General features: G+C 45.4%; 5 protein-coding genes, 1 non-coding gene and 1 pseudogene across 8 annotated transcripts; 4 read left to right on the forward strand and 3 right to left on the reverse strand.

Moving 5' to 3' along the window:
* Positions 1-15,830: 15,830 nt before the first annotated feature.
* On the reverse strand, positions 15,831-16,625 carry LOC102525234 (small ribosomal subunit protein eS1-like; annotated as a pseudogene).
* A 6,034-nt stretch (positions 16,626-22,659) lies between these two features.
* Positions 22,660-51,140, forward strand: NUFIP2 (nuclear FMR1 interacting protein 2). Its single transcript, XM_006214396.4, has 4 exons — positions 22,660-23,037; positions 27,803-29,524; positions 41,692-41,724; positions 43,831-51,140. Exons 1-4 carry the CDS (start codon positions 22,758-22,760, stop codon positions 43,881-43,883), a joined length of 2,088 nt encoding a protein of 695 aa, XP_006214458.2. The 5' UTR covers positions 22,660-22,757; the 3' UTR covers positions 43,884-51,140.
* A 1,843-nt stretch (positions 51,141-52,983) lies between these two features.
* CRYBA1 (crystallin beta A1) lies at positions 52,984-63,966 on the reverse strand. Of its 2 annotated transcripts, none has more exons than XM_031685268.2 (6): positions 63,914-63,966; positions 57,870-57,934; positions 56,743-56,861; positions 55,290-55,431; positions 53,703-53,845; positions 52,984-53,259 (listed from the first exon to the last, which is right to left on the reverse strand). In XM_031685268.2, the coding sequence occupies exons 2-6, from the start codon at positions 57,912-57,914 to the stop codon at positions 53,112-53,114; spliced, it is 597 nt and encodes a 198-aa protein (XP_031541128.1). In that variant the 5' UTR covers positions 57,915-57,934; positions 63,914-63,966; the 3' UTR covers positions 52,984-53,111. The 2 variants fall into 2 exon arrangements, with proteins under 2 accessions (XP_031541128.1, XP_072796151.1); XM_072940050.1 differs by lacking the exon at positions 63,914-63,966 and adding an exon at positions 59,330-59,375.
* Positions 63,967-82,296: 18,330 nt separating this feature from the next.
* LOC140686488 (small nucleolar RNA SNORA72) lies at positions 82,297-82,426 on the reverse strand. Its single transcript, XR_012060343.1, has one exon. It is a non-coding gene; the product is annotated as a small nucleolar RNA SNORA72 (small nucleolar RNA).
* Positions 82,427-88,881: 6,455 nt separating this feature from the next.
* On the forward strand, positions 88,882-156,769 carry LOC140686159 (unconventional myosin-XVIIIa-like). The gene is given in 25 exon segments (XM_072939140.1): positions 88,882-88,986; positions 98,710-99,786; positions 135,111-135,146; positions 137,130-137,217; positions 137,427-137,533; positions 137,650-137,826; positions 138,181-138,394; positions 138,650-138,792; positions 139,399-139,499; positions 140,332-140,395; positions 140,598-140,742; positions 141,079-141,099; positions 142,930-143,106; positions 143,326-143,416; positions 143,676-143,868; positions 144,675-144,761; positions 146,098-146,239; positions 146,391-146,550; positions 146,773-146,959; positions 147,278-147,521; positions 149,925-149,963; positions 149,966-150,033; positions 152,052-152,117; positions 155,575-155,739; positions 156,650-156,769. Coding segments are annotated over 23 exon segments (3,636 nt in total). The 5' UTR covers positions 88,882-88,986; positions 98,710-98,787; the 3' UTR covers positions 155,662-155,739; positions 156,650-156,769.
* Positions 152,488-165,356, forward strand: LOC140686160 (endoplasmic reticulum protein SC65-like). Of its 2 annotated transcripts, XM_072939141.1 has the most exons (11): positions 152,488-152,802; positions 158,622-158,892; positions 159,268-159,358; positions 159,971-160,284; positions 160,421-160,592; positions 161,328-161,456; positions 162,360-162,505; positions 163,143-163,226; positions 163,578-163,663; positions 164,715-164,859; positions 165,185-165,356. In XM_072939141.1, exons 2-11 carry the CDS (start codon positions 158,677-158,679, stop codon positions 165,200-165,202), a joined length of 1,401 nt encoding a protein of 466 aa, XP_072795242.1. In that variant the 5' UTR covers positions 152,488-152,802; positions 158,622-158,676; the 3' UTR covers positions 165,203-165,356. The 2 variants fall into 2 exon arrangements, with proteins under 2 accessions (XP_072795242.1, XP_072795243.1); XM_072939142.1 differs by lacking the exon at positions 152,488-152,802 and having other exon boundaries at positions 158,754-158,892; positions 160,093-160,284.
* Positions 165,357-192,410: 27,054 nt separating this feature from the next.
* LRRC37A (leucine rich repeat containing 37A) lies at positions 192,411-197,678 on the forward strand. The gene is given in 5 exon segments (XM_072939092.1): positions 192,411-192,560; positions 193,361-193,587; positions 193,589-194,553; positions 197,208-197,347; positions 197,456-197,678. Coding segments are annotated over 3 exon segments (804 nt in total). The 3' UTR covers positions 194,016-194,553; positions 197,208-197,347; positions 197,456-197,678.
* Positions 197,679-211,054: the final 13,376 nt, after the last annotated feature.

Here is a 211,054-nt window from a genome sequence, read left to right on the forward strand (position 1 = left end):
AAGCTATGCTGAAGTATTTATTTGTAAAATTCCAGTTGCCATAGCAATTGGATGCTGCTCTTTCCACTGTTCCTCCTTTTATCCTTCACATGGCCTTTATAGAAGTCGTTCCCTAGGCAAATGTAGTCCTTGCCGTTTATCTTAAAGAAGAGTTTGAAACATTTCTTTCTACCTGCTTTTCCTTTTCCCTTTTTTTGCAGTTGATTTGTAGCCACTCATCTGAGAACTAGATGGTGCTGACCATTTCAGGAGCAGGATCTTAGAACAAGAGGAGCATTAGCAAGTCAGATTCAAGTGGAAATGCCCAGCTGCTTCTTTCTGTAGCATCCAGCATATGCATGAGATAGTTACAGGGATTAATTAAGATGTAGAATGGCTTTAACAGCTTGCAGGTTACAGACAGTCAAAATTCTTTAAAACCCAAGGTCAGAATTACCGCGATTGGAAGGGAACAATAATGATCATGATTTTATACTGTTTTATCCCACCGGATCCTCACAACAACCGTATGAGCTAATCATAGCTAATATTTACTGAGTGCTTACTTTGTGCCAGAGATTCTTCAGACACTGTTAACTCATAAGCTCTCACTACAACCTTTGTTTCAGATAATTATCCTTATTTCAAAATTAAGAAAAGCACATAGATTTAACAATTATTGAGCCCATACAGCTGATCCTTGAACAATACGTTTTTGAACTGTGCAGGTCCACTTACACGTGGTTTTTTTATAATAGTAAATACTACAGTGCTACACCGTATGATTTGTGGTTGATTGAAGCCCCAGATGTGGAACCGTGGATAAGGAGGGCCAACTATAAATTACACGTGGATTATGCTTGAAGGGTCAGTGCTCCTATCCCTACATTGTTCAATGGTCAACTTACTATGTGGCAAGGCACTGTGCTAAGCCCTTGACATGCATTTTCCCAGGATATACCTCTGAAGTGGGTCTGTATTTTACTGAGGATAGAGAAGGTTAAATAGCTTGCTCAAGTCTACATATCAAAGAAGAGGAAGAAGTAGGATTCAAAGCTAGGCTTTCTTATTACAAGGCTCCTGAGTTTAAGCACTCCAAAAATAGAAATGGAAGTTCAGAGAGTTTAAGAGACTTGTCCAAGTTTACACAGCCAGCAAGTCACAGTCATATCTAAATCCAGGTTTGTCTGATTCCAGAATTGAAATGCTGACATTTTACAGTAAGAAAAAGAATTTATTTCTGTGATTTGAAGCTAATTCTCTTTTTTAAACTGAAGTATAGTTGATATACAATGTTGTGTTAGTTGCAAGTGTACAGCAAAGTGATTCAGCTATACATATATGTATATATATTGTTTTTCAGATTTTTTCCATTATAGGTTATTACAAGACATTGAATGTAGTTCCCTGTGCTACATAGTAGGTCCTTGTTTTTTTAAAATCTATTTTGTATATAGTAGTGTGTATATGTTAATCCCAAACTCCTAATTTATCCCTCCCCCAAACCCCTGTCCCTTTTGGTAAGCATAGTTTGTCTTCTATGTCTGTGAGTCTATTTCTGGTTTATAAATAAGTTCATTTGTATCATTTTTTTTTAGATTCCACATGTAAGAGATATCATATGATATTTGTCTTTCTCTCTCTGACTTATTTCACTTAAAATGATAATCCCTAGATCCATCCATGTTGCTGCAAATGGCATTATTTCATTCTTTTTTATGGCTGAGTGATATTCTATTGTTATATATATATATATATATATATAACTCACAACTTTTTTATCCATTCATCTGTTGATGGACATTTAAGTTGCTTCCAAACTTGGCTGCTGTAAATTGTGCTGCTATGAACATTGGGGTGTTTGTATCTTTTCAAATTATAGTTTTCTCTGGATATATGCCCAAGAATGGGATTTCTGGATCGTATGGTAACTTTATTTTTAGCTTCTTAAAAGAGGAGCCGCTATACTATTTTCTATAGTGGCTGCACCAATTTACATTCCCATCAGCAGTGTAGGAGGGTTCCTGATTTGGAGCTAATTCTGAAAGCAGAGGAATCTAACTGGGTTTTACTTAATTGTGTATTCTTTTAATATAGTTCCCTTAGAAGTTAGTTTGTAAATCATTAACCAGACTTTTTGGTATTTGGCTACTTAACTATAAACTTATAGTGCAACTGATTTCTATTCTTTTTTTAAAATATTTTATTTATTATTGTATTACTTAATTATTTTTTTGGTGGGGTTGGGGAGGTAATTAGATTTTATTTATTTATAACAGAGGTACTAGGGATTGAACCCAGGACCTTGTGCATGCTAAGCATGTGCTCTAACACTTGAGCTATACCCTCCCCCAAACGGTTTCTATTCTAAAGGTGTTTACTGTTTATTTAAGGGAAACAGACATTTAAAAAGAGCCAAAGGAAGGGAGGAGGGGAGAGAGGCAGACAGGAAGTGAAGAAGAAACTGAGGGTATAAAAATAATAGCATAGGAGATGAGAAAGGTGGAATATTTACTTTTAACTTTAACTTCTGGAGCTAGTAAGACGGACTTTTACTACTACGTTTTGTAGGTGAGACCAGGATAGATTTTGCTACTAACTGATGAATGTTTAAATTCAGTGCTTTTTAAACTTTGATGTGCAGATTAATCACCTGGGGGATCTTGCTAAAATGCAGATTCTGATCTGGTACGTTTAGGGTGGGGGTTGAGATTCTGTATTTCTGACAGGACCCCAGAAGATGCTGATGCAGGTGGTTGTGGATCACACTTTGAGTAGCAAATAGAAGGAAAAAATGTAATTCACATTAAACTCTAAGTATTGATATTTACCTTATTATTTAAAGATTGTAATGAGGGTCTGCTTCCTCCAAAGTATAATCTCCACTGATCTGTCCCAGCATCCAATATTTCTCACTCTGACAGTTCCCTTTTTGGTTAGAGTACTGTCTCTTAAAAGGTAAACAGATGGCTTGCCAGCCTTCCTGACTGTCTTGTTGCTTGCCTTCCTGCCCTCCTGACTCCCTCTCTTCCAGAATAATTAAATCGAAAAGCCATTATGCGGATGGAGGATATAGCTCAGTGGTAGAGCACATGCTTAGCATGCACAAGATTCTGGGTACAATCCCTAGTACCTCCATTAACAACAACAAAAGATCCAAAAACCGTTATGGGGGTGCCAAGCAAGGTGTCCATGGAGAAGGGGGATGAAGGGCAGTGTCAATTGGGTACAAGTTGTTGAAGTGTGAATGAGGTGAGAAGAATGTTTGTCTGGGAGGGGGCATCATGGATTTGGGCATTTAATCACTTTGGAGACTATAGGGGGAATTGACTCAATAAGTAAGTATTGAAGATATTTCTTATATATTAGAATTGGGCTTATCAATGTGAACTCATGGTTTAAAATAAAGAGACATAAAAACATAAGTGTAAACATACATACATATACATACAAGATGTATGTATAGATACACAATATTATACACTGTACACAATATATATGTATACAGAATATATATATGTGTGTGTATACACACACACACACACACACAAATCTGTTAGCTTGGTGGGCCTGGGAGCAGCAACAACCTAATAGCAACAAGTCCCAGGTGCCCATATCTTGGTTTCTAAACAGTACTCTCTTTTAAGAGGTAACAGGGAGAAATAGCTATTCCGAGGCTAGGATATGGAAAGTACAAAATAAGCTTGGAACATCTTATTGTGCCACAAAATAAGGCAGTATTCAAAGGATGATGAGGGTACATCAAAAGGACACAGAAGCCACCTCAAGGGGGCTAAATCTGGGACAATTAAGGCATAAAAATAAATAATGATAGTAACAGATTGTATAAAATTGGAATCCATGAGTCCATATTGGTATAAATAAATGAATGAATAAACAAATGGGAATACTAGAAAGATTTTCTTTATACTCAGAGTCTAACTAACAAATCCAGAAATAATACTGGAATTAGATAATTACCATTTGGCAACCTGTAGTAATAGTTAATTCAGCCAAGGAACATTGTGGATACTAAAATTAGTGGATGATAATTTGATGAGGAACAGGATATTTACATAATTTCAAAACACCTCCTTATGAAATACTTAATTACAAAATGAAAAGGAGTGACTTTGCAATGGAGAAACCTGGAAAATATTACATTAGTCAAGTGATCAAAGTTACCATCACCAGCAATGGGACAAATTGATAGGATGCAATGAGAAAAACACAGCACCACTTTGTTATAATTCTGCCAAAAATGCTTACCTGAATCTAATCATTAGGAAACATAAGACTAACCCAAATTGAGGGATATTCTACAAAATAATTGGTCTGCAGTCTTCAAAAGTGTAAGGTATTGAAAGTCAGGGAGTGAATTAGGAAGTACTATTCCAGGCTGAAGTTCACAACTAAATGCAAAATATATAGTCTTGGATTGAATCATATAATCACAAAGGATGTGATTGGGACAATGGCTGAAAACTGAGTAGATTCTGAGTATTAGGTGGTAGTCATGTATCAGTTTTGATGGTTGTATTACGGTTAAGTAGGAAAATACCCATGTTTGTAAAGAACTACACTCTGAAGAATTTGTGGATAATGATGCATCATGTTGGCAACTGTCACCCAAATGGATCAGAGTTGGGAGGATTTCTTTGTATTATCTTTGGCAAAAAAAGTAAACCTATAATGTTGAAGAAATGACTCATTAAAGAGCTCTAATATGTGTACAGAATATTAGTATCCATGCAGTATACTTTCTGACTCTAGCCTATTGGTATGATGACATCAAATAATCACTATTTAGCAATGTGATAGACCCTGTTTGTTGCCTACCCAACTGTTGTCCCTATTTTCCATTCTTTCTTGCTAACAGAACCCCAATTTTACTAAGGTATGACTATGACTATCTGGGTCTTTCCTACCTCCAGGAGGTCAATTTTTATTGGTCTAAGTCAATCATGGTTTCAGGCGTGGGCATGTAATGTAATTCTAGCTAGTGATACACGAAAGCAGGTCTGCTGGGTGAGGGGAGACCTTCAAGGAAAGACTTTTCACATGAATATCTTATTATTAACAGGGGAAAACCATTAAGCTTCTAAAAACATGGTGTCAAGCTTCATGTGTGAGCTAAATAAGTGTCTAGCTCACTGTCTTCTTTCATGAGCTCAAAATCCACCCAAATTTGTGGAAATAGGGTACATATTAGTTTATCTAGGCAGAGGGCTATTTCTCTTAGGGGAACTAGATCTATCTTAGAAAATCAGTGTGCTATAAGTTTTTCTTGGCTGTCTTTCTAAGTAGGCTGCTTTTGTTTGCAGGTAATAGAAAACTCCAGCTCCAATCATTTAAATAAGGAAAATGTATTATCTCACACCATAGGCAGGAGATAGGGTAATTACTAGGTTGGTTAATTTAGCAGCAAATAACATTATCAAAGATGTAGAGTTTAGGGGTTTTTTTTTTCCTTCTAACTTTCTGCTCTTTAGTGTGTTGACTTTTGTCCTCGGGCTTTCTCCTCATGGTTGCAAGATGGCTGCTGTGGTTCCAGGGTATCACATTTAGATATAACCACATCAGATGGTCTATTTTTAGTGCCATGGTTTTTTTTGGTGGTTGTTGTTGCATTTTTGTGCTTTCTGTTGGTAATTTCATTATTTAATATGGCCCCCAAGCATAATGCTGAAGTGCTGTCTCCTGTTCCTAGATGTAAAAAGGATGCCATGAAGATCTGGAAAAAATACATATGATAGATAAGCTTCCTTCAGGCATGAGTTATAAGCCTGTTGGTAAAGATGAACAATAGATAATGAATATGGTGTCTTTAAACAGAAACACACTTAAAACAAAGTTATATATTGGTCAGCTGATGAAAACTATTGTGTGTAAGTGTTCAGCATTTTGCCCAGCACATAAGGGTTAGGGCCAGTGCAGTGTTGGGGTGGGGGGAGACTTGGGATATATTATTGTCAGGTTGATTCTGACACTTGTCTAAGGACCACATGGTTCAAAGCAGGAGAATACTCAAGTGAAAGACGTGAAAATCTAGAAACTTTACGATGAAACTCTGAGGCTAAGCCACTGGTTTCCCCTTGAGAAAGCTGCAAATAGACCATCTTCTGGCAAATAAGAGTTTACTTTCACAAAAATAGATGACCTAGCTCATGATCATAATTAGCCTTCTGGAACTGAATGACAATTACAAATGAGTGAATATCATTCTCTCTTTTCACTTTCCTAAACCAGTGGGGAGCTTCTACTCCTTTTCCTCAGAATGTGTATTTTAATAATAAAACTGCCACATTTTGTTGATGATTACATCACACATATGCTTATGTGACATCATAAGAAGTGCAAGTATTTTATAGATGAAATATAATGAAATTTCACAAGAGGTTCAAGAAGGAAAATATAAAACAGCTCAGTGACAGACCTGAGTAAGACCTGTGCTGCAGCCACCTGTGCATCATCTCATTGCTCTGTACTCTCTTATCCGGGTTAGGAAAAGGGGAGCCTAGACATGCCTTTCTATAAGAGACCGCCCTGGTCTTGCAATTACTCTTAGGTGTCAGGCTTTTTTCTACCTTGTGGTATTTGCATATACCACTTCCCCTTCCTAGAATACTCTTCTCCATTCTTCCCCTAACTCTTAATCATCTTTTGGGTCCTGACTGAAATGTCACTTACTCAGAGAGGTCATGTCTGACCACTCCCTTCTCCTACCCTAAATCATCCTCTCCCCTAATTCTCTTTCATAACGTTCTGAACTTTCCTCCATAGCACTCATCACAATTTACAATTATATATCTATTCGTGTATGTACTTTGTCTTCTCCACTAGGCTCTCCGCCCTATGCAAGCAGCAACTCCATCTGTTTTGTTTTCCACTGTAAATCCAGTGCCTAGCACAGTGCTGCATACCTAATAGGCCCTTTAATAAATATCAACTGAAAGAATAAATGAATAAAGAGTTTATCACATCCTACCCTGGTAAAAGACAGCTGGGGTGGAAATGGGTGTTACCAACAATACTTTAATGATTGGTGTTTGGTGTCATCATCCCGTAGTCCTTCCAACGTCTATTCTCACCATCAAGTATCATTTGTCTAGAACATCCAATCTCCTAGTGCCAGACCAAGTCTCTCTAAATTTGGAGACTGTATTTTGGAACAGATACATGCACCAGGACTGATTCAATTTGTAGGATTTTAGGCTTAAAAGTTCTTACTGAAATAAAGTTTGATTTCATATTGTTTTGGAGTAACTCCAGGCATTCACCATTCAACGTGAATAATTCAATATTATTCTGAGTAACTCCAAGGCATTCACCATTCAGAGGAAAAGACATTTGTTTTGTTTTGCTAAAACTAAACCCAAGCTATATGAAAGACACTGCTGTATTTATAGATAATTTTGTGCATTTTAGGTATCTAAGAATGGATACTGCTTTTGGATGGTTATACTTTTCTATTTGTATGGATATCCTACAAACTTTTTACTATATATTTTAATTTTAATTAATCTTTTTTTGTAATTGTAAAAGCAAGCATATTCTTTTTTATTGAAGTATATAGCAGATTTACCACTTGTGTTAGTTACTGGCATAGAGTGTAGTAATTCAGTTATACATATGTATTTTTTCATATTCTTTTTCACTATAGGTTATTACAAGATATTGAATGTAGTTCCCTGTGTTATACAATACGACCTTGTTATTTACCTATTTTATATGTAGTAGTGTGTATCTCCTAATCCCAAACTCCTGATTTATCCCTCCCTGCCCCCTTTCCCCTTTGGTAACCATAAGTTTGTTTTCTATGTCTATGAGTCTCTTTCGATTCTGTAAATAGGTTTATTTGTATCATTTTTAAAAAGATTCCACATATAAGTGATATCATATGATATTTGTCTTTCTCTGTCTAACTTACTTCATTTAGTATGATAATCTCTAGTTCCATCCATGTTGCTGCAAATGCATTATTTCACTTTTTATGGCTGAGTAGTATCCCATTATATATATATATTCCACATATATATACTGGATATATATATATATATCCAGTCATCTGTTGATGGACATTTAGGTTGCTTCCATGTCTTAGCTGTTGTAAATAGTGCTTCTACGAACATTAGGGTGCTTATATCTTTTCCAATTAGGGTTTTTTTTCGCAGATATATGCCCAGGATTGGGATTGCTGGATCATATGGTAACCCTATTCTTAGTTTTTTACAGAATCTCTATACTGTTTTCCACAGTGGCTGCACCAACTTATATTCTCACCACCAGTGTAGGAGCGTTCCCTTTTCTCGACACCCTCTCCAGCATTTATAAAGCAAGCATATTCTTTGTAGAAATTTTGGAATATGCAGAAAAGCATGAGGGAGAAACAAAAATTACAAAGAAACCAAAAAAAAAATCACTCAAAATTCCACCAACTAGAGATAACCATTGTTAACACTTTGGTATAGTTTCTCTTGGCTCTATTTTTGTGTATGTGTGTATAGGCACACACATGTATATTGTATATATTATATATAACACACATATATGCATATTCATATAATATGTATATTTGCATGTATGTACAATATATGTAATATATATGTATATAGTATATACATACATTATATAATCTGTGTGTGTGTGTGTGTGTGTATAAAACATCATGTACTGGGTATGCCAGATATCTTGGGTTCCTTTTAATACATTTTGTCTCTTGTAATCCTCTCAATACTTCTGTGAGAAGATACTATCATTATTACTTTACAGATGAGTAAATATGAGTAAATGGAGGCTGAGAATATTAATTTGTTTGCCTAAAGTCATTAGTTAGCAAATGGTAGATCTGAGATACAAATCTAGATCCAATTCTAAAGTTTATCATCTCAACAATTATGCTGCATGATTGCTTGTACATTCCATGTCTTAAATCAAATTGGAATTGCCATAGAAATAATTTTGATTGTGCTTTTGACTTTTTATTATATTTTCTATATAATGTTTCATATCCTTTACTAACCTAATTTTAGTGGCTTTATGATATTCCATAGGATTATTGAAAAAACAGATGAATGAATGAAATATTGTTTGTCACACACTACTCTGGTAAAGAATGGATTGGGTAGACTCTCTGATGTTTCAGACTCTTTCTGTCATCATATTTTCTTAATTTTTTTCATATTCTTCAGAATTTTATTTTTTTCTTGTCTCTTACTGTATGAATCATGTATTCTTTTCATTTTAAATCCCGTGTAATGCTCTGGAAGTTATACATTCTGTTTTTATTCTAAAAATGTTACCTTTGTATTAAAGGAAAAAACTTTATTTCAATATCACAATGAAATAATATCTCTTGGTTTCTCCTGTGCAAGATAGTGTGTTTAGTACACTTTTATTTCCCCTCATTCTTTACCTCCCACTTCCCTCATCCCCCCAGCTTTTTGTTTATGCGATTTGGCCTTTTTGGCTTTGATTATTCCTCTTGGAAAAAGAAATTTCTTTTTCTACGTTATGTATTTTCTCTTATGAGAGTTATTTTAGACATTTAAATAAAGTTCTTTCATGCATAAATCTTTTTCTTTTCAACATGGAAATTGATTTATTAGGAACTTCTTAAGGTCACAAGGCTCTAAATATTTAATAATTTATTTTGGATGGGATTGTTATTACAACTACTGGTACAAAGCTATCAAAACAACACATACGTTGTAAATGTTGGTAAATTATTATTACATGGATAGAGCGAAACCTTTATGCATGTCTTTTTATGCCCTGACTTTCTTCTTCTTTATTCTTGACGTTTGAGCAATTTTTCTCTTAAAGCAGATAACCTGGGTGGTGTCATTTTTGAGCCTTTTTATATCTCAGTACTTATTTATGAGGCCTTCACAACTGTAATGACAACTTTGCTGAGCGTAGAATTCTTAAATTATAAACATTTACCCTCAGAATTCTATAGGATATGCTTTATTGACTTGTGCTTACAGAGCACAGAATTCTGAGGTCAGTTTGAGTTTAGTTCCCTTAGAGATAATCTGTTTTTTTTTTCCCCACCTGCCTGGATTCTTGAAGGCTTTTCTCTTTATCCTGGAAATATTAAAAATGTCACCTCGCTAGTCTAGATGTTGGTTTCTTTTCATGCATTTTGCCAGCAGGCTTAAGTCTTAGGACAATTATTTAATTATTGCTTCTATTCCTACTCTGTTTCACCCTTCTGAGATTCCTAATGTATTCAGTCAATTTATTTAACAAATATTTTTTGAGCAACTATGCTAGGCACTAATTTAGGTACGGGGGATACATCATTAGGGAGCATAAATGCTTACATTTTGTTGATTGGATCTTCTGACTCTGCTCTCTCTACCACCCACCTTTGCTCTGATTTTTCTAGGAGACCTGATTCTTTGAGCTGAAGTATCTTTTCATAGTCCTGTGGGTTTTTTCCATTTGCTCATCTTAACATAGAGAGGTCTATATGTGTCCAGCTTTGGTTAATATTTAAGTAGGAATTGCAGTGGGTTCTGTTAGCCATTGAAGCGAGCTTCAGTGTGTGCCCTGTCTAGGTCTCCATCTGCCTTCACCCAGCCTCAACCCTGAGTAAGGGGATGCTCATGGAATTCTGTTGGGGTGAGAATATATTTTATAGAAGTGGAATCTTGAACTGGCCCTTCCTTCTAATTGAGCTCTTCTACATTCTATCTAGAAGATACTCCTCAAAGTTTCTGGCATATGGAAGGTTTTTCCCTCTAGTTTTACTCCTTTGATCTTGTCTATATGAATTTAGAATGAGGCAATTTAGAAGCCTGTCCTTACAAAGCCATTTTTATTTAAAAACCACAAAGTAGTATTTTTTCTCTATGTTAAGAGGGTTAGAAAAAAATGCTCAAGACTCATAATTATATGTAGTTTTGAAATTTTTCAAAAAGGGTCTCAAACCCCTTGGGAAGCTACATGGTCTAGAGACAGCCGAGAGAATGGAGTCTGATTGTGATATGTGATTTTGTTTGCAGCTTTGAACAAGCTATTTGAACTTCAGTTTTTCTAATCTCAGATCTTCTTACGTCATAATATGACAGGGAAAGCACCAGAAAAAAAGTAAATGTGGAAGCTCTTTGAACTGTTCAAAGACAGAAACTAAGGAAATCTGAGGACTTTTTGTTATTGTTTGAATGCTATTATAGCTTTGAGCACTTTCAGCTAGCCTAAAGAGTGTCTGCTTGAGGGATAACAAATGAGGTCTGGTTGCTGGGAAGCCCAGGTATGCAAAGCAGTTCTGAAGTATAGCCAGGAAGGGACACTGCTTTGGACATTGTCTTGTGCTATAAGATCCAAGAGAGTGGTACATATGGACCCACTTTTCTGTGAGGTCAAATTACTATGCCAAGCTTATCTGAAATTAGTTGGCCTCTCCTCTTCATGGAAATGAAGGCCTCTGGGTGGGTGAATCATCCCTTAATAAAGAACTTTTGTACTTCTGGCCAGCATAGGCATACAGATGTTGTCTATCTCTGTGAGATGACTTGAAAATGTGCAAAAAGAAACATCTGTATGGTTATTTCAGAAGCTTAAAGAAAATATCTTGCTGCCCCAGGGCAAAGTCTTCAGGTTCTACCCCTTCCTACTATTAATCCTTCCTGTATTTTATGATTCAATTTCTTTATGAAATTCCTATAAGATTCAGTATGAAGTTTCCCTAATCGTGGGAAAAAATATTGCCTTTACTAAGATCCATGACAGCTGCAGCTGTTTCTGCACTATGGAGATAAATGGCTCTCTATGTCATTAGTCTCAGACAAGGGACTTTTAAAGTAATGGATAAGAAATGGAGGAGTAAGACTTTTTCCCTTCTGAGTAATATTGTACAAATGGATCATACTTATAAAACATAGGCCAAAACAAAAGAGGGTGCCTCAATTTAGCCAATAACTGATTAATCACCTGCTGTGTGTCAGACACTGCACTAGGGGCTAGATATGTGTTAGTGAACAAGTCACAATTCCTGCCCTCATGTAGTTTCAAATCTAGTGAAGAGTGATCGAATATATTAATTGGGATAAGGTGCTATGAAGGAAATGTGCAGGATACAATAAATGCAAATAAGAGTAGGAGAGGAGAGATCTACTTGCTATATAGGCAGGGAGGAAAAGAGTGTTTGAACTGACATATTAAGATTCAAAATGAGAAGGAACCTGCTATGGGAAGAGTTGTGAAGAAACTTGATAGCAGAAGAAACAGAATGTGCTAAGGTTCTTGACCTGTGCAAAGAACTGAAAGACACAGTGAATGGTTGTAACATGATGGCTGAGGAGAGGGTGACAGAAAATAAGTTTGGAGAGGAATGCCATGACAGTAGAGAGTCCAATAGCTTAGAACAGGATGTAGTGGAGATAGAAATATTTGCATATATTTGTAAGTAGAGCTGATAGGACTTGTGAATGAACTAATTGTGGGGGATGAGAGAAAGAGAGGAGTCAAAGACTCCTAGGTTTCTGGATTAAGCCACTGTTGAGTAGTAATGTCATTGCAGACAGAAAAGATCAGAGAGAAAGGGGTTTGGAGGAAAAACCAGGTTTGCTTTTGGGTACGAGAAATTTGAAATGCCTGGTATATCTAAGAAGATAGAACAAGTAGGCAGTTGTGAGTCTGGGGCTCAGAGGAAATGACTGGGGATATATATCAGGACGTATATCAGTGTTATTCCATAATACTGCAGGGATAATGTCTTAGACTTGGAGATGGGTGAGAGCGCCTAGGAAGACCGTATAAAGAAAGAAGACAGAAGAGATGAAGACAGAACCTGGAGAACTAGCCAGGTGCATGATTGTGCCACTAAAAGAGATACTGAAGGAAATTAAGAGGTGCATATGGTTTAGAGAGGAAATAGATGATTTATCTTTGGAACTTGATAAATTCGGTGTACTGAGTAGATTCTTGCTATTCCTAGTGTGATGCCTAGGCAAAATGTTTAGGTCCCCCTTCATAATGTTAATGCTATATTTATATTTCATTTTGTGATTCAGTCTTAGGATATCTCTGAATTTTCAGAATAAAACATTCCTAACCATTGCGTGAGATAACATTTGGAACAGGAGACAACTCTACTAAGAATCCAGGACACTGCAGCTGTTTATGAATTATGGAGATAAATGTTTCTCTGTGTCACCAGTCCTAAACAACGAGTGGCTATTTCTTTTTGGTAATGGACATGAGGTGAAGGAAGAAGAGTTCTTCCAATGTTGAGCCAATGTGCTTTACTAGTAGCACACAAGCTGAGAATGCAATGGTCATACACATATATTGAACATCCACCATGTCCCAGGTCCTGTGCTAGGTTCTGGGGATAACTCTGAGAACAAGACAAATAACACTTGGAGCTTACAAATGAGTAAAGGAGATGGGAAAAAATTAACCTACACATAAAATAACTGCAAAATGTGGCAAGTGCTGTGAAAGAAACAAATACAGGAAATAAGCTGGGAGAAGGTTAGTATGGCACATTGATAAATAGGGTTTTTAGGGAAATCTTCCTTGAGTGGGTGAAATTAATATGATTCTTGAAAGATAAGTAGTCAGTCATACCAAGATTAGGGGACATAGCTGGCTTTTGATGAAACACCAGATTGGCTTTTTTTTTTTGCAGAATTTGGCCATGAAAAATTAAGGCAGGCTAAATAGTTCATATTGGAATATTCAATAAGGGCACACTGAGGGTAGGGGAAAGTGTTGGGAGTGGTCTGCCCCATGGGGAATATTTTATCACTGACATTGTTTAAAATTGACTGCCAAGGGTGATAATAAAAAGTAGACTGACATTTAGTCAGTTTTACTATTATTTTAAGAACTTTACAGACAATGGCCCTGTCATGGGCTAAATGATGGCCCTAAAAAGGTATGTCTGCGTTCTAATCACTGGAACTTGTAAATATTACTTTATACAGTAAAAGAGTCAATATTACCTTGTGTGAAAAGATGTGATTATGGATTTTTAGGGTATCATATTATCGTTTTGTAAATTGAATGCAGACATTAGACTGAGAGATTGTTTCCCAGTTCTTAAAGTAAATATGTACGTATTTTAATAGAGCTATCACTGTAGAATTTGATGCTGTGTTGGGAGAAATTTCTTACATCCAAGTTTGCTTGCACTCAAGTAACTTAACACAAGTTACTGGCCTATGTAGACATTTTATATTGCCATTTCTATTATACTGGGAGGCCTCCTGGTACCTCAGGTGGGCCCTCTCAAGGCAGGACTACAGTCCTGGGCCTGGTCACAAGTTTAGGTTCAGATACCTACCAGCATTGGGAACACTGAATCACACTAGCCAAACTCATAAGGCAAATGACAAAATTCAAATGCTTAAAAATATTTACTAATTTAGGGGTGAGTGGAGGACATAGCTCAAGTGGTAGAGTGCATGCTTAGCATGCACAAGGTCCTGGGTTCAATTCCCAGTACCTTCATTGAATAAAGAAAGAAAGAAAGAAAGAAACCTAATTACACCCCCATTCAAAATAGAAAAAAAATACTAATTTAGTACATGATGAAGAACTGATGTGTATTGATTAGTTTACTCTCTTTCCTTACAGACAAGTCATACATGTGAGATTATATTCAGAATATAGCAAGGTGATGACATCAGAGCAAGCAGAATAAGTTTGATGAATGGTTTTATACCTTCGGTAGGCAGCCTCTGAGATGACCTTCAATGATCCCTTCAATGAAAATACAGTATTCAGGTCCTGCTACGATCCCCTCCCCTTGCTTGGAGGTCTGTATTCTACTCATAAGGAATAGAACATAGCAGAAGTGATGGGATGTCACTTTTGAGATTAGGTTACAAAAAGACTGTGGCTTCATCTTGAATACCTCCTCTTGTTATTGCTCTCTGAGGAAAGATAATTGATGTGTTATGGCCTGCCCTATGGAGAGGCCTCTGGCCAATCACCAGTAAGGAACTGAGGTCCTCAGTACAACACCTTATAAAAAACTGAATCCTACCAACAACCACATGAGTGAGCTTGGAAGCAATTGCTCCCAACAATCTCATGAGACCTTGAGCTAGAGGCACCTAGCTATACAGCCCCCGGATTCCTGACCTTCAGAAGCTGTGAGATAATAAGCATTGTTTTTAAGGCACTGAGTTTTGGGGTAAATTGTTATATAGCAATAAACAACACAATACCAATCACATAACTTTTGAAATGCTAAATTTAAAAACACTAAAAGACAATAGGGAGGGAAATAAAATTGAATAAAAACTACAACAGTAGTTTCCATAGTTACGCTATTTATTTTAATAGCTTCTTAGGCATTCTAACCACAGTAACTAGATTCCCTATTAGTGGTTAATTTCAGCCAGTTTATGTTGAGTCTTACTAATTTTATTCTCAGGGAGTGACATTTTACCCAACTTCTGGATGCATCTAACTATGGACTCCAACAAACTGGGTATATATACTTACAACTAAACATTTATGGATTCATTCATACATAAATTCATTTTGTCTACTGGAGACTCAAAAGGGAATTCAAAAGGGCCTCATAATTCCCTTGGTCTCTCTCTTTTTTTTTTTTGTTGATTAATGTTCACAGGATAGTCAGATGTTGAATTCACTTATTTTAAAAAAATACTTTTTTTTTTTTACAAAAGGAATAAATGTTCAAGGTACAAAATTTAGAAAAAACAGGCAGGCAAAGAAGAAGGTGAAAGTCAACTCTGAACCTGCTGCTCAGAGAGGACTGCTACTGAGACTGAATGCACTGTTGATTTTAGTTGACAGCAGTTGTCTATTCTATTTTTTAAAACATCACAAATAAGACTTTGTCACCATTAGAAGTCTGAATTTTAAACATATTCTTGGACTAGTGGCTCATATCCATTAGCTCATTCAACTTTAGCATGCAACTCATGCAACACCAGTACCTTTTCCAGCTACTAACTTCACCATGAAGTTCCGTGAGTTTACGTAATTCACATTTTGCTTCAGGATTTTTTACTTTTCTAACAAAGACATCATAGAGAGTATAAACAGATTAGCAAAGCCTTTTCTATGTCTTTCCCAATGCTATCTGGAATCAATTTACTGACCACTTCTTTCAAGTCACTTATCTGCACCTCTCAGGTCATGATTTCCATCACCTTCTTCTAGATTTGGTGAACCTGTTGGTGCTTGCTTAGCATACAAGGGCTTCCAAATATGACTATTGCATATTTTAGTAAAACCAACATGGAATAGATGAAGCAAATAACCGCTGGTAGTCTTGACATCAACGTGAGCCTCAAGCATAGCCTGCCATCTTTTGACCATTTTGGAGCACAGTCTGTCACAGGTAAGATCCATGCCACAGAAGTTGGTCAGGCAATTTTGGCCATGAATATCCCCAATAATTAGCTTGAATTTTCTAAGTGCGACTTCATCATTCTGCAGATCAGCAAGGCTTGCTTCAAACCCTTGAAGCCATAAGCTGTAATTTTGATTCCTTGAATGTTCCTGACTAGTGTTTTTCCAATATTTCATATATTGAACATAGCTGGTGCCTTCACATCATACCAATCTTTCATAGAAAATGGACTAACCACTTTCTTCTTGGCAATCTTTTTACCACTTTTCACAAGGTGCTTGTTCTTGCCCATTGCCATGGTGCTCTCAGAGAGCCAAAAGGGCTATTTGCTTATCCTTTTAAAATTTGGGAAAGCATTCTATTCTTGGTTAACTTGATTTCTCTAAAACTCAGTTTCCTTAATGAAATATCATACCTGAAAGTGTAACATCTATATCTAATATTTAATAATTTACTAGCACTAATATTTAATATTTAGTACCACTTACTAACTTTATAAACACTATATTCAACAACTTTATTTACATTATCTTGTTTAACTTTCCCTACACCTTGTGAGTTAGGCACTAGTATTACTTCCACCTTTCAAATAAGTAAACTAAGGCTTAGAAAAGTTAAATAATTTGCTCACAAAAAGTCACAAAGCTAAGCAGTTTCAGCATAGAGATTCCATCCGAGTTCTGTCTGAGTGCAAGATTTATACTCATACCACTCTGCTATAGTTTCTCCCTGAAACTTTTGCCCGTAATACTTTTCATAAAAGAAAAATGTCATTTAAAAAAACTTTGGTATTTAGAAAAGTCATCATATTCCAGTTATTAAAGGACTAACCTAATTTACCCATACCTCTGTTCAATTCCTTTGAAAGTTTTTTGAAGCTAGTGTCTCTAGGCAAAAATATTAAGATCTAAAGGAAATATACATGAATAAAATTCTTTCCCTACTGAAGTAAAACAGTGGATGTTACCAGTGATTTGCCTCATTCTGAGACTGGAACTATCATCAGAGAGCCAATTTCCACTTATACAAAACTACATAATACTGTTTCTGACCATAATTTCTGTAAAGTTATAGTCAATTGTTACAGTTGAAAACTAGATTTTTATTAGCTACATTTCTTGCTGTTATGTAGTTTAATTACAATGAAATAAAGGGGTAATCTGGAAAGAAAGAACAGTAATATTGAACATGGAATGTCAGAGTGGGAAGGAATTTTGTGGCTACTTTGCCCATTCTCCGTATTTTAGAGAGAAGAAAACTGAGGTCCAGAGAAATAAATATTTCTGTATCTCTTAGGTTGTCATAGTAGACAAAGTGTAAGAATAAAGATGTTTGAAAAGTGATTTTCATTTGATAATTAAGACAGTCTTGCAAATATATTTAACCAAATTCCAAAACTGTATCAATAAGGGTAATGGATTAAAAAAAAATAACAAAAAGTGTAAGACATGGTATATAAAAAGTGCCTGATAAATATTTGCAAATGAACAAATGAATAAAAAGATTTTATTGACATACATTTCAAAAATTTTATCCTAGAAGAAATAAAAGCAAGAATAAACAAATGGGACCTAATTAAACTTACAAGCTTCTGCACAGCAAAGGAAACCAGAAATAAAACAAGAAGAAAACCTACGGAATGGGAGAAAATTTTTGCAAGTGAAACCGACAAAGGCTTGATCTCCAAAATACATAAGCAGCTTATACAACTCAATAAGAAAAAAATAAACAACCCAATCCAAAAATGGGCAGCAGACCTAAACAAGCAACTCTCCAAGGAAGACATACAGATGATCAAAAAGCACATGAAAAAATGTTCAATATCACTAATTATCAGAGAAATGCAAATCAAAACTACAATGAGGTATCACCTCACACCAGTCAGAATGGCCGTCATTCAAAAATCCAAAAATGACAAATGCTGGAGAGGCTGTGGAGAAAGGGGAACCCTCCTACACTGCTGGTGGGAATGCAGTTTGGTGCAGCCACTATGGAAACCAGTGTGGAGATTCCTCAAAAGACTAGGAATAGACTTACCATATGACCCAGGAATCCCACTCCTGGGCTTGTACCCAGAAGGAAATCTACTTCAGGATGACACCTGCACCCCAATGTTCATAGCAGCACTATTTACAATAGCCAAAACATGGAAACAACCTAAATGTCCATCAACAGGTGACTGGATAAAGAAGATGTGGTATATTTATACAATGGAATACTACTCAGCCATAAAAACCGACAACATAATGCCATTTGCAGCAACATGGATGCTCCTGGAGAATGTCATTCTAAGTGAAGTAAGCCAGAAAGAGAAAGAAAAATACCATATGAGATCGCTCATATGTGGAATCTAAAAAACAAAAACAAACAAAAACAAAGCATAAATACAGGACAGAAATAGACTCATGGACAGAGAATACAGACTTGTGGTTACGGGGTGGGTAGAGGGTGGGAAGGGATAGACTGGGATTTCAAAATTGTAGAATAGATAAACAAGATTACACTGTATAGCACAGGGAAATATACACAAAATGTTATGATAAATCACAGAGAAAAAAATGTGACAATGAGTGTGTATATGTCCATGAATGACTGAAAAATTGTGCTGAACATGCTGAACACTGGAATTTGACACAACACTGTAAAATGATTATGAATCAATAAAAAAATGTAAAAAAAAAAAAGGATGAAATCAAACCAGAAATTAAAAAAAAAAAGATTTTATTGCTTTCATTTTCAAGTTCCCTCACATTCCTTGAATTCATATTTTATATGCAATCATAATATATTCATATAATTTACTATTTTGCTTTTTCACTTGATTTATAGTGTAACATTTTTCCATGTTGTTATAAAATATGACTGTAAGCTTTTAAAGTACTATTGAAGTTACAACACTTCTAAGTCAGATTCCCAAATGACTATTAAAAATGACTGTTAACAGGGGTGAATTCAGGTTTTGGGGGGCCCTCATTAAGGGAAAATACAAAAATGCTTCTTAAAATTTTACAAAATAATGAAAAAATATCTAGTTCTTTCAAGAGACCATTTTCAGGGCTCCTCCAGGAGCCCTTGGAGGGGCCTGTGCATTGAGGGGCCCTGAATCTTCATTAGCTTCATAGCACATCTGCCTCTGCTGATAACCAGATACCATCTTCAAGGTGGCTATGATATAGTTTGAATGTTTTTTTAGAGAGGTTTACTAAAATTTTGGAAATGTATATCACACTTTGATACTGTTTGAAATTCTTTCTCTCCAGTAGACCTGGAATCTACTTCAGGCCTCACTATTAACTTTGTGGCTTTTAAATTATAAGCAAGTCTCAATTTCTTCAGGCAAATCCCTTATCTGTAGAATGGGCTTAATATCTACCTCAAAGAATTGCAAATGGAAATAAAGACAAAATACTTGGTACAGTTCCTGACACATTGTAAATGCTAAATAAATATTAGGTATTATGATTACAGTGATAGCTAAAACATTAACCTACCTTATATGGGAATTTCCTGTCTCTCTATTATAACTTCCCACATTGACTGTAGGTAAAACACCGTGTAAAATGAGTTTCAAAGGATTGTGCAGATTCAATTTTTTATTATTTTAATTTAAAACAATAATTTGACTATGAAAAGTAATAGCTATATAACAGAACATTTGGAAAACAGAGAAGAGAAAATTTCTCCAGACTTACTCTGTGTTTCCTTTCTGTGTTTTCTGCCTGAATACAGATTTCATTTTATAAAAATATGCTTGAAATAAGTAGACCCGATTATTCTCTTTTCAAAGAGGTTTGGTATTATAGTATTAGTATTTTCAAATACATGGCAAATCTCAAAATATATTTTACCTAAAACTATTTTAGAAAAATTAGGTCAAAAAAAGGTACATATTCTACTGTTGTATTTCCATATGTATTTTTTAAAATTCATGTTTTTAAAGGTTATTATCTTGTACATAGAATTTAATATTCTGCACTTTTTTCTTACAGTATATCACAAGCCTTTCTCCATACTACTACATACTACTACAGCAACATTCGTAGTAATTAGAGCATCTGAGGTGGGAGGGTATGCCTAGCATGCATGAAGTCCTGGGTTCAATCCCCATTACCTCCATTAAAAATAAATAAATAAACCTATTACCTCCCCCCCCCAACAAACAAAAGAACCACAGTAACTAGAGCGTCTGAGAGTGAGGTTTAGTGTCCTAAATTTCCTATAACTGTGGGTGAAGAAACTAAGGCAGGCTAAAGTGTGAAAAGTCAGAAACTCAGAGCAAGTGCTTTTGCTTAGCCTTCAACTATAATGTAGAAAATGTAGAAAGAGAAGTTATGACTCAGGAATTCTTGATTTCCAACCAAATGTCCACATCAGTAATAGAATATAAAGCCCTATCAACATAATCTTAAACTCCATAAACACTTTTATTTAATAGATGGGAAAGTGGTGCAGTACTATTCAATGGCAAAGACTTATTTGCCACAATACGTTTTTATTGGGGTTTTAGCTCTCAAAATTGGGTAAATGTACTCCCCCTCCACCCAAAGGGGTCTTTCTTTAAAATTTAGTAAGGCAGTGCAAATCCTCACTATAAAAAACAAGTCAAAGTCTGGACACGGTTGTCTGCATTCAGTGACATTTACTGTCGGAAAAAGGCTTTTACCTTTAATTATGCTTTTGTGCTGATATTCATTAACTTCAAAGAACAAACTTTCCCGTTCATGCTTCTTTGTTCCTTTAACATTGTCCTGCTGTAGAATTCAAGCCACATTTTAAAAATTGTCAACCATCACGTGCACTGAGGAAGCAATCCAGAAGTCCATTGCCTAATGAATGGATAAACAAAACATGGCATATGCATACAATGGAATATTATTCAACCTTAAAAAGAAAGGAAATTCTGATACATACCACTACATGGATGAACCTCGAAGACATTATGCTAAGTGAAATAAGCCAGACACAAAAGGACAAATATTCTGATACCACTTGTATGAAGTATCACAGAGACAGAAAATAAAATGTTTACCAGGGCATGGGAGCAGGAGGGGGTGGGGAGCTATTGTTTAATGGGTACAGAGTTTCAGTTTCTGATGATGAAAAGTTCTGGAAATGGACAGTGGTGATGGTTGCACAACAATGTGAATATACTTACTGACACTGAACTGTTTATTTAAAAATGATTTAAAATGGTAAATTTTATGGTAAATTTTTCAAAAATGTCCCCAGTGTAACATATACTGAGAAAAATGTATACATACATATTCAGTTTAAGAAATAATTATAAAGCAAATATATGTGTAATCACCATCTAGGTTAGGAAATAAAATATGATCATAGTGCACCCCTGTGCCCCCTTCACAATCCTTTTCTTCCTTCCTTCCTAACCACTCTCCTGACATTTGCTATTAAAAAATCAGGCTGTGAGGTGATAATGCAGGATAAGTTAAATCAATATTACAAAATGCAATAGAGCATTTCTTTAACTTCGAATATTTTTCATACATGCAAAAAATTTTTTTAAATAACTTTTAAAGTGCTCTTTCCCCTTCTTTCTCTCTTCAAACCCTTCATATTCTAAAACCTATCTTGGTTCCATAGTTTACCTCACCTGCAGAGTTTAAAATAAAAAAAAAACTACTTGGATTTTAGATTTTCATTCCTCCCGCTCTCTCTTGCCTTCAACTACAAAGGAACAATGATTTAAACCCTTTGTGCCCTTTTAGAAAATTACACAGACACCCCATTGTGGAACCCTATAATCCCTTCGTGGAAAGGAAGAGATTAGCATATGAATACAAAGCAAAATGAATCCAGAATACAAAATGATCTACTGGATTGTGAAGCTCTTGTATTCTTAAAAATGTATTTATTTCTTCTTTTTATATTGCCCCCTTTAGTGGTCTCAGGGTTAAGGGAACTGAGCTTCCCCTCTGGTTACCCGGAAAAGGATTTAGGGAGAAAAAAAAAAAAAGGCAACAGATTCTAGGAGGTGCAAAACCAACAGATGGCTCCCAGAGCCAGTGGAATCGCCAGTGGAATCTGCCATCCTCGACAGGAGCTTGCTTGCGGTCGAGGAGTGTAGAAAGTGCTGTTCGCTGACTGCGCGGTGAAGGAGAGAAAGCGACAGAAGAGAGAGCCATAGTGCTGACGTTGAAGGACCGGCCCTGTGAGGTTGCTCAGGGTAAGTGGCGTTGGCCAGGAGGCAGTGGCGAAGGGGAAGGAAAGAGGATTTGGGCTAGGGGCGGGGCCTGAGGCGCAGCGTGGCTCCTGATTGCTGGGGTGCGGCTGCCAATCTCGCAGAATCGCTCGGTTAACCAGTGCGCTGGCGAGACGCGCTCAGATATACTGAGTGAGCCCTGAGAAGCAGTCTCAGATCCTGACGGTGCAGCAGCCCGCAGCCTCAGCTAGAGAGTCCCAGCCGCTTTCAATGGAGGAGAAGCCCGGCCAGCCACAGTCTCAGCACCATCACAGCCACCACCATCCGCACCATCACCCCCAGCAGCAGCAACAACAGCAGCCGCACCACCACCACCATTATTATTTCTACAACCACAGCCACAACCACCATCACCATCACCATCACCAGCAGCCTCACCAATACCTGCAGCATGGAGCCGAGGGGAGCCCCAAGGCCCAGCCAAAGCCGCTGAAACATGAGCAGAAACACGCCCTCCAGCAGCACCAGGAAACGCCGAAGAAGAAAACAGGTCCGGGAGGGAGGACGAGTGGGGGAAGGGGAACCGAGGTTGGGGGTAGGGGAGATGGGGGTGGGGCTGGATCGGTAAAGCGCGGTCGGGGTCCGGGTGTGTGTGTATGTGTGTGTCCGTGTCCTGCGGGTCTGGGGAAGCCCCCTTTCATTCTCCGAAAGCTCGGGCTGGGCCTCGGGGTTTGCAGCGCCCTCTTCCCCTCAGCATGGGAGAGGCCCAACCAGGCCGGTGTGACCTTCCCGGCCCCCACCCGGGCTGGAGGGAAACCCGGAGGGTCGGCCTTGGAAGTCCAGCCTTAGATCCCTTTCTCGTTTACCTTCCTGTGGCGCTGGAGAGACCCTAATTTGGGGGCCCTGGGTTGGGGTGAACCTAGCCCGCCCCAAAGTCCTTCGGGGTGTAACTCGGGAAGGCCTAGTGAATTTCGACTCGGGTGGCGTCGCGAGACCCTTTTGCAGGCGGCGAAGAGAGAGTATAGGGGGGCAGAGCTGAGGAAGCGTCCTCCCTCACCCGCCACCCCAAGCCCACCTGTGGCCTTGGGGTTCCCCGTCTGGGGGGCGGCGGGGACCCCTCGTCTCTCGGGTCATTTCCACCCCTAGACGCCCCTTTGGGGCACCGGACCTCGCAGCCTGTCCCCCTGGCTCCTCCCGAGGCCGGCGCCCCAGGCCCGCTCCCCCCAGAGCCGGCGCGGCTGGAATGTTCTCTTCTCCTCGCGGGGCCGCTTCCTGTCCGCCATGTTGGAAGCCGATTCCTGTCACCGACTCCGGCCCACTGAAGAGCGGAGGGGGAAGGGTGTCGAGGGGCGCACGCTGCGGCCGAGCCTGGTGGCTCGGGATCCCCACCCGCGTCATCTCGGCCCCCGCACTGCGGGGGCGCCGCCGCCCCCGGCCCGCGGCCGCCCCTCCCCCCGTCGCTGGCCGGGTTGTGTAACCCGGTGGCGGCCGCGCGGCCCCGGGCGGGTCCCTGGGGTGAGGGGCGGGGGCGGTTGGGGTGGGGGAGGGAAGCGGCCACGAGGGGAGCGGCCTGCGCCGGGCCCCGCGCGCCGGCGGCCGTGTTTCCCGCTCGCGAGTGCGGCGGGAGGCGCGGGCGGTCGGGGCGGGGAGCCGGCCTCCAAGAGGAGTGTAGGGAGAAGGAGGCCGCGGGCGGTGGCCGCGGCGCTTCTCTGGGCAGGAGGCCTGGCGGGGGGTGGCGGGGGGATACATTTTGGGTAGAGGCGGTGCCTGAAGGCCGGGTGGGGTACCCAGCGGGAACCAGGCTCCCCCGGTCACGAGTTTCTCTGCTACAGGAACCTCGTCTCCTGCCAGGTTCGCTCACGACTCCGCCTCTCAGGCTTTCACTTGGGCCCTTTCCTTCTAGCAGCTCATTTTTACACAAAAAGCTTGTTCTGTCTCCTTCCAACTCCTGCCCCCTACATTTACCTTCTGTGCTTGGGTAGTGTTTTTGAGGAGAGAGATAGAACAAATGTTTGGATGGGTGAGAGGGCAAGGGTTTTTTTTGTTTTTGTTTTTTGACCCCTCTTGCCCTTACGGGGTGAACCGAGGTGGCTCATCCATGATGTTGGTGCACTACCATCTTGCTTGGGACGAGGCTTTTTCCACCTTAAAAGGGAAGATGTTTTCCCGTTTTAAAACCAGTATGAATCTCCCGAACTCTTGTTTTTAACAAATGTTAAATTGAGGGCAAAAGTCGTTTTAGAAAATATTTGAGAAGAAATGAACTTTAAACTTTATAACCAGGCAGATTTTTTTTTTTTACAAAAATTAAGGGTTCTTTATAAACTGAAATGGTTAGAAAATCAGTATTAAACCAAGCATGCCAAGTTTGATATAAGCAGTTACTGAGAGCTGAAGAAAAACTGCTTTTCTATTGGATACTTAATGTAACTTGAAGACTGAAATTGAAATGTCAGATTTTCCATTTTGAGGGGTGGTAGGAACTGATAGTGTGCAATAGAAATGAACGTATAAATGTGTTTGTTGAGCGTTTAATCCTAAGGATTTGGAACAGTTTAGAAATTTAGAAACTATGCAACACTAGAATTTTTTTTAACATTAAATGTTTTTCAACTTAAAGGTGAGAAAAATCTGATTATGGTTACTTGGACGATAAGGCAGTATTACTTTTCAGATTGGAAAATCTACTTTTGTTCATCAGGTATTAATATCCTCCTACAGGATTCCTCTTTACTTACAGAAGCAGTCCCTGAACCGTACAAGGTGGCATCCTTCAAATTAGTTTGTCTTATCCTGGATGGGTATAAATAGGGAAAACTGGGTTTAGTGGTTTTGAGAGAACATAAACAATTTGAGGTGAGAAGCTTTTCATTTGTGGCCTGGTTACATTACTGTTGCTTCAACATGCATAAAGCTAATTTACCAAGAAAACTTGTGAGGGTTTTTGAATATATCTGTATTGTGCTGAGGTGGGCTTTTATGGCACATTACCCACAAGCCTATAAAGAGGAAGTTTTATTAATCCAGAAGAGGGCGCAAGAGAGGGCCAAATGTATTCAGTAACTTCAGATTCTAATCTAAAAGCTAGATTTATCAGGACTCAAGTTTTGCTCAGTCCATTTGAAGTAGGGTCAGATGCTTTTTTTAGCATGGCAGCCCTAACTCATAAAAGCAGTAGGAAGCCTTTGATTTTTCTCAGTAATTCTATAGTGTTTACATTTTTCTTAAATACCTAAGTTTTAAAAAGAAAATATCTCTGGCAGACTTTTTGCAAACCGACAAGATTGCCATGGGAAAAATTTTATATAGTTAAATGAAAAATGTTTCTTGTCATTAAAACTTGCGGGTGGAAGTATAGTGACTTCTGGGGAGTTTTAAAATAGTTTGGTGATTTCTGATATAAAGGCCACTAAACAGGAAAAATTATCTTATTTAACTTAAAAGTTTTGGCTTTAGTCCAACTTAGTTTGGACACTGGATTTTACCTGGTGTTTAAGACTGCTTATCTTTTAGATCTAAAAAGTTATAACTAACTGGCTCAAGGGTACAGACCTTTGTTTAAACTTGTTAAATGGTATATGTAGTTCTCTTTGGTCTAGAGTTGTACACCAGTAAATTTATGTCTGTTAAAAATGTTGAGAATCTCTGTTGAGCAAATTTCTGCTTTTCTAAAAGAAATAACACTTTAGAAAACAACCTAAGCAGTAGTCTTTGCTGTTTCATACTTAGAATTTTTCACCAAAAATTTGATTTGATTGGCTATCATAGCTTTTTCAGCCAGCCAAAAACTAAAATGTAACTCTACAGAAGTTAAGAACTTTCACAAAATATGTTCCCTAGTGGAACAAGTTCTGTGCCACTCGATCTCAAGAATGATTACGCCTTGAGTATGTTTTCTTGAGTTATTTCATGAAAATTAATGCAACAGAAGAAAATGCCTTTATTTGCTCATTTGTAGTATTCCCATTTTTTTATCTGATGTAGAGTAAGTGACTAAAATAATAGTAAACCCTGTTGTGAATATTCTCAAAATATGTTCTGTTCCACCTCAAGTTCTTTTAAAACAGTGGTTCTCAAACTTAAAAAATCTTAGTGTCCCTTATACTCTTAAAGTATACAAAGACCTTTTGATGTGGGTTATATCTATTGATATTTGCCATATTTGAAATCAAAACAAAGTTTCAAAACAATATACAAGTTCAAGTGCCTTTAGCCTTCACAGGCTGAAGGCCCAAGAGAATGAATGAAAATGACAAAGCCAAATTACTTAGTATTCCTGTTGGATCCTTCCCTACCCCCTGAAAAGCTGCCTTAAATGAGTATGTGTGTATATCCTCCCTTTTTATCATGTATTGGTTTCTAATGACTTGATCTCAAGATGCTTTTGGGACTATTTCATAGAAAGGTAGATAAATAGTATCACTATTTTTACTAGTAAGGAAATGGAAAAGTTGACCCCGTCAAATCACCTATAGTGATAAACTGTTCATGGTGATTGAAGTTCTTAATTTAAACTTGAATACTGTAACACTCTTTAAAATTAAATACCTTTCATTGTAATTTTTTAGTATTTTCTTACTGAATTATTTGGTTAGGCAGTATGACATAGTGATAGGAAATGATGTTCCAGACAGACTGAAATTCAACTTTCCAGGTCTTGTACTTTGTGACTTGGGCAAGCTACTTAATTTCCCTGAGAGTCTGTTTACCCAAATGTAAAATAAAGAAAATATATAAGAGTTAGTACGTAGGTGTTTTGGTTTCATACAATATCAGTATGCTCTAATGTCTGGGAAATGTCAATGGAATTTAAGACTACTTTTGAAAAACTTCACAAGTGTTAGATTTTTATTTGACAGAGTGCAAGAGAAACTACTTAGGGTGACCACCAGCCATTTATGGTTTCACAGATGTGGAATCTTTAATTTTCCTGTAGTACTAAGATTTACTCTATCAATATAACTTGATTTTTGCCCAGAGGGTAGCTCTGCTTTTAATTGTAAAGGAAATTTTGTAAGATGAGAATGATGGGGAGGTTGATCCTGTTAGATGAGAGGTATTATTAAGAGGTCATGTTCTTTCTGACCTTGGACTATGGTTTGATTCTCAGCTCATTTCTGTCTCTTGCTTAGTAAACTTCCTAATCTGTAAAATGGGGCTGACAAGTGTTATCTCATAGAGTTATGAAATAATAACATAAAAAGCTGAAGCTCACAGAATAGTGTCTAGCATACAGTAAATAAATAGTCCTTAAATGTTAGGTACTATAATTTACATATTGTAATTTTTTTAAACTTTTTTTTTCTCCTCTCTAGGCTATGGTGAACTAAATGGTAATGCTGGAGAAAGAGAAATATCTTTAAAGAGCCTGGGTTCTGATGAAGCTACCAACCCTATTTCCAGGGTCCTCAATGGCAACCAACAAGTGGTAGACACTAATCTGAAGCAGACTGTAAAGTCCAGCACCTTTGGGAAAGCAGGAATTAAAACCAGGAATTTCGTTCAGAAAAACAGTATGGACAAAAAGAATGGGAAGTCTTACGAAAATAAATCTGGAGAGAACCAATCTGTAGACAAGACTGATACTGTAGCAATTCCAAATGGTGTTGTAACAAGTAATTCTGGCTATATTACTAATGGTTATATGGGCAAAGGAGCAGATAATGATGGTAGTGGATCTGAGAGCGGATATACCACTCCTAAAAAAAGGAAAGCTAGGCGCAATAGTGCCAAGGGTTGTGAAAACCTTAATTTAGTGCAGGACAAAATAATGCAACAAGAGACCAATGTCCCAACCTTAAAACAGGGACTTGAAACTTTCAAGCCTGACTACAGTGAACAAAAGGGAAATCGAGTAGATGGTTCAAAGCCCATCTGGAAGTATGAAACTGGGCCTGGAGGAACAAGTCGAGGAAAACCTGCTGTGGGTGATACGTTGAGGAAAAGCTCTGATGTTAAACCTGGTGTAAGCAACAAGAAGTTTGATGACCGGCCCAAAGGAAAGCATACTTCTGTTGCCTCCAAAGAGGATTCGTGGACCCTATTTAAACCACCCCCAGTTTTTCCAGTGGACAATAGCAGTGCTAAAATAGTTCCTAAAATAAGTTATGCAAGCAAAGTTAAGGAAAACCTCAACAAAACTGTACAGAACTCTTCCGTGTCACCATCTTCGTCTTCATCCTCTTCTTCATCTACTGGGGAAACTCAGACCCAGTCTTCAAGTCGGTTATCCCAGGTCCCTATGTCAGCGCTGAAATCTGTTACTTCGGCCAACTTTTCTAATGGGCCAGTTTTAGCAGGGACTGATGCAAGTGTGTATTCTCCAGGGGGTCAGCCACTGCTAACTACTGCTGCTAGTACTTTAACACCCATCTCTTCTGGGACTGATTCAGTTCTCCAAGACATGAATCTGACTTCAGCAGCTGTTGAACAAATAAAGTCCAGCCTTTTTATCTACCCTTCAAATATGCAAACTGTGCTGTTGAGCACAGCACAAGTGGATCTACCCTCTCAAACAGATCAGCAAAACCTGGGGGATATTTTCCAGAATCAGTGGGGTTTATCATTTATCAATGAACCCAGTGCTGGCCCTGAGACTGTTATTGGGAAATCATCAGATCATAAAGTGATGGAGGTGACATTTCAAGGGGAATATCCTGCCACTTTGGTTTCACAGGGTGCTGAAATAATCCCCTCAGGAACTGAGCATCCTGTGTTTCCCAAGGCTTATGAGCTGGAAAAACGGACTAGTCCTCAAGTTCTGGGTAGCATTCTAAAATCTGGGACTACTAGTGAGAGTGGAGCCTTATCCTTGGAACCCAGTCATATAGGTGACCTGCAGAAAGCAGACACCAGTAGTCAAGGTGCTTTAGTGTTTCTCTCAAAGGACTATGAGATAGAAAATCAAAATCCTCTGGCGTCTCCTACGAACACTTTATTAGGCTCCGCCAAAGAACAGAGATACCAGAGAGGCCTAGAAAGGAATGATAGCTGGGGTTCTTTTGACCTGAGGGCTGCTATTGTATATCACACTAAAGGTAACTCATTTGTTTTCCTATATGAAGATTCTTACTGGTTATTTTAATATACATTTACTGGCTATTGTAGTAAGGGTGAATTTTGGAAGTTATTGTGATATTAAATTCCAGAGCTTAGTTGAGAATAACAATGGATAAGCAGCTGATATCAGACTTTAATTCTGGGTCTTTGGAAATGGTATGGTTTAAGTTTAGAAGGAATGTTCACTTTTCCAACTTAGAAGCATTTCTTTTTCTGTAGACAAGTATAATTGACCTCCTGCTTTTTGTTCGAAGAATATAGGGGGATGGGTGTTGCCTAAAAATGTTGTTGTATTTTCTCTTTAGAGTTTTTTTTTAAATTTTTTTCTTTGATCTTATGTTCTCTCTGTTTTATGTATCATATGCCTCTTTATCAGGGAGCTCACTTGATAGTTCTACTTTGCTTAAATTGGGTAAGAACAGTATTTTGGAGGAGCCTAAAAAGATGGAGTGTCAAACTAATTTGTTCTCTTAGAAGGAATAGTGGGTGCTGAAAGGTAACTAGGAAATAATTTAGATAAACTACAGTGGCAGGTACAATTAGCATTGTAGGGACTAGACTCTTGGGAGTCTGTCCTTTTCATATCCCAAAGCCCGTGTTAAAAAGGAGCGAGATATTTTTCAAGCTTCATGTTAATAACTTTCTTAGAATATGGTTTATTTGTGTCTTAAAGAAAAATTTGCTGTGTGGCATAACTAATTTAAATCCTTAATGTTTTTTGTTTGATGAATTATGTTTACAAATGATGTTACAAGCACCTCTGTTTTTGAGAACAGCAGTTTTCAGCTTTCCTTCTCTGTCTCCCCTAACAGAAATCAATACCCCATGCTTGCATGCACTCACCTAATGTACATGCATATTCTCATTTTTAACAGCAGCTCATTTAGGCAGTGATTTGCAACTGCAGGGAAGACATAGCATAGCATATCAGATAGTAGGGATGAGGTAATTACCGTATTCTCCCTGGAAGAATCGCAGCCTTATAGATGAATATCAAAGCTATTTATGTGACTTCTAAGCAAATTAACTAGTTTCCATAACCTGTATCTGCAGACAGTAAGACATTTAGTAAAATAAACAGATGTAATTGAAAATTTTTCTCCCTTTAAAAAAATGGGAGTAAATGGTAGAATTGCCTTATGGGAGTTTAAGAGTAGAAATCCTGGCAGATAAAATTACTTGGCTTCACTTTTCTCCAGTAATGCTCTTTGGAAGTAAATATGAGCTAATCAGGGAGCTGGATGTTTTTAGGAAAGTTAGGACAAAAAAGAAATATTTAGTGTCTTAAGACATGTGGTTAATCATAAGTTAAATTCTGTGGTTAATCATAAGTTAAATTCTGCAAGGGGAGTTGGGTGTTTTTGATATTTTCTGTGCCATCTGCCTTTCAGAGACCATTATACTTGGAAAATCTTTACGAACCATTTTGTGCTGGTGGTTGTGTGAGCCTGAGAGGATACCTGGTTGTTATATTCTTTGAAACCTTGAAAAATTCTGGGACAAGTTCTTTCATAAGGTGTTTCACTGGTGGTTTCTTTCTATTATGGAGCAATACAGGCCTTTTAAAATGGGAGTATTAACTCTGGTTATTTCTAGATATTCTGTATGCATTTACCCTAGAGATGGGCCAACTAAATATGAACTCAGTGGTATTTAAGGAAACTACATACCCTTACGTGGATGCAGTTATATTTAGTTTTGCTGTTACAAAGATTTGGTTTAGTAAAGTGTGTTGGTTTGATTTTGTAGTTGGACATTTATTGAGATTAAATTGATACCGATTGTTTTTTGTTTTTTTCTCACTAGAATAAACAGATACTCAGTTCAGTTAGGTCCCAAAGTGGCAGATTCTTTGAATTCCTGCCAAATATAGGTTGGTTCATTAGGTCACTAATTTTTCTTTTGAATTTGTTTTGAGTCACAATTTTTTGAAGATATGAAGATCTTTTTCTTTTTTTTTAAGTTACTTATTTATTTAATATTTTGTAGGGCAGCAGATTAGGGTTTTATTTACTTACTTTAATTGAGATACTGGGGGATTGAACCCAGGACCCTCATACATGCTAAACATGCACTCTACCACTGAGCTATACCCTCCCTGAAGATCTTTTTTTTAAATGAAGGCTTTTTTTTAAAAAAACATTTTTTATTGATTTATAGTCATTTTACAGTGTTGTGTCAAATTCCAGTGTTCAGCACAATTTTTCAGTCATACATGGACATATACATACTCACTGTCACATTTTTTTCTCTGTGAGCTACCATAACATTTTGTGTATATTTCCCTGTGCTATACAGTATAATCTCTTTTTTTTACATTTTTTATTGATTCATAATCATTTTACAGTGTTGTGTCAAATTCCAGTGTTCACAATTTTTCAGTCATTCATGGACATATACACACTCATTGTCACATTTTTTTCTCTGTGACTTATCATAACATTTTGTGTATATTTCCCTGTGCTATACAGTATAATCTTGTTTATCTGTTCTACAATTTTGAAATCCCAGTCTATCCCTTCCCACCCTCCGCCCCCCTGGCAACCACAAGTCTGTATTCTCTGTCTATGAGTCTATTTCTGTCCTGTATTTATGCTTTGTTTTTGTTTGTTTTTGTTTTTGTTTTTTAGATTCCACATATGAGCGATCTCATATGGTATTTTTCTTTCTCTTTTCTGGCTTACTTCACTTAGAATGACGTTCTCCAGGAGCATCCATGTTGCTGCAAATAGCATTATGTTGTTGGTTTTTATGGCTGAGTAGTATTCCATTGTATAAATAATACCACATCTTTATCCAGTCACCTGTTGATGGACATTTAGGCTGTTTCCATGTTTTGGCTATTGTAAATAGTGCTGCTGTGAATATTGGGGTGCATGTGTCATCCTGAAGTAGGGTTCCTTCTGGATACAAGCCCAGAAGTGGGATTCCTGGGTCATACGGTAAGTCTATTCCTAGTCTTTTGAGGAATCTCCACACTGTTTTCCATAGTGGCTGCACCAAACTGCATTCCCACCAGCAGTGTAGGAGGGTTCCTCTTTCTCCACAGCCTCTCCAGTATTTGTCATTTTTGGATTTTTGAATGACGGCCATTCTGACTGGTGTGAGGTGATACCTCATTGTAGTTTTGATTTGCATTTCTCTGATAATTAGTGATATTGAGTGTTTTTTCATGTGACTTTTGATCATTTGTATGTCTTCCTTGGAGAATTGCTTGTTTGGGTCTTCTGCCCATTTTTTTTTTTTTTTTAAGTTTTCTTTAACTCTAAAAGAGGTAGTAATCAATGGGGCTTATGTGAATATCCTTTAAGAAAGCACTTACTATTTTCTTGGTTCTCTAGCTATAGTCTTTACGTGTTCAGAAGTGATCTCTTAGTTGAATGCAGTTAGGCTTAGAATTGGAAGTTCTGTGCATACTTCCTAACTTCAGAAATAAGCCCTTCATCAACTTTATTTGGAAATAGTAGGTAGAACGGTGCATTATGTCAGTTCAGTAGGAATGGCACATTTTTAAAATTAAACATTAATTACTGCGGATTTTAAAAATCTGTTTAGTTGAGGATATGAAATGAAGATACAGTGAGGCATAAAAAAGGAATTAATGGCAATTCTTGGGATTTTTCTTAAACCTTTTGATATAAATATGCTACTGACTTTTCTTAAGAAATAAGTTAATCTTTTGTGGGTTTTGGAGGAATATTGTACCATTACATAACAGTACGTTTAAGGTAAGAGGTAGGTTCTCTTTTCCTATTTATCTTAAGTGACACTTGAGGCAAAACTTTAAAGTGATAATCTTTTTAAGTTGATTTTGAAAATGTTTAAGTATATATAAGTATAAATATATTTGTGTATATTTTGAAATGGAACCAAATAATGAACCCCAGTAAGCCTATCATCCATCTTAAAGATTTTAAAAATGTCATTCTTATTTCATTTATCCACCTTCACATACTTAGGAGTTTTTAAAAGCAAATTCCAGTTACAATATTTTACTGCTTGATACTTTGAGTACATTAGAGTGATGGTTTTTAATGCACATACCCAGGACATAGAATTGTTGCCACCTTCAAAGCAGTTACGCAGAATGCTTAGTTAATAGAACTCTGATTTGTTGTCAAAGGCTTAGAACACTAGATCCTAACTTTCTGAGGGGATATCTTTGATTTTGAAGTGGTCTAAATAAAGTCCCTTGATACCAAGTCTGTTGAAGTAAGGTTGATGTGAGTGGTTGTGTTAATTTAAACCAATTTATCTTGCCTGGCTAATATTGCACTGAAGCATATCATGCATTCAAAATGCTGACATTTTGGAATATTCATTAAAGAATTTGATAAGGTTAATTTTACCCAGCTCATAGAGATGTAAGGGAGATGAATAGTATACTATTTAATTTTTGATGGTTAGGGTGAGTCAAAATGAAAGCTATCCTAGTATAAAATATTACCAAGTCAACTTTAGGCTATTGCATGAATTTAAAAATTTTCTCTATTACCTTCACAGGTGGCAGGTTATTGGCATAAGTGGTTTGATCCACTAGATCTGGATTGGTCCCTGGATTTAAAAGTTTCTTTTTTAACTCACTGGGTGATTCTAATTGCTGACTATGATTGTGACTCTAGGTCCCAAACGCTCTAGAGAGCTTTCCTCAGCTTAATCCTTCTTTTCTTTTCTCTGTCTGTTTTCTGTACTCCTAAAGAGTTGTGCAGTTATTTGTGTTTTCCTTTCCTTTATGATGTACCTACCATAGGCAAAGTACTTTGTCTCGTTACGGAAGACATACTTTGATAGGGAGTGTCTTTTCCTTTAAAGAACTTAATCAAGTAGAGGAGAAAACAATACACATGTTTTAAAGGAAAGTTTTAAATGCCATAAGAAGGATACAAATAAGTAGATTTTAGTGGCGGGAGAATTTCTAATGGAGTAAAGATAAGAAGAGTAAATGCAAGATATGTTTTCCAGGAGGCAGCCGCATTTAAACTGGGTTTTGATGGATGGGCAAGATTTTTTACTTAACAGAAATGCAGACAACAGAAAGATAAAGAACAGAAACATTGGCGAATGAGTCAATGTAAATATTAGAGGGGATCCACTTTGGATGTGGTGAGGGGATATAAAAGAAGGAAGGTAAATTGCTGCCAGATCATAGAGATTTTTTATTTCCATCTGGAGGCGGGAGAGCCACTGAATATCAGGGAGATAGACTGGTGGAATGGAAGTAAACTGACAAGAGACAGGTTTTAATGCTGCTATTCCCAATTTCCATGTATTTGGGCAAATCATTTGTCATTTTTAAGCCTGGATTTCCTAATTTTATAAAACAAGTATATCAGCCTTTGTTTTGTCTTACCAGATTGTACTCAAGTGCTGTAAAAATGGAGTTGGTATTAAGCAGTTGATTTGTAGGTCAGTGTTTGGGTAGATTAATGTGCCACCAATTTGTAGGGTAGATGGGAAGCCATTTTTCTGATGAGTAAAAGCAAAAGATCAGCCAGACTGTTGGAATATTATAGGCAGAAAAATAACAAAGATTTTCCCTTTTGTATTTGCAGTCAAGCGAATGTATTATTTATCCAAAAATAAACTTTTTTTTTTTTTGTAAGTTTTTAGATTGGGTAAGGGCAAGAGGGAACTGATAAATACTTCTACATCTACAGGATATAAGAAACAGGATATTGAAGAGGCAAGTTATGGTTAATTGATCCATAAAATTGATGGGGGCTATACATAATAGTTTAGACATTTATTCACAGAAGGATCTGAATACTAAATTTTCTCCTGTACACACAATGCTTAATAAGCATTTTTCACTGTATTTTATTGCAATTGCTCCATGATTGTGCCATCACTACTGTCTTTCTAATAATCTTATTAACAGGTACCTGCAGGTGAAGAGAATATATAGCTCTGGTAGACTGCATGCTTAGGGTGCATGAGGTCCTGGGTTCAATCCCCAGTACCTCCATTAAACAAACAAACAAACCTAATCCCCTCCTTTAAAAAAAAAAAACAAACCAGATAGCTGCAGATTTGACTTTGGTTTCAGTCCAAGTCGATTTTCCTCTCTATAATATGGGGCATAGAGGAATGTTTGTAACAAGTAATTAATATTGTATAAGATCCTTTTTTCCCAGTGACTTTCCATTTTAACTGGAATCATCCCTACTGGGTGTTTGATTTCTCATTAATTCTGGTTTTATGAGTACAATAATAGTTAATTTGCTTTGATACTAATCTGGAGGGTAACATGTAAGGAATTTAATAGAAACTAAAATTTAACCCCCAGATTTTATTAGCTTAAGTCCTGAGGAACAGAAAAGTAACCGCCCATGCTATAAAGGCAGAAATTAACTATTACTGTCAGAGTAGTAGCAGTTTCATTCCAAGCAACTTGAATTTGATATTCTACCTTTTAAAGTGAACTGGCTTAGAATAAGTATAGCAGTAGAAATGAGCAAAAAAACCAAAAACCTGCAAACTCCAAGTTTCTATTTTGTGTATTTAGAAGTGGTCCAGAAAATTCTGTTGTGGTGTAGCTCCACTGGGAATATAGGATTAAAATTGATACACTGACAAGTTCATTAAGCATCTCCTGAAAGGTGGTGACTTATAACTGCCTTAGTCAAATTTACTTGAAAATACACTATATTGTTTTAGGGGTATAGTCAAAAAAGGGGGCAGGTGGGGAGAAATTTATGATAGGCTTCTTTGCAAAAGGATAGGCAGGTACAGTGACTGAGAAAGAGAAAATCAGAATAGCAAAACCAGTGTTGGGATAGCCAGAAATCATCAAAAGATGGGCAAATCTGAATTAGCTGAAAAGCAGAATTTAAATTTATGTCACTACTCCAGAATTTTACAGCATTTTGTCTAAAATGGCTAATCAATAAGGGATTGGGTGGTATGATTACTGGTAAATTGATCTGAGGGTTCTCAGTTGTGGGAGTCACCTTGTTTTGCCTTATGTTTGATTTATTTTCTTTTTGCAGGGAGCCATTATGTGCTTCTTAAAATGTTTAATGATTTTTTTAAATATTCTAGTAAACTGGAACAGTAGTATCTTTCAATTTTAAAGACAAAAAGTTAAGCTTCTAGTTTGCTCTAATCCTCTTAGCTTCAGTCTTTTTCTTTAAAGGATTTTAGAGTTAAATGCTGAATTTATTTGGTCAGAGTATATGAAATTGCTGTTTTTGTAGGTCAAAAAAGGTTGAGTATTAGCAGTTTCAAATGAGTATTTAATACGACTTTTTTATATATTACTTCCTCATTGATTTATGAGTAGCATTTCATTCAAATCAACATTTATTTTATTGTGCCAAGCATGTGTGAAGCAATGATGGTAAATAGAAAGGGAGAGCTCATGTTATTAATGAACTCAGTCTAAAGGGGAAACATACATGGAAAGAAATATTATTACTAGTGTGATTGCTCTATAGAAAAATGCATTTCAAACATAAAGAAACCCCTAAGGTAGGTGATGGGATCAGGGGAGGAAAGTAGTCAGAATTCAAAAAAGAAGTGGAAGTTAGCTTATTTATTGTACAAGAATAGGCAGAATATTTTAGGTGGAAGTGGAGTAGTGTTTGAAGATTGCCGGTCATTCCAATGTCAAGGAAGGTGAATGGTGCAAGTTAAAAAATCTTAAAGTTAGTCCTCTAATTTAATTTATTAAGGTACCAGCTACTGTTTCAAATGCTAGAAATTTTATACAAGACAAAAACAGATCCAATCTCCATGTCTGCAGTGAGAATCCATTGAAGTGTTTAGAGCAGTGTGGTCACTTTAAGATTTGTATTTTTAAAAGAAGAGAATTATAACCATGGTGTAGAAGATAGAAAGTGAGGCTGGAGTAATGGCAATAGAGGCCAGTTAAAAGACAGCTGCAGAAATATTCTTAAGATACCACTGCTTGAAACAGGGGCAGTGACATTGGGCTAGAGAAAAAGGGATAGATAACTAGAAAGTTATAAATGTCTTAACTTTAGGTAAGAATTGCAGTAGTTGCACATTCCTTCCCTAAATTTTCTAGTTTGCATTTCCTTAACTCTACCCACTCTCCTATTTTCTACATGTTTAATATAACCTTCCTGGTATCATTTTCTTTCTCTCAAATGTTGATGTTCCTTCAGTCCCATTTTCATGCTACTCAAACTCTCGGTAATATCTAATTCTGTTGCTGTGTATTAAGCTTAAGACTTGAGCTGCATTTACCCTAAGTTCAGACCATATATGTTCAGTTCAGCATCACCACTCAAATTCTGTTTATAGAACTGAATTTATTTTTTCCCCAAACCTGCTTGCTCTTTCTTGCCTTCCCTCTTAGTAAATTAACATATAGCCCTTATTGTTAAGTTATATATAGGTCCTCTCTCTAACATCTCCATTCTTTTCCATCTCTAATAACAACTGTTCTAATTTCTTCACTTTTGCAGTAACATTTACTGGGTTCTTTTCCTGTATTGTCATTTCATCCATTCTGTTCAGCTGCCTCGAGGAATCATTCCTAATATTTGGTATAGGAACCTCAGATTTCTTCAGTGGCTTCCCTTCCATCTGTATTATTAAATAAACTTCCTTTCATGAATGCTTTATGCTCTATCCCCCAAATAGCAGAATAGCTTTCTCTGAATCTTTCCTTGGTGACTTTTTTCATCTCTGTTTCCTAAATAGTGCTGTTCTTTATCTAAATCTTTTCCTCTTAGTGACTTACTAAATTACTGCTAAAGCATAGGTCAGTAAACTTATTTTATAAAGGATCAGATAGTAAATATTTTAGGCTTTGTGAGCTATAGGGTCTCTGTTGTAATTATGTGTTACTTGGTTCTGCCTTGCACACAAAAGCAGCCATAGGTAATATTTACAATGGGTGTGGTTCTATTCCAATAAAACTTTATTTACAAAAACAGGTGGTAAGTAGAACCCAGTTTGCTGACTCTGCTTTTAGCACACCTTGCTTTTTTTTTTTAATACTCTCAAGTTTTGTGCTGATGCTTCTACCTAGAAAAGCTACCTGTTTTACCAAGCTCACAGAGGTAGAGCATTTCTTTCTGTTTTTGCATCTATATCCCTAGCCCCTAAGTAGTGCTTTTTAATCCACTTCGAATTAAGAATTTGTAGGTAATTGGACATTCACTACAGGAAGCATTGTGATAGGGAGCTATGTAGAAAGTAGTCTGCTTTAGAAAATTGAATGTTAGATTTTCTTTATTCGATGAGTGGCATAACTATTTGAATTTTTAAATTTTAATATAGTAAAATTTCAAATTTGGATGGTGGTGGTCTGAATGACAGCATTTTAACAAAATAAATTGTCTACTTTGGTGTTTCTTGCATATAATCATGCAAACAATATTTGATTTATTTCCCTTTTGCATCTTAACTTTGAGTTTCATGGAAACAATTCTAATCAAGGAAATCAAGTTACTACTAGTTATAGAAGTAATTAATATTAAATAACAGGGAATTGCATTCATTTCTCAGTTCAGCTCTTCAGGTAATGCTGATTTCTCAGCTAAAAGCTAGGCTGGTGCATGGCTAGTTTTTTAGCTAGGTCATACATCCCTTTTCCTTCTTCAAAAGTCATAGTCACACGTTGTATCTGACTGTATTTCAACTAAAAAAAACAAAACAAAACAAAAAACAAATCATAGTCAAATTCACTACTCCAGAACCTATATTTGAGGGTAATAAAATTTTCTTGCCAGAAATAATTTAAAATCTATACTATTAGAGTAGATCATAAATCTGAATATTCTAGTTTATAAAGCTAAGGAAATGTCTTCAGTTCATTAAAGAAATGGAGTGTTTGCAAATAGTTACTTTTGTCTTTATTCTAAAATTTGTATGTTTACTTTGCTTTTAAAATAGTATGGCTGCTACTGTGACTCTTGAGCATAGTGTGTTCCCCCCAAAAAGGGAGTGGGGGCAGAGGCAGGTTGAGGTTTGTTGTGGGGAAGAGAAAGGGAAATGTTACAGCATATGTGTCTAAAAATTTGTTACTTTCTTTTCTCAACATACAACTAAATATAGATTTATCTTTGCAGTAAACAAACTTAGAATAGTGAGCATCAAGTAATCTGTGTATACCAAAATTCTTAGGAATTTATTTGTTGCAAAATGTGAGATTTCTGTGCTTTAACTAAAGAGAGGGAGGGGTTGATTGGATTAATTTTTTTGTAAGAGGGCAACCAATGAAAGACCTATCTTTGAACTTAAGCCATTCTGAGATCCAGAAATTTGTAGATAACAGCTCTAATGACTATGGCAGCTATTCCTAATTGTAACTGATGGGGTTTTAGAAATTTATTGAAGTGATTGATATAAGTGCCATGACTAGAATTCCTTTCCTGATACATCTTCCCCCCCCCCCCCCCAGGTTAGACTGGATGACAATTCTCTCTCCTTCTCCTAGGAGATAGGAATTTTTCTGCCAATCTTCGGATGGACATCTGCCCAGCAATTTAAAGGCCATAGTATACAGCTAAGCTTTTGGACCAAGTGGCAACCAGTGCATTATTCTCAGTCTTTGTTTCATCAGGGAATTGCTATGATACTTTGAATGGTATTTTATCTGGATAATTACTTTGATCATTTTCAGTAATTAACCTATTGCTCCAAACATCAAAATCTTCAGTTTTTTAGAAGTGAGTTTGATGGGGGTTGGGGGGCAGGGAGAATGTGATTCTACCGTTCTCAGCCCCCATCCATATACATAAAACAAAAGTAATAATTTTGGATCTATAGACTTACTTTCTTTCAGCCCTGGGGAGCCATCAGTTGTACCTTAACTGTAATCCATGTCCAGATATATCTGATTTTTTTTTTTAATTGAAGTATAGTCAGTTACAATGTCAGTTTTTGGTGTACAGCATATTTCAGTCATATATATACACACATATATTAGTTTTCATATTCTTTGTCATTATAGGTTACAAGATACTGAATATAGTTCCCTGTGCTGTACAGAAAAAATTTGTTTTTCAGATACATCTGATCTTAATGAGCTCCAGTTTTATTTTCTTCATCTATAATTGGTTGCTGATAAGTTACAGAATACAGTTACAGAGAGTCCAGTTATACAGAAAAAAATCACCTTTTTGTCTTTTCAAAATGGTACCATGGAAGAGCACTTGTTCTCAGTGCTAGTTATAGTTATTCCTGAACTAAGTAGTTTTTGTTTACATTAATCTCCTAGTAGAGTACGTACTTTTAAGGAACAATTCTTAGGTTCTTGTGGATTCCTCAAGACTTCAAATATCCTTTCTGTGAAGCTTTCTCTTATGCTTCCAGGTAGAGTTCTTGCCTTCTCTCTATATGTCACTATAGTTTGGTCATGTACATACTTTGCTTCTAAGATACTAAAGTAGGCACATTATAGATAATCATATTTGAATGGAATTGGAGCAAATAAGGATTGTATGTTACTAATAAATAGGTATGCATTGGCATTTTGACCTTACAGGTTAAAATAAGAGTAGATTTGGTTTGGAGGAGAGAACTATCTGCCGATAGCCTAAGAGTTAAGTAAAATTTTAATGAAACATTTTAAGCATCAGACTTCCTTAATCAAATTTGATGAATGCTTCATTCAGACGACTTGAGCACCTTGTTGAAGGGTTGTGGGTTGCCCCCCCCCCAAAATAAATAAAAACCAACCTTGGTGTTTTTTAATAACTATTATAAAAGATATATTTTATTGCATACTTCTGCATATATTTGCTGATTGCCTAGACAGAATTGTTCTTTTGGCAGTTTGATTTCAAATAATAATTGACTTTCTGTAATCAACACTTACAGCCATCTGAATGACACTCAAGAATTACAGGAAAATGAGTGTTTTGTAGAACTGCTACTTCAGTCCTACCTCCAGCCCAGCAAGAACCAGTCTAGGTTGTTGGTTGCTTTTTTTATTTGTTTTTGTTTTTGTTTGGGGGGGGGTTGTTTTTTTTTTAAGATTATACACCGTTAAAATTTATTGCAAGATTGACTATTATTCTCTATGCTCTATCACCTATATAGGTTCTTAGATTTAAAGTGAAAAGCGCATAGCTTTGAACTTTGCTCTTGGTTTATAAAAAAAAAACCCAAACCTTGTATTTAAAAAAAAATTGGTGTGTAAAAATAATCCTTTTTTTCTTCTTTGCAGAAATGGAATCTGTTTGGAATTTGCAGAAACAAGGTAAGAATGGTTAGGTTATCTGAAATGTTAGTATTAATCACTAATTACTGTACATTATTTTGAGGTCGGAATAATGTGAATAGTGGCCTACGAAGTAAATATCCTTTGTGTATTGACTTATTTAATAACTACAATCAAAGGGCACTAGCTGCCATACTAGGACTGCTCAAGATGGGATAATACTATAAGTGAAAAGAATGGATATGAAAGTACTCTTTACCTGCTACGTGAAGAACAAGAATATCTTTTTCCCTTGATTATGAAAGTAAGACAGACGATAAATATTTCTAATCTAGGAAACCAACATGAATAAGTGTTTCCACTTATGGCCAGTCTTTATCTGTATTTGTGTGATAGACAAGGGGTAGCCCAAGAACTGACATTCATAGTTCAGAAAAATATCAGCTGTTTTAGAAACCTTATTTGGACTGTATATTCTTTGAAAAGATGATTAGAAATTTAAAGAATAGCAGATTAGCTTCCTTACTCCCATAAATGAGATGTGAATAGCTGGAGGGCAGAGGGACTAGATAATTCACATCTGGATAATTTGAAATTTTCAAAAACTTGAAATTGGTTGCCCTGATTGTTGTGTACCTTCTTTACAAATACAGTAAAATACGGTAGTTGTGGATACCTGAAATAAAGTGATGAAGTTTTTCAGAACTTGAAGGACAGTAGAAATTCTGTTTTCTTGTTTTACAAATTAGGAAGGCGGGGGGTGGTGGGTTTAGGCTCAGTGGTAGAGCATGTGCTTAGCATGCCTGAGGTCCTGGGTTCAATCTCCAGTGCCTCCATTAGAGAAAATAATAAACCTAACTTACCTCCCCCCTAAAATTAAAAAAAAAAATTAAAAAACGAAACAAATTAGGAAACTGAGACACAGAGAGGTAATTATATAAGGTAGAAAGTATCGAGACTAGAAAGTAGGTTTTCTTGATTTTCCAACATTGCTTTTTCCACCTTCTCTCTTGTCCTTAGGCCAGGTCTTTTTTGTCAACAGAGCTGTGTGGCCTGAAGATAACTAGCAAGCTCTTAAGATTATTTTGAGTTGCTTTCTATGTACCTTCTTACTGAAACAAATTTTTAAAATATAGACTATCAAATATACCCTGCAAATGTAGACCTACCTCCAAAATGGCTATTAATTGTTGAGAATGAGCATCATCATCTCCATGGCAAGTTGCTAGTGGATGTCCCTTGGAGTCCCAAAAAGGATATTGTATTATTTATGGACTAAGATTGGTTGCTTAGGTGAGCTGGAGTTCTTGAATATTATTTTCAGGCCTTTATACTTTTCTGTTAGGTGACAAGTTATTGGCTCCCTATTTTTCATTAAAGCATGTGTACTTTAAAAAGTTCTTAGGACAGGTAGACATAGTAGTATGTAATAAGATCTTTGCTCTCCAGAAGAGGGGGAGCATACAGATAAACATTAAGAATTTAAAATAGCACTGAAGTCTTTGCCCAGACACATTGTAACTGTTTTATACTTGAACCTAGGATATCCATAGATTTTTGCTACTGCTGAGAATAAAGTCTAGTGGTGTATGGGAAATGAGAAGGAAGAAATAAGTCATAATTGGTAGTTTTGCAGACTTAATTTAATCTGAAGTTTTTGGTGCTATGTGCTACTTGAATAGTTCCTTACTAGAGAATCCACACTGGTTAAAATAAATTTTAACTTCATTTTGCTAAGAAGAACAGAAGAAAATAAATCAAAGTGTTTATTTTAGTATTGAATCATTGACAACTTAAGCTTTGTCTGCTTTTATCAATTGTGCTACTTTCATTTTATAATCAGGAGAAACAAATTATCCTTGTTAACTGAATTCAACCCTCTAATCTGTAGGTGTTGGGGCCCCTCACTGGCTAGAAGAAAGACCCTGATTCTGGGAATCCATTGGGATAGTGAACTATTTATTGGGTTGAGAAAAAGTGGATCACACTTGCGTTAATACAAAGAGGAAATGATCTTTAAATTGTGTTTTCATAAAAGGGGAAGTTTAAATGATGATGGTTCTTTGGGATTTGGTTTTTGAACATGGGCATTTGAAGATTCTAGAGCTTGTTTTTTATTTATGTATTTCTTTTTTAACCCTCCAGATCCCAAAAGGATAATCACTTACAATGAAGCCATGGATAGTCCAGATCAATGAAGGACCAGACTGCCTATTTGTAACCTTTCTGCAGCATTAGAGCCACCGTTCATGGGGGACACAAGGCTTTTATGCTCCTAGATCTTCAACGCAGCAGAGGAACCATAAGTAGAATCACAGGATAATATATACAAATATATATATATACATATATATATATAGTTATTTAAAAAAAGGCAACTGAAAGTAATTAGACTTCTTAAGGAATCAAATTTATTTCAAGAGACTACACATGGTTATTTAATCTTCGGTACTGAATAGTTTTTTTTTTTTCTTTTGTTAGTTTTTGTTTTTAAGTGTGAATGCAAGTGATTAATGAATATGGACTTATTAACAAGCGTGGTTCTAAAGTTCCTGCTGTCATCAACTTGGGCAACAAATGACCCACTGGAAAGGCAAATCCACTTAAAAGATCTCTATCTTGTTCTGTGACTAAAGTGATACACTAATCATGGGGAACCCAGAATGATTCAACATTTTCCCCCACTCTTCCCTTGATCTTTTGGTTATACTTTGAGCCCTGCGAGAATGCTGGATAAATGCCTTGAAGTTTGCAGGGGTGGGTTTTTTTTTTTTTTAATTGATTTGCATGTCTTGCCAGGAGTTAAGCAGCCTCTGTGGGGTGTTGGGGAAATATTTTTCTTTCCTTTTATTTTTTGTGGGGTGGGAAAAGGGGAGGGAATTGAAGTTCTACAATTCTGGAATAGTTGGTGGTACATAGTTCACTTGACTTTGGTTGCATATTGGACTTTAATAAGTAAAAAATCCATAAATGTCATTTGAAGAAAAGTTACAGAACAAACAGTTGGCTTTAGATACTTAATACATGGAAAAATATTCCTGTGCCCATATTTTAATGTAATTGTATAAGTGGGAGCAAAAATATATTCTGCTTTTCAACTGTAGGTGCTCCAGACTTGCTCTCTGTCACTAACACTAAATGTGCTGTTTTTCTTGTTTTTCATCAAACATCTGAAGAAAAACTTCCATACCTTTCTGTAAATTCTCTTTTAATTTCTCAGATATATCTAAAAGGGGAAGAAAAAAGTCCATGAAAACTATAAAACTTCATGTTTTTAGCCAGTAAGGAGATAATAAACCCTGCCTATAGAAAGTGTGTTTTCATGCAAACTATACTTCTGAGCTTATTAGCTTCTAATTATATTCTAATAAATATATTTTATTACTAGAGCAAATGGGTTTTTTAAGGACAATAATGTGAAATTCTGGAAATTTTCTTTTGGGCAGAGAAGAGCATTAGCCCTGTCTTATCACATTACCATCCTGTTGCACTGCAGCTTGTATATAGCATGCTAAAATAAATTTTTTTGTGTGTGCAGAAACTAAGGGTCCAATTTAAGATTGGGTGATGTTAGTGGCATAAAAACAAGTTCTCTGGCCTGACATAGATAGCATTGCACCACACACACACCGAAATTAGTATATCCATGTATGTTAAATACAGGTTAAAATAGCAGGGCATTTATATAGAGAGATGTAGTCTTCTAATAAAAGTAGACTGGATCCCCTTAGGTATTTGGGGAGAAAGTAACTACTTTTGCTCAACCCTTTTGCGTAAGAAATGTCCAGTTTTGAGCGACTGTAGTATGGATGAGTTTTCTTGTTTTGTTGATAATTTGAGGCTTTTTTTTTAATAAGTAGTTTGTGAAAGAAGTTGTTGGACTCGGCATAGAGTAGAGAAAATATCTTTATAGTCTGGATTTCTGCCCTGCTTAGATTTTAAAAGTATAAGCATGGATTGCCAATTCCACTTGATGTAAACAAAACTTTTATACATAATATATATATATATATAATAACTTATTGTATCAGTCCAGGTTCAGAAACTTGTGGTAGGCCAGTTCCAGATAGTTTCATTTCACCTGTAAACTGTATCACTTTTACTGATATTGTAATTTTCAAATGTATAATATGTTTACAGATGTGCCCTGCATTTAGTCTGCCTTGTTCTATTTTGATTTTTGTTGAGTCTCCTGCCTGCTTGCCAAAAGCTAGGATGCTTCAGGCCCATGTACAATTGAAAGCAGAGGCATCCTTGAGCTTTAAAGCATTGAACAAACTGGAAAAATGCATCATACCACATACTGAAGTGAAAGAAGTCTGTGTTTTTGTGTTTTTTTTAAATAAAAATTTTCAAAAGGTTAAAAAAAAAAGATACAAGGTTGATTAAAGGATAAAAAAGACTCCAGTTTGTTTTATAGGTTTTAAAGTTCTGCTGTGTGTTCAATTGCCTTGTGTAACCAACCACTTGTCGCCTTAGGGCCAGGTTCTTCCCCCCGCCCCCCTCCCCTTCCTTTTTGAAAACATCTATTTTGTTTTCCTGGAATTTGAAAGCTCTTCTGTCTCACAACTCACAAGAAATTTTCTGGGTTTGTGACATACAGAGGTTGAATGAATATATATTTTAAAAGGAAAAAAAAAAAAGCCCCCATCTGAATTTTTACTTTAGAAGCAACACTTACTTTAAAATATCTTTTGAAAGCTGAGGTTGCTTTCGAGCTTCCTTAACATACCGCTTAGGCCTCCCATGTTTAGAGAAGCCAAAAAGAATGTATCCCTTCTCTGTGTTTGTCCAAAGGTTTTTGAGAGTCTCACTTCTAAATGAAACAATGCAACATTTCACTTTGATTTCCCCACTGAAATTTCTCTGATTATATGGTTAGAGGTATAAAGTTAGGAATGTCTCTTAACCTTCTGGAAACCCTAGTGCCCCATCATATTAACTGTCAGTATTTTTTGGGCATTGGGTGAATGGGCTTATTTGCCTAGGTACAAGCAGGACTTGGGGACATATCTCCTTTGTGCTGTTTGGTAACACTTAACTCTACTTGTTGCAATCTTTCTTCCTAGGTCCTCACACAATTCCTTACAGAGCACTTATTAAAAAAAAAAAAAACTTAAAAAGAGTTGATCTGTTTTCTGATTATTTTGTGTAAGCTTCTAAACTTCAGCTGTGATTAATTTAGCACATTTAAATAACATTGATGTGTTATTGTTCGGTATAAAGAATTTTTCTTCAACTCAGAGTATTAGTACTGTAGCATAAACCAAATACAGTCTAGAGGGGATTTTTAACATCCCTCCATTATAAAGACTGAAAAGGTGTGTGTTTCTGTGTGTGTGTGTTGAGTGCTTGTGTATGAGAGAGAGAAGGAGATATTAAAAATTAGTAAATGAATGTGTGTAAGACATTGTATTAGTATTCAGAGAATGAACTTGTATTTATTTTGTGCCATTTGTTTTCATTACACAGAATAAAGTCAGGTGGTTTTAATCCTTAAAAGGGTAGTATTTGAAAAATGGCACTAAGAATGAAATCATGACCTATTTTTTTAATAGCTATGAAGATACTAATTATGGGTGAAGATTTCTTTCTAAATCTGTCTTGATCGTAGGCTTCTGTGTCACATACCACTCTTTTGCAGATGTCTTGAATAATTCCCCTTCCCCACAAAAGACAGGGTGTATTTACCTTTCTCTTTATTCACCCCACTTTGCTGAACTGAAGTTAATTCCATAGCCTTTCCTCTGACCTTAGTAATGAGCTTTCACATACAGTGTATTTACAGCATCTATAGTTAGCCCTTCCTCCTCCTCTGCTTTCTGAGAGGGGAAAGACAATAACTAGGAATTTGTTAATGCCAGTTTTTTTCTTGAAATAAATGGCTGGAGAGCTTCTCTCCATTTTAGAATTTACTGTTCTTAATCCTCTGCTTACCTAATCAATACAGAATCTGCGAAAACTTTATAAAGAAGTAAAAAGTGCTGCATTGTTTTTTCCAGTAACAGTTTCTAGGGAAAATACGATAAAGCTCAATTATGAGTGTTGTCCACAATATAAAATGTGTTTCTTCACACAACATTACATAGCAGCAGTAGTTTCATGCTTGGTGGTTAGTAGGCTTGTTGCTAATTCATTTGAAGGCATCTAATGATTTATTTTTTGCTGTAAACTTTTTAAAACACAAAAAAGCCATTTAGTGTGAAATTGTCGTATACCAAATGGCCACAGTCAAGGAAATCTGGAAGAGGACTTTACTTGATTTTAAATTCCACTAAACAAGGAGGGAGTCATCCTTTGAAGGCTTTCTTCCTCAGAGAAATAGATTAAAAGTCCAAATTCCTAGAATTATGGGTATCATTATACCATTGGGCCATATCTTCAAGTAACACATGATCCTTATATCCTGTGCTAATTATGAAACACACTATATTGGGACAAATGTATGTTCTCATCAGGTCTGTTGATGTTGCACCAGTTGATGTAGATTCTGATCAGGCAGTGTCTTAATACCGCTACCCATAATTTTACTGTTGTATTTTAAAGAAGGTAGAATTTGCTCATCTTTTTTTCCCCCAAAGTGTTGATATTTGTTTAAAGGGGAGGGACAGAGGACAAAACTAGAAGAATAATAGCTGCTCTTCAGTTTGCAGAGAGACACATAGGTTGTCGTTAGTTCTTAGTATCAACGTTACTTTCATTAATTAATTGACAGAGCACCAGGATTCTTTTATAGTGAGAAAGATGGGCTTCTGCTTTAAGTATCTTAAAATGTTGCTTTTTAAATATTCATCAGTCTGAGATGTGTGAGAACCAGGACCACCCTGGGTTGGTTTAATGAATGATGAATCATTGGCTTCATTCAAAAGCACTACTTTACTGAGGTTTAAATTAAAGTTCACACCCTTTTGGTACTCGAGAAGGGTCTCGCGAATAAGAGTTTTAAGTAGTCTGCACAATAAAAACACCCGGTGAACCATGAATGGTTTGTTGCTTTTGCATTACTAGGAGTGTCAAATAGCAATGATGAGCTGGAAACTTACAGAGCAGCCATCCTCACATATGGGATTGCTGATTCAGACTTCCCTATCCATAAAATTTTACGTCCAGAGTTCTAAAGCCATCTTATAATACTGCAGTATCCCTTTTCTAACAGCCTTATTAAAGTAGCTACAAACATTTATTTTCCAGTTTAGTTTCACTTTCGCTGCATATCAAGAGTTTTACTCTACAGACCAACAAACCAACTTGAGGTAAATTATATAGCTTTCCATATACCCTTTTTTCCTCAGGTGCTAAACAAAGGCTCCAAAAATGGATACTGCTTTAGTAATATCTGTTTTCTTAAATATTTCTTTTGCTAGCTGTAAAGATTTGATGTTAACAAAAATGGTTTTAATATGTAAATATGAGTGAATGCCTTTAGTTTGCCCTTGTTTGTTAGTTTGTTTCATCCTCTATAGAGGAGGGTCCTTTCATTATCTTGAATACATTTCATTAGGTATTGTTGCATTTTTAGAATGAAAAAACAATTATTTCTGTCTTGGATTAATCCTGCTGCTGCTATGAGAAACTGAAAATCAAGAATGTGATGCACTTTTTACATTACTATAAACCATACCTTTATAGGTTGCTTTGATACCTTTCCTGTAGCACAGCCACTAACAAAAGTGAATGAATTTAAAAATTCTCTTTTGGAGGTAATCAGTACAAGTAATTATTTATGGTATTGGCCTGTAAAGGACATTAACTTAAGAAAATACAAATTCTGTTAGTATTACACTTTTTGGCCTTAAAGTGTCTTCTACTACTGAAAATATTCTAAATCTTAATTTTGCTTCTGTTTTCCCTCTCTGCCTCAAAAGGAGGAGTTGGAAGGAATGGCTTGAAGGAAGTAGTATCGTTGGTTTGTTGCTGATCGATCTTTTAGAAAAAAAACAATTGTCTACTATATAATCTGAGGACTTAAATTTTTTTTTGTTTGTATACAGAGGAGAAATAATGTTGCCCCAAGCCAATCTAATTTAGTTGAATCAATCAAAACTCCAACTGTTCTGCTTCTCTAGTGTATTTTTGCTTAGTGAAGATAAACTTTAGTAGAATGCTACTTGACAAGAGGAAAAGTCATTTCTCAAGCACATAATCAAACTTGAAGGAGATTGAACCCAATATGATGGAGGAAAAAACACCAAATGGGGTGGAGGAATATGAGAAAGATGTGGTCCAAAGCTATCTGGTTATATTTTGATGTTGCCAATATTGCAAAGCCAAAATTTTAATTTGCTTATTTAATATATTTGTTGGCCAGAGATCTATTTTTATATCAATGTGCCTTGCATGTATATTAAAAAAAAAATTGGAAAGGCCATGCCTGAGATAGTTGATGGTTCTTACCACCTCACGAATTTTTATGCAGTATGGAATGCTCATTCTATCGCCCAACTGGTGCTCTCTGTTTAAAAGTTATAGATCTTGTCACTAACTGGAACTATTTTATAAACTGGGAAAGTGATTTAATTTACTTTGTTTTTGTTTTTGTTTTAATTCGTAAGTCTGTTAGTGGCTGTTCTGTAGTGGGAAATAGTAAAAACATTCTTCACTTCCTTTTTCTCTCCCCTTAGCACCTTCAAGTAATGTGATGACACCATTTCTTGTGTGCTTTGAAGAGTTTCAGCCTGCTGTTTCCTTTAGTGTTGTAAAGTGTTATAAAAAGCATTGTTTGCAAAATCTAGGGAGATAATGGAGTCCACTTTAATTTGGAATTCTATGTGAGCTATGATCCAAGTTATTGGCTTTTTCCAACTTTAAAAGTTTTTATTGTTAAATCACCTTGCTTAGAAAATTTTAATTATTTATGTCTGCAACAATTGTCTCAAAACAATGAACTGTGCAATTCTTGTCATTAAAAAAAAAAAAAAAGATCTGAACTCTCCCTACTGTGACTTGTTAGTTTCTCTGTATTTCCTGCCAGTGTAAATGTGAAAAGCTTTGCTTGCATTACGTTTTAGAAATGCATTTTGCACACTCGAATTTTGCCGAAGCTCCATGAAAAGGTTAGATCTAAGTAGATGAATAAAGCTATGCACATGTTTTGAAAGTTTAATTTGTGTGTCATTACCAAAAGTGACCTATCCTTGTTACTTTGCTGCTCTTAGCTTCACCATCTTTAGAAACATGACTCAAAGTTACAGTTCTGGGCTAGCTCATCAGTGGGACTAGAAGAGAGGAAAACTGGCACCTATTTAAATAACTTAGGTTTAAATGAGAGCTTGACTTGTATCTTCTAAAGGGCTTTTTTGAAATAGGGCAGTTTTATCAGCTTTACAAACTCTTGGATACTCTTAAGTGAACTTTTGGTTTATTTGGTCAGAAATGGGAAGTAATTGAAACTGAAATGAAGGAAGAAAAAAATTAAAAAAAATAAAAACAGTGCAGTTTCCAAAAAAAAAAAAAAATGAAGAACCTTTGCCACATGGAGTTCTGTGACAATTTATGTCTTAAACCTGGTTTAAAGGTAGGATATCCTTTTTACCTTTGCTTTAGCATAAATTTGATTTACTCAGTGAATGATTGACTTCATTAGAATCATTCATTTAAAGATCAAAGCACAGGTTGTTTTTAAAGATAATACCTATCTTAAAAACTGCCCAAGCTTATTAGAACAAATTTTAAAATTGGGCTAATTTGGTTAAATTGCTGCAGTCTGCATGTACTAAATAGCTTTACTTCACATGTATGTGTACTTAAAAGTTTGTGTAGATGTACTGGACAGATTTTGTCAAATCATCTTTTTAAAAGATTGTTTTGTATTCTCTTCCGAACCTTTCTAGACAAGGCTAGTAAGTTTATTAAGTAGAGATAATACTAACGGTATTTCCCATCTGCTCCTAGATAAAGAAGTATTTACATTTTAAAGCTTTTTCCTATGTATAGGATTACTTCTCTGTCATTAAATGTGCTCCTGATGTATGTTGTTGATTTGCAAACAGCAAAACCCTTCCTTCTGTATCTTCACTGAGTGACAGTTAAAAGCTAAGTCTACTGTCAAGACTTAAGAGGTGGCCCGTAATGCATGGCCTTAAAAGGCATGAATACAGGAGTGTAGCATCATCTTAGATGGCTATGGCTACTCCTCAGCACCTGTCAGTAGATCACATGTTCAGTCTTCGAACATACTAGAGGAGCAAAGTAATTTCTGTGTATTGTGTGCATCAGCACTTAGGAGCTGAGTTACCTCTTAATCTAGGGGAAAGGACAACTAGCGGGCTACAACCACGTTAGAGGATATTTTTCCTTTCCTCTCCCAATTAAAAAAAATGTATTTTCAGTGTTTGTTTTGCCCAGTCAAAAAGATAGGCTGATTTTCTAGATATAAGAACAGTGGCCAGAAATTTACCCTTTTGCTGAATGCTTACGTATTTGCCATAGCTGTTTCTGATGTCATGGATTCTGAGGAAGTGTCAGTTACGTGATGATCTTCCTTATTGATGTCTTACTTCATGTTCAGTGTTTTAAAAATATAAATTACAAACACTCTACATCCATACCCAGATTTACTTATTTTATCAGAAAAAAAAACTTGAGAAATTTGTAGATCAAATTAAGAGACAATAAGTGTACATTGTTGAATAAAAAATTTTAAAGTTTCTGAGGTGTTTGTCTTATCTTTTGTGTGCTTTAATTTAAAAAAAGTTACTGAAAACTAAGTTAAGATTATGACATGGATATTTTTTAAAGGGTCAGATGTACAAATAATTTAAGTCCTAAAGTAGCATGGTCTTATGTCATGGATTTTTTTTTTTTTTGTAATTATACAGGTTACTAAGGTGCTTGGAATTGGCACGTGTATTGAAAACTCAGCTGTGAGAGCGGCTATCCTGCTTTTTGGCATGACACTGAACTTTATGTTCTTTCAATTGAAATTAAGAACTAATAAGCAGTTAAGCAATATGGCAGTACATAAATGGGAAACATCCTGTTTGTTTAGCATTGCTTTGTCACAAGGTGAAAAAAAAGCAGTGCTAACATCAACATTACTAGAGTGGGGGATGAGAAAAGATGCAAAAACATTCACCAAAAGTGTGTTTGTCACTATGTAGACTGATACATTTGGATTATATGCTTTAGTGTTCTTTGAAATAGGGGATCATTGTCCTTGGCCTGGTAAGTGACTTGCAAGGACACAAGGGAATTCGGGGTTTATTTGAAGCTTGTCTAAAAATTCTCAGCCCTGTAAGTGTGATTTATATAAAGCAAGGTAGTTAATTCAGTCTACAAAGTTGGGTTTTTTTTTTTTGTAATGACATTTATTGTGGATTTCAGCAGCTAACATTTGAAAGCAATGTCTGAGCAGAACATAAAACTCATTCTAGATTGCTTAGCAGGGTCTCATGCTTGAAGAATTCTTACTTGGAGCTTTTAATCCACTATTGTTGGATACGACGAATCGATTGAATCTGAGAAGTCTGGGCATGAGAACCCCACTCTCTCCAGTGTTTATAGTCTCCTCCATGATGGTCACACTCCAAGATGTACTGATAGCCACGGTATCCAGGATACTGGTAGCAAACCCAGCTAGAAAACCCAAACATATTGGATTATTAAAACTAGTTAGGAACCTGGTCAAAACCCTAAAACCTGAGCCTCTCCTCAAGACAATGATATGGAGTACTTTTAGGCTTAGAAAACAATAGCCATCCTAGATGTGCTAGGCAGATGGCTACAACTAGCTGAAAATTAACCTTCATTATGAAAAAAGAGACAAGAATAGTTAACATAAATGCTGCTTCTGTAGAGGAATGTCTGGTAGGAAAAACTGACTTTAAGTGGTAGCTGATACCAAGAACCTTAGAATCAAAATTACTCATAACTAGAATGTGACGGTCATGCCAATATGACATCAATGTATGAAATCAAGTAAGACATGACCATTGATGTATTAATATTCACAAAGCTTACATTTTACAAGAGTTACTTTGGAATGAGTTCCAGCTGGAACTCATTGTTTTTGCACTTACGCTCCACATTGTATCTTCATGGAACCAACTTCGTTGTTGAACCAACCCATGGCTTGCAAGGAGGGGTAGTCATCAGTGAGTTCCCACTGGCGTCCAATAAAGTTTTCTTTCTCAAAGATGGTAATCTTAGACTCCTTATGATTCTGTAATACAGAAATTAAAAGAAGTTTAGTACCAGGGTTAAGGCATTCTTTGTAATTCTTTACCACATTTTTCAAATCAAAACTGATTTACAGAAGGAAGTACATCATTAGTTGTAAAAATATTTCAGGCAATACAGAAATTTTTAAAAATTACTCATAATCCTTTTTAATCCAATTTCATACCATATACAAAATATACAAATAACTGATAAAATGCCTTAGTACAACAAAAGACAGCTGAAAGGAAGTATGACAGCAGAAAAAATATTTGCATCACATAGCTAAACAAAGGATTAATATTAATATGGAAAAAGTTCCCACAAATTAATAGGAAAAGTAAGCCCATGCGTGTGTGTGCATGCACAGTGTTGGAAACAACATAAATGTCCAGTAGGGTATATGAAGACTACACAAGCATTAAGAAGGCAGAGACTAACCTTTATGATATTTCAAAAGTAGGCAAAATTAGCCCTAGTAATAGAAAGTAGAAAGGAGCAATTGATTGGAAAGTGACACCAGGGGACTTTATGGGGTGATGGGATTGTTCTGTATCTGATTAAGGTGTTGGTTACATGGAAATACATATTTTTCAAATACATTCCATCATGAGGATATAAACTCAGGATTTGTGTATCTTACTATGTGTAAATTATACCTTAGAGGCGGGGAAAGTGGAGTTAAAGTGAGATGATAACACATCCAGATAGGGAAATAAATACTTTTAGTTCAAGAGCTTTTGGGTTACCATCTCTACTACTTTAATTTTGGTGGGACTTTAAGGTGAGATCATTGACAACTGAAGTCATGAGAAAAATCACATGATATAGACTAATACTTGGAAAGGTTTTAGCTCAGCCTCACTCAATATAGGTATCATTTTTTGACACACCCTTGGGGGTGGGAGATCATCCTGTTTCTGCTTGAAATCCTCCAAAGACTAGAAGCATTCCATTCTGATGCATAATTAAATAATGCTTAGTGTTAGAAACAAGAGAGTTATGAATCAAAGATAAGAGACACTGAAAGATTTGCCTATGTCTTCAGTCATTCCAATTTACTAAAGGGTTACTTTGGCATTTCCATTCCTAGGTAAAATCCTGCACAGATTGAAATTTAACTGGTCAAGGATCTACTTTTCCTACACGGTAAGTGCTCTTACTAGTTATCTGATTGCACTTTTGAAGATCTGAGCTTTAGAAAGTCTGCTTCCTGCCACCCAAGTAAGAAGGCCCTTACGTAATGAAAATACTATCTAGCAGAAAATAATCAAATGGTAGACTTAGAAACATAGGGAGCAGTGTTTTTCTTTTCTCTTTTACACTTTATCCTTCTTCCTGCCACATTTCAGCATAACTGATGGGAAATAACATTAAGTGTCAGTCCACATGCACCCTCTCTAGCCCCACCCACCACAGGCACAGAAATGAAAATTTCAAGGACTCACAGCTGAACAGATGGGGCGGAAGGACATGAGTCGCTCGATGTGATAGGCATTACTCCCACTCCAGGCATCCCAGCGAGGGTACTCTCCTCTCTCCAGGACAAACTGTTGCCCACAGAAGCTGGTATGCTCATAACCAATCCAGCTGCCAGAGACAAGTAATGATGTTTGTTCATGGTGTTCAGAGCTTATGTGGCCTTAGGGAGAAGGCATCTTTTGTTTAAGATGTTAATAGTGGGGTAAAATATCAAGCCAATTCCAATAGAGCCATACAAAGTAATACATCTATTACAAGTAGTGGAGCATGAGCTGGCAGTTACACTATGTGGGTTTATAAATGTAATATTTGTTTTGGGGTTATCCACTGAAAAGGTCTACTTCACTGGCCTGACTAGTATGTTTTGGCAAAGTGAGGCTAAAGTTATATTTCCTTTTTCTCCAGGTAACCTTATTCTCTACTTGGGGCTCTAGGTTTGGGGTCTAGTGACTGACTATTGCTTTGGCTGCAGCCAAACGTACTGGCTTCTTCCAAAGGAGGCAAAGACATGACTAGATAGCTGATGGATAACTAGTCTCTTGTTTCCTTGTCACTTTGTGGGTCCTTCCTCCTGCACATCTAATACATACCTATACCTTATCTATTAAAACACCTCAGATCAATATTTCACAACCAAGTCTCAGTTACTGATGACCCTTAAAGTAAAATACTTTACAAAATACTTTACAAAGAGCTCAGTTTTGGAGGTGAACAATCTGTGGAAGCCTATCTACATGAACAACCAGTTCTGTCTAAGCCAAAGGAGAGTTCTTGCCTTTATGTTTTCAGGCTGATGATAATGACCTCAACTAACCCGCCAAGAGTAAGAAGACAAAACAAGAAAGGATCTTCCTCGCCAGGGAGATTAACCACCACCAAGACACTGCTGGAAGACTAACTAGGAACTAATGTAGGTCTGAGTCCTGGGACTGAGTTCCTTTTTACAGAGAAATTAGCTAGCAGCGTCTACTCTGGGACATGCAGGAGGTGAGTTAGCTGTAAAGAGGCTTCAGCTTGATAGTCTTCCTCTTTATGGATTTTCTGTGGGGAAGAAAAACTCAAGGGGCCTGGGGCTGTTCTGAGACAACCCCAGGTTGCAGCCTGTGGTCTCCAGAAACGCAGAAATGATTACCGCTGCTGTCCTGCCTCACGGTATATGTTTCTTTAATCACCCCCCAAACGGAGTACCAAGGCACTAAGAGTCTCATTCGTGTTTCTTTTAGCTTCGAGTTACTGAATTACACAAGTAGTGTTTTGTTTTGTTTTGTCTTTTGAGATTGCGTCATTATGGAGGCTTCTCTCCCAGCAATGATTAGAGTCTGGAGAAACATCTTTCTTCCTTGATTCCTACTTTTATAGTCACATGTCTGAAGCAACCAGAAATAAGGGACCTGAGGTTCTGCCGAGGTCCATACTCACGCGCCACATTCCACCTTGAGAGACCGAACATTATCAAAACTGCGCTCAGAGACATTCGGGCAGGAGCTGGTGAACTCCATCCTCTTGCCTTGGAAGTTCTCCTGGTCATAGATGGTTATCTGAAATGGGATTTAATGGGAAAACAGAGCTGGAATGTGGTACATCAGGAAAAACAGAGGCCCAGGACAACATCTTCACCTGTGTCTGACCCTATGTTTTCCATCATTAGCTGTAGCCCAGGATACCTGATGAGATCTCGTCCAGTGTAGACAGAGTAAGAAGGAGTTTGAAGTAATACCACTGGTTGGTGGTGTTCACATGCCCAATCTAGGAATGAGGTGTGGGGATTGGCTTATGATAGGAATGGTCTGCCAGAGACAATAGCTGGCCCAGTGGACATATCAAAGACTCGTGGACCCTTATTCCACCATGCTTCCTGCATAAGTGTGGCCCAGAGGCCAGGATTTTGGGAGACCCAGGGGCTCTCTGTGGATTATTTCTTAGCTTCTCCAGCCACACTTGCTATAGAAATCTAAAGTGTAAAGGGAAAGTTGTGATGAATCCCTTTCATACCTTGAACTAGAACTTGGCTCTTGAATCTGGCTAGGGGACAACTCCCCAAGCTGTGAATCAGACTCAGAGTTGACCCAATGAGGAGGGTAAGGGTGTTGGGGGAAACAGTGGCTAAGGATCAGCCACTTCAGGCCATGATTACAACCAACCTCAGGTCTGGGGTCAAGAGACAAAGGTTCAATCATTTATTTGGGATCTGGTGGCAAATCTCTCCTCATTTCTGGGTCCTCAGTTTCTCCATGTTATAATCCACTCGGGTTGCTTTATTTTAAGATAATTTTAGCAGTATGGTGGAGAGTTGACCTAGAAAACTCGGTATCATCTCCTACCCATCATGGGCTTCCAGGGTCATCCTTCTTCTGTCCAAATGGGGCATCTTGAGATTCTTTCTGAGACAGCATCTGGACTTTGCGTGGACCCTTCCCCTACAAGCTGGCGTTTTATTGGTCGGTCACTGCCCCATGGAAAAGCACAGCTCTGGGGCCTGCTCTGTGGTGGTATCATACCCCCTGCCCTGATGGATTCCTGTTTTTGTGTGATGGGGATGAGCTTACCTTCCATGGCCCCACAGACCCCGGCATGGGGTTAGTTTGAGCCATCTTGGTGGTTGGAAGGGATTCTGGAAGATAGAACACACACCAGTGTCATGGCCTCTGGGGTGGGGGTGGGGTTGTGAGGAACACAGGGGAAAATGAAAGATGCTTGAAGTCCAATAAACAGACTTTGGTTGGGATCCTGGCTCTGCCTCTCACTAGCTGAGCCTCAGTTGTTTTCTGTCAGTAAAGCTTCTAAGTGCAGAATTCTTGTAAGGATTAGAAGCAATCATTTCGGTAAAGAACTGCACAGGCAGCATGACCCCCCTGATAAATGTTGCTCTCATCCTCTTGCCTGCCTCCAGGCACCCGCTATAGGTGGCAGCATTGCCTCAGTCTCCCATGCCCCAACAGAAACTCCTTGGCAACCATCCATCCACACCCTTCATATTACTAGTATGTGATCTCACTCTCACCTGGCTCCCCGCAGCCCTCAAACCGACCGGCTGTGGGTGGCCATGCTACCTTTCCCTCCCTACTTCTCTGCCTCCTGGACCTACCTGGCCTTGGCTCTGCCTCCTAAGACTTTGCTCCTTTCCCTAGCCTGTGGTGACTCGCTTTCTCTCCTGATTTCCAGCGCTCATCACAGTACTGATCTGTGTTCCTATTGAATGTGTCCTGGGCGAACATGTCAATGGCAGGGCCTCGGTCTCCTGAGTGACTGATGTAGCACCGTGCTGAGCCCATGTTGGGTGGGGAGGGTTTGAGGAGGGGGATGGGTGGCATTGAAAAAGACTTATTGAAGGAAAGTGAAGAAGAGAAGAGGATAATAATAGCTAATGCTTAACAATGGCTCCCTCCATGCCAGGCTCTGTTCTAAATGCTTTACATGCATTAATAATACACTTGATCTTCAAAATGAGCCTATGAGGTAAGTGCTATCATTATCCCCATTTTACAGAGGAGGATACTGAGGCTCAGAGCAGTGAGGTAGACAGAAAAGATGAGGAAGAGTAGAGGAAGGAAGGACGGGGGAAGGCGGGAGGGAGGGAAGACAGAAGACAGGCAGGTGTGCGTCCGTTTTCTTAACTCAGAACAGCCCTTCATGGCCTTTCCCTCTGGCTAGTATTGGCCCAGTGACTGATGTGGGTAAACTCAGTGATATATCCTTCCATTCTGAACCTCGGAATAAGCATTTCTGAGCTCCTATCCCGTACCTTCTCCCTATGCCCCAGGAGCCTGTCATTTCTTGGGGTCCCATGCCCTCTCCCAGCCATGGCTGCTAGGGCAGTGGTTATTGTCATGTAAGTGACTTCTCTTGGAGTAGCAAGAGAAGGCAGCCTCCCCCTGGAGTCCCTCAGTCTTTTCCAAACATCCCAGGAGGCTCTGACCCCAAGGCAGGAAAACAGGGCCCCCTCCTGAGCCTGTTTCTGCAGGGGAAGGAAAAGAAGGACCAGGACACCTGCCAGGGCCTTACTCACCCAGCTCCTGCTGCACAGTCTGGGTCTCCATCTGGTGCCACTTCCTCTGCGGCCCTGCTCTTTATAGCCCCACGGCCCATGGCCTCTGGCCCTGTCAGCACTCTGCTTTCCCTCTGCTTTTGTTCTCCCTGATCCCAGAGCTTTGGTGGCTCAGCCTGCTGGGCAGGCATCCCTCAGGGCTTTGTTTAAACCTGGGATACAGAAATCCAGAGAGGCCCCGCTGCTGTGGGGAGGTTGGCGGTGCAGGCCTTGGCTGCTGTGGACTTGCTCTTAGAGCAGCTGGGAGGTGAGCACTTGTCCCCTGCCCTTCTCCAGATTCCTCACGCCACCCCAGGACCTTCCTAAGACCCTATGTCACAGCAAACACATCAAAACGCGCCTCACTTCTCATACAGGATATACATTTTGTTGTCGTTGTTGTTTCAATAGGTGAAAGATTATTGCAATTCTGAAATCTATTAAGAAAAAAAAAATAGTTCACTGTATTCTTGGGAATCTTTATTATACCATGTTTATATGTATAACTATATAAGAGTTGAATTTAATTATAGTCAACTAGTAGATGTGAATATCTCGGCAGCTATCTTTTAAAATATTTATTCACTTTGATTTTGCAGTTTTTTTTTTTGAGGGTTTTTTTTTAATTTTGATTTTTTTAAATTGAATTATAGTCCAGGTACAATGTTGTGTCAATTTCTGGTGTACAGCACAAGTCTTCAGTCATACGTGAATATACATACATTCATTTTCATATTCTCTTTTTACCGTGAGTTATTACAAGATATTGAAATTTGGAGCCAACAAATCTTTTGAGGTTTTTTTTTTAATATATTGCTTTAGGCCCTTAGCAAACTCACAAGCCAGGGTACTGTACCTGTAGTACCCTGACAGGTAAAATGATTTCTCCCTGGAATTTCAGGGCACTTGAGGGGGGAGTGTGGGGTAATTGTGGGCCTCCCCAGGAGCCCTGAAGGGGACGATACGTTGTTCAAGCATCATAGCTACTGTGAGGAGCAGGAGGGTGCCATGGGTTGGGAGGGCTCTGAGCCTGGCAGACATGAGTTCAGATCCCAACTCCCCTGGCTAGGTAACTGGGCAAGTCACTCAGCCTCTCTTGACCCCCACCCCAAAAGGAGATACTCTTTGCCTGACACATTGTAGGTTTATTATTATATTACCCTACTCTCTTTCTGGTGACGGATACTGCAGAAAATCTCATAGCTGCTTAGAGAGAGGAAGAAATTTTTCCCAGTAGACTTCTCCCAATCCCTCTGCCAATCTCTCCACCCTGTGGCTCAAAGTTTGTCGGAGCTCCCTTTTCTCAGAACAACGATCAGGGGGTGAGTTCTGGTATATACCCAAGTATTTGCAGATTTGGCAGAACATTCCAAATGGAAAGGTCTGAAGCGAAGCGCAGTGAGCCACCCCAGCGCGTTTCGGCTGTTTGACTAACTGGTGATACCTGGATCAGTATCTAGCAAGGGATAGAGTTGTCTTGGGGGTCACGGCACACTCTGGCCAGCTGGTGGCTATGCAAGGGCTTAAGGTATTAGCTGTCCAGGGCTGGGGGTTCTTCCTCACCTTTCCTTTTCTTCCTCCTCAGAATCAGGGTCTTAGGGGAACACTTATTTGTCCCTTCATTCATTCCCTGACCCCTGGACTGGCTTAGGTACCCCCACAAAGTACTCTCATGGCACCTGGTACTTTTCGATTATTGTACTGATTATGCTTAGAAATTACTTTAGAAACTAGAAATATTGGGCTCCCAGGAGGGAAACTGAGGCACTTGGGGCCCAGCTATCGGACAGTATTTTCACAGTATTTTTCGATTTTTTTTGGTTTTGAACAATATGGACATATTTTCCTATCAAAACAAAGTTATTTTTGAAAATAAAGAAGCTGCTTAATTATCTGCTTCTTCCACTAGACTCCATCCTCCATGCAGACAGGACCTCCGTCTTGTTCATCGTTATATCCTCAGCTCTGTAAATATGTTTGAGTGAATGCATGACATCCAATGACAGGGGTTTGTGATTCTGGGGGGCAGAGATGAAACGGACAGATAGTCCTCACTTACTCCAGCCACAACTGATCTGCTTGTGCTGTGTTTATGCTTCACACACTCTCAGCATCTTAATTTGGGAGCTTTACACCCTACTGTTAGCTCCATGAAGACCAACTGAGGCAATTTTTAATTTATGCAGAAAAATGGGGCTTTTATGTTTAATTGAAAAGCCCAAACATGTGCACAAAACTATTGTAAGAGAGAAAATAAGAGTTACTGTGCAAACAATTTACAAATATCCATCCAATTTTCCTGGAGTCATAAGCATCCCTAGCCTGTCCTCTGTCCACTTTCCTCAGTTAAGCCCCAGGAAGCTGGAGAAGGGTTACCAGATCTCCATGGCTACCATCGTGTTTTGCAAATGTCACCTCAATATGATTCTTGACCAAATTCTAAAGAATTCCCCCTCCCACATCGTTTGGAACTGTTGCTTCACCTGCCCCATGATGATTATGCCCTCAGAGCTCCAACTCCCTCCACCATCTCTTTCAAGGAAAGTTGGGGCAGAGCCACTCTGGAAGTGGGAATGAAGGGAGAAACCAGCTTGTATTTCCTTCTCCGAAGCTGGGTTTGGGTCTCTCCTGTTCATCCTTAAAAACAATAACTACAGCTTAGAAAGCATTTACTGTGAACCAGACACTGCCTCATTTATCCCTGCAAAAACCCCATGACGTAGATCATTATAATACCCATTTTACAGAGGTGTTAACTGAGATTCTAAAGGGCCAAGTTCTGGGCCAAGGAACCCAGCAGGGACTTGAATACATGTCTATCTGACTCCAAAGCCCATATTCTTTCCTCTGGGCAACCCGGCTTCTCTGGCATGAAGTTGGATGATAATACCTACCTGACGCACTGCTGTCAGATGAAGGGAGATGAAGGTGTTTAGGGAAGAGTTTGGGACCCAGTACCATCAATAAATGGTAATTATATTATTGGTTGTTCCAAATCAGATACCATCTGGTGCCAGATTCTCATAGAGATTAGTGGGAGCAAGCAGCAAAGATTTTAGAAAAATTTATCAGATAAAAAAAATTTTCTTTGAATTTGGAAAAGACCACATTCAGTTTTTTCCCCAATATTTTTCTTTATTCCATTATAGCAGCACATTCGGTCTGTCTCATTTTCTTCAGGGCATGGATCTACTGGGGACATGCATTGTGAACTCTGTTCTAGCCCACACCTCATTGTATGAGGAGGTGGGCCACTGGCTGTCCAGTGGGATGGGCCTTTAGATTTGGAGGTGATGACTGACATGGAGGAGAATGAGACAACCCCCAAACGTAACGTGGTCGATTTTAACCTGAGGCTTCTCATCACCAGGGCTACATGCCAAGCGTGGTAGACGCTCAGTAGAATTTTATGGATGGCTTGGAACCCTGGCCTTGCCTCTGAGCCCAGGGAGCCTCACAGGATGAGGCCCAGGGCGGGAGGGGTGAGGTCATGGGGCCAGGGCGGCCCCTGGACTCAGCACTTTTTGGCAAGAGCATAATGGGGCTGACCAGGCGGCTGAGCAGCACTTCTGTTGTTTGAGAATAAGCAGGCTGGGTACAAAGCAAAGGGCCCAGTCAGCGTTCAGCCAGCACCTACCTCCCCCATGAGGGGCTGCTTCTAGGGGACCTTTTTTGCCCTTGTTCTTGCTACGCCTTTAAACAAGTAGGAGAGTCAGGGCCTGGCAGGGCCTGAGAAGGCACAAGCCCTGGGAGAGAACTTGGAAGCATCTCAAGCCTCCAGCTCTTTCTGAGCACTTCCTGTGTCCATCGTCCCTCTGCTTGCAGGCGGAAACAGATGCCCGCATGCCTGCTGGGGATTCTGTTGTCCTAAGGGCCCAGCCTCCCTAGCTCACTTCCTCTGTGTGTAACTAGCTTGAAGGCTTTTCAGCTCTGTTCAGTCTTACTGAATTTCTCCATACTGCAGCTTGTCATTTCCTCTCATCTGGAACACTGTGAAACTGTTAGAAAAATAGTTAAGAAGATAGGACTTAAGCTATGGGGCGGCGCTCAGCCCACTCTCTCCACTACAGCCAAGTAGTTCAATTCCGTGTCTCATTTAGGGCGGCCAGATGTAGCAAATAAAAATACAGGTAAATTCAAATTCCAGATAAACAATATTTTGAAGTGTAAGTAAATCCTAAATATTTTTTATACTAAAAAAGTATTTGTTTATCTGCAATTCAAATTTAGCGGGGCGTCCTACATTTTATTTGCCAACACCAGTCTCCTTCCACCTTTTTCTGGGGCATCGTGTAATATCCTTCTGCCAATCTGCTGCTATTTTGTCCTTTAGAGAAGATACTTAAAAAGTCATCATCTTCAGGGTGGCTTCCCTGGCATACCCAGTCCCACCAGCCCCCTGACAACATCCTATGACAAAGTGGAGAATGGAAGAGAATCTATATGTTTTTAAGCGTTTTCCCAAATGTTACCTTATTTAATCATCCCTAGTAACCTTGAGGGATATGCTTCATTAACCCCAATTTACAGTAGAAAAATCAGACTCAGAGAGCTTGTGTCACTTACCTAAGGCCACAATGCTGGGAAGTGCCAGGGCCAGATTTCAACCTCAATTCTCTTTGGTTCCAAAACCTATATTCTTTACCATGTTGCTTATAGGAATCCCTCACCCTTCATTTGTGTGAATCAGCATGACTCATGGGGAGTAGCCATAAAAGCAAATTTATTTTCATCTTCTCTGCCCCCTTTTCTTTTTATTGAAGTGTAGTCAATTTATAGTGTTGTGTTAGTTTCTGGTGTATAGCATAATGATTGATTCAGTTATACATATATATTTCTTTTCATATCCTTTTCCATCATAGGCTATTACAAGGTATTGAATATAGTTCCCTGTGCTATACAGTAGGACCTTGCTGTTTATCTAGCTTATATATAGTAGTTAATATCTACACTTCTCTGATCTTTTCTGCTTTTTCAGTGAAGCTAATTTCTCTCCCTTCCCCTGGATGTAAACTTGGGTAGTTCCACAATTTTTGTGGCCACTTTTAGGTAATAAAAAGTTGGATAGTTACTTTAAATCATAAAAGATAATCTGGATTTAAAATCAGAATGTTCAAGGGGGACGGTATAGCTCAGTGGTAAGAATGCATGCTTAGCATGCATGAGGTGCTGGGTTCAATCCTCAGTACCGCCATTAAAAATAATAATAATAAAATAAAATTTAAAAATAAAATAAAAAATTTTAAAAACACACCAAAAGTTAGAATGTCTGCTGTAGTAACTAAAACTTTAATCTCTATTAGAAGGTAAGTCTCCCTGCTGCCCTGAGAGGACCTGGATTAGGCAGAAAGCTGGCACCCAGGGAAAGTACACTCTTTTTTTCTTTCTCTTGCTTACTCACTGGTTTCTGATCCTTCTAGGAATGGAGGGAATGGGAGAGGAAGGAGACAGAACAGAACATTTCTTACTTGACGGTCCTGTGGTAAGATGGCTTCACACCCTATGCCCAGCAACTCTCCAAAGCTGCCTGTCTTGTGGACACTTCCTGGTTCTTTGGAGTGTGCCCACCTGCAGTAACCTTGACCCAGGTCTCTGCATCTCCGCTCTGGCTATGGTAGCTTCTACAGCCCGTAGGCTCCTGGTGGTCTACCTCTAGATTTACTCTGTTGAGGACGCATCAGTCCTGCAGGAGATCTACTGGACTAAATCTGCTCCAGCCCCACTCCAGTTCCTCTGAGACATGACCCACCTCTGGTCCATGGAAACACTCACATGTCCTTTGCCCCAGTAAATTCTGGAGTGTAGGCTGATTCTTACTCAGCCTCCTCTGCTCTGCCTCATCCCTCGGCAACTGCCCAGCCCAACTTCTGACCTTTAGATGTCTGACTGCAGGGACACGTAACAAGCTTTCTAAGGGCCCTTGGTGCCTTCACCTGAGGTGAAGCTCTTTCACTCCTTCCTCTGAAGAAGGGTGAGGTTCACAGCTTGGCTTCTCAAAAAATTCTCTTTGCAGCCAGTCTTTAATCTCTCCAGCTCTTGGTGTCAGAAAGGAAGGTTAAGAGCCACCAGATCAGTTCTCAAACATCTCCTTTGAAATTTCTGCATAGTACTCCATCATGTAACTTACTTTGCTTTCTAGTATCTACCATGCTAATGTCTCAGCCAAAATGTCCATGTTCACATCCTGTAACATGCATGAGCTACTTCCCTGCTCACTTCACGCTGCTCACCCACCTATGCTCCCTTTGCTCCCAACAGGAGACCTTACATCCTGTTTCATCAGGCATGGATTTCCTCAGCTTCCTGCCCCTGGAACCTACAGTACCTGCAACACTATTAATTTCCACCCTCACCTCCTCACCTCCGGTCCCAGATGCTCACCACTTCCTGTTCTGGTTAAAATATTCCATCTTCTTAAGACTTCATGTAATCAATTAACCCTCTCTTGTCTAATATTCTTAAAAGGAACACCTGTATTTTACTACGAAAGTATATGTAACTTAAGAAGTCATATATTAATAAAATATGTATAATAAATATTTTTTGACAAATCCAGCACCCCTCCTTCTCATAGGTTACCATTTTCAACTCTTTTAGCTTTTCTTTTGTTATTTCATTGATTTTTAGACATGCTATACTGATTTCTTATCTTGATGGACAGGATTTTAGCTCTCTTCCCCTCCCCACCCTCTGATAGACTTATTACAAATTTTGCTTAAATCTATATTCAGTGAATTAGTTTCTATGACTGTAAATATGATTTACTACTGGACCAAGTAATTATGATGACATCTCCCTTCCTGAACCATGTTTTGCTTCTCCTAGAGTTAAACATTTCCTAGTTTTTTCACAGGCTCAGTTTTCCCATGTCTTCATAAAATATCTCTTAATACAATATTCTATCAGACTATCAGTCTTCTCCATCTTTTCCTCTTGGCGATGTCCATCTAGAAGTTTCTGTCCTGCTCCAGACTAAAGAAGTTCTGTCTATGCTGCTGCATAGGTGTTGTCCAGAGACCTCTCTTGGCTGACATCCCTGGAACACCCTTTGCAGTGCTCCAGGGTTGAATCCATGTCCTTCCTTTTCACAGTTTACCCTCTTGTGTTAGTAAAACACATTCTCTAACAGTGTCCTGAGAAATGGCACATGAACATAAATTTTTTAAGGTCAAAATATCTAAAAATACATTTTTGTATGGTCACATTTGATCGAAGGCTTGGCTAGGTATTGAGTACGAGCACCCTACAAATTGGGAAGGCATTTCCCCTTTGTCTTCTGTGTGCAATGTTGCTGTTGAGAACCGTAATACCATTTTGATTCCTGATCCTTTGTATGAGACCTTTTTTTTTTCCTAGAATTTTTTTTTTTTAATGCCCATTGATCTGAATTTCCTGAGGCTGTGCCTCGGTGAAAATCTTTTTTCCTTTATTTCTCTGGGCATTTAGTAGACTCTTTCAACCTTCAGGAAAGGTATGTCCTTTAGTTCTCTGAAATGTTCCTGTATCATTTCTTCGATCATTTTCGCACATCTGTTTAATATGTTCCTTTTTCCGTAACTTTTACTCGTTGGATGTTGGACCTCCTGAATACTCTGGTTTTCTCACATTTCTGTTCTATTTTATGTCTCTTTGTCTTTTTGTTCTGACATGTAAGAGATTTCCTTGATGTTAGCTTTTCATCCTATAGAGAGTCCTGTTGCTGCTATAGCAAATTACTACCACAAGCATAGTGACTTCAACAACACGAGTGTATGGTACTATAGCTCTGGAGGCAGGACTGCACTCCCTCTGGAGGCTCTACGAGACAGTCTATTTCTTTGCCTTTTCTGGCTTCTAGAGGCTGGCTGCCTGCAATTCTTGGCTTACGGCCCCTTTCTCCAACTTCAAAGCTAACAGTATAGCATCTTCAGATTTCTCTCTCTGTGACCGGTCCTCCTTCCTGCCTCCCTCAGAAGGACCCTTGTGATTGTATACCCAGATAATCCACCATCATCTCCCCATCTCAAGTTCCTTAATCATGTCTGCAAACCCCTTAGCCATGGCATAGAAGATTATTTTCACAAGTCCTGGAGACTAGGATGTAGATATCTTTGGAGGGCCGTCATTCTGTCTATCATAGACTTTTTTTTTTTTTTACAAAATTTGTTATTTTTACGGTCACATTTTTAATGTCTAAAGGCCCATTTTTGTTTTCTCTGATGATTTCATTTTTAAAACATCTTGTTCTTGTTTCATAGATACAATATTTTCGTTTCTCTCTCTGAGGATATTTTTGCCCCTTTGAAGTTTTCTTACTCTTTCTACATTATCTCTATTCTCTTCAGGTTCCATTACTTCTATTTCATTATGATGATGATGATGATGATGATGGTGGTGGTGGTGGTGTTGGAGGATTTTCCCAAGTGTGTTATGATCTGTGGGTGTCCTTTCTTACTGAAGAAAAAGCTGACTGGGAAAGACTGATGGGAAATTCTGGATGCCTGGGTGAAGACTGTCAACTGGTAGAAGTCATTATATGACAGCAGGTGGTCAACCAGCTTTTTTTGGTGGGAATTATCAAAAATCAGTAGCTGTAAGTGTTTTGCTTGGGTTGGTTCAGTTTCTCTTAAGAATGATTCTCTGCTCTCTCTCTGGACGGTGGTTTTCCGGAACCAGGTGGAAGCAGACAGGTGTTGTGTGGGCTTCAACCTGCTCCTCCTGGTCTCAGCTCTGCACCTCACATCTTCCTTTGTGCTCAGTGTCCTCTCCTCTGGACAAAGTCTATACAGAGCCTTTCCTCCTGCAAGGTTTTGACTATGCAGTGGGTGGGAGGATGGTGGAAGCTGAAAGCTAGCTACTCACACAGATCTGTACAAGGCCCTCCTGCTTTGAGCCCCCTTGAGTAATCCCAGAATCCGGTGAGTGTTTGGTGCCTCTAGTTCCAGGCCCTTTTCAAAGTTCCAGTGGGTGTTCCTCACTATGCTCTGTTGAATTTGACTGTCCTATTTGAGATATTTACCATTCCTTATTTACTCTTTTTGAAGTAAACTTTTAAAATTTCAGAATGACTTTAAATTTACAAAATTATTGTGAGGATAGTATAGAGAGTTCTAGTATACCCCACACCTAATTGTCCCCATTATTAACATCTTACATTTGTATGTACATTTGTCACAATTAATGAACCAATACTAGTACAATATTATTAACACAAGGTCTATACCTTATATAGATTTTCCCAGCTTTCCCGTACTGTCCTTTTTCTGTTCTGAGATGCTAGCAAGGATACCATATTACATTCGGTTGTCATGCCTCCTTTGGATCCCTTTGTTTGTGACAGTTCCTCAGATGTTCCTTAGTTTTGATGACCCTGAGAGTTTGAAGAAGTACAGTCAGGTATTTTTATAGAATGTCCCTCAATTATGATTTGTCTGATGCTTTTCTCATGATTCAACTGGGGTAATGGATTTTGGAGAGGGAGACCCACAGAGGCAGAGGGACATTCTCATCACATCACATCAAGGGTATGCACTATCCAGTGACTCATCACTGGTGATGTTAACCTTGATCGTCTGGCTTGAGGTAGTGTTTGTCAGGTTTCTCCATTGGTAAAGTTATTTCTTTTTTTTCTTCCTTTCCACACTGTACTCTATGGAAAAAAGCCTTTGTGCACAGGCCACACCTAGGGACTGGTAGGTTAAACTCCATCTCCTTAAAGGCTCCCATTCACTTTTTGTTTTAAAGATCTGATTGGAAGTTATACATGTTTGCTAGTTCCATCAGTGATGGCATTTGTGTTTCTGTTTTTTTGGTCTCTGTTTTACATTCCTGTAATTTTTACCTTTCTTCTACTGACTCTTTTCCCTCAGTCTATAAGCATGCTTACGCCCTCCTCATCTCAAAACAAAACCTTAACCTACCACCTTCCCCATCAAGACTCTGCATTCCCTTCTGGATGTCACCCACTCGCCCTCTGCCTTCGTAACCACAGGCCTTAAACAAATACTATTTCAAAGTTCTCACCTCCCTCTCACTTTTCAAAAACAGCGATCTTATTTCTGTTCTTGTCTTTCTTCCAAAACTGCTTTGGCAAGGCAGACCAGTGACCTCCTATTGCCACACCCCATGGACCCTGGTCTTTCTCTACATCATTTGACTCATTGAACATGCCCTTCTTTAAAATCACTCTCTTGCCTCGACCTCTGTCTGAGTCACTGCTGTCTGCTGTCCCACCTCTTCCTCTTAGCCTGCTTCTTTTTCTCCTCTTGCTCCTTCCGTGTTGTTTTCCTGAGTCTGTTCTTGGCCTCTTTTCTCCTCTCACTCTATACTCTCTTTAGATAATCTCAGCTACTTCCAAGACTTCTACAACCACTTTATGCTGATAACACTCAAAACTATATTTCAAATTCAGACATCTCTCTTTGTATTCGTTTCCCAGGGTTACTGTACAAATTACTACCAGCTTGGCTTGAAACCACAGAAATTTATTCTCTTACAGTTCTGTAGGCCACAAGTTTTGATCATGGTGGTCAGTAGAGTTGATTCCTTCTGGAAGCTTTGAGGCAGAAACTGGCCCATGCTTCTCTTGTAGCTTCTGGTAGTGGCTGGCAATTCTTAGCCTTCCTTGGCTTGTAGATGTGTCACATGCTCTGTCTTCACATGCTCTTCATCCCTACATATCCCTCTGTGTCTTCACATGCACCTTTTTTTTTTTAAATGGAGGTACTGGGTATTGAACCCAGGACCTTGTGCATGCTAAGCATGGGCTCTGCCACTGAGCTATACCCTCCCAGACCCTGTGCCCCGGAATCAATCTCGACTCCTCTTTCTCACCATCATATCCACCCTTTGGCTGAAGCTTGATAATTCTACCCCCTTAATAGTTCTACAATGTCTCCATTTCTCCATCCCCTTTGTATTGGTTATTATAAGTTTGGCTGCAAGTAACAGAACACCTAATGCAAACTAGCTTAGACAATAAGAAAATTATTTAGTTCATTTAACAGACCATAATGCAGTAAGGTAAGCGTCAGGCTTGGTTGATCCAGTGATGTTTCAATGACTTGGGTTTTTTTCCATCTCTGTTCTACTGATTTCAGTGTTGGCTTCATTCTAAGCCTGGTTGCTTTCATGATTGTTGGATGTTTTCCAGTAGCAGTTGGGGCTGTGTGTTTCACTGTTCACATCCAACAGGAGAGAGTGGCTTTCTATGTCTAAAGAGTAAGGAAGATTTCCCAGTAGCCTTCAATATCCAAACCTTGTGCATCACTGGCCAGAATTAACAAGAGTTAACATTTTGTAATACTTACTTCAGATCTTTAAAACAAACAAACAAGCAAACAAAACCTTACAAATAAAAGTAAAGATTCCTTTGTACTTCCCCCAGCATTGTTCCCCTCTCTCACTCCTCAGAAGCAACCACACTCCTGAAGTTAGTATGGATGCTTCCTGTCTATGTTTGCAAATTTCTACTATGTACTTATAAAAATACACATGTCATTTTTTGTTTTGTAAAAAAAGTACCTAATGTACATGAAAATTTTATGCATGTAAATGGACACAACATATAAATTCCACAAATCACTTCAATCTTCCTTCAACATTATATTTTTGAAATCCATCCATATTATTACATGTAGATCATATTCACTCATTGTATGGGCTGCACACTATTTCATAGTATGAATATACTACAATTTACAGTCTTGCTTTGTGTCTTTTATTTATCAGATTTTCTGTGCTTTTCCCCCTCCCCTCCTGCTTTCTGAGTTTTTAAATTATCTTTCTTTTCCCCTCCACTGATTTGAAACGTGTACATTCTATTTATTGTATTTTAATAATTACAAAATCTTAAATGTATCCAGTTTCTCTATCCTTCTGAATAAAATAAAGATCTTAATTCTGAACTTTCTATTCCCATCTTGTGTGTTACTCTTTGGTTCTTTATTTTATTTTACTTTTTTAGTAATTATCTCTTACTTAAATTTACCAATTTTTTTTCATTATCCCTTCTTGCATTTTACTTTGTTCTTCTGGATTTGTCTTGCTTGTTACAAAATAATTCCTTAATAGTTCTTTCAGCAAATTTCTATAAATAATCAACTTTCTTCACCTTTGTATGTCTGAGAACAACTTACTTCACCTTTGCTTTGTATAGAAGTATAGCTGGGAACAAAGTTCTTAATGGACAGTTATTTTCCTGAGCACTTTGATAATATTATGACATTGTCTTCTGGAAACTTCAGCAATGATGAGAAATCCACTATCCATCTGATTATTGTTTCTATTGTAGTTAGTCTGTTCTCTTTAGTAGCCTGTTTACCTTTGATGCTCTGCAATTCCATAGGAGGTGTTAGATATGGAATTAAAGAAAATCTATTTAGGACTTGTGCTTCTTCAGTTGACAAACTCATGTCTGCTTCCGTTCAGGAAAATTTTCCACTGTTACCTGGTTTTGTACTTCCTCTTTTTTCCACTACTGTTATTTTCCCCCTCTGAACTCCTACTTGGAGTTTCTCATTCTATACGCCATGTCTTCTCGTCTCTATTTCTTATTTCCTCTCTTCTAATCTCTTGGCACCACACCCTGAGCGATTTCCTCATATTTGTCTTCCATTCATTAATTCACTCTCTGCCAGAATCTAGCTCTTTAACCTCTCTATTAAATTCTGTTTAAAAAAACTAATTTTCTACATGTTTTTTATTTCTAGAATTTTCATTTGGTTCTTTTTCAAACCCACCTTTCCCCCCATAATATCTTACTTATTATATGGATTTTACTTCTTCCTCTATGTAGTTGAACATTTTAGACAGATTTATTTTAAATTAGCTTTCATGTTTCTTGAAAGGAAACATTTTTTCAGATTGTCCTTTTGTCTGTAAATCCTGGGGTATAAATTTTCTCTTTCATTGTATCTGCCATCTCTCCATCATGAAGTTTTTTCCTGTATTTATTTGTTTCTACAGGGGACAGGGTTTTGTTTATTCTCTAGGTTTTGGAGAAATTCCTGTAGGGGTAATCTTGTATTTCTCTATGCTAGTACTCTGTATGAGTTTCACCACATCCAGACCAATTTTTGCTAATATCTTGGACTGGGGTTCTCAAACAGCAAACCTAGCATGTGCTCAGGTACTGATTCTGTGCTTAGCACAGTGTCAGAGCTCTGATCTTTCCCTGCACAGACTCTAGACAGATACCGAGCTTTCTTGCTGTGTTCTATGGCCTATGTGTTCTATGGTGCAGTTTTTCTAGAACCTGTTTTATCTACAAGAAAGCCTTTTTGTTCTTGGCTTTGAGCAGGAAACCTGGTTCCAGCTCATAGGACCTGAGGCCACAGCTCCCATCCCCAGAGAGGCATTAAATTCCTGATTCTGATACCCTCTAGGACTCTGGGCTTTAGATTGTGACACATGAGATCTGAGTATATTCTGTGACCGGTCTTGAGGGACCTATCAAGAGTTTTTTTTTTTAATTTTGTTTTTTATTGGAGTGCAGTTGATTTACAATGTTAGTTTCAAGTGTACAGCAAAATGATTCAGTTATATACATATGTGTGTATATATATTATTTTTCAGATTCTTTTCATTATGGTTTATTACAAGATTTTGAATATAGCTCACTGTGCTATACAGTAGGTCCTTGTTGTTTATCTATTTTATATATAGTAATGTGTATCCATTAATCCCAAACTCCTAATTTATCCCTCCCCTGCCCTTTCCCCTTTGGTAATCAGATAAACTTTGTATTGAAATCTAACACATTTATAGAAGAATGCACAAATCATGAGTGAACAGTCTGATGGCTTTTTATAAAGTGCAACACTTGTATAACAGCCACACAGATCTAAAGGTATAAAACTACTGGAAGCTCGCCAGAAGCTTCGTCAGGCCCCCTCCAGGCACAACACTACTATCCTCTGAAAGGTAACTTATTATTCCAGTTTCTAAGGGTATTAGGTTCGTTTTGACCATTTTGCACTTTATACACATGGAGTCGTACAGTATGTCTCCTTCAGTGTTGGCTTCTTTTTCTCTCATGTTTATAAGGTTCTCCCATGTCGCTGTAAGTATTTTAGTTTGCTCCTTCTCAGTGCTGTATGGTATTGTAGTCTATGAAAATACCACAGTTTTTTAATCCATTCTACTGTTGATAGGCCCTTGAGTGGTTCCCACATTAGGACTATTATAAATGGTATTGCCATGAACGTCCTTGTATATGTTTTTGGTTAAGATATACAAGCGTCTCTTTTGGGAGTATACTGAGAGGTGGGATTGCCAGGTCATACACATGCTCCGTTTTAGCAGACGTTGGCAAACAATTTTCCAAAGTTGTAGTAATTTACACTCCCACCAAGAGTGTGGAGCTGTTTTCACATTTGTGCACACGTATAAGAGGATTTAGATCTAGGGCAGATCTTTTCCCTCAGTTGCCTGGGATTGAGAATTATTACTGCTCCTTTTCAAGGAGAATAAATCAAGATCAATATCGGAACCCCTGGTTTATCTCTTTTTTACTTCATGATATATAACTACAAAGTGTATTCAAAGCACTACACTTTTTCAAACTTCTACCCTGTACCAGGCACTGTTCTAAGACAGTGGATGTAATGTTCATCCTCATTACAACCCTACGAGGGAGGTATTATTATTGCTTCATGTTTCATGAGGCGAGGCAGCTGCAACTCAAAAAGATGGAATAACTGTCCCAGGACCCCAGAGCCTGAAATCGCAGTGCTGCAGCAGCCGGACTCTGAGGTCTGAGCTCTTCACCTCACGGCAAGTATGCTCCCGCATTCTCCTGCCAGGGTGTGCACTCAGCCTTTTTCAAAAATCTTTTTTGCACCTTCCTAAAGACCTAAAATACAGAGCCATATGTTGTCAGATAGGACAACCTGGACCCCATGAAAGTTGCCCAGCTGCAGCTTGAGATCCATGCATTTGTATCAGCAGGGGAACACAAGTAAGCAGTCACTGTGAAGAATTCTGCTCCCCAAAGTCTTGCTTCCGTCAAGTGTGCACTGAGTGACGCTGGCTCAGTGCTGGCACACAGTGGCACGTCAGGAACATTGACGGAACAGAATTGTAGAAAAATGCACAGTTGTGATATTGACCAGGGGCCTTCTTGGCTGCAGCCCCTGGCCTCTAATCTCTGACCACCAGGGGGCACACATCTGTCCCTAAAGCACCCTCATTCTTCTAAAGCAGGTCCCTGGGGAACGGAGGGGCTCTGTTGGAACACTCCGAATTTAGAAAAAAAGATACTAGAGAATTAGGTATTTCAGGGTGTGGTCCGAGGACCACCAAATTGTAATCACCTAGAATGCATGGCTAAAATGCAAGCTCCAGCTTGTTCACTCTAGACCTAAAGAGTCAGAATTTCTGGGGGCAGGGCCCAGAAATTGTACCTGAAGCAAGGTCACCTGGTGATTTTTTTTCATGAACTTGACTGTATATTCAGACTACCTATGTTCAAATACTGACTTTTTCACATGTTAACTGGGTGACCTTGAGCAAGTCAATTAACGTAAGACTCAATATTATCATAAAAGAGGATCCTAAAAACACACTTAACTCTTAGAGCTGCTGTGAGTAATAAATGATCTATGCCGAGAGTTTAGCACAGTGCCAGGTGGTGTCTTAGCACTTACAAAGCTTAAAATATCATTATTATTGAATCATCTTAGGAGGGAATGTGGTGAGGGGGCAAGAGCAGGGTGGATGAGACCTGGAAGAAGAGTATGGGAGAGATGCTCCCAGTGTGGGCTTTGCTACTCTCACCTGCTGTGTGTCCTTGGGCAAATCACTTAACTTCCCTGGGCCTCAATTTCTGCACAACTAAAATGAAAGCATGGGACTAACTGCTCTGTGAGATCCCTTCCAGTGTTGATATTTTGTAAAAACTCCACAGGGTTCACAGGGTTCCAGGATCTTCCTAAACACACATACACACACATCTCACCTCTGGAGCCCCTATATGCCTGTATCTCATCAGATTACATTGCTAATTCTCTTCCCTGCTTTTTGTGAGGAGGGCAGGGCCCAGGTCTTCATCCCAGGGCCTCAGAGTCTGGCACATGGACTACCACGTGGTTCCTCTGCAATAAACAACATTTATACTGGAGAAAGTAGAAATATAAAGTGACACAAATGTGAATAATTTGGCTCATTTTCACTCCTAGTTGGTCTTTAAGAAAACAGCTATTGGAGTAGAGAAGAGGGTTAGGCTCAAAATGGCTGGAGGAGTCCGGGGCTAAGGTGGGATTCAGGTGTGCGTATTGGGTGGACCAAGAACTGCAGGCAAGGATTGGATAAAAGGAAGAGCAGGCAGGAGTGGGGGGCTTACAATGCTGTTCACCTACCAGCCTCCTCCTGAAGTTGACATTCTTTCTATTACTGATGGTTTGTGTTTGTGTTTTTGTATTTGTGAGAAGCAGGAATGGGCTCAGTGTCTACCTAGCATGAAAACCTGCCAAGTGGTAGACTTTCAAATATTTCAAATGTTTAATTTAATTACACTGACTCCTCACCTCCCAGGGCCAGACTGCTGGCACCTGCTTCATCTGACACCACTTCCTGGTGCCCATATTCACTTCAGGGTGGATGAGGGGACCCTGGATTAGGGCAATGATTTCCCAGCCTCCTCCGGACAAGCAGGAGGACAGGCTGCAGGTGGCTCCAGCCTGGAACCCCAGGCAATGCTAAGCCTGGCTGGGGAGCCCATTGCCAGGTAGGCCAAGGACCTGCAGTCTGGTCTTCTGGTCTTTGGGAGGAAACTCCCTCCTAGCCAACTTCACTTCCGCGGGTGAAACCAGTTCATGCCAACATTCCATTACATCCCCAGTAGGGGAGGTGCCTGTCTGACTTGCTGATAAACAATATTTCTCAAAGCCAGTGAGTGGGCAGCCTGAGGGACACTGGTCAGCCAACTAGTGAGTCTTTATGGCACATCTGGACAGTGTGGCCCAGTGCTTGCTGCACAGTCTCTGAAGTCAGGAAACTGGGTGAGAACTAGGCTCCACACCCACCGGTTGTATGAACTTGGGGCAGGGCTCTCGGAGGATCAGTTTCCTGGAGATAATAAGAACTGCCTCGTAAGATTTTTACGAGAATTTAACAGAATGATATAATTTTTTTGCAAGGGGGGGGGCAGTTTATTTATTTCTTTTTTTAATGGAAGTACTGGGGGTTAAACCCAGGACCTCAGGCATGCTAAGCACATGCTCTACTATTTGAGCTAAACCCTCCCCCCCAGAATAATGTAGATGTAGCACTTATCATAGTGCCTGGCCCATAACAAGGCCTCTAGTATATTAGCTACTGTTATTAATTTTACTATTATTACTGCTATTACTTGCACTAAGCCCTGCAAGGCTGTATCTCTGCCCCCAAGGAAAGGGGAATCGGGAGAAAGAATAATAAGTTTGTATATGATTATTGATGTAAGTTTTTTTGAGACCTTACCCATTTTTATTTTTTTTTACTGGTGGTATTTTAACATCTCATTGTCACCACTGCCCCCTTTTGAAGGAGCTGGGTTATCCTGTGCTCATTGCCTCAGAGGATAATGCCTCAGGAATAAAGTTGCTTTCTGGCCTAGCTCTCCAGAAACCTGGCCTTCAGGGGAGCACAGAAACCTCTGCATACAGACTGAATATTCAAAGAAAATATCATAAGGGAAAGCTGGATTGGGTATTTGAGTGGAGTGGGACTCCCTTCAGAAACTAGAGGAGTTTCCTCCAGGCTGAGGGGAGAAGAACCAAAGGGGAAGGGATGACTCACTGGTGGCCATGAGTCCCAGCAAGAGGGACCCTGTGGTATACAGGGACCCCAGAGAGCCTGGGGCAGCAAAAAGGGAATGGAGGGGGCGGGGCAGATGGGAACTTGGCCCGCAAGAACCCTGGGCCTTCAAGCCTGGCATGGATTTAGCAAAGAAAGCCAGCAGACAAGAAATAAAGGACATTTCAGCAGTAACCCAGTGCGGGACAACAAACGGCCCAGTGACACCAATCAGTGGACACAGGAGGGCTGAGTGCCAGCACACTTGCCTAGGGGCACCTTGACGAATCCTGGTGCAGAGAGGGAACCGAAAATGGCCTGGGAGTCAACTAAAATATATGGCTTAATATAGGTATAAAGTTCACAGCTATTTCCTATACCCTGCAGGAGAGGCCAGGTTCATTCTTGCTATGCTGTGTTGAGTAATTTTACAGTTTATGATGAGAATCTGTGGAATTGGAGTCACCTAGTCCTGGGCTTGAATTCCAGCTGACTGATCCCAACTGAGTTCCCTAAACTCCCTGGTCTTCCATTTCCTCTGCTACAATGTAGGAATCATAATAACAACCTCACACAGTTGGAGAGAGGGTACGAATGAGGCAAGGAATGTAAAGTTCCTGAGTCTGGCCCCAGGAAGCCATCCAATGTTTGTTGGTTCTGTTACACACAAATGAGGACCAGAGAGGTAGATTGAGTTGCCCCACGTCACACAGGAAATGAAAGAGCCCCAGGTCCCTGATTTCAGACTCAGGAACTGCTGAGAGACCTTAGGAAGGCCAAACAGGGAAGTCTTTTGGAGAAGGGGGCTTTCTCCTGGGGAGGAACTCCTAAACATCATCCCCAAACTTCCCAGGGGCCCCTCCACCAAGCTGGGAGAAGAGTTTCGCTGGTAGGAACTTCCGCTTGGGGACGGAATAGCCCCAGCATCTGATTCATTCCTGCCAGTGCCAGCCAACCTCTCCTGGGGGCCAGGTGGTTTCCAAGCCAGCTTCACCTGCCCCTCCACGTTGGTAACTACTTCAGGGTGTCCAAACCTGTGGAGGCTATTTCCCAAACCTGGCAGGCCATGGGGCCATGGCCACAGCCAGGTCCTGAATGCTGGAGGGTAGGAGGATTCTCGTGGCTTCTGCTGAGCCGAGTATGTAGGATTTTGAACACAGGGAATGCTCAATGTGCGTCTCAGCTTTTGTCCCACCCTTTCCTGAGTTTTTCTCCCATAGGATCCCCCTGGCTTGGGGATAAACAGCCCATGTTCTGCACAATTCCTGGTCTGCAGCATCCTGGAGCAGGCAGCAGATTTATTTTGGCCTCCACCTCTCAGTGACAACTATTCCCCTCCCTTTCAGGCAAAATAATGGTGGGCCTGGTTCTGAGGGTCCTCAGAATCCACAGCCATAATAAGAAGGATTTAGAATTGACTGAAGGAATATCTTGCTGATGAGAAGGAGAAGTCTCCACGGCAGTCCTTGTCTGTGGGACAGGTTCGGTGGCATTTTTTAAAAAACTGGGATCAAAGAGATGTATAGGTATTTCTGCTGTGCTCTATCCCCTGTAATAATGTTTGTCTCTCACTGGGGAGGCTGCTGGCCGGAGCGGAACAATTTTCTAGGATATGAGGCCTTTGCTCTCCTCCCTGACTTCTAGCCAGTCACAGCATCTTGTTTACCTCTTTGGGAGTTTCTCCTTTTGGATCTTAGAATCTAAAGAATCAACTTTTTCATCCCCTGCCTCCAAACAGGAAAAGTTAAAAAAGCTTAGCCTAGACCAGTGGTTCGCAGTTTTGTTCCCCAGGGGACACTTGGAGGCATTTTTTATTGTCCTGATAGGGGGTGGGGGTGGGGTGCTACTGGCATCTAGTGAATAGAGGCTGCCAGAGATGCTGCTAAATGCGCAGGCCAGTCCCCTATAATGGAGAATTATCAGACCCCAGCTGTCCATGTGCTAAGGCTGAAACTGAGGGTGAGAAACCCTGGCCTGCACAGACAGATCTCTGCCCCATTTTCAAAGTTCTCCTGAGAGACTATGTTCTCGTCCATTAAAGTCCTGGCATCCAGAAACATCAAACCTCATTCACTCCTGTTGAGAACATGGCTTTTTGAAAGTGAAGGGGAACAGAGAGGGGCTCCAGCAGCAGCTCCAGGATTCTGTCTAGGAGGGAACCAGGGGAGGCAGTCAAGGCAGCGATGAAGGTTGGGGTCCTGTCTTGCCCCTGAGTTTGCACAGTCAGCATGATGCTGCTTCTATACTTAGAGGGTATGTGCATTTGGGAAGCTGAAAGAGGGGACTGGTGGAGATAATGGGTGTCAGTACCCCTCAAACTCTGCTTTGGAAGTGTTTTCAGTAATTCCCGGGATCAGAAGCTACAGACATGTAAAGTAAGGTGAGATTTTTGCAGCATGAGGCCTTAGAGAGTGTCCACTTGGCCAGGATTGGGGATGTAAGACCTGTCTCTTCCAAATCCTGGCATGGTAACCAAACGTCATATGTGACCCTGGCACCTGGAGGAGAAACAATCTAAGTTATGAATAGTCTGCTGTGGCATCTTGGGGAAAACATGCCTGGTGCTATGTAAATCTGAAAAAAAAAAAAAAAAGCCCAGGATGGTTGGAAGTTTCAAAAGCCCATTAGCTAGGAACATTTCAATGGAGGCCAAATTGCAGCTTAAGTGTGCAGGTTGTCTTGGTTAATTTGGGGTTGTGTTGGAGAGAAGCTCTGAGAGTTATTGCTTCCGTCTTTTCTTCCTCAGTGTCCTTTTCTCTGCCTGCTTGTTCTTCTTGTCCTTGTCAGGCAGCAAGTGGCACGCCTGGGCGTCAGGCACAGATGGCGCTGGAGCTCTTGCTGTGGTCCAGAAATAGTTATGCAAATATCCAACTTCTGGGGCTTTATAGGACCCCACCACCACCACTTCCCTCCCTGTTCTTCCCTTCCTACCTCAGTTTCTTCCTTAAAGCTTGTGATTTCTGTGTCCACAGTGACCCAGGCTGGGGTTCCTGGGGTCTTCTCACTTTCTAGAGGGACAGTTCCTGGTGGGAGAGAGGATTCTCGCCACATGCCCGGGGGCTGGAGCCCAGGACCCCAGCCTGAGGTCACATGAGGTCTCGGCCATCTACCTTGCTCACGTGGTGCTGCAGCCTTTATGGGGTTGGCCTTCCTGATGGGGCAATACGCTCTGTTTGGGTCTGATGTTCTGGCCTTGTTTCACTGCTACTTCTGCCCCTGGTCGCCTTAGTACTGACTGCCTTGTGATCAGGATCACAGAGAAGCTGATCTTCCTAAACCTCATATTTGGGGTGCGAGAGGGCTGCTTCCTCCAGAACCTGATGGGGCTACACTACTGGGGCTGGGTCTTCCCCTGCCAGGCCCTCTTTGTGTCAGCTGCTGCCACTTCTAGGGTGGCCTGTCCTTCCCCCCTACTCCACTCTGATGGGGACAGCATTGGGCTCCAGGTGCCCTCTTGCCTAGAGGTGGAGATCTGGGCCGTGCAGGCCCCAGCACAGACTCTCTGCCTGATGGTGAGAGGCAGCCAGCCCGGTCTGACTGGGCAGTGCCCCCGGCAAACAATCCTGCTATCACTGTCACTCTCCTGCTTGATCCTTGAGGGCAGGGAATGTGGAGAGGGAGTGGGGAACCCTGCTTCCTCCTGAAAGCATTACCTCAACAGATGTAGGAGAGCGAAGTGATTAAGAGCAAGGCTTCTGGAACTGGACTGCCTGAGTTCAAATCGCAGCTCCCCCATTTACCAGCCATGTAACTTTGGACAAGTTGCTTAACTTTTCTGTGCTTCAGTTCCTTTACCTGCAAAAAACATGGGAACAATAATAAACCCTACCTCCTAAGAATGTTTTGAGGATGAGATGAGTTTATATGTGTGAAGTACTCACTGGTAGTAGCCAGTCGCAATAAACATTAGCCGTTGTATTAGCCTTAGCTACCTAGAGGGATGCTTTTGCCTTGCTGCCTGGCCCACTCAGAATTGTGGCATCAGTTGCCAGCTCTCCCCTCACTTGCTCCTATGGCTCCTGGTAGCCAAGTCCCCACACAAACCTTCCTTCCTATTCTCTCCTACCCAGTCCCCATGTCACCTCCTTGGCTCAGACTTGCATTCTCGCTGCCCTGGACCCCTACTGCTTACCTGCCAGCACTTGCCTCCTGGTCAGCTCTCCACTTGAATTAACCCCTTGAAGTATCTCTGCCTGGCCTCCAGCATCTTCCACGGGCCAGCCCAGACCTCGCTCTCCACACTTTCCCTCCCCAGCCACACTTGGAGCTGTGCCCAGAACTTCAGGGGCTTCCTCCCGCACTGTCTCTAGTCTCTCCTGCGGAGTGCTGCCCTGGTCAGCTTCAGGGCCAAACTAACTGGGTCCAAATGCTGCTCTGCCACTCAACTGGCTGTGTAACCTTGGGCAAGCTGCTTGGTGTTTTTAGGCTCAGTCTCCTCCTGTATAAAAAGAGATTAATGATACCCACTTCACGGGGTTGTTGTGAGGATTAAACAAGATAATGGAAATAAAGGGCCAGGCGCATAGTGTTCCCCAGCAAGCAGTGCTATTATTTTCTAAATTTTCCTATTATAGGCTCAAAACCTAGCCTCTTTCTGTGAAGCCTTCCTTGACCCCTCATCTGGTCTGTCCCCCTTCGAGTCTCCGTGACGATTTCACTTGATAATTAGTCATGCACTGTTTGCTGTGACTCCCCTTTACTGTGGCCTTCAGAGGTATTCAGATCCATCCTGCTGTGTAACTTTGCACGTGTCTCTGACTGGTCTTTGCACCTCAGTCACAGGTGGGAGGTGGGGGGGCGGTGATGCTGTGCTTTGTAGGAATAGGACACACAGTCCTGCTCTTAACTTAGTGCTTTGCATAAAATATGGACTTGGTTCATCTATGCTGATTTACTTTAGTTTTGATGTCTTTAGACCAGAATTAAGAGTGGCCACAGAGGGCTTCCCCTGAGGCATGTCAGAAAACCAGAAGAGATGGACATTCCTCCATCTCCTTCCACAACTTGGGCCAATTTTAACAATCCTTTAACAGCTAAAAAAAAGTTCTTTCCAAGGTCTAACTGGAGTCCTGCTTGCTGCAATGGAAACTGTTCTTCTTGTGCTTCAGGCTATTGATGTCTATTTCTTGAGGTTGATCAGATACCTAGAGTCACAGACATTTCCTGCATAAGATATATCATGTAAGTCAGGTTTGATTTATCACCAGCATTTATAAAATCAGATCTAAGGAAAGAAGTAGGTCTGGGGACACAGTCATGGTCTAAATATAGCAAATATTTAGCGTGCCCTGATTATTACAAAATCAGTAGTGAGAATATTCACAGGACACGGCTTCTAAGTATCTTTTCATCTACAGGTTTCTCTTCTAGCTCTTTCATTTTCCCCCCTGCAACTTATTTGTGGAAGAAACTAGGTCATGTGTCCTATAGATTTTCCACAGTCTGGACTTGACTGATTGCATCCCCAGGGAGTAGTTTAATATGATGTTCCGGCCTCTGTATTTCCTATAAATTGGTAAATAGATCTAGAGTCTTGAACAAATTTGAGTTTTATTTTGAGGGGAAGAATAGTTCATAGATGGCATGGTCTTCTTTCTTCAGATGGCATATAGCATTTTGTCTCTGAAATGACAAAGGCAACAGATATATATGATTGTCTTTATTAGAAGTATAAGAATATGAAAAGAACCATCTATCAACAGATGAATGGATAAACCAAATGTGGTGTTTACATGCAATGGAATATCATTCAGTTATAAACACGAAGAACATTCTGACATATACAACAGCATGATTGAAACTTAAGGACATTTGCTAAGTGAAAGAAGCCAGATACGTAAGGAAAACTACTGTATGATTCCACTTATGTGAGGCACCTAGAATATGCAAATCCATAGAGACAGAAAGTAGAATAGAGGTTACCAGGGTCTGGGGAGGGGAGAAGGAAACAGGGATTTTTGTTTAACGAGTACAAAAGTTTTTGTTGGGGATGATGAAAAAGTAATGGGAACGGATAATGGTGATGGTTGTACAACATTGTGAACGTACTTAATGCCACTGAATCATACACTTAAAAATGGTTAAAATGGTAAATGTTATGTATATTTTACCACAGAAAAAAATATTTTTCAAGAGCTCAGCTATTGCAGAGAATACGACCCCTCTTACAAATCTTTGATGGCCTCAGTTTACATATTGGCCTTTGTCTGAACCTGCAGCCTACTCCTTCTGAATTGATCTCCACATAAGTGTGGGGTCCCTTCCATGCTCCCAGGAATTTCATGGCCTCTGCCTGACTCTACAATGAGCCCCAGCAGCCTCGAGCCCAGCGTCCTAGACCATAGACAACTATAAGCAGAGCTGCAGAGTCAGATGGGGCATGGGCTTCCAGAGTCATAAGGCTTGAAGTTGAGCCTCTTTGCCACTTACTTGCCATGAGAACTTCGTCAAATCACTTAATCTCCCAGTTTCCATTCCTATAACTGATCAACCTCGAGAAATTACAGCACAGCTAGTGGAATAACTTTTGAAGATAACTATTGCTAATTTGATGATTACCAGTTGCCATTGAATGAATTGTTTAAAAAAAAAAAGTCATGTCAACTAACTGCAACATGTGAATCAATTCTAACAAGCAGCAGTTTTTAAAAAAACTTTATGGAGATAACTGGGAATTTGAACATTGATTATTTGATGATATTAGAGACTTGTTAAAAAAGTTTAGGTATGACAATGGTATGTGGTTTTGTTTAAAAAATAACCCTTATCTTTTAGACATACATACTGAGATGTTTTCAGATGAAATGATACAATATCTGGGGTTTGTTTTAAAGTTATATTGGTAGAAGGGAGTATGGTTGAAAAAAGATTTCCATGAGTTGATAACTATTGAAGCTGTGTGATGGGTACTTGGGGGTTTGTTATATTATTTTGCTTATTTTTGTCTGTGTTTGAACTTTCCCCAAATAAAACTTTTTTATGTCATTGCAGAGATGTGCTTCTTTATTTTGGGCTAATATTCAGCAGGTACTCTCCTAAGAATTTAGCTTCACATTTCCTAGAGAGCATTCTTCACCCACACTTCAAGCATCTATGCAAAGGAATAAAAGATCTTATGCTAATAAGTGCGTTTTAAGGAACAATATTCAATGTGTACTTTTTAAAAATTCTTTTTTTTTAATTGAAGTGCCAATTTTCAATGTTAATTTCAGGTGTGCTGCAAAGCGGTCCAGTTATACTTACACAAACTTATATACATATTTTCAGATTCTTTTCTTTTACAGCTCATTACAAGAAATTGAACATAGTTCCCTGCACTATGCAGTAGGTCCTTGTTGTTTATCTATTTTATATATAGTAATGTGTATCTGTTAATCCCAAACTCCTAACCTACCCCTCCCCTCTCAACGTGAACTTTTGTCACCTGAACATCATTTGCTGTCAGGCAGGTATGCTTTTAAAAAAACTGGCTTGACTATTTATGATCCTTTTTGGAGGATCATATTGTGGTACTTTATCATGTAACAGGTATCACTCACATGCTTTACACTTGCCATTTCTTCTAAGCCTCACAATAAGGCTATGACTTACATATTATGATCAGCCTCCATTTTACAGATGGGAAGAGATTCAGAGAGATTAGTGAGGGTGAACATCTGTTAACCACTTACTATATATCAAATGCTGGGCTAATCACTCTAAGTGAAGTTGCTTGTTTTATCCTCTCATGCCCTTATGAGGTAGGCACTATTATTATCCCCATTGTACAGACAAGGCAGTTGAGGCTTTTAAGGAACTAGCCAGCAGCTGCTAGAACAAGGGTCCTCTCAAGCCATGTGGCCCCAAAGCCCAGGCACTTTTCAGTCTGTCCAGGACACAACCCAGATGAGTGATTCAGAGCAAGTATTTTGGATTCTGCTATTTAATAGCCGTGTGGCTTGGGCAAATTATTTCATCTTCCTCAGGCTGGTTTCTAATCTGCAGAATGGGAATAACAACATCACCTCCCTAATAGGGTGATGGTAAGGACTAAATGAGACAACGCCGGCCAAGGGGTTAGCACAGTGCTGACCCATGGTGAGGGCTCAGTTGACGTGAGCGATTTTTATTATTACCAGGTTTCTCGCTCAGAGGACTTTTCAATTAAAATCAGGTAGCTTTAAGAGCTTAGGAGTTTTCTGGTAAAACTGGCTTTTCCGTGGTCATCTGTGCTATTTTATGTGGACACTCATCTGACACTTTTCTATGAGGAGGAGAGGGTGCTTTATTTCTTTTACTTTTACTTTTACTTTTACCCTGACCTTTGAGAAGTAAAAGACTGAAAAAACAAATGACCATGAGCTAGAGTTATTGTGGGTGTTGCTCTGGTGTTTCCGTCTTGCTGGGTCTCTGAAATCGGTTCCTGGTTCAGGCTAGAGGAGCTCTTAGGAGCACCATGTGCTTCCCCAAGTACCCTAGACATGGACACACATGAATAAAATCAATGTTAATATGCCTATTCATTCATTGCCATGGTGTAGGGAAAAGAAGGTGGGCTTTGAGCCTTGGGGACCTCAGTTTGAATCCTGACTCTACCACTTGCAGGCTGTGTGCAAGTCACAAATGTGCCTGTACCTTAGTTTTCATAGCTGTGAGTTGGGAAAGTCAGGCCAATAAAGCTAAAGTTATAGAATGCTTACTATGTGCTGGGTACTGTCCTTTTTACATATTAACTCAGTTAATTGTTACAAAAATTAATAAATTATTTTTGAAAGCGATTTTAGGTTTACAGTAAAATTGATCTGAGAGTACAAAGTTCCCATATACCCTCTTCACCTGCCCCCACACAGCCTCCCACACTATCAACATCCCTGACCACATTCGTGTATTTGTTACAACTGAACCTACGTTGACACCCAAATCATCACCCAAAGTCTATAGTTTACATGAGGTTCACTCTTGGTGTTGTACATTCTATGGGTTTGGATAAATGTATGCATGCATCCATCACTGTAGTATCATATAGAGACTGCCCTAAAAATCCTCTGTGCTCTGCCTACTCATCCCTCCCTTTCCCAAGGGCAACCTAACAACCACCTATCTTTATTGTCTCCACAGTTTAACTTTTCCAGAATGTCATAGAGTTGGAATCATATAGCCCTCTCAGATTGATTTCTTTCACTTAGTAAATAAATTAGTCAACAAATATGCATTTGTTTCTTCCATGTCTTTTCATGGCTTGATGGCTTATTTCTGAATAATAATCCATTGTCTGGATGTACCACAGTTTAACCATTCAGTTACTGAACGATATCTTGTTTTCTTATGTTTTGGCAATTATAAATAAAGCTGTTCTAAACATCCGTGCACAGGTTCTTTTGTGGATATAAGTGTTTATCTCCTTTGGGTAAATAACAAGGAGGCCAATTGCTGGATCATATGGGAAGAGTAAGTTTAGTTTTATAAGAAACTGCCAAATGTTTTCCAAAGTGGCTGTGCCATTTTGCATTCCTAGCAGCAATGAATGAGAATTCCCGTGGCCCCACACGCCTGCCAGCATTTGGTGCTGTCAGTGTTCTGGATTTTGGCCATTCTAATGCAATGTTCTATGACATGTGGTGTAGAGCATATTTTCAAATGCTGATTTGCCATCTGTATATCTTCTTTGGTGAAATGTCTGTTCAGGTCTTTGGTCCATTTTTAAATTGGTTTGTTTTCTTATTGTTGAGTTTTAAGATTTCTTTGTATATTTTGGATAACAGTTCTTTATCAGATGTGTCTTTTGAATAATTTTCTCCCAGTCTGTGGCTTGTCTTCTCATTGTCTTGGCATTGTCCTTTCATGGAGCAGAAGTTTTTCATTTTGATGAAGTCCAGGGTATTAATCCTTTCTTTCCTAAAGTGTTTCCTTTGATGTTGTATGTGAAAAAAAAATCACCATACCCAAGGTCATATAGGTTTCCTCCTATGTTGTCTTCTAGGAGTTTTATGGATTTATGTTTTACATTTAGGCCTATGATTCATTTTGATTTTTGTGAAGGGCATAAGATCTGTGTCTAGACTCAATTTTTGTTTCTGTTTGTGTATGTCCAGTTGTTCCAGCACCATCTGTTGAAAAGGCTAAACTCATTTAATTTTCAAAATAAGCTTCAAGGTAGGCATTATTACCTCACTTTTTTAGATAAAGAAACTGAGGCACAGAGAGGTTCTGTAAGTCACCCAGGGTAACACAGCTAGACCTGACAGAGCTGGGATTTGACCCTAGGCAACCTGGCTCTGGGTCCATACATCTAATCTCTATCTATAAAAATAATGTCTCACTCATAGGTTTGGTGTGAGGAATAGAGATAGTGTCTAGCACATAGTAGGTGCTTAGAAAGCAACAGTGATAGTCACTGTCCAACTTAGCTTCCAAGCTTTCACTCAAATGTCATGTCCTCAGAGCAGCTTTCTTTCACTCCTACAGCCAAATAAGTCATCCATCAAAGTGTTATCTCATCATCCAAGTGATGACATTGTGGTGAATCCTATTGCTCACAGCTCACTTCCATCCCCCACTGCACCATGTGAGTTCCCTGGAGAGTCTCCAAGTCTGATATCTCCATGTCCCTAAGAGTGCCTGGTGCTTGCCTTGGCATTTAGCAGGCACTCAGTAAAAGTGTGCTGGATTGAGTTTGGGGTGCGTGCTATTCCTTTATCCAAAATGCACATTCTGGGTGTGGTCTACTCCTCAGGGTCTCCTAGCTCTTACTCAGCTCTTAGTTCCTGAGCCCCCTTGCTTGAATCTTCCCTGGTCTGTCAGGTTGAGCCACCTCTGCCTGGAGAAGTTCCTGGTTGAGCTGTTTATGGAAGTAGCTGCCCTTGTCTGCTACACCCTTTTTCCTGCACCACTCCACCCAGTTTCTTCCACATTCTGGGGTACCTCCCTTCATTATGGACACTGCCTGTAGAAGTGTTCACCTCTCTTAATGAGAGAGAAATGTTCTCTCTCTCTCTCCAAGCTCAAGTCATAGCCACCTATCTTGGAGGCCTGGTCTCTAAATATCTCTAGCCTCATCCAGAGAGTCTAAAATTCCTTCTCACTCACTAGGTAGAGCAGCTCACCTGATATTTATAGGACATGAGGGACCCAGAGGCAGACCTCATTCCAAAGAGCTTCGGAAAGGTGTTAATCTTGGCATTGTTGGACTCCTTTAGGGAGCAAGTGCCTCTTGTGGCAATGTCCCCTGGGCCCTGGTTCACCCCTTAGGCAGCTCCACCTGGGGCAGAGCTCTCTCAGACCAAGCCACCAGGAGCCTGTGTCCACCTTGGGGAGTACATTCTGCCAGTGCCACCTTGGGCACGGCAGGCAGTGCCTGCTATGGACTAGGCCATCTGGCATCCTCCAGCAGCGCTCTCTGTCTGCCTTGCAGAGCCACCCTGGGAAGATGTGGCCTGCAAGACTCAGTTGCTCCTTCTGAGACCACTGCTCCGGGCAGCACCGTCTTGGACATAGCAGAGTCCACCAGTGCCCGCCTCAGACAGAGCGTGTTCTGTATACTCAGCATGACCCTGGCCCTGCCCTGGGCACGCCTAGCAGCCTTCAGTGCCCAGTGCAGACAGGACCTCCAAGGCAGGCCTCTCGGACCCGGACAGAGGTCTTCAGGGCAGTGCCGGTGCCCTCAGAGCCCGGTGCCCTCAGCGCCCAGTGCCCTCCTGGCCCTCTCTGGAGGAGCGCCCAGGCGCTGCCAGGAAGGCTGGCCGTTTATCCCCGGAGCCGCCAGCAGGGAGCTCCCTTTCGGCTCGGCTCGCGCGGCCGCGGGGGGCGGCGCTGCGCTGCGCCGCGCTGCGCTCCAGCCCGGACCGGGCCGGGGCCGCTGGATGCCGCGTCTCCGCTCCTGCTGCCGGCCGGGCGGGCTCCGGCGGCCGGTGAGTGTGGGGCGGCGGGGGAGGCCGCTCGGTGGCGGGCCAGGCCCGGAGTGGTGGGGCGACGGGGTGTGCTCGAGCCGGGAAGGCGGGCGGGCGGCGGGGCCCGCCGGCTCCTCCTCCTCCCCTGTCCCCTGGAAGCGGCGGCCCGTACTCCCGGCTCCGGTCCCTGGCCCCACCGCGCAGCTCGCCGCCCGGAACGCGGGGCCAACCGGGACTGCGGGTGGGAGGGCGAGCTCCGGCCCCTTTTGCCAGCTTGAGGGGCGCGGGGAGGCCGGGCAGGGTAGCCTTCAGTTTGAGGCTTTGAGGGCTCGCGGGAGCCCAGGTGGCCCCGAACTGCGGGGTGGAGGCTGCAGCCTGGGGGGTAGGGGACTTCTCGGGGCGAGGCCCAGGCCCCCCAGACAGACCGACCGACCGAAGCCCTGAGGGAGGCGGCGGGGAAGGCGAGCACCTCCTCCGAGCCCTTTATCCCTCCCAGCGGCCTTCACCCTTTCACTGCCAGGCCGACAGCGGGCTCCTCTCAAAGGAGCAGCTGCCAGACAGCTGGCAAAACAATGGAGACCCCGCTTTCCCGGGCCTCCTCCCCTTGGGACAGAAGAGGGGGGTGGGGAGGTGAACGGTAGGCTTTGGGGATTAGGGAGTGCAGGCTGTCCCCTGCGACTGGCTGCTCACCTCACCTTTCCCTGCCAAGGGGTGGGGTTCGTGTGGGAAGGTCGGACAGCCTGCCCCAGGCCTCTGGGAGAGACTGCCCTGACGCCCCGCCCTGCGAACCTGTCATGCCAGTTGTTTCGCCAATGGGACGGGGAGGTGGTAAGGTTCGCTGCCCTCCACCCCCGTGTTGGGGTGCTACTGGTACCAAGCCTGGTGAGGAGTGGGTCATGTTCCTGGTTGAGATAAGGCCTGCAGGGACACACCACACATTGGAGCTTTGTTTGGGGGTGGGGGTGGGGTGGGGGAATGGGGGTGTCACCCTGTTGCAAGGCACATGTGTCCTGCTGATTAGCTGGAAAGGCTGCCCGCCAGAATGAGCTGGGGGTGGGGTGGGGTGGGGAGGGTGAGGATGGGGGAGGCTGCCAGTTGGTTTTTTGAACGGTACTCCCTTTGCCTGGTCACTTGGCCAACCGGGCATGTGTTTGGCAGTGTCCTCGTGCTTTGTGTTTGTGTAGGGAGGCCTGGGACGATGCTTCCTGGGAGGAGCTTTCCTGCCTACGACCTTTTTGCCCTCAGATGGTCCACCCAGGTTATGGAATTGGATTCCTTTCCCCCTTCACTGGCCAATGATTTTTGTGGGTTCGTTTTGCCTTTTGGAGTGCCTGGCATGTCTGTGGCTGAGGAGGCCTGGTAAATCCCCCCATGGAGAGTGAACTGTGACGAGTGTGTATGCACGGGGGCCATGCTGGAAGCCAAAGAAGGTCATCCAAGCGATTAAGAGCAAGATCACCTTAGCCAGACATTGAATCTAGAGGTTGAAGCTGCCTTCCCACATGCTTACCAGGTCTGGAGCCCTTTTCCTGGGCAGATTGGTATCCTGTTGTCATGGCAGTGGGCCCAGCCTTGCGTCATGTTCCCCACCCTATTAGTTCAGGGGCTACTTTCTATTTGGGGATATTGAAAGTTGCTCTCCTGAGGTCTCTGGCTTCTGGACAGACCTCCCTGGCTCTTTGTCAGTGACCTGCCACCTCCTCAGCTTCCCCTCTGTCCTTTTGTGATGAGAACTTTCCAGGAAACATCCTCCTGGTTGCTGGACATGACTGGTTATATATAGCTTCGGGTGGAGGTGTGCTTGTCCATTTGGGGTTGGAAACATTGGAGTCGGGGCTTCAATTCCAGGAAGATGATGGGGGAAACTATTGTATTGGGGATTAGGGGAATGAGAAGGGTCACAGATGTGAGGGAGGGGTAGAATGCTGATGGTCACTTCCTGTGGGAGCTTTGAGCTTTGAACAGTTGATGACCTGGTGCCCGGCAGCTCTGAGGATCTAGTTTGTTTACTCTCTCCTGGCCTGGCTCAGCTTCCTCCCATGCCCCAGGCTCTCCTGAGAAGCCCTCAGGTGGATTGTGCCCTTCCTGACTCCTGCCTGGTCCCTCAACGTCACTGCCTGGCAGTCTGGACAGTCAGCCTGTTGCCTGGAGCTCCCGTCACCGGCCTAGCTGGAGGCTGCTCACTGAGGGTTGCATGTGTCTTCAGAAGTTGGGCCTGAAAACTCTGGGGTTCCCCAGAGACAGGTACCTGAAGGTGAACTGGGAGAGGCAGAACTGGGGCTTATGTGAAAGGAAGAATCCACCCTATTCGGGTGGAGCAGAGAGTTGTTGGATCTCAGGAAGCCTTAACCCGGACTTGGTCTGTCCCCTGTCCCCAGGGCAGGAGGGCTGTTCTTACTCCTTCTCAACCAGAGGTCTGTCCCCAGTCAGACCTCCCAAATCTGGAGTGGACATCACAGACTGGAGCCAGAACATCCATGTAAGCAGTGTCCTGATGGTGGCCCTGGGCCCCAGGCCTCTCCTGGGCGTGGTGGGTAAAGCTGAGGCACTCTGGCTTGAGGTAGCTGAAAGGTTTGAGGGGACAGGAGGGCCCAGCCCACCCTGTGCTATGATTAACAGGTTTCCCAGGACTTGGGTTGGGGGCTTGATAGAGCTTTTAAGTTCTGCTTTGGCTCAGGCCCATGGGTATTTAAGATGCTTACTGCCTCTCACCTCCCCATCACCATTTTCTGAGGCAGCCTGAATTAGGGGATAGGGTGGTGCAGTGGCAAGAGCTGAACTGGGAGGGGTGGGGAGCAGACATGGAAAGCCTCCACTCTCCCTGCCCCCACTTTCCTGCCCTTTCTCTTGAGGTAGGAATTGTGTGGCTTGTAAATTATCCACATTCCCTTGACAATTCAAATAGTTTACAGTCAGGCAGCAGTTTAAATTGTGGACTGACGATTTTACAGGGCCCAGGGCCCCTTCTCTCAGCCAAGTACTTTATCACTTACAAGGAATTATTTTTATTATTTTCTGGTATTCAGAGATGCTGGATGCTGGGCTCTAGGTCACACAGCAAATCAGAGGGAGAGTGGGATTAGAACCTGCAGTTTGTGGCTGAGCAGAATACTTCTCTAGCAAAGGCAAGGGCCTGGAACCAAATCTGAAGTCTCAGGCCCATGGAGATGCTAGAGTTGGAATAGCTAAGACCCAGAGTGGGGACGGAACTTGCTCAAGGTCACACACAAGGTGGGGTGTAGGGGGGTGGGCAGTGTTAGCTGAGCTCAGAGCCCAGCGGGCTGCGGCAGGCCCCGTAGGGGGCCGAGGAGGTACACCTGGAAGAGCCACCGGGGACCTGGCGGGGTGGCTGGCACCTCTCCCGCTCTCTCGTCTCCCGGGGCCTTCGGGATTGCTGCGTTCCAGGGGAGACGGTATCGTAGCGGAGGCGCCGCAGGGCTGCAGCTGCGCCGGCCCGGCTGCCTGGAGGTGCCGAGGGCCGCTGGGTTCCCGGCGCTGCTGCGAGCAGAGCAGGGAGCGGGCGGGCCGGCTGATGTCATGTGAGAAGCGTGCAGTCGGAGTGAGTGAGCACACCTGGAGCCAGATAAGCTCCGTGTGACCTGGCAGTGAGTCACGGGGCGCTGCGGAGCTCCGCAGGACCGGCGGGGAAGGAGCTCCGCGGCGACAGGCGTCACCCTGCGCCACTCGGGCCAGGCCGGGCCGAGCCAGGTGCCGGGCGAGCACCACTGGGCCGCTCGTGCAGTCGTCTGTGGGGGCCGGTGCCCCGATCGAGGCCTCCGGCCGTAGGAAACAGCCGCTTAGGGAGGTCAGGGGCCAAGCGAGAGAGGCCGGCTCTCTTGGGAAAGTATTTCCTTTGTATTTATTTATGAGTGTGGTCTGGGGGTGGGGGTGCGGCGGACCGACCGTTTTAAGTATCCACCCACAGCAGCCAAGTCTGGGCGCCCTTGTCTTGGGATTCTAACGTTATAGTTTCCATTTCCTGGGGTTTCTACTTTGCCAGCTGCAGGGTGACCCATTTAAATCCGTCCCTACTTAAAGCCACAAGACACCAGTGAGATCTATTTTAACCAAGTCCCCCAAGTCACTGAAACTTTTTCAGGGCTCCAGAGGGCATGCTTTGAACTTGCTACTGGAAACCTGTTCACAGCTTTAATGCAAAATGGATTGCTTACTGCTTTGTCAAACCTTTCTTTTTCTTTTTTAATCTTTAAAATCGCAAAAGTAACATGCTGAAAAAAGGTTTAATCTATAGCAAGTTTACTAGGTAGAAAACTGAAGTGTTACCCCTCTGTTCCTACTCTGCAGAGAAAACCGATAAATTTATGTAATGGATCTTTCCAGACTATTTTTTTAAAAGCTTGTTATAAATATTTTATATATCATATATTTATAGTTTAATATATTGTATGTTACATAAATGAAATTTTATATAAAAATATTAATTTTTTTCCGGTGGGAAATAAAAAACAAGAAGAAAAGTAGAAAAAAAATTATATATAATTTTACTATCTAAAGCCCCTAGGCTTAAATGTACGCACACGTGCACACACACACACACACACACACACATACCCCTACCAGCTAAATATTCTCACGGTAAAAAATTAAAACAATATAGACTAAACACAAGTCTACTTTGGCCCCTCCAAAATCCTTGTCTCTTCCCTAAAGCATACATTTTCCTATGCATATGCAAATATTACACATAATGTACATGTATACATATGCACACATATACATAGTTTTAAAAATTTAATAAAAATTATATACTGTCTGGCTGCTTGCTTTTTTTCACTTAACAATATAGTACAGAATCTTTCCAGGTCAGTATACACAAATCTACCTCATTCTTTGAAATAACTGTCTAGTTGTATAATTTAGAACAATGCTATTGTAAACAATGCTGCAAAGATTAGCCATGTTTATTGTGTGAATATATCTATAGATGTCTTACAAGTAGAATTGCCCTGTCAAGGAGTGAGACACCCTGCTTCCCATCCGCTGACTCGTGCTATTAGTCTTGTTTTGTTTTTTTTAGTTGAACTGCTAAGTGAACACAGTATATCTCTATTTTATTTCACATGTCTGTGGCTGTTACTGAGGCTGAGTACCTGTTCATGTTTGTTGGCCATTTGCATTTCTGCATCTATGAATTGCCTGTCCTTATCTTGGCAGTAGTTGTATGAGGCCTCTGGGCTTGAGCCAGTGTGATCCAGCTTGGCCATGTGCTCACTGGATTGCCTTCACTTCTTTGAGCTTTACTTCTCATATACAAAGGTCCTGTCCAGCATTAATGTCTAGACTTATTTTAGTCATACTTGTGCTGAGAGTCATTTGTGTATTTTATTATCCTCTCTACCATCCCATTTAGATGGCAAGAATGTGCCTTGCTATTATTGGGTGCCATTCTTGAGGGTTTACTCTGGGCTATATGAAGGGCATATATACATATATTATTTAATTCCCATGCCTTATGTGGTAGATACTATTATTATCTCCATTTAAAAAATGGGAAAATGGAGACACCGAGGCCTTAAACGACTTGTCCAAAATTGCATCACTGTTAACTTGAATTTGTTCCCAGCTTTGTTACCTGACATGTGAAGCCTAAACTGTTTCATGAATTTTATCTTTATATCCCTTGCATTTAGTAGGTGCTTGATAAATACATATTTCCCCCAACATTTTATCATAAACACTCAGAAAAGTTAAAGAATTTTACAGTGAACACCCTTCACCCTCCAGACTCTACAGTGAAAATTTTACTGTTCCTGTTTATCACATCATTATCCCTTGATTCAACCATCAAGCCATCTTACCTTTTTTTAAAGCCATCTTACATTTTTGATGCATCTCAAAGTAAGTTGCATACACCAATATATTTTGCCCCCAATACGTTACCATACATATCATCAACAAGAGGTCAGTATTTGTTTACAGTTCTTTTTTGCCTTTGAATGATTACCTCACACAATGAAATGCACAAATCTCATGTGAACTATTTGATGACTATTGACAAATAAAATATGTACATATCTGAGAGTCATAATTACATTTTTAAAAAATATATGTCAACTTAAACGCTTATCAAGGTATGTGGCATGAACATCACCCCAGAAAGTTCCCTCATGCCCTTTTCCACTGCACCCCTACTTCCCAGAGGTAACCACTGTTCTGATTTTTTTTAACCCTAGGTTACTTTTGCCTATACTAGAAATTCATATAAATAGTTATCATACCAGTATATCAAAGGCTTCTTTTACAGTTACTTAACATAATGTTTTTGAGATTCATCCCTGTTGTGTGTATCAGTAGTTTCCTTTTTATTGCTGGGATAGTGTTCCATCATATGAATATGTAATTTGTTTCTCCTGTTGATGAATTGATACATGTGTATTTGAGCTGAGTGTTCCTTGCCCTCAAAATATCTTCAGTCTTAAAGCAGCTGAGTTGACTGAATCAATGGTACTTCGATTTGGGGGACACCAGGGTCAGGATGATTTAAGTACATACTCTAATTTACAAACATACCTTCCTTGCACTTAAAATTAGGAAAGGCCTCCTAGAGTAGGGTGAGGGGAGAAAGGCAGAGGAGGAGGTCAGAAAAACTGTAAGGTACCTAACACTGGAGAGGGTAAGAGATGAAGGGTGGCAGGTAGAAACTGCAGCCTGGAATGGAGAGTCAGGAGGCAGTGATGTCATTGCTGCTAGAGACTTTGGACCTGAGAACAGGAGATGCTGGAAAGTCCAGGATCTACAGGAAGTTGACAAAGCCCAGATCTCTGGCGAATTGGGAGCTGAGAAGCATAGGAGCAGCTGCAGGTGCCTTGTAGGTCTGACCCTGGGTAGAGGGGGTAGGTTGCAGGTAGCTCTCAACATGTGGAGAGTACAGAGGCCACGACCAGGTCTGGCAACTGTAGAGACAGCAGTGGGGAAGGGGTACCTTGTGAGCTGTGCAGATAACAGTGGCAGGACAGGGGTGATGAGGGAAGGGCTGAAATGGACCCAGCCTCCAAAGGTTCCAGGGTTGGGATGACTTTGGCAGAAAGTTAATAAGTAACCTGTGTCCACAAGAGACTTAGATATTTGGAATTTTAGAGCTAGAAGAGACCTAGATCATCTAGTCCAACCTTGAGCAAAGTGACAGACTCAAGGTCCCCTAGCGATTTATTGGCAGATCCAGGCCTAGATACCAGATCTCCTAACATTTCCTGCCAGCCCTATCCCCCTGTGCTGCTGCTGTGACTGTCTGTTGTTTTTGCCTGTTGCAATGACAGTGAGGGACAAGCTTTGGCCAAGACAGCCCAAAGATTCTAGAATGCTGGGGGCTGTTTTCCGTTGATACTCCTCAGATACCTAGCCCCCAGCAGAGAGCCAGGATTGGGTAAGGACTGAAGACTGAGAATTGGAGACCATAAAAGGTGTCTTGATGGGACAGCATTGTAGGCAGTGGGATTCTCTGTGCTGGGCTGAGGCCAAGATACTCGTTTGTTCCCTCCAAGTCCCCTGCATGGGTTTCTTTCTTCATTTTCCCCACAGGTGCCCCTGGAGCCATCTTTTAAACCAGCCTTTTAAGAGAGTGCATGTTGTGATGGCTGAGAGAAAAGGTGAGCAGTGCCCAGCCAAAGATCCCATGTCCTGGCATATGGTCGGTCTGTCCGCACCTCCATCAATGTTTAGGAGGAGAGCAGAGACTCCCCATATTAAAGTAGAGCCCTGAAGAGAGGTGCTTGCTGCCAGGCACTCCCCCTCCCCAAATCAGTCCAAACTCAGCTGGCCAAGGCTGTCCCTGGCTTTGCACACTTCTTGGGCCCTAGATTTCCTGTCTTCTACTCCCAGGTACTGTGCATGGAGCATTTAGAACCAAAACATTCAGAGGGAACTTTGTTTTACCATGTAGAAACTGAGGCCAGAGTAGGAGGGGGCACCTGCTAGGTCCACAGGGAGCAGGTAACTGGGCAAGATTTCCCACCTCTTTGGTGATGCTCTACAACTCAGGATTTCTCTAGAATTCGCACTGCCCAATCTGATATCCACAAGTCACACAGGGCTGTTGAATACTTCAAATGTGGTTAGTCTGAACCGAGATGTGCTCTAAGTGTTAACTACGCACTGAATTTCAAAGATTTAAAGGAAAAGAGAATGTAAAATATCTCAATATTATTAATACAGATTACATGTTGAGATGATAATATTTTGGATGTATTTATATTAAACTATATTGTTAAAGTTAATTTCACCTGTTTCTTTTTATCTTTTTAAATGTGGCTACTAGAAAATTAACAATTACGTATGTGATGTGAATTATGTTTCTTGTGGACAGCACTGCTCTAGAGAGGTTACATTGATCTCTCGGGAACCGCGTGGGTCAAGGTGCTGGGAGGAGGGATGGAAGAGGAATTAGCTGGGGCCCTGGGGCCCTGGGGCCCTTGGGCCCTTGGGTGTTCCTGGCCTTGATGCCTTCTTAGGAGTTGAACCTGTGTTGGGGGGGTCCTTCTCAGTAGAATGGGGAGCCTAGAGTGCCTTGCTTGTTTGTGGGGATGGGGTACACGGAGGGAGGGCCTCTCCAGGGCTTGGCAAGAGGTCATTGCTGCAAAGAGTAAGCTTGTAGGTCCTGTGTCTAGAAGTCAGGGTGGGGGACCTTCATGGAGAAAGGAAAAAAATTACATTTAATTTCTAATTAGGTGGTATGGCCTACTTCTTGTTCCCTGCTGGTTAGAACAAGGCAGGCTCTCTCTATTTCACCCCCACCAGGCTTTTCTCTGTCCTGTCCCCAGTCGGGTGTGCCAAGGGATGGGAGTAGGTCGGTGCCACAAGCACACAAGCCCTGGAACAGGGTTTTTCTCTCAGGCTGCCACAACTTTCTTCCCGAGGCTATATTTAGGCATTGGTCTGGGGAAAAGGATGTGTTTTTCAGGATCCTGTTTATCCAGCAGACCCCACCTCTACCCCCACCTCACAACTGTCTGTCCTCTGTTCCGTCTGGAACTTCCCCTTACTTCCCTCCCTGTTTCACTTTGGACTCCCAGGCCCTAGAAAGAAAACAGTACTTGCCACTGAATCCTGCAGTTGCCACTTATTAGCTGTGTGACAAGTAACATATACTTAATTTTCTCAGCCCTGTTTGAAAGTGGAGATAATGATACCTACCTTGCAGGGATGCTGTGAGTTTCAAATGAGATAGTGGGTGTAACGTGCCTGGCATTATGCCTGGCGAGTGGTAGTCGTTAAATAAGTGCTGGTTCTCTGAGGTCTTCTGTCAGACAGTGGCTAAGGCTGCTGTTTTCCAAGCAGGCTTAGGGAAGAGCCCAGGACCTTGTGAGTTCTGTTGCTTGGGGAGGGGATGGTGCTCAGAGCTCCTTTCCTTTTTCCTTTGTGTTTGAATCATAAGTTGGGTTCCTCTTACCAGAAGGTTAGATCTCCCAGATGCCACTGTCAGGCACACCTAAGCCTGGGTCTAACAGGGATTACAGGAAATGAGAGACTTTGGAATTTGGGCTTTTATAACCTTATCAAAACCTCAAGTTTCCTTATTTGTAAAATGGGGGTAGTATTAGACCGACTCATAGCAGCATTATGAGGTTAACTTAACTGGGATAGTATTGTGTAGAGCAAAGCACCGGGCACATAGCTGGTACTCAGTGAGAGATAGCTGCGCTCATTAGTTGGCCACGTCTGGACTGGAGACAGAGGAGGCCCTGCTTGAATAACCTTTCTCTCCCTCTCTGTTTCTCCTTGCAGCAGCAAGGTGGGACACAAAGGCCCCGTGCTAAGCACCTATAATCCTCTGGGGCTGCCACCCCTAGAGCCAGCATTGCCACCATGTTTAACCTAATGAAGAAAGACAAGGACAAAGATGGCGGGCGTAAGGAGAAGAAGGAGAAAAAGGAGAAGAAGGAGCGGATGTCAGCAGCGGAGCTGCGGAGCCTGGAAGAGATGAGCCTGCGACGTGGCTTCTTCAATCTGAACCGCTCCTCCAAGCGTGAATCTAAGACGCGCCTGGAAATCTCCAATCCCATCCCCATAAAAGTGGCCAGCGGCTCTGACCTGCACCTGACCGACATTGACTCCGACAGCAACAGGGGCAGCGTCATCCTGGACTCAGGCCACCTGAGCACAGCCAGCTCCAGTGATGACCTCAAGGGTGAGGAAGGCAGCTTACGCGGCTCCGTGCTGCAGCGGGCAGCCAAGTTTGGCTCCCTGGCTAAGCAGAACTCACAGATGATTGTCAAGCGCTTCTCTTTCTCCCAGCGCAGCCGGGATGAGAGTGCCTCAGAAACCTCCACCCCCTCGGAGTACTCTGCAGCCCCGTCTCCACAGGTGGAGGTGAGGACTCTAGAGGGACAGCTGATGCAACATTCTGGCCCAGGCATCCCTCGACCAGGACCTCAGTCCCGAGTCCCTGAGTTGGTGACTAAAAGGTTCCCGGCTGACCTGCGCTTGCCCCCCGTGGTACCCCCACCACCCCCCGCTCTCCGGGAGCTGGAACTGCAGCGTCGGCCCACAGGGGACTTTGGCTTTTCCCTGCGGCGCACAACCATGCTGGATCGGGGCCCTGAGGGACAGGTCTATCGGAAGGTGGTTCACTTTGCTGAGCCCGGTGCGGGCACCAAGGACCTGGCCCTGGGGCTGGTGCCAGGTGATCGTCTGGTGGAGATTAATGGGCACAACGTGGAGAGCAAGTCCAGGGATGAGATTGTGGAGATGATCCAGCAGTTTGGGGACAGCGTGCGGCTCAAGGTGCAGCCCATCCCAGAGCTCAGTGAGCTGAGCCGGAGCTGGCTGCGGAGTGGCGAGGGACCCCGCAGGGAGCCAGCCCATGTGAGTGTTTACCGGGGCATCCAGGGGCGAGCAGGGGTTGGGGATGTTGGCATCTCCTGTGATTGTACTTGGGAGGATGGTTGGGTAACCAAGAGCTGTTGTCAGGGCCTAGCGAGTGTGGAAGTGGTAAAACCATGCCACTCCTTGGACTCCAGGACAATTTACCTGACCTGTGGGGAGGAGCAACCTCAGCAGGTGTGATATCTGGTGATACAAGCTTCCTGATACTAGGGTAGGTTAGAGGTTTAGGCACCGTATTTCCTGAGCCCTAAATTGGGGCATAGAGGCTAACATATGCCACTTCAGGTATGAGAGATGATCTGGACTACTATAAGTCCAGACTGGTATCTGGACTGAAATATAGGATTTCCATTATTTAGATATTGGAGGTGAAAAGAAGATAAATTATTTCAAATCAGGGCTCATGTGGAACATCTGTGATGTGCAACTGCTGTGGTAGCTCCTGGGGTGATGACCTCAGGCTTCCTTTTACTCCTGAGTGAGTGAGGAGTTGAAGACCAGGTTAAGGTTGTAGAGATAAACAGGGGTCAGATCATGGAGGACCTTGTAAATAATGGTAAGGGTTTAGATCTTATCCCAGTGAAATGGGATGATTGTAGGGTTTTCAGCAGGGGAGTGACTGGATCTGATTTTTAAAGATCACCTGGGCTCCAAGAGTCTTTATTATCTCCGAGAAGAAGAAAAAGCACAGCCCTGGAAAGGCAACAAGGATCAACCCTACAGAGACAGTATGACTTGACTGTCCCTGAGATCCCAGCTGTTATCCTGCCCACACGAAACAGCCACAGAAGAGGGTGACAGAGGAGCAGAAGAGATTGAGATTAGATGTATGCACATCTCTAAGCAGGACGGAGATCTCTAACGCCAGGGGTCTTTTCATAGAGTGGCTACATATTAGTTTGGAATGTTCTGCCTAGAGACAGTACATGAGGGACAAGTTGGCCTCTGGCCATCCCTTTCTCCCAGCTGGAGGTTTTAGGACTGTCCAGATCTGGTCCCTGCAGCCTGACCACTGCACAGCCTGGCCAGGACCTTTCAGCACTAAGTGACCGGCCAGATGCATCTAAGTCAGAAGTGGGAGGAAATGCTAAGGAAGCAGGCAGGGTCCTGGTTGTAGCTTTCTCCCGGGGAGGGGAAGTGGATGCTCAGATGGCTATCCAGCCTGGCAGCATCTCGGGCCTGGAGGGCCTGGGAGCAGCAGGGTCAGGCTCTGGCAGGAAGCACTGGAATTGGGTTCCAGATGTTCTTTTACCCTGGAGCTGGTGGGGTCAGGCAGCTTTGCTAGACAGGAAGGGGTTGTGAGTGAGAGCGAGCCTGTCGCGGAGTCCAGGGAAGGACCCGGACTTGTTATTTCCGGAAACGCACATCAAGCACCTACTATGGGTTAGCCACCAGGCTAGACTGAACTCAGGGGACCACAGCTTAGAGGCAGTGGTCTTTATCTCAGAACCAAAGATCATACCATGTTGCCAAGTCTGTCTGCTTCTACCAGGCTACCATTGCTTGTAACAGATGGAATTTTCTTCTTCTTAAAGAATGAATCCCCCTGGGGAATTGTTGCCAGCTCCCTGCTGAACTACAGAGCAGGCCTCCGTGGGGCCCTGGGCCTGGCATCCCAGACGCTGTTTAGTTTTGTCTTTATAGCGCAGGGATCATCCTGGCATCTCAAATTTCCTAGCCACACAGGAATTTCCTTCCCTTCACAGCTAGCTGCTGCTATCCCATCCCTGGGGAAGTGGATGGTTTAGCTTTGGAGGCCCCAGTGGTTTCCACATTACAGCTGGTATCCTTGAAATGCTGACTTATCCTTGCCCCGGTGGGGCAAACCCAGCTGGTACCCAGAGGACTTCTTCCTTCACCTGGGGGACCGGGCAGGGGACATAGTAGAGTGCCTCATCTTCATGAGTCTCTTAGAGCCATCTGACAGGACAATGGGGTTAAGAGAGGCCCCTGGTCTTTTCCTACCTGGAAAGGTGGTAGGGACTCAGGCTACAGCAGAGAGGAGCCGAGTGAGCCCAGCATTGCAGCTTCCTGGGACGGACCCCAGAGCTGGTGTGGGAGTGCTGCAGCCTCTTCTGCGGCTCTCCTCCTCTATCTCCTCCTCTTCCTCCCACTCCTACTTCTGCTCCTTTTCTTGGCAGCAGTTCTAATCCCAGTTTCATGCCAAGAAAAGAGTCTTCCCGCCTCCTCCAGGCTCCTGGGCGGGGTACCCTGACAACTCTAGCCCCACGGGGACAGCTCCTGGCGGCCACCCTGCCCATCAGGCCATCCATCAACTGCGTCCACACATTGCCTGTCCCCAGGGAGCTCTGAGGGAGCTGGCTAGCCATCTGTTCTCTTTCTGCACACAGATGGGGGCCAGGCCCCATGGCTTTTCTCCATGACCTCTTCAGAAGGCCTCAGGGAGAGACAGCCCCTTGGGTTTCCTTCTCACATGGTGTGTGTCCACAGTGCTTGGCTCACACCTTCTTCATGTATCCCTGTAGCTGCTAGACAGGGTTCCGCTGGGAGCAGGGGTGAACTACTGTAGTAAGATAGACTTGGGGCCTGATAGGAATCACTCAACTGGCCTGTAAGGAGCAGCTCCTCTTCTGCTGTCTGGTCTTCCACTCTCCTGTCTATTAAACAGACATTTGTTGAGCACTTCCTGTGTGTAGGTCCTGGAGTCCAGGAGTGAGCAGCACATAATCCCAGCGCCAAGGAACTCATAGTCTAGTGGAAGAGATGGTCAAATAGCAGACAAGGATAATGCCACTTGAGAAGCTCAATGACAGGGGCCAGGACACGGTCCTAGGGAGCACAGAAGAGGGACTTCTAGTACAGCCTTAGGAATGTGTCAGGGAAAATTGACATCCGGGTGGGAAATGAGTGTCGAGGAGGCAAGAAGAGGAAGAGAAAGGCTGTAAGACATGTCAAGAACCAGAGGTTGAAGAGAATGACACATCTGGGGAATAAGACTGGGAGATAGTGTGGGGGGCAGTATTGAGAGAAGCAGTAGGAGAGGCAAAGGCCAGGTTATGATGGCCCGTGTGAGTTGTGCTAGAGAATGTGAGCTTTAACCTAAGGGTGAGGAAGCAATTTAATTAAGGGTGAGTTGTGCTAGAGAATGTGAGCTTTAACCTAAGGGTGAATGATAGAAACAGGGTTTCGAAAATCTCTCTGGCTGCTTATGGAGAATGCTTTCAGGTGTAGCAAGGATAGCAGTAGTGAGGGAGCTGTTGTAGTGATCTTAGTAGAATGAATGGAGGCCTGAACTCGAGTAGAGGCAGTGGAGATGGAGAGACATATCAGACACAAGCAACAGAGGTAGGCTCTGTAGTCTTTTTAATTTTTTTAATTGAAAGGTAGCTGGTTTACAGTGTTGTGTTAGTTTCTGGTGTACAGCAAAATGATTCAGTTTATATATATATATACATAATTTTCAGATTCTTTTCCATTATAGTTTGTTACAAGATATTGAAAATAGTTCCCTGTGCTACACAGTAGAACTTTGTTGTTTGTCTATTTTATATATAATAGTTGGTATCTGCTAATCCCAAACTCCTAATTTATCCCTCCCCCTTTCCCCTTTGGTAACCATAAGTTTATTTTCTATGTCTATGAGGTCTATGAGTCTGTTTCTGTTTTGCAAATAAGTTCATTTGTATCATTTTCTTTTTAGATTCCACATATAAGTGATATGATATTTGTCTTTCTCTGTCTGACTTACTTCCCATAATATGATCTCTAGGTCCATTCATGTTGCTGCAAATGACATTATTTCACTCTTTAATATCTGAGTAGTATTCCATTGTATATATACCACATCTTCTTTTTCCATTCATCTGTCAGTGGACATTTAGGTTGCTTCCATGTCTTGGCTATTGTAAACAGTGCTACTATGAACACTGGGGTGCATTGTAGTCTTACTGATCGATTGGGGTAGGGGAAGGAGGAAAGAAGGGAGCAAATGTGACTTCCAGGTTTAGGGGAAGATGCTAACTTCTTTCCTTGGCTCCTCAGGGAAAATGTTTTAGGGACATCTGTTTTTGGATTAATTACTCAAGTTTTCTAAAGGCAAAGGGTTCCTTGAGTTGGTGAGATTAGGGGAGGTGTTGGTAAAGATGAGGATCTTAAAACCCCAGCTGGGTCAAAATTCCTTCCTCTGGTTCCATGTGTCTGAGTGGGAAAGTCAATATCCATTAAGAAGGGGTAGGAGCCCAGTGGGAACGAGGCCTGGGAGAGGGGAGAGCCCATCCCGTCCGTTTGTATTCTCAGTGGGCCCTTCATGGGGGCAAATGTGCTGTCTGGGAATGTAGGATGTTTCTGCTGAGCTCAGGAAAGCCCACTTGGCCAAACCCCGGCCGATGTGATTGTCTCCCTGCGACCAAGAACCAGATCAGCTGGCCTGGATGGGAGCCCTACCTACAAAGCACCGCTTCCCTGAGCTTTGGAGGATGTGGTGGAAGGGGAGAGGTTGGGGAGGAAGGCCCACTCCCTCCCAGTCAAGTCTAGTTTCCTGAGCCCCCTGGAGCTTTCAGGCGTTTCCTCTGTTGGACCTTGGGGTTTGTACTCAAAGGTTGGAGGGCTGTAAGTTTCCTTAAGTGGTCATCATGTCCATCTAAACCACCTCCACATTCAGGAGAATCTGGAAGAGAGCATATTATAGTGTAAGGAGCATGGACTTCAGATCCAGAGAGACCTGTGTTTGAGTTTTACTGAAGTTACCAAACTTTTCTGAACCTCAGTTTACTTATCCCCTTAAACATTTAATGAAGTCTGTAATGACCAGTACATTCCTGGGCAGGAAGGGATTAAATAGATAAAATATCATCTTTCCTTGAAGAAGCATAGACCTAAGTAAAGAAATGCAGGCAGGCACCATAACTGCTGTCTCAGGGGTCTGCACAGCTATGCAGTGGAGGGAGAAGGGGCAGCAATTTGGAGAGGCCTCCAGGGGGAAGTAACCCTTGATCTCTGTGAACGGGCTCTATTCTATCTTCCCATCCAGAGTTTAAGAAGGCTGAATCACAGTAGGATGCACACCTGACTAACTTAGTACAATTTTCTCTGAGAAGGAGAATAAAGATCAGAGCTAAAGGGAGACTTGTTTTGTATTCTGTGTACCATACTTTGTGGGTCTTTATTTAAGATAAAAAGATGAACGTATTTGTGAATTAGATGATGTCACTTATGTAGACTTGGGCAGGTAGTAAATGCTCCAGAAGCTTGGTACCCTTTCCTCTGCCCAGTCTCTAATGCCATCCAGGAAAGGTATTTTTGCAGCCTCCTTGATCAGTCCATTCTGGTGCTCTTCCATTCTTGCTCCTGCTAAGGTTTTCTTTCCAGTGGGACTCTGGATGCTTTTGTCCAAACTTTCTCTGTAGCTCTGTCCTTAAAGACAGCCAGCTGGAGGGAGAGAGGGGATGCTGAATGCCCTCCTGCTTTTTCCAGCTTTTTAGAGCCTAGTTTCTCAGGCCTGCAGGCGTGGTTATCAATGGCCTTGCAGGAGACTGGCCAGTAGGGTTGCTTGCAGTTGGGAGAAGGCAGGGGCCCCTTTGCTTAGTGGAAGCCCAAGACCCTGAGGCAGAAACAGTATAAGCCTCATCACCCTTGTCCCCAGGACCCCTGGGAGCTGTCGGGAGTAGGGCCTGCAAGATTTCAAGGGGGGACTCGAAATTGTGCTGCTTCCAGTTCTGCCAGGCCAGCTTCTGAGCAGTGAACTTTCCCAGAGACTTCTGGAGGTGGTGGAGCAGCTGGGGACTGCCTGAGCTTAGTGTTCTAGAATGCTTCTGTTCCTAACGTGACTCCAGGAAATTTTTACTTCATTTTGTGCCAAAGCTTTTGGCATTTCTGGCATCAGAGTCTCACTGTATGAGATCCTTGATTTGAAGGCTCAGAGCAGATCCCAAACTATGTCTTTTTGGTAATGAGAGGCTGGTGAGTAGGTATCAAGGGCTTGAGGACTGATGGGTGAAAGACCTTGTGGGAGCATTTTGGGGGGTTATCGATCCTGCATTAGTGGGGTACATGGACCAGCAGGACAGAGTGGTGGACTAAGTCACTTCTGTCCTGCTAGGTCTCCCTCCTGTCTTCAGAGGACCATTCTGACTTTTTCCAATGAGACATTAGACAAACTACAACCCAAGAGTGCCCTGGCCATCCAGCCCGTAGGTGGTGGGCACAGTGCCCAGGCCACATTGAACTGGGTGGTTACATGTCATGGTCATTGGTTGTTTTTGCAGGTATGGCTTGGATCCCTGGTGCAGGGGCAGGGCCTTGATTGAGGCAGGCTGCTCTGACCCCTTCCGGCCCTGGCCAGAACCCCTCTGGCCCACCCTGATACCCTTGGTCACCTTGTCCTCTTCTCCCTTCTAATCTCTCTTATTTACATTGAAATGGTTCTGGAAAATACCAGATATGCAAAAACCCAGACTGGGGGTGGGTGAGGAGTGGGGCGAAGGGGGGTGTGTGGCGGGTGGGAACACAAGTATTTTAAAAATGCTGCAAATCTCTACAGCATTTCCCAGAAACCACAAGCACGCGTTCTGCCTGCCAGCAGGGCTCCCGCCACCCCACTACACTAAGCTGCTGGATTCTCCTCACTGGAGCCTGGGGTGGGGAGCAGCATCTGTGGGGGTGGGGGGTCGGTGACCAGTTGGCGTGGGGGCTCCCCTGCTGCCTGGGCAGGCTGCCTGGCGCCTCCTTTGTCAGCCCAGGCAGCGGGTATGGATGTGCCCCAGGCATTCGCAGCACAGTGGGCACCCACCATGTCAGACTGGCACTGCCAAGGAGGGCAGTCTTCACGGCCCCCCACTGCCTGCTGTGCAGTTTGGGGAGGGCCCCAGCCCTTGAGTTTCGCGTGGTGTTTGGCAGCAGCTTCTGTTCTGTTAAATACAGGGGACAGTGTCAGCAAAGCTTATTTTTTCAGTTGTTGGATCTAGTTTGGTTGGGAAACTATTTCCTTAGACCTGGGACACCACTCTGGCTCCCTTAATCTCCCGCCATACGTTCCTCAGAACCAGGGCGTGGTGTTCTGCCCTGGCCTGGCTCAGCCCAGCCACTCTGCACAGATTCCGGGGCCGGGAAGACCGTAGGCCGTCTGCCCACTGTTCTGTATGGCGCCTGGTATGGCGTGTAGCACACACGTGCTCCCTAAGTGGTATTTCATTGATCTGGTAAAGATTCAACCAAGCAGAAATGCCTTGAGGGAAGGGCATGAAAAATAGTCACAGGGACAAGGATCACAGCTGGCGTCCACTCTCCTTCCATTAGACACCATTCTAGATGTTTCATGTGTATTAACTCATTTCATCTTCCCAGCAACCCTCTGAAGTAGGTATTATAATCATCTCAGTTTTGCAAATGAAGAAACTGGATTACAGAGAGGTCTGAATTACAGAGAGTTCAAGGTTAAGTTGCCTGTGGTTTCACGTCTACTGAGTGACTGGTCAGGATTTGAACTGAAGGCATCAGCTCCTTGCCCTTCACTGCACACAGGAGGGATATGTATGCTCTCCAGGGGGGGGGGGTCCTTACACACCCACTGCCTAGCCCAGGCCTGGGCCTTTTGATTCCTTCTGCCCTGTCACTAGAAGCCTCTTTTCCAGCAGGAAAGGGGGAACCAGGAGAGACTGGCCACTTGTGCTCTGTGGATGGCATGCTGCAGAAGGCGGTGATGGATGCTCTCAGTCTCTCCTGAGGATTAGCCAGAGGAAGTGAGCCCAAGTGGCAGTGGGTAGAATTTAATCTTGAGGGAGCTGGGACAAGTCCTGAAAAGGCAGCTGAGTAGTGGCACTTGCCTTGGCAGCATTCGTGTGTGGCCCCTAGGGTGGTGGAGGGGTGTGCTTTTGCACCTCATATGTCTCCCCTGCTAGATGCCGGAGGCCAAGCATGTTGCCACCTCACCCTTTTGGCCCTTACCGACATCCTGGTACTGACTCTGTAGCACTTGGAGTCGCAGGAACCCTTGAATGTCACCTCTGACCAAGGACAGGTCCCGTTCTGTTGCACGGGGGCTGGACATGTTGTTTCCCAGTGTGTGCTCTGGGAAAAAGGTGAGGGGCACGGCCTGGCTGAGTGCCTAGCAGGTGATGGGTGTGCCACGCAGTTTTTGTTGGCTTCTACCCTGCTGTTCCTTTTGTCTATGATGCTTTTTCCTGCCTACCCTCACATACTCATACACATTGGCCCTGGTCTGAATATCATTTCCTGAGGGAAGCCTTCCCTGTTCCTTCAGACCATGTCTGGTCTGCACCTCATCCTTTTCCTTCATAGCATTCATCAAGACTGTAATTAAATACCGTGCTGGAGCATTTGAGAGCAGTGGATATTTGTTGAGGGGAAGAAGATGGTTCTCTAGTCAGGAACTTCTCATTCTCTCTGTCCAGGTTCCCTCACCTAGCTCAGTTTTGGTTCCTAGAACCCTCTCCATTGACTGTCCTTGGTGACTTATCTGCGACTTGTCCTTGGTGACTACATTGCAACTCTGTTTCTTGTGTGCCTGCCTGGGCACTCGGCACCCCTCACAGGAGTGGAGGGGAGATGGGCTCTAGACATTCAGGAGCAAGAGCCTGTGGAAGGGGCTCTGCCTCCTGCCCAACCATGAAGCCCCCAGGAAGGCACCAGGCGGGGATGAGAAGCAGATTTAGGGTCATGTGGAGTCACATAGTGACCGGCCCAGGGGACCTTGGAGGAATGTGCCTGTCTTCCTGGCTGCAGGTCTTGTTGGGGTGGAATATGGCCCTGCGGGGTTCAAGGCTCCTCTTCCCCTCTGCTTTCCCTGGGCTGCCTGTGTACTGGAATGTCGGCAGGCTGGGAATTTTCACAGCAAGGATTTTCCCCAGTCAGAGCGACAGATTCCAGCTGGAGCCTGGGGACAGCTCCTGCATGGGCAGGGCCTGTCAGAGAGGGCAGGGGCATATGCTGGGGCAGCCCCAGCTGCTTGGCTCTTGGGGCCCGACTTAGTTCCCATCCTCTCTGGGAGATGCAGACATCTGTTTCCCCATTGGGCCAGGCCAGGGGAAACCTGGGCTTCTGGAGCACTGGGGCTCGGGAGACGCAGTGGGAGGCCATAGGGACCAGAGACTCCACAGCAGTGAGGCGAGAATGTGGCTGACCAGATCCCACAAGGCCTCACTTCCTCCAGTCAGTACATGAGTCAGGAAGGGAGCTGCCTCAGATTCCATCCTCAGGTGGGGCTGTGCCTGCCAGACCCAGGTTCTCCGGCCTATAGGGGGCACTCAACCTTGGCAGGAGGTAGCACTGCTGAGTTTGTCACCTGTATCTGTCCTCCACTCTCTGGGCCCCACAACACCTCTAGGGCCTAATTCCCTCTTTTAGTGACCTTTCCAGCCCCCATGCCCTTTGCCCTCTGATCTCAGTTATGCTGGCTCCTCCCTCCCATTCCCATTTCTGCAAGAAGCTGACTCACTTCCTCCCTCCCTCCTCCCCCAGTTTCTGTCACTGCCAGGCCCTGTGGCAAGCAGGGTACCCACCGTGGGGGAGAGTTCTCACAGGGCACTTCCTGGAGGGCTCTCTGGCAGCAGGACCATGATGCTACCCCTGGCTCTGGGCAGAAGGGGAGGGCCCTGGCCCTGGGCTATAGGGGGGACCAGGTGGGAATGTCTCAGAGCCTTGACAGTCAGGGCGAGTTGTCAGGAGACCTTGAGGAGCACCTGCTCCATGTCACCCGGTGGGCTTGGTTCTGTGGGGGAGAAAGGCTGAAGATGTCATCCCTGTGATCAGGGAGGCTGTGCTTTCTCTAGAACAGAAGACATCTGCAAAAAGATAGATCTCAGCCCACAGTGGCATGGGCTAGAGGCCAAGCAGTGACAGCACTGTCAGGCAGCATGAGACAGTCATGACTCTCCGTGACACCCAGTTTCACGCCCAGCCCCATCCCATCAAGGGGAAAGTGTCTGGAGAGTCCCGTGGAGCCTTCCAGGGACAAGGCGAGGGGAGGGGTCTGATGCAATGTCCTTGTTCCTTCTTCCTGCTGGGGGCCTGCATCCTGCTCCTCCCCACCCCCACCCCACCCCCCTCTTCTGTGGACCAGTTTGCTTGTGGAGCTGACTGCAGAAGCACCGACCTCAGAGCAGTGAAAGGTTTCCTCCCCAGATGGGCTGGCATCTTCTATCTCAGCCTCCCTGGAGCTGTCAGGCTGTGGGAGCCTGGGCATCTGGCACTTCAGGCACAGGGAACCCAGCCTGTCCTGGGCCTGGCACAGCCTTGCGTCCTCCTCCACAGGCAGCCTAGGTTACCTAAAAGACACAGGCAGAGGGCGAGGTCATTTCCCCACTCACTTGGCCACGCATCAAGATCAATAGAGGCGAGAGGCAAACTGGGCACAGCGCCTGAGAAGCCTGGGGGGACTGCTGTGGGCTCTCTTCCTGGAATCAAGTGACCAGCAAACATCCTTATTCCCCTTAGCACTTGGCTTTGCCTGGCAGAGCCCCCATTGCTCAGGCAGCCTGCAGTGATCCTGATTCTGGCTTCAGGATTTCTGGACAATGACAGGAGTTTCTTGTTTAGGTGAGGTTCAGGCAGGAATGAGGCTTAGGCTTGGAGAAGGTGAGGAATACCAGCTTGAACACTTTGCTTGGTAAAATGCCCTCGTGCTCCCTCATGGGGAGGTGAACCACCCTGCCCAGGCACTCTGATGCCCGTCTGCATTCCTCTCCTAGGAATTGTTTCCTGCCCCCATCCGTCATTACTTGGCCCTGAGCTGGGGAGCCGAACCAGGCTCTGTGATGGGACACCCAGCTTGGAAATAGCTTGTGCGCATGTACACGTGCGCGCGCACACACACACGCACACACACCACAATTTAGTCCAGGGTGTCCTTTTTACCTAGACCCTTCCAAAGCATTTCTGCCATCAGCTTCCAGTCCTAACCAGCCTTCACCTTCTCTGTGCAGAGGAAGGCTGGTCTCAAACCAGACCTGGTCTCAAACCCAGGTCTCAAAAGATTGTTTCCTGGGCAGAAGAAGGCACAGTTTTCCTGTTTTTATCAGAGTCCTGGGTTCCCCACTCAGCCCCTGTGTTTTCCTTAGACCACTGGTTTTGAGGTCTCTCTTTGTGCCTCTGAAAGAGGAGCCCCTGCTATATAAAGGGTCCCTGACCCCCACCCCCTTCAAAATTCCCAAACTGCAGCTCTTACTGTTGCTATAGAAACAGATGCTTAGCAAATATGAAGTTGGAGGGCTGGTTTTGGTTGTAGGAACTACTTTCAGCTCATTTGGGGGAGGAGAAAAGAGGAAGAAGGCAGCATAGGCGGAAGCGCCCACAAGTCGGGAGCTGCGTGTAATCGTGTATGTATTGTTAATACATTGGTATGTGTTGGGCACGGCCTGGGCTCTGGAACCAGGCTGCCTGGGCTTGACTCCTGGCTCTGCTGCTTACTAGCTGGGTGACCTTGGACAAATTAATTTCTCTGTGCCTCGTTTTCCTCACCTGTAAAATAAGAATAATAGTACTTTCCTTGTAAGGTTGTTTTGAGGGTTAATGAATCAATACATACAAGTTACTTAGAATGGTGTCATCATCATCGATCTGTCTTTGACGCTTCGGAAGCATGGGCTGCCCGGGGTGCCCGGGAGCCTGCCAGCCGTCAGCCCACAGGAATGCCACAGCTTGTCGATGACTCAGCTCCATCCATGATGGGGCAGAGAGGGTGGGGTTTGCTCTTCTTAGGATGGTGCTTTTGCCTGAAGGGCCTTCCAGGTGGAGATGGGGAAATAAGGCCCAAACTGGTCCCCAGACTTACTCAGGGCCACATGTTAGCCTCAGAGTGGGATTGCTTGGCCCTGGGCTTTCAATCTAATCTGTAGTTTGATGCCAGTTTTCAAAATTATGCTGCTTTTCCTCTGACTTTCCCCAGTCAAATTCTTGGCTGTTACCAATAGCTTTTGAAGACCAGGCTTCTTTCTACCTACTCGTTTTCCAGTTGAACAAACAAACACTACTTTTTTGTGGTCTTTTTGTAACTTACTGTGTTTCTTCATGCCTGTCTTGCCTCCGACAACCCATCTAGATTAGGGCTGCTAAGCAGGAATTGAGGACGGAGTTGAGGCACAGAACAGAGAAGCAGCAGCCCTGACCCCACCAGTTCCCAGGTGGGTGCTCTTTCTATCACACACATATGAGATTGCCCAGACACTCCCACCTTGGATTTTCTAGCTACTGTAGCAAAACCTTTCAAATTAAGTGCCTGTGATAGAATGTGGTAATAGTCAGATCCATGCCCTGTCCCCTTGTTTCCCTGAGGATCCAGGGCTGGGGAGTGGGGGTTGCCGGGCAGGGGGAGCTTATTGGAGCTTCTCTAGCATGACCCAGAGTCCTTTCTCCACCATTCCCTCCCCTCCCTCTTCCTCATTTGATTCATCCAGCTGGCAATGCAGGGAGGTGTCCAGTTATGGTCCCCACTGCCCCATGGCACAACCCCTGGCATTCTGCCCAGTACACGGCTTCATTGCTTTATTTGCGCTCAAAAATTCATGGTTCTGCTGGTACTTCCCTTTCTGGGAGCACTAATATCAGAAGAATCCAGCAGTGGGTGATGTGGGGGAAGCCCTCAGGCCACTACATTCCTGATGTCTTACCCAGGCATGGTCCAGAGACTCTGCAGAAACAAGGAACAATTGTGTGGCACTGAGGGGCTTTCTCCCAGGCCTGGGATCCCTTGGGGTGGGGGCTGCCTTTCATTCAGCCTTGCCTTTTCAGCCCCTCTGCATCTGGCTTCTGCTCCCAGGCTGGGTGTTAAATTATGGCTACAGTCCCCTCCCCCACTTCTTTCTGTGGCCTAGGGGTCAAGGCCAGGCACCTGGGGACAGGAGTCCAAGCAGACTCTGGGGCAGGGGTGGGAGAGAACAGTAGGTGTTAGGGGCAACACCTGAAGGAGTCTATGACAAGGATGACAAGGACAAGCTGAAAGGGGGATCCTCTAGACAGACATGTTCAATAGGATGTTTGTTCTGCAAAGATGGAAATATTCTGTAGTCTGTGGTTTCCAACATGGTAGCCATTAGCCATATGTGGCTACTGAGCCCTTGAAATGTGGCCAGTGTGAACAAGGAACTGAATTTTAAATTTGATTTGATTTTATTTAACCAGAAATATTCCTTTGTTTCAATTAAATTTTTAAAATTATGTTTATGGGGGGAGGTAATTAGGTTTATTTATTTATTTATTTTTTAATGGAGGTACTGGTGATTGAACCCAGTATCTCATGCATGCTAAGCAGGCACTCTACCTCTGAGCTATACCCTCCCCCTTCAATTTCACTTCAGTTTAAATAGCCACGCTTGGCTGGTGGCTACCATATTGAATAGTGCCACTCTAGACAGCTCATTCAGAAATGATGGGGTGCTCTTGAAGCTTGCAGTCCCCCTGGTGAGGCCGAGGAGGGTGGTGTTTTCCCTTCCTCTCAGGAAGAAAGGCTTGTCCTCTCTGGCAATTTCTACACTTCACCAGCTCTGGAATCCTGATGCCCCAGGGCCAACAGGCCCCTGGCGCTGGGCCACCACAACTGGGGCAGTGCTTCCCCACCTCACCAAGCATGTTTTCTGCCCAGCCTTGTCACGCACAGGTGCTCACATGCCCAGGCTGTTAATGTGGAGGTGGTGGGTTGGTAGGAAAAGTAGAAGCTTTTGCTTCTTCCTTCCTGCTTCTGTGGAGATTGGATCTGTGCTTTATTTTGAGTTAAGAGGGTTCTAGAAACAAGCCCAGTAGGGGCCTCCAGAGGTGAACACACAGATCCTCAAACACTTATTGAATGTCCAGTGTTTGGAGGACCCTGAGGCTTATCTAAAGGATCCTCTCTGACTTTGAGAATAAACAGCACTGGCTCCAACTCACACCCTAGAAGACCTTCGTAATACTTTATTTAAATTGCTGTGGCTGATCCTTAAACAGGTTTTTTTTTCCTCCTGTGGAAATAGAGAAGAGTTTCCTGCATGTGAAAAAAAGAACAATATTTCATTATGCTTATTCTCTGCTGTCTGCCAGAGGAGGTGGGGATGGGACTGTGTGTGTGGTGCATTTAGTAGACTCAGAAGTGCCCCAGGTCGTGGTGGGGTTTAGGGCAGGAGTGTGGAGGATTTGAGAAAACCATCCTCAGGGTTGGCCCTTGGCTTTGGGCCTTGCAAGAGCTTGGCAAGCAGAGGTGGTTTGGAAATCCCCAGGGGCCATGAGGAAATCCCCAGCAGCTGAGTCTTCGGAGCAGCAGGCCTTCTGGAACCGCCAGTCAGGTGGTCCCCGCAGGCAGCCAGGATGGGACTCTGAGGGGATGAGACTCTTGGTCTTATCAGCAAGGACAAGCCCAGACTTCCCTGCTTGGGCTCCGTGCTCGTGAGATGGTGTGGTGTCAACAGGCTCTGAGTGGACTTTTGGGTGTGCCCAGGCAGGGGTTGGAGAGCCCTAAGCCTCAGTGACTTCTGGGGCAGTGATCTGGGACTGTCCCCCCCAAGCCCACTGACCCTCCTGGATTGCTTGTCCCAGACCTCTCCCCACCACACAGGCTCAAGGCGTCCCTAGAATCTTCTGTTTATTCACAGTCATCCATCCATCCAGTTTATTCCATCAATAACACTTATTGAGTGCCTACCATATACAGGGACTTTTTGGGCTGTGGGATTGGAGCAGTGATGGTTCATCCTTGCCTCTTCTTGCCATATTCCTCCAGGGATAAGAGAGAGGCCATCTTAGCGCTGCGGGCCTCTCTGTCTCCAGCTCCCTGGGGTCGCCGGGCCGAGGGGCAACCCCAAGGAGATGCAATCCCGCGGCCTGGGTGCCGGCGGGCCCTTGAGAAGGTGGCGGCTGCCCTCTGCCGGGCTCCAGCGGAGCTACAGGGCGGGTGCATCCCTGGGTTCTAGCGCAAGTGCCGGCCTGGCCCCACCCTCGGCCCCGCCTCTGCGCTGGCGGGACCAGGAAGCTAGGCCTCTGGGATTGGAGGGACGAGGCCTGGGGCTGACTCTCCAAACAGCGACCTGCCTCCTGGGCAGGATTGTCTGCGCTCAGCCCTGGGCGTGCACCTCTGGTCTCGGCAGGTTTCCTTTCAGCTCCCCTTCCCCTCCCTGCGGCCACCTCTGGGCTTCTTCAGGGGGTCTGTTCTCTTCCACTTTGGGATCCACTGGTCATTGATGAGTAAAATTAAACAAATGAAAAAATTGATATCTCAAAGGATATTGGTCACTGTCTACTAACACCGTTACACTGTTACTGCATAGAAAACATTTGTTACACACCAAAGGGGGGGGCGGTAATGAAGGATAGTCATTCCCAAGAGAGGGAGGGCACTGGTGCTGAGGAAGCTTTGAAGTGGCCCTCCCAGAGAATGCGTCTGTCACATGGTGGTGGGGAGCCTCCTACCCCAGGAAGCATAAGCGCTCCAGGCCCTCCCCAGTCCTGAGAGCTGAGTGCCTGAAGCAGGATTTCATCCCCCCACCCCCCACCCCCGCTTCCCTAAATAGAGTTCATTATGACGTTTTATACATTGCAAATTAATTATACTGCAGGCACTACACAATTAGTATCCATTAATGGAAACGGTGTTTACAGCGTTTGTTTGAGAGTTTTGATTTAAAGGGGAACTAGAAAGACAAATAGGGTCAAAGGAGTAATTTTTTGTTAGGATGTTAATTAGAACATCAGTCTCAATGTTTTACAAACTTATCTCCCTCTAAACCACAAGTAGCTCACAGTCAGTTTTGGGGGGATGAAAAACAAAAACAAAACCCCCAGAGCCTCAAACCAGGCGTGGTGCTTCCCCACAGTGTTCACCTTGAGGTATTACACACCACCACTAGTTGAGTAAGTAAACAACTTACTCCTCAGAGCCTCCAGTCTAGCCTGCACCCAGCTCTGCTTAGCCACTCTGGTGGCCTGTGCCTGAAACAGAGCCAAGGACCTTTCACTCCCATGCCACCAATGTGGGAAAGCAGAGTAGTTGAAGTTGTTACTCTATTTGGATGTTCTTTTGTTCCCTATTCTGTTCCACCCGGCTAATTGCACATGTACCTTTCAGATCACTTAGTTAAATCCAATGGATGTTTATTGAACACCTACTATGTGCCTAGTGCTGGGGAGTGGGATGGTATCTAAAAGAAGTAGGAAATGGTTCTTGTTCTCCAGGGAGAGAAGGCTTAAACATATGACACATCAAAACATCAGCTTAATCATGATATACACAGCAATAAATTTGACTGCAGGTTTCCCCCACTATATGAAAGTAGAGGGTTCCTATGAAACCTTTTGCAAGTGGAAATCACATAAAGTGAAGAAGCAGTTATCTTAGGACACATCTTGCTAATGGGTCCATAAAATAAATTGAGATGAAGCACAGTTGCTCACAGATTCAGTTTAAAGCTGCGGTGGCTTGATGTGCTGAGTTGCTGAGTGTAGTTCCCGGGGAAGGAGCTTGGCAGTGCAGCGCAGGGTGCTCCCTGCCTCTGTGAGGGTTTGGCTTGCTGCAAAACAGGCACTGAATGCTATTTTTGCTTTTTTCATAAAAGCAAAATTACTCTTCTGGCTTCTTTCAGTTATCGAAAACAGGTACTAATGTAGGTCTTTCGTGAAAGCCAAGTTGCATAAAGCGAACTTTCAAAAAGCAGGGGATACCTGTACATGGTTGTGTAAGAAACTGTATCAGAGTAGTCTGAAATTGTAAACATCGTATTTTGTGGATTTTTATTATATGCTATACATGACTGTATACATATGCTTTCAGATACAGAATAATATCAACAAAACCATGTGTACTATACTTTGTGAGCAATAAGGGATTTTTTGGAGTAATTTTAACTATATTCTATCTTTGCCTTACATGCTGACTTTAAAATCTAACCTCATGTGGTGTGTGACTTCATTGCATCTAACAGAGCACCATGTTGAGTTTACTCAAGAACCACCATGCATGTGTGGTGATATTTAGGGATAGACAGTGAGTGCTGTGGTTTTTAGGACTAATTTAATCACTGCCTACAATATGCCAGGCCTAATGCTAGGTGATTTACATGTACTATTTTTTCTAATTCTCACAACAACCCTGTAAGATAATTACGCTATTATAAGGCAAAAGAGTGGAAAGTCTAAGAAGTCAACTAACTTTCCGCCAGGTCAGACTGCAAGGAAGAGCCAGGGTTCAGACTTTGCGCTATGTCACCACACAGGCCTTGTGTTTTGGGAAAGACTTCATAAAGCAGGTAGGACTTGAGATGGACCTTGAGAAATGGGGAGGGTTGGGAAAGTGGAGGAGCTGGTGGAGGGATTTTTGTAAATAAAGGCTCTGGTGGTGATGTAGTCAGGGAGCTGTGGGAAGATCTGGCTGAGAGAGTGAGAGCCAGGTGTGCTGGGAGAGGGCGAGAAAAGTGAGGGTGACGTTCTGGGGAGGGACTAGGTTGTGGCCGTCCTTGGAGGCAGGCCGAGGCGCCGGGAGGTGGTCTGCTGCCTGTGGGAGTGACCACGTGGCCCCCAGAGCCATAGGGCAGGCCTACGGACCAGCCCCTGAGGTAGCACTGAGCTTTGAGCAGCAGAGGGACTGGCTGTGGTTATGCAAAGCTGAGCGGACTGCTTCCCCCTCTGAATGAAGAGGTTGCCCTTTTCACTAAGGGACGTGAAACTGCCCTGAGATGGTCTCCGTCAGTATCACCAAGCATCTCGGAGACAGAACAGACAGGAGCTAGTCATCTGAGTAGAAGTGTGGGGTGGATGGGCACGTGGTTACTAGTGAGTCAGAATAAGACTGTACAGGTAAAGTGATGCTCGGTCACCCGGAAGTCATCTTCCAGGGCACTGCCGAATGGCAGGTGGGCCTGGAAGGCCCTCAGGCAGCCAAAATAGAGGACACCAAGTCTGCACGTGAAAACCCAGGTCTTTCCCTCACAGGGCAGCCTGCGGGTTCGCTGACATCCCTCTTGCTCTGCTCTGGACTCTGTTCTATCCAGCTTGGTTATCTAGTTTTCCAGCTTTTGGCAGAAACAGCACATTAGAAGGAGGTGAGACTGCTGGAGAGACAGGCATGCTGACAGGCAGAGTGACAGCCAGTGGTCTGGCAGGGGTAAGGGGCAAAAGAACTAAGAAGCAGATACATGGACATAGAAGAGCATCTGGCCCTCCCAGCGTGGGGTTGGGGGGCGCAGGGTGAGGCTTCAAGTTGACTGTGGTGCCTAGACGGGGCTGGTGCCCTTTGAGAGTGATTTGCGACATTGGTGGGGCAGGAACCAGGCTGGAAGTCAAGAGTCATTGCCATGGGGACGACGTGCCCTGTGGTACAGGCTGGAGTGGGAACAAGTGGGTTCAAGAGGGAAAGCGCAGAGTTTAAGATGTTTGAGATGAGTTCATGGTGTTTTACTTAAGAAAGCTAGGGAGTCCATAACGTTATTTTTATGGTAGTAAATAGTAATAGAATTTAGGAAACTACTTAAAATAGAAAATATTTTCTCTTTTAAAGGGAGTAGGCTTCAGTTACCTGGAAATTCTTCTTGTGCTGCTCCCTGCCCCGTAATGATCACAAATAAATAGTAATTGTTAAAACTTACTGAAAACTTATGGACTGGACACTGTTCTTAGAACTTTACAAGTTCAAATTTGTTTAATTCCTACAATAACCCTATGTAGTAGGCACTATTATTTTCCCCATTTTGCAGATGAAGAAATTGAAGCACAGTTAAGTTGTGTTGTTTACTGCATGGAAGCGCTAAGATTGAGCCAGGCAGTCTGGCTCTGGAGATCTCACTGACTTAACCACCGTACACTGGGACTAGTTCTTTTAAAGCAATTGTTCTCAGAATCACTTGGAGGGCTAGTTAAAACACAGATTCTGGGTCCCATATCCAGAGTTTCTGATTCAGTGGGTCTGGGATAATAGGGCCTAGAATTTATGCTTCTGACAAGTTCCTGGTGATGCTGATGCTGCTGGTCTGGGGACCACGTTTTGAGAACCAAAGCCCTTTCACTAAGATTTCACCCATTGCATAGTATGTCAGTGCAGCACATCCTCATTTTACAGAGGAGGGGTTTGAGTCACCGGCCCATGGTCACACAGTTAAGTCATTCATTCTTTCATCCACTGACTCACTCATTTCTCTGCACTCGGCCTTATGCTGGCCTTCCAGCTGAGTGGCTTTCAGCCATGGCTGCGTTTAAGAATCACACAGAGGAGCTTTTAAAAATCCCAGAGCCCGGGCCACTCTTCCATACCAATTAAATCAGAAACCGAGGGGAAGAGGTGGGATCTGGGCATCAGTATCCCCACAGGGGATTTCAGTGTGCTGCTAAGGTTGGCCCTATCATGTCAAGAAAGCACAGGGGATGCAGAGACCTGTGACATGCCATGTGCCCCAGAAGGACCAGACCATCTCCCTGAGAAGACACACCATTCCGGAGAATGCAGCAGCATGAGCCCCTCATCCTAATGGCCGTGAGTGAAGCACTTGTGAAGCACAGCGAGTGGTAGGTGGGCTTTGGTCCTCTCAGGCAGTGCTTCTCAACGTCTTCACAGAGAAGGTAATAGTGTTTACAGGACCCACTGGGCTCACAAGGCCGGCCAGGGTCACAGGCTTGGGATCTCCAGACCCCCTGTGGGCACCGGTTAGGAGAGAGCTCTGTTCAGCTTTCTAGCACCTCCCCTAACCCCACCCTTTTTCTTCTCGGAGAGGAAGAAAGAGACGATGACTGTTTCCTTTTTTCTGCAGAGCTGACAGCTTCTGACAGATTCAGAAGATCTATCTTTTGGCTCCTTCCCACTGCTCCCAGCTCCCGTTTCAGCCTTACGGGTGTCGCCAGCCTGGTCTGGGCATCCTGTGGTGCTAACTGAAGAGCCCGGCCAGGGCTTCTCTTCATGAGGCGCACTAGCCTTTCACCGGCAGCCCCTGCTCATTGGCCAGACACCCACGATTTCCTCTGCAGGGCCAAGGCTCAGCCACCATGCGCCACCTACCCCACCCTCCTCTGTGCCTGCGCAGTCACTGGCTGTGTGGGGGAGAGGGACGTGTACACAGAGTACAATTGATTCCCTGCATGTCCCCGGTGCATTTATTACAGTGAGGTGGCCACAGTGGGCCTCTGAGCGGTTGTATGGATCTCTGCTCCTGCTGGACTTTACGGGACGGCTGTGTGGCTGATGTTAGGACACAGTGTGCTGTGGGCCCCACGTGTTACACTGGATGTGACATTGGTGGTTGTCTTGGTCTCCGCCGCAGTAATTAGATGGCTGGGGTGAGCCTATGATTTGTGTGTTCTCAAGAACACTGTGCTGTGATCGAGTGTTCATGCATGGCGTGTGTGTATGTATGTGTGTGTGTGTGTGCGCGCGCGCGTGCACGCATATGCTTGTCTTCATCCTGGCCCGTGGGGCCGGGGGGCTGCAGGTCTCAAATTCCTCTGCTATTTTTAGGGGCCATATCAGCTCAGCTGTCAGGAGCCCGGGTGTGTGTCACTCAGAAAGTCTCACCCTCCCTGTCCCTTGCCCCTAACCCTCCAACACTGCCTGCCCCCCGCCCCATCCTCTTACTCTAGGAGCCTTCTCCTTCTCTTCCACGCAGGCTGGATCACCCTCTGCCTTCCGGCATACCTGGTTCCCACAGTCCTTCAGGCCACTCACTCTCTCCAACTGGCTCTGGCCAGGGTTGGGCAGCTCCAGATGGGAGGGGCCTGGGGAGAGGGAGGGGAACAGGGGCGGGGCTGCTGCCAGTGCTATTTTGAGCCGCTAACGGAGCAGCATCGGAGAGGAGACTCCTTGCTCTGGGCTGCTCCAGGCCAGGCCATGCGGGTGAGTGTCCCTCTGACCCCCCACCCGGAAAAGTCCCAGGCTCCTTATGCTGCTTCCTCATTTAGGAAAGGAGGGGCCTTCTTGTTATTTCCCTAGATGTGACTGAAGGAGGTGTGGAGGGAGGGGTAAGGCTGCCTTGGGGCTCCTCTCTGTGCCTCTTGGTGGGAAGAAATTATCCAGCCCCACAGCCTCCACCTCTCAGAGGCAAGGGGCAGAGGCTCCTGGGCCTGACTCATGATTTTGGGAGTTTTGAAGGGGGCACCATCTTCTAAACCTCAGTGTCCAAGGACTGCATCAGCCACCCCACACACTGGGACACGCCTTCCCCACAAACCACGAATGCTTGAGGCCTTCATTCCTTGGAATGCTATGTTTTTTCCAAAGCCCAGAACCCCAGCATTTCCCAGGCCTTTGGAGTCTTGCCCCTGCTTTGTGTCACCGGTGTAGTCTTCCACCCCCTCTTCCTCCTGGTGAACAAGAGTGAGGGGCTTGAGAGGGGTGGTCCTGGAGTTGTCAGGAGTCCCCCTCTCACTGTCCCTGAGAGTGGACTCAGTGTGGCCTCCTCCATTTCTGTGGATCAGACACTCAGAAGGGGCACGGATGGCATCTTGGGATGCCCTGACTGTCTGTAGTTCTCTTTTTTAGCAGAGATTACTTCAGAGGAGTAAGTTCCTTTAAAAAGCAAATGAGGAGCGACATAGCTGCCTCCCAGTCTGTTCCATTCCCCCCATGCCACCCCTCCCGGCCACTAAGTGTAAGGTTTTCAGTTGTGTCAGCAGTTGGCAGAGAGTATGGGCTGGCTTGGTGCGGAGGTGTATCAGGAGCCTGAGATGTGCCCAAGGACTGCCCGCCCCAGCCACAAAACTGGCGTCAGTGCCTATGTGTCGGGGTGAGAGTGGGTGCTTCCTGGTAGAGATTACAATCCATCCCACCCCACCCTGCCCCACCCTGGGCCTCTAGAGCCTAGCACCAGGTCACAGATTTGGGGCCATGCACGATGACGGCCAGGCAGATGGAAGAGTGCCCTGCAGAGGGGCGGGGAGTATCCCCAAGGAAGGGGACCTCTAGCAGGTCCAGCTGTTGGAGGAGGAAGCCCAGGCCTTCTGCAACTGCAGCGGCAGCAGGAAGCATCCTGGTGTACCTGCTTCCTCCGGGCTGGCCTGGCCGACACTGACTGTGTTGCTCAGCTACTTTCTGTTCCGCCCTGGTCTGGGGGAGGGCTCTTGCTAGAGGCTGGACCAAAGGGGCCAAGGTGTCCCTGCCAAGCTTCTCCCCCTCCTCCTTTGGCTGGCAGCCTGGCCTTTAGGCCACTCCTGCAGAGCCCCCGTTCCTCCCAAGCAGCTCTGTGTAAAGCTTATTCTGGTCATGGGTGGTGGGGTAGCTTATCTCTGGAAACCCCTGCTTTCTACCCAGGCTGTTGCCCTGGAAGGTGATGTCATGGAAGGACAGTCGCGCAGATGAACCAAGGGAGGTGAGGGCAGGGCTTGCTTCCACCCCCTAACATGAGCCTCTGAGGTTCTTGCTGGAGGATAGACCTGGGTATGAGTTCTAATTGGCCACTTGCTGCTCTGAGGCCTTGGGCAGGCCATTTCTGAGCCTCCTTTTGCTCATTTGTAAAGTAGGAATCATACTAGTATCTTTTTCAAAGGGCTGCTATAGGGATGAAATGAGATAATGCATGGAAAGTGTTCAGCACAGTGCCTAGTACTTAGTACATGTGCAATAAAGGCTAACGGTTATTACTGTTACTACTGTTCTCCCCGCCCCATCCTTAGATAGGTTGGTGCTAGGTTGGGACTGGCAGGGAGAGGGTCCCTTGGGAGCTACCTTCTGTGTTCAAATGGGAGAGAGAAGGATGCCATGTCTCTTTCTTCTCCAAATGAGAAGCTTGGAGTGTTGGCAGAGGGAGAGGTGCCAAGTTCCCTTGGCCACAGGCCATGGGATCTTCTCTTCCTCTAGACACTCTTTCTCAGGGTACCCGCTGCCCTTGGGGGCTCCCAGTGGGTGGACATCTGGCATGGACACTTGGGCCTCGGTGCATTTGTCCAGGCTGGGCATTCTGTGCCTGAGGGGTGCCTGGTGGGTGGAATGATTCTCTTGGGGGCATTTGTGCACTCCTGTTCCCTCCTGTGAGGGGCACAGAAGATGGAAAGTGAAGGGCTGATGGTCCTTGATGGCTATGCAGAAGGTGGAACCCAGCCTGACCCAGCCCCTGGAGAGTGGGGAGTCTTGGGGGCTGAGTGTGGATGGGCCCCTCAGCACAGTTCTTGGCTTTCTCTTTGACAACAAATGCCTTTAGCTATTATCTCCTCTGCTGTTTCTTTTTTATTGATTATTTAGCCATCCTTATAATAGAAATAAACAGTAAGTAACAAATATGTAAAATGAATACCAGCTGTCTCTAGTGTGCCTAATTTGCACAACTTATGAGATCATTATGACCACTGTTTACTATTTAGTTGTAGGGTTGTGTTCTGTTTGTTTGTTTTAAGTTAAGTTAGTCAAAAGGCTCCACTCTGCCTTCTTGTTTCAGCTCTTATACAAAGATAACCAGAAGACAGAGCCAGTAGTGCAATACGACGTAGTGCAAGAAATTCCAGCTCTGGGGCCAGTTGGACAGGGTTTGAATCCCAACTTTGGCACCTGCTAGTGGGGTGGCCTCAGGCAAGTCACTTAACACTTCTGAACCTCATTTTCACTTTAAAAAAAATGGAACTTTTTGAGATAGTTATAGCATTTTTACTTTTGTGAAATAAAACAATTTACCAGGATGAGTTGTTTTAGGATTAAGATTGTAATCTATGTGAGAAATATATACATATTTCCCCCAGAAGCAATGGTTCAGTATTTACTAACTCAGTGCACCAGCTTTTAGAACATTACTACCAGTTTGGGTTTTTTTGATTGATGTTATTTTAGGAGTTTTCCGTATGGTTGGTTACATTGTCCACGTATTTATTAGTTTAAATAGCAACATAACAGTGTATTGTAGTGAAGTAACATAGTTTACTTACCCCCTCCCTAATTCTTGGGAGTTCATTGTTTCCAATTTAGGTTTATTATATACGGTGCATCTTTAAGTCTTTGCATGGGTCTGTGAGGGTATTCTCTTCCTTTCTTTAAGTCAGCTCATTGCTTATCCATTCCTGAAGGTGGGACAGCCGGGCCAGAGGATGATGTATTTTATGGCTATTGTTGTTCCACAAAGAGCTACTAAGCAATTTCAGAGTGTCCTGCCCTCCCCCTCATCCCCATGGCAATTGGGTTTATATCTACTTACTGTTGCTAAGTTTAGAGATTCGACCTCCCTTGTTTTTCCCACATCCCTGGGTATCAGGATGGACAAATCTTACTCTCCATAATTTACAGCTGGTGGAAGAGTCTAGCTGGGAGTAAGAGGTTTGTGCAGAGAACCCCCTTTGCAGCTCCTCTAGGCAGCAAGCATTTACTAAGTGCCCGCAGTATGATGAGTGAAACAGAGTCCTGGCAGCGAGGAAATCACAGTCCAGGGAATGTCATAGACACACAGACAGCTGCCCAAGATCCACCCTGGTTGTGAATCCCAGTGCTGCCACTTACCAGCTGGGGGACCCTCAGCAAGATACTCGCCTTCTCAATTTCTTTACCTAGAAAGTGGGTTGTTGTGAGGATTTGATGAGGACACAATGTGACGTACCTACCACTGTGCCTGACTCCCAGTGAGAATCCAGTGAGCATTGGTTTCTCTTCCCCTCCATGAAGAGAAAAGGCCAGAAGTGCGAGGGAGGGAGGAGGTGGTCAGAGCCTCAGGGAGTGGTGGGGTCATGGTGAGGTCTCCCCTTTGCTAGTTTAGAAACTCCATTTGGGCACGCTGAACACTAGTAAACGCCACACTATCAATCTGTGCTCTGGCTCGAGCCAGACCTCCTGAACCCCTTCGCTGCTGAGGAACTTAACCAGAGCTGGCTGCTAAGGATGCCTCAGCCCCTCTGACCTAACACAGCAGAAATGGTGGGCCTCCAACGGAGCAGCACCGGCTTTGCAGTCAGAGCCACTTGGGTTCAAATCCCAGCTCTGAAGCACTTACCAGCTTTGTGAGTTAATCTCTTTCTGAGATTTTTTCCTCATCAGTAAAATGGGAATAATAATAATTCCCATGTCATGAGGCTGTTGTAACATTTATATTCAAAAATATATGTTAGGGGTGGGTGGGGAGGGACAGACTGGGATTTCAAAATGTAGAATAGATAAACAAGATTATACTGTATAGCACAGGGAAATATATACAAGATCTTATGGTAGCTCACAGAGAAAAAAATGTGACAATGAATATATATGTGTTCTTGTATAACTGAAAAATTGTGCTCTACACTGGAATTTGACACAGCATTGTAAATGATTATAATTCAATAAAAAATGTTTGAAAAATAGTTTTTTAAAAAGTAAAAAAATATATATGTTAAACAACTTTACAGGGTACATCTCATTCTAGGTGTTCCATATTCAGCACTTACTATTGTTGGAAGTGTCTGAACTCTCCAGAGAGAGAACAGGGCAGGGGGCAGAGGCTTTGGCTCCCAAGCACCCTTGCTCCACAGACCTGTAGTTCTCAGCCCCCAGGGTGATTGTAGCGAAGATATTGCACCATCTTTGGGACCTGTATTCCTCGCCATGTTGGATAAAGATAGGTTATTCTTGAGCCTGAGCAAATCTTAGTTAAAACCCAGTAATAAGGAAGAGAGGCAACCGACCCAGACAGTTCTGCACAGAAGCCACAGAGAGACCTTCCTGCAGGGAGAAACCCACATTTGTGTCCAGAGTGACACTCATCAGGAACAGCTGTGCAGAGGAACGGGCTGGTGTGAGTGTCCTGGTGTCCCTGCAGCCTTGGGTAGGTGGGCCTCTCCCTGGACACAGAGGAAAACTGGAGCAGGACATCAAAGAATGAATGAGTTAATTAAACAAACAGACTTAAAGTCTATCATGTGAACTGGATAATAGCATAAAAAAGTCAACAAAACAAGTTAAAAATAATTCATTGAAAATAAAACTGTGGGTTTTTTTTTTTTTTTTTTGCTATCAATTCGTGGTAAGTAATAATAAGAATGAGCCAGTTCTAGGGGGAAGGGAAGCTCAGTGGTAGAGCACATGCCTAGCATGCACGAGGTCCTGGGTTCAATCCCTAGTACCTCCACTAAAAATAAATCCCTATACCTAATTACTACATACCCACTGCCCCCTCCCCCAAAAATAAAAGAATTAGTAAGAATGAACCAGTTCTTAAACTCCACTGACTTGAATGGATTCTTGAGATGAAGCCTCTCCCTGGGCTGACTCTGGGCTGAGGCAGATTCTGCCTCTTGAGTTTCAAGAGGACCAGCTCTGGTTTCTAATTCCTGGACAGGGTGACCATGCAGTTCTCCAGGCTTCTTGCCCCTGGCAGGTGCTGGTGAGTTGCAGGTAAAAGGCACAGCCACCGGAGTCCTACAGCAGCTTCCTTAATCCCCTCTCTGGGCCCACTTTGGTTCAGTGAATTAAGGGCTTGTGTGGCTGCCCCTACCCAGACTTCTAGGATGCCAGACCTGGAAAAGACTTTAGCTGTTTGTTATCTGAACTAGTCCATCCACTAATTCCACAGAGAGGCCCAGAGAGGTGAAGTGGCTTATTCAAGGGCACACAGCTTCCAAAGGCAGGAAGGTCTGTGTTCTGTACCCCACCTTGCCTTTCCTCTCCTCTAGTATTTTATTCCTTACTCCTTCTCCTTAACTTTTGAGCTCTGTATTCATTCCCTCACTACTCCATCTCTCCTTTCCTCTGTTGCCCACAGTGTTTGTCCTGGCAGGTCCTGGCCTTTAGGAAGACTCCGAGTCCCTGAGAGACCCTGCCCCCTCATTTCTTCTCTGACCCAGGGTGTGGGCCATTTCCGGCACCATGGCCTTTTCATCAAGGTTCGCCTTCTGGGAGCAAAAGGAAAGTTGTATTTCAAAATCTTTATGCTTTTCCTATATGCTTGGCATGGTGTGTGCAGGCAGGAGACTGGCTTATGAGAGAGCAAGCTTTGGAAGCTTAGCGATGGATTGGGGGCAGGTGTGTGTCTTTGGGGGCTGGGGAGAATGACCATGGGGTCCGTGAACTCACCCTTGTGTCTGGATGGGCTCCTGCGCTGAGTCATGCTCCTCCCCTGAGCTCCACCTCTAGTAAGCTGAGCTGCCTTTTGTCCCTCTGGTGCTCCTCCAAGTTAACCCCTCTGCACCCTTCCCACCCTGCTGCTGCTCTGACTCACGCCCGGGAATGGGAGCTGCTGTAAAGGGGCCGCCAGGAATGGCTTTGGCTCTGAGGGCTCGGAACTGGGTCTCCCCAAGTCTGTGGGCTGTGATGGGTAGAAGGAGAAGAGCCAAGAGTGGGGAGACAGGCCAGTTGGCTGACTGGGTCCAGAGGGTGATTCTGGCGGCAGACCTGGGCGTGCCTTTGTGCTGTGCACAGTCCCCAGCTGGGCAGTGACCTACAGCAGACAGAACCCTTTGGTTGGGGGTGAGTCAGCCTCAGGCTAAATCCAGAGCTGAGCTCAGAGCTGGGCCTAGTGTCCCAGACATTTCAGGGGCAGCCAGTGTTTCCCCCAATGCCTCACCACTTGGGTAAGACCCTTGGGAGTCCCATGCTCGAGCCACTGGAAGGAGAGCAGCTTTGAAGCTGGTGAAGGACACGGAGTGAACTTGGAATCTGGGTCATCCCTGAGCCCACGCTAACAGCACTGTGTGCAGTAACGAGTGTGTCTGGGTGGTGTGTGAACACTTGCCGTCTCTCTAACCTGTATGCCGGGAAGCTGATGCACGGTGTGATGGGGGTGAGTGATGGGCATTAGTGGGGGCAGCAAGCACAGACCTGGCTCTCCCACTCTTCTTTTCCTCTCCACCAGCCCCTCCCTTCCTTTTCTCTGCTCCAGTCCCAATTTCTAAAGTAGTGGAGTCCATGCTGATGAATAATTGCCATTTTCTCTCTGACCCTGGCAGTGTGAACTAACTTTGAAAAGCTTGAGCCCATTGAAAATAGCTCTATGGGCTATTAGCTTTAAAACTACAGTGGCCATCATGCTGGTCAGTGCCCCGGGCACTGCTAATTAGAGCTCAAAATTAGCCATGAACCCTGGTTACAAATGGACAATCCCCCCAGGTGGATAATTAAAATGATTCTGGATGAGTTTCTAAGGATCTTTTCCAGTAGGAATCAAGGACTCCTTCTCATGCTCCTTCCCCAACTGTGCTGGGAAAGAGTCATGCTGAGGATAAGGTAGGGCTGGTAGCAGACCTGTTTTTTTCCTGTAGTCCTAAGTGGCTGGAAGAAGAAGAGAAATGAAACCCACCGAGACTGCCTGAGCTTTGGGAGAGAGAGGCCAGTGAAGGGGAGGGGGAGAGGCTCTCCTAGACTCGAGGCCTGGCCCTCTGTGTCTCTTCTGAGCCAGTCTCTGAACTGAAAGAACCATCAGAGCAGCCACATTGTCTGTCCTTTTCCCAGATACATTGCGGTATCTGCCGTTTGCCCCCAACTCTGCTCCCCGCCTCTGCCTCGGGCCAGCCAGCTCCCGGGCTGGGCACTAACCCCAGAGCCCAAGTGTCTTTCCTTCCTCCACACCCAACCCCAAACCTTGGGTTTGCCTTCCTAGGCTGCCTGATTGGCAGAGTTTTGTGGGTCTGGGGTTGGGGAGGTATCTGGCTTCCTGAATCCCTGCCTCTGCGCCACTTCCTGCCTCCAGCCAGAATTCAGCTGCCTGGTTGGGAAGACACTCAGGCTTTGTGCTGGGGGAAGTCATACAGACCCAGAAGCAAGCCTAAGCCAGCCTGATAGGGGCCAGTCAGCCACTCCCCCTACACTGAGCTCTGGGGGCTCAGCAGGCCCCCACACTGGGGTCATCCCTTCCCGCTCTGTCCCAGGTCAGGGGCTTCAGACCACGTCCTGTCTGAGCTCGGAATGGCTCTTGTAGTTTAGCCTGAGTTGAATTAGCTGGATCTTTCACCCTGGAACCATGACCATAATATTGCTCTTATAGGGGGACCTCTTTAGACAGCCCAAGGGGGCCACGTGGCTGGTTGCTGAGGGCAAGAGTGCTTGGCTTTAGCTCCCCCCTCCGCCACAGAGACTCCTCATCCTTGAAGTTGCTGCTGGACAACTTTGACCCCAGGATAGGAGATCTGTTGCCCACGTCTGTGTCCCCAGGACTCCTTGGATGTTTTCCTTCCATGCTTTTATTGCAGGGTCTCCCCACCCTAACCTCTGACCTACCAGTGACTTCTTGGTCTGCTCCCTCAGGTCAAAGAGGAGGACAAAACTCTGCCAAAGCCTGGCCCTCCTGCCAAGGAGGAAGGGGCTGTAAGTGCTTCTCTGAGTGTGTGTGTGTGAGTATGTGTCTGGGTGGGTTGTGTCCGCCAGCCCGAGCCTATCTGGGAGGCAGTTCCACAGAGCTGGCAGGGTGCCCCTTCCCATTCGGGGTGGCTGGAGGGAAAGCTAGTAAAGTGACAGAAAGGGCAGCTGGTGTGATGCCAGCCTGGGGTGTGTGAACGGGATGGCAACACCAAGGCATGTTGGGGACCTCTCCCTAGCCCCCGTCTTTACTTCCTACCTTTAGTTCTGGTTTCCTGAGCTCTTTGGGGCTGGAGAGGCTTAGGTGGGCAAACTTTTAGGTCATGGAGCGCCAAATGAGAGCTCAGCTGTTGAGACTCTTCATTCTGCTCTGAGTGGCACAAGACAAGGGCAGGGAGGGACTTTACTGCAGCTGCTGCTGTCTCTTCCCAAGACCCTGTCAGCTGCTCGGTGCCGGTGACCTGGAGGCAAGCTCCAGCCACGCAGTGCTACCACCCCCACGAAGTCATTCTGCCTTGGGATTGAGACCCTGAATAAAGCTGGACACTTAAGGCATGAGAGAAGAGTCAGTTCCAGAATAGCCAGGTCTAGAGATGTGTAGTTCCGCAAAGAGGGCAGGAGTGCCCAGGACTTTGGAACAGAGCTGGGTCACAAAACATATCCATACTTGATTACCCCAAATGGTGCCTGTCCCGGCTCCCTGACTTCCTTGGATGGGGATTTGATTAGCCAGGTGTTATGGCTTCCACCTGATCTGTAAGCAGTCCTGCCAGCCCAGGGTGATTTCAAGGGGATATGGTTGAGATTTGTGAGGGAGGGGTCTTGGAATATGCCGGATTTGAGGGCAAAATTACATGTAAAGTGTTTAGGAGACTACCTGGCACATAATGAGTACTGTATAAGTGTTAGCATTTACTGTCATTATCATCATTGTCATCGTCACCATCAGCTTTGGCTAGAGGGCATGGGAGGAAAGCCAGAAGAGCAAGGGGAAGGGAGTGGGACCCAACAGCTGGGGCCATGCCGGCTCTGCAGGGCCCTGATGTGCCATGGAACACTCTTAGCCCTAGATCCTGAGGAAGAGGCACCTTCAAGCCCTCCCCTACCCACCCCTGTAGCAGGGACACCCCACAGCTGAGGCCTGGGCTGAGGTCATTTGGCTCATCTCTGCTCGGGATGTGGGGCAACCTCTCCACATGGCGGCAGCTAGAGGTCAGTCCACTCTGTAAGCATCTTCCTGCATTTCAGCAGAGATGGCAGCCAGCCCCTTGCAGAGTCCAGTACCCAGGTATACCCCAGAACCAAGGTCATTGTTTTGGAGACTGAGGACTCAAGCACAGCTCATTAGTGGCAGGGCATTGCCTGACAAGCAAGGAGCCCCCAGGTTGACCTTGCTCCCCCAGACAATGTGGCTGGCTTTGCAGGAAACTGCCCTGCTGTTAGCTAGCCTGGCCTGCCAGTGGCGGTCTCTTAGGACTACAAGCAGTTCCTACCAGGCCCAGTGTGCCAGCATCTGTAGTGGGCTCCTGGGTGCCTGGGGGCGGAGCCAGGGCTCCAGCTCTAGGTAGAGTGGTGCTGTGGCCACTTGAGTGCTTAACCCTTCAAGTTCTGCAGCTGCCACCTCTTCCTCCCATTATTTCATGTGCACACTCTGGGAACTAAGAGGTCTCCACCCCTTGAGAGGCTTGCATGAGGAAAACTGCAAGGAAGCTGGCAGAAAGCAGGCTGAAGTGGAGGCTCCCTGGGCCAGCACTGGGTTTCTGCAGCTCTTGAAAGTGTGAGTGAGGGGTAGATAGTGGCCACAGACCAGAGCAGTGAGGAGGCAGGAGATTTGGCATATTTCGGGGCCAAGAATTACTTCCTGGCTATTGTTTTCATTGGGATGGGTAGGCTCTGGGTCTGACTGCCCAGAAAATCAGGTGATAGAAGAATCAGGGACCACAAAGGCAGGAAGCCCCAGAGTAAGGCCTAAGGTTGATAGTATGGATCCGTGTCTGACCTCTCCCTGCTCTGTCTCTGCTGTGTTTGGGCCGTGAGGGAGGGGGCTTGCCTGGATCCTGGCTTGGTTGCTGTCCTGAGATAGCCAGTAACCCTGGGGCACCTCGTGGGCATCAGGGCTCTCTGTGCTGGCCTCTCCCAGCTCTGTGCTAAGCCTGGAGATAGACAGCAGGTGACAGCAGTACCTGCCCGAGCTTTGTGGGAAAGAGAAGCCAGACTCTCAGATGCAGTTGTCCTATTTGAAAGATGGAATGAGGGCTTCCTGGGTAGCCTCTTGGAGCTGTGTTGTTTGATGGATGAATGCAAGGTCTGTTCCAGGACTGAGCATGAGTGCACACCTCTGTGTGGGGTGGACAGGGCCACAGGGGCTGATGCTAATGTCTCCCTGTGTTTGTGTGACTGTAGCTAGAGGGCAGCTCAAAGGACGGCAGTGGCCCATCTAGGAGTCCTCAGCCTCCCACCAGCCCCTCAGAGACTCCTCAGAGGACCAAGAGCCCTGAGTCCACACTCGCCATGAATGGCCCGGGGGCTGCTTCGGCAGAAGGCCCAAGCGAGGAGGCCCAGGGCTTGTCCCGGAAGAGGGTGGCGAATGCAGTGAGAAAGGTGGTGAGCAAGGTGCTGCCTGGTGAGGAGCCTGGAAGTGCCAAGGAGCCTCTGGGCAGAGGGGTCAGGTTCCCTGAACACCCGGCTCGAGGCAAGAGGGGCGAGAAGACAGGTCCTGGTCCCAAGCCACCGCCCCCTCCTGCTCCCCCTCCTCCACCTAAGCCTGAAGCGAAGAAGGAGGCAGCCAAGGATGAGCTCTCCGTGGGCCTGCGGAGCCTGATGTCCCGGGGCAGGTGCAAGGACCACAAGCCACGTGGCAGGCAGTCTCCCGGAAAGGGGGAGAAGCCTTCCAGCCAGGAGCCAGGTTCCTCGGGGAAACCAGTCTCCCCGGAGACAGTGGACCCCTCAGAGAAGCCAGGCTCCCCAGCCAGGCCTGAAACCCCAGGAAAGCAGTGTCCCCCAGCCCTACCAGAAAAGCTCGCGGACTCAGGCTCTGCTGGCCCAAAGTCGAACCTCACAGGATTGTGGCAGAACAAGTCACCAGTCCCTGATGTGCAGCAGGAGGTATCTGAGTGTGTCACTAACCTCCCGTTCCCTTCACTGCCCTCTCCTGAGGGCTGGCCGCCTGGCAGCTGGCTTCACCAAGGCTCTTCAGCAAACCCTGCATGACTGAGAAGCTGGGCCCGGGCCATGTGCTGACAGCAGCGCTGCATGGCCTTCCTTCTCCAAACGCCGGAACCCAGGGGGCCTGTTAACTAGCATGTGGCTGCTCTTCTGCACTTTTGTGTGGGAGTTGGGGCCTGGGCCCCAGCTGCACAGTGTCAGCTTAAGGCTTCAGATCCCAAGTTAAGGATCAGAGTCTTAGTAGATCAGTGCGAGGGCAGAGGGACAGAATTTCTGGGGTCAGGGGCCTGTGCTTGCATCCCATCCCCGCTACTCACTCCTGTGAGACCTTAGCATCTCTGAGCCTTCGTCTGTCAGATGGGAGTAACATAGGTCTAACAGTCTCTCCTCTGAAGCCCTTGGGGCCAGAAGTATTTTGTAAATTAGTAATTTTTGTATTTGAGAGTGTCATACAAATGACATAATGAGCAGCAACCTGTGACCAAACACATGAATATTTCCACAGGAAATTAGGAATGTTCATGCCGCAGGAGGAAGAGAGTATAAACAGCTTTTGCCACCAAAATAATCAAGAAAATTCTTTTGTTTTGGAGGACTTTTTGGATTTTGGTATTGCAAATAAGAGATACTCCGTGCTTTGAAGTGTTGCTGTGAAGATTATAAAGGATATAGGGAATGAATGCTCCAAGTCCAGTCCCTGGCCTGGTGGGTGCCCAGTAAATGGTCTCATTGATAGTGATGCTGATAACAGTAATTATTGGTACCATCACTGCCATCGCTACTTCCTTAGGCCTGCCCAGCAGTCCCCTCTGGCGGCAGGACTCTTGAGGAGCTCTGGGCCTGGGTAGCAAATGGGCACAGTGGGCCCCCTTCAGATCTGGGGCCTCTCCTGTCCACAAAGTGCCCTCTGGGTTGGACAGGAGGCTGAGAGGCACAGGAGAGGGCCGAGGATGATCTGTCCAGCCTTTTCCTTTGGAAGGTGATGCCTGCTTGGCTGGTCCTTAGGTTGGGGACTGTTCTCTTCAGGCTTTCTCTTTTTGTGGATCCTTCTGGGGCCTCATGGGGTTGCGTGAGGTGGGTGGGATGCGTCAGGTTTCACCACTGCTTCTCTGTGCTCTTGCCTGCTACTTCTGGCTGGAAGGGGACAGTCAGGGGGATGGGGGGCAGGGTACCACCTTAAGGCCTGTCCTGTCTCCCAGGCCCTAGAGGCCCTCTCTGACTGCTACCTTCTAGGATTCCTCAGGCCCCAGAACCCTCCTTGCTCCCCATTCCATTCTTCCTGAGCTTTTAGAACTCAAAAAGGAACAGGTGGTGGCTTCCCCTACCCTCCTAGCTCACTCTGAATCAGGGAGGTGACCTCCTGGCACACAAGAGCTAGCAGAGGCATTTTGGCCCAACAGGCAGGGTTGTGAGGTGAACCACCAGTCCCTAAGAACCTTCAAGGAGCCAGAGAGTGTCATGTGCTGGTTCCTGGGCCAGCTGCCCTCCCTCTGGCCTCTCACTAGGGTGGAGTTGGGCTGAGATGGGCCCTGACCTGGAGTTCAGCCCCCTGTCACCTGGGCCTAGGGCAGGGGCCAGAGGATGTGTGGGAGAACAAGGCCATCCTGTGCTGGGGTGGTGGGAAGAAATAACCCTAGAACCCCCAGGCACCTGTTTTTTTCTCACTTGGCTTGCCTCCCTGACCCTACTCTACTTACCCATGGGGTCCCAGTGGCTTCCTGAGCTAGAAGCTTGGCATGCTGTGTCCCCACCATTCCCTGGGCCGGGACTAATAGTGATTTGACCTTTAGGCAGGAGCTGCCCCCGAGGTCCGGCTGACCCCTACAGAGGAGGCCCACCAGCGGCTTGAGAGGATCTTCACAGCTTCTGTAATGCCACCTCTCACCTGTGGTTTCCCCAGTCCCTGGTCCTCCTCTTGCTGGGGCTGGTCGCCAGACTGTGTGTGTCTGTGTCTAGGAGCACCTGACAACAGAAGGGTGGCTCCCTGGTGGCCTGGGGGCCCTCATATGGGCTTCCTACTTGGAAACATGAGAGAAGGGCTCTGTGAAGGGTCTGAGCACAGGGAGGCCTGTTCCTCCAGGGAGCCCATGGGAGGGGCCCTTCTTGGCTGGAGATCCAGCCCCCTTCTCTGGTGCCAGTCTCTTGCTCTGGAGGACATGCCTTGGTGCCAGGGCCTGGTGGGTGTGAGGCAGAGAGCTGACACTCCCCTTTTTTGATGCCCTGGCTCTCCAGACCCAGGTGGGGCCTGTTAACTCCTTGCCCATTTCTAAGAGGGAGTGGCTGACTCCCCATCTTCCCCAGAAAGGCCTTTAAGTAACCAGACAGAGAGGTCAAGGCTGGCCACAGGGTCTGCCGACAGTCCCTTGGTTCTTGGGTAGTGGGTGGGTGACCCTGGGTGGGGTGATGCCTGTGCTTGCCATGGGGTGGTGACTGGTGCAGGTGTGCAGTGGGGGGCTTGAGGAAGGGGTCCTGGATTTAGGGCTGCTGGTGGGCTTGTTTGATGAAATATGTAGGCGTAACAGCTCTGAAGGGCTGCCCTTGGCATGGGGAGTGGCACCCTTGGGTGTGTGTTTGGAGGCCAGGGACAGCCTGTGCTGGGGTCCAGTGGCTACAGGGAAGCCAGGTTGGGAAGTGCCCAGGAGATAAGGCCAGAGGCTCCCAGGGGGCCCAGGCCCTGGCTGTGGTGAGGTGGCCCCTCCTGGCACACAGAAGAGGAGGCTAGTTCAGAATGGACTGAATGGCCAGCCCAGGACAGACTGTGGCCTGAGGCAGAGAGGCACTCTCCTGTCACAGGGAATGACTTATCAGAACATCTCTGAGGAATCTTATGGTACAAAGTGTTTCCTTTTACCAAGCAGGGCCTCTCCTTCCTGGTCTGGCTTCCCCTTGACTGGGTACAGTTCACTTGCCTAGACTGCCTCCCCCCAGCTCCCCCCACCTCCCGGTGCTGAGTCTCTCTCACCTCCACTTGGCCTAGGGTGCTTGCTGAAGGGGACGTGCCAACCTGCTTGTGTTCACCCCTCTTCTTCTCTCTCTCTCCTTTGCTTGCTGCTGGTAGCTGGACCCTGAGGCCGCCTCTCCTGCCCACAGCCAGGTAGTGTACTCCTGCCCCCCTCAGGAGCCCTCCGCTTCCTCCGGTGACCACCCGCCACCCCCGGCCTGTACCTGGGCTGGCGTCTGTGCTCGGGCCTCGTGCTGGAGTGTAAGGCCCCCTTCCCCTTCCGGCTCCCACCCGGTGTCTGGGGAGACCCCCAGGGGAGGCAATGCCAGGAGTTTGAGATGGGGCAGCTCTGTGCCAGGCCCTGGGTCAGTGTCTAGACTGTGTCACCACTTGAGTTTGGCCTCTGCAGTGCATGGTTCTTAGCCACTGAAGCCCAAGGGCCCGGCCAGAGTTTTGGTTTCTAGGTGTTTCAATTCTGTGCTCTCTGGGTAGAGAAAGCTGCAAAGTCTGAATCTCTACCAACCCCCACCCCCGCCCCCTGCCCACTCTTAAGCCTGACGATGCACATCCTCTGTCTCCACCTGCTGGCCAATGTGGGAAGCCATCTTCAGATTGGCTCTGAAGGAGTTAATTATAGGCCATGATCCTTTGATGTCACCTTTTCATTAGTCTGCAAATACCTGATCCATAGAACATGCCTATGCGAGACGAAGTTTTCACCTGTCTCATGATTTGAAAAAAAAAGTAATTTTGTTTTATAAAATTAATTTTTTTCAAGTATGAAAAAATCATTTTTTTGATACCTTCACGCAAATTAAAGCATTGACAGCCCCATAGTCCTCCTCCTCCTATTTGACAGGTAATTTCTCTGGTCCATGATATGCAGTCTGGAGACCGCTGTGTAGTCCAGCGTTCTGGCTCTATAGCCAAGAAGGACCATCAGCAAGGGAGGGGGTCACCTGAAGCCAGAATCCAACCTGGGAGTAGAACCCAGATCTTTTTCTTTCAGCTCCAAGAAATGTAACAAAGAACATACTTATTATTTTTTCTTTCCCTTTACAATCCCTCACCCAAGGAGTCAGTATTGCAAAACAGGGTCTATGCCTTGGCCCCAGGACTCATGAGAATGGGGGACTCCAGGAGAGTGATTGTACCTCATAGCTGGAGCTTTGGCTGTTCACGCCACAGGGGGTGACCATTCCCCTACAGGAGCCTGATGGGCCATGCAGCTGGGCCCCTCTCCTGTTTGCCCAGCTCAGGTCTTCTTAGTGGGTGCCAGGTTTGGCAGCCCCACAGCCTGACAGTGCCTGTGAATGCTTCTTTCTGATTGGTGATCGCTGGGGTTGCCAGGGGCTCCCAGCCCCTTTGTACCCATTCCATGCCCATCCATGTGGCGCACAAGTCTCCCCTGCCCCCACCTTGTGTCCCTGGCCTTGCTGCTTCATGTCCTTGTGTGGCCTTAGCATGTCCATGTGGGTCTGTGCACCTGTTTCCTCCTGAGGAGGAGCAGGGGGCTGGCTCGTGCACCTAGGCACTGCCCCCGCCCGGGAGAGCATCCTCTGGAGGGGAAGGCCAGGGCCAAGGTGAGGACTCAGGACCCACCCATCAGTTTGCACTAACATCCTCAGTAGACACTTCTCAGATCTTGAGGAAATGCCCCTTCCCAGCTTAGTGAGGGAGGGCCTATCAGGTGGATGAACGGAGAAGCTGGACGCGAGGGGTCATAGTAGCTGTGGCCCAGGGTGCGGGCGAAGGGCTCAGGAGACTCATCCTTCACAGGGAAGGCTTCACAGGGAAGGGACAAGAAGGAGGTAGTGATTTGCTTTCCTGGGAGCTGCTCTTTTCTGGGTACATTCCTCATGTGTCCCTGTCTTTCCAGACCCTCGGGGCTGGCATGTTCCCTAGCTCTGTGTCCCTGTCCTCGGGGCTCTGCAGGACCACCACTCCCTCCTGGCTTCCCCACCTTCTTCCTCTGATATCTCTGATGTCTCCTGTTCAATGTCTACCACCCACCTGTCCCCCTCGCTCAGTGGCTCATCCATAAGTCCTTCCCTTCATGTGTTTCCTCTCTCCTGTTGTCCTTGTCTGCTTTCCAGAACAGGGTCTGACTCTTTATTCTTCCCCTCTCTCTGACAGGTGAAGACAGAAGAGCAGATCGCAGCAGAGGAGGCCTGGTATGAGACAGAGAAGGTGTGGCTGGTCCATAAGGACGGCTTCTCCCTGGGTGAGTCTGGGGAGGCCCAGGGGGCAGATGCCTGGACCTCTCTGGTTTCAGGGCTGGGCAGTGGGTGTGCCTCCGGGTCTGGAGAGGGCTGGGTGGTGAGCAAGGAGAGGCTGATGATACAGTGGGAAGGAGGCAAGACCATGAAGGCCCCAAAGAGGGCTGTCATGGCTGCCCAGGTCCATGTATGTCTGTCTGTCCCTGCTGTGCAGCCAGTCAGCTCAAATCTGAGGAGCTCAGCTTGCCTGAGGGGAAGGTGCGTGTGAAGCTAGACCATGATGGAGCCATCCTGGATGTGGACGAGGATGACGTGGAGAAGGTTCGTAGGTGGCTGGTGGAGGGCACAGAGGGTAGGCTGGGCCAGGCAGGCTGTCCAATGGCAGAGCAGACCGGAGCTGCCTTTTCACTGCCCCCCACCCTCGTCCTGTCACACAGGCTAATGCTCCCTCCTGCGACCGTCTAGAGGATCTGGCCTCACTGGTGTACCTCAACGAGTCCAGTGTCCTGCACACGCTGCGCCAGCGCTATGGCGCCAGCCTGCTGCACACATACGCCGGCCCCAGCCTGCTTGTCCTCAGCCCCCGTGGGGCCCCAGCTGTGTACTCTGAGAAGGTGCGGACCCCCTCGGCTGCCATGCAACTCCACAGATCCACCCACCCTTTACCCACTCCACATTCCTGGGCTCTGCCCTTTCCCCTTGGCATCCCATGGGGCTCCTGTCCACTCACAGTGACCTTGGGAAGAGGAGTCACTTCAAGGAGTGGGAACAGAAGGCCTTCCCCTGACCTCTCACAGAGGCCAGGACTTGGCTGGCATCTGCATTTCCATGCATGGCCTTAGACTAAGAACCCCCTAGCTCCTCTGGAGTGGAAAACCCAAAAAGATGGGGGCTTTGGGGATAAGGGCTGTCTGGGCGGGACCAGCTTAGAGCCTCCATCGCTTCCTTCTGTCTCTCCTGTGCCCAAGGTGATGCACATGTTCAAGGGGTGTCGACGGGAGGACATGGCCCCCCACATCTATGCCGTGGTGCAGACTGCGTACAGGGCAATGCTGATGAGCCGTCAGGACTAGTCCATCATCCTCCTGGGCAGTAGTGGCAGTGGCAAGACCACCAGCTGCCAGCACCTGGTGCAGTATTTGGCCACCATTGCAGGCACCAGTGGGAACAAGGTGTTTTCTGGTGAGGCAAGGGCAACTGGGAAAACAGAATGGGCTGGAGGTGGGGCTGGGGATGGAGCCCTCACCTAGGTGCCAGCTCTTTTTCTCTCTGGCCTTTCCATGTCCTCAAAACCCCTCTATCCCTGATAGTTCTGGTCTGATTAACTCCAGGCTTTCAGGTGCTGGGAGAACAGACATGGGCTGGGCCTCTGGAGCCTGTGGCTGGGGGTGAGCTGCCCCTGGCTTTCCTGATGGCCCCTGGGCCTGTCTTCTGCAGTGGACAAGTGGCAGGCTCTGTACACTCTCCTGGAAGCCTTTGGGAACAGCCCCACCGTCATGAACGGCAACGCCACCCGCTTCTCCGAGATCCTTTCCCTGGACTTTGACCAAGCCGGCCAGGTGGCCTCAGCCTCCATCCAGGTGAAGGGACACTCAGGAGAGTAGGAGATTGGCCGCCTGATTTCATGCCCTAGAAATCAGGCTCTCCCCTGTGCCTCAATTTCCTGGGATTCTGCCCCAACAAAATGGATCCTGGCACCAGCAGGGCTGGCCTGCTTTGCCCTAGCCTTCACACTCTGTCCCTTCCCACCCCCACCCCCCACCACATGCCTCCTGCCTTGCACGGGGCACAGCTCAGCTTCCTGCCCATCCTGGGGTTGCCCGCACCCTAGTTGGGGCCCTGGCCCCTGCTCAGGGACTTCTCTCAGGCTGATTGACCCAGGGAGGACTGGTCTGTCAGTAGAGTAAGGCCTGGCTGAGGCTGATTCCTTCCGTGCTAAATGGAATATCTCACCACAACTTTGTGCTGTGCCTGGGGGCTGGGCAGGGTGGCAGGGTCTGTGTTTTCCTCCCCAGCTCTGGTTCCTGCCCCAGGTTTGACCGTGAGGCGATCTGGCCTCTGGTTGAGCACCTTGAGAATAAGATGCAGCTGCTGGTTCCCTTGGGCCTGGCTCTTTCTGGTGTGGGAGGGAGGAGCTGTCCCAGCACCGCCCTCCTTGCCCACATACCCTCTATCCTGTGCCGCAGACGATGCTTCTGGAGAAGCTGCGTGTGGCTCGGCGTCCAGCTGGTGAGGCCACATTCAACATCTTCTACTACCTGCTAGCCTGTGGGGATGGCACCCTCAGGTGAGATGGGACAGAGGGAACAGGGAGGATGCCCTGGACTCCCGCGCACTGGCGGCTCCCAGGCCTTGCCACTTGACCGCATCCCACGCTGGCTGTTTATTGCATGCCTGCCACGGGTTAGGCTTTGAGCTAGGCGCTGGGGATGGCGAGATGAATGAGCCAAAGGCCCTGCCTAGCAGGAGCTCCCTGGTCCTGGGCATGAGTCTTGGCTATATGTGAGGGGCACCAGTGACCCTTCAGTATACCCAAGGCCTAGCTAGGATCGCTGCTGCACATGAAGCCAGTTCTGGAGATCTGGGGGTCAGGGACTTGCCTGCAGTTACATGGCTAATGTGGGACTGAGCTGATGTTTGAACCCACACAGGGGCCAAAAGCCCAAGCCATTTCCGGTGCCCTCCACGCTGGCCTCCCTGCCTCCACATTGGCTCCTCCGCCAGGCTCTTCCCTTTAGACCTTCAGACTTGCTGTCTGTGTTCACTGAAATAAAGGATAAATGATAAGGCTGAGCAAGCAGCCCAGGGCACTATCCTCTTTAGCTCTTCTTGTAATAAGGGCACAGTCTCTGTCCTGGCTGGACTCCACCTTCAGGCAGTTTCCCTGCTCCCGTCCAGGGGTCTAGCTGGACACTCACCAGGGCATCTCTGGTGACCTATCCTAGGTCCAACCAAGTGTCTAGGCCAATTAGGAAAGGCAGCAGCAGCTGGCCTGACAGGAGGGCATGATGGACAGACAGAACTGGATCTGGAAGCTGAGTATCTGCCTCCAGCCTGGTAGGGAGAGGGCCTTGGCATGGCGACCAAGCACGGAGCTGATGCCTCGTTTGTACCCCTAGGACAGAGCTCCACTTGAACCACTTGGCAGAGAACAACGTGTTTGGGATTGTGCCACTGGCCAAGGTGAGGGGCCTGTGGGGAGAGGGTTGGCACCCCTGGGCCTGGGGGTAGGAGAAGCTTCAGATGGCCCTGAGTGCCCCCTGGGAGTAGCAGGAGCCTAGCTCCGGCTGGGGAGCTCTAGCCTAGCCTTGGCCTCCCTGAGGGTCCAGCAGGAAGGGAGAGCCCCTCTGAGATCTGGTGCCAGTGTGCCCATCTGTCCCTGCAGCCGGAGGAGAAGCAGAAGGCAGCTCAACAGTTCAGTAAGCTACAGGCAGCCATGAAGGTGCTGGGCATCTCCCCCGATGAACAGAAAGCCTGCTGGCTCATCCTGGCTGCCATCTACCACCTGGGGGCTGCTGGCGCCACCAAAGGTAACCTGCAGTGGGTCCCCACAGCCTGGCTGGTCATCTTGGGGGTCCTGCCCACTCCCATTTGTCCTCGCCCAGCACGGACTCCTCTGTTGTCAGACTCCCCTCTTTTGCTTGTGCTGCTTCCCAGTCCCCCTCATCAGAGCTGCAGGCTCCACATGCCTGGAGAAGTGTCTCTGCCAGTGATGGCCAGAGGCCGGGACTGAGTGGCGGTGACTGGGAGCATTGTGAAGAGTGGGAGGAGGGGGTTGGGGGTTTGGAGGCTGAGGAGAAAGAGAAGGGCACTAATTCAGAGCTGTCCCCCTGGAATAACCCTCCTTCTTGTTCCCTTCCTGACAGAGGCTCTCGAGGAGCAAGCGGGTAACTGACCTTGACCCCTTCCTGGGGTGTAGGGGCCACCTTGCCCCATCTTGGTGCTTGCCCTGGGCTCTCTCTAGGGGCTGGGCTTGGTCTATCATAGCAGAGGGCACTGGCCTGGGAGAAGCCCCAGGATTGAGGGTGGAGAGGTTACCTGCTGGCAGTGGGGCGTCTCTGGAGTTCCAGAAATAGGTGCTTCTACCTGTTTTGTATCCATCTCAGGATGCCCTCTATGGGGCTTAGGTGGGGGAGGGTGTGTTACTCCTGGGGTTCCCCAAGGCCAGTTTTCCCTGGATCTTCCCTTCTCTCCACTGGTTTGGTAGTAGGTGCCTCTTCCTCTTGCATGTCAGGGTGGAGGCCACTAGAGGGCAGCAGGCACCGCGGTATTGAATGGACTGCAGCTTCAGCATTTGTGCCTGGGGTCTTGCGAATGGCAAGAGCTTGGTGTGGCTTGGAGGAGCTCCTTTGCCTTCCTCTGAGATTACACTGATGGGCTGGTGCTCCCAGCGCCTCTTCACCCTTTTCTCCTTCAGTTTAGGAAAAGGGATGCTGCCTTTGAACAGCATCTCAGGCTTTGGCTTCATCTTCCTCTGGGATGTGAAGGGCCCCAGGCTGCTTAGCAGAAGTGAGGAAGCACCGGTGGGTGGATGGCAGGGTGGGTGCATGCAGGAACAGGTGTCTGGGTGTTAGTCTCCTTATGATCCCAGCAGGTGGCATTCCTGCCAAAGAGGAAGCAGGCTCTGAATTAAAGAAGTTGTCTCCAGACTGTGTTGGTGGGCAGGTGGGTGGGCGTGTGGCTATGTCTTGAGGAAGTTCTTTCACTCTGAGGTGACAGCCTCCAGGTTTCCTGTAACCCTGCTCAGCGCTGACTGCAAGGGGAAAGCTCGGTGCATCAGCACGTGGACCTTGTTGAGCAGTCTGTTACCTCCTCAGAGCTTCCAGTACTTTCTAGGGGTGTGTGTGGGTGTATGTGGTAGAAAGTCTTTGTGGGTCTCGTGGGTCTCTTTCTGTGTGTGTCAGTGTGATCACATCCACAGACTCTTGATGCTGTGAGTGTGTGCTCACGTGTGTGTTTTCGTGTTTCTGAGTCTGAATGGGGTTGTGTTTTCTCTCCTGCTCATCCTCACAAAGCCCCGCCCTCCACGGTCCCTCCCCTGGGCCCAGCGGGCTCAGCTGATGACTGTTTGCTAACACGCTGTTTTTCTTTGCATGCTGCATGCTGGTCCTTTGCCTTACAGAAGCTGCTGAAGGTAAAACCTTGTTTCTTGTTAGCTTTCCCTAATTGCCGCGATTAGAGGCTTGTGGGCGGCTCCCCCTCCCCTGCGGCTTTCTTGCCTCTCTGCTGTTGGGCCGCAGTGGGTGTTTGTGGTCTCCCCTGGCAGATGTCTAGGGGTAAGGGGGAGGGTCCTAATGTGTTCCTGGAACGGGGAGGCACCAGTGCCTTCCTGAGACGCGGTGGTTCTTGTGCTCATCATAGCGGAGCTGGCTCCTGCTCTGCCTGTCTGTCCTTGCCCACGTTGGCAGCTGGAGCCAAGCCCTCTAAAGGGGTTTTCACAGCCGACTGGGAGCCCTCTGGCGGCAGCAGTTTGGAGTTACCTCCTCTTTTAGGACCTGCTCTTTCTCTCCAGCCCCAAGGGACACAGGAAGCGCTGGCAGCTGCCTGCTGTCCCTGTTTTGCCTGAAGCCCTGCTGGTGTCATCAGGGCTTGTTTTACCCTCTGGAAGGCACCTGCTCCCTTGTCCTCTAGGATCGAGGGAGCTGAAGGGCACAGTGGTTATCAAACAGCCTAAGGAGGAAGACCCAAGATGCCAGATCCTCTTTTCTACCCCATAGCTGGGCGCAGGCAGTTTGCCCGCCATGAGTGGGCCCAGAAGGCTGCCTACCTGCTGGGCTGCAGCCTGGAAGAGCTCTCCTCGGCCATCTTCAAGCACCAGCACCAGGGCGGCACCCTGCAGCGCTCCACCTCCTTCCGCCAGGGCCCTGAGGAAAGCAGCCTAGGGGATGGCACAGGTACCCTGAGCCCCTTTGCTGGTGGATGTCCCCGGAGGCCTCTTCCAGGGCTGGTTGCCATCTCTGGGGCAGGCAGACTGCTGGGGTGAATAGATGCTTCAATTAGGAGGAGAGACCCAACCCAGGGCTGTGTGCTGACTTGGCCTGGGTGGGTAGGGAGCACACCCAGGTGGGGAGTCCCAAGGAGCAGGAGATACAGTTGACCCTCCTGCTCCACAGGCCCCAAACTGAGTGCGCTGGAGTGCTTGGAGGGCATGGCGTCCGGCCTCTACAGCGAACTCTTCACGCTTCTCATCTCCCTGGTGAACAGGTGAGTGCCAGGCAGGGCCCAGGAGCTCCCTCTTCCTGTCCTGACAAAGGTGGGGTTGATGCCTTTGTGCTTATGTGATCGCTAGGCAGAGCCGTTCTCCACCAGCAGAGGGCTCACTGTCCCTGCAGGCAGGAGAGGCCCGTCGTCCCCACAGGATCTGGGCACTAAGACAGTGATGGGGATCGGGCTCGGTGCAGGGGGCGCTGCTGAGGCAGGGACACTGCCCTGGACAGCTCTGACCCAGACTCTCCCTCTGAAGGGCTCTCAAGTCCAGCCAGCACTCGCTGTGCTCTATGATGATTGTGGACACTCCTGGCTTCCAGAACCCTGAACAGGGTGGGTCAGCCCGAGGGGCCTCCTTTGAAGAGCTGTGCCACAACTACGCCCAGGACCGGCTGCAGAGGCTCTTCCACGAGCGCACTTTTGTACAGGAATTGGAAAGATACAAGGAGGTAGCACTTGACCTTGCGTCTGCCTGCCCCCCACCTTCAGGCTCGCCTTCTGACCTTGGCACCCTCAGGGAGGGCATCTGTGGATGTCGGAAGGCACCACTTTCCCCGCTCTTTACCCTTTGACATTTCTGTCCCCTTCTGCTCTCCAGGGCAGGAGGCTTTTCCTGCCCAGGCTACATTCTTTCTTTGTGGAGAATTTGCTCTCCAGGAAGCCAAAGATGCATTCAGGGTTCCTGGGAGCCCCTCTTTGCCCACCTTCAAGGCACCTGCCTAGGCCCTGGGTACTACAGCCATGCAGTTCCTGCCTCCGCATGTGTCAGACCTGGCCTTCCCTGTCTCCTGATCTGTTAGGATGGTGACCAAGTATTTAGACCCCCTCCCCCATAAAGGGGTGTCCCAGATAGGATCTGGAAACCCTACCTTGTATGGAGATGAGTTGAACAAGCTAGGAAAAATGTTTATCTTGGTTGAGAGAAGATTCAGGAGGAAAATGATCATTGTCTTCAAGTGTTTCAAGGATGAGCATGTGAAATAGAGAGTGGGCTCACTCCATGGAGCCTAATTAGCAGCATAAGTAACAGGGATATGCACGTGACTGTAGCTCACTGCACAGGGAGGTTAGCTGACCAGAGAAACAGGCTGGTGCCTTGAGAGGTGTGGAGTGTTTGTCAGTCGGGCTGCTGGAGGGGAGCTCCTGCTCGCATGGGAGATTGGCCTTGCTGACCCCAACGTCCCCTCCTGGCCTGCTCATACGCTGTACCCCACACCAGGCCCCGTTCTCACCACTGCTTCACCTTTCTTCCTAGGAGAACATCGAGCTGGCGTTTGACGACTTGGAGCCAGCCACGGACGACTCTGTGGCTGTTGTCGACCAAGCCTCCCATCAGTCCCTGGTAGGAATCCCAGGGAGGGCCTGGGCTGGCCTCTCTCACCTCTCCCATTCCTCTTCCTCAGCAGAGCCCTCCCTGTGGGAGCTGCTGTCGCCGGTGCCACCGTAGGCTGGGGGCGCCCAGCAGTCAGGCCCAGACACCAAGCGTGTTAGTGCTGCGTGCCCTGCCCCTCGGCTCTCAGCCAGTGTGATCAGGAAGATGGCACTTTCTTCTGCCCTGGTGCAAAGGGGAGCACAGCCCCTGGGTGTCTGAGCCAGGCGGGAGGTGTACCTCTTCTCTTACCAGATGGGCTCAGGCCCTTTCCCAGCCGTGCCTCGAGTGTGTCTGCCAGGAGTCCTGGTACCACCTCCTTTGTGGTGAGGGCCTGGCTGGACCCAGAGGAACCTGGTCATCCCCTCCATTGTCCCCACATAGAAGACTGGTGCCGCCTAGCAGAGCAGGGTGGGGAGGTGGCCTTCCGCCCAAACAGAGAGGATATAAACGCCCACTGAGGGGCTGTGTGGATGTGAGCCATCGCCCCTCATTCTGGTGATGGGCTTTGTCACCCTTTGGGCCAGTGTCTTGGGCACCTTGCTGCCTGGGGGCTGGCTGGCCTGATGAGCACTAGGCGTTGGTGAATGTCTTCAATTAGGGAGGTTGTATAAAGCACTTTATTGGGGAATCGGCATTTTTGCCAGGTTGCTGGTTTCTCTCCTCTGCCTTGAGCCCTGCCTCCCTCTCCCTCCTTCCTGTGAGAAGGCCCTGTCAGGCTGGCACAGGGCGTAGGGCCCCAGGGAGGGTGTGTCCCCCTGGGACAGGTACTTAAAGTACCCAAATTCCACATCCCCCCAGGGAAGCTGGCTTTTCTTCCTGTCACCTGGGCCCCTGCGGTGGCCTCCCCTGAGAACCTTCGCCATTTCCAGGAGGTGTGGAGACGTCAGCCCGCGTGGCTTAGGAGCAGCAGTGGGCCTCATTTAATATGCCTGGGAGGTGACGCCCAGAGGGTGAGGGCAACATGGGGCTTGCCCAGCCCTCCCCACCTCTGAGGGGCCGAGGGTAGAGGAGAGGCTCTGGATGTGGGCTTGGGTTACTGAGAAGACTTCAATCATTGCTGACTTTGCACATGAGACCTAGGAATCAAATTGCTGGGGGCTTCTCTCTCTGATCTCTTCCCAGCCCCTCTTCCTCCTTGCTGCCCACTTCTTCCACCAGATGCAGCAGTGAGGGGCAGGAGCTGCAGTGTGTGTGTGTGTGTGTGTGTGTGTGTGTATACACGTACGCACGCGCACAGCATATTCAGAGTGTGTGGCTGGGGCCAGGGCTCCACGTGACAGTGTGGGATTTCTCTGCTTCCCCACAGGTCCGCTCACTGGCCCGCACAGATGAGGCTAGGGGCCTACTGTGGTTATTGGAAGAGGAGGCACTGGTGCCAGGGGCCACTGAGGATGCCCTGCTGGAGCGCCTTTTCTCCTACTATGGCCCCCAGGAAGGTGACAAAAAAGGTAGGTGGCACCCCTGGAGCGCCGTTCCTCTGCTTCCTCTCCAGAGAACCACCTATACCAGGCCAGTTGGCACTGCTCGGAGCTCACTGAGTCCATGGGCATTTTGGGGCCTGTGCCCTGATGATCTGAACCTTGCTTCCCGGACTCTCAGGCCAAAGCCCTCTCCTGCGCAGCAGCAAACCGCGCCACTTTCTCCTGGGCCACAGCCACGGCACCAACTGGGTGGAGTACAACACGGCTGGCTGGCTGAGTTACACCAAGCAGAACCCAGCCACCCAGAACGCCCCCCGACTCCTGCAGGACTCCCAGAAGTAAGAGCGCCACTCACTCAGCCCATCCCAGTTTCTCTTCTTACTGTTTGAAGATTTCTCTGCAGTGTCTCTGTCGGATATGGGACGTGCAGCCCCAGCCCAGATAAGCCAGACGCCTGGCCGTGGGGGTGGTTGTGTGTCCTAGGCTCTGGGAGAAGGAACAACCTCTACTGCTCCGTGAATGTGACTTCTTTCCTTCCTTTGCCTCCCCTCCTTTGGTAGAAAAATCATCAGCAACCTGTTCCTGGGCCGGGCGGGTGGAGCCACGGTGCTCTCAGGCTCCATTGCGGGCCTGGAGGGCGGCTCGCAGCTAGCGCTGCGCCGGGCCACCAGCATGCGGAAGACCTTCACCATGGGGATGGCAGCTGTCAAGAAGAAGTCCCTGTGCATCCAGATTAAGCTGCAGGTGGTAAGTGTGCCAGCTCGGGCCGCGGGGCACTTCCCGGCCCCTGGCAGGTGACTGGGGCCTCCTGGGCACACTCAGGGCATCAGTGCCCACTCAGCAGCCCACCTGCATTGATTACTGCTGGTGGGTCCTCTTTCAGTGCTGCTGCCTGTGAGTGGCCACCCAGGCCTAGTATGGGCAGAGTTGTCCAGGCTTAGGACATTCTGGCCAGGGATGGGACACCTGCTATCCTGCATGGAAGGGAGATGCTGTTGCTGGTCCCTGATCTCTTGGGCTGTGGATGTCAGAGCCCACTGAAGGCTGTATCTTCCTATTTGGCAGGATGCCCTCATCGACACCATCAAGAAGTCAAAGCTGCATTTCGTGCACTGCTTCCTGCCTCTGGCAGAGGGCTGGGCCGGGGAGCCCCGTTCCGCCTCCTCCCGCAGAGTCAGCAGCAGCAGTGAGCTGGACCTGCCCCCAGGAGACCACTGCGAGGCCGGGCTCCTGCAGCTGGAGGTGCCCCTGCTCCGTGCCCAGCTCAGGGGCTCCCGCCTGCTTGATGCCATGCGCATGTACCGCCAAGGTGGGGGCCCCCTTCCCTCTCAACTCCTGCCTCTCTCCAAGAGCTCCCCCTCCCCCTCCCCACCTCCCAAACAGGGCCCATGGGGCTAGAGGGGTGCTGCTCCTCTCCTGCCTCCTGCTGGCCCTACATCTTTCTGCTGCTGCCTCCTCTGTGGATCTCTCCTTATGTCTCTCCAGACCAGTCTGTTCCTTTCTCTTTTTCTTCCCAGCCTGCTGGCTATCCTTTCCCTTCCACATTCCTGTCCTCTTCATCCCCTCCCCTCCCCACTCCACATGCCCTGTTCCCACAGCTCCCTCCTTCCCCCTTCCCTGGTTTGGATGGGTCAGCTCTGCCCACGGCAGCAGACCCAGTACCCTCGTGGAGAAATTGCCTCTAAGAGCAGGCCAGCCCCACAATGAGAAATGAGGTGCTAAATCTTTCTGAAAAACTTAAAATTCCCAAGAAAGGTCAAATAGACCCTTTTTGTGGACCCATCTGGAGGAGGGAATAGAGAGGGTGATAATAATAATAATAATAATAATAATAATAAAACAAAACCCTTAGAGCATTGTTCTAAACTCATCACACACATGAACTCAGTCCTCACAACAACTTCATGAGATGTAAGTACTAATATCATCCCCTGATAAGGAGACAGGTTCAGAGACGTTCAGTAGTTTGCCCAAGGTCATACAGCTTGTGAGTGGCAGTGTGGGATTTGACCCAAGCAGATCACTTCTGAGTTCATGCCCCTTGGGTAGGGTTTCATTTGCCTGAGAAGTTATGAGTTGCCAGGTTTCTACCTTTGTCCCTTAGTGGAAAGGGTGGGCAGTGTCCCACTCACCCACAGCCAGGTCCCCTTGAGACATCCCCAGGGGCACTGTCATTTCTTCTTGGCAGCCAAAGCCAGGAAACGGGCTCCCTGCCCTACTCTAAATAAATCATCGATCTGTCCCCACGTTGTGCTATGGAGTTGGTGTTTATTATTTCAAAACCAGATTGTTACTGCTCTGAACCAAAATCAATGTGCTTTATTCAAACAAGCAGATCGATGAGGCCAGCAGCAGCCAGCCCCCCTCCCCTCTCCCAGCCCCCAGCCACCATCGATAGCGCTGATGATTAATTAAGATGCCAGGCGTCCGGACCTGCTATCCCAGCCCATCAATTTAATTGCAATTCAGATACAATCAATAGCTCACTTTGTCTTGGCCCCTCAGCAGCCCCTGCCTCCTGTTTCAATTATCAGGCACATGCATCAGCCTCATCTCCCAGTTGGAGGGTTTCCCAGAGCTACTATTCCCATGTAGTGGAGAGAGCCCCCGAGTGGCTGTCAGGAGCCCAGGTCTGGAGTCCAGTTCTACCATCAGCTGCAGCCTTTGTGTCTGACCTTGAACAAGCCAGGTGCCCTACCTCCAGACCTCAGTTTCCACGTCTGGAGGATGTGTTGTGTCTGGCCTTTTTGGTTTGAAATTCTATGTTTCTATAGGAGTGGGTCTCTTGGTCCTCTGCTTGGGTCCTTTGGTGTCCTTGAGGTACCTCAGGGTAACCTCTCGCTGGCCACCTTCCTGACCTTGCTCCAAGTCAGAAGCCGCCTCCTCCTTTCCCTGACCTTAAGACCAGACAGTAGGAGATCTCTGTTAGAAGTAATACTCTTTAGAGAAAAAGAATCTATAAGATTTTTTGGTCACCTGGCCTAGGGCCCAACGTCAGGAGCAGGCAGGAGGGGAGCCCTTTCTGATACCTTGCTTCAGTGGACTGGGAAAAGGAAGGGAGCCTTTTACTGAACACCCGCCGACTAAGCCAAGCTGTACTTTCTCCATATCTTCTCATTTAAGTCCCATGACTACCATGCAAGATAACTAGTAGGGCCCTCCTTTAAAGAGGAGGAAACCAAGGCTCAGAGAGGTTGAGTGACTCGTCCAAGGTCACATGACACCAAGAGCCAGGACAGGATTCCAGCCCCAAGCCTACACACTTTTCCTCTCTGCTGTTCTCTGATGCCCTATTTTTTTTTCTTATTAAATCCCTAATACATCATTCTCTGGGTTATCACAGAGTCATAGACTTGGAGGCTAGAAAGCATCTTAAGGGTTCATCCAGGCTTTTATCTCCTTCCAGGTGGTCAGCCATCCCCTGTTTGCTTCCTCACTGACGAGGCAGCTGCTTCCTTCTAAAAGAACCTGTTCCCTTTTTAAACCTTGTAGTCCCACTGTGGGGCAGCCTTAGCTGTCCTCTCACCTCCTGTTTCTCACCCCTGCCTCCTTCCTTTCTGCTCTCCTTTCCCAGATCTGCTTCAACCACAGGCTCTCCTCCCCCAGCAGTCTCTTCCCCGTCAGGTGACTCTGCCAGGGCACCAGTGGCTGTTGGGGCTCACTGGGAGCCAGCAAGGCTGATAGGCCTGGCTCTGGGCCGCTGTCTCCCCAGGTTACCCTGATCACATGGTGTTTTCCGAGTTCCGCCGCCGCTTGACGTCCTGGCTCCACACCTGACCAAGAAACACAGGCGCAACTACATTGTGATGGATGAAAGGCGGGTAGGTCTGGGCACCCCCAGCCCCAACAGACCGTCCTTCTTCTGCTCAGACGCCTCTGAGCAGCTGCCCTTGCTCCCCTTGAGAGAGCCAGGCTGGCCAATCAGGACCAGGACAGGGACATGTGGCAGCCAGGCTGTGGCACAGAGGGAAGGCACCCTGGGTCATGGATTACAGGAGTCACAGAAGAGCCACCCACTTCGAAGGCCTGAGATGAGCGTGTCTGCTTTCTGATGAGCCAGACAATCTTCCAGGACCCTCTCAGGTGGCAGATCAGAACAAGGGTTTTAGGTGCCCCACTCGTAGCATCTGGGCCCTTCAGCCTTGACTCCCATGTGAGGGACTGCCTTCTGTATACGCAGGTATACAGGTATACAGGTATACCTCTCCAGGTGCCTCCTTCCCCAGCCCTCCTATCTGGGTGGGAGAGGCTTCCCTCCCCTTGTCTGATCCGTTCCTCCTGTGCCTCGGAACCTGTTCCCTTTGGTCCCTCTAAAGGCCTGTTCCATCAGCATAAGTCCTCTCTCCTGTTCCCTCGGCCTCACCTTCTCTGCTGGCTCTTTTCTCTCAGTGGAGGAACATTCTGCAGACATTGCTCTTGGAAAGGAGCCTTCTGTCACCCTCCCTCATGTGCTGGACCTTCAGTACTTACTTTCCTCCCACTGCTCCTGCCTCACCACCGTTCATTCCTCCCCCCGTAGCTGCCTGGTCCCCACCCCTGACCCCGGGACTAGTCTTGTCCCACCACGCCCCCCACGTTGTCAGAGCTCATGGGCACTTTTCTGTGCTTCTTGGCAACAAGTAACTCTGTTCTTTTTGAAACATTCTCTACTCAGCTTCTTTGCTGCCACTCCTGGGTTCCCCCTTGTCTCTTTGTTCTTTCTTTCTCAGCCCCTCCAAGCTTCCCTTCTTCCACTTGCCCCCAAAGTAAAGGTCTCTTTCTTATTTGTCTCTCTCCTTGGCCATATCTGCTTTCTATTCTACACTGTCTTCCTGGGCAACCTCATTCACACCCATCACTTCAATTACCACATATATATTGATGGTCAGATCAATACCTCTCGCCCAGGCCTCTCTCCCACTCGACACGCATTTCTGTCTAGCTGCTTTCCGGACTTCTCTACCTGTATGCCTTATAGCACCTCAAACTCAGCATGTTCAAACCAAACTGATCACATTTCCTCCCAAACCTACGCTTTCTCTTGTTTTCCCCTCCTTGGAGGATGGCTCCATCATCCGTTTCCTGCATAAGTCAGAAACCTCAGTGTGTCCCTAGATTCTCCCCTCCCACCTACCCCTCCCCCACATCAGGCAAGGCTCCATCCCTTTAACATCTCTCGTATCTCCCCCTCTACTCCTCCGTTTGGGTCAGGCTCTAGCCTTCTCTCCTGTGGATTCCTGCAGGAGCTGCCTAAGTGGTCTATCCATCCTCCACTCATATTCCAGTGGGATCTCTGCAAAAAGCAAATCTGATCATGCCCCTCCCTGAGAGAACCCTCCAAGGGCTCTCCGAGCACACAGGCTCACATACTTTGGCCCCTGCCCACCTCTCTAATTGCACTTTAATTGCCCCCTCCCACCGCCTTCACCCCAGTTATACTGGACTACTCCGAGTTTCCTCCATGCTTCCATGCCTTTACACATGCTAGGCCCTCTGCCTGAAATGCCCTCTCCCCGACTTTGTCTGACTAATTCTTACTTGTATCTAAAGACAGCACAAGCAACACCTCCTCCGGGTGCCTTCCACAGCCCCCTTGTCTGACTTACACAACCGCCTCCTCTGTGTACTTCACTGATTCTCTCGTCTCACTCCCCAACAAGATAGCTTGTTCGTCTTGCAGTCATCTTTATGTCCCTGGAATCCGGCACAGTGCCGGATGCTGTAGAAGCCACCAGTAGCGCTCGCTGAATCAATAGTGGACCGTCCGAATGGAGAACGGGAAGGACTGAGTGACTGGGTGAAGCCTGAGTGGAGGTGGGGAGACCCCGGTGGGCTCTCTGACAGAGGTGTCTCTTTGCAGGCAGTGGAGGAGCTGCTGGAATCCTTGGACCTGGAGAAAATCAGCTGCAGCATGGGCCTGAGCCGGGTGAGTTGCCCCTACAGGAGGGCAGCCGGGCCTTCACTCTCTGGTCACCCTTATCCAGATGATCGGCCCTCCCCTCCTGCTCTCCCTGCTCTGCCCAACTTCAGGAATCTCTCGGGACCCCTTCTAGGTCTTGCCCCCCAGCCCCTCCTGCCCCATCACTCTGGGGCTACCCTTCCTCTCAAGCTGCCCCCTTCAGGGCTAAGCCCAGGAAGTTAGATATTCCACCTGCAGCAAGCGTGACTCTCCCCCCCTTTGAATAACTGGGCTTGTTCAGTGCCATGAACACCTCTCTGATATCAGGAGGGAGTGGGTTGGAAGATGGTCCTGAATTGGCCTGAGGCCTGGTGTGGGGAGTGGGGAAGGCAGGAGGGAGGAGAGCTGGGAGAAGCAGGAAGGCAGTCGGCAGGTGCTCCAGAAGGCAGGGCCCCCTTTAGGGGAGTTGTCCAGGGCTGCCAGGGTCCCAGAGAGCAAGCAGGACTTGGTGAGGCTGTGCCGAGCCACCTGCCCACAGGCCAAATTCCTCATCTGAATGGAACGCGGTGCATAAAAGGCAGGCACGCCCGCCCAAAGTGCCAGTCTGCAGCATCTACCCGCACCAAAGGGCCAGCCGAGCGTCCCTCCGGCGGGGCCCGGAGCCTGTGCACCCCTCTCTCCCAAGACCAGGAGGCTTGACAGCGGCATCCACGTATGTGCTCCAAGGGCTGCGGTGGGACAGAGAGCAGTTGGGAGTCCCCAGGAGGGTTCTGGCCTGTCCATCTGTCAGCAGAGAGGAGAGGAAGTCATGGGGAGTATGAGGTGGAAGGGGAGGCTCCCCGAAAGAGGCTCCCGTATTGCTTGTCGGCTCTGTTCTCCCTGTTCTGCATTCTGAGCCACTGGGAATCCCTTCCCCGACCCCTCACTCTTTGTCTCCACTGTCCCTGGTTTTCTCTTTTCCTTTTGGCCCTGGCAGTCCCTGCTGGTCTCTGTTCCTTGGTTTCAGATTCTGTTATTTTCTGTTTCTTTCCTGGTTCTCTGTTTCTCCTGTGATCCCACCCTCTTTCCGTGTCATCCTTCTGGTTTTGGTCTCGGCTGTGTCTGGCTCACCTCCTTCCTTCCTCCTCCCCACTGTCTCGAAGCTCAGAAGCTGCCAGCTGAGCTTCCTCCCTGGGAAGCCTGCAGTCAAAGATTTCACTGCGGCCTCTTGGTTTCTCCCTGGGTGGGCTCCTGCCCCTCTGGTAGGCTAAGCTGCTGCTGGCTGGCACAGGGGTGGCACCTCCTCCAAGACATGCCTCGGGCAGCTAAGAGCCTGTACGGGCTGGTCCTCTTCCCAGCTGCCATCTCAGACTCTGCATCATCACAGGTGCCTGGCTGAAGGAGGCAAGTCCCACTCATGCTCAGAGCAGAATAGAGGCAAAGTCGGATGTTCACTGACATCTGGTTTGCCAGAGAAATTTCAGGGCTTCTCGGCTGTGATTAACAATGGCTGGTGAACGAGGATTCTCTGTGTGTTTATCACATTGCTTCAGAGGAAGGGGGTCTCAATCCAAGCCCACGGGACCCTGGGGGTTTAGGCAAGGAGTCTGGGGGTCTGAGAGCCTCCTGATGTTGTTTGTAAAATATATATGGACGGTTATGTTGGCGGGGGCATGGGGTGTGGAGATGGCTGGGGCGTGGGGTGTGGAGATGGCCCTGAGACTTCACCTAAAAGGACTCAACCTCACAAATGTGCAACTGTTAGGAGAGGTGTGAGGCTCGCTGCCCTAGTCTCTAGACCACCCTTTCTCTGCTCTGTGTGTTTCTGGGCCATTCTCTGTCCCCCTCCCCAGCACCTCACTTCTTCTGTCCCAGTCAGACAGCTGTGTGCTGGCCATCAGCATGTTGGCTCACCTCTTCCGGGGACTTGGGTCTTCCCTACCCTCTGTGGAATCTCAGGCTCACGGATTGTGGGAAACAGAGGCCCAGGTGGGGCTGGAGACCCACGGGAGATCTCAGGTGCTCACCCCAGGTGTTGCACAGGACTGAGCTGGCTTTCTCCCAGGCCGGCCTCAGGGGACCAGGTTCTTGCCAGAGGCAAAGGTTTCTCAGCAGAAAGTGTAGGCCCCTCCCCACTTCTTCCCTGGAGGGAGGCCTGGGGACACCGTACCTATCAGTTCTGAATGTTTCGCATGGAGTTCACATCTTCTCTTTGCCCCACAAAAGGGAATTTTTCTGTCTTCTGGGCAAGGGGGAGGTGGCATATACCTAGGTGTCTGTTTTTTGCCCTCTTTAAGGAAACCAGAGTCTCTTTTCACCTGTTTTTCCCCCACTTCTTCCCTTAACACAGAACATTTTACCCAGCCCTATTTCTGGGCACCAAAGAGAGAGGAGAGGCTGAGTGTGAGGGCGCCCAGCTGGTTCCTCTCACATCTGCCCTCCAGCCCCCAAACCTGTATGACAGGTCCCTTGCCTGGGCCAACCCCCGCCCACCACACAGGCTTTTTCATGAGATGAAACCTGGGGGTGGGGGTGGGGTGTTGGCACATGAAAGAAGAGACAGTCTGAAATGAAATCCAGCAGGGAGTGTGCAGAGAAGCCCCCCGCCCCCCTTCCTCCCCCTTCTCTGCATACTGCTTCCCGGACCTTTTTTTTCTTCCACACATAGACCTCCGTCCACCTGATCCCAGGCACCTGGAGGCCGGAGGTGGCCGGGGCCTGCGGTCGGGACTGCAGTGGGGCCTGCGGTGTGCTGTGGGCACAGCGTCATGGGCAGAGCTGCTGGCGGCCCTGGGGGAAGAAGCCACCATAGGTGTTGCTGAGGGGCGTCCTCTCCCCCTTTGACAGCAGCTGCTTCCGTCTTTCTTGTCCCAGATACCTTCCCTCTGGCGTCTCTTTTCATCTCTCTTAGAAGTTGGATTTCCCACCTTACTCCTCCCCTTCCAAAACCTCCCAGCCCCCAGCCTGGCCCTCCTCCCTCAGCCTTGCCCGGGCCTCTTCTTGCTCCTTCCCTCCTCTCTTGGACATTGGCTGTAGATTTTCTTTGACTAACCAGACTCCTTTCAACATTGAAATCCTAGACTTCAGAGAGAAGATTAGAACTGAGTTGTGGGGAGATGTGAAAGTCAAGTTTCTGAGCATTGACCTTCCATGTAGAATTAACGATAATCTCATTGACTTGGTGGTGGTGGTCATAATTTTCTCCAGTATCTGTATGGTATATAATAAAAAATAGTTGTCCATATCTAGTAATTCATTTGCGAGCCTTACTTGATTTTGAAGCAACAGGACACCTCTACTGTTAAGTGGGCTTGCTGGAGTTTAGTTTTTACTTATAATAAGAAAATATCTTGAAGAATTGACTTTAATTCAGAGTCCTGGGTAGGGGTGTAACTCAGTGGTAGAGCATGTGCTTAGCATGCATGAGGCCCTGGGTTCAATCCCCAGTACCTCCATTGAAAAAAAAAACAAAAAACAAAAAAACTCATCACCAAAATTCTACCAGCTTCAGGATCTTTCTGACCTTGAAGAAAGGGAAAATGAAGATACTGTGGCACAACATCGAAGCAAAGCCTGGAGTTCTGTGCTTTAGAGGTGTTGTTGCCGTCCTATGAGGGCAGGAGTCCTGGAGCTGGCATGGCCGAGGAACCCTTGCACAAGCTGGAGGAAGGTCTGTTTTCCAGTGGGTGGTGAGGGGGTGGGATTTCTCCTTTTTCCGTTCTTTCTAAAACTCTTTTTTTCAGTTACATCATCACCCTGGCTAAGCAACTAAATCCTTGAGCAGAGTTTTTCAGCCTTGCCATATAGGTTCTTATCTTAGACAATGCCTGATAGAACCTTTAACTCTAAAATTTTAGAGCTGACAACCTGTCAAGCTTAGGAGGGAAATTTTTTTTCCTCATTTTTGGTTAATAATTTGTTTTGTGCTAAAATAGTCCTTTCCAATACAGATTTCTTGTAGCCTTCAGTTATCCCAACAGAATCATCATCTAAAGATTTAAACTCTTGTGTAAATGTTCAGTCCTTTGCTTCCTATACAAGGACTTGAGTGGATACAGTCAAATGTAGATCCCTAGAAAGGTTTTTCGAGCTGGTACTGAGTTTTTTTTCCTAGAACCCGTGGCATTTGGGGTTAGGGTTTTAAGTCAGAGGCAGGTCTGTTAATGGAGTGGAGGAGGCTCCACAATCCACCTGAGTGGCTGATGCTCTGGGAGAGGCCAGGCTATCTGCACCACCACCAAATCTGTCTCTGTGTACAATTCCAGCCGTTTATGCACGGGAGAGCAGGAGTGTAGCTTCAGCTTGTCCATTTGAAATCTGATGTGAGATCTGTGCCACATTTTTGGCTTGCATCTCCTGTCTAGCACTTCAGGAACTTCCAGAATTGATCTGGGTGGTAAAAAGCTGTCCTGCCAGGATATATTTACAACAGAGCCATTCAGCCACACGCGTGTGTTGTGCCTGCCCTTAGTTGCTGCGATAGTGATCTAAGAATCATAGATGTACTTTTCTTTTTAAATGTATAACAAAAATCAGTTATTCAGATAGGCATTTTAAGTCTTTGTTTTTCTTGGATTTAGGGCCATTACATTATCATACCTTATGAAAAGGAAGATAACCCAGAAGCTTGCTATTCAAAAGGCTATGACAGATACATTCCAGAAACTGCTGGTTGTGGTTTTAGATAAGACTTTTTTTTTTTTTTTTTTGACGAGGGCAGTAATTAGGTTTACTCATTTATTTACTTGTTTTTAGAGGAGGTGCTGGGGGTAGAACCCAGGACCTCGTGCTTGCTAAGCATGTTCTCTGCCAGTTGAACTATATCCTCCCCACTCTAAGACTTTCTTGGTTGTCCTTACCCTTGGCTCTAACCCCTTGTTTGAAATTTGGGGAGCAGAATTGAGGGCCGTCAGTGTGATTCTACAGTTGTGGACACAGGAGAAGACACAGGTCTTTTAAAACTCCCCTCAAGCAGAATCCCAAGCATTTAGGAACCAAGTAACTATGGCCTAAAGTGGGATTATGCTGCAGCATTTGAAAACTATGGATGCCTTTCAAATAAGGTGTGTTGTTACCAAGTCTCAGCATCTCATATATATTTTATGTGAAGCATTTTACTCAAAAACCTTTGTATAAATTAATTATATGGATGTCCTGAATTAGGGATTAAGTTGTCAAAGTAATTTCTAAAAGAAAATATTAATGTACTGCATGTAAGATTTTTTTAAGGAGTAAAAATGTGTTTCATGTCATTGAGAACTTCTTGTGCAGCTAGATTTCTAATTATGTAACTCACCCAGCATTGCCAAGTTTGTTATGAAGGGAACAAAGTAGAGAAAAAGAAGATGGTTACGTTCTGAAAAAGTATTTGAAGTTTCTTCTGCACAAGATAATTATTTTAATTCAATTTATACCAAATTATTTTAAATTCAGGGACACTTGAATCATATCCATGTTTGTGCTTTAAGAAGTCTAGCTTCTTGTGAAATGTGAGAGGAAGGGATTCAGTATCGATGCTAAAATTTTAAGAAAGCCGATTATAACAACAGACCCATTCCTCATTGGCCAATCTTGGAATCAATTCCATTTAAAAACCATCATGTTCTTAACGCTGGGAGAAATCTGAAGCGCCTTCTCCATGGAGTTTAGTGGCCAGAGGGTGTGCCAGACAATTAAAAAGGACTAAAATTAGAGAGATGATTATAAGGGCTGTGAAGGAAGTAAAGTGGGTGCTATTTGCAGTATTTCAAGAAAATTATTTAACATGCTGACTTTATTTTTTGAGAGGGAGGAGGTAATCAAGTTTTTATTTATTTATTTACATATATTCTATTTCTTAAAAATTATTTTTATTGAAGTATAGTCAGTTTACAATGTTGTGTCAATTTCTGGTGTACAGCACAATACACAGTCATATAGGGACATACATAGATTTGTTTTCTTATTCTTTAACCATAAGTTACTAGAAGATACTGAATATCGTTCCCTGTGCTATACAGTATAAACTTGTTCATCTATTTTATTTATAGTAGTTAGTATCTGCAAGTCTCCAACGCCCAGTTTATCCCTTCCCAACCCTTTCCCCACTATTTTTAATGGAGGTACTGGGATTGAATCCAGGACCTTGTGCGTGCTAGGTACACACTAACCACAGAGCTATACTTCCCTCCATCATGCTGACTTTAACATTCTAGGTGTCTTCTCCGTGTATGCACACAGGGTAGACCTCTGGAAAGGGGCATTGTAATTGTTTCTAGACTAATGGCTGTGCTGAGACAAGGTGAGATGGGGAAATTTTCCCATGCTAATGTAAAGGGCTGTTCACTTGGTTTCCAACACTCTTTCTCAGAGTGAATTGCTCACCTACTCCAAAACCCTTCCTGCAGAAACTTTGGAGTCATCACTGATTCAGTGGTAACCCCTAATAATAGAGTGGTGAATTTTATAATCAGACATGGATGCTGAGAGTTCAGAGGACATGGCAACACTTTAGAATATCTAACTGTAAGGTGTATTCCCCTCCCGCCGCCCTAACTGGTGCTCGTTTTGTAGGTCAGCTACTTTTCTTGGAAGCAGTGTGGCCAAGGGGAGGAAGAATGTCTCTCAGATGTCAGCTTTGAGGAGGAGGAGTTCAGATGCCCAGAACTGGGCTAGCACTTCTGAGTCTCCCAGAAGGCCGGGCCCTGTGACTTCCTTGGGAAGCTCTGCACCACCTCACCCCCACCCCTGCACTGCTGGAGTCTGGGGCCACTCTGGTCTGCAGCCCAAATCCTGCCTCGTTGTGCGGGGGGCCAGGCTGAGGTTGGAGAGGGCCTGGCAGGAGGTAAGAGTCACCTTTGCTGGGGGAAGGATGGCTTGGACCCTGGGAAAAAGCCTGACTGTGGTTGCATGTCCACTCTGACCTAATAAGAGAGGTGTCACTACAGGGTGGGGCATGAGGCAGGAGAGGGGCGCACGTGTAGCCAAGCTGGCATTTCGCTTCGGTGTCTGTTCAGTGTGCCTGGCCCGTTTCCTACTAGCCTGTGTCACTATGCCCGAACCGTCTTTGTGTTATGTTTCCCCAGTATTTTTGGTTGCTGCAGCTCTTTGCTTGGCAGCCACTCTGGCTTCTGGTCCAGGGATGGCCCCTGAGGTGGTCCCTGGGCTCTGTCCAGCAGACCCCCAACTCACAATCAGGGGATTTAATTCTTTCACACAGGAGTCTGAGACTTCGCTTCTGTACCCGGACGTGGAGTCAAATGGAGACCTGCCTGCAGGGCCATATCAGGACATTGCTGTTCCACGTCAAGGTGAGAATGACAAGCTAACCCAGCATCAAAAGCTCCCAGAGGAGGTTCCAGTGCTAGGCTGGGATCAGAATCAGGCCCCAGCTCTGTCTCGACCTAAAGGTAATAAGATCAAAGCTGTAGATATAGATCTACCTTTGGATCTTCTGGGAAGCCCAGATCAGCCTCCAGAGCCCCCTGAGGAGGCTGAAATGTCCTCATCCCTGCAGAAGGCCCAGGCTCAGCGTCCAGAGCCCACTCAGGAGGTTGAGTCTCCACCCCAGCAAGAGGGTCCTGCTCAAAATCCACAGACCCCTGAGACGGTTGACTCTTTTCTGCCCCAGGTAGAGGCCCAGGCTCAGCGTCCAGAGGCCACTGGAGAGACAGAACCACCTCCACTTCAGCAGGGGGCTCTGTCTCAGCCTTCAGAGGGCCCTGAGAAAGTAGGCGCTGCCGTCCCTCTGGGGGAGGGAGGGCTTCAGGAGGTTTTAGCTGAACAATTAAGGCCTCATGAGGTAAATGGTCCCAATGAGAATGAAGCTCAGCAGTCAGCCCTGCACAGTGTCACTGTTAACCCTGTGGATCTAGCACTTACTATAACTCCAGAGGTCACTAATGTGGTTGAAACTTCTCCAGTTCCGCAGGAGGCCCCCTCTCAGCCTGCAGAGCATCCTGAGGAGTCGGAACCTCCTCCATTCCCTCAGGAGGCCCAGGCTCAGCCTGCAGAGCACCCTGAGTATGACTCTGCCCCACTCCAGCAAGAGGCCCCAGCGCAAGATTCAGGGTTCCCTGGTGAGACTGTACCTCAGTTTCCAGCGGTGGCCGCAGCCTACACCTTCCTCCAGAGAAACCCGAAGCATGAGCTCACCACCAAGTATCTCAACTACTACCGGGGGCTGCTGGACGCCGTGGACGAGCCCCTCATGGACTTGGAGGCCCAGCCTTACGAGGTGGGGTGCCAGTGTAGGACCGGCCCTGACACTCCTTCCTGAGTACCGCCCCCACCCCCACCCCGCCATCAGGCCTGTAGAGGAGGGGAGGTGTTGGGGTACCTCTGATCCCCTGCCACATTGTTCCCTCCCCCAGGCCGTCTTCCTGCGGGCTGTGAAGCTCTACAACAGCGGGGATTTCCGCAGCAGCACGGAGGACATGGAGCGGGCCCTGGCCGAGTACCTGGCCATCTTTGCCCGGTGTCTGGCTGGCTGTGAGGGGGCCCATGAGCAAGTGGACTTCAAGGACTTCTATCCAGCCATAGCAGGTATCCCCTCACCCAGACTCCTGTGGGCATCCCTCTCACCCACAGGCCCTGCTTCCCAGAATTCCTAAGTTCCCTTAACACAAATATTCATTCCATACACACTTATGGAGCCCCTACTAAGTGCTTGGAAGGCGGATCAGAAAAAGATGTTATCCTAGCCGGCCAGCAGAGCCTTTAGAGTCTAACAGGTCACTTGCCACTGGGCGCAGAGGGCTACAGTGGGGAGTGTCCAAAGTGCTGGGCATCGGTGCAGAGAGGAGATGATGTCCCAAAAGGGTCTGGGGAGGTTGGGGGTCACAGGCCTTCCAGGCAGAGGGCAATGCAGGTGCCAAGGTGCTGAGGTGGGAAACAGACCAGCAGGTGTGTGCAGAAAGCAGTTTGTGGCCAGAAGTCACACTTGGGGATTCTGAAAGACAGAGTCCCTCGGCAAGGGCAGAAAGGACTGTCCTGAGGTTCTCTCACTGGGCTTCAGTCCTACTTCCAAACCTCACCTGCCATTCCCCCAGAATGCCCTGGCTCCCTCTGGCTTGGGGGTGGCAGGTGAGCTGTGGGGGTGGTGAGTCAGCCTAGCCCACAGCAGTCTTCCTCAGCATCACTTGTAACTTTACACACATCATCTCATGCAATCAGGAGGCAGAGCTGGGATTGGAAGTCATCTCTGTCATCCTTATCATTGGATGTGGATGGAGCTGGTCAGCACACCAGCTCCTCACTGCTGCTACCCACCCCCACCAGATCTCTTTGCAGAATCCCTGCAGTGCAAGGTGGACTGTGAGGCCAACTTGACCCCCAATGTGGGCGGCTACTTTGTGGAAAAGTTCGTGGCCACCATGTATCACTACCTGCAGTTTGCCTACTACAAATGTGAGCCTCCTGGCGGGCTTGGGGCGGGGGAGAGCACTGTGTGGGGAGTCATGCAGAGTCATGGGGCATTGTCCCTCAGAATTGAGGACCCAGGGTGATGGAAGGGAAGTCTAGAGGTGGGGGGGGGAGGCAAGTGAAAGGCTTCGGGGAAGGAACAGAGAGAAGCCCCAGGGAAGAATTCCAGGGTCTCTTGGGTAAATGACTAGATAGCCAACAATTGCATAGTGCTTGACAGCCCTGCGACATCTGTTTACCTCACTTGATCCTCTCACAAACTGCCAATAGCTGACATTACTGGGCCCATTTTTCAGGTGAGGAAACTGAGGCTCATAGAGGGCAAGGGGCCATTAGTCACATGGCCAATAAAAAGTAACACCCGGACTCAAGTTTCTCCCCATTTGAGGGAGATTCTGGCATCAGCTGGGGCTCAGATGGACGATTTCCAGGGTCTCTGCAATGCAGAGATGCCCAGATTCAGACAGAAGCTGGAGTTGGAGTGGAGGAGCTGAAGACCAAGAGGCCAGGAGACCCTTTTTGGGTCCAGTTGGCTAAGAGGTTGAGGGCTGGGCCACCAGCCTCTAATTTCCCAGTGCCCTCATCCTCCAGCTGTGTGAGCTGGAGCAGTTGACCTAATCTCTCTGTGCCTCAGATTTCTCATCTGTAAAATGGGGATAACAATAACAGTGAAACTTAAATGAGCTACACAGGGCATAGGAGAAGTGCCTAATACATTCTAGCTTGCATTATTAAATTGGGTGGGGTAAGAAGCTCAACAGATTCTGGGAGGTGGCTGGGGTGCCAGGGGCACTGGACTAAGTTGGGAGGTAGGGGTGGGTTAGGTGAGGGTTACCCCTGAAGGTGGGGAAGTGCCAGGGCCACTCCTCCCTCCTGTCCTGCCTGCAGTGAACGACGTGCGCCAGGCCGCCCGCAGTGCCGCCAGCTACATGCTCTTCGACCCTGGAGACAGTGTCATGCAGCAGAACCTGGTGTATTACCGCTTCCACAGGGCTCGCTGGGGCCTGGAGGAGGAGGACTTCCAGCCCAGGGAGGTGGGCATCGGGACATGTGATTTGATAAAATAACCTAGCTTCCTCCAAAGGCAGGATGAGAGATGAAAAGAACGAATATGGTTTGTGGTTGGAATCCTGGGTTCAAACCCAGCCCCACGAGCTGTGTGGTCCTGGGAACACCATGGACCTTTCTGAGTCTGTTGCCTCACCTGCGAAATGGGGGTGGTATTGCTTACCTGACCAGCACAGTGCCTGGGAGGTGGGAGGTAAAAAATAACCTGTCTGTTCCTGCCTGCTCCCCTCTCCACCCTCGTCATCTTCACTGGCCTTTGCCCTTCTTCCCCAAGGACCTCCTCACCTGGACCAACTGAGGAAACTCCTTGGGAGTCCAGGGCAAGACTGGCAAATATGGTATACATGGTGCCACTTCCGATTTCCTTGTCAGTTGCAGATGGTGCTAATTGATCGAGGCATTCTTTTCCGCTGAGCCCTCGGAATCCTTCTTAACTTTAAGCACCTTAAGCAGCTATGGTTTTTTGATGAGCATGGAAACTGATACCTGTTTCCAGATCCTTGAACTGGAAAAAGGCCAGAGGACCCAGATCCTAGGAGCTCTATCTCCTCCACCATCTAGCAGCAAGGCCCAGCTCACCTCACTTTCTTTCCCTCCGCCCAGGAGGCTATGCTCTACCACAACCAGACAGCTGAGCTGCGGGAGCTGCTGGACTTTGCACACATGTACCTGCAGGCAGATGATGAGGTAAGTGGCCCCTTGCCCTACGGGACTGGATAGTGATAGAGACTCCTTGGTCCTCTTCCCGGGGCTGCTGTGCCAAAGCTCAGCCCCAGCTCCTGGCAATCAGCGGTTGTGAAGCAGAGAGATTTCACCTGTCCCTTACTTACACCTGCCCTTCTCTCCCTGCTCCATGTTCTCATGTCCCCCTTCTGTCCATGTCTAAATCTTGCTTCTCCTGGACCCAGCTCATGTTGGCACCTCCTCCGGGAAGCCCTTGCTGCCTGTCCTGACTCTGTCTTCTGGGCTTGCAGTGCCTCCCTGCACTGGAGTTACTTGCAGTCCTCATCCATCCCACCCACCCCTTTCTCCACCCAGTCTCCTAGAGGACTGTGCTCCAGCACCGGGGACCAGGGTATTCCCAGCTCTCCCACAGCACCTGGCACAGAGCTGGGGCTCAGAAAGTGAGTTTGACTGGAATTTGACACAACACTGTAAAATGATTATGAATCAATAAAAATGTAAAAAAAAAAAAAGTGAGTTTGAATGAACCAGTGAGTGGATGAATGAATGAATGAATGAATGCAGGACACCAAGAAGGAAGGACCACAGTGTGTTACTATGTTGATCCTGAATGAGGGCTTGAGAGCCTGAATTCTATGAGGTGTTGCTGCCCAGAGCGTATTTATCCATTCTGTCCTTTGTTCATGCACCCATGCCCCCCTCATCAAACACAGGGGCCGGGTCTGGGCTGGGAGCAGCCAGGCTTTGGTGCTAGCCAGTCTTGGCTCTACCACTTCCCAGCTAGGCAACCTCCAGGCAAGTCTTAGGTAACCCTCGAACTTCCATTTCTTCATCCGTTGAATAGGGAGAATAATGCCCATCTCACACTGTTGTGCTGAGACTCAAATGAGATCCAGCACATAAAGCACTTAGTATAGAGCTGGCACACAGTAGGTGCTCAAATAACTGTTACTTGTTGCCTGCTGTTTGCCAGACACCATGCTTGGGCCAAGGGTAAATTCATGAAAGGCACAGTGCCTTGCCCCAGCAGCTCACTGATGCATGAATCACTGTACAATGGGAGAGGCCATCACAGGGCACTGGAGGAGGTCTCTAGACCCAGCCAGGGTCATCAGCAAGGACTGCATCCTGGAGCTGATGCCTGGCATTGGAGGGATAAGCTAACCAAGGTGTTCCTGGCTGGGAAACAGCATGAGCAGACAATATTCAAGGACTAGCAGTATTCCCCGGGTATTTATGCTGAAAAGGTGGGCTGTAGAGAGGGCAGTGCCTCCAATAACACTGAATCTCTGCCAGTGGGGCAATTCACACATCAGTTCAGGGAGGGGGCAGTTTGGGAACAGGACTTTGGGAGAAACCCTCAAATCATTCATGTGTGAGATCTTGAGGCTGGGAAGGAGGGACTTTGGGACTGTGATGGGATGGGAGGGCCCCTTGGCCAGGAAGGGGGCCCACCTGGGTTTGTGCCTGCTGTGACCTGGTTTCTCCTAGATGGAGCTGGAGGAGACAAAACCGCCCATGGAGCCTGAGGAGCCTCCATCTGATGCCGAGTTTGAGGGGGAGGATGACTATGAGGAGAGCATCTATGCTGACTGGTGGCAGGAGCCGGATGCCAAGGGTGATGAGGCTGAGGCTGGTCAGTGACTTGATCCTGGTGGAGGGGTGGGGATGCAGCCTGGGATGGAGTTTGGAGACAGCAGGATCCATGCCCCAGGCTGGAGAGGCTGTGGAGTAGGTGTAATGGGTGTTGGCACATCTCCTCCAGGGACTTCTAGCCTGTTAGCAATGCCCTTCCCCCTTGGTGGAGGGTGGTGGCATCTTTCCTGGAGCAGGGACCAACTAAGACCTGTTTTTGGGGAGCCTCACTGCTCCCTGCCCCACCTCCCCTGAGGACAGCACCCAGGCACCTGTTGGGAATGGGGTGGGGGGCTAATCCCAATGTGCTCCCCTTTCATTTTCAGAGCCAGAGCCTGAACTAGCATGAGAAGAGGGCCCCCCTGCACCCCTCAAGAACTTGGGAAGTCTGGCCCAGTGACACCACCCTCACCAGCCTGGACAGCAACAAGAACTATTTATTAAACATGTAAAATGGACATAGCTGACCAGACAGGCAATAAACAATGTTATAAATAAGTTATCTGGCTATGATAGATAAGTGAGATGGGAAAATAGAGCAGGGTGAGAAGACCAGGAGAGCTGGTGCAGTTTAAGAAGTGTGTTGATACGTGTGTCCCAGTGTGCATCTGACAGTGGCATCTGAAAGTGGCATCTGAATGTGAGGGTGTGAGTCAGGGGTGTCCCCTTGGAGCAGGAGGCTGCCCCTCTCTAGGCACTCACCTCCATCCCGCCGCCGTTAGGCCAGGCCCTCCCTGTCCAGCATCCCATACTCAGCTCCCCCATCCCCGGCAGCCGCCAGCCCCTCCCACCTCTCCCTGATGCCAGCGTCTCCCCATTGCACAGCCAGCATCTCCCCATTGCCCGGCCAGATCCCCAAACCCATAAGACTGTGTTCCAGTGAGTCCTAGCATGGGCCCTCTGGGGCCCTCCAGCCCATTCTCCCAACCCCACCCAGCCCAGATGCCCTCGCCTCCTCCACATCTGCCTCATTCTGCCGTCTCCTTACCCCACCCGAACTCCCCCACCCAGCACCTCAGCAGTCCTACCATCTGTAGCATAATGAGTAGATTAGGGACAGCCAAAAGGGCACTGGGGATAACGGCCTAACACAAGAGGCCCAGACTCAGATGCCATAGAGGTGTCCTGGACCCAGAAAGACCTCATCCTGAGGAAAGCATCACTGCTGCAATGTATTGAATACCTACCATGTGCCGGGCCCTCGACAGGTTCTTTATAACCTCAAAACAGTCTTGCAACCTAGGTATCAATTCCCTTCTGCAACAGGTGAGGCTGATGAATGAGAAGCAACCTGTCCAAGTTTCCTCAAGGGGGTTCCTGAGGTGGGTTTGAAACTTGTTTTCCTAAATCAGTGCTGCTCAGAGAAGGGAGAGAAAGCACAGAACTCCTTGGTCTCCTCTCTCCAGTCTCCGGAGTTGGCTTTGTCCCTTTAGGATGTCAGGTGGGGCCTTGGGGGAGGAAGGGGAGGAAGGTGAGGGCCAAATGTGGAGACAAAGCTCCTACATTGCCACAGCTCACCGAGGGAGGCAGAGGGTTCCAGAAGGGAGACAGGGAAGGAGGGAGGAGGAGAGAGGAAAGGAGAAAAGGAGAAAGGGGAGGAAGAGCAAGCAGTCAAGACTCACTCTCAGGCCTCATTCCACAGCTTGGTCCCACCTCCCCTTGTCAGCTTCCTGGGGCTGGACCAGGTGTTAGAGGGCCTGGGGACAGACTTGCTGGGGTCATTTAGACCAGCCTCTTCTTGAATCCTGAGGAGTGATGGCCAAAGGGAGAATCCCATGGGATCACCCAAAATTCCAGTAAATTCCAATGGAAGAAATTCCCCCTGAGATTTGAGAAATAGTTCTTGAAGTCTCACCCTAGCATTCCCCTTCTCTGGGAGAGTAGGGTTCCCCTAGAGACAAAGAGTAACCCCCTCCTGTGTCAGAAGGGCCAACCTTCTGACAAGTTGGCACTAGGGCCAACCTCATAACCTTACTTCAGGGGGTGGTGTCCTGGCAGCTGCAGGGCCCAAGGCTCACGCAGCTTCCCCACTCAGGGGCCTCCATCCAGGCCTTCTTTTCCAACTTCTCTTCAAGGATAGCTCCAGCAGATGGCCCAATTTCATGGATGGGGAAACTGAGGCACAAAGAGACTAGATTGGGGCCCATGGCCAGGGTTCACTCTAAGCTAGGCTGGCGCAGCCCTGTCTGGCTTCTTCCTGTGATCAAATTCCCAGATGACTTGGGGATCTGACGTGAGTATGCCGAGCGCTGGGGCTGCCCACTGCAGCCACCCCTAGCCCAAATGCCAGGCCCAACCTGTGGACACATCATCCCGTAATCACCACCCGCCTAGGTCCCTGCTGGTGCTGGGGTGCCTGGATAGCATCTCTTCTGACCCCCAAACAGCCTTTGGGGTGGTAGCACCTCTCACGCCCATGACTCAGATGGAGAAACTGAGGTAAAAGGAGGACATGGCTGCTTGTTTACCCCTCCCCCCACATATACTTGATCCTCTAAATCTGTGGAAGAACTCACTCAGGTAGGCTGCTTGGCAAAGAAGAGGCCAAGAGAACTTGACATTTTCTATTTTGGGTCACCGTTTCCACCTTTCTTTTAATAAGAAAAGTGTAAAGTTAGATGCCTGGAGCAGAGTAAGTGGTGGCCATTCCATCTTTTTCTCTTGACCATCTGGCTAAATCCTGCTTGCCTTCCTGGAGGAGGAAGCTAGGAAGGAGCAAGGTTTAGTCAGTCTAAGTTGGGAGTCTGGCCTCTTTCCCAGGCCCCAGGGGGTGTAGGGAGCAGGGAGTTTTTTGGAGGCTTCACAGCCATGAAGGACGTCCCATTAAATTTGGTTATCTCCAAGTGAGGTTATGCACACAGTTACAGAGATACCAGGACAAGGAATGAAGTCAGAAAATGCTTGTCATGTAACTTTAACCTTTAGTGCAATTATTTTGATAATCCCCCCCCCCACCTTTTTTTGGTAATACCTTGGTATCCTCAAAAATGGAAATGTTCCTAGCCTTGGAGCTCCTCCCCCGCCCCCAACACACCCACTGAAAGGAGCTGGCGTCTCACAACCCTCATCAACAGCCAGCTTCAGGCTTCACCTGCCACCATGCTCCCTGCCCCTCCCCCTCACCACTTCCAGGTTCTCTGCTAGGGCCATAAATCATCCATGAGCTGTAAATTGGCTGCTTCTTCAGCTGGAGGCTGAAGTGCTGATGAAATATGCAGAGATCTCAAATCCCCTGGGGTGCAGGACAGGACTAGGAAATCTGGGATTAAAGTACAAGGCTGGGGGCTTCCAAATCCTGGCCCCACCAGTTCCCACCGAGGTGGAGCCTGGGACAGGGAGAAAGGCCAGAGGGCGGGAGGAGGTGGGGGAAGTCTCTTTGCACAATTGATCCCTGTGGGTCTGTGTAGTGCCCTCCTGGCTTAGAGGAAGTGAGGGGAGGTTACAGACTTAGACCCCAGAGGAGGGCCGGCCAGCCCCTGCCCCAGCCCTGGCTCTCTAATCCTGAGGTTTGCCTGAAGTCACACCTCCAGCTGACTTCTCACAAAGTTGTTTCTCATCTCACACAGGCTGGCATGTGGGCAGGGGAGGGGTGGACTCTCTGTGGCAAGGGCGCCTGTCGGGACAGGGATCTCTCCTGGCTTGCTGGGGGAGGGAGGGGCAGGCAGGCTGGAGGGTGGGTGGGCCCCAGCTGTGTCAGCCTGTGAGTGGAGTCACCCAGACCAGGAGCAGGAAGTGAGTGACTCAAATGGCAAGGCCTCACCATCCCCTTCAGCCCACTCAGGGCAGGATGGGGGTTGCTCAGAGACTCAGCTCCAGAATCCAACAATCCTGATGCTTGGGGCCCACCCTGATGAGCTCCTGAAGCTCTGAGATGGAACCTTGGGGGGTTGAGGGTAGGTAAGGGGTGGGGGCAACCAGGGGAATAGACATTCTCTGGAGAAGTCCTGACCCTCCTCCATCCTCCCCCTCCACCACCACGGACCCCTGGTATCTCTCTCTGGCCTGTGCTATTTCTGGCCCATTCTATCTCTGTTTTCTTGTCTCCCTGTTTTCCCTTTGACATTCCATCCCCGCCCACACACCTTGCAGTGAAGTGTGGCTGGAGCTACCTCTGTAATTAAGAGCCCTCCCCAGGCCAGCCAGGCACACACCCACAGGACCAGGCCATGGGCAGCCTCTGGTCTCGAGGCTCCTCCCCTGGACAAAGGGTGGCAAAAATGGCAAGAGCACCCCCACCCTCACCTCTGGGGCCTTGCACCATCCTGCCCTGCTCCTGCTGATGCCAGGGCTCACTCCAGCCAGAAGCGTTCGGGAGGCACTTCGCCACCAATATCCTCTCCCCAGGCCTGAAGGGGGCCCCCTGAACAAGTCTTCCCACCCAAGCACCAGTGGGCAGGGGCAGCGGTGCAAACGGAGTCCCACGGTCAGAGATCTAAATAAGTTATGAGTCAAGCTAACTGTTAAATAAGACACCTAGACCAGTGTACCTCCACAGGGACCTGAAAGGCCAGATGGAATTGAGAATTCTGACTCCTTCTCAGAACGTGGCGGCCTTGGGGAAAACTGCTCCCTGGCATCCAGCCCCTGGGCCATCCCCTTCACACCCCTGGCTCCCCTCATACCACAAAGGGCCTCCAGCATGCATGCAGGCACCCCAGCTCGTGTGTCCCTGGTGTGTGCGTCCCTTTCCCACAACTGCCCCTCGTCACCTCTTTGCCTGAGTGTGCACACACCAAGCGGTGCTGCTGTCCGAACAGGAGGAAGAGCCCAAGTAAGAGACCCCCAGGCCCCAAAAGCAGGGTTGGTGCTGGGCACATCCCCGGAGTGTGGTCTCCGAGGTGAGAGGTACGAACTCTGTGTAGGCTCGTGCCCTTGGCCCTGTGTGGAGGGGCACAACCCCAGGGGAATAGAGCAGGGGCCTTCTTAAGGGCAGGAGCCAGGACAGAGGCCCCCTTCCTGAGTCGAAGGCTGGCTCTGCCCTGTCTGCCACCGGGAATGACTTCTGTTTGTCTGTGTTCCTTCCCCACTGCTCAAACGCCAGGGGAGAGCGGCTGTGTGCTGAAAAGGGACCAGCACCAGCCTGAAGTTTAACATCGCATCTGTTCACCAGGCCTACCCATATAGAGGTGGGCATCCCCCCTTAGGCTGCAGAGGAGGGAAGAAGGGTATGTGTGTGTGTATCTGAGTGTGCTGGGGAGAGAGCGCTGACATGGCCAGCATCTGTGTATCTGGACCTGTGTCCCTGAGTGTATATCCCTAAGGTGTGAGCAAGGAAGTTTGTGTGTGTGTGTGTGTGCATGTAGTGTGTGCAGATCTATATGTCTGCCTGCCACTGTCTGGGAAAAGGGACCCCATAGAGAAAGGGCTGATTGTGAACACACAACAGAAACTCATGCACCTCCTTTTATGGCCCAGAGGCCTCATAGGGGATGAGAGGAAGGAAGGTGAGCAGAGGAGGGCAGCCTGGCTGCCTTTTCACCTTCCCCAGGAAGCACCTCCCCACCCCCCACCCGCTCCCCTCGTTGAACCTCTATTTGCCAGTAGCTCTTGTCTCTGGGATGACTTGGGAGGGGCCACCTGCTGCTCTTTCCTTCTTTACTCTGAGGCCCCCAGAAAGCTGCAAGGTTGAATCAACCATATGTGTTCTTGGGGTCCTAAGGACTCTGTTTCAGAACTTCGGGCAAGAGAAATGAGTTTAAACCACAGGGATGCAAACTGAGGCTAGACTCCAGAAGGAATTTACCAGTGCTAGAATAAGGAGAAAAGAGTAGTCATGTAAGGGAGGCCGGAGAATCTCTTTTCCTGGAGATTTGTCAAACAGAGAAATCCTTGCCTGTAAAGGCTTGGAGGCAGGGGATTGGGTAAGATGGTCTTGTGGCCTTTTCCTTCAAGTTCAGCTACACAGGAGACTGTGGCCACAGTAACCCCATCCCTCTCCCTGGGCACCTCCTTGCCCCATGAGACCACATCTGCTATACAGACAACTGATTCTAGTAAACATCACTTTCTGATTCTTTTCTGTATCCTGCAAATGAATAAAAAGTGACTACCAGGCAATAATAGGTGCTTAATAAATGTGCAGAGAACCCCTTGGTCTGGGAGGCAGAGCTCTTAGCCCAGTAGTTCCCGCTGCTGTGGTGGTGACTCCACCCAGCCCCAGCCTGAGCTGTGAGCTGCGGGACCAGCATGTGACAGCATGTTCCAGACTGACATTCAGGGCGCATTCCGGGGAGACACACACACACACACACACACACACACACACACACACACACACACACACACACACGCTTTATTCTGAAGCCTTATTTCTGCCCCTCCAGCCCAGCCAGTCTCTTCTACTCCTCTGCAGTCAACCAGCCCTACTGCCTGTGTACTGAAGTCAGGAGAAAGGTCTGGGAAGTGGGTGTGTGTGTGTTGTGTTTGTGTGGGGTGTGTGAAGTGGGCAGGGGAGGATGGGAGGTGGGACAGGAAGTAAGTGAAGCCCTGGTAGGGGCAGGGGCCTAGAGCTGGGAGCTCTTTTGCTCCCACGCTGGGGCCTGCATGGCAGGGTGGCAAGTGGGTGGGTGGGGCAGGGATAAGGTGGGGAGAAAGATGCTGAGATAAACGGGAAAAGGGGGAGTAAGGGAAACAAACCAAAGGGCAGTGGCCCTGGCATGCGGATGGTAACTGATCAGGGATGTTGATGTCTCCCTGGCCCCTTCCAGGAAGACTTCGTGGATGGCACAAGCCTCAGAAGTGAGACTTTCACCATCATTCCTTTCTCTGGTGAAGACAGTCAAGAATGCTGCTGATGTACCTTCCCCCAGTCCATCCTGCATGCTAGCTTTGGGAATATAAAGCTTTTTAAAGAAGAGACCCTTCCAGAACAACCACCCCTCCAGCACCGATGAACACAGAGTGACTAAGATAACCTATTTACACTTGGCTCTCTGGAAGCCCTTGGAGGTTTGGAGTCATTTTGATTTTCCATGTCACCAGCATCTAGTCCAGTACCTAGCATACAGCTGGTGCTCAATACTTATATGTTGATGAATGAATATCTGTAAGAACCTTAACATGCTGTGTAGCCACCAGCAGGTATGCATTTCATCAACCACAGGAAGCAAAGACCCTTGTCTATTGGGAAGCTCTCTGATTACTCCCCCAGACTCTTCCACTACTGAGGGGCCTGCTGCCCCATTTCTTTTATGCCAGCATTGATTTCCTAAGATCTGCTGCCTCTGGGATTTTTTTTTTTTTTTTAGTAACTCTCAGCCCTGTAACAGTGCTCTCCTCCTTCAGAGGGAGATAAGGATTCGAAAATGTGGAAGCAAATAATAATAATAAAATAATAAAATTTTAAAAGCCTGTGGTGGGGAGTGTAGAGCTCAGTGGTAGAGTGTATGCTTAGCATGCAGGAGGTCCTGCATTCAATCCTCAGTATATCTATTAAAAAATATATATGGAAGCAAACTGAATGGGGGAAGAGGGCAAACAACACGGATAAGGGAATTGAAAGGAAGAATCAGAGGGGCCAAAGGAGGACAGATTAGACTGCTGGGAATGAAGGGGATGCTGGGTGTCGCTCTGTGCTGAAGCCTCACTAAGTTCCAGGTCATGTGGGCGGGGGAGCAGCTTGTCAGCTGGAAGCAAGAACCAGGCTTTTCTCTCCTCAGGGTAAAATGAAGGCTGCACTGTGCGGGCCGGCCACTCTCCTACTGGATGACAGGATGCCACCTGGGATGAGGCAGGGGACAGGCCTGTGGTGGAGTCACTCCAGAATTCCTCTCCTCACTTCAGAATTCTTCATTTCTTCTTCCTTTTGCCTCCACTTCCTGTTATTTTCTTCCCTTTCCACTTACAAATAAAGTCTAACTTCTTGTGAAATGTGAGAGGAAGGGATTCAGTATCGATACTGAAGTTTTCAGAAAGCTGAGTATAACAACAGACCCATTCCTCATCGGCCAATCTTGGAATCAATTCCATTTAAAAACCATTATCTGCTTGACGCTGGGAATAAGATCAAGCTCCTACTCCATGGAATTCTATGGCCAGAGGGTGTGCCAGACAGTTAAACAGGGCTAAAATTAAAGAGATGATTATAAGGACTGTGAAGGAATAAACTGGGTGCTAGTTGCAGTACTTAAAATTATTTGACATGCTGAATTTACTTTTTGAGAAGGAGGAGGTAATTAGGTTTTTATTTATTTAGTTACATATATTCTGTTTCTTAGAAATATATTTTTATTGAAGTATAGTCAGTTTACAGTATTGTGTCAATTCCTGGTGTACAGCACAGTACTTTCATCATATTGGAACATACATATTTTCGTTTTCATATTCTTTTTAGCCATAAATTACTAGAAGATACTGAATATAGTTCCCTGTGCTGTACAGTATAAACTTGTTTATCTATTTTGTACGTAGTAGTTAGTATCTGCAAATCTCCAACTCCCAACGTATCCCTTCCCACCCCCTTCCCTACTGTTTATTTATTTTTAATGGAGGTACTGGGGATTGAACCCAGGACCTCGTACTTGCCAGGTACACACTCTAACCACGGAGCTATCCCTCCCCACAACGTGCTGACTTTAACATCCTAGGTGTCTTCTCTGTGAGTGCACACAGGGTAGACCTCTGAAAAGTGGCACTGTAATTTTTTCTAGACTAATGGCTGTGCTGAGACAAAGTGGGATGGGGAGATTTTCCCACGCTAATATAAAGGGCTCTTCACTTGGTTTCCGACCCTCTTTCTCAGAATGAATTGCTCACCCACTCCAAAACCCTTCCTGCAGAAATTTTGGAGTCATCACTGACTCAGTGGTAACCCCTAATAATAGAGTGGTGAATTTTATATTCAGATATGGATCCTGAGAGTTTAGAGGACATGAGAACATTTTAGAATAACTAAGTGTAAGGTGTATTCCCCTCCCACCGCTGTAACTGGTGCTCATTTTGTAGATCAGCTACTTTTCTTCGAAGCAGTGTGGCCAGGGGGAGGAAGAATGTCTCTCAGGTTTCAGTTTGGAGGAGGAGAAGTTTAGATTGCCAGAGCTGGACTAGCACTTTTGAATTTTCTGGAAGGCTGGGCCCTGTGACTTCCTTGGGAAGCTCTGCCCCACCATCACCCCCACCCCTGCGCTGCTGGAGTCCGGGGCCACTCTGGTCTGCAGCCCAAATCCTGCCTCATTGTACCAGGGGCCAGGCCCAGGTTAGAGAGAGGGCCTGGCAGGAGATAAGTGTCACCTTTGCTGGGGGAAAGATGGATTGGGCCCTGGGAAAAAGCCTGACTCTGGTTGGATCTCCACCCTGACCTAATAAAGGCGGTGTCACTAAAGGGTGGGGTGTGAGGCAGGGGAGGGGCACATGTGCAGCCAGGCTGCCATTTCACTTCAGTGTCCATTCAGTGTGCCTGGCCAGTGCCCCACTGGCCTGGGTCACTGTGCCTGAATCGTCTTTGGATCATGTTGCCCCAGTGTTTTTGGTCCTTGCAGCTCTGCTTCACAACCAGTCTGGCTTATGGTCCAAGGAGTTCAGCCCTGGAGTCTGTCCAGCGGACCCCCAACTCAGAGTCGGGGGACTTTAATTATGTCACCCAGATGTCGGCTGAGACTTTTCTTCCGTACCTGGACGTGCATTCAGATGGAGAGCTGCCCGCAGGGCCATATCGAGGTGTTGCTGTCTCACATCAAGAGGGGAATCACAAGCTAACCCAGCATCAAAAGCTCCCAGAGGAGGTTCCAGTGCTAGGCTGGGATCAGAATCAGGCCCCAGCTCTGTCTCCTCGACCCAAAGGTAATAACACCAAAGCTATAGACATAGATCTACCTTTGGATGTTCTGGGAAGCCCAGATTGACCTCCAGAGCCCCCTGAGGAGGCTGAAATTTCTTCATCCCTGCCAGAGGCCTGAACTCATCATCCAGAGCCCACCAAGGAGGTTGACTCTCCACCCCAGCAAGAGGCCCCTGAGAAGGTTGAACCTTTTCTACCCCAGCAGGCCCAGGCTCAGCGTCTAGAGACCACGGAAGAGATAGAGCCACCTCCCCTTTAGCTGGGGGCTCTGTCTCAGCCTTCAGAGGCCCCTGAGGAAGTAGGCTCTTCAGGTTCCCAGGGGCTAGGGAGGACTTCAGGAGGTTTTAGTTGAACCATTAAGGCCTCAAGAGGTAAATGTTCCCAAAGAGAATGAAGCTCAGCAGTCAGCCCTGGACAGTGTCACTGTTAACCCTCTGGATCTGGCACTTACTGGAACTCCAGAGGTCACTAATGAGGTTGAAACTTCTCCAGTTCAGCAGGAGGCCCCTTCTGAGCCTCCAGAGAGGTCAGAGGAGGTTGAATCTTCACTTGAGCAGGCTGCCACCGGTCAGCCTCCAGAGCCGCCTGAGGAAGCTGAGCCTTCTCCAGGGGAATGGAGACAACCGGCTCAGCCTTATGAGTCTAATGGGGAAGTCATGCCCTTTTCAACACAGCAGGAGACCCCAACTCAGTCTCCAGCAGAGATAGAACCTTCTGCAACCCAGCAGGAAAGCACAGCTCAGCGTCCAGAGTCTCCTGCTGAGGCCAAACCCTCTGCAGCTCATTCTCCAGAGCATGATGTGACAACAGCTTCTCCTCCAGGCCAGGATCAAGCTCAGTCTCTGCAGGGACCCAGTGTCACTGTTAAACCTGTGGACCTTGCACTCACCATAACTCCGGGGCCCACAAGTGAAGCTGAACCTTCTTTGCCCCAACAAGAGGCCTCAGCTCCGTCTGCAGGGTTTCCTGAGCAGTTGGATCCATTATTTTTCCAGCAGGAGGCTCCGGATCAGCCTCCAGCCCCCTCAGGAAATGGTGAACCTTCTCCAGTCCAGCTTGAGCCCCCAACTCAGCCTCCAGAGACCTCTACAACTGCCGCAGCTCAACGTCCAGTACATAACGAGGTGATGTTCTCACCTGCAGATCCGGGTGAAGCTCAGCATCCAGTGATGCCTAGTACCACAGAAAAACCCCTGGATCTCGCAGTTATCATCACTCCAGAGCCTGCTAAGGAGGCTGGAAGTTCTCCAGAGCAGCAGGAGGGCTCTCCTCAGTTTCCTGTTTCCCCCCGAGCAGGCTAAATTTTCTCCAATCCAGTCCAAGCCTCTTTCTCCATTTCCAGAACCCCTCTGGGAAGGTTGAATCTTCTCCAGGCCAACAAGAGGCCACAGCTCAGGCTGCATATTGCCCTGAGGGGCCAGGGCTTTCTTTGGTCCTGGAGGAGGCCCCAGATCAGCCTCCAGAGCCACCTAAGAAGGTTGAGATGACAACTGGAACACCAGGACAGAATCAACCTCAGCATTCCAGCTCGCCCAGTGTCACTGATAAACCTTCGGACTTGGGGTGTACTGTGACTCCATAGCCTCTTACAGAGGCTGGACACTCTGCAGCCCTGCAGCAGATGACATCTCCAGCATACCTGGAGGTGACACCTCCACAGGCAGAGCAGGTGCTGGCTCAGCATCCAGCCATGACTGAGGTCACAGTTCAACCTCCGTACCTGGGACTTACATTAAGTCCAGAGCCTAATAAAGAGGCTTAACCTTCTCCTACCATGCAGGGGAACCTAACTTGGCCTCCAGAGCCCCATCAGCCTTCATTGTATCAGGAGGTGACAGTTCCCACACCAGTTCAGGATCACACTTAGCATGTAATGTCACCTAGTGTCACAGATAAACCTTTGGGCCAGGGGCTTACTGTAACTCCAGAACCCACTATGGAGGAGGAACACTCTACATCTCCCCCTCCAAACACCCTCAGAGGACACTTGCCCCTTCAAGCATCACTCTAGTCACATTTCACACTGTGGATCTGGAAGTTACTGAAACTGGAGCAACCAGTGTGGACGTGAACCTTCTCCGACGAAGCAAGAGAACCCAACTGAGCCTCCAGAACCAACAAAGGAGGTTGTTGTTCAATATCCACCCTATCACGAGGTGACTGTTCCAACTCAAATTAAGGGTCAGGGTCAGACCCTAACAGCATCAAGCATGAAATCTCATCATGTAGACCTGGAGCTAACCATGACTTCAGAACCTATTACAGAGGCTGAACACTCTACATCTCCCCCTACAAGACACAGTAAGGTGACACTCGCCGCTTCAAGCATCACTTCAGTTTCAGTTCACATGGTGGACCTGGAACATACAGTAACGAGCATCCATTCTGGACGTTGAACATTCTCCAACCAAGCAAGAGACCCCAGCTCAGCCTCCAGAGCCACCAAAGGAGGTTGACTTTCAAAATCCACCCCATCAGGAGGTGACAATTCCAACTCCAAGGAAGGGTCAAGGTCAGCACCAAACACAATCCAAAAACACACATCATCACCTAGGCCTGGAGATAACCGTGACTTCAGAACCTAGTGTGGAGGCTGAACACTCTACATCTCCCCTTCCAAAACACCCTGTTGGGACACTTGCCCCTTCAAGCATCACTCTAGTCACAGTTCACACTGTGGACGTCAAACATACGGTAACGAGCATCCATTGTGGGCATTCAACATTCTCCAACCAGCCTCCAGAGCTAGCAAAGGAGGCTGTCGTTCAATATCCACTCCATCAAGCGGTGACCATTCCAACTCCAAGGAAGGGTCAAGGTCAGCACCCAACACCGTCCAGCATCACACCTCATCACCTAGACCAGGAGATAACCGTGACTTCAGAACCTAGTGGGGAGGCTGAACACTCTACATCTCCCCTCAAAAACACCCTGAGGGGACACTTGCACTTTCAAGCGTCACTCGAATCACAGTTCACACTGTGGACCTGGAACTTACATCAACAAGCATCCATTGTGGAGGTTGAACCTTCTCTGACTAAGCAAGAGAACCCAACTCAGCCTCCAGAGCCACCAATGGCGGTTGTTGTTCAATATCCACCCCATCAGGAGGTGGTCATTCCAACTCCAAGGAAGGGTCAAGGTCAGCACCCAACACCGTCCAGCATCATACCTCATCACCTAGACCTGGAGATAACCGTGACTTCAGGACCTCATGTGGAGGCGGAACACTCTACATCTCCCCTCCAAAATACACTAAGGTGACACTCGCCCCTTCAAGCATCACTCGAATCACAGTTCACACTGTGGACCTGGAACTTACATTAACAACATCCATTGTGGAGGTTGAACCTTCTCCGACCAAGAAATAACCCAACTCAGCCTCCAGAGCCAACAAAGGAGGTTGTCTTTCAATATCCACCCCATCAGGAGGTGACCATTCCAACTCCAAGGAAGGGTCAAGGACAGCACCCAACACCGTCCAGCATCACACATCATCACATAGACCTTTAGTTAACCGTGACTTCAGAACCTACTATGAAGGCTGAACACTCCACATCTCCCCCTCCAAAACACCCTGATGGGACACTTGCCCCTTCAAGCATCACTCCAGTCACAGTTGACACTGTGGACATGGAAGTGACTGTAACTGGAGAATCCAGTGTGATTGCAGAACCTGTTATGAAGGCTGAACATTCTACAGTCCTTCAGAAGACTACAGCTCCTTCTCCTGAGGTGGCACTTGCACACCCACTCCTGACTTGAATCACAGTTACAGCTGTAGGCCTGGAAGTTACCATAACTCGGCACCCAGGGTCATCGAAGACACCTGTTTCAACTGATCCTTCGGTGGTGCATGCTATAACATACACCTCAGAAAAGGAGCAACTGGAACAGAGTGCTCCCACAAGCGTGAACGTCTGTGAGCTCTGCATCTGCAGTACTGAGACCTTGTCCTGCGTTGGTCTCAGCCCAAAGGAGAGGCACTGCAGAGTGCCTGTGCCAGAGCCCAACAGCTACAATGGCACCTTCACCATCCTGTAAGTATTGCTTTTCCTTGTTTGTTCTCTGCATCGTGCCTGACCTGGCAGCCTTTCTTTGAGGTCTTCCTGGGTCTTCCTCATCTCCCCAGTTCACACTGACTGACTTTGTTTTTACCTTTTGTCTTATAAGAAATTTCTTATCTTCATTCGCCTTCTTACTATCGTTCCTTCTTCTCCAGTCTTTTGAATTGTCCCTACTCTTTTTCTTACTCCATTTTTTAGTCCATTATTTAATTTCTTAACATCTTCTCTTCTCCCATTTTTGCTCCATCCTCATTGCAGCAACCCATACCTCTCCCCATATCATTGGTGGTAATTCAACAAAGTGGTTAAGAGTAGAGATTCTGGAGTCAGACTACCTGGGTTTGAATCCAGATCTGCCATTTATTAACTTTGTGACTCAGTTTCCTCATCTGGAAAGTAGGGATTATCATAGTCACCAACCATCTCATAGGATTATTGTGAGATTTAGATGAGTTAATACGTGTAAAGCTTTTACGTCAGTGCCTAGCATATATCTGAGTGTTAGCCATTATTATTATTTGATCCCTCAATTACACTAAGAACTCATCTTTACCCCCTGGATTTCTATGTATAGCACCCATTTGATGCCCAACCCAAGGCTAAGTACTGTGGGAGCCACAGAAGTATGGCATTGTCTCCAGAACATCACAGTGATAGGTGGGAAGAAAGGGGATACACCTTAAAAGGTAGGTGATGTGTAATTGAGTATTAAAAGATACAGCGAGGTGCTGTAATTAACCAGAACCTGGAATCACTGGGGTGTGGAGGTCAGGGGAAACTGCATGGATAAGCTAAAACTTTCACTGGAACTTAAACACTGGCTGTGATTTGTTAGAGTAAAAATAGGGAATAGAGTCTAGGGAAAGGTGTGGCTGCAGGAATCACGAGGATTTAAGAGATCAGTCTAACTGTGAAGAACTGGGTTAGGCAGCAATAAAGATATGCTATGAAAAACCTTGACTGTCACAAATGAGGGTTTGAAAAATATGCTATAAGATGTGGGGAGCCATTGAAAGTTTTCAAGGAAAAGAGAGAAATGATGAAAACAAGAAGTTTATTTTAGATTCCATATGTAGTGTGATCTAGAGAGGAAGGTTGGATTCAGGGAGACCAAACAGAATGCTGTAGCAAAACCTAGGAGGAAAGTGAGAACGGGCTGAATTAGCGTGGTTGTGACAGGAGGAGAAGGAAATCCTAAAAGCATGACAAAGGGAAAACTGACAAGGTTTACTAACTGCCTAGAGTCAGGGGATGAGGTATACAGGAAAGAGAAAAATCAAATATGTTGATGAGGAGAAGGCTGGTGGTACAACAGGTGGACATACAATTGGGAAGGAGAGCCACTTTGAGGGACATGGGTTCAGTTTTATTGATGAATATAAAGCAACCAGAAGGCTTCTGTTTGAGTGGAAATGTCCCATAGGGAGGTGGGCAGACCAGTATCTGTTTTGACTGTTCTGATCCTCCTGAAAAATGTGCATATAAGCCAGATCGTCGTTGCTGAGGGAAGAGGACAAAGCTAAAGGTAAAGATTCAAAGCCATCCACGGTTAGTGGTTGAAACTGAACCTGAAGCATTTAACAGCTTCTTTTAAACATGTGTAATTCATGGATACATTCTCACTATGTAAAAGAAAGTGTCATAGAAGTATGTACAGGATAAAATGTGAAATTCTCTCCCCACCCTCCCTCCCACCCGTAAGATAACTATGCTACTATTTTGATGTGTGTCTTTCCTTCCAGGCCATTTCCTTTGCATTTTTTCCCCTAATGAGGTAATAACTTTACTCATTTCTCGGTGACCTGTGCTTTTCCTTATGCGGTATGTCTAAGACGTATTTCCATATTAGTCTAATTTCTAACTGCCCTTATCCTTCCAATACCTTGAGAGATTTAGAGGGCACTGAGCCAAAGCTTTGGTGTTACCTAGCATAGGATTTCTTTACTTGCTGATGATGATACATTTTTGCCATTTTTATCATTGATTTGTAGGAGTCATTTTAGACACATAAGTGACTTTGGGAGAAAAAAAGGCTTACATTCAAAACAATTGGCAATATGTATCCAATAAATTGGACAGATAGGATGTTCAGGTTCTGAGGAGATGCCTCATTGCTTGTGCCAGTGGCCTCACATTATATATTTATGAATTGTGCCCACTGGGAAGCTGAGAAGCTGTGGGAGTTAGAAAGTTGGTCTCTTCTGCATTTGAGTATTCCCCACAAGGTTTCTGTGAGTCTCTCACTTACTCTGCTCATTCTTTTCCTACCTATTTAAGGATATGAACTGTGTTCCTTCACAGAGATTTCCAAGGGAACTATTTCTTATATTGACGAGTATACAGGGAAGCCTTACTGCTGGACTGAGAAACTGTGGGTATATTCTCTCCGAATATGCATACGAAACACTAACTGCCTTGTCAGATTTTCTTGGTCCAGAATTTCGAGGTCAACAGTATTTCCCCCTTCATATTCCAAACCAACCTATTGATTGAAATTCTATATTTATTTAAAAAATTAAACTTGGCAGGCCCTCATTCAAATAAGCAAGAACCAATTTAAACTTCCTTTCCATTATACCAGTAATACATGATTATATTCTCAATATATAAAAATGAAATAACAGGTATAATGAAAACCCTTCTTGTGCCTTAATCCCCCACTCACACAATTTTGAGTTTGGTAAAACTTCCAGACTCTTTTCCATGTATTTGGCTACATACATATTTACAGATAAAATAAGTTTGTCATGTGCCTTTCTTATCCTTTTTTACGTAAATGATAACATCCTGTAACTTGATTCTTTAACGTCATGATACATCTTAAGTTTCTTTCTTTCCCAGTATGTAGAGGGTTGCCCCATTCATTTAAACTCCTGCATAATATTCCATAGTATGGGTGTATCAATTTAATAATGTTTGTATTGAAAGATGTTTAGATTGCATCTAGTTTTCTTGTTACAAACATTGCTGCAATGAACATCCTTGCACATGCATCTTTGTGAGCCTGTCAGGTTTTTCCATAGAATCGATGCCTAGAAATGGGATTGTTGGGGTGAAAAGTATGTAGATATAAACTTCTAATTGCCCTCAAGCAAGTTGTGCCAGTTTACACTCCAGTCAGCACTCCCTGACAACCTTTACCTCCCCACAGCCTTCCACTGCTGGATATTCTCCAAGTTTTCGGCTGATCTGAAGGGTCAATAAAAGGGGTCCCATGTGAATTTGAATTTTTCTGAAGCTGTGAATTTAAATATCTTTATATGTTTGCTGGACATTTGTATTTCATCTCTGAATTGTCTGTCCTTTACCCACTTTTCTGTTTTTTTTCTTTTTAAATTGATTTGTAGATAAGTCAGGTTAGATAAAATAAGTGATTTTAGGGGGAAAATTACATTCAAAGCAATTATCTGGCATTTTTCATGGCAGTTTGTATTATTTGTTCAACCTGAATAGACAAATCATAAATATAACTTCCAAATTAATAATAAAGGTAATAATAGTCATAGTAATCTTAAAGTAGAGATTATGAGTACCCTTAAAGAGATGCCCCCTTAATCTGATAAGTTACTGATAAGGAAAAAAATGCTAGAACCAGGCAGTGTTTTGTTTTTGTTTTTTAAATTTACAGATTTCTTCAATACTATATATGGTTTATATTTCTCATGACAGTATCTGACTTGGAGGTTTTATTTCCCAGGCTTGTAAGAAAAATGAAAGTCATTTGGCACAAGAAATAGATAATACTAGTTTTCTCTGGGGAGGAAAATTGAATGGTAGACTGAGGGACAGAGGTAAGGGGAAAACTTTGGATCGTGTACTATATACATTTGGAATTCTGAGCCATGTGAATATGTATTACATATTTAAGAAAAGTAAATCAAAATTAAAAAACCAATTTTTCTAAAGCATGTATTTCAGTTGATACAGTATAACATGGGTCTGGTAAGGATTGAAAATTTCTAAGGCAGCTTGAGTTTTATACTTTATTAGCAGAGGTTCCTAACTTAGAGTCAGTGGCTACCGACAGCAGGATTTCTTAATCCCGTACCCCCACCACATATATCTCTTTGGCGATCTGCATAAGCTTATGTTCTTAGGATAATGTTATTAAATGTAAAATAAATTAATATATATACAGAAAAACAAAGGAAACCGATTACACTGAAATCATTTTCAGAATATTTTAAAAATTAGCGATATAGAAATGAACAGGCTTCTCTTAACACATTAAATAACAAGAATAGTTGTAAGTCTAATAACTATTATAACTCCAAGACAGTGGTGAGAATAAATGATATTTCAAGATACCTGCAACAAACATGTGATATGGAGTGATCTGTGACTTCTGTTGGGAACCAAGTTAACTGTACTGCTAATCTCCTGTGGTTTGTTGCCGGCACTCAGAACAGAAGGAATTGCTAGTTTTAATTAGAGATTTGTGAAAATGGAGAAGTAATTTTATTTCCCTTCCAAGTTTGGGCCTCTGAATTCAGTCCACTCTGTTCACAAACCTCTGCCCTAAAATGATGATCCACAAATGGAAATTGCATGCACATTTTTGCATGTATTGAAGAAAGTGCAGTTTTCTAGGGAAAAGGGCCATTATATTTATGAAATTCTCAAAGGATTCTTGTCTCAAAAGATTGAGTCACAAATGTATGGGTGAAGAAAGACATTTCTGTAAAGCTATAAGTAGATAATAAATGGAAGATTTGTTTTAAATAACAGTATCTGATAGTTGGTAACCTGTCACTTTCTGAATTCATCCAACAAATATTTATGGAGGATCCAGTGTGTGCCAGGGACTGTTTTACATGCCAGGGATACAGGCCCAAGAACAAAAGAGACCAAACAGCGCAGTTCTCAGGGGGTTAAAAAATACATAAAAATAAATATATAAATATAATAGATATAATATGAAATATTCATAAGTGCTTTGGAGAGAAAGAAAGCAGAGGAAGGAGGGTAAATCACTTTCAGAATGGCCTACTGTTTGCATTATACATTAAGTCAAACAAACAAACAAAAAACCCTGAGCCCTGTCAGTTTCCTAGAAGTTACAGAGAGGGGTAATTGTGAAAATAGATAATATCAAGGATGAATGTGAAATTCAGAAGGTTGCCTTAGACCATAACTGTAGTCAAAAGTTAATGGATGTTTCTTAAATGTTAGTTCATGCCTGGTTTAGATATTTTCCTGGTGTGAGAAAGTTTTAGATCTGGCTTTAATTCTGATTCTCTATAACTTTAAAATTTTTCTTCAGTGAAAATGATTGTTCGGAGTTCACTTTGCTTTTCATAGTACTGATCTTTGGCATGAGCAATAAAATAAAAGTCACCCAACAGAAACACTCAAATTAGCATTGTCATGGAATCCCATTGTTGTTGCTCCAATATGCGAATGGTACTTGAAATTCCACTTTTGAATTTAATTCCTGCTCATGTGCAAAATTCCTAACTGCTTAAAATGTATGCAGCACAGAGCTGCAAAGAACTAAGTTTAGCCCAAAATTCTACAGGGAGCAAAAGGTATGGGTGCTTTCTCAGCTATTAGCTTCTTTTAAATGGTAAAGCATAAAGAATTCCTGAACACCCACCACTGGGCATCTCTCACTCCAACCACCCAAAACATTATTTTTCAAAAAGTATATATGTCTGAAGTGAATTATATGTGGCTGGTAGGAACCTTTGAGGTGTGGATGTTTCTGTTAAGCTGTAGTGTGAAAAATATACAGAAGACACATTGCTATCACCTAATTCTATGTACTTTCTTTCCTGACTACTACTAATAAGAAGTGTGGGTTTTTCAGAATCTTGAAAATTCTGTGATTTCTCCATGTCACAAGCAGATCACAGCGGGTAGGTTCAGTGGCCTGAAGGGGATTTTAGACTTGAGGTGAAGAGCCTCCTCTAAATCAGGCTTTGGAAAAGACTCTCCTATTTGTCTTGTAGTTCAGAAATCCAGTTTCACACAGTTCACTTTGGGTTAATGAAGGTGTTGAGGGTGTGTCTAGAGCTGGATTAACAGTTCTGCAGATGCCTACCAGTGGCATCTCCCTCCCCTCTTCATCAGTTTGCTTGTGCCTAACTTGTGGAAAGAGAACAGAGGGTCAGTTTTTCTCTTGCCAGAGAGTGGGCTCATTAGGTCCCTCCACTAAGAGATTTTAGTAGCATCAGTACCATGTCTTAAACTTATGACCTTTTCTAAACACTTTATAACACCAAGAATCCGTTATAAGAATCTGAGTTTCATTATGGTTATGTAGGCGACCCAGGGGGAAAGAATTGTGGAATCACAGTTGATAAAAATTAATTTATTCAAAAATATTCACTGAGTGCCATGCGTGCTGTGTGTCTGCCCTGCACTAAGTGCTGGGGTTACAAAGAAGAATAGGCCAAAGACTTTGTCCCCAAGAAACTTTCATACTGGAAGAAAATTGATGGGAAAACTTAGGAGAGCCATGCTAACATCTCTGCAGCAGGGTAACAAGGTAGAGGGGCAACGAAGTAGAAAATGGGTGGTGGCCTAGAAAAGATGGTCATGGAAGAGACACGAGCCTGTTCCTCTTGAATTTCTGTGTTCATCTTAAATGGCAGAAAAAGTTAATGGAAGAATCAGAGCTGGTGTTGGAAATAAGTTAACACTGTATTCCTAAAATTCATTCACTGTTACTTTCAAAAGGTTGTCAGAATACAGTAAGTGTGTGTTGGCGGCTGGGCTCCTCCTTTGTTTTGTGCCAAATCTAGAAAGTCTAGATGGTGCCATAGATTATTTATAAGTTTAGATAATATTGTCCTCTGCATTAAATAAGTCTGGAAAAGGGCCCCAGCTGAGGTGAATTTGTCATGAATTAAATGAAGCTGAAGCTGCAGGACTCCCTACTTGCCTAGGTCCCTTCCAAGGTCTTGGGAGGGATCCTAGCAGTTTTTGTGTTTATAACTTTGCATGTTTTTAATTAGGATTTTTCCAACATAGATGAATTTTAAGCCCCACAAAACCTTGATTCATCACTGGGTTTCAGGTAATTATAACTCAGTAGGTTTCTTGAATGAAACCTCTATGTTATTGACAAACACCAGGTGAACAAGTTAGAGGTGTGCTAGAGTCTATTTTGAATCTGAGGTCCACCTCAAAGGCCAGCCAGAGCTAATTAATTAATAAAGCACCATTTTTAACTTTGGGGTTTTTTGGGGGTTTTTTTTGGTGGTGGGAGGTAATTCAACTTATTTATTTATTCTCAGAGGATGTATGGGTACTGCTAGGTTTAATATTTCCTCCTCATCCTTAATTTTTGTCGCTTTGATTACTGTGTGCCTTGGTGTGTTCCTCTTTGGGTTGATCCTGTGTGGAACTCTCTGCGCTTCCTGGATGTGGGTAACTGTTTCCTTTCCCAAGTTGGGGAAGTTTTTGGTTATTAGGATGTGGGCTATTTTTCAAGGCTATCACTGTCATGGTCTAGGACAAGCTAAAGCAATACAGATCTCACTGTCCTTACAGATGTTAATTTGTTTTTCTTAAATAAATTGCTCCCCAGATTGCTACAAGCCAGTTGGTTAAATTTCCAGAGTTCTGAGAAAGTTGATTCTGACCATTTTTGCCAGTTGTTGTTTTTATGGAGGGATGAATTTTCAGATGTCCTCACTCCACCGTTTTTACTGATTAGCCTGCAACATGGTTTAAAATCTCTAAAGCCTCAATGACCATAGGCCAATTAAATATTTAATCATGGGAGATAATTGAAGAAATGAAATAAAAAAGAAAAATGTTATTCTCATTGTTGAGGCTCTCCCAGATGGGGAAATGAGATTTGAAAAAGTATTTCTATATTTAGTGCCCTCAGACTTAAGGTTAAAGTAATAGTTATTTTAAACACACTCTTTTTTTTTTTTTTAATTCAGGTTAAACACAGGCTTTGGAGTCAGAACAGAGTTCAGGTTCCAGCTCTGCTTCTTACTAGCTTGATGCCTTAGGACAAGTTACATAACTTCTCTGTGCCTTGGTTTCCTCATCTGTAAAATGGGATAATAATAATATCTATCACATAAGGTTACTGTGAGGATTAAATATTAAATGTTGATCATAGATAGCTGGCAATCCAAAGGGTATTATTTGTGATAATCTTTATAATATTCTGTAAAAGTACATTAATGATTCACTAATTAACCTAAAGGCAGATTTTCTTTTCTTTCTTCCTGTTTCTTTGGGTATACAAAAAATTTTTCTTTTTCTTGTTTGTTTTAAAGAATTGAGAAGAAAATCTTTTCCAGAATTTTGGAATAAAAATTTGTTCCAGAAAATGAATTTGTCACTTTGTTGATATACAAACAAAATGTTATTTATGCAACAAATATTTATTAAGTACCTAGTAAATATTAGGCACTGTGTCAGGCACTGAGATGACAATGACAATAAAATGTAGTCCCTGCTCTCATGGAGCTGACAATCCAGGAGACTGACAAGCAAGCAGGTGATTCCACATATGGTAGCAAAGGCTGTGATACAAGAACACATATGGGAGTGTGCAGTGGGAGCGTGGCTCTCCCCAGCTCCTCTTGTATTTTTCTCTTCTTCAGCTCCAGAACCAAGGGATTGGTCCTACTTTAGTGTTTAACTGGGTAGTTTAAAACATGAAATTTTAAAAATTTCTAGAGATGAAAGAAAAATGCCTTGAATTATGGAGGATACTAGAAATAGTATTTCTTACAGAGGAACGGCTTCCTACCAGCATAGTTCCTTCTAGGGTTTTTGGCATATTTTTTTCTTTGCTATCCACTTTTTTTCTTTTTCTCTTTCTGTTCTCCACTTTATCATCTAGACACCTGGGTAGTTCCCAAATGAAGAGTGCTTTACAAATTCTAAGGGTGACTTATAGGTAGATTCAGAATTTTTTTTTTTTTTAGCTTCGAGTTCTATATCAAAAAAATGAATATAAACTTTAATGGATGTTATCTTGCAGATAATTTTAATGCCATTCCATTCTTCAAAATTCTGTCACAATGCTTTGACAACAGTTGAAGATACTTATCTTTTTAAATTGCCAGCATTAAGATATTTGTAAGTATTGCAACAGTCTTATGGCTCTTGAGTTGATTTCTGCTCTTTTTTTACTTTCATCAGAGATTGAGGATTTTGGCTAAAAAGTCATAATTTAAATTTTAACTGGGTTATTGAGGTATGAGTTATTGGCAAAGAAAATGATTAAGAAAGAATGTATACGGGTAAGACAGCCAGCAGAGGAAGAAAGCAGTGTTGAAGAACACGTATAGAGATGAAACATGTAAAAATATGATTTATCCCAGAAAGCAAAAAGGAATAAGGTGTACGTTATATTAAAAAAAAAAGTAATCAAGAGAATTGGATGCAGTTGAGTGTGAGAGTTAGGATAATGGTTAAAAAAAAAAAAGTCCTGTTCAGGACAGAAATAGACTCATGGACAGAGAATACAGACTTGTGGTTACCAGGGGGGTAGAGGGTGGGAAGGGATAGACTGGGATTTCAAAATTGTAGAATAGATAAACAAGATTACACTGTATAGCACAGGGAAATATACACAAAATGTTATGATAAATCACAGAGAAAAAAATGTGACAATGAGTGTGTATACGTCCATGAATGACTGAAAAATTGTGCTGAACACTGGAATTTGACACAACACTGTAAAATGATTATAAATCAATAAAAAATGTTAAAAAAAAAAGTCCTGTTCAGCACCAAGGTCGTTAATTTAATGATGCAAATAAATTTAAATTTCTTCAATAAGAGCTCCCTGGAATTATTGTCTATGGCAAGTAAGAAGCCATACTTGAAATAATCACATATTAGTTATCTTTTTAAAGGTAGAATTTTTGTCTTTGGGTTTATATCATGCCTGTTTGGGCTTTTCCTTCAGAGACCTGGGAAAAACACACATCTCACAACAATTGAAAGAATCCCCATGATGGCCCTTGAATTGGAAAAACTGTAAGTTGATTTTTATTACGTTTATTTTCAGTTGTTTTTTATAGGTTTGTTGTATTATTTTCTTAAGTCAGGTTTATTGATGTATAAGTTTCATAATTTTCATGTAATAAAATCCACTCTCTTAAAATACACAGTTTGCTGTGTTTTGACAAACATGTAGTTATATAGCCACCCCCACATCTGAGATATAGAAAACTTCTGCAGCCCCAAAAGTCACCTCAAGTCCCTCTGTAGTCAGTCCCCTCCTCCCACCACTAGCCCTGGCAACCACCAGTCTGATTTTTGTCCCTATAACTTTGCCCATTCCAGAATGCCTTATAAGTTAAATCATAGGGTATGTGGCCTTTTATTTTTGGCTTCTTTCACTTAGCCAGTCTCTTTGGAAATTATCCATGTTGTTGCACCTGTCAGTAATTCATTTCTTTTTATTGCTGAGTAGTATTCCCGTTGTGTGGATATACAGTTTGTTTGTGCGTTCATCAGTGGATGAACATTTGAATTGTTTCTAGTTTTTTGGCTATTGTGAATAAAGCTACTAAAAACACTCACGTAAGTGTAAACATACATTCTGTGTGAATATATGTTTTCATTTCTTTGGGACAAAATACCCAAGGATGAGAGTGCTGCATCCTATGCTGAGTGCATGCTTAACTTTTTAAGAAGCCGCTTAACTGTTTTCTACAGTGATGGTACCACTTTGCATTCCCACTAGCAGTGCACGAGAGTTGCACTTGCTCCACAGCTTCACCTGATCCTTATATTTCAGTTTTTAAGAAAAATTTTAATATCTCTAGTAGGTATGTATGTATACTTCCATTTCTCTTGGGTAAATACCTGCCAATAGGATGGCTGGATCATTGGTAGGTGTACATTTAAATTAAAAAACTATTTTCCATAGTTGTTCAGCCATTTTACATCTCTACTAGCAGTGTATGAGAGTTCCATTTTTTTTCACATTTTGCCTACACTTGCTATGATCATCATTTTTTAAACATTTTTTATTGAGTTATAGTCATTTTACAATTTTGTGTCAAATTCCAGTGTAGAGCACAATTTTTCAGCTATATGATCATTGTTTTTAACTTTAGATAATTTGATAGTTATATAGTGGCATCTCAGTGTAGCATCTCTAACAATTAATCATGTCAAACATCTTTTCACATGCTTCTTTTCCATCTATATATCTTTGATTTTTTTTGTCTATATTTTTATTGAGTTTTGAGAGTTCTTTATATATTCTGGAAACAGTCCTTTATTCAATATGTAATTTGCTAAGTATTCTGTGATTTATCTTTTATTCTCTCAAGAGTGTCTTTCACAGGGCAGAAATTCTTAAATGTGACCATGTCTTATTTGTCTTTTTTTTTTTTAATGGACAGTGCTTTTTGTGTTGGGAGGAGATACTTCTGAATTAAACTACAGATCAGTGTCACCCAATTATAATCCCTATCATCTTTTTCCTAGGCACACCGTCACCCACTGCCATCCTTACCCTTCTGTTGGGCACTTGTGTCCTCTGTATTTATTTACAACAGTTAAAAGCAACAGTTGGTCAACTGGTCCCTGTCCAATTCTCCAGGCCATGTGCCCCAAGAACTTATTTTTGCACTGCCCTGTGGTGGCCTTGACCTGCCTCCCTACTCAAGTCACTCCTTTACCACTAATTTAATTCTGTTTTCATTTGTAGGATCTTACCTAGCCATAGGACCTGCTGCCTCTGCCAATTTAAAAATACTACTGAAGTTGTCTGCAAGACAGTCAAGCTGCACTGTGACAGGGACTGCCTGACAAACACCACATGTTGTGGTGAGTCTGCATTGCCTGATGACAAATTTTTACTTTTTTAAAAAATTTTTACTTTTAATCAGTGATGACAAAAATTTTAAACTAATGATGTAATTGAACTATTTTTATTCATTCATTCAGAGTTTCAACTCCCTAAATTTCTAAGAACTACTCCCTTGCTAAAAGTCAGATTCTCAGTTACATTATTAAGCTCATAATACCTCAGTTACTGTTAGCTTAATAATGTAACTGATTCACATACATAGAGGAACAAGAGAAAGGCATGAAAGCAGGAAGGAAATTACCATTCAGGGCCACATATTGTATACTGTGCTCTCTGCTTGATGCATTACCCCCAAATGAGAACTTATTCATATAGTGCATCATGGTTTGTAAACTGATTTAATGTCCATTAGGTCTCAAGTACCCTTTGTCTTATAGGGTAGGTGTAAATATATTTTTGTTTATTTTGTTTGTTTTTTCAATTTTATAAAAGAATACAAGTGGTGGTGTTTATGTTTTATTTGGAGCCTGAGAGTTTCTGGTTCCATAACCAGAAGCTGCTATCTAGCCCTTCCAGTGGATGGGGTGGCTCTTTTATTCTTAGACTGTCCAGCTCCGAACTTGCTCTGAATCTCAAGCATTTCTATACACAAAACACTCAGATGCTTTCACGGATTTTTCTGTACGTTAGATTTATTGACACTTAACTTGGTGACTTCCAAAATGTGCTTTCATGCACAGAACAGCTTGAATACTGGTCTCTATCAATGATCTGGAGCACCTTATAAATAATAACATTTTGCTACTTACATAAAAATGTTGCTTATTTTCCAAACTTTTTTTTTAACCAATTATATTACTCCCTTCTCCCCCAGAAGTTGGCAGAACAGGCATTTTTAATCCCTCTCCTTTTACGGTGAGCAAAAGGAAGATCAGAGGTGTTAAGTGCTGTGGCCTAGTGCCTCGATCTTCTGTCCCCAGTTTGGGGCTGTCTGCGAGCTCTTGTTCCTCTTTTCTTCACCTCCTCCTCTGACCCTAACCACCACCACCAAAAACACTTTAAATCCTTCTGGAAGAGAGACCCAGCTGCACAGTGGTACACCTGACCTTAACACAGTTAGAAGCTTTCGATGGGTCCCCAGGTAAAGCTGGAAATACTAGGAGTGAAATGAAATGACAGCAAAGTAGGAATCTGACAAAAATTGCTTTTTCCCTTCTGCATTTTAGGACTTCCAAGTATTATTCCATTGATTTCTTGAATATTCCACAATAGCATACAGCCTGGCAAATCTCTTAACCTACACCCCAGATCCCTGCCCAAATGTTTAGCAGAGAGCCAGTGGGGACTTAGTGTTTCTCTCTGTGTAGAGCCTTCTGTTATGGGGGCTGGGATATATGAGAGCAGGACCAAGGAGAGGCATTGGTGGTAGGTGGAAAAGGCCACATCCAGGTGAGGACCTGTTAGCAGCGGGTGTTGTGATAATCTGTGATGGGAGCAGGAACATGAGCATGCTGAGGAGGTGGAGAGAGGAAGCCTCACTCCTCTGCATCTGAGGCAGGACGGGCTGGGGTGTATGAATGAGAGGAGTCACAGTGGGTCTGCAGAGCGTCCTGCTGAGTCAGGAACAGTTGTCTTCCAGCCTTGACTTCTCTTGAGTACTGGGCAGTTGGCCCCTGGGAACCAGTGGAATAATCCTAAACACTGTCATTCTATTTCACACCATGGAATTTTCTGAGTAGAGAGCCACTTTTTCAAAAGATATCTTTTTCACCTCTTGTTGTGAAGTTTCTTTTTCTCCTCTCTAAGTGGCACTCGGACATTTGCTGATTTCTAATTTATTTGGCTGTGATATGTGGCTGTGGACTGACAAAAAGCTGTCCAATAGCCTTCAATCATCAAAAACAGTCTTTTCTTTTTTGACAGATGAAGAAGCAGCAGCAGGGGATGCAGAAGGGTCATTCATGAAGGTTTTACAAGCCTGGAAGCAGAGCACCAGCACCAAGCTGATTATTGAGCCAGAGAAGGTGTCCTTGGACACACGTAGTGTCAGCCTGCCAGCCTCCATGTATGAGCAGCCAGACTTTAATGATGAAAGTGATGTTGTCAGTGCAGTAAGTTACATACTGCCTTATTTCTCAGAGGGAAATCTAGAAGATGTAGAAACAGCATTTTTACCATTCAGTAAACTTCTTTTTTCAAATGTACAAGATGGAGATAAGCCCCTGGGTTATTTGGGGAAAAAAACACAAGGAACTATTCTGTTAAACATGAATCCAACAATTCACCTTATAAAAATAAACTGAAGAGACTCTATCTTCTGAAAAAATGGTTCGATTCAGAAATGCAAAAAACAAAAAAAATTGATGAGGTTAAAAACAAAGAAGAAACTGGCATGCTTGTACATGCCCACACTTTAGGTCCCGAATTTAAATGGCAGATCTTTCAAAAGAAATTGGAAATGGCCCAACCACAGGAAAACAGCCCAGCAAAAACTGAGAGTGTAGGGGAAAGGCTGTGGGGAGTGGACAGGGTCCTCAAGGGCCCAGGGGGCATCATCAAAACACATGTCAAAGAATTGATGTGTCAGAGAAAACAGAATGCTCAGCCACCTATGGAGAACACTGACAAGGAAGAGCTCAGGAGGCCGTCCCCAAGAAAGCTAGAGCAGCTTCAATGATGCAGAGGCCCAGGAAGTCAGTGGGAAGCTCCTCCCGCCTTCATTTACAAATGAACATAAGGCAGCAGTCTGTTCTTCCCTGCCTTCTGCTTCCACCCCTCCTAAATCTGACGTTAAACACAAAGCAAAAGACTTATCCTACACTGTTTTAGTAGATGCAGATGCTACAGTTAGAAATATGGAGATTTCTAAGCCAACGTCACGTCCCCCCCCCAAAAAAAACTTCTTCCTTGATACTCGCTCTCGTGTGATCCACAATTATTCAAGGCCAAAAGGAATCACAACTTGAGAGGGAAAGGGCTACTCAGGGGAGTATCTCCAAGCAGGCCTTCATCCTCTGCAGTGAGAAGCCTCATAAATTCTCCTTCACGAGGAGCTATTTCAACTTCAGGAGAACTGACTTCTCAGGAAAATCCTTCTCCAGAATTATTTTCTCCTTCAGACCCTACTACGGGAAAGGTGACTGCCGGAAGGAGCTATCTCTGAAGTCACTGTCGGTACGGATGTTCCCAGCACATATTCTGTTACTGCAGGCAACTTTGTGCCAACTGTTCAACACACCCACAAAACACAATGGGAATACCACAACGTGGGCACCGAATTACCCCCTAAACCCACCGGCTTCACTTTCCCAGGGCTTTCATCCTTGGGTGATCAGTTTGAAATTCAGGTAACCCAGCAACTATGGTCCTCCATCCCCAAAGATGACATGAGAAGCCTCATTTCCCATGTGATCTGGACTTTTAAAATGGTCTGCTCTGAGACCTATATGAAGCTAGCCTGTGCCAAGCTCTTCTCCAGAACAGGCCTCCTGGTAGTAGAACATCTGCCTATTTGGGGGAAAGATAATAGCAGGTCCCCATTTCTCATCTTAAACATATCTCTATAAACATGAAAGAAAAGAACTCATAAAAGTATTAGAAGAAAATAGAAGCAATATGTTTATAATCATGTGGTGGAAAAGGGCTTTCAGAGCCTGATGCCACAGGCAGAAACCTTTGGCAGATTTGACCACCTCGTCTGTGACACCAACTTAGCACCGACCTATGCCAAGCACAGGACAAAGAATCTTCCATATATTTCCTGATTTAACCCCCATGGTCCTGTGAAGATGGTAGTACCATCCTTGTTTCATTGATGTAGGACATCAACTTAAGGCCCCAGTGACAAAACCAAAAGCAGAATCCAGTTTCAGCTGACTTTAAAGCCTGAGCTCCTTACTCCACTCTTCTGTCTCGTCCCCTTAGAGACAAAAACAGTGGGAAGTGCTTGAAACACTGAAAATCAATGAAAGCCAATATTTATTTATTGTAAAGAGTGTTAGAAATGAACAGGAAGAAGACGGACAATCCAGGGGAGGAGAGGGCAGGGGCTCGGAAGAGTAGCCGTCTGTTGACAGTCTGTCCCCACATCAGCCCGTCTTCATGGTGAGTGGGTTTTGTCAGCCAGGCCTTTGTCACCTCGTGGCATAAAAATAGTCTCTGATATTTTCTTCTAGTGCTTTTATAATCTATCTAGAATTTGCTTTGTTTTTTAGTGTAGTTGAGGTAGGGGATCGAACTTCTTTCCCCTGCATGAAAATCGAATTGTTTCAAAATTTTCTACTGATTGGTTCATTCTTTCTTCACTAATCTAAAAATACTGTCTTTATCTGGACTCTGTTCTATTGACCCAGTTACCTTTTCCTATACCAGTACCGGCACCACACTGCCTAATTCCAGTTGCTCTGGAACATGTTTTATAAATGGTAGGGTAAGCTCCTGCTCTTTCATCATCTTTTTCATAGATTTCATAACTATTCTTGCACAATTTCTCTACCAAATGTCAAATGGCCAGAATTTGTTGAATATTTATCTTGGATTGATATAGGATTGCATTGAATTTGTGGGTTAATTTGAGGACAACTGATATCTTTACAACATTCTAGGAAGATGGTACCTCATGCTATATACACATTTTTTACTTTAATGTCCTTTAGAAGAGTTTTAATGTTTTCATCACATAGGTCTTATGCATTCTCGGCTAAGTTTATCCCTAGGTACTTTATGCAGTTTTATTGGTATTTTAATGGGCTATTTCTTCTATTTCTTAGTTATTTGTGTTATAGAGGAAAGTTTTTGAGGATTATATGTTGATCTCCTGATTTTGTATGTAGCATCTTCCTGAATTCTTATATTGCTTCCAGCCTAAAGGTTGTCCATCATTTCATATGCAAACATGCTTGTCTCTTCCTTTCCCGTATTTTTCTTACTGCATTGACGAGGACCTCCTCAACAGTGATCAATAGTGACCATAATGATAGGCATCCTACTGTTATTCTTGGCTTTAAAACCACGCTTAGGTTTCTGCTAGATACTTTTTTTTTTAAATGAGCCCAAATACCTTTATTTTTTATTTTTTTTAACATTTTTTATTGATTTATAATCATTTTACAATGTTGGGTCAAATTCCAGTGTTCAGCACAATTTTTCAGTCATTTATGGACATATACACACACTCATTGTCACGTTTTTTTCTTTGTGATTTATCATAACATTTTGTGTATATTTCCCTGTGCTATACAGTGTAATCTTGCTTATTAGTCTGGTAATTTTTAACGTAGGATTTTAGAACTAGAGGAGACCTTAGAGCTCATCTATTTCAATCTCTTCAGTTTCCAGTGAAGAAAGCACAAGAGACGGGAAGAATATTTATCGTAATGCTTCACCCGAATTTATTTACCAGCAAAACTACTTCCCCAGCCAAAGCTGAGCTGGAATGGGACAGGCCCAGATGCCTCCGCTTTTCCTAGTCCTTTAAGGGAAGAAGGGGGAGGGGGAGAGGTTTGGGTTTTCACCTGTTTCTGCTGGTGGTGGGCATCAGGCTGGGCTGGGCCAGTGGCCTTCTTGGAGGTTCTGGGGTAGGGAAGGCCACATGGCTCTAGGGTTTGAGGGCCAGCCTCACTCAAAGCTGTTGGAAGGGAGAATATATGAGTCCTTCCTAGAAAATGGCAAGGAAACATCCCTTGTCCTCCTGCTGGTTTTCAGACCCCAACAGTCTATTCCCTTTATCCAAACCTCATAGAATTTTAACTGGGAGAAACTTTAGACAGCAGTTTGTTTCTTCCTTTTATATTAAGAAAGTGGAGAAAGAGAGAGGGAAAAGGTCCTGCCCCATGGCCATACTGCTAGTGAGTATCAAAAAGATGCTTCCCTTCCACTGAGGCCTTCATTGATCACACTGTACTTGGGCTGTGAGCTACATGTTACGTCACAAGTCAGCACCACATACTATATGGACACAAGGAGTGTCTAAAACAAACTTATTATGCATTCTGATTTTTTCCTATTCTATGTATATTCAAAAAAGAATATTTTGTGTTTTAGTGCTAGTCGTGGTCTTTAAACTGATTTCACAATTCACTTAGCATCAGAGACAGCCTGCGGTGTGAAAGTCAGTGAGTCAGATAGCTCTGCTAGTTGGACTCGGGTTTACTTGGTGTGATCCAGCTTACAGGACAAAGCTGCTAGGAAAATAGGGACTCCCTCCCCCTCAGCCCCAGCACGTGCTGCGTGTGACCGCGTCTGCAGAGGGCTGGGCTGAACACTTCCAGGGTCACGTTCTTCTGCCTCACACGGCTGTGCAGGGTCTTCCCTGCACGAGGGCACTTGGCAGGGCCAAGCAGGCGAGTGGGGCTAGAAAGTCTGCCCGAACTCTGTGCTCAGCCACATGCAGAGGCCTGTCTGGGGACACTGGGGGGGGGGCCATCTCAGACAGGCATGGAGAGCTTCTGGGAGCCCAGTGTGCATGGAATTATCATCAGGGTCCGGGTGTGAGGTGCCTTTGCTGGTGGTGAGTGTTTACTGAGGTGCCCATTTAGTCCCAGTAAGACCAGACAGGCACACTGTGTGAGATGTGGAAAGTGGCATGCATCACTAATTGTGCGTGTTTTCTTCTATGGGGCTTCTTTCGGTTTTTGCTGCATAGAAAACCGAAATCCTCAGAGCGAAGTGAGAGCCAGGTAAATCTGAGGAGTATAAAGTACTGTTGCCAGAGAAAGCAGGGGAGATGCAGAATGAATGTTCCCCTTTTTCCGTTCTAGGAGGGCGTCTTCTGGAGAATGTGGCCGCTCTGGGTCAGGGACATGCACAGACCTCTCAGTGCCACACGCAAAAAAAATATGGCGCAGAAGCTATCCGATGAGTCTTCTGACGAGGAAGTAATTTTCAGTAGGGATGCGAGGTAAATGATTGGTGACAACTTAAAGTTCTCATCGAAATGAGGAAAGAATGAAAAACTTAATTGTTCCTTTCAAGACTAAAGGCCTCGGCATTCTTCTTCTTGCCCCAGGGCACCCACGGACCACGCAGCTGACGTGGTCTGGACCAGCGAGCCGGAAGAGCCGGACGAGGAGAGCGAGACGGCGCTGGGGAGCGACGCGGCGTGAGCGCCGTCCCGCCTCGGGCCGCCTGTGCATTGTATTTTCTAACATTATCTTTTCACAAAGATTGCTTATAGAATATTTCTTTTTCTCCAGTGAAGATGTACAAATTCCAATCAATTCTAGCCACATGGTGAGGACTTAAAATGTAAATAGTTGAATATTTATAAGCAAAGAACAAGAGCCACAGGCAGGAGAAAGCAGGGCTGAGGCTAGAATCCCTCACAGTAGGCAGTGCTTCCATGAGGGGTGACGTGGGCACAGGAGGATGACTAGAAGGATGAAGAAGGGCTTCTCTCCCTCGTTTCCCCAGTACAGTCAGTCCCTGGGAAGTGGGAAGCGTGTCATGCGCCGGGGGCAGGATCGTGCAGTCACAGCACAGCCGGCGCCTGCGTCCCCCCTGCTCCGGCCGGCGGTGGCTACTCACAGCCCAGCTGCCCCTGCCGGCGGGGGCCCCGCTCACAGGGGCTGGGGCGGCCAGAAGGTTTGCGTCCCTGGGCTGCCTCCACCCTGAGTCCAAGGCCTGGCTTTTCTCCGAAGCTCTCAAACTCGTGTACAGATGTGTTTCCTGTCATGGTAGGGGATTCTCCACCCTTTCAAGCTGGTGGAAAATTCACATTGAGTTTTTTCTTCTCTAAAGAACCCCCAACCCTTGGAGAGCTAGCTGGAGGGACAGGGTAAAGAATGTGTGAGAGCAGCCATTGCCCAAGGTGGCCATCCCCAGGCCTCCCCTGGGCTGCCCTGGCCTCTCCTGACCCCGCTGAGGGTCAGCCACATGCTGCTCAGCTCCCTCCAGCTCAGCCCAGCACCAAACCTCCCCACTTCCTGCCTCACCCAGCAAAGGCATGTGGCTGCGTGATTTCAAGCGAGTGTGTAATGACAGTGCACCTCCGTCAGCTGCGAGGTTCTTCCACTCCTGTGACGAAAGTCATTAATCAGTCACATTTAGTAAGCCAGTGATGGTTAAGGAACATTAGTGAGTAAAAGAAATTCTGAATGATCAATAACAATGACAACAACAACGAGGAGAATGATGACAGCTGTTTGCTGAGCACCTGCTCTGGGCCAGGTGCAGTACTAGGCACTTGGGTCACACCATTAGGTCATGAGAACAGAAAGTCCCCATGCCCGCTCAGACTCTGTAATGAGTGGGGGGTTGATGTCAACCAGAGAGGAGGACACGAAGACAGAGCTGACAAGAAACCAAGGATAAAGACCCTCATGTTGCTGGGCTTCCCAAAGTGTGGACCAGGATTCCAAGTAGCTCCAGGTTCCTATTTGGGGGTGTTCCCATTATTTCAAAGTTGGTACACAAAGTGAGGCTTAGGTAATATTTTTTATGTCACACTACCTCAAATTTGCACAATTCTTTATTAGTCTCAAATGCTACCCTACCATATTGCTAAATAAAAATGCCCAAGAGTAAGGTTCTGCTTTGCCCAGCTTGACCCAGATTGGGCAGTGCTTTTGCCAGAACCCAGAGACTTCACCTGGCCAGGCTGTCTCTCCTTGGGTCAGGGACACAACCCTGGCTGTAGGAGTCAGCTGGTTCAGAAAACCATGGCTGCCTAGGGCTGCCTCTGTCCCCATCTTCCTGACGGGCAAACTAGCTTGAGCCCGGCTCCTTACTGAAATCTGAGTGATAGAACAAGGGAGGGAGATACAAGGCCAACAGCTACTATGTGAAAATTCTCACTGATTCCAATGAAATCTGTCAGACAATTTAGCCATTTTTAAAAGGCTAAATGAAATGAGGCAATGTATGAATAGGGCAAGGATGACACAGAAAGGTTGCAGGGTTCAGAGAAGGGAAGGTTAGGAAGCTGGGGAGAGTCCACGAAAAAGGTGGGACTTGACCTGGGCCCGGGGTATATGCCAGACACTGTGCCTGGTGCTGGAGGAAGAGTTGGCTAGGACACAGCCCCTGTCCTCCAGGCACTCCTAAGACTAGGAGGAGGGACAGACCCCTGCAGATGTACATGGAAGACAGTGCATTGACGTGACAATGGCAGTGTGCCAAGAAGTGGCTTGGCTCTTGGTTGGCTGGAAAGGAGTAAATGTGAGGGATGGCTTGGAGGAGGGGAAGAGGAAGAAAGCCACATGGGAGGACAGTACAGCGGTGAGAAGCGTGAAACCCCAGGTGTTCCCGAGCACGAAGAATGAGGAGGGAAAGGCAGTGTGTGAGGCCGTGTGGGGAGCAAGGGACCAGTCCCGAAGGGCCTGGCAAAAGCACATGGGCTTTGCCAAACAGCACAGACTGCAATGTTTTAAGCAGAGAAGAGACATGATCAAGCTTGAGTTTTAGAGTACTTTGAAGGTGACTTGTAAGTAGGCCAAGAGATCAATTTGGGGGGTGGGCTAGGAACTGGGAGAAAATGGGGCTCCAGACCAGAGGTTTTGATGCAGCTGAAACACGTGTATGGTGAGTACACATGAGTGAGAACTGGAAGGACAAGCACTTATGCTCGGAGAAGGAAAATTGGACTTTTGAGATTTTTTTAATGGCAGATTCCAGATGATAATAAGGTCCAAGTGTAACCTGGGGATGGGGTGGGGGGTCAGTGAAGTATCGGGAATCCAGGAAGTGATGAGAAAGAGTTCAAAAGGCCTTGGAGACTCACTTGTTTCCCCCTTTTCAGTGACTCAGCAGAAAACTAGCTGAGCAGGTACCTGCGGGGTCGGTGAAGAGCAGGCTCCCCTTCTCCTGTCATCACTTCTGTCCTCGGGCAGTTTCCATTACCGTGGTACACGTGTTCCCTGCCTGCCTGTCCCTATAGTTGTGGGGCATACCCAGAGGCTCCCTCCCTGCAGGAGTGCTAGCCATGGGACACAGTCAGAAAATACAGCTCCCGTTCAAAAGGGCTGCCAGAGAAATGGCACCCATATAATTATGAAAAGAGAAATACAATTTCTCAAAATATGATCTGTAGACCTCTGTACTGAAACATCCCTGGGGTGCTTATTTAAAAGAGTATTAAATGAATAAATAATAAGGCTAGTCCTGGACACCGCCCCTTTTCAAAAATAAACAAAGACAGGCACTTCTTAGAGTGGTGAAGACAGATTCCAATCAATAATATACAGTAGCAATAATACAGGAAAAGGGTCCATCGTAAACTGAACTCAGCTGCACCCGAGGTGACCAGGTTTTTAAAGGGAGAATGAGGGGCTAGGAAGGGGGAGAGGGGCTCCGTAGAGTGAGAGAGGTGAAGGATTGCAAAAGGCAGGAAGGGCGGGGCGTTGGTCACGTGAAACCCATCTGTGTTGACTAATTGTCACTTATCAAAGTTAGGCTCCTACCCTCTCACAGAAGCTGAGAGACCAGGTCCCTCCCTTCAGGCATTGGCTGGAACAAACAGCCAATTCTTCAGGCATCCTTGATTGTTTTTCAGGGAGCTGGGGTCATCCTAGGGATGTGTCCTTGAGCTGTTAGAAACTGTGTTAGTGTTTGTTCAAGCCTTTATAGGCCAAGGTTGAATCCAGAAGTCTCAGGGGAACCTGGCTTGAATTTGGTCCAGGAGAGAGCCTGTCACTCTCCAAACCAATATGCCTGCCTCTCCTGAGCCAACCTCCGAAGCAGATCCATGTTAACAAGCCCTGTTACGCTCACTAAACTACTGTGGTCTAGAAGGAGGGAGGGAGGTGGGGGGTGCAGAGGTTCCTGGCTTCTTCGGGGCTGGAGGTCAGCAGGGCTTTGAGGAGGGGAGAGGCTGGGCAGAGGGACGCAAGGATGACTGGAGGCAGACTGGACTCTCCTCTTGGACACTGGACAGCAGCCCCCCACCCATGGAGGTCAGGGCCTCTCACTCTTGGGGAGCACCAGGTCCGACCAGCTCTGGCTTCTGAGGCCCTGGTAGGAGTGAGATGTTGAGACCTGGTGGGCGGCAGTGGGGCACCAGCTTGGGGGCATGAGGGGAGCACACCCATTCAAGAAGAAGACAAGTCCTGAGGCCTGAAGCAGAAGTGGGAATAGTGGTTCAAGGTGAGGCTTTAGGTATTGGAGGGTAACGTCGGAAAAGAGTTTGGCGCCACACTGTGGAGTGTTTTGGATTGCAGGGCGTCAGGAAATTAAGACTTCAATCTGTGAACGATATGAAGGTTTCGTGTGGGAGAGGATCACACGGAGAATGATAGAGCCTTGCTCCCTGACACATGAGTCACCAAACTAGCTCTGGACTTAATCAGATTCTTACATAGAGGCCAGTCAATTTCTTATTAGACCCACTGTTGTGTAGGGTCTCTATTGCAGCAGCTGAACTTAGAACCTAATAAAAGAATGGGTACGCGTGTTGGTTAACTATTGCCACACGAGTGCTACATAACAAACCCACCCCAGAACTCAGTGCGTTGGAGTAACGACTGTCACCAGTCTGTGGCGTAGCTGGGACAGCTCTGCTTTAATGCCCTGCTGGCTAGATCTGCTCTGCACCTCACTGCTGGTCTGCAGATCAGCCAGCATGGCTCTTTTCCATGTATGTTCATTCTGGGGCCCAGGCTGAAGCGGCAGCAGCTACCCAAGGGAGGCATAAGAGAGCAAGGCAGAAACCCATCAGGCATCCTCCATCCTAGGCAAGGAGCTGGCACTCTCTCACTTCTGCCCATGGAATGGGCCAAAGCCCCCAGCCAGGGAACGAGACAGTACACTCTGCCCACAGTGAGACGTGGCAAAGGTGGATGCAGGGAGGTGAGTGCTCGGGGTCAAAAATTCTATCCCAGGATGTAACTGAGTTTTGATCTGGGATTTGTGTAGACAATTGTGATTTTCATTCAGCACTCATATGACCCTTTGGTAAGGTTATTCCTAGTTCTGTAGAAGAAATGAGTGTTCTGCAGAATGCACAAATTCCACTCTCCCTGTTGTCATCATGAAAGATAGTGTCCATCAGTGTGCAGACCCAAGCACTGTTCTCTATTAAGTCAGGAACCCTGACAACACAAGAATCACATGTCATTCCTCCCTCCAATGTCTAGCAGCAAGCCCTGCCCAGTGGTGACTCAGGAATATTTCTGAGTGAAGTTTAGGCCATTTCTTCATTCCCCTCATATGATTCCTTGTACAGACTGAGCACCCAAAGGTCAGCATGTGCTGCTGTGCACTCACTCCATAAGCTGCCAAGGGGCTGTGCCTTGTGGAGCTGGGATTTGTACCTGGGTCTGTCTGATGTTGAATTGTGCATCCACTGCCTCCCGTAGGAACCTCAGAGAAGAAAGGGCTACACTGGGTAAACATCAAAACAGGTTGGTGAGATGTGCTCTCTAGAGCCCATATAAGACTGGAAAGGTTCTCATTGCCTGAAATATCCTGAAAGGAAGGCTGCCCAAAGGCACAAGCCTAGGAATCCACATGAATTTAAGGACAATTTTAAGAACAGGGAGATTCACCATCAGAACCTGCACAGCTTCACAAAGCCCCTTGGCCTCTCCATCATCTCTTTGTCCCTCTCATCAGAGCAAAAGCAAAACCAGCCTCAGATGCTCTCCGTTAATTTTTGCCTTGCCCAGTGCACTTTGCAATCTATAGGAGACCCACTTAAAGGGACCCATGATTAACCCTAAAGAATGTCACCCTCACCATTGAATTCCAGGCACAGGGCATGTGGGTGGAAATTGTATTTTAGGGCAGTGACTCGTGGTAAGTTGTTTCCTCCAGTCCCTAAAAGGGGCTATTGGATATCAAAATATCTCAGGCTCAGGCTGATAAAAGTGGAATGATGAGGAACCCAGAATTGTTGCAAGATGTGTTGGTTATGATGGTATGATGTAAAAGATTTCAGAACTTTTTATTAAAAGTGGTGATCCATGGCTCTCTGGGCTGAGTAAGGGATCACCTCAGTAGATTACAAGAGGATATTATGCAGCGGCTTTTAAAAATAAGGCAGACCAAACAGTCTATCTTCAAGATATGTGTGTTAAGTGAACAAAGCAAGATGTGGTACAATATGTAGATTATGCCACTAGCCACATGTGGCTGTGTAAATCCAAATTTAAATTAATGCAAATTAAGTAAAGTTTAAAAGTCACTTCCAAGTTACACTAGCCACATTTCAAGTGCTCTGTAGGCATGTGTGTGACTGACAGTACTCTATTGGGCAACACAGGTAGACTTTAAAAATTGAACTATGGTTGATTTACAATGTTGTGTTGGTTTCTGATGTACAGCAAAAAGTATTTTTTTTTGTGTTCTTTTCGTATTCTTTTCCATTATAGATTTTTACAAGATACTGACTATAGTTCCCTGTGGTATACAGCAGGACCTTGTTGTTTATTTTATATACAGTAATATGAATCCACAAATCCCAAACTCCTAATTTGTTCCTCCCCCTCTTTCCCCTTTGATAACCATAAGTTTGTTTTCTGTGTCTGTGAGTCTGTTTCTGATTTTGCAAATAAGTTTATTTGTGTCACATATAGATTCCATATATAAGTGATGTCATATGATATTTGTGTTACTTCACTTAGTATGATAATCTCTAGGTCCATCCGTGTTGCTGCAAATGGCATTATTTCATTCTTTTTTATGGCTGAGTTGTATACACACACACACACACACACACACACACACACACTCCACATCTTCTTTATCCATTCAACAGATAGACTGTTTTTACCATTATGGTTCTATTGAACGATGCTGGTACAGAATATTTCCAAAGGACATACAAGAAGCTGAATGGTGGTTCCTTTCAGGGAAGGGGACTGGGAGGCTGCAGCACCATATTCCCTTTTGTACCTTTTGAATTTTATATCATATATTTGTATTAGGAAATTAAAAGATAAATTTAAAAAATAACTTTGGAGTTAAGTATTCGCACATAGGGCCACTAGGACAGTGACTCCCAGGAGATTACTTTGCAAATCAGCCAAAAACAAAACCAAATTTTAAGCCCAAATTCTTCACAGGTTTTCACTGTTCCTTAATATTATTGTGGCAAGTAAAACACAATTCATTAAAGCAGCAGTGCTTCTACAGTAATTTTTGGTCCTTACGTACTTTTTCCCAATTAATATATACTAAAGGTATAAGTATTACCATGAGGAGGTCCAAAGACCATTCTGTTTTTGAGTATTGGTTAGGGATTCTTAACTGGGGATGTGCTCCAGTAAAAATAAAGAAAGCAAGAAGAGAACGAAGCCAGGAAAAGACCCAACCCAGGAAGCAGGGAGGGGCAGTTCCAGGATGGCAGCTCTGTGACAGGCTGAGGAGGTAACTAGCACACACTGGAGCACAGAACCTGGAGGAGGGGACTCCGAGGGAAATGGGCACTAGCTGCTAAGCCCCAGAGCACTGGAGCACTGAGAATGCAGCATGGCAGATAGTACAGAGAGAGACAGAGAGGAAACTGAGCACCTGGCTCTCAGGAAGGGATGCGAACATAATCAGAGTCTATTATTAAGCTCTACGGGGAACAATATTTACACAGTCACAGTTCTGTAAAAACTACCAATTATCTAGAAATAGTGACGTAACTAAACCTCAAGAATGGACTGGGAGTAGGGGTGTAAAAGAACTAAGTCCTTGTCAATGTTAGTAGGAACTCAATAGACAGTGTTTAAAATGGATAAATCAAGAACTAGAAGTGCAAAGAGATGCGAAGAAGAGCACCAGAAAATTCAGCTAAAACCTGCTCCCTAGAAGGAACCCGGCGCAGTGAGCTGGCTCAGAAAGGTGGGCGAGGAACCAGTCAGGCGCAAGGCACTGCAGTGGACCATTTTGTTTCACTTAATGCTATTTAAACTGTACACTGTGCATATCATACAGTTTTTAGTTCATTATTTTGTGATTTCTCCTCCAGCTTTATTGAGGTATAATTGACAAATAATTTTAAAATGTAAACCCATTTTTTAAAAAAGAGAGAAGAACCAGTGTCCAGAAGCCAGGAGAACATGAGCTATTGCAGTGTCAAGAGGGACAGTTGCATTAATACTAGTTTGATGATTTCATTCAGTTGCCAAGTAAGGATGTATCTGGGTCCAAACAAGAAAAGATCTCATTCCATTGCTCAGAATAGCAGTGGAAGGCAGGAACTTGATGGCACTGGGAAGTGAGAAATAGTCAAACTGTAATAATAGCTAGTCAACATCCAGTGCTTACTATAGACCAGAAACTGTCCTAACGATATTATCTTACTTAATCTGATATTTTCCTGACTTTACACATGAGGAACTGAGGCTCAGTGAGGTATTGGAACTTCCCTGATGTCACACACTCTTACCCCTCTGCCTGAGGCTAAGGGGCCAGAGGATGTTGTGACTGACTTCTCTTTTCTGGACATCAGTAAAATCCAATTTAGCAGTTTCTATCTTCAATGCTCTCTCAAGGGGCCTGTGAAATACACTGACACTGTGGCAGTTGTCTTAGCCCGACATTTGCTAGGTTGCCCTGGGCCCCCACTGTGTTAGGGAAAGCCAGGAAAGAGTATGGAGTACAGCTGGGATTCAAATTTAAGCGTTTCTGGATCCAAAGCTCACTTGCTTGCACACTGAATGACTTCACTTCTCGTTACCTCTCCAGTTAGAATCAGAAAGAGCTGTATAGGAATCCTGCTTCTACCATTTCTTAGTTGTGTGGACTTGGGCCCCCAAGTCGCTGAACCTCTCTTATCTCTGTCCTGTGGGGTAATAAAGGGACTACCTTCCAGCTGGTTGGTAAGGATAATTCACAATTCCAACCTGGCAAAGGGGAGTAGCTTCTATTTTCCACAAATGCCAAGCCCTTACCCCTCATCTCTTAGGTCAGGACAGAATCCCACATTTTATTATGCTTCAGATCCGTTGGTAGTGAGGGCACAGGACAGGTGGGTGGTCAAGCCCCAATTTTTGGACCCCATCTTAAAATGACTCTTTAGGGTAAGGGTGGGGTTTAGGAAACTGCTTGTTGGACCTGTCCCCAGGGAATCTGGATGCCTACAATTCTTGTATCTGGCTTCAAGTAACTTTGGATAGTGCTTGAAATCTAAGCTTTCAGACCAGTGGGATGTGAACCGCCTTTGCCAATGTTTTTGAGCCTTTCCTGCCCTGGCCTCCAACTGTGTCTGTGCATCCTCCCTTTCCCTCTGGCCTAACCTGTCTTTATCTCCCCATTCATTATGACCCCCGGCCCTTACTCTTCCCTTTTCTTACTTCCTAGCTTCCCTCCACCTCTTGGTGCATCCTCCCCGGAGCTCAGCCTGCATTGCTACCCACCAGCCATTTCTCTGCCAGTCCCTTCCTCTGCAGCGCCATTTCTTCCATTGACTGGGGAGGCTCAAATCAAAAGTCACCTCCTCCAGGATATCTTTTAAGCTCTCTTTGAGCTCTCTAGAACTTTGCGGGTGCCTTTATTGTTTTCAAATTGTGGTAATGTGAGATGATTTTTCTGGCTAGGGTCTTCCTGGTGGACTCATAGTCCGCATATGAAATCTCTCAAGGAAATGTGCACCTTGTGGGTGCATTTCCCCTTCCTTCGCTCTCCAACCTTCCCTCAACCCTCCACCTCTCCCCCACCCCCACCAGGATCCAAGACTTTATTCAGCTTCACAAAGGGGTGGAGAGCAAGATCAAGAGAGGAAGACAAGCCTGCAGGCTTTGCAGAGAGGCTGAGAGACCTGGGAAATAAGATGGGAAGATGGGGGCTCCTGAAAAAGTCAGACAAGCAATTACTCTGCGGGGCTCCCACAGCTTTTGCAGAGGGCCATTGCGCAAAAGTCCATAACAACTGAGGGAAGTCTCATGTTCCATTTATGGGGAGGGTATGCTTGTGCCAAGCCAGTGAGGCTCTTGCTGTGCCAATTATGACCAGAAACCCTATACTTCTGCCAAAGTAACAGGATTTCCCTAGTAAGTCCCTTACTTTCCACCTTGTCTAAAATGACTTTAACACCAAGAGAATACTTTGCCTCTATGTCCTTATTTTTAATCTTCCTATCAACCATTAACCCTAGTGAAGGCACTCAGCACCCAGACTCACCTAGCCTAAAACCAAGGAGGGGTGGTTCTCACTCCTGGAGAATTACTGGAGGGGCAGACCACACACAGTCTGGGGCCATACCTCCAGCAACCACTTTTATAAATGGAAACTGTTACTGATGTTCCCCCAAAATTGGCTTCACCTCTTGCTGGGTGTGGAGCCAAAAACACAACCAAGCCAAAGATTGGGAGAAGGATTTATTACTTGAAGCAAGTAAGGAAAACACCCAGAATCTTTCCTGAAACAGTGTCTCCCCAACAGCAAAATTGGGGATGTTTTAAGCTAAGGGTACATGCATATTCATGAAGGGGCTTGAGCAGAGGAGAACTCAGCATAGAATTGGGACAAAAGCTGACTGAGTCCAAGCTTTAGTTGATTGAAGTTAGGAGGGTTAGAAAATGTCAACCTCATCATTTCTTAATTTCTGACCAGTCTGGGGTCACGTAGCATGTGGTGACCATCCTCTAACTGGGTGGGGGCCTTAGGTCCTGAAGAACAACTCAAAGATAGAGATATAGATATATATATATATCCCTTAAGGAGAAACTAGGACTCTGTTTTATTGCTGAACTATGGTTTTTGGTTTTTTGTTTGTTTATTACTGCTGTTCCTGTTCCTGCATTCCTTTGTTCCCTTAAGGTCATTAATTACTGAGACCTGTTCAAGGGCAAGCATCGTGGCTAGACTTAGATCACAAAATGGCTTAGGCCTAAAACGGCTTCTCATGTCATTAAGCTGTATCTGGTTCTTTTCTTCCAGGAACCTCCTACCCCATCTGCTTATACTGGGGCCTCAACCTTCCCCAAGATATGAGGGACATCTTCCTTCCCTGGAGAGGTTGATGGAGCAGAGAATCCCCAGCCTAGGTCAGTGGAGCTTGCTTCCAAGAACTGGCCTATCCCCAACCAACACCACCACCACCCAGCAGCCCTGTGGCCAACCCAAGTTCCTGCAGACTTGTATGTCCCAATAGTTCTCCTCCCCTGGCCCACACTCAGGCTGCAGGCTTCCAGGTGACCAAAGCCTGCATGTGAGAAGTGTCTCAAGCACAGCAGGACACCTGCTGCTGATTTTGACTTTTTGTCCTTAGACTGTTTGAAAGAGAAATGTCACTTCTCCCACGAAAAGCAAACAAGTACATGGCTATATGAGAGTAAGCGGATGCTTGAGTGTGTGCTGCCAGGGCTGATGGTGGTTACAGAATGCTCAGGGGACATCAAGGTGTTCCCTTGGTATAAACTGTGGTCAAAACATGTATATTTTTCTTGAGAGCTGCCAGGTGGGAGGCTGGGCCTGGGCTCTGCCCTCCAGGAGACAAAAATAGGGTAGGCATTGGTCTCATTTTATCACAAGGGGGCAACCTTTGCTGAAGGAGACCAAGTGCTGACCCCAATGCTTTGCAGATAGTGTTAGAGGAGGCAGATAGCTACATATGAGCAGAGAAAGGGGAACACAGACCAAATGGCACAGAAATTGGGCAGAAAGTAGCATAGGCCAAATGCAGGAAAACATACATCACGTAAGCACCAGGGGTCACTGAGCAGAGAATGAAAAGCAGAAACCTCTGGGCTAAGTGGTCACACCTTTGGGGGTGATAAGTGGCCCGGAGGCCAACAAAGAAAGGTGGGAAAAGGCAGGAATTTATAGTGTCTGAATGTAACTGAGACAGGAGGGAAGGGGACAGGGCACAGCCACTCAAGAAATGACAGCAATTAACACCAAAATGGTGGAAGATTCACCTCCTAGTTGGCCTTGAAGATTAAGAGGTTTGACTTCTAATAGGCCTTGAGCTTCGTTATATGCTCATGGTAACAGCATGATCAAACAACATGCCGGCAGGCACCATGACAGCCCCAAGGCTAACCGCAAAAGGCCAAAGAATGGGTGGTGGCCCAATCCCTGGGAATCCCAGCCCCTTCCCCAGGGCAGTTGGATTGATCCCACCTGTAGGCCTGTGAAGCTACTGAGACCATTAAAAGCAACACCACCACGCCTAGTGGTCCTTTGCGCTCTCTCCCCCCTTTGGAGATGACCCGCACTCTGTCTATGGAGTGTGTACCTACTTTTACTTTAACCTGAGCACCCAATTCCCACACCTCGTTCTTGGCCTTTCTCTTGCCTTTCAATGTATCTCTCTAAATAAATCTACCTTCACTCAACTGTGGCTCACTCTTGAATTCTTTCCTGCACGAAGCCAAGGACCCACACTTGGTGGGGCATGTCCCAGGGGCTCAACCGAAGCCTGGGACACAGCCCTTCTCATGCCCCACATCTGTTTTCCTGCATCATAACCGTTTGCCTATTATGCCCTCATTTCAATAAAATTAGCCTTGCAGGTTAGAAGTACCCATCATGCACCAACACCATGACACTTCTGATCCAGCCTAAATAAGGACAAAAATCAGGATGAAACTGGATGAAGATCAGGGACTAGGACCCCAGACCCTTTCCTCCCTGATGAATATTCCGCCCATTCATTTTTACAGTCTATGTAACCAACCTGCCAAAGAAACTCGGGGAAGCCGCTCACCTTAGCCTGCTGGCTCTCCCCTTGAGACAGTACTATCCATCCTGTAATAAATTCTCACTTTACTCTTTTACTACATCTTGTCTCTGAATTCTTTCTGGGACAAGAACCTGGAAAACCAGTTACATCCACCAGCAACATCTTTGGCTGGCCAGCCAGGAGATTTGGTAAGCCAATGCCTCTCACCTCCCTTGTGCTTGAAAGGCTCACTCTCTCCCTCTGCCTCCCCATCTCTCCCCTTCCCTCCCTCCCTCCCTCATCCTCCCCATCTCTCCCCTTCCCTCCCCTTCCCTCCCTCCCTCCCTCATCCTTATCATCAGTCATCTCTTTCGGACCTACTGCCGCAAAAATGTGGCCAGGAGTTGAGCATGCAAATCCCTCTACAGCGCTTGCCACTAAAAATGTCTCTCCTGCGAGGGTGAGAGAGACAATAGGTCTGCCTGCCCACCGGAAGACAATTCCCACGCCACGTTATCTTGGCTCATAGTTAAAAACATAGCACTGCACCCCCCAAAAAGACTACTTTTGGCCTTGGGAGCCTGCCTCAGTCCCAAGCCAGAGGAGGTCTCCCTTTCACCCCATATTGTAAACGCCACTGTCTGGAACACCAAGGTCTCTGACAGAGCAACTATCGTCAGGCTACCATTAAAAATGAGACCGCCTGAGACTATAGGTAAGCCTCTTCAACCAAAGGCCAAAGCGAGTGCCGTAATTTAAAATGTTCCCAAACCTAGAAAGGATCCTCAAAAGTGTTTGTAAATAAGTTTCCAAAATGGGAGACTGCCAGTCTAACTAAAATAACCACAACTGCTATTTAGAGCCTGACAGAATTTTGGGAAAAAAAAGACTTCTTCCCTAAGCTGAATAAAAATAAAAAACTGTTCTTGTTTTACAAATCTAGTCTTTACAAAGCAAAAAAACTAAAAACAAAGACTCAAAAATAAACAAAATGAGAACTCTTAGGTAAACTTAAAATAACGATGTTTAAAAATGTCTAAAATTGTCTCTGGCAATTTTGGTAGTTGAAACTTAAAA

Source organism: Vicugna pacos, chromosome 16 (genome assembly GCF_048564905.1).
Source record: "Vicugna pacos chromosome 16, VicPac4, whole genome shotgun sequence".
NCBI lineage: Eukaryota > Metazoa > Chordata > Mammalia > Artiodactyla > Camelidae > Vicugna > Vicugna pacos.

What these genes read in the sequence shown, in the direction of transcription:
- LOC140686160 (XM_072939141.1), top strand. Translation starts at nt 158,677, where the DNA reads ATGTCAGCTTTGAGGAGGAGGAGTTCAGATGCCCAGAACTGGGCTAGC. An exon ending in ACCTGCAGGCAGATGATGAG is followed by an intron (nt 163,227 to 163,577) that starts GTAAGTGGCCCC and finishes TTCTCCACCCAG; the next exon opens with TCTCCTAGAGGACTGTGCTC. An exon ending in ACAGAGCTGGGGCTCAGAAA is followed by an intron (nt 163,664 to 164,714) that starts GTGAGTTTGACT and finishes GGTTTCTCCTAG; the next exon opens with ATGGAGCTGGAGGAGACAAA.
- NUFIP2 (XM_006214396.4), top strand. Translation starts at nt 22,758, where the DNA reads ATGGAGGAGAAGCCCGGCCAGCCACAGTCTCAGCACCATCACAGCCAC. An exon ending in AACGCCGAAGAAGAAAACAG is followed by an intron (nt 23,038 to 27,802) that starts GTCCGGGAGGGA and finishes TCTCCTCTCTAG; the next exon opens with GCTATGGTGAACTAAATGGT. An exon ending in TTGGAATTTGCAGAAACAAG is followed by an intron (nt 41,725 to 43,830) that starts GTAAGAATGGTT and finishes TTAACCCTCCAG; the next exon opens with ATCCCAAAAGGATAATCACT.
- CRYBA1 (XM_072940050.1), bottom strand. Translation starts at nt 59,360, where the DNA reads ATGGAGACCCAGACTGTGCAGCAGGAGCTGG. An exon ending in GGTCTGTGGGGCCATGGAAG is followed by an intron (nt 56,862 to 57,869) that starts GTAAGCTCATCC and finishes ATCCCATTTCAG; the next exon opens with ATAACCATCTATGACCAGGA. An exon ending in CTCAAGGTGGAATGTGGCGC is followed by an intron (nt 55,432 to 56,742) that starts GTGAGTATGGAC and finishes TGTCTCTGGCAG; the next exon opens with CTGGATTGGTTATGAGCATA.